Source organism: Caloenas nicobarica, chromosome 13, assembly GCF_036013445.1.
Source record: "Caloenas nicobarica isolate bCalNic1 chromosome 13, bCalNic1.hap1, whole genome shotgun sequence".
NCBI classification, from domain to species: Eukaryota; Metazoa; Chordata; class Aves; order Columbiformes; family Columbidae; genus Caloenas; species Caloenas nicobarica.
In genome coordinates, this window is record NC_088257.1 from 222914 (window position 1) to 467683 (window position 244770).

At 51.5% G+C, this 244770-nt stretch overlaps 7 protein-coding genes across 11 annotated transcripts in view; 4 read left to right on the forward strand and 3 right to left on the reverse strand.

The window, feature by feature from the left end:
• Positions 1–3861, forward strand: part of REEP2 (receptor accessory protein 2) — a 14335-nt gene extending 10474 nt beyond the window's left edge. The window contains exon 8 of the mRNA XM_065644109.1: positions 1–3861. This exon is cut by the window's left edge and continues 87 nt beyond it. The gene's annotated coding sequence lies outside the window, so the exon portion shown is untranslated.
• A 20714-nt stretch (positions 3862–24575) lies between these two features.
• EGR1 (early growth response 1) lies at positions 24576–27557 on the forward strand. Its single transcript, XM_065644040.1, has 2 exons — positions 24576–24973; positions 25280–27557. The coding sequence occupies exons 1-2, from the start codon at positions 24739–24741 to the stop codon at positions 26578–26580; spliced, it is 1536 nt and encodes a 511-aa protein (XP_065500112.1). The 5' UTR covers positions 24576–24738; the 3' UTR covers positions 26581–27557.
• A 17755-nt stretch (positions 27558–45312) lies between these two features.
• On the forward strand, positions 45313–78058 carry DPYSL3 (dihydropyrimidinase like 3). Of its 2 annotated transcripts, none has more exons than XM_065643746.1 (14): positions 45313–45687; positions 62187–62275; positions 64541–64725; positions 65706–65870; positions 66049–66110; positions 66416–66496; positions 68765–68833; positions 71253–71373; positions 72791–72947; positions 75223–75364; positions 75708–75878; positions 76463–76642; positions 77193–77355; positions 77858–78058. In XM_065643746.1, exons 1-14 carry the CDS (start codon positions 45394–45396, stop codon positions 77944–77946), a joined length of 1968 nt encoding a protein of 655 aa, XP_065499818.1. In that variant the 5' UTR covers positions 45313–45393; the 3' UTR covers positions 77947–78058. The 2 variants fall into 2 exon arrangements, with proteins under 2 accessions (XP_065499818.1, XP_065499819.1); XM_065643747.1 differs by lacking the exon at positions 45313–45687 and adding an exon at positions 55763–55894.
• Positions 78059–79143: 1085 nt separating this feature from the next.
• Positions 79144–103284, reverse strand: STK32A (serine/threonine kinase 32A). The gene is made up of 13 exons (XM_065644064.1): positions 103226–103284; positions 101492–101660; positions 97348–97403; positions 96149–96300; positions 93850–94023; positions 91123–91160; positions 87026–87115; positions 84755–84852; positions 83133–83249; positions 81725–81850; positions 80628–80756; positions 80227–80291; positions 79144–79901 (listed from the first exon to the last, which is right to left on the reverse strand). Exons 2-13 carry the CDS (start codon positions 101541–101543, stop codon positions 79808–79810), a joined length of 1191 nt encoding a protein of 396 aa, XP_065500136.1. The 5' UTR covers positions 101544–101660; positions 103226–103284; the 3' UTR covers positions 79144–79807.
• Positions 103285–118148: 14864 nt separating this feature from the next.
• Positions 118149–188506, forward strand: PPP2R2B (protein phosphatase 2 regulatory subunit Bbeta). 2 transcript variants are annotated; one of them, XM_065644139.1, is made up of 9 exons: positions 118149–118432; positions 170383–170480; positions 172066–172231; positions 174390–174502; positions 182861–183038; positions 183925–184089; positions 186923–187092; positions 187221–187312; positions 188162–188506. In XM_065644139.1, the coding sequence occupies exons 1-9, from the start codon at positions 118354–118356 to the stop codon at positions 188439–188441; spliced, it is 1341 nt and encodes a 446-aa protein (XP_065500211.1). In that variant the 5' UTR covers positions 118149–118353; the 3' UTR covers positions 188442–188506. The 2 variants fall into 2 exon arrangements, with proteins under 2 accessions (XP_065500211.1, XP_065500212.1); XM_065644140.1 differs by lacking the exon at positions 118149–118432 and adding an exon at positions 140149–140326.
• A 3278-nt stretch (positions 188507–191784) lies between these two features.
• Positions 191785–223402, reverse strand: TCERG1 (transcription elongation regulator 1). Of its 3 annotated transcripts, XM_065643849.1 has the most exons (21): positions 223268–223402; positions 222048–222273; positions 218291–218443; positions 217852–218089; positions 215027–215269; positions 211244–211306; positions 209771–209971; positions 209124–209239; positions 208042–208130; positions 206980–207140; positions 206634–206700; positions 205483–205618; positions 204433–204522; positions 203565–203683; positions 201356–201506; positions 197077–197241; positions 196598–196780; positions 195345–195524; positions 194312–194395; positions 193976–194076; positions 191785–192898 (listed from the first exon to the last, which is right to left on the reverse strand). In XM_065643849.1, exons 1-21 carry the CDS (start codon positions 223354–223356, stop codon positions 192697–192699), a joined length of 3057 nt encoding a protein of 1018 aa, XP_065499921.1. In that variant the 5' UTR covers positions 223357–223402; the 3' UTR covers positions 191785–192696. The 3 variants fall into 3 exon arrangements, with proteins under 3 accessions (XP_065499921.1, XP_065499922.1, XP_065499923.1); XM_065643850.1 differs by lacking the exon at positions 211244–211306 and having other exon boundaries at positions 223268–223338; XM_065643851.1 differs by lacking the exons at positions 211244–211306; positions 215027–215269 and having other exon boundaries at positions 223268–223338.
• Positions 223403–235189: 11787 nt separating this feature from the next.
• Positions 235190–236462, reverse strand: POU4F3 (POU class 4 homeobox 3). Its single transcript, XM_065644220.1, has 2 exons — positions 236343–236462; positions 235190–236062 (listed from the first exon to the last, which is right to left on the reverse strand). The coding sequence occupies exons 1-2, from the start codon at positions 236460–236462 to the stop codon at positions 235190–235192; spliced, it is 993 nt and encodes a 330-aa protein (XP_065500292.1).
• Between the last annotated feature and the right edge of the window lie 8308 nt (positions 236463–244770).

Sequence of the window (244770 nt, forward strand, 5' to 3'; positions counted from 1 at the left end):
CTCCCAGCACCCGTCTCTGCCCCGGGATCTGCCTGTGACTTTTGAGGGGAAACTCCCCAAAGGAAGCAAGCTGAGATTCATGTACATAACAGATACTGCTTTGTAGAGCTCATTCCAAGGCAAGGGGGAGGCTGGGATTCAGGAAATGGAGCAGAGGATACACATCCTCAGGAATTTTCTCCTTTTCATCTCTCTCTTGGAGGGAATGCTGGTATGTCTGTACATAGCCTGTTGCTTTGGAATTCCCACTGTGTAACCCTAGTTGGGGAGGATCTTTGCCAGAAGAGCTGACTAGGGTTAGAGACATCCATTGCACAGAAACTGGAAAAATAGTAGACACCGAAGTTTCACAGGGGTGGGTGGCTCCCTAAAATGTCTTCTCTTGCTCTGGGTATTCTTCTGCAGCTTTGTGTTGTTAAGAAGTGCCCACCCTGATCCATCCTCCTTACGAATGGGCCGTACCTGTCACATCCATCCCCTTTGAGAAGGTGACGGAAATGATGTATGCTGGGTGCTTTTGAACATAAAGGACTAGGTTATGGGAAGCGTGTGCTATATTCCTGTTACTAGTACTAGAAGGTGAAGAGATTTTACTTTATTTTTTCCGGAAGGTGAAGAGAGAATTGAAAAACTGAGTAATGAAGAAAATGTGCTGTTATATGCACACGTGGTGGAGTAGATACTGGTATTGTAAGAGTTAACTGTTGAGAAGGAAGGTTGGGCATCTGTAAAATTTTGGCTCTTTTTGAAGCTGCTTGAATTTTATTTCGGGTTCTGTTGTTCACTTCGATTCCTGTGAGAGCATGAGAGTGAGGCGAGTCCTGTGCAGCGGGAAACGTTGGCAGGGAGACCGTTACTTTGCCATTTAGTGGTTGAACTCCATGTCATCCTGATGCTTCTTACTACAGACAAATTCTCTCATTCTAGCAGATGACGGGAGAGTCTGGCTCACTATGGTCTGTGGGCATCCTTGAGAATTTCAGAAGCCCATATCTCTCAGCTTGAGGAGATCTAGTCCTCAGGGCGTGAGAACTGATAAAGAGCTGATGTCTGAATTTCGCTAATTCCTGGATGCTGTTCGTGGGGGATAAAATGCAGGGAGTGGGGCACAATGCTGTGATTAATCAGTTCTCTTGCTTTATTGCACTGCAGCCCTTGCACAAATTTTCTCTCTATGTGCCACGTTTATCAATGTCCTGAGACTTGAGAAATACGTAACACTTGGAACAGAACTATATTGAATGAAGAATACGTATTGTGGGAGGGACATTGCAGTGCTGCAGAGAAGACATGCATCATGCCAGGCCCGAGTGGAGTCTGATCTGCTGAACGTTGTAGAGCGCAGATCCCTGTACAGATGCCAACAGTCAGTGGGAATTTGTGATGAGGAGGGTTCCTGTTGGTGAGATCTGTCATGGGGAACCTCCTTCCCTGCTGAAGACCGTTCTGAGCTCCAGGTGCAGGCATTTGTGTTTGCCCGTGTCTTTTGCTGTCACATTTCTGAAGTTATGGTGGATTCTTCACAGAACCCAGTATTTTGCTGTTGACAATGTATAGAAGCACTTCTGCAAGTAACATTCCACAAGTATTTCTATCCTAAAGAATAGCGCTTCAAAAGTTTGTAAAGTTGAAGATTAGGACTGAATTTTTTCTTGTTCCTGTTGTCGTGGTGGCAAATTGTTCTGAATTGTCTAGTTATTTTAGGAAACCAATTAAGTTGGTTTTACTTTTATTTGTAGCTTTTAAAAACTGAAGTCTTGACAGACCATGTCAGAAACTTGCATCTTGTCAGAAATACTTAAATTATCCACAAAGCCTTATCCAGAAGCCGGTAGAAAATCCTTGATTTGGCTTTGAGTTTTGAGTTTCACAAAAAAAACCAAACCACGCAAGTATTTTGTTCTTTTTAGTTTGTTAGCAAACTTTGTACATGTGTCTCACTAGTACATGCAAAGGCATGTCTTGAAGCAGGAATTCTTTCTGTTTCCAAATGAAATTCCTCTTTCCATAGGAGGGATAAAAGTCTTTACTGATTATGTGGAAAATTCAGCTGTGATGAATTGCTGACTGAAGTTTTACTGTATGAAAAAAATAGAACCATTATTCTCTATATACCAAGTATCTCTGTGACCGCATTTCATTTTCTTCTTCTCTTTTTTAACTAAAAATGTCCATAGCAAATTATTTATGTAAATCATTGTGAGAGACTTGGTCCGGAAGCCAAGGGTTGGTTAGTCTCCCCTTATGCCGTATACCCCCATGCCCTTCCTACGTGTTGTCCTAGTCTGGGCTTACTCAGTGTTCGTACAGTGACTTTCCAGAATGTTATCTAGAATCAGTTCATTTGTAGTAACTCTCCCTGCTTTGATGCTCAGGAAGAATTTCTGGAGACTCAGTTTTGGCATTTGGATTTACCTTTGTCTTCCTGAACTGGGTCCTGTGCCAAGTGTCTTTTACTTGGCTTTGGTGCTCAGTACCATTAACCTGAGGGTGAGTGTGGGTCAGTCGTAGGAGTTGAACAACTTTGGGTTGTAAGAGAGTCTGGAGTGGAGTCAGGGACTGTTACCTACTGTGTGGGACGAAGCAGCATAACTTACCCAGAGCAAGAACAATGTCTTTGCATGGACACTCTTTTCTCCTGCCAGCACAGACGGGGCCGCTGGATTGTGCTCTGCTGGATCGAAGCCCCTGCAGATCTGCTCCCCCATGTGAGCTCTTCGCGGGTTTCTGGGTGTAGTTCTGCGTTGGGTGGCATGGTCTTGCGTAGAAATTCTCTTGTTAATGAGAACGCTGAATGTGCTGGTTTGATAAAATGCTTGTATCAGCTGTTGTTCACTGCTGTCAGCTGGAAATGCTGGGATGTGGTTTCTCTTCAGCATCATCTGTGGGCTTCATTGTGCAATTAAGCAAATAGTTAAATCTTCATCTAGTGGTAGAAACCATTGTGTTCGGTAAGCATTTGTGCCCGTTTCCTAATATGCCTGAGCACAGAGAGAAACGCAGTAAGAGAAAACTATACTTGAAGTTGGGGGGTGGGGAGGTGCTACATGTGTGTGCCTGAAAATCATCCTAAAATACTTGTACTGTGAGATACAAAGTGAAGCCATGACTGCCTTTTGGAAAGAAATGTTGTATCTCCATGTTTTATAGTATTATGAGTCAGTGTTCTGCTGCTGGAAAAGAAAATAGTGAAATATAGTTTCCCTTCTGAGAAACTTGATGATTTGCTGCATAGAAGGGAAAATGGTTTTTTGCTTGGCAGCGTCCTCCATGGTGGGTAAGAAATAGGAAAATATAGAGCAGACTACTGTCAGGTTTTAAACACCTTCATTTCTTACTCTGTTGAGTTTCTGATTCTCCAGCCTTACGTTTTGAGTCTGGGCAACTGATTTATTTTAGACTAGATTAACTTCGTGCGTAGAGGGTGTATTAGAGAGAGGGATGCTGGTGTTCTTAAAATTGCAAAGCTTGTTCTGGGGAAGCTACACCTTCCCCCATTTTAGTGAACTGAGTTCCATTCATTGATTTCTGCAGCGCTGGGCTTTCTTTTTTATACATCCCTCTTGGAAGTGTGACTCCCTCACAATATACAGCCAAGTCATTTCTGCTTTAAAAAGCAAGATTTCTAGAGAACCCCGACTTTCTAGAAACTGTTATTTATTCTTTGCCATCTTAATCAGCAGGGAATGCAGTGCCTTAGGAGGAAGGTGGGGTACTCTGCTGGTTCTCTGATCTGCACCTGTCATTGTGTCAGGGAGGCTTGGATGTCAGCTGGAAAGTGTTATTGTCTGCCTGAGAGCGGCTGTTGCATCGAGCTGAGTTTTCCTATCTGTTTTCCAAATTTGCATATGATGCTGGAAAGCGTGGTTTATTGTCCAGAAGGGAAATGGAGGGGGCGGGAACCTTCTCTTTCTTTCCAATGGTGACACTGTCGTGTTACTCTGCTACTTGCTGGGAGACGCTCAATTGCATCTCCCTGTAACTGGTCAGTATTGCAGCTTTATCCACTAAGAATTTGTATCGCACCATCTTGCTGGAGGATCTTACCGTGCTGCTTTCTGAGCTGCCCTGTAAAGGCAGATGTGTGGGAAACCAGCAGAGTATCTGGAGCTGTGTGAGCTCAGAGTCGTTGGAAGGGGCCTCTGGAAGTTCCAGCTCCCTGCACACGTGGGGCCACTGGGAGCTCCTGTGTGTGTTTGTGCTCTGGAGCCGGCTGAATGCAGTGGGATGTGCGGAAATGTATATGCTGTATAGGGATGTGCTTCAGTGCTACTGGAGAGAAAGGATTCCTTGGCATCTCTCATCTGGAATTTGGCACTAATACAAGACACTACAAATGTAACTCGGTCTTGTGTTATTTATATATATTGTTAAAAAGCCTAGAGGTCTCAGGAGAGGTCTTAAAAGGTGTGCAGAGTAACTTGTGAGAACAATTGGTTTGAAAGGTAAATGCAGACAATAAGCCTGCATCACAGCTAATAACCTGTCTGGTGAGACAGAATTAGTGCGGACAAGGGGCTGTACAGGGTAGTGAGGAAATACTGCTGGCTTTCTGATCCTCAAGCAATACTTCAACTGCGCTCCACACGTTAGGGCCTGATTTCTCTCTCACAGCACCTCTCTTTCTGTGTCTTACCTTCCTGAGCTGCGCTTGAGCTACACGCATTGAGATTCTTGAACCTTTCATTGCTTCAGAACAATAAAGTTTGAATTTTACCTCAGCAAGCAACTGATCTGCTGGGAGGACCAGATGAATATCAGGTATCTCGCATCACTGTGTAGATGTGTTACGCTGGGGAAGCACCAGCTGGGAGCTCGAGGATACATTACCGTACATTTTTGAATGAAGCAAATGCTGGACTTGGCTATGCTTGTATACACCACTATCTGTAGAACCCCCAGATTCAATGTCAGTATTGTCAGTGTTCTATTTCTGATTAAATCTGGAATCAATGAAGTGGAAAGAATGGCAAATTGGCTTTTTCTTCTGCAATTTTGCAGGTAAATTTAGGTCTTTGCTGCTGCTTTGCCTAGAACCTTTCTGTAAACCCCTTGCAAGAAAGCTGTTACTGCCTTGCTTTGTTTCTCAGCTCCCATCCTTTCATGACCAGGTTATGTTTCCTATGTTTTCTCTTATTAAGCAAGGGACTACTTCTGTTTTTCTGACTGTGGACACATGAAAAATACTGTCTTTTAGAGATGAAATTTAGCCTTTTTCCATTATTTAATCCTACGACCTGGAATCACAGTGATTTGTACAATAAGGCCTAAGGCTGGATTCCCAGGTGCAGTCTGAGCATCTGTTTCCAATAGCGCAGTGTGATGTGTTTCCCTTTTCTTGCAGCGGGTTCTGGCTGAAACGTGCTCACTGCAGACCCTTTCGACAAGAGCATTGAGCCAAATAATGTTAGAAGCAAGTTTGTGGAAAGGCTGCAAAAGTGAGTGAACTCTAAAGGAGCAAGACTTGTGTAATATGTGCCTGTCCGAGACTGTCTAGTAAAGGATTTGTGGCAGCGGCAGAAATGCGCTGTCGTACTGACTTACCAAAATGGGGAATTCAAACACGTTCTTTGCAGCAGGTCAGGGAGGAGGGCCAGGCTGGGTGGCAAACATACGAAATACAAGGGAACTGAGTTTTTATCATGAGTTATGCTTAGTAACTTACCAAAAAGAAAGGAAGTTGAAAATTTTTGGTAACTTTATAAAATTAGGAGGCAGACTATCCTGATCATCAAACCTAGTATTGAATACAAACCTTTTGTATTCATGCTGCTGTCTCTTTGGGAAAGCACTGAGTTGGTGGACTCCTCACTTTTGACTCCTCTGTTAGATTCTTTCTCACATGATGTGAATGTCACACAAAGGAACTTTTTATTTTGATATGTGACCTTGCTGAGCTGTGTATGAGATGGTGTTGGCTGAATGGAAGCCCAGTAAGAAAATGGAGAAGCTGAGATAGTTCTGTCCAGGTAAAGATGACTGAATGACCTTCCTTGAGGTGCAGAAACTAGAGGCTACATAGGGATGCTGGGTTTTGATTCAGCGTTTTCCTGACAGTTGCTGTTACCACGGTGCCGATCGAAAGGCAGTGCGGCTCTGCAGCCAGCCCCGGCTGAACGGGCTGTTGAACCTTGCTGGGCTCTCCAGTTGAGCCACTTTCCAGTGAGGCTCATTGAGACAATTGTGTTAGAGCATAACTGTTCACGGATCTTCTTGTTGTCCATTCAAACCACTTTCCAGCTGCAGGGAGCAGCTTTGTAAATGCAGTGTTTGTGATTGATTCCCCCCCCCTGCAATTAACCAGTTTCTGTGTGTTTGTGTACTTTAGTAGTGTTGCCCTAATTTATACTCTGAATTTTGTAGTATCTCCTGATAAGAATGGGTAGTTTCTTTCAATTGGATCTATATTCTGTGAAAATAGAAGCAATTTTAATCTAAAAATACAGATGTATCTAATGGTTACTATGGTAATTTGTGACCGTGGCAACACAGAGTTAGCATTCTGAAGAACACACAGGTTCGGGTTTTTTCTTAACCGTACAAGATCATACGGGTACAAGGGATTTTGGCATTGTCTCACCCAAGATTTTTATAGACAAGCTGACGAAGTGCAGGCTGGATGAGCATACAGTGAGGTGGATAAAAAACCGGCTGAGCGGGCAGGCCCAGGGGTGGTAGTCGGTCCCAAACTGGGGGCCAGCAGCTCGGCACTGGGTCTGGTCCTCATTAACATCTTCGTTAATGGTCCAGGGGCAGAGTATGCCCTCAGCAAGTTTGCTGATAGCACAAAACTGTAACAGGAGGAGAGGCTGATGTGCCAGAAGGTTGTGCAGGAAGCAGCAAGAGGTACATAGAGATTCTGCCCTTGCGCCTCGGAATGTGTGGAAACCCCCACGGGCACAGTGAGGCAGCCCGAGATTCTCTCTGGTTTGGAAAGGGAACGTCTTTTACCTGCAGCATCACAGATGGAGACTTGCAGGCTGAAGAAGGGTCCAGGACATACCAGGAGGTTACTGCAGGAAAGAGAAATAAATTTAGAATACGGCTGGGGATTCTTTATTGTCAGACTTTGTACAAGAAACTCAATACGTTTCTGTTCTACTTTTCCATCATGTGATTGGAATTAAATAAACAATATAGTGCTTTCAGGCAGGAGCTAAATTTCAGCTGCAAGTTGTAGATTGCCCTGACATAGCTGAGACCCCAAGAGCATCTGTTGCATTGCAGGAAACACTCAGTAATGATATAGTTACATTTATATGAAATCTGTTGTTGAGGGAGGTGGAAATGGGCTCTCATGGCTAAGCCTTCTATTTAGTGAATGGCTGGCTGTGCCAGCGCAGAGCTAATGTAAAGGCTCTTTACCTAGCAACACTCAATGCCAGTTTTATAAGGAAATGTGCTGGATATAAGTTTGCCAAAGCCAAATCACAGTATTTTCCAAGCTTTCTTTTTTCCCTAGGCCCTGCTGAGGAATCTAGCAACTGAATGGAAATTAAAGCATTGCTGCAATCACTTGCTAATTTGGGGCTATGGATATCTTGAATTAAATAGTAATGCCTTTAAAAGCCGATTTTTTTGTAGACGCCAGCCGCTGTGCCCGTTCTGTACTGGCCACAGGAACACAGTGGCTGATCAGAGGCGATCCCTCGGCAGAGGACGGCCAGCCCAGCCCAGCTCTGCAGCTTCCCGTCCCCGATATCCCAGCCTGTTTGGCCAGTGACCAGTCTGGAATTCACAGACGCTGGGAAAGCCTCTTCCCGACACTGTCATCTTCTGGCCCGTGCTCCAAAGCACGGTGATGTTACACGACTGCATTACTGGGATGTTCTGGGGGGAGGGAGTTGTTTGCATCCTTTCGCTGTTTTTTTGTAGAATCATTAAAAGTTTGGTCACTTGCTGCAGTATTCTGACTTAAGTGTAGGAAACCCTAAGGTGTTCCAATCTCGTATTTTGCTTGCTTTGCTACCCATATTCTTTCTAGGTATCTTTTTACACTCTCTTTTGTGAACACTATTAAAGAAAATCATGTGTTCTCTTTTCCACATCTTGCTCTTTTGCTTTCATTAATTTTCTTCTATTTCAAAGGACCTGTTGTTTTTCTTCCATTTCTCCCCAGAGTATCATACAAAAGCTTTTACCGATGTAGATGTGCTTTCATTCCACTGGGTGGCAGCTAATCCTTATTTCTCAGTTATTCTGGCATTGCTGCTAGAAGCAGCTTTCCTGGCAAAGTTCCCCTTGGAGACGCAAGGATCACGAACCTGTAAATACAGCCTTTCTGTTGTGGTTAAAGAATATTTGGAAAAGCACATTATATTGTGTCTGTTCAAGCTGTATCAACTTGCCGAAGATCGTAGTAGCTGACAAGACAAAAAAAGCATCATCCGAGGACTAAATTTTGCATATGACATATTGCTACTGTTTTATGTGGTGCTCCAAGTGTAACCAAACACAAGTATATGGTGGGACCTCTAGACAAAAGTTGCTTTGATAGAGGCTCAGTTATTGATGTGGGTGGGAGAGAGAGGTTCTGGACGTTAGTTATTCACTTTTTAATTCCAGTTTATTTTGACAGATAAATGTCTCATAATTTGAATTGAAATCTCTATGTGTCATTAGAATAGGTTTATAGGTTTATGAGTTGCAGGTGTGTCTTTTTGTTCTTTGCTAGTGAATTCACATAGTTTCTTTCCACCCCCTGCCCCAGTTTATTATTATTGATGCCTGTGAATATTTTTCTTTAAAAGGCTGCTGTTTTGTTATCTTCTCAAACTGTGCTCCTAAATCGTTTAAATTTATCTCCATGTCTTTCTTATGTGTCTTATTCTTCTGCCTTTCTCCCTCTCCATTGTTGAATAAAGATGTGAACATTAGTATAGAGTCCTGCTATTTCTGCCATGTAAAAATCAAGGCAAGTTTTGAAACTCTGTTTTGTCCTGGCTTTGTTTCCTCGCTTAGATGTTGCCTCTCAATTAGGTGTGTGTACTTCCCAGCTGTTAGCTGGGGATGTGGATTCACACCACAAGTGTATTTGTGCCATGGCCTTTTCGCTCCTGTGGGTACAGATCACTGCAGAGTCAGATGCTGTAACACACCTGGGAGAGCTGCCTGAACTGCAAATAACTTCTGGGGAGGACAGAGGGTGGGAAGAATTTACGTGTGCAAAGTTAGAGAATGGCAAGTGTCTGTTTCTGGGCACATGTGCAGAAACATGAATGTGTAGTCAATGCTATGTAGCTCCTATACCTGAGCATGAAATATTAGATTGGTAAGGAAGAAGCTGCAGTCTTATAGGCCAGGTGGCAAGAACTCTGCTTACTTACTGAAAAGCCTGTGGCGTAGACAACAGACAGAGGGTGTGTGAAAAGGAGGAAGAAAATGGGCTGTGAGAAGTATTTTCTGTGATTGCCGTCAACAGCTGGTCCTTCCTGGGCCCTGCTGGCGGGTGAGGGCAGTTGGCTGGCACTGTCCTGGTGGACCAGAGGAATTCGGCAGCGGGCTCTGTTGGCACTGTGCTGGTGGACCAGAGGAATTCGGCAGCGGGCTCTGTTGGCACTGTGCTGGTGGACCAGAGGAATTCGGCAGCGGGCTCTGTTGGCACTGTCCTGGTGGACCAGAGGAATTCGGCAGCGGGCTCTGTTGGCACTGTGCTGGTGGACCAGAGGAATTCGGCAGCGGGCTCTGTTGGCACTGTGCTGGTGGACCAGAGGAATTCGGCAGCGGGCTCTGTTGGCACTGTGCTGGTGGACCAGAGGAATTCGGCAGCGGGCTCTGCTGACACCTTTCCACGCAGTGTTTTCATAGTGCTGAGGTCTCAAGCTGATGGACTGCAGTCTCCAACTGGAGCTTAATAATAGCAGCAATGGACTGAGCCTCTGGTTTTGACTGAGTTGAAATCCTTTCTGGCTTTGAAATTCAGTATAGCTTTATTTTTTTTCCCCCAAGTGCAGTTTTTCCTTTGGGACTCCCGTGTAGGTGGAGCTTTTCTCTTTCCCCCCTTGCTGTCAGTTTTTCCTGCCAATGCTGTGAACGTCAGACCTTCCACCTCTCAGGATGTCCTCGTGAAGGAGGCAGATTTGCTGCTGCTTCAGTTTCAGGCAGCTCAGAGCTGACGTTCCTAACCCCAGCAGTCAGGAGCTGAAATGTTTATGTAGTAAATAGAAGGTGTTCGTCTGTATTTCTGGCCATATACAAAAAAAGTTATGTGGTTATTTTGTTCTCTGTATATGTCTGTGACATTTCAGATCCACCTTTTCCCAGAAAACTAGTGTGTATTAATGTATTTGTTGTGCACTCAGAAATGGTACAAGAGGTCTTGACTTATGCAGAATTATTACAGGAGCTGTTAATGAGTGGCACGGGTTTGGACTTTGAGCTTGCCTGTTTGTTAGAACGCTGGTGACTCCTGAATTTCAACCTCTTCTCCTGTTGCTAGCAGGGTCTTGCGGAAAGCACAACCGAATTTCTGAGTTGCTGGTACTAGGCTGGCGATGATGGGTGTGCAGCGCAGTCTGCTAGCACAACGATGGGGATAATCCTTCTGGATCCCAGAGATTATTATCTGGTCAGGAGCATTCGTCCTCCTTTATGACATTGACTCACTAGAGCTGTCGTCATTTAATAACGTGGATAACCACGAGGCTTTGGAATGTTTCTGCATGTTCAGTAGGAGATCTGTGCAGTTCTCATCAGCCTGACATCCCACAGAAGGAGAGAACAATTACCTGGGCTGGGCCGGCCTGGGGCTTTCTGCCGGTTGGAGGGGGGTGACTGGTGTTCTTCCTAGAATGTAGAAACCAGCAGAATTGTTTCTAAATCATAACTGTCGTTTGGCTACATAAGACAGGGATCCAAATGAAAACAAGGCTAGAAAGCGATAAAGTGTCTTGAGCAGGATGTGTTTGTGCTCCTGCCTTTGCCTGGGCCTGCGGAACAGGCCGCACGTTCTCTGGTGCTGCAGCTGGTCAGTGACACGCTGCGTTTTGCGTCAGAGCCTCTGAGTCTGCTGACTGGATGTGTTTGTATCAGAGGTACAATGGCGGATCAGTGGTGTTCTGGTTTTAGCCTTGAAAATGTGGATTAATTGTTAGATTTCATGTAATTGTGCCCAACCATTTGGCTGCTTTTTATCTAATGTCTTCTGGTTTGCTTGTGTGTGCTTCATGAAAAGCTTTTCTTGGATGGTGTTAAGTGGGCGAAGACCCTTTTGAAATGGGTACATGTAAAGAAAAGGATCAGGGATTCTACAAGAGAAATGAAGAATTATTTCAGAGAATGTCTGTTTAAACCCTCTAAACAGTGTTTGCACACTTGTACATTAGTGAATTACAGTTGGAGGAAGCCAAAACTTCCAATTCCTTAGCACCAAAGAAACATTGCCACTCTAAACTCTTAAGAAGTCCAGAACAGTGAAACCTGTGCTGACCATGGACAAATAAACGCAGCTTTTTATCTAAAACTTTGTTATCTTATTCAGAATAAATTCTTCAGCATATGAACTAAATAACTGTGATTATACGTATCAAGACAGTTTTCCTGGTAGTACAGGAGCAACGTGGTCCCAGTAGGAATGCAAACACACTGTTGCTGTGGAGTTTCTGCCATCATCATAGTAAAAATCACTGCAAACGCTGCCGTACTCAGCTTGCAGAAAAAGCAGTTGTGACCTTAATGGATTTTTACAGAATTCGTTAATTATATGTTCCAGCAGTGTAGTGGGAGAAACGGTCCCACCACAGCAATTTGGATTCTTTTCAGAAAGTGAGCTAACGTGCCGGGATGTGTGGCCAATGTCCCATGGCGCAGGAGGGACGAGCGTGTCGGTCCGAGAACACGCATGGGCCACTGTGCACAGTGTGTGCGCCCTGGCGGGAGAAAACACCCACCCAAAGGAGCCACGCGAAGGAAGATGTTAAACAATTAGAACTGTGAAGTCTGGAAAGTCCTGGCCTGTTTAGAGCTGCTCAGAACAGAATAACGAAGTAATCGAGTACATGGTTTAGTTTAAGTAATTCATTTAATCCTAATTGGACACTGTCATTCCTATAGTGCATGCATCTCAGCCATGCATCTCAAATGGATTTGTGGACACAGAAGATGGTGTTTTACTAAACTACATACCTAAATCTTCAAATGCTGTCTTACAAAATACATCCTAATTTGCATTTTTTACATTTTACGTGAATCCTTTTTTGTGCAGAAGTGTTCAGTAATGAATGTAGACTCCTTAAAAGCAGAATGACCTTCTCCCTACATGAGAAGTTCTGGAAATGAATATCGCGTACAGTGCGATTTTCTTGCCGCCATAATATATATCAAATATTGATCCAATCATCTCTTCCTGCTCTGTAGACCTTGGTCTTTAGAATTCCTTCCAGGTGATTAAATACATTATTTCTTCTTGGAAGATAGTATTTTCAAGTTGCTTTTTTCTTTTTCTTTTTTTTTAATTAATTTACCGCCATGATATTTCTTTAACCCTCTGGCGGTGTCATCCTGTACCCCTGAAATCAAAAGGAATTTAGCTGTTAGATATTGAAGATTCCTTTGTTTTTTCTATCTATGTTCAACAGCTTTTACAATGCATCTTAACTTGCATTATTTGTGGATTTAATATATGATTTGCTAATGACTCTGAAGTGTATCAGGTTTTAAAGTATTCTCCTCAGTTCAACAACACTTCTATTATCTTCGTAGGCCTTTCTCAACATAATTGTTATCTAGGAAAATGAAAAATCTGGAAATATAATTTAACATGGTAAAAGTTCTTAATAAAATTGCTCTGTTCCTTTCCTTCTGAAATTGCCGGTGAGGTAGCTTAAAGTCGATCCTGTGTCTTCCTCTGTGTCTCTGGGTGCGCTGCCAGCCTCTCTCATGCAGTAAATTCTGTAATTTGTTCTTTGCCTGTGTTGAATGCAGAGAGCCTGGACTCCCCCACTCTAGCTGCTTTCATGAATATGTGTTTAAAATATGTTTACAAAGAAGTAGCTCTTGTGGGCAGAATGTCTGTAGGGTCCTTGGCTGCTCCTTACCAATGGATCCCATGATTTGTTTTGTCTTTGTTCTGTTTTACTGTGACTGGAAGGACCTGCAGCAGGATCACGCTGGACACGGTTGGTACTTTCCCGTCTGTGGGATTTTGAGAGGCGTGATGAGGCGTTCGTGTTCTTGAAATGAGTCTTTTCTGTTGAATACCATTTAATTGGTGGTGAGGCTAGTCTCTAAACTCTGCAGTGTTGTGAAAACCAAAATTAGTCTGTGGTTTTAGACTTGTTTTGAGACTTCCAGTTCTTTCACAGGTCTGTTTTGCCAGTTACTTGCCGTGGTCCGAACGCAGCTTTTTACTTGGTCTCTTTCATTCAACTAAGACAAGCAAAGGACGCATTTCATCAAATTGACCTTACCAAGATCTTAACTGCATACTCCTTTAGCTTGAGTGTTACTATGCACCTTAAAATTTGGCTTTATCTTTTTTCCTAACTGCGGGGGGAAAAAAAAAATTAAACATGGGAGATACATTTCAGGCTGTTCTTGAAAATGCAGCTTCCTCTTTCTAGTGAGCTGCCTAATACATTGTGCTGTGAAATTTCCATCCTTTCCCTTATTATTGCACACAAAGCAATTATTTTTAGTTTAGCTTGACAGGCTGGTAAAAGGAAGCCATTTGAGAAGTGAGCAGGGCTGAAGTTCTGTAGAAATTCCAAGCAGCTCTGCACTGAATCATCAGTCCCAAGAGCACGGAGACATTCCATAGAAATGTCACACAGACCTTCTGGCATATTAATCAGGAAACAGCAATGAGCTTTTAGTCAGGTTGGTTTTAGAGTTCTCGCTCAGCTTGGGATAAAAACTCGTAGCATTCAGTAACAGAACAGTTTAAGCAAACCCAAGATCAAGACAAGGATACAGTCCAGACTTGGGCTATTTCAGTCATGAGGTGGAGGGGAACCTTCTAGTGAAGTGCTTGTTTTGTACTTTAGTTTTATTCCAATCACACTTCTTTCCTTATCTTTTACAAGCTGGCCTGAGAAAAAACCCTTAAGTCTACCACTGTTCTAACTACTATAGGACTCTTCCTATTAGGAGATTGTGATTTTTTAACTTACTGTATACTTAATCGTTGGCTTATCTTTTAATATTCTAAAGCAATTTTTGCCTGCAAATTTTCTTTGAAGTGAGACTTGTGCTTTGTTTTGGAATTTTTGGCACAGATTAAGAAATAAACAAAAGGTAAATAATACCCATTCAGGAACAATAACCTGCTGAGAGGCAGGGCAGGACATTAGCTAGCTAAAGTGTGTGTAACATTTATTTTTTGAAGTACTTAAAATGCTAATGAATGCAATGCAAAAAAACTCCTGTTCGTGTACCACTGAAGTTGAATATCTAAAAACGAAAGTCAGGAAATGCAAATGGAAAGGTCAGCAGGTTGAGTGCAATACAGCCACATCGTGTTTCCTCCTGTTCTACTACTTAAAAAGTACAAGAGGAAGTATTGTTGAACTCTTATAATACGAAAATTAATTCCTTGGGCTTACTCTGGGCACAAGAAAAAGTGAATTTAGCTACTTTTGTTGCAATAGCCTAAGGTTTGTCTCTAATACATGGGATTTTTTAACATTACAATCGCTAACTTGTGGAATTAATTGCTGCAATGCATCTAGAATTAAGGAGTTTATCAGATTTCAATTAAAATATTTGATTTGTAACATACAAGATAATTCGAAGTTAAAATACTATGCTAAATGATAAAGCAAAGAAACCCCAGGAGACAACAGCTGCTGCTTTTCCCTCGCGTCCCACCCGCGGGAGCGGGGTCAGCGCTACCCCGGCCGGGGCCCGCAGCTGCGGGTCGTGCGCTACAAACATCACCAGCACAGACCCCGAGCGCTTCTCCTGGAAGGATTTAGATTGTGAGGGACCTTGGAGACCACCTGGTTCCCCCCTGCCCTGGGCAGGGACACCTTCCACCAGACCCGTCCAGCCTCGAGCACCCCAGGGATGGAGCCTCCACAGCCTGTCCCAGGGCCCCACCACCCCCGTGGGCAAGAGTTCCTTCCTTAGAACTGATCCAGGTCTACCCTCGGTTCAAAACAGCTGCCCTTTGTCCTGTCACTACAGGCCTTAGTAAAAAGTCTCTCTTACGATCCCCCTTTATATACGGAAAGGCCACAGCGAGGTCTCCCCGGAGCCTCTCCCCTCGGGCTGCAGGCCCAGCTCTGCCCGTTCCCAGCAGAGCCGCTCGGCTCTCTGCTCCCCGCCGTGGCCGCCTCTGGCCCACGTCTGGTCCTGGGCACCAGTGCTGGGCGCAGCACTCGGGGGGTACAGGGGGGAACCCCGTCCCTCGACCCGCTGGCCGCGCTGCCCGTTCTGCAGCCCAGGGGCTGCCACGGCTCGTGTCTCTGTTTTCAGCTTCCAGGGTCCCCGAGTCCTTCTGCACAGGGCTGCTCTCGATCCCCCAGCATAAAAGTGTAAAACTCTAATTTCTTTTTACAGTAACACTAAGTGTAGGCTCTAGCTCTTTGAACATAAATAAATATAATAATCTCTTTCTACTAAGAAAACAAGTCTGTTTATTTGCTGTTTTGAGTGTGTGTCAACAACAAAATTTATTTTGAACTCTCGGGGCAAATATTATCAACCCATTTGTCTATACTGTGATTTGTGTACATAATATGAAACGGAGAATATGACCGGTTTTTAACTGCAAGATCATATTAATCTAATAAAGCACTGGGTAATTTAATAAATCCTCTATGCTACTGAGAAATACAGACATGAATTCTTTCTGTACGCCTTGAAAACTTAGCAGTAGGCACCAACAGCCGCATCATTATATACTGGAGACAGATGTTGTGCCTGTTCTTCTCTGAAGGTTACCCCAAGCAGTTTGCAGGTGAATTTAAAAGTCATGTGCTCTCCAAGAGTAATATGTTGGTATCTGAAGAGACAAGGAAGCTTATGTGGAAGCTTCTATGTTAATCCCTTAGAATTAATTTCGTTCAACCATACTGAATGTAAAGTAAATCATACCTGATTAGCAAGAAACAGTTTTTGGGAATATTTAGTAAGTTAATTTTTTATAAAGTATAATATCTGGTGAATTTAGAATGTGCTACAGTCAGAAGGTACTGATTGCCTTGGGAAGCTAGCAACAGCATCTAGGGCTGCTGCAGGTTCAACCCCAACTCAAAGCAGCTGTGCTGGAAGGTCGTTACCTGCTTTTTGGATTGAGAGTGAGACAGAGCAAACTGACCAAGTGTTTACATTGCCAAGTGCAAATATGCAGAGACGGGTATATTTTAAAGATGTGTGCAAGAAAAACTGGGAAATAAATGTCAGTTAAATGTCACATATAATTAAATGTATGACCACATATAATTAAATACATTAAACCGTTGCTCAAGGTATGTTTAAATCTTCCTGAAAGACAGGAAAACATTTCTGTTGCACATGAATGTGTGGCGCTGTTGTTGTTAATTGTATTCTTGTACTCCGTTATTCTGTTTTATATAGATCGTCTGAATCTTCACTAGGCAGAACTTTGCCAAACTGAAAGTAACAGCAGTGCAGGAAGAGCTGGAAGGGCAGGCAGGGGCCTGACGGCGTCGCTGTGGCGGGGAGGAGAATCGTGCTGCGTTTCCAGTTCTGGTTGCTGAGTATCGATGCACTTCCACGTCCTCTAAATCCTGTAGTTTAAGTATTTTTATCAACAACAAAGCTAAAATGGAAGCTGCTGATATTCAGGTGTTTTGTTTTTGTGGGGTTTTTTTTACAATCACAGTCCATTCTGTGAAATGACGGATTGGAGTAAACTTTTCAGTCTGACAAAAGAAGGAAAATACTAGTACATAAATTCTGAAACACCCGTCGTATCCAAACCCTGTTTATAGAGGAAATCTGAGGACCTACTCCAACCTTGACAAGCTTAATTGGATTACTGGCATTACCCCTACCAAGACCGCTGTGAGGCTGCCCAGGGCGGGTGTGGAGTCCCTGGGGACATTCCGACTCCCCTGCGCGACCTGCTCCGGGGACCCTGCGCTGGCGGGTCTCGGGCCGGGGGATCTCCAGAGGCACCTTCAACCCCAACCAGGCTGGGATGCTGTGAAACCAGAGCTGATTTGTTCTGGATTTCTTTCTCCAAAGGGCTGCACCATTCCCTGCATTAGCAGAAACTTCTACTCCCAATAAATAATTCCCCATGCAAAATTCTCCCCTCCTTCCCCACCTCCAATGCATTTAACTCTGATTAAGTTGCCCTTCAGGAAAGCCATGAAGGCAGAAACAGAGATATTGTACTTCATAGACTGGAAAAATGTGATTTTTCTCACTCAGTGACTTTTGTGGAGTTGTGCAGCGGAGAAAACATGTTTATGAGCAGAAAAAAAAAAATGGTAGCGCTCCTCCTGCTGCTTTTGGGAGAATTCTTCATCATCTTGGGTCCTTTCCCTACTGTAGGTCCCAAAGGTGTTTTTTGAAACCCATGCAAAATTCAAATATAGAGAGAAACAAGCTGGGTGGAGGACAGGGGGGCAGCTGTCTGCAGTGATCCAGAGAAAATCTGAAGTAGCTTTGGTAGAACTGCTACATTACACGTTGGTACGCCAAAACATTCCCAAGCAAAAGGCAATTATTGCTCAGTGTGTCTGGCTGGTGGTGGAAGCTGCTGCGAGGTTGCAGGGAAGCAGAAGACAAGGCCTGAAGAGACGAAACGGGAGGAGGGAGGTTGGAGCATGAAGGTGGTTTATAAATAGCTGAGGACCAGAAGGAACTTCGCTGATAACATTATCCACCCTACTAGATAAATATAGGTAAGCAGAGCACCTAATGGCACCTGAATTTGAACTGGTGCATATCTTTTTGAGAAACACTGCATTTTGTTTTCTTAAGGACAGCAAAGAAAGGCAAATGAATGTGGAAACCCTGAGGGGGTTTGGCAATACCTAATTTATGTACAAGAACTGTAACTGCTTGTGGGAAACAAGCCAACCAGAATACTGTGTGAAGTATGTAGTAGCAATTAGAGTTTCTCATCAGCATTCTCAGATTCAAAGATACTGGTTTGAAATTTCTGTCGTCATGGAACAGGATCGTCTTTTTTACTTCTTCTTAAGGCCCTCGTATAAAAATGATTTATTAAATTACCCTTTGATCTGAAATACACAGAATTTCTGTTTCCTGTTGCTCCTATGGCAAACTTTAAACCCCTCCCAAAACCCCTCAGGACACAACTGCTGAATTACGTCGGCTACGTGGTGCAGCAGCCTGGGTTCTGTCTCTGGTGGTACCGAGGGATTCAGAGGTGGACGGTTGCAAAGTGTTAACTGTCCTAACCTGGTCAATGGTGCTTCTGTTAACTAATTACCAAGATTTAATTTGGATTTTGCCATGAAGGAGCAATGATGGTGGGAGAGGGAAGAGTCTCTCTGTAAAATAAATCCAGGTTGAAACGCGCTGATAACCGGATGCAGTGCTCTATGTTTTCTGCATGTGCTGACTGTATGTATGGCTCCGTGGTATTTCATACAGTTCCGTGGGTTACATACTGTGCAAAAATGTATTGCCTTTTTGTTTCTTGGTGTTCCTATGCTCATATTCTGAGAGATTTAGCCTTTTTCTTTTTCTTTTATAGTTTTGTTGCATCTTAATTGTTCCTTTTGTAAAAGCAAGACTTTTGAACTTTTTGATAATTTTTCTGTGCTTCGTTGAGCTTTGCCTTTGGAAAAACTGATAGATCAGGTCTCCTTAAGCCATTTAATCCTTGGCTGTGAGTTTCCAGTAGAGGGTGCTGATAATATACAACAAACAAAGCAACCACAGAGGGATTTTTCTTTCTCCTGCCCCCACTGTCCAATACACCATTACGCAATTTCTGAGCCAGAGGCTGCTTCTCAACATTATGTTAAATAGTCACCAATGGATCTGTCCTTCATTAGTTTATGTAGTCTGTTTTGTAACTGTTAATACGTACAGCCTGTAGAGCATCATCCAGCATTGAGTTCCGTTGTGCGTTACTGCAGAAAAGTACTTTTGCTTATTTGCTCTGGACTCACTGCCTCGCTGCTTCATTGTGTTCGGCCTTTCACTCTAAGCTCACATCAAATTGTATTTGCTAGCTTCACCTTTTCTTTCAAGGTTCTTTCTGAAGGCTAAGTAGCCTGAAGTGAGTGAAGAAAGACATAAGAGGTTCTATAATAGATTTGTATTATTTTTGTTATGGTTTGTCATGACAGAAACCCGTCAGCAATTTCTTGGAGTAAAACAACTGGTATTCTTACTGCAGCTGAACATGAAGCAGGTGTTTTCACTTTATCCCAGGATTTTAGATTCACAGCACCTGATGGTCTTTATTGATGAGAGGAGAAAGGAAAAGGAAACACAAGCGAGGAGGTGTTTTCACAGCAGGAGAAGAGGAATAAAGAGAAGCTCTAGCTTTGCTGTGGGAGAGAAGTTGGTGCTTTGCTATATATTTCTTTTCGCCCTGCAAGTCTGCATTGGGCCAACTCTTATCTCTGACGGCACTGGAATCCCTGGATGCCTGAAGAGTCTGATGCTGGGAAATTCCAACCTGAGACTGATAAGTGGTTCATCTCAGATGGGTTCTTAGTCTTGGTTGTGAGTAACAATATAGCACAACATGCAATTTGTAAATCCAGCTAGAGGGGAAAATTATTTCCCTTGAGAATACTGGTGTCCTTGTACTCAGGTACATTCTTTCACTGGTCTGTGGTATTTCTTCATCCTTCTGAGTATTTGTCTGATGTGTCTTGAGTTGCCACAAAGTCAGTTCAAAACGTTATTTTACTTTTCCCCTGCCTGCATTTACCAAAGAAAACAGTGCTGCTGAGCTTTGTCCATGAATCCAAAACTATTCTGTAGCAAGTATATGCAGCTTCTGCAGCATCTGGTATTGCGGCTTGAGACCAACCCATTTCTTCCCATAAACAGCGTTCGAGATGTAACGGAGCAACACAGCCTAACTTCCCGGATCTAACCCAAAGACTGCATGATTGGTCTGTGATAACATCCCTGCCAGCTTTCCTGCGACAACGCTCCTTGATCCACATCTGTGGGACAGACTATGTCTCAACAGCACAAGCTAGAGATGGAGAAGGGCAATTGTCAGAAGGATACTGGCTAGCATAAGAAATTGGCCCTTCCTGGCTCACAGACAAAATATAGAAGACTCCAAACCAAACTCCTCCCCGGGAACAGGACACTGAACATCAGCTCAAGCAGCATCCCTGGCATTTAATGAGATCCAGTTCCTCAGATAGTAGCGAGATCCTTTGCTGACATCACGAAGTTGTTGTCATGGTTACAAAAGGGCCAGCTGCTAAATACAGAGTATTAGAAAGATGAAAACAGAGAAAATCGATGTCCAAGCAGAAAAGATGCAGAGTAGATGAGATGATTTGGAGGTCGGGGAGAAATAACGGGAACTAAGCAGGAAATCAAAGCAAGAGGAAAGAAAGTTCAAAGGTAGATATCCAGAGACAGGTCATCCAGGAGCAGACCCCACGGGAACTTGACATGCTTATGTTTGTAATTAATGAAAAGCCTTCAAAGAGAAGTCTGAAAACAATATTTCATCACAGAAGCATCTTTTGGCTTATTCTCTTTGAAACTTTGCAAGTTATATCCTAGAGCAGCATGAACTGTGAAGGAGGAAAGTATGTTCTGATACTGAAGGGTGAACAGTGACTTTTTCCCCCTGAGCCAATCCAGCCAGTGCCATAGGTGAAAAACAGAGCTGAGTATATGATGCAGGAAAGGAGATTTGCACAGAGCACTCTCAAGTCTGCCCTGTCTCCCGTTGTTGACATTTTGGCCAAGCTCCATTTGAAATCACCTTTTTCCAAGATGTAGCCTCTCTTTCCTGTGCCCTAGTTTTGAGGAGGTAGAGATTTAGATGGCCTATTTTTGTTGAGTTAGTGAAAGCTAACTCGGCCTTTTGTTCTGATAAAAAATAATGAAAACAGTATGTGAGATGATAAAGTGAGCCTGATGTGTGTTAATATAATAGTGATTCCCTGAGCAAGTGGGTTGGGATCTTCAGTTAATTCCTGCATCAGGATGGGAAAGCAGTTTCCATGGATACTGAGCCAGAAGCAGCACTGACACTGGCAGAAACGCAAGCTTAGTTTCACTACAGCTCTGAGCAGGGGTCTCTCCCTCCCTGCCCCCAACCCAGTGCTCTCTATTCTGTATTTTTAAAGGAAAAGAGGCAAATGGACATTTGAGAAATGGGTGGAGAAGAAAAAAAATACTCTCTCTTTACCTAGAAAATGAACAGGAAATGCAAGGGATTTGCACAGTCCTAAACTACAATTAGGAGTAAATGTTTGGCTATGCAACAGTGTAGATAGGACAGGATTAAGCTCATCTGCCTTTGGACAGATGCAGTCTCGATGTACAATCTGAACCGTTCCTCAGGTCTTGCTCACAGTGACAGGTGTCCCTGGGGACAGCTCAGCCCACTGGCAATAGGGCTGCCCCACCTAGCAGCACATCACACCATGCCTTAGCTATTCATGAAGTTGCTAAAAGTTCAGTCAGAGCCAGCTGGCAAAGTAATTACATCTTCACCTTTGTTGCCAGCAGCTGAATTTATGAATAAGTAAGGCCACGTTTTCCTGTTTGACTAATCATTTTGTGAAATATTCCTGCCTATTTTTTTCACACCAACCCATTTTTAATAGGTAGGTAGACTATTATGTTTTGATTACAGTCAATATGAAGGAGCACCATGTTTCACATGTACCTAGTACAGAGATCTGTAAAGCTGTTGGACTGTAGCTCTTTCCAGAGGGTGGCCTTAACTGACTGCTTGTTTTCAGTCATTTCAGGTCTTTTTTGAGCTTGTTAGCTTCATGTTAAGTCAGATGAAAGCAACACCTTTTACAAATAACTCCTAGAAAGGACCTTTAAGTTGCATTGGCAGGGCAGGGGTTGGAGAGAAATACAGTCACCGTGAGGCAAAGCTGCAAATGTAAAATACTTATTAGTCACTTCAAACACTTTGCTGTGGTCCACCGCACTTGCTCCAAAAGCTGACTATTCACAATTAATTGTAAAAATCATCCTCGTTATTTCATTTATTTGTATTAAACTAGTATCTAGAAGCCCTTGAACACAAAAGACTTTCTGCATATCTTAAACCAAGATATTCAGCTATTGAATCATTATGTATGGGATCTGGGTTTGTTAAAAAAAAAGGAAAAGCACTGAATCACGTGTTCAAAATAGAGCTTTGGCCTACTGCACTGACATTTAACAAACAGTGTGACTTCTCTCCATAAAGAGTTAATACCAAAGAACGGATGTGCAGTAGGTGCCGTTCAATAATACGGGCTGCAGATAAGCGGGAGCTCTCTACATTTTTCCTGGAGGCACCGTGTGGCTGCAACCTGTAACTGGTTTTAGGGTGGAAATGCATCAGTGCGGGAGGCACTGCACAGTGTTACTGCCAGGACACGGCCCTAAATACAGCGGGTCAGGTGAAGCATTACCCATGACAGCGGCTTAAATCTGTGAAAGTGAGCAGATAGAACCCTGCCGTGCTTGCAACTTGAATATAAACCGCAAAGGCGCTAGAGCCTGGTGCTGTCACTTACACAGCAAGAGAGGGGGGCCGGGCACCCGGGGGCTGCGGCCCAGCTCTGTGCCGAGATGGCCCGGGAACGGCAGCAGGCGCGGGGGCTGCGGGCAGGGCAGCGGGCAGGGCAGCGGGCAGGGCTGCGGGCAGAGCAGCGGGCAGGGGAGCGGGCAGGGCAGCGGGCAGGGCAGCGGGCAGGGCTGCGGGCAGAGCAGCGGGCAGGGCAGCGGGCAGGGGAGCGGGCAGGGCTGTGGGCAGGGCTGCGGGCAGGGCAGCGGGCAGGGCAGCGGGCAGGGCAGCGGGCAGGGCAGCGGGCAGGGCTGTGGGCAGGGCTGCGGGCAGGGCTGCGGGCAGGGCAGCGGGCAGGGCAGCGGGCAGGGCTGCGGGCAGGGCTGCGGGCATGTCTGGCTGCCCCTGCCCGGCGCAGGGGATGCCCACAGACAGCGCCTGCGAGCGGGGCCGGCCAGCCGCCCGTGCCGTGGGCAGCAGCGAAGGCGCCCGGCGTTCCCCGCCGTCTCTGCGGGGAAGGGAACGCCGTCCGCGGCAGAGCACGGAGCCGCAGGCGGCAGCGCGCCGATCCGCGAGCAGGGGTGGCTGCGCTCCGCGGAGCTCCAGCCTGGTCAACCAGAAGGGCCCCGGCGGAGCCCCCGGCACGGCCCCCGCAGCCGGGCGACCCGGCGGGGCTGCGGCTGCGGCTCCCGGCGCCGCCCACGCGCCCCGCGCACTGCGGGGAAGCCCTGGCGGCCGCGCACGCGCACTGCGGCCGCACTGCGTCGCCGGTGCCGCCTGGCCCGGCGCCAGGGGAGTCCCGCTCCGGCAGCGGGGCCGCCCGGGCGGGGCGGAGCGGCGGCCGCGTCGAGCTCCTATTTATAGCGCGGGAGGCTCCCCTGGCCCGGGGAGCGCTCTCCCGCGGCTCCGCGCCGTGCGTGCCGCCTCGGGCGGACAGCCCGAGCTCCGTGCGGAGCCGGTGCCGGGGACAGCCCGTGTCTGCGGGGCGGGGGGGGGGCAGGCGGGAGCTGCGGCTGCGCCAAGGGACAGCCCCGTGCGCTGCCACTTTCCGTCGCGCCGTAGTCAATGGCGGCGGCCATGCGGTCCCCGGGGCCCTGGTGTCCGCAGTGCCCCGTTCTCCGTGCGGGCGGGAGGCGCGCAGGGCCCAGGTCTGCCCTGGTGTGGAGCCGCGGGCAGAGGTGCTCCGCTCTCGGCGGGAGCTGCCGGAGCAGGGCGCTCCCGGCGCCCTCCGGAGATCCCCGGGCCCGGCAGCCCCCGCCCGGGGCGCGCTGCCAGCGCTCAGAAAACTCCCCCGCACCGGGGCTGCCGAGCGCGGCGCTGCTGACCGCCAGCCGCCGCGGAGATGGGGGGCGCGAGTAGCGGAGCCGAGCACACGGGGTGGGGGCGAACGGCGGCTCTGCCCGCGGGACCGCGGCGGTGCCGGGGGCTCCCCCGACCCGCCCGCCCGGGCGGCAGCAGCGCGCTCCCGCGGCCTCCGCGCGCTCCCGCGGCCCGGCGGCAGCCTGGCTCCCGCGCGCGGGCTCCCCGCGCCCCCCGCCCGAGGCCGGAATCGCCATATAAGGAGCGGGAAGCCTCCGCCGGAACCAAGACTTATAAGGCTGTTTCCTAATATGGAAAGTGCGGCGGGGGCTTCCGGCGGGCGGGCGGCGGCGGGCGGCGGCCGGAGACCCCGCGCCCCGGGGCTGGCGGCGCTGCGGCGGCTGCGGTGGCGATGCCCACAGCGGGGGACAGTCCCGCAACGGGCGCGGGGCTCCCGGCCCGGGGCGGGCGGGGCCCCCACGGCCCGGCTTTCCCCGGTGCCAGCCGCTGACGCCAGGCGGGGTCCTCCAGCCCGCGTCCATATAAGGGCTTCCTGCTTTCCATATATGGCCATGTACGTCAGGGCCGGGGCGGGCCGCGCCGGTGGGACCCGATATATAGAGGCGGCTTCGGGGCGGGCGGGGAGCCTAGCGCTTGCAGCGGGCAGCGCCGGGGGAGCCCCGGGCGGGCGGGCGAAGGGGGAGCCGAGCACTTGCAGCCGACAGCGCCGGGGAACCGCGGCGCGGGGCTCGCAGCAGGCGACGGCCCGTCCGCCGGGCCCGCGGCGGCGGAGCAACCGGCCGTCAGAGCCCCGGCCCGGCGCCCTCATGGCCGCGGCCAAGGCAGAGATGCAGCTCCTGCCCCCGCTGCAGATCTCCGACCCGTTCGGCGCCTTCCCGCACTCGCCCCCCGCCATGGACACTCACTATCCCAAGCTGGAGGAGATGATGCTGCTCAGCGGCGGGGGCCCGCAGTTCCTCGCCCCGCCCGGGGCGCCCGAGAGCGCGGGCTTCGGCGCCGCCGGGGAGTCCGGGGAGCAGCACTTCGAACACCTGGCGGCAGGTAAGCGCGCCGGCCTCGCCGGGCAGGCGGGGAGTCCCGGTCCGTCGCGGGGGCAGCGGCGCCTGCGGGGGATCCGCGCTGCAGAGGCGCCTCCGTCCCGGCGGCTGCGCGGGGGGATTCTCCGGTGTGCGTCAGCGGCTCCGGGCTCGCTGCTGCTGGAGACCCGCCAGCGCCGCTGCAATATGTTACGCTCAATTATTAATTACCCAGAGCAAGGATCTGGGGCTGCGCTGCATGGGGATGGCTCGCGAAGCGCTGGCAGCAGCTGCAGTGGCTGCTGGAAGTAATCGCTATTCCTCTTTTCAGACACTTTTCCCGAGATCTCCCTGAACAACGAGAAAGCCCTGCCAGAAACCAGCTACCCCAACCAAACGACGCGCCTGCCACCGATAACCTACACGGGCCGCTTTTCCCTAGAGCCGGCCCCCAACAGCAGCAACACCCTGTGGCCAGAGCCCCTCTTCAGCCTCGTCAGTGGGCTGGTGGGCATGGCCAACACGCCTCCCACCTCTACACCTTCTTCATCATCACCATCCTCCTCCTCCTCGCAGAGCCCCCCTCTGAGCTGCTCTGTCCAAGCCAGTGAGAACAGTCCAATTTATTCAGCTGCACCAACTTTTCCTGGTTCCAGCTCTGACATTTTCCCTGAACCGCAGACCCAGTCCTTTCCCAACCCCTCTGGAGCCCCTATCCAGTATCCACCTCCAGCTTATCCGACTGCTAAAACCAACTTTCAGGTGCCAATGATCCCCGATTACCTGTTCCCTCAGCAACAGGGGGAGCTCAGTCTTGTTCCGGCTGATCAGAAGCCCTTCCCAGCCCTGGAGACCAGAGCCCAGCAGCCTTCCCTCACGCCACTGTCCACTATTAAGGCGTTTGCTACTCAGACTGGCTCCCAAGAGTTGAAGACCCTCAACACTAACTATCAGTCCCAGCTGATCAAGCCCAGCAGGATGAGGAAATACCCAAACCGTCCCAGCAAAACCCCTCCTCACGAGCGACCCTACGCCTGCCCAGTGGAGTCCTGTGACCGCAGGTTTTCACGGTCCGATGAGCTAACGCGGCACATCCGCATCCACACGGGACAGAAACCTTTCCAGTGCCGCATCTGCATGCGGAACTTCAGCAGGAGCGACCACTTGACTACGCACATCCGCACACACACAGGAGAGAAGCCATTTGCCTGTGACATTTGTGGCAGAAAGTTTGCTAGAAGCGATGAGAGGAAGAGACACACTAAAATCCACCTTAGGCAAAAGGACAAGAAAGTGGAAAAGGCAGCTCCAGTCTCAACTGCTTCCCCAGTTCCTGCCTACTCATCCTCTGTGACTGCATCCTACCCGTCCTCCATTGCCACCACATACCCCTCCCCGGTGCGCACGGCATATTCCTCCCCGGCCCCCTCCTCCTACCCCTCCCCTGCACACACCACGTTCCCATCCCCCTCTATAGCGACCACTTACCCCTCTGGCACTGCCACTTTTCAGACCCAAGTGGCCACCTCCTTCTCATCTCCAGGGGTCACCAACAATTTCAGCTCCCAGGTGACCTCAGCACTTTCAGACATGACGTCAGCCTTTTCTCCAAGGACAACTGAGATTTGCTGAGGTGACCTCCGGAACAGGAGAAGTCACCTCTTCCATTGGTACTATCAGACACGGAGTCTTCAATTGCTCCCCCAACACCAGATGTTGCAAGGCTGTTTAACTTTTCTTTAAACTTCAGCTGCCTGAAACAACTGCCGCTTAGGTTTACCACCTCTGTTGAATGACTTAATTTGCATGGACTGTGGATATAAGTTCAGTATAATTTTCCCCGTAAACAATAGTCTTTTATTAGGAAGAAAGGACTTTTGATTAAGTATGTAGCTGATGTAAATTGTACATGTGCCATGGTTTTGCTTTCCTTTAGGTACTATTGATGTGAAAAATCTTTGCATATCCATATTGTATTATTTGGAGTTTGCAGGGCCATATTTGTAAATGTTAATTCTATTCAGTGACAATGCTGTAATGAGTTTCAAACTTCTTTGGGAACAGCACTTACTGTATTTGAGCATGTTAGAGTGATGCTATGTAAATATCACCTGATGAGACACTCACATGTGGCAGAAGTTTTGTTTTTAAAGTTACAAGTCTTGGTGCCTTTTTGTGAAGCCTTGCTGACGTCATGCATTTGTGTGAATGGATGCTTTGCATCTTGCCTTAAAGTGAAAGGGATGTTACTCAAAGAATGTCAGGGAGAGCAGGGAATGGGTGGGGAGGGAAGCACGAGAAAGCCCTGGGGGACAGAATGTAAGCAAAAAAAAACCCCACACCCCTCAAAGTCTATTTTTGTTACAAAAATGTAAATATATATATATATATATATTCAGGAGTTGGAATGTTGTAGTTACCTACTGAGTAGGCAGCAATTTTTGTATGTTATGAACATGCAGTTCATTATTTTGTGGTTTATTTTTATTTTGTGTTTGTTAAAATGAAAGTGACTGTTTGGCTTCTAAACACATTGAATGCGCTTTCCTGCCAATGGGATATTTGGTGTACAATACCCTTCAGAAAAAAATAAATAAAATACCAAATCATGCAGACTTACACATTTTCCTTTAAGTTTCTACGCAGGAAGACTGTGCTGCAGCAACCCTGGCTCCTTGAGTGGCTGGGAAGCAATAAGTGCTGCTTGTCTCCTGGAGCAAGGAGGGGAGACAATCGCTCCTAAGTCCAGTTGCTCATGAAGGCATGGATGGAGCACACGCTTCCTTGCATTAAGTGCATCACCTGAAGTAGACATGATTCCTGTTTTCTGGCTTCCCCAGAAGCATGGGAGCTAATCTGAAAAGGAAAACAACTCTCCCGGTATTGAAAATGAGGTTTGAAAATTAGAATCTCAGCTGCGTGTTCAGAGGTAGTCAGAAATCCCACTGGATGGCAAGGTCACAGAGCAGTTTCTAGGCTGGAAACACAAGCAGCTGGTTGACGGAGGGCGGCCCTGCGCACCTGAGAGCTGTCACAACACAGGGCACGTACGGGCACGGGCCTGACATCCTTTAGTAGAGATGTTTCAGCATTTATAGAAGGAAAGCATTTCCTTAGATGGAGGTTTGAAATACATTTCAGGGGGCATGTGAACTCTGCAGAGCGAACTCAGAGGAATTTGCACCCGCGAGCACGGGCGGTGCCGGGGCAGGAGGTTCTGGTGTCAGTCCCTTCAGGTGAGCTCTCTACACATCACTGACGTTCAGCGTCGTGCGGAGCCGGGACGCGGATACAGGCCTTGCAGTCGCCCCCGCTGGCGAGGACGGGCAACGTGCTGGGGGCCCTGGGCCAGGCCTTCCCGGGGACGGGCAGCCAGTCTGGCAGAGCCAGGAGCGCTGCGCGGCCGGGGAATCCCGGCCGGGGTCTCTCGGCCGGGACCGTCCTGGGCGGGGCGGCCGGCGGCGGGACGCGCCGCTGCGCTGCCGGACCGCGCGGGCGGCGGGCGGCGGCTGCGCGCGCAGCGCCGGGAGCGCGCCGGGGGGCGTGGCCTCGTCACGCGGCCGCGGGGCGGCCAAGGACGAGCGGAAACGGCGCTCCCGCGGCGGCCGGAACCGCGCGGACCATATTTGGTGTTTCCTCCGCGCCTTTTATGGCACTTCCGAGGCCCAAAAAAGGCGTTTCCTGCTCGCGCCGCCGCGCCGCCGCCGGAGCCCCGGCCCGGGCTCGGGCCCGCACAGCCCGCGGGGCCCGGGCAAGGCCGGGCGGCGCTCCGGGCGGCGCTGCGGGCAGGGCCGAGCGGCGGGCCGGGGCCGCGGGCAGGCCGCTGGCGTTCCCCCGCTGCTGCGGGCTGTTCAGCGGGGCCCGGGCCGCCCTGCGCGCCCGCCGCCCGGGCGGGTAGGCCGCGGTTACCGGTGGGCGCTGAGGAGCCGCCGCCGGGTCCCCCGGCCTTCCCTGCAGAGCCGCTCCCGGAGCCGCTGCGCGCATGGACAGCCCCGGCCTGGGCGCCTGGTTCGTGCCTCAATTACACGAGAAAAGCTGATTCTTCGTTGTTCTTTTCCTTCAGATACCGGGAGGTGAAATGGGCTCGGGCACGCTGAGCAGCGTCCCCCGCTGCCCTGTGTGGCCCGTTGCGTTGTGACCTGTCGTGTTCTGGGCAGCCTGTGTAAACCTGCAGGAGTGCGGCTGCTGAAGCCATTTCTGCTGCACTGGGAACTGCTGTTGCCGAGCGGGTCGCGGCTGAGCGAGGAGCCGACCGCGGGAGCAGCGCTGCAGGCAGGGACGGGCGGCGAGCGGCCGCCGGCTCTTCCCTGGACTGACCCGAGCAGCACCGCAAGAGCCCCAAGAGAAACAGCCTTGTGACCCTGAGCCGGCAGCTGGGCCGGGAGGTGGTGGGAGCAGCAGCAGGTGCCCCCGCGCCCCCCGGTTTGCAGCATGTCCGCGGCCCTTTGCAAAGCAAATGTAACTAGGGCTGGGGTAGCTGTTGAACTTTTTTCACTGTAAGTGGCTGTACCTTTCAAAAATGTTCTATTTGTGGCCCAGTAGACTCTAGAATTCTCAAGAATTTTAAGTGGACATAATATATTTATGAAGAGGGCTTGGCTGTGTGATTACTGAGCTAAACATTCCATGTGTTTACCTGTGTACATTATCCAGATGTAGTGCTAATAAGTGCTAATTAGACTTAGAGGCAGGTCTTAGAGTGCATTGAGACTCTAGAATGAAATATGAGCTATAGCTAAAGAACAAGAACTTTGAAAATAGTTAAGTTTTTCTGCTTTAATCAAAGTGACTTTATTTTCAATAATCCAACCTTGACCAATAGACTTTAATGATTTATGGTCTTGACCTGACTAATGACTCTCTCCTCTTAAATACAGAGGCCGATGCTTATATATGGTGTTAATCACTCTGCAGGATTCAGCTTCTGATTGTTCTTTGGCACTGCTGTAATGCAAATGATAGATGCTTAGGCAGAAGCATTTTCAATGTGCACATTTCACTTCCTTAACGACAAAATGCATTATTAAAGCGTGCTTCTTAAATTTTTTCAGTAAGCACATGGGGGTTTTGTTTTGTGAGCTTTTCACACTGTTTTTTTTTGTATCTCCAAAAAACAACAAAACAACTACACCCCAAATAACAAAAACCCCACAAAGAAAACCAAAGCCCAACCAACCAGCCCCAGAAGTCAGCTCCAGAAGAGCACAAACCCAGAAGGAGGGTAGTGAGCTACGAGAGCGATTCAGAACTGAACGGCTCCTTCAGTGAGCTACATGTTTTGCTGTTATGTTTCTTGATCTACTGGATGTTCTTTTGCTTAAACAGAATTTGACATATAGGTGCCATTGGAAATATCAACCCCCGCAGCATTCCTGATGGGTGTTATAAACTCCTGTCTGAAGGTGACACACGCTCAGATGCAGGGAACACGCTGCCTTTCCTGCTGCAGGAGTGCTGCACAGAAAGAACGGTGTTCCAGGGGTTTTAGGGCTGTTCTTCCTGCATTTCTCTAAGGGCATGTTGGGATCCTGAGCGAGGAGCAGGAGGTTGTTCTGTTCCTGCGGGGACTCTGCACCTGTCCTCTGAGCGGTGACTGTGGGTGGTTGCTCCTGAGGGCAGGCATAGCCAAGGGGCAGTAGGTGAAAGAATTAACCCGCAAATTATTTTGTGCAGGCTTTAGAGATTCCTGATTGTTTCTCAGCTCCAGAGCGAGCAGCTGGTGCCAGACCCTGTGTCCAGTTCTCGGAGCCCTCAGACACCAAATGTCCCTGTGCTGCCACCTCATGTTGAAAACACAAACAACACGATCAGCTCACTGGGAAATAACTGTGAAAAATGCTCAAGTGACCCTGTAGATCTGGTATTGAGTATGAAAATGATCATGTCAAGTTATGCAGTTTGGGTTCCTTTGCTTTCCTTTAGGAATCCCAGATTAAGGCTCCTGGTTGTTTATTTATTTATTTGTTTGTTTTCCTTAGTGTTCGTGTTTTTCTTCCTCCTTCCCAGTTATTCCCTGAACTCGTAAAGAGTAGAAGCTTGTTTCGTTTTCTAGTTCAGGGTGCCTGGAGACAAATGCTGGAGTGCATATCTTTGTACCATAACATTAAGAGCATGACTTACATGTAGCAGTTTATAACTTCTATTTTCTGACACTGTGTTTCACGGTTCATTCCTGCTGTCAAGTGGCGGCAGCCAGAAGAGCCAAGAACGCTCGGTGATGCCCTGTGTGAGCTCCACACTTCAGGGTCTGTTTTAAGGAGTGTCAGCCAAGCTGCTTCCAGAAACACTAAATAAACATCTCTGCGCATGGGGTCTGGGATGCCCGTGAATGTCTGGTGAGGATGGGTACGACAAAAAGTGCTGTTGTTCCCCCTTCACCTGCACGTTTGTGTGCACCCGAGAGAGTCAAAATTGTTCCACATGCCTTGGAACACTTGACCTTAAATAAGCCTTTGCAACATCCGAAAGAAGTCCAGTGGAAAAAGCTTGGATCAGAAAGACCACATTTAACCAGAGTTGGCCTTCAGCAGCAGGGAGGATATAGGAGCTGACCCGGCTGGTTCTGTGTATTTGGAAACATAATGGAAAATCGACTGCTGGGTTCCCATGCCGTTTCTGAAAGATAAGACTCTAAGCATTAGCCAGGTTTCTAAGCGCAGTTTGAAGGACAAAAGTGCAAAAAAAGAGTGTGTGAGTTAACCAAAACCATTATATGATTGCAGATGGTCTCTCTGCAATGGGGGATGCCTAGAATCCCCCGCTTTTAAATTATGAAACACTGTATGATCATACCACATGTGCTACAACTTCCTAAAATACCAGCCACGCCTCTTCTTGTTTTGGAGAGGTGTTTGTCCATGCGGATGGAGTTGGGGACCCCCAGACCGCCTTTTACCCCTCCAAAGTTTCAGGTGGAGCAGAAGCACCAAGGCAACATCCAGCGTATTTTTACCTTTGACCATGTGTTCTGCCGGCTGCCTCGCAGCAAGAAGTCTTCGAGGATATCACCTTGTTGCTGCAGGTGGGGGGAGACTCCTGAGAACCCCCAAACCAGCCCCCAAATTGCCTCTTCACCTCTGCTTCCCCCTCACCGTTGGCACTAGATCCCTATAATGTCTGCTCCCGTGGGCAGGTGGGCAGCCCCGCACCATGGAGGGGCTGGACAGGCCTGACACCGAACCAGGGTGTGATCCCGCAGGTGTTCCAGAGAACCCAGGAACTGGCACAAAAAGGCTGGGAAGCAACAAAACAGTGTTAATTCTATCTGGGGGGATTTCTGAGGTTCTAGGGGGCTTGGTGGGATGCTGCTGGGCAGTACGGTTTCACCAGGGGACTTGCACATGTGTGAATCCCTGATGCACAGACACAACCAGCCGTCCCAGTGACCTTCAAGCGAGGACGGAGCTCCATGGTGCAGCGTTTCCGCTTGTCCCTCTGCCCAGGGGCTGTTTCACAGGTCCACTCTTTGCATTTCATCTGTGGTTTGTCGTTATTCCTGCGACCTGCCTGTGCCGGCTCACACAGAAGGGGAAGAGCGTCCCTGGTCACAAGGTGCCAGGCTGGGAAGGGGCTCTGAACGGGAGCTGCTGGGCAGGAACCTCGGGACATCCCGTTCCTCCCGGGGCGATGCCAGTGCTGGCACCGGGTGCCAGGGCCTGGAGGCAGCTCTCGGAAAACCCGGGGCCGCCGATGGCCGCACTTACCCCACACAGGAGCCCCACAGGGAGCGGGTCCGCGGGGGACCGCGGGGGAGCTGAGCCGGGTACCGATCGCCGGTCCCGGCTCCTGATCGCCGGTCCCGGCTCCGGCCGCTGCCGGCGCGCAGGTAGCGCTGGTTTCCTGGTTTATTCCCAGGCCTTTCACAACCGAGCAGCGGTCACTTGAGATTCCGCTTCAGCCCCGCAGCCGCGGCGCGCCCTGCTCCCTCGGCGAGACACGGGCCGACCGGCCGCGTTTCCACAGGAGGCTGCGCATGGACCCGGCAGCTCGGCCCAGTTCCGTGCGGCCCAACCGCGTTCATCGCAACCTGCCCCTGCGAACCGCAGCACCGGCAGGTGCAGCACATCCGCTGTGCCCGACCCGGACTGTCCCGCACGGAACCGCGGCGCGCAGGAAGTACGTCATGGGGGGCGGAGCGCCGCGGGGGGCGGAGCGCCGCGGGGGGCGGAGCGCCGCGGGGGGCGGAGCGCCGCGGGGGGCGGAGCGCCGCGGGGGGCGGAGCGCCGCGGGGGGCGGAGCGCCGCGGGGGGCGGAGCGCCGCGGGGGGCGGAGCGCCGCGGGGGGCGGAGCGCCGCGGGGGGCGGAGCGCCGCGGGGGGCGGAGCGCCGCGGGGGGCGGAGCGCCGCGGGGGGCGGAGCGCCGCGGGGGGCGGAGCGCCGCGGGGGGCGGAGCGCCGCGGGGGGCGGAGCGCCGCGGGGGGCGGAGCGCCGCGGGGGGCGGAGCGCCGCGGGGGGCGGAGCGCCGCGGGGGGCGGAGCGCCGCGGGGGGCGGAGCGCCGCGGGGGGCGGAGCGCCGCGGGGGGCGGAGCGCCGCGGGGGGCGGAGCGCCGCGGGGGGCGGAGCGCCGCGGGGGGCGGAGCGCCGCGGGGGGCGGAGCGCCGCGGGGGGCGGAGCGCCGCGGGGGGCGGAGCGCCGCGGGGGGCGGAGCGCCGCGGGGGGCGGAGCGCCGCGGGGGGCGGAGCGCCGCGGGGGGCGGAGCGCCGCGGGGGGCGGAGCGCCGCGGGGGGCGGAGCGCCGCGGGGGGCGGAGCGCCGCGGGGGGCGGAGCGCCGCGGGGGGCGGAGCGCCGCGGGGGGCGGAGCGCCGCGGGGGGCGGAGCCGCGCTCGCACGTGGCCCGCGGCCGGGACGGCTCCCCGGTCGCAGCCCCGGCGCCGGCGGCGGCTCCGCTCGCTCGCTCCCCTCCGCTCCGGAGAGCGGCCCCGGGCCGGGCAACGGGGGCGGCGGGGCCGGTGCTGCCCGCCGGGTGCGCCCAGGACCGGCCGCCCGCGCCGCCCCCCACGCCGGCAGCGCCTCTTTTCCCAGGTGCCCTGGAACCGGGTTTCGAAGCGGCTGTCACCGGTCACGCTGCCAGTCGAGTCGCGGTTCGATCTCGGAGGGTCTTGTCCACGCGTTCTGAAGTCGTCTTCGGTCACATTATCGGATCACATCGGTGGTGCCCAAAAGCAGGAGTCGTTTGAAAGCTGTTAGAGCTCTCTTTCTCATGCAGAATCTTACCTGGCCATTTTTGGCTACTGTTGATCACTAAAAACTGCAGCTCTTTATTGTTCAGTGAACTTCCCTTTTGGTGGGAGAAGTGAATGGATGGTGTAAAACCTGCTGTTGAGATGATCGACAGGGCACAAAGAGCAGCGAGATGCTGGTTATCCTCAAAGGAGCGATTGTTAGACCCTTATTTCAGGGTCATCATCACATAATCGGGTTTTTTTGGCATAAGTAGGCTGTCCAAAGAACCACCTTTCCCTATAAACCTATTCAGAGGGAATCACGTTGGTAGTACAGAAGTGGAGCTTAAGAAGCCCGTGTCACAGCCAGCAATCAGCAGATTCACGTTTCATCGCTAAACCACAAGACTTCAGAAAATAAAAAACTGAACAAAAGCAGATGCAACACTGAGGCTTTGAGCCTTGGGTACAGTTTACAGGGTGCTTAACTCTCTGCCCACAAAAATGAGGGATCTGCTTTGGAAGGCCAATAATGCTCCTGCATTCCTTGCGATTTAACTGTGAACTGCCAGATTGGCTGCAGAGATTCCAGCCTGCCTTGCGTGTCTGTGGTGCAAATCCAGAGAGTGCAGGATTTTCACGTTTGTGTCACCGTGGGTGGGACAGGCCGTGTCCCGTGGGGCACGCGAGCGCTGCCGGGCGCGTGGGCCGCGCTGCGGGGCCGCGTGGAGCAGCCAGCGGCAGCGCGGCGAGGTCACGGCCACTGGAGACACCGGTTTCCTCCCTGCAGGCAGCCGCTCGGTGATGATCTAACTGCTCTGAAATGCTTTAAACTGCAAATGCAGCCCGGTTTCCCCCACAAAAGACATCTGGTGCGGAGGAAGCTGCCTTCCTGGGAGGACGTGCAATCCTTTGTGTGAACTAATGTTATTCTGAAATGCTCCAACTCAGTGTCCAGCAGCTACACCCCAACTGTCCAGGGCTGCCCGTCGGTGCTGCTGGAGGAGAAGACGCTTCCCCGCGTGGGGACGGACGCGGCGGGAGCTGCCGGTGCCCCTGTGCCCTGTACCGCAGGCCGGTGGCCCCTCGGAGCTGCCGCCCCCCAGGTGCGATACGGGCTCAGGTCTGGAGCAGACTGTTTCCTTCATGAACAAAATGCTATATAAATGCAGTAAAGATCACATAATAGTGGCTCGTTAATTTTTATTTCTTTATAATAGCCCCAGTTAAGTTATGTGCATTCGGAGATTTGAATGGAAAAGCTGCTGGAACTTTGTACATTCTCTGTATGCTTTGAACCATCTCACAAGTTCAGTAATGTTAACCTTACACAAAGTGTGCTTTACAAAACAAGATTATCATTCTGCTTTGCATGATCCAGGGAAAACATAATGACCTTCACTTCCTGGAGACAGATAAAGGAGGTCTGAAGCCATTTAGTGAGGTATTCACCGCCCTTCCAGAAACTTTGCTGGCAAAAGACAACATTTTTCAACAGCAGTTTCCAAGTTAGGGATCCGAGCTCCTGTCCAGGCATGAAGAGAATGCAACTGGATGTTTTTTAGGATTAATGGAGAGTGTAAATTGAAAAAGAAGGAGGGCAAATGGCAGATTTGGAAGTGCTCAGTACACAGGAAGATTTTCTTTAGGTACCTAAAAAAGATTTTTATGGAAGAAACCAGAGCAAATTCTACGTTTCATCATTCTGACAAGTAGTGCTGGTTACAATTATGTCTTAGGTCCTGAGTTTGCAAACTGTGACACTATCTTTAACTTAAAAACACGGAAGCATTCTAAGCTATGTAAATAATGTTAATCATCAATGTAGAATGTGTGAAACAGTTTTTCAGGATGAGAACTGTAGTATCTTGTAATTCCCACAGTCAGCACGTTTCAGGGCTTCCCTTGCCATGCTCCCAGCACCGTTTCCCCGCTCAGCCCCCTTGCTGACACCCGCACAGCCCCAGGTCGCCACTTCTGCTCCTGCCCTTGTTAAACTGCAGAGAAAGTCTGGACCTCCCTGGTCCTCTCCTCATCGCCATGGAAAATGCTTTGCAATCCTCAAAGGAAAGATGCTAATGAGTTAGAAACTATTGCTGTGCAAGTCTAGGTGAATAAGTTGCAGTTTCAAACAAAGGAAAGTACAGAAAAAGGGACACACTCCTTAGCAGGGTTCAGGCACACTTATTGCGGGTTCTTAAGACAAGCCAGAGAAAAGACACTGGCAGTGATGTGAGCGATGACCAGACACTCCCTGAGCTGCAGAAGCGATGCTCAGAAAGCACTCCCAGTGAATCTCTTCACCCAGAAGCAACACACCCTCTCAAACAAGACTGTTGTTTTCAGACACGGTCAGGAAGCGTTGGTGTAACACTGCCCTGTAACTTCAGAGGATGAAGAGAGGGAAGGAGATGAGGTGGCACCCTCCACCAGGGATTATAATAAAAAGACAACCACCTACAGCAGTTTGGATTCCTTGGCATATGAAACAGGGAACTTTTAAAGTGACCAGTTTCTGAAGCGCTCCTTAAGCCCCAGGTAAACCAGCCAGTACAGTTGCAGCTGCTTAACTGGTGGGGGCTGTGAAAAGAGCTCAAGCATTCCGGCTTGGCAGCAGAGACAAGCCTCTGCTGTTACATTCTCAGCACAGAAACTTCTGGAGGTCATCGTGGTATCCATTACCTGGATTTTTATCAGCTAGCCTAGCCGCCAAATGAAGGATTTGAATACGCTAATGATGGACAATCACTCAGTCTAAACCTGTAAGAACATGGATATTGTACAAAAAACTTTGACCGCCTGCACATATTTGTGTGTGACACACACAGGCCCTCACTGCCACATCAGAAATAGCGGAAAGGTAAAAGGCAAACACAGTGAAGCAGAAGGACCACACTGCAAAAGTAACCTGCCATGTTCTTACCCATTTTCTACCAAAAGAAATCTGTAGTAACGGTGCAAATACAGGGAAAAAGAAAGGGATTTTAGCTCCACAGATTGAGAGTGGTTCATTTGGCAGTTATTTGTCTGAAATTCTTAAAACACTATGTGTTTATGGGATGTGTGAAAGCGACGTTGCAGTTAAGGCATTAGCACATCTGGGGTGCAGATTGATTTCAAATTCAGACATTCGAAGTTTACCATGAACAGACACAACATTATTGCTCTTCCCCAGGGAAATGACTAATACACTGCCTGTCACAATTCTCCAGCCTCAGACACCTCGCTGTGTTTTGCAAGTTCACAGCCATTGACACCCTTAACTCGCCTGTGCTCTGTAAAGAGCCCACATCAAAATGTGCATTTGGAGCCAGGGTTCCAGCCTCTCCATCAAGAAAGCGTCTGGCTCTTCATTTGTCCATCAGTCTCTCTGTTTGCTCTATATTTTTTCATACTTGGTAAAATTCACAGTGTTGACACTCAGCACAATGGTGTCTTGTGGTGCACAGTTCCCTGCTAAAGGGAATGAGCCTGTGGTGCGATGAGTCAGTTTAATTCCCGTCGCTGCCGTCTGCCCTGTGCGAAGGACGCTTCCTCTCCCCAGGTTTCCCGTAGCAGACACTCCTGGTGCGGCACTGCCAGGCTTTGCTCTGGACTAGCAGTGTTCTGGCCTCCGTAGCTCCATCCCTGTGCGGGATCCATCATCTGGTGAATTCATGGCTCACCAGGGAAAAGCTGAGTCCTAAAGCAGGGCCAGAGACGATGCTTTTCTCTCTTGGTTAGGCTTTGCTCAGCTGCTGCTAGTGACTGAGCCAGGGCTGCTGCCAGACAGCGAGCAACGGCCTCATTCCATCGGCGCCATAAGGACTGTGACACCAAGGTAGCACAGCCGAGTTTTACACATCATTAGGTAACAACTATTTCCCAGACTGTTCTTCATCTGAATTAGTGAAAATTAAGAAGTAGTCCTGGCCACAGCAAGCACACGTTCTAGTTCCTGCAAGACATTAGTCGCTCCAGTTTAGAAAATAAGATTTTCCTCCAAAGTGGTGGCAAATGGACTGACAGGCAAGCAGACTGGGATGGCTCAGTCGCAGCCTGGTTCCTGCGGTATTTACACAGCTAGGATGCTCGTGTCATGGGTTGTACCAGAGGTGAGGGCCACGGCAGAATACGAGCACAAACGGCAGCCCTGCCCACTTCACTGGCCTGGCCAAAATACATTTCACCCCTTGCTCCCTCACAGACAGAAGAAACAATTTCAACAAACAAACACACACACAGTACCTTTAAATCCACCATAATTCTACTCTGTTGACATCTGATTACTGATTATAGGCATGTAATCACTAATTATCTCTAGACACACCACCTGTTTTTGCCATAGAGCATCAGTGTTCTCTCCCGAAGCTGGAGGCAGGGAGGCTGAAGGCAAGACCAGTTTTGGTCTGCAATGGTTGATTAGGTCAAGTGCAACACCATGGAAACAAGGAAATCTCAGCTTAGTCCTCAAAGTCCTGTCCAGGAATAAAAGCAGGCACAGAGAGGAGTAGCTGGTGATCCCTGGGACAGGATGGAGTGAGAGGGAGTCACAACAGCAGAGCGACATTGGAAAGCAAGTCAGCATTTGCCATCACGGCCAAGGCCAAAGGTGGAGTTGCTGAGTGAGAGCAGCCAAGCCAGGCTTCCCAGCCTGGGAGAAGATGATAGATGGTGTCACCAGGATGCAGGGAACGAACAGAGCAGGTGGAAAGAGACTGATTTTGAGAGGAAGAGAAGTGGGCAGGGAGGCAGCACACGAGCTCAGAGGAACCGGGCTGACCACTGTTGAAGTGAATCTGGCACAAGTCTGACAGAATACTTTGGGCTTCAAACTGATTGAGAATGGGTAATTTCTTACGTTAATCCATCTCACCCCATGAGTCCACTCCACACCATGCCAGACAGCTCTTCCACGGCTGTAGTCTCACCTTTCCCCAAACCGCGATCCTGAAAACACCCACTGACCTGCAACCTACAGAAGATGTCTGCAGGTTTGCTTGGTAGCTCCTGGAAGTCTGGAGCTGCCTCTCTGGGCTAGTCTCAAACTATCTCCACCTTCAGACAAGTGGCTGGAGTTCATCTGATGCGCAGAACCTCCTGCGTCCCAAGAGTTCCTCCTCATTAGTTCGAGTGGGTTCAGTAGTTAATAGACTGTACCCAGTTTGGAATATTTGGGGTTTCATACTGATGCTGAATCTGTACTTCTGAACCTCTTAAACACATTACATCTGTTGCCCTGTGAGGGCTTTCTCTCTGGCACCTTTTGTCTCCAATAACTTCATGGCTGACTCAGTTTGCATCAGATTGTGATGCCAGCAGTACCACGAGAGTCCTTGGGCACTGAGGAAGGGACAGTGGCCCTTCCTTAGAGAGCAGCTTGGAGCATCACAAAGGTCTGTTCCGACCTTCTAACCTACCACGTCCAAAAGTTTAGAAACTGGAGCATGGTGATGGAAGCATCAGCCACTGGCCTGCCTTTGTCGACGGAGACAGCAGGCTCATCAGTCACCTGCCCTTCACAAACACGCTGTTTCCTCAGAATGAAATATCTCTGACCTCTACCTCTAAATGTAGGCAGGATAAGCAGATTTTCTTGTCAAGTTTGGCTCTTTTGCTATTTCTTTGGTGTTTGTCCTTAGCCTGACTGTCCCCTGAGGCACATGAAATGCAGTGCTGGAGGCTGTCCTGACAGTGCTGCAAGAATGAATCAGCAAAACAATCCCGTTTATCCGGCAGTCTCTTAAACCAGGACGCTCCAGTAAATCAGGACTGCAGAGCAGGAGAAGGCAGCTCTAGCTTTGCATGAAACAAAACAAGATAAACCTGACTAATTTCATGATTGCTACTTAATCATGCGTGTAATAAAGGGATGCAGCTGTATCAAACCCTGTGGAAGCAGGTGCAGATGAGGAAATCAGTGTTAACCTGCTACGACCACTGCTTCTCAGTGCTTCTCCAGCTGAACCTACAGCCCTTAGAGGCAAACAAACTATGAAACCAGACATGCATTTATCATGCTAACAAAGTTACACTGTTTTTATGTCCCTTTCATGCACAATTAAAGATCTGCTGCCTCCAGACCCAAAGGAAAGCCAGTGTAAAACCATTTTGTATTGATTTGATATCAAGGAAGGAAATGTCCTCATTCAGGACACGGCTCCTTTGCTTGAGTTTGTGAGCATTGGTGAAGGAGGGGGTCGGATCTCACCTAACGTCAACAGACTATTTCCTTCAAATAACACAACATTCTTCAAGTCTCATGAGCATTGTGGTCACAGCTACGGAGCCCGCTTCCCTCCCACCCCCTCAACTTTCTTCAGAGGCTGAGTAACTCCAGAAAAAGAAGCAAGAATAAAAAGCTGAAGACTAAGTACTGTGAATTTCTGGAATGACTTTATTCCTGCCCAAGCCTTTGTGTTTCTCTGGGGTGAACGGGGAAGATGAGCTCACACACGATGCCAGAAAGCACTGGAACTTGCCTGGTTCCCACCAACCAGCTTGGCTCTAGAGAGCGCGTCTGCAGCTCGGCCGGTGCTCGGCTCTGCGGAGCAGCCGGGGCGGTGCTGGGGGCCGGGGCAGCGCGCCCGGAGCCGCAGACCCGCTGCCTGCACGCGCGGCAGCCCCAGCGGGCAGGGACACCTGTGCAGGTGCGGCAGCACTCGTGGGGCTCTGTGCAGAGACAAGGAGAGGTGCTGGCCCAGCCCCGCCAGCCCCACGTGTGAACTGTGTGCCCGACATGTGAACTGTGTGCCCCATGTGTGAACCGTGTGCCCTGTGGGGCTGCCCGGGTGCTGGGAGCATCGCAGCCATGGGAAAACACCCCTATGTCAGTAGAGATGTGTCTCGTGTCCTCACCAGTCACCTGGGAGAGAACATGGGATCATTTCTAACAGAGGGCAGACGGCAAAAGCTTCAATGTCAATAACGAAGGGCATTTAGTGTACCAAAACGGAGGTGATGATGAGGATGCGAGTGCTGGCTGTGGGACCACGGAGGGGAAAGAACCTGTGCAGCAGCGAGAGCCCGTGAGCAGGCGCCAGCAGCCCCGGCTGCCCCAGCAGCCCCGCAGTCTCACCAGCACTCAGTGCCTGCAGCACGGGGGTCACTGTGCGATCGCACGCCGAGGGAGGTGCTGCCTTCTGGCAGTTTACTAGCTCACGCTTTGAAACATGGTATTTGATTTCCATTAACCGATAAATGCCCATGAAAATCATCTGACTAAAGAAATCCAGATATTTACCATCGATCCTGAAGTTATGCTTTGCTTGATAAAATCCACCTGTAATATTTAGCATTGTGATTCTGCTTCACTAGCAGTCTAAACCAAAAGTGAGAGCCAGTGGATTTCACCTTGTTAGTGCAACAAGGGAAACGCAACAAGATCTTTACCTCCTGGTGTAGTGAGCAACTTCCAGTGGCACAGGCAACAACATTATGTGAACAAGAAGCCACAATGTGGGACATGCTTCACTGTTTTAAAATCCTTTTCTGTTTTTATTATAGACAGGATGATACTGCCTAGAGCATCTGGAAACTGGGAGCCAGCACAGAAGTTTGCCAACAGAGGATGCAGAGTTTATCCAATTAAGAAACTGCCTGCCAGCCTGACAAATGGAAAATGAATTAGCAAAATCACAGAATCATCAGAAAATACCCAGCAGAGAGCAACGGTGCCTTGGCAGCAGCAGGAAGGATGGCCTAATATGACTTCTCTGTCAATACCTTTGCTGTTTGAATGATTCAGTTGGCAATTTAAATTCCCCCTCAAACATTTAAAAGGTAACACCTAGTAAGTGGGCAGCCTCCTGGAGAAAACACTTGTGAAAGCTCCAGCACGTGTTGTGGCTCTCGCTGGTCGCTCAGCAGACCAGGCAGTCGTCACCTGGAGCCCACGACTCCCCTGCACCGGGCTGATGGGAAACCCAGCAGGTGCTCTGGCAGCAGATGATGAGAACAACAAAGGAAACCAACACGGGGGCTGAGTGCATGGGACAAGAAAATGCCCACTCCAGACAAGGTGATTATGTCCCATCTTATTAACTAATCCTTTTGCAGAAAGGGATTTGCCTAAAGACCATTTCCAAGAAGGCGGCACCACTCCCCCATTCATAACTAGTGTGGCTCACCTTGTGACATGACTGATTTCCATTTGAGTGCTGCTTAACAAAAACAGTTCTTACTCAGTTAGAAAGACTCAGTCTAGTCAGACATAGATTAGAAGCTTGCCACTACAAAACATAATTTCCCATAAAATAAATGCTGTTCCCTAAACCAGAACACCAGCCCATTTCTTTTCTTTCAAGAAAGAGCAGCAGCGCCCATCTGGCGGGCTCGGCTCAGACTCCGGAACACCAGGGCCACGCTGTCTTGTCCTGGGGTCAAGATGCAAACACGGTCCCGGAGCCGAGGAAACGCTTTGCAGGGCTGTTGTGTTGGTTCTGGCGGGTCCCGCAGCAGCACCCGCATGTGTGAGATCCAGCTCCCGCGCTCTCCATCCTCCACGGTGGGGCTGGGCAGACGACCGGTCTCTGATCTGTATCTCTCATCTACTTTGCACAGACAAGTGAGAGATCTGCTTTGCCAGCAGGATTTGAAGATGTACCACTCATGACTGTTTGCCTCAAAAGCATTTTTGTCAACCAGCATATAAACATATGACTTAAAGAAAAGAAAATGGGCTTAATTACAGGGGACAGATATTTTGTCATTCTATAATTAAAAGCTTCAAATCTTATGAGACACACATTTACAGAAATTCAAATAATGCATTCTGCTGGCCCAAAAGCAAGGCTGTTGCAGCAAACACACACTGAACCCAAACTTCAGTTTTCGTGGTATTCTTGAACTAGAGGCCTTACAACACCTAACAAAAAGCATCTTAAAAGTGAATGGCAATTTGAGAAAGAAAATAAAGAATTGTCTTTTATACAGCTGATAACTTCCATTAAAGGTCAGATTTTAAAGCCTTCACTACTTAGAAGAGCCACTGTACCACTTTACTGGTGCAGATAACTTCAGTGCAAGCATTTATGCAGCAAAGAACCAGGAAAGATAAACATTAGAATTAGGATTTGAATAAATATTGCTGTTAAAGTACGATGCTGAAACTTTTGCACATTTGCAGAACCAGACAAAGGCCAGGCCCCGTTCCAAGGAATTTTAATTCCCCATAAAGCTACACAACCATATGGAGGGGTCCCAACCAAAACAAGGGGCTCGCTCTGACTTCACCATTGTTGGTGCACAGGGCCACGGGGCAGTGTGTGGCTCCGGACATGCTGGTCGTCCTGGTTTGGCAACTAGAAGCGGGGCTCGGCTCACTGTCTGGTCTGGCCTCCGGCTCTGCAATCAGCAGATGTGCACACTTTCCCCCTTACTAGGGGAAGAAGATGGCTGAGATGGTTTTCAGCTTCTGCCCGGTGGATCCAACTTGCAGCAGCAGGAGGATAAATTTGTTCGGCTGAGGCAGTCCCTGGTGGGCAGCCACTCTGCGTGCATCTCTTTGGACAGTATTGGTGGCCTTGCTGCTGAGCACCTGATTACAGAGGGAGAGAATTTTCCAGGAAAGCAGTAGTAGAAGCAGCTACAAACCAAGCTCATTCTGGCTGTTCGAAGGGATACGTCCTTCCTTAGCTGCCAGGCACTGCTGCTGCTCCTGCACCTCGAATGGGACAGCGAGCATCACACAGAGAGCAGCGCTGGGCTCTTTTCCTGGCGCGTCCCTATCGGGTGAGCAGCTGGGCTCTGGCGCAGGCATGAAGCCCGTGTGGTAAGCTCCGTGAAGCCACAAAGGGCAGATGCATATTGAAGTTCAGGTAATTTCGCAAGAACAAAAACCATTAACCCTCTCTGGTGTTGCTGTAGAGAAAGTAAGGGTAGATGCTGACCAGGTTTTTACTCTGCTGCGTAACACAAAGCTCTTAAAGTAACTCATCCAGGCTTGCTGACTCACTTTTTAAAAATTTAGTGCATCCTCTCTTCTCCTTACCCTTCAAACCTGAATAATTAGTTAAAAATTCCAGGTCCTGTGGATTGTTCCACTTAGGTGCAGAAAAAAGGGACAGAGTTAACGACAGTGGTACAAGTCCAGTTACAAAAGCAGACTGCTTCCCAGAGTGCAAAAGGAAGGAAACAATCCCAAACCCTTTCCTCCCGTAACTTCAGTCTGTCGGCCAGTGCCCACAGGCTCCCTCCCCAGGCATAATCACAGGGTCATTGTTTTCCAAGATGGGTCAGGCTCCATGTGAATTTTTCCACAAGTGAGAACCACCAGTCCTCAGAGGACTGGCAGAGACAATGGCACCGTTTTGCTTTCACTGAAAAGGTTGGAAAAAGCATAACTGACAACATCTCATAACATAAATATGTGGTGTGAGAAATTACTGGATAGGACATTTAGCCTAGATACTATGTACACTTGGAAAAATAATTTAAAGTCAAAACTCCAGTTTCAATTGGGTGACAGATTTCACAGGCTGCTACTCAGTTACAGCTGTTAGTGTATTAAAGACAGCCTTGGCTGTCCCTGTGTCCTTCAGGCTTTCCGTACTTTTGAAATGAAGTTGCAATGGAGTTCTCAAAGTGACACCTTAAATTAGCCAATACATGGAGCTCGCTTGTGCGGTTGTGTCTGGTTATGTTTGTGACATGCGCATGCATGCACACGCGTGTGCAGTGAAGCCTGTGTGCAGCGGTGACCTGTGCCTGGCCAAAGTGCCCGTCCAGGACGGTGGCCCCGGCGGGACGACACGGCCTCGTGCCTGTGACCGAGCGCCCGTTCGCGGGCAGCACCGCGGGACCCGCGGGGGCCAGGACTCCGGAGGGGTCAGAGACACGTCCTGGGGACGCGGCCGGTGGCACCTGACAGCGGCGGCCCGGCGCTGTCACCAGCACCCGCGCTGCGTCGGGCAGGCGGCAGCCCCGGGCTCCGGGCGGGAAGGCGGCCGCCCGTGTCCCGCCGTGCACGGGAGCGTCCCTGAGCGCCGCCGCGCAACGCGCCCTGTCCCGCCATCGCCGGCGGCAGCGCCGCGACCGGGCTCCGCCAGACCGGCGGCGGGAGCAGGAGCGGGAGCGCTCTCCCCCGCCGGCAGCTGGACGCAGCCGCCGCCCGGCAGCGCAACTCCGCACCGATCCCGCGGGCGACGCCGGTGAGCGGGCCCGCCCTGCCCGGCCGCCGGCCCCGCCGGGCCCGCCCCGCCGAGCCCGCCCCGCGCCCCGCCCCGCCGAGGAGCCGCCCGCGGCCCCGGCCCGTCCCGGCGGAGCGGAGCGGAGCGGCGGGCATAGCGGCGGGCATAGCGGCGGGCATGGCGGCGGGCGGGCGGGGCGGCGGCGAGGAGCTGCCGGTGTACCTGGCGCGGCCGGGCACGGCGGCGGTGCCCCGGCAGAAACGCGGCGGCCTCTTCTGCAGCGTCGAGGGCGCCTTCGAGAGCAAGACCCTGGACTTCGGCGCCCTGCGCGTCGGGCAGCGCCGCGCCCCGCCGCCCGCCCGCCCCGAGCCCGGCCCCGAGCCCGGCTCAGCCGCCGGCCCCGGCTCGGACGCCGCCGAGCTCCGCGCCGCCGAGGAGCGGCTCCAGGACCTGCCCCCCGCGGACGACAAGGTAGGGGCCGGGCCGGCGCGGCGGCGGCGCGGGGCCGCTCCGGGACCGTGGCGCTGGGACTCGGGGCGGGGTGGGGCTGCGGCTGCGGTCCCGGGGCGCGGGGCCGGTCCTGGAGGAGGGGAAGGCTTTGCTGGCCTGGCGTGCGGGATCCTGCCCGCGGAGCGGGGTGTCGGCGGCGACAGAACCAAAGCGTCCTCACCGCCTTACCAGGACTAGTAAAGCCGAGCGTTAGAGTGGCTGACTTGGGTTACTACAGTTGCTCTTTTTGTGCTTGTGTGAAACCTGCCTCTCCCCATACCCTTCCTCCTGTCCCCCCCGACCCCGCAAAAAAAAAGGATTTTGGAGTTGTGACTCCAAACCAGGCTGATCCTTATCTCACGTTGACACAGATCAGAAATACCTCATCAGAAGTGGGGGGCATGACATTGATCTGGAAGTGGGATCACTGAATGTATCATCAGGCATGAAGTTGCTCAACTTATGCAAAACTCAAGGTAACAGATTAATCCAGCTCCCCAGCATAGATCCTTCTGCCAGAGGTGGAGACTGCTTGCTTTTTTGGTTCTGGTCCCACCAGTGTGAGCTTGGCAGAAAGATGATTAACTTAATAGCGTTGAGTAAATTCCTCAGTTGGGATTTCAGTGAGCCTGTTGTTCATTTACATGTGAGGCAAGTAAGGCTGTAGCTGGCCTCTTGGTCAATGAGCTCATTTGGGGCTGAACTTTTCATTAAATAGTTGTCTTATGGGCACAGTTTTTCAACGGTGAGCAGGGCAAATTAAAAAAGCAAAAATCACCGAAGTAAATAGTGAGCCTGCAGCTTAGTCTGGAGAAGTGGTGTGGTTGTCTCAGGGTTCTGCAGAAACCTCAGCTTTTGTGAACCTTGATAAACTGCAGATGTTTGTGATCTGGAGGACTAACTTCCCCAGCGAGAGCCTGACGGGAGCAGGAACACCTATGTGCGATGACTTAGCCTGCTTTTGTTTTTGGGGAAAAGCATCAGGATGTCCTTAGTGTCTGCTGTCTTCTGTAGGAACTGCTAGCTAGGGAGTGGGCTGCTTTGAGGTTTCTTCATCGCACTTTAATTTCTTCAGCTCGTGCGTTTTGGTTTCTTATAGTACACTATTCGGTTGCCGTTCTTGACTTTGCTCCTTTACAGCCTGTTTAACAGAGTTAGGAAGAAAATGAACATTTTTTCTATCAGTACCAACTTTGTCCATACAGTTTGACTAGCAGCTGCAGAACTGACCACTGCATTAGCAATTTTATGCTGCTGCGTGTTGGAAAAGCAACTCACAACGCCTGGTCTGCAGGCTTTGCTATGAGCTCTTCTTTATTAGCTGTAGCAGAATTACGGAACAGTCTTGTTCCCTTTTAAGGTCTTATGTAGATTGTTATCTCTCGAGTTTTGTAGCCGAGGTTTTCCTTCAACAGCTCCTCTCTCTTCCTGAAGATTTCTGCTCCTAGATTGCTTCCTCTGAGGCCTTCCACATGATAAGCATCAGCAACCAAAGCCTATTCATCTGCACATCTTGCCTAAGAAGGCGGGAAGCTTAATGTATAAGTGTTCTTGTGTGTATGTGGCCAGAAGGAATTGTGTGACTTGTTTCAAGTTCAGGAAGGTCCCAGAGTCCAGCAGTCCTGATGGGAAATGCTGTCGTGCAGACTGAGCCACGCTGTGTGCCTGCACAGCCAGAGAGTTTGCTCCTGTTGAACTCCTTGCAGATTCCGACAACACAAAAGCTCTTTTGTCAAGGCAAATCGAACTTCTTTGAATAATTTCTCAGATTAACAGAGAGAGAAGTTAAGTCATCTACCCTTGACCAACTTGTTTATTAGGAAAGCTGAGAGTAGGAGACTAGCCTGTGCACAGGGCAGACACAGAGTTGCATCTCCTATTTTTTTTTGCAGTCAACAGTTTATTTCAAGTACAACAGACCAACACGCTTTTTTTTCATGAACTACAGTTAAAACACCAGCATTTCTGCAGGAAGACAACTGCAATGTGTAACTGCCTGGTGATAACATATGATGTCAACCTGTCAGAGTAATACAGGCCCAGGTAGAATGTTTCAGCCTCACTTTTCTTTATCACAAAGTCTATCGGAAGGACAAAAACTGAGCTGTGGATTTGGGCACAGTGAAGCCGTAGTTACACTACAGTGAGGGATGAAGCAGGAGCCTGCTTTCCCCAGTATGAGAATCTGCTACAGCAAGGGTTGTTGCTGCAGAACACTTAAGATTTGGAGGAACAATGTTGAGGGACCAGATTCTGCTCTGATCTAAACCATTCACAGAGACCTTATTTAACAAGAGCGATTTAACTCCGTACAGGTTTCTGTCAGTAGTAGCCTATGTGGGCTCTACCCTTGTGAAGTTTCCTGCAGTTTTCCTCGAGACCTGCCATGCCCTTTGTCTAAGCAGAGTGGATTGCAATGCTTATTTTACAATAATGAAGTCGGAGAGTTTCTTCGTAGGTCGCAGACAACACCCTCTGAATTCTTGTGTAAGGATGTTCACTGAGGGCTGTAATGTATGGCTAAATACTGGAGAGCTGCACCGCTTGCTTCGAGGAGCAGGGAAGGAGCTTTACACGGCAAAGGGGTGGCTCTGTGCTCCATGCCTGGGAGGGAGGTAAAGCAGGAGCCTCCTCCAGGTACCTCCTTGCTGCTCAGCTGTGTGGAGACCCTGCTTGTTCATCCTCCTGTTCAGTAACACAGCTCATATGCTCACCCTGAGACGTTTTGTCCGTCCCGCTGCATGGTTCTGCAGTGAAGTCGTCATTTCCAAGGCAACTGGCTGTGATCCCACAAACATGGGATTGCAGCTTCACCGCAGGCTGGGGCAGCTCCATCAGCCCAGCGCCTGGGGAGGAGGAGGAGAAAGAGGCTCCCGCCCTTTGCAGGAGCCAGGAGCGTGAGGGGAAACTACGGGGCAGCAAAAGCAGCCAAGGGGTCCGTCCCCTCCAGAAGACCCCTCAGCTTTCTCCTGGAGGTAGCCAGTGTCACACATGCCTCGTCGTGTCCAGTTGTGTGACACCACTTGCATTCAGTTTGTGATGAATCCTGGAAAGACACGCAGGGCCGTGCCCCACTCTGCCCCGGCTGGTGGCACAGCCCCGAGGCTGCTGCCCTGCGCCGCGAGCGTGGCCGGCTGGCGCCCGGCCCGGTGTTTCCCAGCTCGGCCAGGGCTTGGAGCTGGTCCCTGGAGGTGTCTGTCTGCTGGCAGCTGGCCTGGCTGTGACAGCCCCGCTGCTGAGCGTGCAAGCGGGACGGGTAATCCCTGCGCATGGGGAGGGGGCAGTTCACCAAAGCAGCGTCGGGTGCCGGGAGCGCCACGCCGGGCGGCGCCGCGCCGGGCCCCCGCGCCGGCCCCTCGCGTGGAGCCAGGGCAGCCTCGGGCTGAAAGCAACATGCTTGCTACTTCAATGACAGAAGCAGCTAGAAACACAAGTTACGATTTCCTGGAGAAAGCACCATCGGTACCATCAGGAGGAGCAGACTGGGGTGGAAATGGAGAACCTCCATTGGCCCCAAACACGCTTACCTCCTGTAGCCGTGGCTGGTGGCCCCGTCACGGCCCTGTCACAGCGTGGCTTCCCACCATCTCCTGTAGAACTCCAGCTCCTGGGCTTCGAGGAGAAGTCAGAGGATTCATGTGGCCTCCTGGGGCAGCACCTCGTTGGTCGGCTGTGCAGACATTTGTCCGAGGGGGCCAGCAAGGAGCTGGCGAGGGTGGGGGAGAGCACGAGGGCCGCTGTCGCCTCCGTCGCTTGGTGCTTGCTGTGGATGGCAGCCTGTGCAAGAGGCTGCACGCCCTGTCCCCGTGTCCCAATGCCCCACTGTCCCCGGGGCGGCTGTAGGGCAGCTGGGCTGGTACTTGGACAGGGATGGGGATGTTGGAGCTGTGCGTGGTCAGCTGCAGCACAGAGGTGTCGCCATAAGCTGCCTGGCAGGTGGCATTCAACTGACAAACCTCTTATGGGAGCCAGACTACATGAGCCGTGTGGACATTTCTGGTTGTTCTCACAAATTTTTGTGACTTTTGAGATGGCCATTTTAGGAAAAAAAGGAAAACGATGAAAAATTCTGAGTAGTGAGATTTGCAATGCAAGAATCACTGCTTTCTCACTTGGAAGAATCTTTGTTGTGTTGGAAACTCCTCTGAGCATTTTTCTTAACAGTTGAAAGGGTCAAACGCAAACTTCAGTAGGTTTAAATTGAAATGAAACATTGTGGTTTGGCCGCAGCAAAATAGTTGGCTCCGTCCAAAGTAATATTTTCCTTTTCTTCTGTCTAAGAAGTCAGTACCTCCAGTGGGCCACAACAAGCCCGGCTCTGCCTGTGCAGTGAGCGGGAGGAGCGTTTGTTTCTGCTACCTGCCAGGCATGCCACTGGCAAGGTGGACGAGGCTTTTGGGGGCTTTTGTTTCCTAACACGTGGGTCTTTCCGGCAGACAGGGAACTGCCAGGACACGGGTCTTCCAGGAGGATTTGGTGGAGTCCCAGGGTTGTAGCTCAGCAGCTTTTCTGTGTCACTCAGCCAGTACGCAGCTCTGCTCCAGCACCGTGCACCTGGCAATGGCCTTGTCCCAAGCAGGGTCCAAGCGGGGCGAGCAGGGGGCTCTCACGCTGCTGTGCTTTTGCAGAAAGGTTTTTCTCGCAGTCGCTCCCACGCAGGTGAAGTCCCACAGCAGTGGCTGGGGCTGGCTCCTGGCACCCTCTGCTCCGGACATGGGGGTCAAGGCAGCCCAGAAGCAGCTGAGCTTTCCTATGTGAAGGGAGGGGGCTTGGAAATGGCCTGACCCTGCACACAGCCTGTCAGCTGGGCTGCCAGCACTGGAGCGTGAGCTTGCGAATTGGCTGGGCTGATACAGCTCCATAGGAAAACTGCGTGAGACTTAAAGGAAGGGTGTATGGATTGTTTAGTGGGAAGCTGTGTGCATCTATGGTAGAAGCAGCTTTTGTCCGGTGTCACTAGTGACCTGGAAGGAGAGGTACAGCCTGTGTGCAGGTGATAGTGATGTTGTAAATGCTGGCTGGGGAGGAACGATCCCGACGTGGTCTTGAGGACTCAGAGATGTGGGCTGGGAATGACAAAAAGAGGTTCATCTCTGAAAAGTGCAAGCAAATGGACCTAGAGAGAGACTATAAAATAGATACCATTGCAAATAGCATCAAAACAAGGAGGTTTTGTGATGAGACCCAGACAAGTAATTTCATATGTGTAGCATACTCTCCAGAGGTGGTCTGGGTGGGTGCAAAGCTGGTCACTGACGGTCAGCTCTAATCCCAAGGAAGACCACAGCAGAGACCAGCTGGAGCTGTGTGTGCTGCGTCATTTTACTTTGGGTGAAAGCTTTCCTTAAATGGACCCCTTCCATCGTCACCTCTGCAAAGAGGTGGAAGGTGGAGAAAGTTGATTTCTCTGCCGGGGAGCAGTTGCTATGGATGGCTGGAGGAAATGGAAGAAACAAAACACAAACATGCCAGCAGCCTTCCTGGAGACAGGGCTGAGAAGCTGGAAAATATAGCTGGACCTTGGCTTGTTCAGCTGAGCTGGCTCTTGGCTGCAGGTCGGATCCAGCAGCATCTTTCCCATCGCTCTGCTGGGAACAGCCGAGCTCCATTTTCCAACACATGGATTTGGATCTGGTAACGGGTATTTCTGTTCAGCTGAGGGGCAAAAAGCAGCGATGCTGAGCAGAGAGCTCAGACCTTTCTGGTCCTTGCTCTGCATGTCGAAGGGGACAAGCTGGGTGCCTGTACTTCATGGACTCAGGCTGTCCTGTCCGCACTCTGAGGGAATTGGGTAACTTCAGTGGAAATCCAGATGCTCTTGCGTAGCCAAAGCTCACCGCATGGAGGGAGCTGAGCGTGGAGTGGAAGCCATGTCACCACAGGCTTGGTGTTAGTGTCTCGCCAGGGCTGACCTTTCGGGTGAGTGATGTCCTGTGGCTCAGGTGCAGCAGGAGGAGGGACAGACGCAGCTGCCTGCAGCGGGCACAGGTGTCCCCGGCGGGTTGGTGCTGTGTGCCGTTGTCCCCATCGCAACAGGCAGCGCGACACCCAGGAGACTCGCTGCCCATCCTGGGTGCTGATGCAGGTCAGGAGTCCTATACAGTGTAGACTAAAGTGCTCTGCTGTTAGGCTGTTCTCAGTTGCCCCGTGTGGGCAGCACAGGGTGGTCCACAAAACTCGAGGTGTCCTCAAGGCCCAGGGTGGAGACTGATGTTTTGACAGGGCCGTTGTTTCAGTGCATGCTGTGGACACGCTGGAGTCACTGTGGGCTCCTGACAGTCAAGGGCAATCCTGTCCAGGGGCTGCTGCTTTTCCAGAGCCTTTGATACATTCTGTGAAGCATCATCTCAGGCTCTGGAGCTGGCTCGTGAGGATTTTGTGGAAGGCTTTGCCTTCTGTCCAAAGGAGAAAGAAAGGAATAGTCCTGAAATGGCTCTGACTTCTAATCCTTAACAAGGCTGCCGATAAATTCTGGCTTGAACAATTACATGCCCTAATGTCAGTTTGGACAGGTGATGGGCATCATGTGGGAAGCCAGGTGTAGTGGAGTGACAGTAACACCTGCCTGAAAACATTGTGCTGACCTAGAAGTTTAGTTTGTTTCAGGCTGTACATCTAATGATTTCCCTCCTTATTTCCACTGTCGAAGCCCCAATGTGTATTCTAGCCAGGAGAAAACTAAGCAGAGTTGCTCCACTGTGGAAAAACTTGTGTCACTGTCCCCCACCTGCCTTGTAGAATGTGGAGACTCTCCTGCTGCCTCCCAGCAGACCTCGTGTGTCTCCAGCACCAGCAGCTGAGGTTCAGATTCCTTCCCATTCATGTCTGCTCCAGAGTGGGAGTTGGAAAGGCTGCAGAGCTCCATGTTGCCTCTGGGACATGGTGTGGATGGTGGGAATGATGTGAAAGCCAGTGCAGTTTGAGCGTTTCTCAGGAACAGAGCCAGTGGGCTCTTCCCAGTTCCCTCCAGCTCTGGCTCTCAAGTGGAGCGTCAGAGGCTGGGAGAACTGGAGCCAACAGCACTGAATAGCATGGTCGTCAAATGCTTGTGAGCACTCATGACTTGGAGCCAGATCCCCCCCAGAAGTAAGGGTGACCCCGTGGATCTCAATGGGAAGGGGACAAAGTGCGTGGAAGGAGAGCCACAGCTGTGGGTCAGCAACTGCCTGCCCCCAGGGGTGGCACAGACAAGCACAAGAAAAGCCTCTGCAGTCTGTGGTGGCAGTTCCTGGTGCGATGGGGTAGGAGGGCACAACCAGCCTCCTGACACAGCATGTCCTGCCAGAGGTTCCATGTGGAGTGGGGCACCAGCTGTGGTGTGTCTGTCCCTCAGGTTCGCTGTGCCCTGAGGCAGCTCAGTGCCTGAACCTCACCTGCCAGCAGAGAAGAGGGGATTGTTTTGTGGTCAGCAGCATCGTGCTCTGTACGGGCAGGCATTGAGCGTGGCTGCTGAGCATCGACAGACTGCAGTCAGCGCTGGGTTTTTTTTGGTAACAAAGCCCTTGCAGCAGCACATGCCTTCTGCTCTGTTTTCGTGCTGCTGGGTTTCCTCGCCATGCGCCTGTCACCCGTCATGGCTGTCCACAGACACGTCCCTGTAGGTGTTTCTGAGGTGGTTATGAGCTGTAAGAGTACTGCCATTTTTAAAGAACTTTCAAATTGACCATAGTTCTTGTTGAGGATGTTTTGAAGCATGTAACACCTTGCTGACTGCACCTGGAAAAAAACAACACAAAAACTTTTTCCATTTTGAATGTTTTGGGCACAGGGCAGCATGCTTCACTGTGTATATATGCAAGTGCCACATAGCAACCAGGAGGAAAGCACATCTCTTCAAAAGAAGGGTCTGAAGTCACCATGGCTGGCCAGCATCCAGGGGGCTGATGCAAGCTTGGCTCTTGAAACTGTCCAAATGCACAAGTCAGCAGCCTCTGTCTGCATAGTATTTTTTCTATTATTAACTAATTAACTGCTATTCCAGACAAAGTCACACAGAACCACCCAGCACAGGGACTCTCAAACTTTCTGGAAAACAGCTGAGTGGAGTTTCAGGAGGTTTGGTGGCAGGATTCAAGGGGTTTTCTCACATCCCAGTCCCAGCCAGTCTAATTTCAGTAGAGATCAGAACCTGTTGTTGAAGTATTGCAGCATTGTGGCAAGAACAGTAGTCTGGTACTTCACCTCCTCTCTGCACGCTCCTTGGCTGCAGAGGCTCCGGCATAGCCCTGCTCCCCCTTCCCTTCCTGGCATTTGCAGACACGTCCCTGCCCGTGGATCCTGGGAGGGAGAAGACTTTCGGGTTCTGCTGGAGGGCACCAGCCCATGGGCAGCAGCACAGGAGCAGCGGGAAGGGAGGCAGGAGCCTTTGTCCAGGAGGGCCAAGCAACCCATGCAATTTTGCAGATATTCTTGTAGTCCTGGCAGTAATAAGTAGGTTATTGAGAAGCTGCTGACTTTTACTTTAAGCTGGTGAAAGCTTTTTGGGTAAATAATGTATCCAGTAAAACTTCGTAAGAGCTGAAGCGGAAGCACACACAGGGTAACAAACTTGGTGAGTAACAAAAGCTTTGGGCTGAGCTACTGAGCCACTGGAGACATCAAAGCTTGTGGTAGGGGAGGGCTGCCATGCCCATCTATGTACTTAAACTATTCAGCAAGGAGAAGATACAATTAGTACTATTGACGGTGACCTTCTGCTGAACCTGGCAGCAGAGTATGTGCTCCAGAGAGCCTGCACTGCCATCACCCACTTCCCCAGAGCTTTGCAGCAGTCGAAGGTGACTGCAGTGCCAGGGTCATGCTCTGAAGATACTTTGCCCCTGCACGCGCTGCTCAGCAGGGTGCTCCTCACGCCCCTGCAGCCATTGCAGGCAACAGCGAGGTTCTGGTTCAGAAAGCAAACTTAAAGGAGGGTTGAGTGTTGATCATTCAGGTTAGATGGCTTGTTTTTCTACCGGGAGCTAAAAATCGCATCTACAGCACTGCCTGTGCCAGGCGTGGCTGGAAGATTTGGCTAGTGGATGACACCGAAGGGTCTGTAGGAAGATCTCACTGATGGTGTGCAGAGCTCTGCATGTCAGAGCAGTCACAGCTGGGAGAGAAAGTGAGCTTCATGCCTGGCCATGGCTCTGCAGGGCAGTGGACCTGTCGGCCACACCATGGATCATGCAGACAGGAGAGGGCAGACAAGTTCTTCCCATCGTAACACAACCCCAGCTGGCCCGGTCCTGGAGTGCTGTCAGTGGTCTCCCAGCCCCAGCATCGTCTGTCTCAGCACATGCTGGATACTTGTAAGCAATTCCACAGTTTAAACCTTCCTACCAAGATCGCAGCTGAGGAAATACAGAAGTCCTTAGTGCTGCCAACACTCGTTTACATAGGATACATGATTCCTGGAGCCAGACGCATAGTGCATTTTACTATTTTTCAAATGTTTGCAATTCTTGTGCTTGTGAAAGAAAGTTTAAGGGGATCCAAGTGCACTCCAGCAGTACCAAATAACTCACTCTTTTAGAAAGCTCTTTCAGTTGTACTCACTATTATTACATGGAAAAGTTTCAGCTTGCAGAGAGCCCTGTTTGTGGCCTGCTCCACCAGGTGCCCTCCCTGCAGGCTGGACTCCAGTGCAGACCCGGCCCCACGGGCATCTGCGTGGCCCCTCTGGCCACCCCAAGCCTGGGGGGAGCACGAGCCTGGAGGCTGGGTTGTGCCCAGGGCTGCGCGGTGGGTGATGACAGGTGTGTGGCACCTGGTGCGGTGCCCAGTACCTGGCTTGCAGAGAGTGGTGACACCTGTGCGATGCACTGGGGGTGGCACCCACAGTCCGGTAACCGATATGCGGTGCGCCGGGAGCAGCTCCCGGAGTCCGGTAACCATACCCGGTGCGCCGGGAGCGGCTCCCGGAGTCCGGTAACCATACCCGGTGCGCCGGGAGCGGCAGCCAGAGTCTGGTAACCATACCCGGTGCGCCGGGAGCGGCTCCCGGAGCCGGTGGTTGTGTCGGGGCGCCCCCTGGCGGGCGCGGGAGGCGCCGTGGGCGGGGCGGGGCGGGCCGCCGTCCCCGGTAGCGGCTGGCACGGCGGGCGGCGGGCGCGGGTTCGCCTTTGTGCGAAGAGCAGCGCAGGCGGCGGCGGGCCGGGCTGGCGGGACCATGTCGTACCAGGGCAAGAAGAACATCCCGCGCATCACGGTGGGTGCCGCGGGCGGGGCGGGAGGCGCTGCCGGCGCCGAGCGCCCCGCGGTGCGGCGAGGGAGCGCGGTGCCGGTACCCCGCGCTGTGGGCAGACAAAGAGCCACCGCCCGAGCAGGTGTCCCGGCCCCGCCGGTGACCCCGGGCTGGGCAAAGCCGCACGCCGGCGGGCTCAGTCCCAGCCGGAGCCTTTGCGACGGCCGGTGCCCCGCGGCACCGGCTGCCCGGGCATTGCCCGCGGCCGCGCCTGGAGCCGCCCGGCCGCCTCCCGCAGAGCCGCCTCGCCGGCGGGCGCGGTGACCCACCGGCCGGGGCGCACACCGGCCCGGCAAGCCCATCGCCCGGGCGGGGCGCGGGTCGCCGGCGGGGAGCGGGCTCCCGCTGCCGTCCCGCCTGCCCGTGCCGCGGGCGGCCGTTGCCGGTGTGCGGCTGGGCCAGGGGCGCGGGTGCGGCGGGGTCCCCGCTTTCGCGGAGCGCGGGCGGGGCGGGCGGCAGGAGCTGCCGCGGGCGGGGCGCGGTCCCGGAGAGCTCGGGCGGGGACCCGCTCCAGCCCGAGCCGTTCTCCCGCAGCAGGTGCAGCGGTCCCCGTCGCAGCAGCGCGGCGACCACACCTCTCCGGGCACGGCCCAGCCCCGCAGCGAGCAGAAGGAGCCCGGCTGACACGCTTCGGGCGGCGGGGCAGGGAGCGCCGCTCCCCAGGTGCTACCGGGGGCTCTGTGCTCACCTCTCCCGGCGCTCCCGTGCTCCGGTCCAGCCTGTGCCTTCCTCTGCCGGGTGCAGCCGCTGTCTCCGAGCCCTCCCCAGAGGAGGCTGCCTAGGGCTTTCTTCTGGGAAAGCGATCACGTCTTTCATCTTGTTGATGGTTTTCTGCTGGCTTTGTGTAGCTCTTTGTTTTCCCCCTGAGGATGGCTTTGGACCCTGGAAGAAAAACAAAGCACTTGAGCTTCATTATTCTTTTTAATGTACAGATGTGAAAAAAATGCTCTCAAAGAAGCACAAAGATTACAAAAATCATCAACCACTGTAAAGAGAAATTCCTTTGTCAGCCCAGATTCCACTGCTTTAATAAGCAATATTGCTGCTTTACACATCTTGCTTTTTGTGTCCTTAGACCACCATGCTGACAACAATGTTACTGCTGCAGGTGGGATTCCTCCCATTTTCTACAAGAGCCTTTATGGGACACTTTACTGATACACAGGGCTTGTTCCTGCTCTGCTGAGATCCAGCAGGAACTTTCTCACCTCAGTGGTAACAAAATCTCTCAAGTTGCTTTATTTCTCCCTATTAAATGCTTTCCTCAGCCTGCTGAAGCTGGTGTTACAGGTAGCTCTGTCCTCTGACTTCTGCAGCTTGGTGATGACCCTCGGGACACACTGCAGCATAATGGTGTCCTAGTCAGGTGGAGGAAATGGCTCTGGAATTCTCATCAAATGACCTGTGTGTCTGAACCTATGCTTTGAGGCCCAAGGGAAGCAATGCAGTGAAGTCAGGTGTTGGGTGGTCTTCTCTATTTTAATGGAATGGCAAAAAATAAATCTTAGCTATGAAACCTCTTCTGTCCCTTTCTGCAGAATGTGCCCCCCAGGCATTGTTTTGATTGTTTATTCCTGCTTCCTAGATTTCTGCCCCAGAATGTGTTCTTGTATGTCAGACACGCAGTGACTTGTGGGGATGGCGGGTTGTCAGCTAAGCTGTGCTTGTTTGTAGAGAGGTTTTGGGGACTGCGTGGTGCTGTTAGGATATAAGATATCTCAGAGACCTTTAAAGCATCTAAAGCATCACAGCTGGGGGAGGTCTGGAGTAGGAGAGTACACAGAGAATTGTAGGAGCCATCTTGTGCTGGCGGGTAACTCACCTATAGATCTCAAAGCTCACAGCACTGGAGCGATGACTGAGCCCACAAATGGAGGGAGCGGTGCCCTTCCTCGCTTCTGTCACCCAGGCAATGGGCAGGTTTGACTTTTGTGAAGGATGTATTAGAAATCTGAGCATTTTTACTTTACTTTCTGACAGCTATTGTTTGCACTGTCTAGTGTGATTCTGGAGATGCACAAACACTCCCTCCTGGTTCCACTTGTTCTCAAAAGTGCTGCAGTCAGAATTTGTAGTTAGTTTCTGACAATAACATCTGAAAAAGCATGCTTTGCCCGTTGTATCTGTTTACAGCCATTTCTGGTCTTTTCTAGGACAGTCCGTTTGGTGGAGAAGCCAGGAGCACGAGTGAGGGTACATGAGTCTGTGTGAGATAAATTGCTGTGGGAATTCTTCCCAACCTGAACTGGAAAATCCTGGTCAAAAGCTACGTATAACAGTGCGACAGGCAAGACTGTAGCCATTGAAGAAAGACTGGAAAGTCTGGGCACATCTGATGGTTGCAAAGTGGAGAAAACTTGGGGAAGGGAGGTTAACTGGGTCTGTTGTCTTTCTCAGTGACGGCTTCATCAGCCTGGTATGGAAGTGTTGCTGTTCAGCGTGCCTTAGGCTGTGCCCAGCTCAGGGCAATACTAGTCTCAAACCTTGTGTGTCTATTGGGAGGCTTTTTATTAGTTTGGAGATACAATCAGAATACTTTCCCTCCTGCTGTCCACAGTATGTTTTTCTATCCCCGCAGAAAGAGTGGTGGAAGACTAAAGTAGTGAAATGCCTTGCCCTGGTTTCACAAAATAACCGAGCTGTTGGTTGAACCAAAATTTTCCAATCTTTGTGCTTTGCTCACAAAAACCTTTCCCGTCCAGGTAGACTGGAGTTCCCATATTTTTTCTTGGTGTTATTTTCCCGTTCGACTACCATGTCACAGCCCACAAGCACCATCTGTGGTGTCTCTGGCACCTCTGAAAACAACGGGGTCTGCGTGGGGATGGCCAGTATGTCGTATCAGGCACAAGTGGGGAGAAAAGCCCCAGTTACTGACTAGACAGATTTCAGTAAAGTGGCAGCTACCAGTACAGCATTTCTTACCATGCCACAGACTGTCCAGAACTACTGAGCGTAGCTGGCAGCTGTCTGTCTGTCTGTCCCTATGATTCCAGCCTGGGGTTTTCCATGCTTCTGGGTGGTACATGAGTAAGGAGGAGACATCCAGCTGCTGATGAAACACCGATGCAATTAGTGTCTCTTCTTTGATAAGGGAAGAGCAGTAAAGCTATACACCTGTGTCCTGCTACCCTAATTATGTCCTTGTGCTTTGTAAACAAGGCGAACACTATGCCTGGATGGATTTTGCAGCCTTCTGGAAGCTGCTGTCTCCCTTTCCTTCTGCAGCATCACATTGAGAAATGTTAAGAGGTCCCCTGATATTTTGGGATCTCAAATGATCAGATGGTGCTTAAGAGCATCAGGAGCAGAGTGTCAGCATGAGGGAATGGGTAATGATTTTGAAAGCTTGATCTCAAATGCTAACAAATGGAGAGACAGGGAGTGTTCAGCAAAAAGGCTTCCCGGCAGGGCAGGGGTGTTGGAGGCTGGTGGTGATCCCCGGTTTTGGCAGAGGTGTGCTGGCAGGATGCTTGCAGGCTTGATCTTGTAGGGCAGCGCCTGCACCTGCAGAAACATATGCTCATGAAAGGTACCACATGGGTGGCAAATGGGCTGTCGCTGCCTGCACGAAGCGTGGGTGGGACACAGCGGTGGAGATCAGGCCGGCAAGCCCGGTGGCCAGTGCCAGCGTCGGGCAGAGCCGCGTGCAGCCGTGGTCTGTGCGGCACTTTCTGCTCATGCTGCGGCGTGCGGCCCTTCGCGCGGGGCTGGCCCCGCTGGCCAGTGCTGAGCTGGCAGCACGGCCGGTTCGGGCGCCGGCGTGTTCTCCCGGTCCCGCAGCGGTTCTGCAGCCGGAGGAAGGGTGGTCCCTGCTGTCCTCCCGCTGCAAGGGGGTTTTTCCATCCGCTCACAATGGCCGATGACACAGCCTGACACGGGCTGGTGGGGAGACGTGGTGGGTGTGGAGATGCACAAATGAGCCCTGGCAGGGGAAACAGTGCATTTATTGTAATCTGAGGCTGCTCTGGCAGCGTGTGCTTCAGAAGCCTGTCTATTAAGTCAGACTTGTTTCCTTGTATCTGCTTCATTCTCTTCCGTGCTTGTTCCCCTGCCTCTTAGCATCTGGGTGTACTCTAGAGCCTATAGATGTGGCGTCATTGGGATTTTACTTACTTTATTATATGTTTTCCTTATGGTCGGTGGGTAGGTGCCAGTGCAGCCCTTCTCCTGGCACAGGCAGCTGTCTCGAGGCCGGCCCTGAGGCAGCACCCGATCCTCTGAATGGAAGCCTTGTTCCTGCTCCGGCCACGATGGACCTCACCATTCTGTGTACTGAGAGTTAGCACTGAGCAGCCCTTCACATCTGCCACAGAATGACCATTTGTGTGTGTGGGCAGGCATATTTTCTGAGTTCATATTAACAGTTTATTCAGTAATTGTCAAGTACCTCACATGCTGCCTGTGCCCATCACCTTTGTGTGCTGGTTGTCATTTGCTAAAGCTGCCTGTTCAAAGGAGCTGTGCAGGGATGCTTGTGCATGGACCAGCCATGTGCCCTCCCCTCTGGACCCCCTTCGACAGCCAAGTTCTGGCAAAGCCCTGTGTCGATGTGCCAGCTTAGGTCAGGGGAAAGGGGAGCCGGCTCTGGGTCTGCTTGTCAGGGACGACGGTGGGTGGGACGGGATGAGGGGAACAATTCGGTCGTGTGCTTTTCCAGGTGGGCGGTGAGGCTCCGGATCGGCATTAAGCTGTGCTGAGTGGGGAAAGTGAATCCCCACTGCTGGGGCTCGGGTTGCTGGTTATCGGTACAGCTGCGGGAAGGCTCTTGCCGGGGAGCGAGGAGGGACGGTGTCTCGTCCTCTGCACCAGCGCTCAGCTGCAGCCGGGGTTGAGAGTGCTGTGCGTTCTGATCCTTTCCCCACCCAGTTTCTTTGTCTTGACTGTGTGTGGATGAGATTGCTGTAAAAACGCTCACCCGTCTTGGGGCTCTGGCTGCTGCAAGCTGCAGGGACACGGGGGGATTCTCTCGCATCCTTCTGTTGCCAGGGATTACCATCACTGCGGTGATACTTCCAGAAACCCCAGAGGCAGCAGATGAAGAACAAATGCAGTTCCCTGTAGAGGAATTAATTGTGCGAGAGCTTCACAGGGTGAGGCTGGTGCAAGCACTGCTGAAGGCTCCGCTCAGCCATGCTCCAGGCTGGGTTGTGGAAGGGAGTATGCACACCCAAAACCGGGCTGGGGGCACCAGGGGAGCAGATAGGAAAGAAAGCAGGGGAAGCTTGAAAGCTGCAGGGTTGTTGGAGGTGTTTAAGCAGCTGGGAAGACTCTGTATTCTCTAGAACAGCACAGTCAGCTTGTGTCACTCACATACATGGTGGCCGTGAGCAAGATCAGGCTGTTTGCCCTGTGCTGCCTGCAGCTGGTGTTCAGACTCGTGCAGGTGGGAATAGAAGAACAGGACCTCAGCCTGCCTAGTTCTTCAGGACAGGGTTCTGTTCCCCACAGGACAGTGTCCCTTCTCTCCCGTCAGTGTGTGCTGGGTTGCACAGGTCCAAAAACATGAATACAGGAAAAGCATAAGAGCAGTTCTGGTCCAGGTGCTCCTCCACTGTCAGGCTGCACTGCTTTGGAGGAGGCTGCTGGCCCCTTAGGTCGGTAGAACACAGAACAGAGGAGGTGGTAAATGATGACACACGAACGCAATTCAGTGCCTCCTGGGTCTTGTGTAGACCTGTGATGTTGTGAAACACCTCAGGGACCACCCCGAGCATAGGGAAGGGACAGATTCCAACAGCAGATGCATCATCTTCAGGGCTGCCTGTCCAGCTGATGGTCTTTGCAAGATGAGAAAGAAATTCTCTTCTGTAATGCAACTTATTTTGCATGATATTTGGGCAAGATTTAAGGACATGCCCTTAGCAACGAACTTTCTGTAGATACCGGTATGTGGCTTGTGCTGCCTGCAGATTTATGTGCATAACGACCTGGTATAGGAAGCTTTTGACTTCTGTTGGTATGTTTTATGGAAGCACATTTGCTCTGTCCCTGGTGACTCTCCTCTGTACTCATTCTGCCATGGTGATGTTTCTGGCAGCACCTGTTCCATTCAGAAACAGCCCTACGAGTATGATTTTTTCGATCCTTGCTCTTGTGCTGTTGTTTCAAGTGTCGGTACAGATGTGAACTTCTGCGGTATTGGCTGGAGTGAGCTGTGGTGCCGTGGGACAGCACCCAAGAAGGGCACCACACCGGCCACTGCGAAGCGCCTGTATTGCCACTGCTGACAGCTGCTGTGTTCTTCTCTTCGCAGAGTGATCGTCTCCTTATTAAAGGAGGAAGAATAGTCAACGATGACCAGTCATTCTATGCTGACATTTACATGGAGGATGGCCTCATAAAGTAAGTATGGGACTTCTAAGCATATTATCACCCTCTCTGCTTAAATCAGCTTCAGGTTGGATGGTTATTGCCTTTTTGTGGATGTATTCCACACCCAACTTGCCATCCAGTAAAACTCGATAGCCCACTCCAGTGAGACGCTCAGCTCTCTGCAGTGTGTGTGAGCACACACACGATTGCCTGACAAGTTTAAGTCGTACCTCTGGTGACTGAATTGCACTCAGGCTAGTGACTTCGTGTCATGGTGTCCATGGTACAACAAATCTGTATCTAGTTGCACCAGGAAAAAGATTTATCTTGGACTCCTGTTTTGCCCTGTGTTAACAGTATGAGCATGGATGACCCTATACAAGATCCCATTTGTTAGCACTAACAAGACGGTGCTGTGCTGCAGGTCATCTGCATCCTGGAGATTTTCAGGAATTGCAGGCAAGCCTTTGAGTCCCCCCAGATTTTTCATCTGTGTTTCTGAGGTGCAGTAAAAATTCCATTGTTTAAAGGCTGCAGTTCAAATGTGGTGAATGTATCACATTGGGACCAGCCCCAAGCTGGGTGAATTGAAAGAACTGTGATGGTTTATAGCAGAGGGACTTGAAAAGGCATCGCTCGCTCTGTGGTAAGAGGAAAACACCCAGCCTTTCCAGGATGGTATATTTTAAAAATCCAGCAGCAGAGAAATACTTCAAGAAGTAGAACTGTATTTTTATGAGGCTGTTTTTAGCTCATGGACAAGAGTACTTGTGATTGACTAGTACTCGTACCCAGGCCGGGATCAGAGCCAGCTTCAGGTCTTGCTATGGCGCAGACTTTCCAGGTGTCCTTGGGCAAATCACTTAGCCTCATCTGCAGCCTGGCTGTCATAGAATTCCATTGCCTTGGAAGTGAAATGCTCTCACAAGTGAATTCTGGTAGGAATAAAGTGAGCAATTTAATTCCTCTGGTGATGGATTAATCTCAATGCAAACAGTGGAAAGAACTGCTGGTTTATTGCTGTGGGGACACTGGAGCGAGCAGTTCTGTCCACAGAACTTTTGTTATTCTAAGGAAAAAACCCGCAAAATTACTGAGGTAGAATGAACTGCAAAAATGGAGTTTGTTCCTCATTTGCTTCCTCAGTGTGCCAAGGAAATTAGAAGTTTTCCACTAAAACCAACTTGTCTTTTATCTTTATTTATCAGGGAAGGCTGGGGAAGGCTTGATGAAAATAGGATTTCTGAAAGAAGAGATTTGAAGGCTGAGTGCTACATATGGACAGATAAAGGGATTGAGGGGGCGGGGGGCTGAGTGAAGAGTCCTGAGGTTCAGGTGACATGGCCTGCAGGAGGGCTGGGAGTATCTGGAGGGGCGAATGTCGTGTGCTAGAACAGCACAAACTCCAGAGGGCTATAACGATATTGTAGGTTATGAGTAGATGTATACTTGCACTTTTTAGGTTTTCAGAAGATATTTTTAGATAGTTGGGATTTTGATCGCTTTCACTACAGTGTGGGCCTGCTGGTAGCAAAGGGGTGTGAAGGAGAGGAGTGGAGGGAGGTCCTGGCAGGGGAGGATGCTGTCGCGCTCCTTGGGCAGAGCCGCAGCCGGTGCTGCAGCCAGCTGTGCCTGCGCCGGGCGAGCTCCTGCCCGCTCCCCTTTGCCCTCTGAGCAGAGCTACAAGTCCCTGCTGAGCCCTGAGCTGGCCTGGCAGCTGTGGCATTACTGGGAAATCATCTTTCTCTGTAAGTAAGCCTCAGACTTGAGCCTTACTTAAGGTGGGCAGAGGGACGGGGGAGAGGAGAGATTAGGGGTGCAGCTTACTGGAAGCAGGGCCGGTGTTGGGTTTGTGAGTGTGCGGTGTGGTGAACAGGTAGGACTGCAATGCTGGAGATGCTTGCAGGAGCCCAGCTTCTGAGTGTGGGGTGTGAAGTGTCCTGGGCAGCTTCTCAGCATAGGTGCAGAGGTCTGTGTGCCATCAGAGCATACTGCCCAGCGCCCCCGGCACAGCGCCTGCCGCAGACAGCGGGTGCCGTCACAGACACCACCAGAGCAGTCGGACAGATGGCAGCTGTCCCTGGACTATGCAAATCATAGGTTTAAGCAAACCGGACAGTCCTGCGTTTTGCTGCAGAGTGAGGTGGTTTCTCTCTGCTGGCTCTGCAAGCCCAGTGTGGGACGGGGAAGGACTGGGGCATTGGCCTGGCTGCTCCCTCGGTGAGCTGCTCATTGACTGCGCTGTGGCTGGTTTTCCTCTGTGTGTGGCTCACCGTCTCGGCATGATCTCATCAGGCAGATCGGAGACAATCTGATTGTCCCTGGCGGGGTCAAAACCATAGAAGCCAATGGCAAGATGGTGATTCCTGGAGGAATTGATGTCCACACTCGCCTGCAGATGCCATACAAGGGGATGACAGCCGTGGATGATTTCTTCCAAGGGACGAAGGCAGCCCTGGCTGGTGGAACCACTATGATCAGTGAGTGCAGCAGGCTGGTCCTGTATGTGACAGCATGCAGTGCTCTTGGAACGTTGCCTAGTTATTTCTTTTTGCTTTTATCACTCTTCTTCGTTTTAAAGATCCATGACAATGTGCTCATCTTTTTTTGTGATCTCCGTCAGTGCGGTCTGGGGAGTGAGGAGCGGGATGAGTCTTTGGGATCCATAGTAATACCGAAGTGGTGGGACTGGAGATTTGCACAGGACCCATTGCCCCTGCAGATCCTGTGTTCTGCAGTCACTGGTGCCCCTGGGACCCTCAAAAAGGAAAAAATGGCATAACTTTTTTCCCTGTTAAATAAAAATAGGGTGGCATCATGCTCAGATGACTCTGAGCAGAGGAACAGAGCAATGTGCTGGCATCCTGCACTGCTCGGAAATAAACAGTGCTAACTAAAAAGGAAAGGGAATTCAGAGGTCCTTCCCTGGAGAAGGCCACGGTTGTGCACTGATCTGAGGTCCGGGTTTTACTGCTGTGCAGTGGTCACAGCTGTGTGCACTGCAGGTTTCTCAGGCTGCAGGAGCAACTGTTGGTCCTTCCAGTAAAGGACAGGGTTTCTATCCCTGCCTCTGCTGGTTCTCCTGTAGCAGGGCATGGGGATTACGTGGCAGGCAATAAAAGACGCATTAGTATCACGGTGTGGGAAGAGGCTGTGTGTTAATGGCATGGAAGTGGGGATGAGGCAGGACAAGGCCCTTCCGCTTTCAGCTGATCCCTCAGCAGCAGCCTGTGAAAGCCCCTGGTCCTGTGCCAAAGGCCATTAAGCAAAGGCTCCGTGCACTTCCCTGCCAATAAATGCACTTGGAGGAGCCCCGGCCCATTGTGGAGGGGATGGGGACCCCTTAGACTGGCCCTGAAGCTGCCGAGGAGCCGAGCGGGGACGGCAGGGAAGGCTGGCAGCGCGCAGGGCTGCGGGGGTGGCGGGACGGGGGCCCCTGCCCACCCTCATGTCCCCGCAGTGGACCATGTGGTGCCCGAGCCCGAGGCCAGCCTGGCCGAGGCGGTGGAGCGGTGGCGGGAGTGGGCGGACGGGAAGGCTTGCTGTGACTACGCGCTGCACGTGGACATCCCGCGCTGGAGCGACCGCGTCCGGCAGGAGCTGCGCACCCTGGTCCAGGAGAAAGGTTTGCTGCTCCCTCGCACGGGTGACCCGGCGGGAGGAGGACGGGGTGGCCGGGCTGTTGTCTGTCCTCTCGCTGTGAGTGCTGGGGGGATCCGTGCGGGCTGAGCTGAGCTGTGCCCTGCGGCAGGGACCCCTCTCACCCCTCTCCCGCTCACCACTCTCCTCTCCCTCTGCCCCAGGAGTCAACTCCTTCATGGTGTACATGGCCTACAAGGATTTGTACCAGATGTCGAACACCGAGGTGAGACCTTTCCCACCTCGGTGTGGGTGTGAGGGGGCACGGGCGGCCGTGCTGGGCGCAGGCGGCTCCTCGCTGCCCGGGTGGCGGGGAGGGTGTCCCAGCGCTGGCCGGGCTCCCACCTGCGGGGCAGCTGGCGGTCGGGCACGGAGATCACCGAGAGCAGCCGCCGTGGCCATCACGCCGCTGGCACAGCGGGGCTGGGCTCGGCGCCCGCACCAGGCACTGCCGCTGCCCTCGGCCCCGGGGCCGGGTGGCTGCCGGGGCTCTGCCTGCTCCACAACCGTTTTCTCTCATCTCTGTTTCAGCTCTACGAGATATTCAGCTGCCTGGCAGAGCTGGGTGCCATAGCTCAAGTTCATGCTGAAAATGGGGATATAATCGCACAGGTAACTACTGTTATGCGGGGATGGAAAGTCTGTCCCAGGCGGGTTTGATGTGGGACATTAGCAAAGTGACTCCAAAGCTGCATGGACGTCTTTTGCAAGGTGATGTATTTGCTGCTCAGCAGTAATATCAAATTTACCAAGATTTTCTGCTGTGAATATGTGGTGCTTAAGGAAATCTGAAATAGTGAATTAGCGATTATCTAAATGGAAGGGTGGACCATCGCGTACGGTATATTCACTCCAGCTGCAACTCTTTTTCAGTGTGGAGAGGCAGAGACCCTTGCCTCGCATGTAATCAGCTGAGAGAGTTAAAGTGTATTGAAAAGTGCCCTGGCAAGAGAAGAATTTTCTCCCTGCCGTAAGCAAGCGGGCAGCTAATGGAGCTGGATTTGCAAGGGAAGTGTCACAAGGGCTGTGGTTTGGTGTTCAAGTGGATAGGCTGTACTGGCCTGCTGTGTCGTCATTGGTGCTGGATGAGGGAAGGTCCAAATGTTTTGATTTTTATTAAGACAGAGAAGACATTACTCAGTTATGCTCTGCAACTACTTGTTTTTTTCTGTCATTCTTGGGAGTGTGAACTTAGAGGTCATTCTTCAAACATCCTCTCAGTCTACAAGAATCAGGTTTTTTTTTGACTTTTTAGAGCTGCAGTGCACAATTGGATGGCTCTTTTACGTGAAAACAAAGAGTGATCAGAGTAATTGTCTTGGCTAGAGTTTCTCTCTTCTTCAGCACCAGCCTAAACACAAAATGCCCCAAACTATTAGTTGGTAGCACTTCACAGCCCTGGGAATTGCTTCTTTCTGCCATGACTGACTGCAATGTCACAGGCTGGTGTGGGCCTCAGCGTTTTGTTAACACAGAGACGAGATGCTTGTGGTATCTGCTGGTGGTCATTCCCAGAAAGAAGGCAGAGGATTTGTCCTCTCCATTCCCCATTTCAGTCCATTTTACTTTTAGTGATCCTGGCCCCCGTGTGTTTCTCCAGAGTTGGGTCAACACAGGAGAGGAGGTTGCAGGGTAAGACATGTGAACAGGTACAGGATGTGAGCAGAGCTCCAGGCTTGAGACTCTGACATGCCGTAGGTGGTGGGAGAGCGCTTTGTAGTGGGCAAAGAGCAAGATGTGAGAACAGGATTGTCGAGTCTTTGCTTGGCACTTTCCCCGTGGCAGAGAAGGTGTCAGAGGAGGTAACAGGCAGCACTTACCTGCTGTGCAGCCTCATCCTTTGATATGCTCCTGCACCAGCTGTGAACACATCTGTTACGGTTGCTGGAGTCACACAGCCCTGATGCAGGTTGGTGGCATTATTTAATGCTCATACTATTCTCAGTGGTCTACAAGACACAATAAGAAGTGCATAAAAATGCTTGCTTACAGGAATTACTGCTGCTGTGCATCCACCTCATGGTCCACAGCACCTCTTGGAGAAACGTTCCCTGTTGTGCCACTGCTCGTGGCTTCTGTACATCAGGGGCAGGTGTTGAGTGGGAGGAGAGATGTTCATTGCCACAGGCAGCGACAGCACGTGGGCAAAGGTGTGAGAGTCCGAAAGAGTCCCCCCGAGTGCCTGGGTCAGGGCAGACCACGAGGTCCCCCTGTGTGTTTCCTTTGACCTCTGTCAAAGGGAGATGTTCGAAATGAGGAAATGCAGGAGGAATCTCTAGAGCACAGAGGGAAGACAGGCAGGCCAGTGCATGAGGTGCATGCACACATGCAATTATCCATGGTCCTTATTTATAACAGCAAAATACTTAGAATAATGTTAATACAGGAACCAACACTCCACACCACCAGCTTTTATAGAAATACAGGACAGGATTTAGCACTTGCTGATATCCAAATGACTAAAGAACAGCACTAGGGACCCAGGAGTAACCTTGAGAGGAGAATTTTTTATTGCCTTTAATGATTATTTTCACATTAGTTTCTACTCAGACTACTTGCTTTTCGGAAGAGGAGCCAGGGATGGCCTTGGAAAGGGGCTGTGAACATCAGGTGCTGTTCTTGGAGCTGGGGAGTTGTACCCTCTTTTCCTCCACACTGTGCTTGTTTCATCAAAGAGGTTTCAGTCCTGTTTCCCATCCACCCTCTTTCTCCCTCAGAGCCCTCGAGGATGCTGCAGCCTTTCACCGTGCATGGTGGCCCCGCAGGACAATGGCTGGTGGCAGTCCTGAGGGAAGGGCTTGATACAGGAGGGATCTGCTTTTCTGTGTGGTTGACAGTTTCACAGTGTTGTGACATCCCTCTGCCCTTTCAATATCCTAGGAACAAAGCAGGATGTTGGAGATGGGAATTACCGGCCCCGAGGGCCACGTGCTGAGCAGACCTGAGGAGGTAAGATGCTGAGGATGGTACCAGCCGTGCGGCACCGAGGAACAGGGGGCTTGGTGTGTGTGGTGGGGCCAAGCGAGCCCCAAGTGTGTGTACTTGTTCATCAGCTCAGGAAAGAGCGAGGTGCATGTTTGTGGCAAATATTTTTGGTCTTGCTCGAGTCTCCTAGCAGAGACAAGGGCTTCTGAGTGTCCCAGCAATTAATCAATGAACAAAAAGATCTGTATGGCTGTAGCAGCCTTTGGCGCTGGTTCGGGGACATTTGTCTTCTATAGGTGACTCCATGGGTATAAGAGGCCTGAGGAAAATCGAATGGCAAGTTTCAGTTCCTCTGAAAGTTCACTGTCCATGTCTGTGTGAGTGCAGACAGATTCCAGCCTCTTCCTGCTTAATCTCTGCTTAGGTTCTGAAGTGCATTTTGAAATCAGACAGGCAAAGCCATTGGTGGATGGAGTGGGAGGGATGGAGCGGGGGGGAATTTCCTGGTTACAAATCATTGTCAAGACACTAATTAGATTACTTCTAATTTTAGCTTGCAGGCTATTTTTCTGTTTGGTCCATTAATCTGAGTTGAGTCTAATTTTAGATATGTTTTCTTGAGATAGCTCCCTGCTGAGAGATGCTTTTAACTTTCCACAGTGTGTGAAAGAAGAAAACAATAGGAATTTGGTACAATAGCAAAGCTGAGCAGGGGAGCGCAGGACTTGGCAGTGCTGGGTGACAGTTGGACTTGATCTTAAAAGTCTTTTCCAACCTAAACGATTCTATGGTTTTATGGCTATGGTTTATTCTATGGTTTTATGGCTCGTAACAGCATGTATAGCCTAGTGTAAACCAGTGGTTATTCTCTTTGAAGTATGAGACTGTAAAGCATTTTCCTGTACATGGAAGAAACTCAGTGTCAAACACAGTAGATTAGGGTCCCTCTGTGTAAGCTGCCATTTATTTTTATTGCTCTAGACACATTGCCACTAGTTGGCAAGCTAACCCACAATTACGGGATGCTGTGGTTGTGCCAGGATTTGAGAACTGCCCTATTATCATAAGACAGCACTCTGATTCTTCTCCAAAGCTGATAAAACACTGTTGAGTGTTCGATCTTGAAATGCCATTAAAGCATAAGGCTACTGAGAACAGTGCAAGAAGGCTCTAGGTCTGTCCAGCCACACCCAGATCTCATTGCATTTGAAAATAAACAGCATCCCTCTTCTAGAACATACTCTACCTGGGAAAATGTGAAGTAGAGCACAAATGACCCTGCTACTCTCCATAAAGCCTGCGGGTTGATGGCAAAGCTTTGGGAGAGTGGTCCATAGCTCCTTGGGTCTGCCGTGTCCTGGAGAGGCCTCAGTGGGGGCTAAAGGTGTGCTCTTCTGTCAGGCGATGGTTTGGTAGGGCACGCTGGTAACCTGCTGTGAAGGGTATGTTTTCCTGTTTAAATTTCTGTTTAAAGAGTCTTTAAGCAGAAGAGAAAATCCTCTTTTCCCTGTGCAGCAAACAGGCTTGTGGCAGTGGGAATGGTGCGGGGCGTGGGGTGTCAGGGAGCAGGTGTGGTGGGGCGCAGGGGTGTCTGGGTGCGGGAGTGTCGGGGTGCAGGGGTGTCGGGGTGCTGAGCTCTGCTCCTGCCACCGGCAGAGCCTGGCCTGTGGCAGCGGCTGTGTTCCCTGCAGCTGGCAGTCCTGGCCTCCCTGGGGAGCCGGCTGATTGGTACATTGACTTTTTAAGGCTTCTGTTTTGAACTTTCTCATGCTGAAGCTTGAAGCCAAACTGTAGAGCAAACACTTGGAGAACCTCTGGGGTCGAGCTCAGGCTGAGCACAGGCTGATGTAATAGTCCAAAGATATTCCTCGTGCTGGAAATCCACCCTCTGCTGACGGCAGGACACTGGAGCTCGGGGCGGGTGTCAGCAGGCAGGACGAGCAGCAGCTGCACCGCAGCACAGCCGGACCCTGCAGCGAGCGGCCTGCCAGCGCACGGCTCGCTGCGCCCCAGCCGCGGGCAGGGACGCGTTTGGTTAAACCAAATGCAGCTGCAGCAGAGTGGTCTGAAGGGGAGACCCTTTTGCTGCCTGGTTAGCCCATGAGCCATGCTGGCAGGCGCGGGCAGCAGTCCTGGGCGTCGCTGCTGTTGGGAGAGCTGGAACCAGGCGGTGGAAAAACCAGGAGATGCGGCTCTGCACTGGCACCAAGCAGGGTCCGGGCAGCGCTCCCCTGCCCAGCGTCGTGTGGCTGGAGCCTGCGGACGGGCTGGGCCCTGGGAGACGGGAGCTTCTCCCATCAGGTCTCTCTGGTTAACCCACCCCGGGCAGTCAAGGGTAAGAGCAAGGGCACAGGTGTCAGCAGCAGCCGTGCTGTGCCGAGGGGAGCCGGGGCTCCTGCCCGCCCGGTGCTCCTCCACAGCCCCCCACCCTTCTCTCTTCCAGCTGGAAGCAGAAGCTGTGTTCCGGGCCATCACCATTGCCAGCCAGACCAACTGCCCTCTCTATGTAACTAAAGTGATGAGCAAAAGCGCTGCTGACCTCATCTCACAAGCCAGAAAAAAAGGTGAGTGGCAGTTGCTGCTGCGCACAGCCTCGCTGCTGCCGCTGGGATCCTGGACAGCTGGACGAAGTGATCCCTGTGTCCTCATGGCTGTTTTGCCCAGACCACCAATGTGCCTCGAGTGCAGCCCAGCGCTTCTCCTTCTGCTGGCGAGCAGCTGGTTCAGGCATTTCCCTGGCTTGTGAAGGGCACAGGGACACTGCAGCAGGCCACATGAAGCCACCTCCTGTTGTCACATCAGGTGACATCAACGTGTGAGTTGCAGGTAGGAGTAGGGCTTTAAACGGCAGTTTGTCTGAGGCTGTGAAGGACTCTCTGAGGAGACTCATCCAGTCCATGTGCAAGCGATTTGAGCTGCTGCGTATAGCTCTGTCCTCCCTGTGAAGTGCCGGCCCCACAAGGGTGCCTGGGTGGCTTTTCAGGTGGCTGGAGGCTCCATTTGTCACTGGTGGTGGAGCACAGGGACTCCCCATACGCACGTGTGCACGTCCACAGCCGTGTTCAGTGAGGCCCCGTAAAAAGGAGGCGGGGAGGAAATGTAGAAAATGCATCTGTAGAGCGGGTCTTGGTGGAGTTGTTAACTGTGGGCTGTAACGACGACTGTCTCCCAGAAGCACTTGCCCAGGCTATAAAGCATTTTTGGAAAGAAAAGTGCAATTTTTCAGTCCACATCCTAGTTTACCAGAATGATAAAGTCTGCAAAAAGCCCTTGGTCACCAGCTGCTGCCACCTCCCATGGCCTGTCCTGGAGTCCGGACCGGAACATGGGTGAGCAACAGGAGAGGGGGATGAGCCTGCCAGCTCTTTGGAGGCACGCGGTAACTGTTTACGAGGGATAAAGGAGGAAGAATGCACAGGGGTGAGGATGAAGGACAGTGAGAGGCTTGGCTGTTGGCCCGGCTGGGGTCTGCCTGCCCTGCTGCGGCTGTCACTTCACATCCAACCGCCTGTCCCTGCTGGGTGTGCCCGCGCTGCCGGGCGGCTCCGGGACGCGGCTGTCACTCTCGGGCTGGAAGTCAGCGGGATGATATGTCCCTGCTGCAGCGCGGGGACACCACTGCCTGCAGGAGGGGAACGGGGGCCTCGTGTCCCCGGAGCGTGGCCAGGGCGCTGGGAAGCAGCATCTGCCGGGTCTCCAGCGCCCCTGGTCTCTCTGGTGCCTCTGTGGGACACGGCTCTGTGGCTGTGCCCTGACGCCAGCAGCGTCTGTGCCCTCAAGCGAGAGGCAGCTGTGCTGGTGACAGGCAGGGCTCCTCCTGACACCAACGTGAGCCTCGCTGTCCCTTCTGCCCGCCCAGCACCTGAGGTCCGAGCAGGCAGGGGGAACAGCCAGACGTAGCTCTGGCTCTTGGCAGTGCTGCGGAACAGAGAACACCTCCAGGCCCCACCAAAGCAGCGTCCTTCCTGTCCCCCTTTCCAGGCAATGTGGTGTTTGGTGAGCCCATCACGGCCAGCCTCGGGACCGACGGCACGCACTACTGGAGCAAGAACTGGGCCAAGGCTGCGGCATTTGTGGTCTCTCCGCCTCTGAGCCCCGACCCAACAACCCCTGACTACATCAACTCCCTCCTGGCCAGGTGAGTGGCAGCTCTGCTGGGCGATGCTGCCGGCAGGAAGCGCGGACTCTGGCCTTGAGTAGGGAAGGAAGCGGTTAAGGAGAATCTGGGCAGCGTAGAAATTAGTCCGACCTGAACCACTTCACTGCAGGTGTTTAATGAGCTGACTGATGAGATGGCTTTGATTCAGAGCCGTGGTGTCTTATCCCCGAGAGTGGAGGGAGCACAGCGGAGGCACCATGAGCTTCACATCAGTCATGAGGAAAATACCAGGGCAAGTAGTCATGAACCATTTAAAATGCCTGAAGAAGGCAAAGAAATGAGGACCAGCTAACACAGACTTGTCAGCGAGAGCATTCACAGGGCTGAGAGGCTCTTGTGCAGGGTGGGGAACGGCTGCCGGGGCTGCGATGGGGCAGGAAAAGGTGCAGAGGTGACAGGTGTCACAAGCTGGCAGGGCCACCAGTGGAGCCCAAAGCAGAGGTTTTCTCATGGTGTGCAGGCTGGCAGAGCAGCCTCAGAGCGCGCGAGGCCTGTGAGGGCAGCCCGCACACACCTGGCAGGGATGGTGGATCGTTTGTTCACCCTGAAGGCAAGGGGGTGGGAAAGGGATTTCTGGAAAATAGAGAGCAGACAATAAAAGCACTTCAGCAATTTGCTTTGACCTTTCGCAGTTATTCTCCATCCTCTCACTGGCGAGGCACGCGCAGCAGCCAGGGACGCAGAGCTCACTGCGGGCCCTCTGCGCCACGTGTGACTCGCACACCCTCCCGCCCCGCGTTTGCACGTGGGGACTGGTCTGTGTTAGCCAGGGGGTGCAAATGGAAATGACCTTTGAGGTAATGCTGGAAACATCTCTGATGAGATGAGCTCAGCAAGAGGTGTCTCAGCAGAGGGATGTTAGGAAAACCTGGGTTGTGCTGGGGTGCAGGTACCATGGCTGGCCTAAGAGAGATGCTGCTGCATTTGGGGTCTGAATATGCAGCTCACTCTGGATTTTGCTGTGGTGAGCAAGCAAGGTGTGCCTCTGCTCACTCTGGTTGTGTGAAATAGGTGCAGGTCTTAGGGAGTTGCAGGGAAAAGTGAGCCCAGCTCCAGGACTGGCTTTCTAATCCTTCCCTTCCACTTCAAATTTGTCCCAGACCTCAAAGGAGAGGCAAGAATACTCTGAGTCCTTGCAGCCCACAGGTGTCTGTCCTGACACCTTCCTGTGCCGTTTTCTACGAGGCCTCAGCAGGAGGAGAGGCTGCGAGGCTCCGGCTGGGCTGATGGCTTGTTTTCTTCCACCAGGAGAAATCTGGTGGAGATTAGGGAGCATGTTGTGTCGTCAGGCTGGGCCTCTGGCTGTGTGGTCAGTCAGACATATGGCAGAAGTTATCAGAGGAAGACGGAGATTACCGGTGGATTAGGGCTGGTTCAGAGCCCTTGTGTCTGCGCCGTCCCGGGTCGGGGATCCTGGAGCTCCAGGGCACTTCCCCTGCATGGGCAGCGCTGGGAACTGGCCTGTGCTGGTCTCCTTCCCTTTACCTGGCAGCGGTGACTTTGCAGGTGCTGCCCCTCGGCTCCTTGGGCCCTGGCAGCAGCTGGTGGTTTCCAGGAGCCGTGGGCAGCTCCTGGCCCTGCCGGCAGCGCTGGCTCTGCCCGGTCCTGCCTCTGCCGTCCTTGTCAGGAGCGGGAGGGGTCAGGGCATCTCATCTGACTGGTGACCCTTTCTGGGCAGAGGGGTCTGGATAACAGCGTTGGGCAGCAGCTGCTGTAGAATGCTGCAGTGGCACTTTCCTGGGCCTCCTGGAGGGAGCTGCTCCTGGGGCCATCACTCCCTTCATCCCACTGCCAGATTTACATGTGGTGGTGGGCTGCGGCTGTCCCCCGGCCTCAGGAGCTGGTGGGACACAACAAAAGGGCTGTCAGGGACAGTCCTTGGCTGGAGAAGCCTCTTCATCCCCACGTGGCAGAAAGGCTGCTCTCCCAAGTAGATGTGAGATGTCTTTTCCCTTTGTGTTAGTGCAAATACTGGAGTCTCATACGGAAGGACACCTTTTGGCTCGATACAAAGGCCACGCTGTTCCCCGGCAGCCGAGCTGTTGACTCCTCTGGTGTGCAGGGTGCCATCCGTGCCCCGAGCGGGCAGCGCAGTGCGGCAGAGCCGCAGAGACTGGCTCCGCTGTGTTCTTCAGACTGAGGAGCCATAGAAATGGGTGCAGAGTAAACTAGAGCTGAGCCAGGGCTGCCCGTGTCCCTGCTCTTGTCTGACCACAGAATGACTGATGATGCTTTTGTTACCACCACCCCTCAGTGGTGACCTGCAGGTTTCGGGAAGTGCCCACTGCACATTCAGCACTGCGCAGAAAGCAATTGGAAAAGACAACTTCACGGCGATCCCAGAAGGGACCAATGGCATAGAGGAGCGAATGTCCATCATCTGGGACAAGGCGGTGGTAAGGTCGTGCAGGGCGAGGGCAGAGCGGGCAGGGTTGATGGGCACCTCGGACACCCGTGTTCTTGCCCCCGCAGAGCTGGGCACTCACCTGCACGTCTCCTCTCTGGTTTTGGGAGTCAAAACAAGACAGAGCAGTAGCAGCAGCTGTCAGGGGTTCAGGTGAACAGCCAGGAGCTGTGACTGTGCCCCTATTTTTGGGTCTGTCTGTGCCAACAGTGAGATCAGCCTCAGCCATCTGGGCCCAGCCAGCCCGTGGCTTGTGGGAGTGAGTCTGGTGCTTTCAGGGGCTCTTACTTTCCCTTTCCCCAAAAGAGCACTTATTTCTCTTTGTGTCTGAGCAGGCCACAGGGAAGATGGATGAAAATCAGTTTGTGGCTGTGACGAGCACTAATGCTGCAAAAATCTTCAACCTGTACCCACGGAAAGGGAGAATAGCAGTGGGCTCAGACAGCGATCTGGTTATATGGGATCCTGATGCAGTGAAGATCGTCACGGCAAAAACCCATCAATCTGTAAGCCCTCTGTTCGTCTGTGGGGATGCTGGAGGGCGGGGTGTGAGTAGCATTGTGTAAGGGCTCCCTGGCTGCTAGGAGCTCTGCCCTGCCCAGGAGGAGGGATGGAGTCTGGGCTCCGGGCAATGCCAGCTGTGGCTGGGCGTAGGATACCTGTGAGCCCTGGGCTCTGCATGAGGCTTTTCTCACTCTGCTGTGCTGCTCTTCTCCTGAGCCTGGCCTGTGCAGGGGTAAGGGCACACATTTCTCCTTATCTGGGTTCCTTTTCCAGGTAGCAGTTTTTCCTGGCTTTGCCCAGTGTACTTTGTTCATGCCTTACCTCAAGCCTAGGTCATGCCCTTCTCTGTTGTTGGAGTCCTTGCTCGCACCAAACCCTAAAGCAGCAGGTCCTGGTTCATGTTAGGAGCTCTGGTGGGTTCTTGGTGTGATGGACTAGTGAACTAAAAGAGGCCTCTGGGACAGGCAAGGCTGTTACCTTGTCCTCTCCCTGCACTGGTGACTTCAGGAGCAAGGTGTGGGGACTACACAGCCCTGAGCAGGCAGCGCTCATGTCCCTCCTGACCATCATCCCCTGGTTGCTGCAGGCGGCTGAATACAACATCTTTGAAGGGATGGAGCTACGTGGGGCCCCGCTGGTTGTCATATGCCAGGGCAAGATCACGCTGGAGGAAGGGAACCTGCACGTGACCCAGGGGACTGGACGCTTCCTGCCCAGCAGCCCTTTCCCTGACTATGTCTACAAGCGCATCAAAGCCAGGAGGAAGGTGAGCAGACAGGGATGCCAGGAGACAGACTTGGGACACCGTTAGCCCACATTGCCCTTTTCTCTAATAACTGTTTGGTTTTCTGCTTCTGTTCTCACTGAACCGTAACCCAAGGGGTAGCTAAGGCTGGGGTAGAGAGCATTGACCATGGTGATGGTGTGCCAGCGCTGGGGGCAAATGCTCCTCTGGGTCAGCAGCAGGTGATGCCTGCCCTCGTTGCTGTCCTGTTGCAGCAGGAGTCTGGAGAGGAGTGCTGAGTTATAAATGAGGAGACTGGGCAAAATGGCCTTGTCCTTCCCATCCCTGCAGCTGGAACATGCTGAGGGCTTCCCTCTTGCACCAGTTCTTCACTTGCTGCAGGGTGGGAGGGCAGGGACTCATTACACGGGCAGTGGGGCTGTGCCAACCTCAGCGCTGCGGGGAGGGCTCGGGCGTGTGAGACACAGGGACACGGGGCTGCCGGTGTGAACTGCTGCTGCGGTGGGACTGGGGACTCCCTGTGCTCCCTGGGAGCAGAGGAGTGTCACTGTCCTCTTCTCTCCTGTGACAGATGGCGGAGATGCACGCTGTGCCCCGGGGCATGTATGACGGACCTGTGTTTGACCTGACCACCACCCCCAAGGGGGGCACCCCTGCAGGCTCAACTAGGGGGTCCCCCACACGGCAGACACCCCCTGTCAGGAACCTCCACCAGTCTGGATTCAGCCTGTCAGGTGAGCACACGTGGCGGCTGGGCTGGGAGAGCACAGGGCCACTGGCCATGCTGGGCTGGGGGCAGCTGGGAGGTGGCCTGGGACAAGCTGAGCACGAGAGGTGCTCACCACTTTTGAGGTCCCTTCCAATCCCTAACTTTCTGTGATTCTGTGAGAGCAGAGCATGGCAGCGCGAGACCCTCTGTGTCCCTTGGAGGACAGGGCCAGAGCTGGCTCTGTACTCTCTGCACCTTGCAGTAGAAGCGAGGAGGACTTGGCTGTGGAGGTGCCAGCGCAGCATCAGACCCTGCTCTTGCTGCATGGGTCTGCTCACAGAGGAGCCTCTGCAGAGACGTTCAAGCTGCTGCTGCTCTCGCGGTTGTTCCTGGGGTGGGAGAGGAGCCAGCGGCTGCAGTCAGCCTTGGGAGGCCCTTCAGCGAGACCCCAGGCTGCCTGACTGCCCACTCCTGTGCTCTTAACTTCTTTTTCCCCCTTCTCTTGGTGGTTTCTTGTCCTCTCCCAGGTACCCAGATTGATGAAGGTGTTCGCTCAGCGAGCAAGCGCATCGTCGCACCCCCGGGAGGCCGCTCCAACATAACCTCCCTGAGTTAAATATCCCTGCGAGAAGGAAATAAAATCCCTGTTCAAGCAAAGGAAGAAATATGGTACATTGGTGTTTAAAAAGGAAAAGCAAATAAACCTGTTCTGAAGAAACCTGAAATAAGCCTCAAGCCTTATGTTTCACAAATGCTACTTGCTACCTAGCTTTAAAGATATTGCTTCATTTTGTTTTATGCATAGCCTTAAAAGTCTGTTGTTGTGGGTTCGGTTGTGTTTTTACTCTTCCTTTTTGTATGCATGCTGCTCAGACAGGTCGCTCGGGTCAGTGTGTTATTGGTGTCGAACGCATGTAGGATGCGGGAACAACCTGGTGTGGGCAAACCGGCCAGGCAGGCGAAGGGGCTGGTGTGGGACGGGGAGGGCAGGTTCATGGAGCTGGTGGGGCAGGTGGGTCTGTGTCGTGTTCATGTCCTTTGTCTCCACCCAACGCTTGTTGGTGTTTCACTATGAGGCCCATGGGGGAGCCCAGATCATCTCTAACAGCTGTCACAGTGCCTCATGTAAGGAGTTTTACTACTTTGTATACTTTATTAAAAAAAAAATGTTGTTCCTTCAAACAACTCGTGTTGCTGGTTGGCTTTTTTCTTCCCCAGGCTGCTGCTGGGCAGGAGTGCTGGGAAGCTGTGGGGAGCGGGGCTGCTGGAGGGGCTTTGGGGGTGTTTGGGCTGAGGAGCTGCAGGGACAGGCTGGCAGGTGGGACACATGCAGTGCTCGCTGCTGCAGGTGTCCGGGTATCGGTGCAGCTTTGCACAAGGAAGGGTATTGGCAAAACAGCACGTTGCAAGTGTTTGTGAAAATCAGTTCAGCTTGTCTGTCCAGTCTCTGGCCATTGCGGGCTGTTGAGCTGTGCTTGTCACCTGTGTGGTGACAGAGACCAGCTCCACACAGCCCTGCCTGGATGCGCTGTTTGGGTTGTCCCCGCTGGGCTGGTGTGGAGGCTGCTTTCTGTGGTTCTGTGGGCACCGGTGAGTTAAACACTCCCCTTCTGTAGCACGGTGTTTATCAAACGGAGGGTCACACACAGCCTTCGAAAGCTTGCAAGGCATGCAAAAAAACCAACTTGCTTGTTTTTTAAATATTACAAAAATTAAATGTCAATTTAAGCTGTAATAAATAAATACACTTCTTTTTATTCCTTAAGTGTTTGACCTTGAAATATTTATTTTTACATGCCTGCAACTCAGACAGGATGAGTTGTCCATGCAGCAGTCCTTCAGGGGCCATGCCAGAATAGTTGTGCCAGGGACAGGGAAGGCTGTTCATACTTACAAGTTTTGTGAAGTTCTGCTATCAAGTAATTAAAAGAGTTTTCCCTGTTGCCTTGTAGTGATTAAGCTGAGACTATGCCTCTGCTTACAGAGGAAGAAGGGCAAGGAGAGAGGCTTGTGGAAGTCTGGGGAATTTGTAGAGATGCGATGTTCTTACCGTTTAAGTACTTGAGTACAATGGTACTTATGCAGCAATAGATTTTTCCCAGTGAGGAGCAGGGTTACTGCCCTTGTCTGGGGCTTCAGATAAACAGGTTTATGGGGTGACGCTGCTGGCAGGCGCTGGCAGCACCGCGTGCTGTGGCGCTGGCCAGCCAAGCCAACGGTGAACGCTGGGTGTAGCATCCTTTTTCTTGGTCACATTCCTGCCACCAAGGAAAGCAAAATAACAGGATTCAAGTCTGACTGACTGCGGCAAATTGCAGAGGTAGCACCTGCGGCCGCTGCCCCCTGCCCAGGGTGGGAGGCAGAGGCAGTGGGTGCCCCGGCGCCCGGCCGGCGCTGTCGGCAGCGGAGGACGAGGCCGGTGCCCGGCCCGGTGATGGCGCGCGGGTGGGTGAGCTCCAGCAGAGGCTGTGCTGCTCTCAGAGGTGGTTGTTCTCGTCGTCCTCCCGGTACACATCCCTGCTTTCGGCCAGGGTTGTGGTCTCCTGGGTGCCGGTGTGGAGGTGTCTCGCCCTTGGGGAGAAAGGGACGGCGGAGCTGTGAGGGGGAGCCCAGGCCCAGGTGGTGCTCGGGTCCCCGGCAGCGGCCGCCACTCGCCCGCAGGGGCCGCCTGGAGGCCCTGCACAAACAGGTCAGTTAACGCAGTTTGCGGCTGTGGCTTCCTGCTCAGGAACAGCAACGCCAGGTGGGTCCTCAGCAGATGATGGCGGAACCAGCCCCCCAGGACCTGCTCTCCTCAGCTACCCGGCTCTGAGCTCCTCACCGCCACCCGCAGTGCCTGCCCAGACCCCGGCGGTCAAAGTGCAGAGCCTCTGCTGCTGCCTCCGTGTCTACTTACTTCTCTCTGTTGAAGACAATGAAGTCCCTCTGGAGCATCTCTAGGTGCTTTTGAAGATGGCAGGCCTTTCACATGCAAATACAAAAATAAAGAGATGGGGAATAAATTCACAGTTGACACAGAAAGACGTTACAAGGACAGTTTCAAGGAGATACAGAGATGTCTGCAGGGATAGAGCATCTTCAGCACTGCAGTGGGGAGGACGGCGTTAAGGCTCTCCTCATACAGAACCGCGGTGCGTACGTGCTGCCTTCCCCCAAAGGGAGATGTGGAAGAGTCTTGGTCATAAGGGAAAAAATAGTCTGGTTAAACAGTCTGCTGCGGCCTTGCTAGATGGCAGTCAGCTTTCTTGGAAAGTGAGAGAATTCCCTGACAGCATGCTTGTACCTGTGTGCCCTCACCTGGGAGGAATCGCCTTTGCTGGTGTCCTTCTCCTTCTTAGCCAAGCGCTTTTTTTTCTTGTGAAGAGGTTTGGATTCTAGGATCATTTCTTCCAGTTCAAAGGTCGGGTCACAGTTCAGTCTGCCTTTCTGGAGGGGAGAGAGAGGTTGAAGAGTCTCTCACAAATTGGACTGCATCTGGGAGCTGAATTGTGTGAAAAATAAACTAATTACAAATGCACCCATAGCCAGAACGCCTGCTGTACTACTCACATATTTTATCAGGGCCCTTAGCCAGGGGACATTGTCGAGGTGTGGCAATTGCTCTTTTTGTGCTCACTGCTTTACTCTGCCCTTTGGCTGTGAGGATGAGGACGGTGCCTCTGCTGGGAGGAGCACAGCAGTTTGCAAAACTGGTTTTAAAGCAATATGCGTACACCCACCACAGAGAAAACCAGCAACATAGGCGGAAAATACATACAATTAACAAATATTCACAGTTTAGGCCTTTTGTTTGGCTGCAAAACAGTCAGAGTAACGCTGCACACAGCAGTCCTTGGGTTATTTTCCATAAGGGTTATGTTACTTCTGTGCTGCTTTAATCCAATTAAAAAAGGATCAGAAACACTAATCTACTGTTATTTGTTATTTTACTATGAACCATGGCTTGTTAGGGGGAGTCATTTCAGGAAGAAACACTTATCATAAGGTGGCGGGGGATGTCCAGGCTGCTAACGAGCCTACGTCTGCCTGTTGGTTTTGCGTTTGGGGAGCGCTCGGGGAGGCGGTTCGGGGCCGGGCGCCCACAAGCGCGTCAGCCCGTGTTCCACCGCGCACGCACGGGCCGTCCGGGGTGCGCGAGACCAGGGCTGCACCCAGAACCCGGGAGTATCGTAAACAAGGCGGGCCCGTTTTGGGACACCTGCACTTTGTCATCGCCTCCCATTACTCTTTGTTACACCCACAGGAAAGCGAAAATGTTGCCCTTGCCTCTCCTTTCCCTGTCTTACCACATCTGATGCTCTTGTGGAAATTTGTGAGCTGGTGCCAGGCCCGAGGGCAGGCTGCAGTGCAACACTTGGGCACACGGGGAGCCTTTTAGAATCAATTTGCCTTACCATGGGAATGAATTCTGGTATTATCCTTTTCTGGAGAACAGCATCCCAGTTCACATCTGACAGATATGGGAAGTCCTGGACATCTTTCAGCTGAGAGAAACGCTTCTCAGGGTTCGGCTCAAGCAACTGCAGAGTTAAATGAGAGAGGTGGGAAAGTGAGACCCTGAGATGCGACATCAGAGATCGGGTAGATCCAGCATCTCTGTGTCAGCGTTAACGCCAGGTACCGGCTGGGGCGGGGGAAGCACCGTCAGACTTCGGGGTGTCTCAGTCAGTACCTGCTGTGTCGTGAATGAAAATTTGCCTTGAACATTAATAAATACAAAAATTCACAGGAGATGTTTGAGCCAGGACAGAACCACAGTTGGCCTCATATATAATACATGTGGCTGTTAAACCAGGTGCAAAGGGGCAGCTGGAAATTTAAATAATTGTGACATTGCATTATTTATTCACAAGGGAGCCTATATGGCTTGCAGCACGTTGTGGTCCAGGGAAAATCTTCCAACATAAGCACACAGAGAACATCTGCTGTAAATATCCCTATATTACCATTAGAAGTAATGAAATACTAGCTCCATTTAATTTCAAGCAAATGGAGATATTTCTAAATTTTATTATTGGAAAATATGCCATGATTCTGTCTCAGCAAATAATTGATATCTCATTTTCTTTAAAAAGTTTGAGGGTATTTCATTAGGGAGGGCAAAATACTTCTACATACTATTTGGAACAAAAAAATAGATGAAAGCTACTTAATTGCCTACACTTATTTGAAAATTAGAAAACTATTTACATACTTTCCAAAATTTGCAGCTAGTGCTATTACGCAGGGTCCGGTATTTCAGCTTTGCTGCCACTGGATGCAAACACTGTCTGACTCTGTCAAGCAATCCTCTTGTTTAGTGAAGATACGGCTTCAATTCAGCCATGATTTCAGCTTCCAAATAATTCCAGTAATGATTTGGAAGCAATTTTGATAACAGCTTAACCTCATGGTATCAAAGGATTTCAATAGCATCAGCACTTCTTGCAAATCTTTTCATTATTGGGAAAAATTTTTTTTAAAAATAACAAAAAATTATGCGTTTTCTTGCCAAATTTCTGGACAGATATATTGACATCTACTCCTAAGTTCCATCATTCCAGTGAGACAAAAAGTTACAGGAGAAGCTCTGGCAGCAAAGGCTGCATGTGTCCTCAGGAGAGATGCTCTGGCAGCAGCCGCACTCGCAGCACGAACCACTCCGAGACGCAGCACCGCAGCTGGTTATCCCATCGCTGTGCCTGCAACACCGGGACCTGGACGTTCACCGTACGGTGCCATCTGAAGGTCACTAACAGCAGCTCTGGACACCATTTGCAGTGAGCCCCTACCGCACCGGACCGAGCTGCAGGTACATCTCACCTTTTTGATCAGCGACACCATGTCACTGGACCAAGCCGCCGGGTACATCACTGTAGCTGTCTTGAAGACGTGAGCGATTTCATTTGTGGAAGTGTTGGAGCGAATATGATACGGCCTCTGTGAAAAATGCCACAGGGAAAGCATTTTAATTTGTCTGTTTTGGAGCTTCTGTACTCTAAAAAGATTTCCCAAGCAGTCTGAAAAAAACAATCTCTCTCTGCACTCCTCAAGCCTCCTGCTGAAAGTCTCTCCCAGTGCGACCACGGCTCAGTTGAAATAAACAAAATACTCATGTCAGCATGAACAAGGACAATAACTAGATATTCAAACAGCAGGACAGACAGAAGGCAAACCCTGGAGCCATCAGCCAGCTTGGGTTTGCTCGGCCAGCCCGGGAACTCAACCTGGAGCGACTGCAGCCGGGTCACCCACCTCCCCGTCCGGCTCCCGACCTCCCAGCCCCGCTGCCTGCCCCTGGAGAGGTTCAGCGTTTCCATCTGGAAGAATTTGCGATTCCCAGATGTTTACTGTATTTCGGGGGGGCGAGGGTGTTAAAAATACATTTGAAAAATAGCATCTGTAAACTGTGAGATCAAATCAGATGCATTGTGCTTAACGTGTACTGACACTAGATGGACCTCAAGGTCTCCCCTCACTTCCCCCACGCTGTGACCACCAACGGTGCCACCGTCTTGTTTGACTCCTAACAGCATTTCTACTCCCATCTTTAGAAATGGTGCCATCAAATCAAAGTCATTGCAATGACCAGTCCTGCAATTCGTTTAACATTACCAATGGAAAACTCAAATATGATACTAATATGTTTACAGGGAGCAATGGCTCTATTTACCCAACAGGTCAGACAACAACGGCCCCTTAATGTATCCTAACTTGATCACTCACAATTTGCAATACTCAAATTCATTTGAAAATCTGTTATTTAAAATATATTCATTAAAATATTTTTGTAGATATTCTGCAAAAGTTTATGATAGAGTTTCTTAAAAACTTGTTTTGCATACTCATACTAAAAGAACTTTCCCAGCCTTACAAGTTTCTAAACAACCTTTGCTTAGAAGCAGCTAATTTAAATAATTTTGTCTCATTATTTTTACTCAACACTTCCAAACCACCAATCTAACCATCTGTCTACAAGGTTCCCCCAACCTTACCTGAGTTAGCAACAGAACACGGATGTGACAGGCAGGGCATAATTTACACATCGTGGTTTACTTTTGCTTGAACTGCCCAGTCTTATTATCTTATTACAACAGCAACAAGACGGGGTTTTTTTAAGTTCTCCTTTCTTTCCTTGCAGGACAGGAGCTCAAAGTAAATTATATTGCAGCCCACGCTCCAGGGCTGTCATTAGCGGTTTGGTTTGCCCGGCTCAGCTCACGCCCCGGGGCTGTCGCTCGGTGCTGCTCCGTATCGCGATGGTTACTCTTGGAGCTCGGTGCTGCGATCACAAGGACCCTGCTGAAGATGTGGTTTCTGCCTCCTGTGCTGCGATAACCCTTAAAGCCTTGAGTTTAGCTTGGCCATTCCATTCCCATTATAAAGCATTAACCCTCCCAACAGAGCGTTTAAGGAAAGAGATGGAAGGGGGGTGCGCACCATACCCGGGTCCTGAGCAGCTCGTAGGCAGTGATCCCCAGCGACCACCAGTCCACAGCGAAGGAATAGCCAGTGGGTTTTGTGGAGCTGAACATTTCAGGTGCTGCAAAATGCAGACAAAGGAAAATTGGCCTTGCTGTAACCTCAAGTGGAAATGAGCCACACAGAAAACCTGATCTGTGCCAGAGAGCATCCTGTTGCTCTGCCTAGGATGCCAGTTAGCATATTACCATCACCACGCCTTTGACACTTTCTGCTTTTTTCTTCAAAACGACAGCACGTGGCTGGTAGATCGGTCCTTTACCTTTACGGCGGCCGCTGGGCGCGCAGCCCCCAGCCCCCGGCAGGACCCGCCACCTCCGTCCCCTGCGGACCCAGCGCTGCCCGGTGTGAGCCGGTCCCAGCTGAGCCCCGGGGTTTGCCAGCCCTGGGAACGGGCGCATCTGGGACCCTCGACCCTGCCCACTAACCACACCTGCAATTAGCACAGCAGGAAACATTTTCTACCATGCTAAAACCCAAACAAGCGTTTCAGTTCCTCTGTGCCTTATTCTCCCCACTGGTGAAATGGGACTGTCAGTAATTTCTGCTTCAGTGAACTGCTCCAAAACTTAATTGGTTAACGTGTGTAAATGATGGGATGGCCTTGAGAAACAGGTGTGCTATCACCTTGTAACTGGAACATTTAATGTGCAATAAGCACAATCCAATTCATGTGGATTACAGAATGCTTTACATAATTCCTGTCATCACTAGGAGAATCACCAGACCAAATTAATTTCCTGCGTTGTACAAAGCACTGAAACTCCCGCAGCCCTGGCACAGAGCCCCTCCCGCGCTGCTCCCGTCCTGCAGCACCCGGCAGCCCCACGCGCCTCTCCATGCTCCTCTGCCCACAGAGCCCAAAGAGAATAAACACCTTTTGCTGACAGAGGACTTGCCCGTGATCCCACAGTAAACGTGCTTTGGAACAAGGACTAACCCTAATTCACAGAATCCAGGTGGAAAGTTGGCCTGAGCATCTCCTCACCCCCCCAGGGAGCCTCTCTGCCCTCAAATGGATCTTCACATGCAAAAGCTGTTCCCGTTCCACTCATATCTCTTTGTTCATATTTGAAGTTCTTCAATCTGGCAGAGCCTAAATACAGCCTCACACAGTGAGTGAAAGCAGCTCTTGAGAAACATTAATATGTAGCGTAAACCTAGACATAGTGCTGACTGCACCCTTGGCAGGTAAAAGCAAATTTTAACTGAACGAAGCCCAAGAGCCACAGCTTTTTATGAGGAGGTTACCTGCTAATAGGAAGTGGGTGGAGGCACAGACTGAAATATTCTCTTAGCCAATACATGTCCCTTTCGAGATTAAAGAAAAAAAATACTGTAGAATTCTTGTGTGAGCTGGGAAGCAAGAATAGCCATAAAAAAACAGAACAGGGAGCAATGCTTTCTTTTTGTGCATGCTTTCATTCTTAAAAGGATTGCACCAGTGATGCAAAGGTGAAAGGTCAACTTGGTCGTCTTGATAGAAAGGAGATGCCCAAGCAATTGCCCTGAAGGGATTCCGCCATGTGACAGCTGTAGGGAGGCTGCATTATTTAGTTCTGAAAAACAGTGCTACTGTATACCAAAGCATATATTTTGTGTGAGAAGGGCTATTTTAGCTGTATAGAAATGCTTCTCAGTATTTTTGCTTCACTTAGGAAAGCTGAATTTACGGTTACAAAGACTTTGCTATGTAATGTTTGCACGAGAGTTCTTTTAGCATTAGATATTTCTCTGGTTCATTACCTCCATGCTTCAGCCCCAATTGCTCCCAGGTATGGCAATGTCATTTTGCTTTAAGTTAACTGTGCTTGCATGATCAGTATCAAGCGGGCCTCTTGCTATCTGAAAAGCCAGCAACTGCACTGATACGGCTTGTAAGCAAACATCAGTAAGTTTTCTGCAGTCCCCTTATGAGGGGGCTGCACATGCTGTACAGTGTGGCACCATGGCACTAAAGTCTGTGTTTGCAGCATGCTTGCTTTGCTCGGTGTGTGAAGTCAGTAGACGGACGGGCATTTTCCAGCTCGTCGGGGTGTAACTGGGAGCGGCTCCCCAGCAACACCTCACCAGGTCGTTCCTCATTTCAGACAATCGCGTGCATTTTGTTGCTCACCGGGAAGAAAAGCACTCAAACTCTCATCAAAAAGGACTTCACTTGTATCCCACCACAGCTCTCAAATCAAACCCATAAAACAGCAATTCAAGAACATGTAATTGTCATCAGTTCTTACCCATATACGGCTTCGTGCCAGCAATTGTGGTGACTTGTACTTCTTTGGTCAGCATTGTGGCAATATTGAAATCGGTGATGTGCACGTGTCCTGAAAGACAGAGGTTAATGCGTAACTTGATTTGCTTTAATTTCACACTAGAAACAGCTTTGAATCAGAAACTTAAAGTTAAATGATCTGTGGAAAGGAGTTTCCAGGAAAAAAATATTCTGATGGGAGAATTGACAGAAAACATTGCTGCTTACAGATGTGTCTCGTTAGATCCTTACTCACCCTTTGGGGAACAAAAACATGGAGCTCTCCAAGAAGTCATTTAATAATGACTGGTTTGAGTCTTCCTAAGTTTGGAGGGAAGAACAACTGAACTTTTCTCACAGAAAAAATTCCAGCAGCACAGGTACTCAGTCCAAGTTCAGTCTGATTCTCCTGATCCATGCGGGCAGTCTTCTTCCTGGCCTCCCGCAGCCGCTGCCAAGGCACTGAACTCGCTCGTCCCTGGCAAAGCTGGGCTCGTTATCAAAAGCATCAGATGTTTGGTACGTTGTGTTTTGCAGACTCATCACCCTCCTCTGCAATAACAGAGGGCGGCTGAACTGCTGTTGTTTCCTCTAACCACAGAGATCAAATCAAAGTGGCTTTTCTACCGATGGAGGTACTGCGACAATACTCCTTCCGTCATTAGCTTCAACAGCTAGAATTCACTGCTGCTTTAGTTGGTGAGTTAAAGTAAAATAAGATCACCGTTACACGTCTAGCAGGCGAGGGAGCTCGGCCCTCACGCGGTTCCTGACGGGGACAGGTGTCCGTGCCGGCTGCGCAGCCGCTGCGCAGCGCCCCCGGGTGCTCCACGCAGCCTGCCCGCTGCACAGCCGCCGCGGGAGGACTCGAGAGAAAAGAGCGACACGCAACTGCCTTGTCCTCTACGTCCTTGCACTGTTTTTTCTTTCATCTCTAGCTCTCATTCCACTTTCTAGGGAGCTGTTTTCATAAATATGAATCATAAAGACTTATTAAGAATTTGATATTCCAAGCACAAATGTGCCTTTCTTTGTATGCATCTTTTAAATGATTCACTTCAAATAAATCACAAGTTTTATAAACTAGCCCACTTGGGAAACCACCAAATCAAGTCAGTGAGGCTGAGGAAGGCGGCTCTGGGCGGTACGACGGGCTGAAGAGCGACGGCAGCGTCACAGACTGGGTGGACTGGGCGAGCAGGGCTGACAGGTGCTGGTAACCTGGAGGGAGGTGCTGGGCGTTGCTGCTGAGCTCGAGGGGCAGCCTTCGAGGCTGGTGTTTTCCCGATTGCTCAGCATCTCTGCCCGCAGCCCTTTCCAGCCAGCTCGGCCAGAGCCGCCTCGGGGCACAGTGTCCTGCCCAGGGTCCGTACTGGCTGCCTGGAACTGGCGTTTGCACATCAAGTTCTGCATTATGGCAAAGAATGTTCTTATTACATTTAGCATCTGCTACCACCTAATTTATTCACCTTTCAGCAGATTTAACTAAGATAACACTTTAAAGACTATGAAAGCAGAGACTTTAGGAGCTGTGGGGTGCAGCGGCTCTTGGACAGACCATGCTGTGCCTTTCTTACCTGAGATTAGAGAGACAAAGGGCACGCTTGCAGTGCCTGCATTGGCATGAACTCACCCATCTAGTGCGGCCCTTGAGAGCCTTTCAGCAGCGGTACGAGAAATAATACCGAGCAAAGCCATTTCAGGGCTCTTGCAAAAAACCTCTCAGCTCTAATAGAGAAGAAACAGATCTTTCCTTCAATTTTATTAGACAAATGACCTGGCCAAAACCTCCTGATTAATTAGACACAATTCCTGGAAACTGCCATCTGTTATATTGTTTTATTCCCAGGTGAGCTGTGCTGTCATTGAGCCAAATCAACAGACTTAACGTTAAAGGAGGAAACTACTTTGTGCTTGGAATGACTGTTGAAGGTGGTCACCTGCTAAGGGTTTCTTCATTGCGGGACCTGATCCAAGTCTCTGGTCTTGAACAACTGCTTTATTTATTGCACAGAAATACATTTGCCTGATATTCCACTTTAGTTATGGCTCTCTTTAATTTCTTAGCTGAAATGGATATGGTAATACAGGATGTCACTGCCCAGGGTGACAGAGGCAAACACATGAGGTGTGTGTCACGTTCATGACAGTCACAGCAGGACAACACGTTTCAACACGTGTCAAACACCTGCAGTAGGCTCCTGCACAAAGATCAGATGATGTGCAGAAGGGTTCCTGCAGCCTCGGTGGCTTGTGACAGACACAGGCACCTTTCAGTATGTAAATCTGAGAGGGTGGCAAGTTGCAGGTGGAAAGGTGTCTGACAGCTGGGAAGGACAATGGGCCAAAGAGCAGAGTTAGGTGGCAAGAAAAGTTTAAAAAAATGAAGGACTGAAGTCTGATTGCTGAAGGTCTTTAAGTGCTTCACACTCTCAGGGGACTGGTCTCAATCAAGAACATTATAAAAAATTGATGTTAGCAAATAGCATATATCTTGTGATTACAGCTGTGAAAGCCTGGTGAAGGGAGAGAAGAGGGAATGGGGAGCTGCAGCTCCATTCCATGGGGAAAGAGATACTGAAAAACAAGCACAATCTCCTAAGCTAAATATAGATAATCATGCTACGATAACAGCTGCTCTGGGGAAAGGATTGAACGGTGTGTGCACAAAGCTTTCTGTATGCATGAGAGGACACACCTTTGCTGCCATGGATAAAGGAAAGAAATACAAGTAGTCAGAGTCAGAAGGACACTGAAGTCAAGGGTACATCCACAGAAAATAACTCTGAAACCCCTGGAACAGACAGTTAAAACATCACAGCGAGCAGAGAATAACCTCAAAAATGAACCCAAATTGCAGTGTCATTATAGAAGTTCCTGCTGAGCTGAATGCAACTGCAGAGACAAGCAGATCTTTTTTCCCGTTTGTCCCCTCTTTGGGGGATGCTGACCTACATTTCCACGGCTCTAGTACTCCCAGCTCCCTCTCGGGTGGCTGCGTCATCCCGTCCTACAGGGCACAGAGGCAATTGGAAGACGGTGACGGGTCACCAAGTGTCTGCTGGTGGGGATGGACGGCAGCAGCCCCGCACCGGCACCGCGCAGCCCGGCTGGGAGGGCGACCTGGGGCCGCGGTGGTGCCGGGGCCGGACCAGCAGGTCCCAGGGCATCGGTGGGCGCTGGCGGGACAGGGAGGGAGGACGGGTCTGTGCATCCCTCTGTGCACGAGGCAGCAGCACCGAGTGAGGCAGGACAGAGGCTGCTGCACTGGGAGGCAGAAGCAGCTCTGCTGACAGCTCTTAAATAAATAATTAGCAGCACTTTGAAATTAGAGGTCATATGCAAAATGGGTAGAGTCTGGGCTCGGGTGCTGCCAGGCAACTCTGGTCACACTGCGATTCCTTGGGAGCTTCAGGATCTCTATTACAGCCTCTGAAGGAATAATGAATTCAGATATGCCTTGTCCCTGTGCTGACTTTTTCTCTTTGAGTGCCTTGCTGTAGTTGCTAATGAAGATTTCTCAAAACAAACCAGTTACATGGATTTTCAAAAAATATGAAATGACAAAGTGCTTTTCTAATGAGTTAAAAGCTAATAAAGATCAGACAAGTCTTCACTGTGAGAGCATTTACCAGAACAAAAATATGTGCCTAGAGAATAATGCAAGAATACAGGTAGAGTTTTGCCTCAGAAAAAGACTAAGGAAAAAATGATAGCAGCACCTATAATATACCCAGCCCAGATCTTAAATTGAGGTCTGCTAGGCACCTGATCACAAGCAGCACAACGTGCGATCCCTGCTAACACCTCCTGGAGACACCGTTAGGTCAGCCAGAGGAGGTGTTGGTTAAACACCGAGGCACCCGCAGAAGTGCCCCTGCGCCCTGAAGGTACGCGACGCTGATGCTCAAAAAGCAAAAGGCAGGAAAGTGCAAAAGGATGGTCCTGCTCCTGCCTGAACTGAGAGGGGAAAGCAACAGCAATTGAGGAGAACAGCAAGCACCTAAACTTTAACTTGGATGTCCTGTTTCTGACTCTGCTTTTATGTTTATGCACGACCACAAAGCAACTGGCACTTACCATGTTCGTCCAGTAAAATGTTGTCAGGCTTGATGTCTCTAGGAGAAAAAAGCAGAGGAGGGGAGACACCATTAGCCTAGAAAGTGACACAAAACAGGGCTGCGGTCACTTTAGGGAAGCCCGGACTCTGGGGAAACACACTTGCAGGGACGTCATGCCCTAAAAGGTGTCATTGCTGGGGCTCTTCAACTCTGACCTTCCTACAGGGTTTGACTTAGGCAGAATAATCGAAAAGCAAAAGCAGAACCAGTGGTACAGGGCTATGGCTGTGAAGTATGCTGTGGTTTGGTCTAACAGCACCCAGGTAGTCCACCTGCAATGCTAGAGCTGCTTGTTATCTTTTCCTTCTTTTTCTTCTTAGTCTGTTTCAATACTATATCGAGAGCTGTTCCCCATTTCCTCAGTAAAAATCAAATTATTTTAACATCTTTGTTCTAGAAACAAATAGGTTCCCCACCAGTTTTACTCCTGAACGGAAACAAAATAACAAAATAATAATACCTATAGCAATGCTGTAGGGAAATGCTTTCTGTTGAAGGGAAAAAACGTACACCTGATATTCTACCTGTATCTGCCTGAGTGACTTTACAAGCCATTACCTGGTTTTAATGAGCTAATTACACCAGTCCCCGCTCACCGGCGCTCAGCCTGAGCCAGGCACCTGGCAGCTCAATGCACCATCAGGAGGTCGACGCGTCCACGAGGCGGCTGCACAGGCAGCAGCCTGCGCCGTCCTGACGCGTCCCGCCAGGCCAGGGGCTCCGGGGGAAGAAACGAGCCGGTTCAGGATTTTATCTTTAAAAATGCCATCACTAAGATAAAATTTGAACTCACCTAGCCACCTGGAACCAAGAAAAGACAATATACCTAATTATCATGTAACAGCTTACAGTGCTCTGGCATCTTGTCACCCAAACTGCTTCCAGTGGGTTACAAATACCAGTCACCTTCCTTGTGCCATCCCCGTCACACAGGGACAGGCACCTCGATTATTTGTGTATTTATTTTTTTTTAATAAACTAGGTATATAATTTCCTAGCCTGAAAAAATTAACAAATGTTCCCCACTCTTCTATGTGTAGGTGGGAAATAATTCCAGCCATCGGTCTGTGTTTGCTGCCTCTGCACAGCTTTGTTCAGACAAAACAAGCAATCGCTTGCCTGGCTCCTGATGTTCCCAGCTCCAGATGTCACAGTGTCATTGACTCAGCTGAGTCACTTTATCAATCTAATACTGTCCCACTGGGTTAGCGTCAATTAAACAACTTACATTACAGTGTTAATTAAATAACTTGCAAATTTTACAGACTGCCATACGTGTTTTGTTGTACTTGATTCACCTTAAACACATATAGCTGAGTCCCACCCTGTTTGTTCAGGCCAAGCCAACAGTGTCAGGATGGAGCCCTCGCTGCCCAGGACAGACACAGCCCAGGCTGCATTGTTGAATTCATGTTTCATCCATGCTCATCCATTATTTGGTGCAGGTGAGCAGGTGGCAGGCACGGACAGCCAGCGCAGTGTCCCCGTCGCCGCACGCCAGCCTCGCGTCCCAGCCCGCAGCAGAGCCCGCGCGGGCCAGCGCATGGACCGCCTGCCACGGCCAGGTGCGGCGGACTAGAAATCTATGCAGGTACAACACAAACCAAGCAGCATGAAAGATGAGACTCCTGACAAAGCAGGAGCCGTCCCTCGGGCTCCAACCGCACAGAACAAAGCCTCTCTGGTGCCCTGGGGCTCTCCGCTCCGGCGAGGGATGCTCTGGCACACCAAGCCTCAGCCTGTCTGCTCCCACAGCCCAGAAACCGCAGCCAGACCCTACGGACACGAACCGCCCTGATCATCATCCGCCCTTGAACAGCACGTTCCTTCCCTTACTAACAACCACAATTGTTTCCATGTAAAATTTTGTACCACTCTTTGTTTTTACACCTCAAAAGAATGCTCTTCTGGAGTAATATTTATAAACGAGATAAGCTTTTTCCCACCTTTATTAACCCTCCGCTAGCCCCTCCCTGTCCATACCCCTGTTAGCAGCTACTAAGTCAAACCCTTGGACCCCTGAGGTTTGCACTGCCAAGGACCAGCAGGAAACAGTCACGCATCTGTCTGTGCACGTCTGTCTGTCCGGAGCCAAACGCTGCCTCTCCAACCAGGGAAAAGCTCTGCCTCCTCTGTTATTTTGAAGGTCTTCAAATGTGTGGGAAGAGTGCAAATATTTTTTCACTGGCCACAAAAAATCTTGGTGGCAAAAAAGAAATTCTCACCACTTCTAGGAAGTGATTTAAGCTTATACAAAAAAAAAAAAAAAAGCTGTGTCTGGTCCCGTTCCCCATCTTCCAGTGTGGTACAGAGGGGAGCAAAAGGGAGACACCTTCAAGTGTGACAGCAGAGAAGTTCTGAATGCTGACGTCTACCCTCCCTGGATGAGGATGGATATTAGCGAGCTACAGCTAATTAAACCTACTAGAGACAGCTTCTTGCAGGATCAGCAAACAAGTCAAATATGCTATATCATAGCTATCCCAGAGGGAGAAACAACATGCTCCCTGTTGTACATGAAGTGCTTTTCTCTAGGAAGCCTGGTGTTTTACGTAAAAGCAAATGCATGTGGGGTAATATTTTGTTTAGCTCTTAAGCTTCTATTTGTCCTTTCACAACAAAGAGGAACAAGTCTGCCCCTGCAAGAGCCTACGAGCATCAGTCCACCACGAGGTGCCCCGCTGACCTGTGGATGATGTGCCTGCTCTGGAGATAGTCGAGGGCCAGCACCAGCTCACAGATGAAGAGTTTCACGGTGCCTTCTTGGAACCGCACGTTTTGTTGGAGATGGTAACGCAGGTCCCCTCCAAGCAGCAAGTCTACAACCATAAACATATCTTCTGCATCCTGGAATGAGTACCTAAAATGGCATAAGCATGACTGAAGGATGAGGGTATTAAAAAAGGACAAGTTAAAAAGGGACGTATGGCACATCTGGGAATACTCATAACTTCTTTGAACTTTTTCACTTAGTAAATAATAATTTCAAGACCTTTCCATGCTCCATTTCCTGATGCGAATAAACTCCTACCACCTATATTCTCAAAATAATTGAGATGACAATAATTTAGCTTCAGATCCATCACCAAGTCAGAGCAGTTTGTATGAACGATTAGCAGCGGGCCTCCTAGAAGAACAGGAACATAATGTTTTAATGCTGAACTTGTTACTGTTGGCCACTTGAAAACCAAAGCCACATCCAAACCCATCACTCTCACGCAGGTTGCTGCTCATTTCTTCCTGCTAACAGCTGCGAAGGGAGATGGACGGACTCAGCTCTCAGGAGCGTTTATCACGGGGTACGAGTGGCAGTGACCGATGGCACAGACCAGAAAGGGCCCAGGAGGCGCAGACCATGCGTTTTTATTTTGGGGAGGACCTCAGACTAATTCTTGAGAGTTCACCTGACAGCACTCATGTTACAAGAGATTTCAAAAAGGAACACAAAGTTATTCAAAGTTTTGTGATCTTCAGTGTGTTTTAGCCTCATTTTTTGTGTTTAGCATTGATAAGTTCTACTTCATTCCAAAAATAAATCCAGTACCTAATAAATGTAATTACCCACCCCGCCAGAAGAATCCTATAACTACAGGATATTGGCCACTGGATCATGTGGTGTATGAGACCACATACCTTGAAATGTTGCTGGTGTCCTAATAAAATTAACCTGTCAGGCTTTAGCAGTAATAGAGGCTCATTTAAAATTCCTTTCTACTGCCACACTGCAGGAAAACATGCTGAATCAAGTGAAGGGGGAAGAATTAGTGCATCTTTTATCACTCAGCTGGCCAATCCCATTGCTAGTGGTTGAAAAAGAACTATAACCGGAGCACGTAGGTTGCATTTATCAGATACTCTTAAAGGAAAGAGACTCTTTTATGTACCCATTTCCCTTACAGATATATGGGTTTCTGCAATAAAATTTGAGTGGTGTTATTTTTCTGTCAGTAAATTCAATTATAAATTTCTTTTATCTTTGCCAATTAGCATCAATTCAGTGAAATATCAATAAGGTATTAAGGCAGGCTGTTTACAGTACAAAATGAACCACAAAATCAGAATTGGGAGGTGATGAGAAGCAAGCAGTGCCCAGAGAAAGCCTGCTCGGCCACCGATCCCCTGCTGCTGCTGTGGTCCTGGGAGCTGCTGGTAGCTGCAAAAGAACGTGATTAAACAGAACTGTGTTACAGTACTGAGCAATACCTGCCTGGGAAGAAACCACAGGGGACACACAAATAAACTCTCTCAACCTTGTCTGGGGGGTAAAGGGGTTAACTTGTTGAATTAATCAAGATTCCCCCGAAACCAGAGCCTGGGTCAGACAGGGAGCCGCGGGCCGGTCGGTGCTGCACGCACGCGTTCTGCAGAGCAGCCACTCGCCCCGCGGCCAACGCCGGGACGGCCCCGGCTCGGCAGCAGCGCCACACGCGTGCCGGCACGACACCGTCCTGCCGCGGCGGCAACGTCCAGCTGCTCCGCAAACCGGCTTGCAGCAGGACACTGGGCAAGTCTGGTCTGAAAGACGCCTCTCACTGATGATGCTGACTGAGCCAGTACACAAAGAATCACAGAATCACAGAATGTTAGGGATTGGAAGGGACCTCGAAAGATCATCCAGTCCAATCCCCCTGCCAGGGCAGGAACATCCAGGTGAGGTTACACAGGAGGCGTCCAGGCGGGTTTTGAATGTCTCCAGAGAAGGAGAATCCACAACCTCCCTGGGCAGCCTGTTCCAGTGTTCCGTCACCTCACTGAGAAGAAGTTTCTTCTCGAATTTAAGTGGAACCTCTTGTGTTCCAGCTTGAACCCATTACCCCTTGTCTTACTGTTGGTTGTCACCGAGAAGAGCCTGGCTCCATCCTCGTGACACCCACCCTTTATATATTTATAAACATTGATGAGGTCACCCCTCAGTCTCCTCTTCTCCAAGCTGAAGAGACCCAGCTCCCTCAGCCTTTCCTCATAAGGGAGGCACAATATCTTACCATAAATTAACTAAGAAGGGGTGTTCCAGGCCCTGCATAATCTGCAGCTCCTTGAAAACATTTCTTACTTCATTACGCTCCACACACTTCTGTTTATTCATGTATTTCATGGCATACATCTTCTTGGTATCGTTCTTTTGCACAACGCAGACCTAAGTGAGCAAATCAAGGGATAAATCAGAGAAGATTTGTCAGCAAATTTGGACCCGTAAAGCCCGGTCATGCGAGCGTTCTCCGGTGGCTTTAGCAAAGCCCACACTGCCAAGTCCCAGCTCCACGCGCTGACGCTGCCACACTGGGCATCGCCAGTAAGTCCCTCACCCAGCTTTCAGCCAAGGAAGAGATTTCGCTGGAGGGAAGGTGAGGGGAAGGGATTTATCATCACAAAGACAGGAGATAGGGAACAAGTCAACATTTTTTATTAATAGCACTTTATTTAATAGCACTCGCTAATCTTGGTTGTGTCCGTCCCTCCCACATCAGTTACTGGCTGGAAGAGCCTTTTCCACCACAGAACTACGGGTTAGAAATGGGGCAGCAGCACCTGATCTCCCCCTTCTTGATAAGTTCCATTCAGCTCACAAAGCACCTTGGGCTTCGTTGGAGGAGTATTGGGGTTTGAATTTTAACCTTTCTTACATTTCATCAAATCTAGAAAGAAATGTTGCTTCAGTAACAGACTCAGAGTTTCTAAGCCTTTACATGAAGGGACAAATGGCCTTCTAGAATTCTGTCAGCGTACACAAGCATGGAATTCCATAACAACAGAAAAATAAAACCAGGCTATGACTGTAACCTGATGCTTAATAACAAATACTGTGTTTCACAGAGAAATATCCCCTTAAAAAAATTGCCAGGCCTTTCATGTTGATCGTAGCTCCTTATTAAAGATGCATCATGATGTTCAGTGCTGTCTCACTGGGGAATCTTAGAAAATGCATATCCAGAAACGTAATGAAATTCAGGTCATTTGATTTATCAGTATTTCATTTTAATCTCCTGTAATATAATTTGCAGCTACAGAATGGTTGAAGGATCGAGCTCTGATTCTCTCTTGGTTACCAGGAGTTGAAGCTCAGGTCAAAGCCCACTGACAATGGAGGGGTTTATTTCTTTACTCTCACATGAGCCTCTAATTCACCCCTTTCTCAGTTCCATTTTCAGCTCTCCAAATGGTGCTTAGTTCACAAAATACTTACTTTTCCGAAGCTGCCCTTCCCAATAGCTCGCAAAATTTCAAAATGGTCAAAGGTGACTGCAAGAAAGAGCAAACATTCAAATATTAAATGGCTGAGCAACCATTTGATGATATTACATTATTTCTACTTTTTCTCCATAAGAGAAGAGCTGATAAAAACAACGGATACTCTAGAAACTTTCTGTTGCTTTTGGAAATTTTGGTGCTGTTTAAAACTTGGTCTTTAACAGGCTTTTTTTCTTTTGAGATCAGCTGCAAAAGCAAGTTCCCTGGGTTGGCCTTTTTCAATAGCAGATCAGGCAAGGGACCGTCAAGTAAATGTTTTCACTCTGCTCTCTCTGTTAAACATGGAAGTCTCATCTTATTCCTGCTAAAACCAAATGCAAAGACATTTATACCACGTGAAGACGCAAATGGGCAGCTGGATCACTGTACCCTTGTGGTGGTGTAGACAATGGCTGGATGACCGTGCCAGGCGAACACAGCAACGCCGAGCACCGGCTCGCAGAGCAGCTGCTTCTGCTCGCAAGGGAAACGAGCAGCAGCTTCGCAGGCTGTGCACTGAAACAGGGAGGAACGTGAACACGCGTTCCACTGCACCTCCTGGTCCCCAGCTGGAGAAGGGGCTGGCAGGTGACACCTGCACAGCAAAGGAGATTGTTCTGTAAGTGCTAATCTGAAGGACTCTACATATCAAGTGTTTCTGGTCAGCCAGTATGAAGCTGCCCGTGTTTCATCTCAGGCAATAAATAGATCCAGAGAAACAGCAAATCAAACTACAGTACAGCAAGCACAGATTAACTGTCCTGGGTTCAAACCCTGCTGCCGATTGCCGGATGAGGTGCCACAGCAATGATCACCGAGCCAAACGCTCCGAATCTGCCAGCGCTTCCCTGAGATGCTGCAGGAGCAGCGCGGCGCCAGCAGCCGAGGACAGTCACGGTCCGGCTCTGCTCCTCCCCCGCCGAACACACCGCGCTGGAACGCGCACTCAAGGCGTCAGAAAAAGGCCTCGGATAGATTTATAGTAACCCACCAGCTTTAATCAGTGTGACCCCTTCGGCTGAGAAATACCACTGATGCGATGGGCTTGAATCACAGAGCTAATTTGCCTCGTGCCCCTCACATCCCCAAAGGTTTTTATTAGATGGGATTGCCAGCGAGGAAGCTGTTGTCAAGCGCTCTGCCACGGCAACAGACAAATCCTCCTCGTTACAGATTGGCACGATACCAGTCAAACAAACCCCTTTTCCTTGGGCCACGTCCTGGCTCTAAGCTAAGACAAGGATAACAGGACACACACTTGCTAGATCCTTGCCACCACACAACTATAGGGAAGCGTACTCATACTTTGCTAGTGGACTTTTTTTAAAATAATACATGTATTTTCCAAAGAAATTAACCAAGCAGACTGGGTTTCATCCAAAATCAACATGATGCAGGAAGGTCACCAAACTGCCCCAGCCAGATGGGCCCCTGAACCTGCCCAAACCTGCTCCACAGAAAAGGCTGAAAACAGCCACCGCGTACCTGGCCAGGGGCAGAACATCACTGGCTAAAGCATTTTTTTAAAAGGGGCATGCTAAATTAAAAAAAAATTGTCTTTTCATTGCCATAATCTTTTCAGGTAGGATGCCACAATCTAACAAAAGCAAAGTTTATGGTTTCCAATTATAACACTTGGAAAAAAATGGCTTTTAGGTAGAGAAGCCCTTTTTCAAACCTGGAATAACAGCTGCAAATATCAGAGCTAAATACAGGTTGATAATGATTGAGTTTCACTAGATCTGTTTACCAGTTAGACCATCTGAGAGAAGGGCAGGGATACTCACAGGAGAGAATGGGAGAGTGAAGATGCTTATGAGGGAAAAGGAGAGGGACAAGAAACCGCTGTGCCCGCTGCAGAGCGCGGTCACGGCAGGAGCCGCGTGCCCCCCGACACGGCCGGGGCTGCGGGCAGAGGGGCTGGGACCCCACACGGGCTCTGCAAGACGGGCAGACACAGAACACAGAGGTCCAGCCAGCCAGCAACAGCTGGAACAGCTGCAGATCCCGAGGAGCTAAGCTGGCAGCCAGATTTTTGCACGTTAACACCCTCTACCTCTACTGTCTTTCAACAGGAATGCTTTCGTGAACATGTAAACACTCTCTGCCTCCTTGTCTTTTAATATTAATGTTTTCACTAATATTTTAAGCATGAGTCTATAACTGAGCTTGTCATAAGCAAGCTAAATTGCGCACTTTTTATTTAAGGCTCTCAAACCAGGTACAATCACTTTTTAACCTCTCTCTGTTTCAGCTTTCCTACCATCCCTGATTTTCAGAGTCTCACTTCCAAAGACTACTGAAATTTGTGGTGTCCAGATCAGGAACCAAACACATGCTCTTCATCCCGAATCCACACCTACAGATTTGACAAGCCTCATTTCACCGCCTGATGGCATCTAAAACAATGAAAAAGCCAAAGCATTTGCCCTTCAGAGACAAAATTCATGTGATATGCCAACTCAGACAAATTATGTTTAAGAGATGCCAAGGAAGATAATACAATAGCTATAAAGAACCAACTGAAGCATAACCATGAAATACCATTTTGAAAGCAGGGTTGCATTTCTAAACCCAGGTTCAAGGAACAATGTTTAGATAGAAAATACAGAATGCAATTAGCCATGAAAAACGTTCTCATCAGAGACAAGTTAACCCTGCCAAAGCCCCCAGACTCCATCTGCCAGGTGAAGTCGATGCTTCGGGGGCCCAGGTCCTCCCGTCCCTGTCACCCATCTCCATACAGCTCGCACAACACTGCACACTCTGTTAAGACTCGTCTTCCTTTTGTCACTGTAATTTCCTGCATTTTTATTATATTTCCTCTCGCCTTTCCTTCTCTGCCCTGCAGCCTCAGGAAAACAAGTGCTAGCACAGGATCAGGAATGACAGTGCAAGTTCCTCCATCCCGAGGGACGTTTCCATTTTAATTTAAATTAGAATAAGGACAGGATTGTGACACCTAAGTTGATACAGTCTCCAGTCACAAATTTGCCAAGATAATGGAAAAGTTAATAGGGGACATTTCCATTTCAGATGGGTTTCTCTGCCCCCAGTATATTAAAATATGACTAATTTGAGAAAAAAAATGTGCTACCACTTCTTAATTTTGGGCATAGCCATGAAAGCACAACTGCACCAGTGTGGATACTGTATCTGGGTGACCCCTGAGCCTACTGAAACTCAACAGACCAACACTGAACCACTCGAGACTTCTTTCCTCAAGGAGCCGAGTGAGACAGGCTGGGTTTTGGCCAACGTCCCCCCCCTTTCGCCCTGACATCCCCAGTCATCAGGATTACATCCTCCCTGACTGGAGTTCTTACCTTTGGGACAGCAGTTTATGAATCATTTAGGTTCTTATATATTTTACTTTTCTTTCCGTGTATTTGTTTTTATCTACAGATGCGTTTTGTTATTGTACACAGGTGAAAGCCCATACTGGCAGTTAACAAGCTGACTCATGCAACAGGAAATATATTTATGGAATAATCTTTTAATGACTGTCTCTATAGTCTTGGCAGCATAGTGACACCGGCCTCCAGCGCTGCTCTCAGCGTTGTATTCTCCTTTTCCAGCCCACCAAGCCCATGTGCTGGTGCCCCAGCGCCAGCTGGGCTGTCGCCAGGAGCCTCCACCTCTGCTGCTGCTGAGCGGGTCTCCCTCGGTGGCCGTCCCGCCAGGCCCAAAGCAGGGATGGGAACATGCATCGCTCAGGCCACCTTCCCACCACACTTCACACCAGCCCCGCGTGCTGTGATCTCCAGAATAAACCTCTCCTGTCTCCAGAACAGCGACGTTTCTTCTCTGCCTTCAAACCACCTGGCAGTGTCCCAGGGACATCTCAAACCCAAACCTCTGCCAACAGTGACTGTCCCAGTGCCCAGCTGCAGCGAGGGGGGGCAACAAGCCCTGCTGACAGCCGAGCGCAGCTCTGCAGGACCCCACGGGCACACGGCTGCTGCAGACCAGGACATACCTTTGCTCAGCCAAGACCCGAGGGTGTCTGCAGCCCCAGCATGGGAGCTGCGGTGACTCTGGGTCAGTCTGTGCGCTGGTGGACTTTGCGGTCCCAGACAATAACTAGGGAGAGCTCTTACCATCTTCGTTTCCATCGAGGGGTGGTGACTGGCTGGAGGTGTTTGCTCCCATGATGCGTTCAGCCCAGGCTCAGCTCTCTCCGCTTCTCTCCGTTAAGCTGGTGCCTCCAGGACACTGTTACCAGCAGGTCACTCCCAGCAGAGCCAGGCAATGTTCTGCTGCTGCATCCTGGAGAGGGCAGGAGGCAAAAATTCGTCATCGTTCAGCATTAAGAAGCATTTTGCAGCTTGCAAATTTCTCACTGGAGGTTCACTGCTCTGAAGACAAAACTGAGTGTCAGGGAAAAAAGCACATTATAATGGAGTTTACCAGAGAAAGCCAGTAACATCATAGCCTTGTACCTGCTGCCCACTGAGGGAAGCGCAGAAATAGACCAACAGATCAAAAGATCTGAGGATCTGGCTCATGTTTGCTGTATCACCCAACACATTACATTTTGTAGCTTCCACGATCTTATGACCGATTTAGAGATGATGAAGTATAGTTAATTGTAGTGAGGTCAATATCCAAAATAAAAGGACATAGTGACTTGGCTAGATAAAACCGGACAGGCAGTTTTGACTACTAAGGTCACGTGGAAGTGTAAAAGCTATATAAGAAGAAATTAAGTGTCAACCTTTTGATTTAGACTGTTACAGAAGTCTTTCATTTGGAACAAAATCATACCTTTTTTTTTTATGGAAACATTTCATGGCAAATCAAGGTGTAGTTACCATTCAGTTTCTTTAAAAGCTTTTTGGATATGAACTGTGAACAAGAAAGGAAAACTTTCCGATGTATGGTTCATTGCTGGCTGCAGTGGCTGCTTTTCCTCTCACACTATGGAAGGTCAGGTCTGTTCACCAGCACCCCTGTGGCTCCCCCAGCACCCCCAGCCCAGAGCCCATCAGAGCCAGCACACAAGGCACTGTCTCCCCAAAGCGTTTTACAGTCTCCACTGCAACCTGCCAACGCTGCTGCTGTGGTTCATACAGATTTCACCATTCCCAGCAAGGAGCAGGGGAGTTTGCATTTCTCAAAAGGCCAAAAAACCCCAGTGCAGACTATTAACCTAAAATCTCAATTTCTCATCTCAGAGAACTGAAACAAGATCCAACAATAAAATAAATGAAGCAGCAAATGTTTGCGATCCCTATCTGTGCCTCTGAAGGGAACAGATTGAGCCTTCAGTCTGAAACAAAGCCACAACAGCACCTCTTTTCAAGCCCCAAAACTTACACTTCCGAGGAAAAATGCACCTTCAGATGTAATGGCCATAAATCAGGCTGGGTGACTACCGAGCTTCCTCGGAAGAGGACCACTGACTCAGAGGGGTTCACAGATAATTTCTTTCCTCATCTCTTCATTGATTAAGTACCGCTTAGAGGCAGAGGTGCTGCTGTTCTGTTGAACAGCTGAAACTGGGCAGTAATGCAGCAGTACGTGACATTATCCTATCATTTCTGTCCCGGAGAAACTAAAGCTCATTTTGAATTCTTCCACAACCACCAGCAAGTTCAGGGCGGACAAGGGCAGGTGTCACGGGTGCCACCTCGGGCCCGGTCCCCGCTGCAGCCCTCGCTCCGGCCGCGCCGTGCGAACCCGCCCGGACCAGCACCCGCGGCAGTTACCGCTGCGGACCCCAGCACTGCGACCGGCCGGTAACACCGGGCAACGCCCCCAGGCCGCGGGGAGCGGATCAGCCCGCGGTGGTGCGGACCCCGCTCCGGGAGCACAACCGAAGCAGCACTTACCTCGGCGCGGGCGGGGGCGCGGGCGGGAGCGCGGCCGAGCAGCCCCGGCCCGGGCGGCGACAACCTGCGGGGCGGCGGGAGGAGCCGCCGCAGCCGGAGAGACCCGGAGGGGCCGGAGGAGCCGCCGCCGCCGCCGGGCGCCCCGTGGGTCCCGCCCCGGGCGGAGTTTCCCCTCGCGGCGCGGACGAAGGCGAAGCCGCACGCGTGGGGACCCGCGCGTGGGGGTGTCGCGCCGTGTCCCGTCCCGCGGGCGGCGCCTCCCGCCCGCAGGAGCCTCAGCCGCGCTGCGGTGACACCTGCGGCCGGCGGGGGGACAGCCTGCTCTGATCAGCCAGCACAACGGAAAACCTTCTGCCGCTCCGAGATGTGCTCCCGAGCTGTTCCCTTTGCTGCTGGTCAGTCTGGCCTCTACTCCTTAACTCAAGGGCCGCCATAGGTCCGAATTGCTTTTGCTAAGGGAAGGGTCGGGCTCGGCAGCTCCAGCCCCGCTCCCCAGGTGCAGCCTGTCCCAGAGCAAGAGTTAACTCTTCAGGAGGGGCCAGTCCCACCAGTGCTGGGCACTTTGCCTGCAGCCCATCCCCGCTCCTCATTCCCTAACGCTAATCACTGCCAACCCCCAGCTCACACCTGCAGTAAAGCAAGGTCCCCTCTGAGCACAGCCTGAGGTATTTTGCTCTTTGTAAGGTCGAGTCCCAGTGGACATGCCACCTCCTCTGTCTGAGCGCATTCCGATTGGAAAGGATCCTGTCAAAAAGCAGACACTACACTTCCATCCCATTGTCCATATCTCTGGGCACTGACTTTTCTGCTCTCGGGAGTGCTTGGAGCAGGCTCAGACTCCCAGGGCTCCTGGGGAGAGCAGTCCTTGCTCCAGGACAGCTAGAAGTCAGAGTAATTAGCCCATTTCATTCTCTTTTACATTTTTAACTATTCAGCCAGCCATATTTTTGTTTCAAGTACCAAACTAATTTGTAGCAATGGCTTACAAAAATAGAGAAATTTAACCATATCTACAGTATATATTTCCCAGAACCCCGAGCCCTAAAAGAAGTGAAATTATACTTGGCAGCCATATCTCAGCTGTGACTCTCTGGTGAACTTTATGGTATGTCTTTCGATGTTAATATCCACTGCTGGCATCTCTTGTGGTTAAAGTGGACTCACTTTCACGTGAGTGCCCAAAGCTTCTACTGAATTAGAGGTATTTTGTACGCTTTGCAGGTGAGTGCTTGTTCGAAAGTACAGGCATCGACATGCATGTTTAACCGAGTTTGAAATAAGGCCCGCAGTTCTGTCCTTGGCCACAGCGGGTCACTGCGGGCCCACACTGTCCCCGGGCAGGGAGCCCCGCTCGGGGTGACCGGCGGCCGGCGGCTGTCGCCTCCCCCGGCACCGCAGCTCCTGCAGCCCGTCCCCGCTGCTGGCGGCGTGGGGGGCGGCGCGGAGCACCCAGGGCTCCCCTCCAGCAGCTCTGTCCCCCCACAAGCAGGGAGCGAGGTTTTTCTGGATGGGCAAATCTGTCCGGGGCTTTAGCTGACCCGTCTGACCCATACAGAAGCAAGGGCTCATTTATTCCAGCCGAGGATCAAACTACTGTCTCTTAATAAACAAACTGCCATCCTGCCCCAGGGGTCGAGGAAGAACAATATTATTCCTCTGATGGGCCCTTAAAAGTCATGAGAGATGAGATTTGCTTAAGAAAAATCACGAGAGGAAACTCCTTTTCCAAGGACACAGCTTCAAGTGTGACAGTGCACAAAAAGATTGTTGTGTCCAGCAGATCATGTGAAACAGTGCCAATATCACACACTGGCTCAAACAAAAGGCTTTGGAAAGCTCTAGGCAGAGATGGATAACCTAAACAATGAAAAGCCCTTTTAGGGTTTGGAGAGCTTTCTCAGTTTGTATTTGACAGATATAATTGCTACCTTTATCCTCAAGAATCAAAATGGTCCATGCCTGGCAGGTATAATGCCCCAGTTCCTCCCACAGGCAAGAGGACCTGGGTATGGGTATTTCCTGCCTGTTCTGGGTCTTAGTTTAACCAGAAAATAAGAAAATGTTAAACAGTTTGGGAGATGGGGGAGTTTATGTAGCAGAAGTTTTGTGGCTGGCATCATGGTATCCAGGACGTCAGCTGCATCCCTTGGGACTTCTCCTGGCTCTAGCCCTGGCTCAGGAATATGTCACCCAACCTCCATTCTTGTATCAGGACTGTGTTGCAAAGTGTTCCCTTACCTCACTGGTGTGCCAGTGGAATCCAGACCCACGGCGGAGGGGACATCCACGCCACCAGTTGCTACTGCCAAAAGTGGAAACCATCTGGCTTCTGTTCCCGGCGTGCACAGCTCGCTCACAGCTCTTCTAAACCCTGCGCAAATGGTTCACTTGGGCCTTTGGAGAGACAGCACAAAATAAGAAAGGGGGCACTCAAGCATTTCCCTGCCATGGAGGTAGCTGAACCAACTCCTGCTGAATGCAGCGCAGAGCTGGGGATACTGGTTAGACAGTATTCTGCATACTTCCAATTTTCAGACGAATGTTTCCTTCAAGTTGAGAAAGCTGCACTTCCAAAGTGAGCAACATGCAGCGGCCTCTTCCCTGCAAGAGTGCAGGGCCCATACACATGCTAGGCAGACGTTCTCATTCGCCTTCACGAAAGAAAACAACTTGTTCTTGTTTTTTTGGTTTGGTTTGGTTTTGTTGTGTTTTGTTTGGGGGGGTGGTTGTTTTGTGTTTTATTTTGGGGTTTAAACATTTTTTTTGCATAATCACCTTGCACTACAGTTTGATCATTTTCCTTTTTTCTTTAACCCATTGTTCAGCTTTCTGAGTTCATAAAAATGCAATGCAGTTCTTCCTCAGAACTTTTAGCAGGAAAGGCTCTTCACTGGCTTTTAGGAACTGTACTTTGAAGCAGCAATGACATATCTCCACTACCAGCTCCTTATGCACTATGCACAATAGAGATTCTCCAAAAATGCTGTTAGAATAACACTAAGGGACCACGTGTCATTTCAGCAATGTCTGCTGAAGAACCACTAAGACGTGCTTGGTTTTTCAGCATGCGACACTTCATGCTGCCTGTGTTCATATTAGAGTTCGGCTGAGTGAAATATCAAATAGCTGCTATGTACCAGAACAAAGTAGATCTCTGGGAAAGCTCCTTAAACAGGCACAAGGCTTCACCCTCAGTGATTCCCTGCAGCATGTATCTGGTTCCTGTAATAACGGTCCAAGTAAACCGAGGTTGTTTTTTGACACCATACTGTACCAGCCTTAGGCTGGTTTGCTCTGGGTGGCACTGACCCTTCTCCACTGTGCAGTACACTTAGAGCCTGCTCAGACTGAAATACATCTAACGGGGAGCACGAGTTGTTTGACAAGTACCAGGTTCTGTCCCTGAAAGGCAAAGGAGGGGCATTGTTTGGGTTAAACTAATCTCCTGCAGTTTTGTTAACAAGCGCAGTTAGAGCCCATTAACAGTACCTTTAGAAGCCTAAACCATCTGCTAAATCACCATCAGAGCACAGCCATGTTTTCCTCTTTCAGTTAAACTGCCTAAAAAAAACAACCAAGCCCCCTCCCTCCCCTAAAAAAAAACCCCAAACCCAGAAAACCTCTGGCAAACGCTTTTCAGCAGTGAAAAGCTGCTGAAAGCGAAGCTTGCCCTTGTGCGCCGGGCAGCCGAGTGTCCTGGGCAGGCACGTCGCGTTTACTCTCGATTGAGCAGCAAAGCACACCTGTCAGTGGGGCGGTGAACTGGTCCTTTGCAGGATGGATTTCTCCCTGAAGCAGGACAGCAACTCAGGCATTGTTTTTCAAAACATCAACAGACTAAAAAAATCCACTGCTGCAACCTTCTTCCACTGCACACTCAGAGGCACAGGAAAAACCAGCGGAGCAGGCTGGGTGCTTGTAAGCAGAATTTCAGCATCTCAGGTGTCCAAAATGTCATCACGTGGGTCAGTCCAGTAAGGAGAGAAGCCATGGCTAAGGATCCAGTTACTTCATCTGGTTTTCCCAACAGACACACATCCCATTACATTTGCACATTGTCATTTAAGTGCTTTCCTCCTGAAAAGAACTAGAGATTCATGCTATGCTGAGTTTAATTTTGCAGAGCTCTTCCTCACACCGGCTCTCAATAGCACCCAAGTTACAACTTTAAGCCACAAGCTCTGCCTGTGGCTCACAGGATCGAGAACATCGTCCATCTGGACACAGCACATCTCTGGCCTTTCTCTCCCCACGACAAGAGAAGGAGGGATACCTCCTACTTACGAGAGAATCGGTAGCGTGCAGCTGTACACTTTCATGAAGGGATGCAACTGCGTCCAACAAACTACACGCCTTGCCTGTAGTTTGTTAAACTGCTACAGTTATACAGGCCTAATGAAGTTACTGGCAGATGGGGGAGAAAAAAGAGCATGGTCAGCTCTGTTGTACCGAAGCATCCTACACAGAGTCCATCAGCGCAGCAGAAAGCGTCCCTGGGCTGAGCGGAGGTTTCAGCCACTGCACACCACCAAACATCTAAAGCAATGAAGAATTGCTGGGACACAGCAGTATAATGGGTTTATTTTGTTTTTAAAAGCACTGTAATTTTAAAGTTGCTGCTATCAAACAGATTCAGCTTAAAAAAAGAAAGCGTGTGTGTGTGCAGAACTTACCCAGTTCACAGGCTCCCGCGGCCTTTGGCACAGCACGGAGTGTGGCACCTGTACCCACCTGTGGTGTGTGCTGTTGGGTGGCTTGTTCTGAAAACACCTTGGATGCCCTTTTCATAATGAAAACCACAGTGTCCAGGAGGCTGAATCTGAAGAGAATTTTAAAACACAGCAATCCCTGCAAGATTTCTGTTAGAGCTCCAGTTAGGAGAACATGCTGAAAAATAATAGCACTTAATAGCTGCAGCATGTGAAGTGCTGGGACTCTTCGGCTAGGGCTCACTAGAATTTAAGGCAGAACAGGATTTCAGAATCTAAAGTTACTCCAGATGGAGGACATGCTCTGCAGAGAAGACTATTGGATAAAAACTTTTATATACTAAGATTAACTGAAGTTTGACACTCCTTCCATAATACCGCTCCTGGTAAAGGGATTGCAAAATCATAACGCTTTGCACAAATCCACGGGTAATGCAGTGTTCATGCCCCTGTCTCTCTATAACCTACAGTCAAAGCACCAGGCTCCCTATATTACCCCCTCCTCTTTTGCTAATGTGCCATTAGGGTACATAGCAGGCTGCATTTTGCTTTGAAAGGGTCAACACTGAATCCCAAATACATACGCATACACCTGGACTTGAAGGACAAAAAATGTTTCATGGAGGGCTTATCAATATGTTACAGTCCAATAAATTAATTTATGTTACAGGTTAAATTTATAAGGATAAAATGCGCATCTCCTGCTGCATGTGTTAGTTCTCAACATTAAAGAATGCCGCCAGCAGAAGAATGAATTTCTGGGAACTCCCTTCCAAAATAAGACACAAGAAGACAACCTAAGTCGTTTAAAATGCATATTGATAAATGTACAAACAGGATTATACAAGTGGGATGCACTGAAAGCATCTGTTTTTTGCTGACCCTCCCACGGCGAGAGGAATACGTGTCAGGGAGAGAGAGGGCAAAGCTCAGTGCTCCTGAAGCAAAGCAGCGGCTCGGGGACGGAGGGAGAGGAGTCGGTATCTAACACATCACACACCCTTGTCCACAGCCCAGACCTGGTGAGACGTGCCCTGAGGTTCTGCCTCCATCCCTTGCAGAACGACTCAACGCCGTAAGGAGAACGTTTGCCGAACTTGCTTCTCAGCACACATTGATGCGCCAGCGTCATCCAGGTCCCCCGTTTCCTACTTCACACTAACTGAAAGTACAAAGCCAGCACAAAGATTTTAGGCCCCAAATGCAGATCAGCTCTGTGGCTACTGGACACAAATGGGTTTTTCATACATGGAATTTATTTCACTAACCTGAACTTTGCCAGTGGCAGCTTTTGGAGGATTCACTACATGGCAGTGGTCTGTACAAACGCACAGTAAAATTCACCATGCCTTTCTATTTGTCTGCAAGATCAGAAGATGACAACTCTAAAGGCTTCAGTTTTCCCACACAAAATAAATAGTGCACAAAAATAAAGAGTGAGTGTGTAATAGCTCTCCTCCAGGGAGCCGGAATGTTAACAATAACTGTAACAATTAATGAGCTCAGTTTTACTGCAGTGAGAACAGACGTACATAGAAGTTAACTCTGTTTTATGGTCACACGATGTGTAAACAGGTGGGCTGGGAAGTAAAAAGTATTCCTACTCCCATTCCTTTTAACTAGTACATATCGTAACTTCACAGACCGGGAAATGTTCTCTGTGTACGTCCTCCAGTCCCATCAATATCAACGGCGTGTCATATGTAACTCCGAAAGATGCTCTCCCACCGTCACACAGCATTCACGACTCATTTCGTTTCAGAACTGAATGCAACGCAGTTTGCAGCAGACATCATAAACCCAATCGATATCCATGTGTAGCCTTTCCCCAGGCATATTTGATTTTTACATAGTTCTTCACATTCTTAGAATAAAAAGGCATTTAATTTGCATGCAGAGAAGAGCTTGCAGGCAAGCTTTTTTTATACACCAGTATCACAGGATTGGCTGGTCTTTAACCAGCTCTCATATTATTTCTAGGCCCACAATGAAATTCCTAGCTAGCTTACACCCAACCATAAAGGACTGCTTGAATGAAAACTAGGAAGATGCTGATCCTATTATTTGGGTCACTTTTCATGTATCTGTCTGGACTGAACTATTAGAGCAGACATGAGGCCGTGCCACAGCAGACAGAGATTCAAAGTGGAGATCAGGAGCTCTGAATAATTTTTCTCAGTGTCTTGGACACCTGTGAGACAGTTACATTTCAGCTATAAGAACAGTGTGCATAATCATGTGCTAATGACTTTGTGTATACATATATATATACACACCTCATACATAACTGGCTTTTCTTTTGTAGATGCTTAGTATTTTGAAGAGTTCGGATGTCCAACTTCACATTCCCACTGCCAAAAACTTTTCATAAATGTCTTCAGCAGCAGCTGTTCCTGAGAGATGCTTTGGAAACATGGAGAAAATGTCATCAAACACACGGTTGTTTGCGGCTGCTTCAAAACAATAATATAAAATGAGACAGATGTGTTTATAAGCATATAAATCTTTGCAAAATGCTAGTAACTGAAGATCACAAAAACATTAGACATCCATCACACACATAGATGTTAAACTGACATTGATAAAGCTGCAGTGTAAGGCATTCATGGGTTAGCAAATGTAAAAAATCAGGATCAAAGGCTCAGATTAATTTGGAGGTTACTCAGGAGAAGTGGAGGCGAGGCAGCAGACCGGACCAAGAGCCGGGCGATGCACAGAGCACACGTGCACCTGCTCGTGTCCACACGCACAGACCCCGGACCTGGGCAGAGCAACCAGGAGCGCAATCAGCCTGCGCTCAACAAGCCCACGCTCAGCCTTTTAGACAAATGTTATCAAACAATAACTGCCAAAGTAACATGAGGATCTAACTCTCATAGTGTCCCTGTAATGACAAAAGAAATAATAAAAATCTTATGAACAATAAGGAAATAACAGCATAAACCTCATCATTGCAATTAGAAAAAGAGGTATTCGTTCACTGGTTTGCTTAGGTTAGAGAATCAGAGATCTTATTGCCATGACTGCATAAAGAAAATCTTACATGTAAAAATATTCTTGTCCCAGATGGGCTTGATTGCCATATTTACTTTCCAGTTTTTATAATTCGCAATTCAAATCTCTGAGGAAAAAAATGCTATAACAGCTGTTGATTTGTATGAACTAACTTGCATAAATGTTCTCCCTCCTATCCTTGAGGGAAAAGTCTGAGTAAACACGAGCCAGGGAAATTTATTCCCTTAGAAAAAGTCATCTTCTGGCAAACTGAAGAACTCAAGTCGTTTGCGAAAGTCACTTCAGCATTGCAGTTATTTGTCCTGATAAAATCTTGTCATGGTGAAACCAGATACAGCCCTGGAGAGGGTTGAGTCCATGCTCAAACTCCAGAATTTCTCTGTTGAGAATTTTAAAATTAATTACATTGAAAATTTCTGCAAAAATCCCAAACTTTACAATGGATGTTGCCTAGTGAGAGAGTTACACTAGCGCATTAGCAATGCACAAGAGTCTTGAATCTTTCCCTCATTTCTATTACGGGCACATTTTCCTACTGGCAACATATTGGTGTTTCTTGAGCTCTAACCTTGGGAGTGAGAATCCTGCCCACCTCAGTGCGAGGCATTGACCCTGAAGTGCTCCCAATGCCATTCCTACTGTATAAACAGCGACTAAAGACCAGAATTTTGATGGGTGCCTAGTGAAGCAGGCAGGCACTCAAATGTTTTTGCAGAAACTTGTTAGCTGTTCACTCAACTTCATATTCTTGCATATTCTTATCAAACTGTCTTGCACCCTCTGATTCCAGACCTTTTCATGCTCTTAAAACTCTAGTTTTCCACTGTATTTTGCTTGAATCACCCAATAAAGCTTGTTCTGGACCTTGTATCTATTATGTACTGAAGATTATGATATTACTTTCAATATATATGATATATATTGACCTGTATTAATATACAAAAACTTATCATGATATAAATAAAACCAGACAGAAATCTCACAAAGACATTTAGGTAGGCCATGAGATAGTCCTGTTAGCTCAGTTGTATCTCCAGCTATACATTAGCTCCCAATCCCCTATTTTCCTTTTTTTTTTGCAGGGAAGTAACAAGCTTGAGTCTCCCATAGCAAACCCTGTGACTGAGTCCAGTATCACACTTGCTGACTGCAAAACACTCAAATTTTCTGTGCCATGGTTCACCCGTGTGTAAAACGGGTAAGATGATATTTCCTCTCCTCATGGCTCCATTGTGCTGCTTTCTTCATGTCTGGAAGTTGCTTTGAGATAAAATGTGTGTTAGGATAAAAGGGAGCAAGTTGTCCTTTCAGGCAGTGGATTTTTTGTGGAACAGTGAAAACTGCATTACAGAAAGGGAAATTCTGCTGAGCTGTCAAGAAAACGAGCAGCAGTAGATAAAATCCTAATTTCTCTCAGGGTGGCTGACCACAGAGTATTGCTACAGCAGCAAGCACAGCTGAGAGAGCTACAGCTTAATAATATGCCTTATAATAGAAACACTTGTGGTATTCTTTTAAAGCAAATGCAGTGCACTCCTGACTCCAGGCAAAGTTTGGTTATAATATTACGATGTGCTGTAAAGCAGCTTCGTTCTGCTTGAGTCCTTTGCCAAGCAGTCCACAACTACACTGACCACAAACTGGAAACACAAAAAGTTGTGGTAGTAAAAGTAGTTCTGTTGTCTCTGTTTCACTCCCTAGCAGTGCTGGGAATGACTGGGGGCACCAGTGTTCTGACGGAGAGAGGCTGTGACCAAGCCCGTGGCCGCGGCGCCTCCTGACTCGCTGCGGTGCTGCCAGTGATGAGCAGGGGACTGACTCCAATTGCACCGTCTTCAAAATAGCTCTGCCATGGTACGGGCGCAACGAACAGACGGGCGATTCATAACGCGGGCATCATGTTTTCAGTTCTTCAGTGTTAGCTTTGCACTTTGTACGGAAGAATGATAACAGGTGAGCAAATATTTCTCTTCATGCAGGGACTGCTGATATTTGTGTGCCAATTGTATGTGTGTGCGTGTGTTTGTTTGAAAAAGGACAAGCTATATACAAATGTGAGTGTATCTTATCTTCTTTCTGCGTGTGTTTCCCTGGCAGGTTTTGGAGAGCTCATGCAGGATGTGCTGTGGTGCTTTAGTCAAGTAAAAGGAACTGTAGATATTGGGGTGACAGAAGGTAAGTTTATTTTTCCTTTTGTTGCTGCGATCAAAAAGAACTTGTTTGTCATGTACATCTTGCCTAATCAGTGTGCAGGGGGGTTGTTCACATGTTGTTGGAAACTGCTGGCAAAGTGCTAAGTTACACTCTTCACTTCTGCCTTCATTATGTACTGATGCATTTTAAAGAGATGAGTCTCTAAAATTAGCTATCGATCCCAAAAATTCACTTGAAGGCATTATGACTTAATCATATCAATAGTCTTTGAAATAGATTGCCTTTTGGTTTTCAGCTGTTATTTACAGGATTTTTCAGGGAATTACAAGACAGCCTTTCCCACTACATCATCCTTTATTGGAATCAGTCAGATTCTGTTTCTGGGTAACATAAGTATAACTTGGTGCTCATTCTTGTATCTGGAGTTAAAATAAATAGCAGTGCATACACTTCTACAGATATGTATCTGTGTGGGAGGGACTGTTGCAGGCAGTTGGGGAATTTAGGAGCTCAAGACGTCCACTTTCACTCTCAGTAGCTTTCAGGGCGATTCGTGCTCCTCAATCTCTGGGGCGCTTCTCTCTCTGCAAGCACATCCGTCGGGCATTTAGCCAACATGTAGACTGCAAAAACACGGACAATTGAAATAAATGCATTCAATTTTCCTGACTTTAAAGCTGAATTTATTCATTCAGTTCTGTTCCTCCGACAATTGTTCTGGTTTAAACTTCTTACTGGGCATTTTCCTACACTTTCTTATTCTCATTTCGCACTTTCATTTTCCTTTCACTTATTGCATTGCCCATTCATCCATAAATTCCTTTCCATTTCACATTTTATTCCCTACACATTCTGTATCCCTCAAGGATAACTGAAACCTTTATGATATCCCTCTTAACCCGCCCTGTCCAGGCAGTGGTTTCGTGCCATTGTGGGCCCCAACAAACAGTGATGAAACCCCGTCTTCACGCGTGCAGAGCAGGTTGGTTTGTGGTACTGCAGTGACCCTTTGCATCTGCGTGTAAAGTTGTGTCTTGTTTCGTTTGGAGCACCAGAGGACACGAGCTGGGTTGTCTGGGATCACCTGCAGACTGACCGCACGATGGACAGGCCAATATCTGGAATGCAGCACCTGAGGATGCTGCCCACCAAGCCCTAGTTGCACTGGCAGAACTGTGCCATTCTGCATGAAACCAGGATGTCACTATTATGTGTACAAAATTCCTCATCTTTAAATGCAGAAGAGCCTGCCTCCTTCAGCAGGATGGATTGTCGTTCTGGCTTTCAAGTGATACTTAAAATGTTGCCAAGAATAATTCTGTGTTAATTCTCTGATAATACACTTGCTCTTTTCCATGCATGCATAAAGCTACATGAACAGAGATACACAGAAACTTTATCATCTTGTTCCTTCCTTGTTTATTGCTTTCCTTAACTTGGAATATGGTATAGCAGTGTGAAGTACTTGTCCTGATGAAACCAGTGGTGCCATGGATCCTTTAACTCTCTAACACAACTGTGTGAATGAATGAGCTCTCTTGTGCATAGATGGGAGGCCCGGGACATCTTTCAGCTGCTCAAACAAACACTGATTTCAGTGTTAGATATAGAGTAGATGACGTTGCTGATTGTCGTTGTGGTGCCACAGTGTTTTGAACTATATTCCATTACTATTAACAGGAAACAAGTTTTAGACATCTTGCTGTACTTTGATATATTGATAATCAGCAGTCTGGTGCAGAAAAGGGATTTGTGCAAATTTAAGAGGCGGGATTTCCTCTGGTGTTCTTGAGCCCCAAGGTCCACAGTGCAGAAGTGCCGTGGCCACGGGCGGCTGCCCCACGCTGGCTGCAGGGCACGGAGCCCGGGGCAGCGGGACGCTGGGCATCCAGCACCCCGCAGGTGCAGCCTGGGCCCGTCAGACTGGTCGGGTGTACAGCAGACATACAGTAAAGTTACCGAATGGAGGAGTATCACAGAAATAGTAATGGATACAATCGTCCTAATGAAGTCAGATGTTGTGCCTGGTGTCTGGAATATTCTGCAATTGGAATGTCACCAGATCCCAGCAAGCTGCATGACCAACAGTCATTTCCAGCAGGTCTGAGATTTTTAATATGTCTGCTTGCACACGCCTGTGTTTGCCACATCATCCAAATGTGTAACCAGCAACGGCAAATCAAAAGATTTCAGTGTTGAATTATGGTCTGCCGGCTCACCAAGCTGGCTCACAGCCTGGTTTATGTTCTTATGTGTTGGTTTCCTTTTCGTATCGCTTGCTAGTTAAGCTCAAATATCTATCCTAATTCTGGCATGTAAAGTGAAACCCAATTTGTTAATGGAACATAAAAACTGAGCATAAATATTTAGATAGATCCAAGCCACAATAAAGATAATTTGTGGGGAAGGCTGTACATTATTTTAATGAGGTGGAATTAATCTGGTTCTTAGGGAATATTAATGTGTATTTTTAGGTGGAAAAAACGTATTTTCTTTCACGTACAGTGGAACTGATTACATCCACACACTTGGTGGAAGGGGGGCACTGTATTTGCAGATTTTAGTCCTACAAGTCAGTCTCAGATATGGCTTCTGTTTCAAGCTGACTCTGAGTTCCTGGGTAAACCTGAAGCAAGTCAGTGTACAGCTCTGCGTGGATGACATTTATTCCAGAGGCTCACACAACCTCCAACTCTCCGATCTGTATACCCATAAGGACCTGACACAGACAGATACAGAAACTATAGGGATGCCATATAAATAGTTAAAAAGGCACAAAGGGAGGAGAGACATGGGTTTAGGAAGAAATACAGTCCTCTGCCTGAAGCTCTACTGGTGATCTTGTAAGCAGAACTGGGGCAAATCTCTTTCTGTGCTCCTGAGCACAGGTCCAAAGAGCTGTGTCCGGACAACTGAGGGGCTGCGGTGTCCCTGGAGCAGCCACCTGCCTGTCCCTTCATGGGACGGCAGGCAGGGCAGCACCTCGGGTCAGTTCGGTTCAGCCGTTCTGTCCCAGTACTAAATAAACTTCCAGCTCTTCTACCAGAGTTGCACAGCCCAGTGCTGTGATCGTGGGGGGCTGGGTTGCAGCGAGATGTGTTTGGCTGGAGATCCGCGCTGGAGATGAGCGGGGTGGGGGGTGACCATGCCAGTGGTACGGCAGCGCGGCTCCGAGTGCCGCCCTCAGGTACCACCACGTGCTGCCCTCTTCCCACAACACGCACTTGCAGCGCGTCAGTGGATGCAGAGAAGGGCAAGGTGGTGACCAGAACAGCAACACGCTCTTCCCTCATCTGCGGGAGGTGAACGGTGTCTCCAGAGCTGTTCTCAGCTGGCCTGACCAGTGATGCCCCTCGCCTTTGCTAGAGGCATCCTGGCTCTGGACAGTAGTGCAACTAGCTGCTTGGAAATTCACATTCTTTTCCAGGTTTTGTTGTACACCATTATGAAAGTGGTAACTGAGCCACTGTGATCATTAGAGATAAGTAATTGCAGTTTTCGCATCTGTGATGTACTTCAGTTATGCGTACTGCACCTAACTTCCCTCCGTCATTCCAGCTGGAGATGACACTCATCACTTTCTGAGGTAAACCTGGATGCAGTTTCTGGGTGCAGTTCAACGGCAGTGTTTGCTTCAGAGAGTCGTTTACATTTCCAGGCTAGTATATGAAATACACGCACACATAAAGTGACTTTCCATGAAAAGTGCTTTATAAAATATGGTCTCTTTATTTCATACCTTGTTTCCTGGGATGTACTTGAGATATATGATAGCACTGAATCTTCAGCCTTCACTTCTGTGTGGTGCAATCAGAGTGAGATGTCATTTCCAAGTAGGAAGGCTTCGCATTGCTCACAACCCAGACCTGGATTTTTTTTTTTTCCCCCACATCCAGGCACAGTATTTTAAATAAAGATATTAAAGTGAAATGAAAAGCTTCTCTCTTCACTGGCACAGGTGCTTTGCATCTCTTGGTATAAATGCACTTGTGCCGTCATCTGCCAAAGACAGCAAAATTGGAAAGACTGTGGCCAGGTGAGGAAACCAAACAGCAAACTGCCCCAGTGCTCCTCTCGAGGCAACAACAGCAGGCAGGAAATGTGCATGCTTTGGTTTTGAACCAAAAACTTGTCAGTAGAGTAATTAAACAGCCGGAAAAAGGGGGTGTGAGCATCAGCAGCTTATCATGTTATTTCCTTTCAACCTGTCCTCTTGATACTGTGATATTTTCCATTATGTGCACCTGAGCAGGCTGCAGCAGGGCAAGTTTGGAGAGTGCTTAGTTGTGGGAGATTTCTGCCTTAAAAAGTGGGTTGTGATTGAAAAAGCATTAGAAATATTGATGTAGTTCTGTTCTACTTTTTAAATATTGCAGGTTCAACGGGTATTGGCGAATCTGAATTGAGAGCACTGCCTCCAAAGAACCTGTAATATAGCAAACTGTGTTTTCATCCCGTGGTTTAATTTGCACACTGTGGTTTGTAAGTGCGTGTCCGGTGGTTTGTTTTTTTGGTTACTCCCTGGTCTAAACCCGCTCTCTGAACGCAGGAGCGCCGAGCGCGGGGCTGCGGGGACCCGGAGCCAGCGAGACCTCTCCGTGCGGGATCGCTGGGCTGCGCCTCCCTGTGCGCTGGGAGAGCAACGACTTTCCAAACATTCGCCACCTCAAGCTCTTTCCGAACCTGCTGGCTCGCTCCCGCTGCCCGGGCGGGGGAAGCGCTCTCGGGCTGCGCAGTGCTCCGCGCCGCTTCCGCGGGCACCGGCGCTGCCAAACCGCTGCGGAACGCCGCGGAGCCGGGCGGAGCGGGGCCGGGCAGCACCCGGCCGGGCAGCACCCAGCCGGGCGGAGCGGGGCCGGGCAGCACCCAGCCGCCCTCCCGGCGCCCCGGCCGGGCCCGCCCGCGGGGCTGCGGCTGCTGCGGCGCGGGTGTCCGCGCCTCCCTGCGCGCCCGCGGTGTGTGCGCGGGCAGGACGGGCTCGTCCGCGCTCCCGGCCCACGCGGCGGCCGGGCCGGAGCGCTGCGCGGTGCCCCCGGGCCGGCAGCGGCGGGAGCGGAGCATGGGCCCCGGCTGGCGCCCCCCGCCCCGCAGCGAGCCCCCGCCATGTAGGCTACCCGGGCACCGCAAAATCCTCATGGACTGAGGAGGGGTTCCGTTATTTTCTTATTATTTTTTTTTCTTTCATTTTTTAGCTTCGTATGGTTTTATTTTATTTTTTGTATTTTATTTTTTAAACTGCCGTTTTGGAAGATGAAATGCTTCTCGCGCTATCTGCCTTACCTCTTCAGACCGCCCAGCGCCATCCTCTCCGCCAGCTGCCACGCGGAAGGTACGCGGAATGTGCGCGGGGGGCAGAGCCCCTCAGTGCCGGGAGTGCGGGGGGAGCGGCGGGAGCGGCTGCTGTTGGGCTGGTTATCACGGGAGAAGGCTGAGAAGGCAGGAAGAAGGCTCGGGGGGCGCCTGAAGGCTTAGCAGAAAATGACTTTCTTTATTCCTGTCAATGCTGCTTGGTTTACTGTTAACTCTGCACTAATTGTACAAAGAAACAAGCAGCAGGACCGGCTTAAGGAAGACTTTCTACTTACGGTGCTGCACGTTTTGCAGGTTTATGTAGTTTGTAAATGTGGCCTTTAATTCATCTGTACATTCTCGAGAAAATGAAAAAAATCGTGTCTAGCACTTCCTGCGATTGGTTACCTGTGCCCTGCCCCTCATTGCATAGAGCCTGTTTTCGGGTCTCAGCAAAACAGCTCTGCAGCACTTTGTGGTGAATGAAATCTTCTCAGCAGCGGTTGAACTTTGTATTTTCTGGTGGGAATGCGAAGTATGAGGTCTGTGTTCGCTGAGACTTCAGTGGGACTTCTCCCGTAGGGAGTGCTTCTTCACGGTGACTTACAGCCCACGGGATGTGACCGCCTGCGTGTTTGCTGTGTGTGAGCTGGCAGTTTTGTGAATCACCTGCAGTTGCCTGAACAGCTCTGTGGGATCAAAATTTCACACCGCTGCTACTCACCTGTGTGGAACCACGGTGCTTTTCCTAAACAGAGTGAGCTAATGAGGAAAAACACCTTCCTGTCACCCAGCTGGTACAGACTCATTCGTCTAATCTGGGTCTGTGTGCATGGACTGAATTACCAACCTTGTCTGTGGGCAGTGGGATGACCCAGACAAGCACCGCAGGGCTGTGTGCTCACCGCTGGTTTGAGCCTACGGGTTTCAGTCTCTGCCCGCTCGTGTATCTACTAAGAAGAAATGTTGTGGGGATACCTGCCTTGGCTCCTGATGCCTTGACCAGGAACATTGTAAGGTTGGAAATGCGGAGGGGAAGGGTCAAGCAGGAAGGACTGGGCAGTACCTGATGACACTTCAGGCTAAATTTTTATATCTATTTAGGTTGCTATATTTTAGTCCAGGGAGACAGTATAGACTTTTAATTATTTTCTCTGAAGTTCTAAGCAGATAAAATTATCCTAATAGATTGCTCAGACTAGCTCTGGAGTTCTTTAACTGAAAATTTCTCTGAAGATTTCTTTTGTTTTAATTTTGACTTTGTCCAAAGGCACAGCTCCTTAATATATTCTGAATAAGTAACTTTTGAATTGTTCTCCTGGAATAAGTAATTTAATGGAGAAGCAGACCTTGCTGGTTTAGGAGAGGTCATATGAGACTCCTGAGAGGAAAAAAAATGAATTAATGAAAGAATGCCATACCAGTGTGCTATCTATTCTTCTCCATTGCAAACAATATATAAAGAGTGAAACTTGTAAAGAACTGTTTCTCAGACCAATTATCTGATGCATATATTAACTCGGGGTGAAACTGAGGTCTGTTACAGGCTCAATCACTAGCAGAACTGGGAGGAGAAGCCAGGTAAGAGCCTGACTTCTGCCTCGGTCCACTTGGAGTGGAAGAGAAGAGGTTCCTCTGCTCCCCCAGCCTGGCAGAGGGGTCCCTTGTACCCAGAGGAGAATCTCCTCCCTGCCCTGTACCACCTTTGGTCCTTGCCCCTTCCCCATGAAGGTTCCTCCAAACGCCCTTCTGATCCCCGTTCCCCATGAAGGTTCCTCCAAACGCCCTTCTGATCCCCGTTCCCCATGAAGGTTCCTCCAAAGAACCTTCTGATCCCCATTCCCCATGAAGGTTCCTCCAAACGCCCTTCTGATCCCCGTTCCCCATGAAGGTTCCTCCAAACGCCCTTCTGATCCCCGTTCCCCATGAAGGTTCCTCCAAACGCCCTTCTGATCCCCGTTCCCCATGAAGGTTCCTCCAAAGAACCTTCTGATCCCCATTCCCCATGAAGGTTCCTCCAAACGCCCTTCTGATCCCCGTTCCCCATGAAGGTTCCTCCAAACGCCCTTCTGATCCCCGTTCCCCATGAAGGTTCCTCCAAAGAACCTTCTGATCCCCGTTCCCCATGAAGGTTCCTCCAAAGAACCTTCTGATCCCCGTTCCCCATGAAGGTTCCTCCAAACGCCCTTCTGATCCCGGCTCCGGCCAGGCCCAGACCTGAAGTCCCAGTGTATTCTACATTACCTCACTTTGAGAATTCTCTTCTTCATTCATCCCAAATTCCCAGAGATGTAAATGAGAGATCTGGGTCAGCAAAGAGTTGGGAACAGAGAACAAAGACTGCACGAAGCTGTAATAAACCTGAAATTCAAGTATGCTTGTTTATCTTCTCCTGGCACTGCCTTTGGAATGGCTTTAGAAGGCTGCAGCTGAGCTCTTGTTTGTTCCTCACAGAGCAGTTTGTTGTCCTGTCTGCTTGCTGTGAAGTTCCCGTCCTTGGCTGGCAGTGCCCGTGGAAATGCTCCAGCGTGGTGGTTGTTGCTGTGGAGCCGTGGGGTTGTGGTGGTGGACGGAAGGAGACGGTGCATTGGAGAAAGCGGTGCCAGTGAAGAGCCTTAGATGGTGGATGTGTGATGAGCAGGCGACATGCTGATTTCTTTGCTGTGACCTGTTCTTGCTCATTGGCATCCAGAAATGCCAGTCCTCGTACCAAGGCGTGTGACTTAGGATGCAGCATAGTACGTGTGTTTTGAGATTGTCTGAAATACTGACCCCCTAGCCCTCACTAGCACAGCTCCGTGGGGCACTTGGACGTGGGTCAGTGTCGCGTGTTTGAATTCAGTCCCGCTCGGCAGCACGTGGGAACATGCTTGTGTCCCATCGACCTTAAAGGTGCGCTTGTAGCTTGGCTGAATAGTAGCAGTTTGACAGAATTTCAGCCCCCAATACTACCTTTTGGACCCTGATTGCTACTCCTGAACTGTAGTTGAAGAGGAATATTGCTGCAGAAAAGCATTTCTGCATGTATTACTTAAGATGCAAACCAGCTGTTTGGGTCTGCCTGTTCTTGCTGGTGTGGGCATTGGAAATGGATCCCGAAGTATCTTTTGATGTGGAATGTGCACTGTGGGCTTTCTGTAATTTATTATTTGCTGCAAAAGGGTTAAATAGCAGAGGAACTGGGGCCTTAACAGGAGTATGTGCGTGTTGGTATCAGGTTTGCTGAGAACTGAGGGGGCTGCAGCAGCTGCCAGACTTGGGATGTACCTTTACAAAATAAAACAATTCAGAATGGATACATTTGTACTGATCGAAGTCACTGCCTATTTTTTTAAATGCAAGCTTTTTTAAAAAATTATTTCTGCAACATGTTCAACTCAAGTATATCAAAGATCATTTAAAGCCTCAGCTAAGTAACCTTCAGAAAAAAAGCCTTTGAATTAATAAAACAATATCCTTTCCTGCAGATGAGGAAGCGAACACAAAGATGGGAAGTGAGCTCTCTGAGGTGACACAATTGCCAAACTTTGTGTCATGCTTGTGTTTTTCTTCCAGAATGTAAACAGGAATGAATTTTTGTGCACTCTTCTCAGCAGGGTTTGAAATGTTAGTTGTTCTGCAGAAGTGTAAAATTCTTTTGGATACTTTAATTGATACTTTAATTATTTTGGATACTTTAATTGATATTTAGGCATGTAATAGTTATTGCCTGTCCTTAAAATCCGTTGTTGTGCTTAGGAGATCTTTAACTGCATTCCTAATTTGACAGGCCAACAACTTGAGTACATTTTCAATAACTTCCAAATTTGGTTCATGTTGAGTTAGGCTGAAGGTTTTGAATAATTTTTAATTTTACGCTGAGAAGTGTAGCTGTTCATCACTGCGGCGGTGGGATCTCTGTGCACTAGTGTGTTAGTTTGGTGCAGATACAAACCCACAAACAATACAAATGCATCTGCTTTCAGTTCACTTGCTAACATTGCAATTGATAGGAATTATTTAAATATTAATTTTTATTTAATGTTAAAGACTTTATCCAATATCTGAATTTACTAGTAAGGTCTAGATTTTTAATTATAGCTGAAAAATAATGATGCACGTTTGACTCTGCAAGGCTAAAATTCTGGACAATACAAGGAAAACACGTTTAGGAGGTATATGTCAAAGAATCAGCACTGCTTTAAAGCTAGGTTCGAAACAAATATGTGCTATAGGATTTGCACTGTTTTGTTAAATCACCATAACAACATAATAAGAAACTTCTTTATACTTTCCTGTGTACTTTTGTGAAGAACAACAGGAAGTGTCTACTGAGCGTGAGTCACGTCAGGCCAAAGCTCTGGGGTACCGTGGTGGCTGAGGGGGCTCGGGCGGTGCTGACACGAGCAATGATCTCGCTGCTCTGTGCCAGCAAGTCTCGATATTTCTTGCTTTGAAGAGTCCACAGGGAGCTTGTTATTACTCTGCAGCTCATTCCCACACATTCTTTATTCATGCAAATGATTTAGACTGACTAAACCAGTAGCTTATAGAAAGTTATGGCAGTTGTGCATTACGGGCAGTAAGTAGTAAGCTGAACACAAGGTTTGTAATCACTGGTGTGGAATTTCGATGCTGGCTGTTTTTCTTTCTCATGGGGGAAAAAGCAGCTTCACACTGTGCTGTGGGTAGACTTCCGTTTGCTTGGGAGATAAGAACCATAGAAATAAACCAAAACTGCCTATGTCCAAGAGACCCAAAGCTGAGACAGTGCACAACGGGTACAGCAGATCTGTGTGTGCGGCAGAACGGGGGAGCCGCTGCTGGTGGCAAGGGTTGAGCGCCCTGCTCATGGCAAGGGTGGGGCGCCCTGCTCATGGCAAGGGTTGAGCGCCCTGCTGGTGGCAAGGGTTGAGCACCCTGCTGGTGGCAAGGGTTGAGCGCCCTGCTGGTGGCAAGGGTTGAGCGCCCTGCTGGTGGCAAGGGTTGAGCGCCCTGCTGGTGGCAAGGCTGGGACGCCCTGCTGGTGGCAAGGGTGGGACGCCCTGCTGGTGGCAAGGGTTGAGCGCCCTGCTCATGGCAAGGGTTGAGCGCCCTGCTCATGGCAAGGGTGGGACGCCCTGCTCATGGCAAGGGTTGAGCGCCCTGCTTATGGCAAGGGTGGGACGCCCTGCTGGTGGCAAGGGTTGAGCGCCCTGCTGGTGGCAAGGGTGGGACGCCCTGCCGCGTGTCACAGCAGCTGCTGCCTGGCGCAGCTGTGCAGGGAGCAGCACCGCTCAGATAGGGCTGGTGCTGGAGAACAACAAGTGGAGGGGGCACGGGAAGGTCTTGAATTGCAGCTGCAGAAATGAGAAACAATGAGCTGGCTGTACCATTGCCACAGGCCGTGATCTGGGCCCGAGTCTCGTTAGTTAACATCTCCATGGTCTTCATTATTCTTCAGAAAGTACATGTATTCCCAAATTACAGAGGGTGCATGCAGAGAGCAAGGGAGGGTGTGCGCTAATTCTGATCTCTGCTACTTGGTAAGTCACTGCAGCTCCCCTGTCTTGTGTTCAGCAGCTCCTGTGTCTCCCCGACCCTGAGGCATCTCAGACTTGGCTTCATCGCCTCAGTGGGCAGTGGGAGTCGTGCCGGGAGCACAAGTGCCTGTGACGAGCGCGTTGCCAAAGGCCCTGGCGCGGCTGGCGATGCTGCCGGAGCCGGCGGGCTCGGCTGCAGGATGTGGCGAGTCCTCGCGTGTCCCTGTCACCCCCCTCACGCTCAGGCATGCGTGGGCTCTGCTCCTTGTTTGCATTTGGACAAACACATGCAAATATGCTTCACAAATGTGGATCCTATGCTCTCTGTTTGGTATCAGTATTTTGACAAAGGCTGGGCTGGAAAAGGTCATACAGCGTCTGCTTTGCTGGAGCTGACTTGGTTCATTTAATGTGATTGCTCTGAGGAAGTTAATCTATCGCTTTAGGGATACCTTCACCTTTATTAATATGAAGTGGTCAGACTGTCCAGTGCCTGACTTATAAATTTCTCAGCGGCAAGGTAAGCAACAAGCACCACTCAGATAATTGGTGCTGTTAGTGAAAAAATACACCAAATAATGAAACCTGTCTTTAAGCAGACTGATTATTTCCTGAATAGCTTGAGATTCACAAGATTTGGGGTCCTTGAAAGACCAAAATGTGACTTTCCTTTAAAAGAAAGGAATTTGAAGTTATACTAATAGCCAGAGTATTTGTGTGAATAGTTCCCTGGCTCAGAAAGGCTACCAAAGAGTGGAGCAGTTCCTGTGTAGCCCTGAGGTAACTACCTTTTTGTTTTCTCTGAAGCCTTTTCTGGTTTTCCACATTTCTCAGTTTGTGCCCAGGCTTTGCACTGGCCCTTGTGGAAGTTCCAGTGGAGGTGGCGTGAAGGCCAGGATGTTTAATCACTGATGTTTGAGCTGATTTTAAAGCTTAGCTCAGAGGTGCCCTTAAGCTAGAGGGTTAGCTTTTTAGGAGTCTTTAACATGAAAGCTCAGCCGGAGGCACCTTAAAACCAAGCTCTGTACCTTAGGGGCACCTCTAGGCTAAGCTTTTGACCTTTGGAATATTTTTGAGTGATGCATGCAAAAATAATTATTTCCTTATATGCTCCAGACAGCCATTCTTCTCTGGGTGACCACAGAAAGTATGTTTGGGTTTTACCTCTTATTGTATTTAGATCAGTAGAACAGGCCAATTAACTAAGTGAAGGAAAGTCTGCGTGGGAACTGTTTAAAATGTATTTTAAAGCTCCTTGTCGCAGATGATAAACAGCGGAACGGAGCAGCTGCGGGGACCCGCTGGTGGGTTCCTGGCTCCTCCAGCTGCCCTTGGGCTCCACGCGACGCTTTGCAGAGCAAACCTTGGGCTGGGTGCTGGAGGGATCTCAGTATGGCTGCACCCCGCAGCCAAGAGCCTGGCGTGAGCCTGAAATAGCCAATCTTCTGTTTGTTCTTTTTTGAAGACTTCAACTTTGTTATTATGGCAACACTTATACTTACCATTAGCCTGTCGGTTTTGTCCCAGCTGTGGTGGCAGGAGGATTTATTTTTCTGGTGAGTCATTCCTATGTCTTTGACCCCAGTTAATCAGGCACCAGCAGTTGGGAACTTCACTGAAGTCCTGGATTACCCTGGAGTAAAACCCACAAATTAAATATGAAGCAGCGCTAATACTACAGAATGGTGTGTGCATTAGAGGTACAGTAACATTGTTAAGTATGCAAATACGGTTTGGTGTAACTAATAGTCTATAATTACATGAAGAGAGGCTGTTAGTTTAAGGCTGATGGAGGAGAACACCAAGTTCAGATTGAGCTTTCTACAATAATTACATTTCCTGATTTAGCTGTTCTTGAATTTCTCAGTCTGAATGCCATATCAGCTCTTCCTTTTTAGGGAAGAACATCAGACTTGCTCTAATCTCAGTTCTTACATTTATCAGAACTTGCACCATGTGCAAGAATCCAGCCGCCTCGTCCGTTCTTTCCGTACAGCTTTTGAAGACTGCGCACATGCACGGAGCCAGAAGCCCGTTAAAAACCCGCAGTGGAGTGCGGGCTGTGCCGCGGTCGTGGGACCAGCTGCGGCACGAACGGGGCGGCTGTGCCCGCTCGTTCTGCCGGTGCCTCTGGCACGCGTGTTGCCGGGACAGGGGGCCTGGGCACAGCGTGTGACGCGGCCGGGCTGTGGGACCCCTCCCCGGGCGCTGCCGCCGCCCGCTTTGCCGGCAGAGCCCGGTGCCCGCGGCGGCCGCGCCGCGTCCCGCCGGTAACGCCGAGAGCTGCTGCCCTCTGCCCCCGGCCGTGCCGCTGCTGGCGGGGGCGCAGCCCGTGCTGCCGAGGGGCGGGAACCCCCCGGCCCGCGCTCCCCGCGGCTCCGGAGCGGGTGCGCTCCCGCCGGCCACCGGGCGGGGGCGGTGCCGGCATTGATGCTGCGACCGGTGCTGGGGCCGCTGGTGGTGCTGGGGCCGGTATTGGGGCCGCTGGTGGTGCTGGGGCCGGTATTGGGGCCGCTGGTGGTGCTGGGGCCGGTATTGGTGCCGGTATTGGTGCTGGGGCCGGTATTGATTGGGGCCGGTGCGCGCCACGCGCCCGGGTGGGGCAGCAGTGGCCTCGCCGGGCAGGGACCCCCCGGGCAGGGACCCCCCGGGCAGGGACCCCCCGGGCAGGGACCCCCGGGCAGGGATCCCCCGGGCAGGGATCCCCCGGGCAGGGATCCCCCGGGCAGGGACCCCCGGGCAGGGATCCCCCGGGCAGCCTCCGCTGGTGCCTTCAAAGCAGCCGGAGCGCCGCTGCCCCCCGGGAGGAGAGGACGGCGCGGGGGCGAGCCCGCCGCTGGCAGCCGGCCCCGGGGTGCGCGGCACGGGACGGCGAAGGGCTCCGGGCCGCAGCACCCGGGGGCGCCTCTCTCCGGTGACACGGCGGTGCAGGGGCGCTGGGCACCGTGCCTGCCGAGCGCTGCGCTGGCCGGGGCACCGCACGTGTGGGACGGGCGGGCTGGGGCTCCGGGTGCCCGTCCCGGAGGGGCCCGGTGGGCGGCACTGCCCGGGGGGGCGGTGTCCGGGGACCGCGCTCCCGCCCCGCGTCCCGCTGCATCGCAGCACCGCTGCATGGCCGCAGCCGGCTGAAACAGCTTTCCTCTTTAATAACAACAACTGGTGCTGAGAGGATTTTATCAAAAAATACTTTAATCGTAGGTGTTCCATCCTATCATCAGATTTTGAAACTGATTTCTCTTCTCCCCCGGGTTTTGTTGGGAAGTTGCTCCCCATCCCACTCTTTTGCTGATCAGCAATCCCAGTGCAGCCATCAAGTGCTAAGGTTTCCTGCCATTTTGCATGTCAAACCAGCTCCAGCAAAAGAAAGAGCCGAATTAAGAGCAAATTTCCAAGGCTCTAGAGATATTTCTGTTATGTGACTGTATTCCACTTGCTACAGATGGGTTCCGCTGTAGCTTCCCAGAGTTCTCGTGTCATCTATTTTTAGTTAGTGCTTAAATCAGCACAAAGGTACCTTCTGTCATCCCTCCCACTCTGAAGAGACCTGATTGAGGTTGCAGGGTTGCACAGCTAGAAATGCTTTGGCGTGGGAGAGAGGGAGGGCAGCTGGCTGGGAGCCTGAGCGACAGAGCAGATCTCATTCTGTGGATGGCTTCAAGTGGGGTTATTTTAAGCACTTTTGGGGAAGGTAGGATGGTGAGTATGGTCAGGGTGACCTACCTGTAAGAAAAACCATAGACATTGTCTTTATTTATTGTCCCCGTCACAGGCAGCTTTGCCGATGTGTCGGTGGGGTTGCTGAGTCTGTTCTTATGCCCGGTACCCGTGGCGAGGGCGCACGTTCCCCCAGCGCCACGGGCTGCGTTTGGCACAGCTTCGAGACTCTCATCAGACCCGGGGGTGTGTTCAGCTGCTGTCCTGGGCTGGCAGAGCAGATGGTGAATACCCAGCAGCTTCTCGATTTTTGCATGTTCTCTCCGCTGAACCGCCCAGGAGTGTCACAAATTACCGCACTGGCAGATGTCATGAAGGGCCACGAGTCCACCTGTGTGGACTCAAAGAAAACATTCACAAAAGCAAGAGTATGAGGTTTAACCTTTCTCCTCTCTGCAGGCAGCTTTGCTAAAGCAAGGTTGCCAAAAAAGTCTCAGAAATTCCTTAAATGTTTTGATATTGTGGTGAAGCTGCCATACGCAAGACCCTGTTCTTACCGTGAAAGCCTTGTATTACACCAGTGACTATCTGAGAGCAGCCCAACAAATTGTGTTTGATACTATACTCAAAATAATTTTCTAATGTGGATTATAAAAGAAAAACAGGCTGTTGTAGGCTGATCTTGCTATATTTGGGAAATAAATGCACTATCAGCTTTGTAAAGCCATATGGTGGATTTATTCACAATCAGCAGTTCCTTTCAAATGCAAGTTCATGGCATTTAGTGATACATTTTCCAGTATACGGCTCAGCACTCTTTTTTTTTTTTTTTTTTTTGGTTTGTTTGTTTGTTTGTTTTTGGTTTTTTTGTTTTCCAGCATATGATTTGAGAGCGGTCAGCTGGCTGTGGTTGTACACCACCTCTTGTCTGGGCAACGTGTATTCAGCAGTATAATTAATCACTTACATGAGTGAGTTCTTACAAACTCCTGTGTACTTCATCATCAGTTTTTGTCCCTGCACAGATTTGTTTCTAGTGCTGCTGGCTGCCTTTTTTTTTTTCCTCCTTTCTATGCAGTGTTGCATAGCAGTGTGACTTTTTTGGCTCAATTTCCTCTGGAAAAGGGGCTTGTAAGCCCACGCCTGGAGCACGTGTCTGTGTGGCCATCAGACCCGCTCTCTTCCATTGCTTCTGGCACTTGCTCCTGCTCCATCAGATGTGGCCGAGGGCCGGGGGTCTGGGAGGCACCGGGGACAGAGGGACATCCCTGTGGTGCCTGTCGGAGCAGGGTAGTCTCAGCCGAGGGAGGGGAAATGGTGAGAAAGCCACAGGAATAGTTGAGAGGATGGTAGGGCAGTAGTTCACCGTCACTGTGCGTTTGTTTGGCAGCATGATAATGCCCAATGTGGCTTCCCCCTGGGGTGGAGAGCCCACCCTGCAGTTTTCTTTCCTTGGATGCTCCTTCTCAGGGCTGTGGGACGTCCGTGCACACGCACATCCACGCAAACAGGCAGATGCGCTTGTGTGGTCCCTGTCAGTACAAGCTTGCATGCTGGTGGCATTTCTCTTTAATCTGGTTTCTTAGTAACCCGCCTGGATTGGAAATTTCACAAGAAAACCAGTGCATTCAAAAGCAGGAGCTGATGAGAAGGCTTCCCTTTTATTTTTGCCTTGATTCTGCCTTTAAATTCAATGTTCTTGAAATGAAAGAATAAGCGACTCACAAGCAGATGGCAACAAACCCGGCATGCTAGCCCATGAAGAGAAACCATCAAGTGTGTTTTTTGGCGCGCTGCCACGTAGTTAGATGTTATACTGTTGAAACAGGCTCATTGACCTGACTGTTTAACCTGCTGGCAGTTTAGGCTTCTCTCCATCCACACTGTTAATCTGAAGTTGTAGGTGACAGAATAATTGGAGAAGAAAACAAATAACCCAATCGATTAAATCCAGGAGCAGCATAAGAGCAGAAGTGTTTGTTGCCTGGGGAAACAAGAGACAGTCGTGTTCCCTGTCCGGTTCCTTTCCCCAGTGTCCCTGTCCCTAGTGTCCCTAGCGTCCTGTCCCCTGGCACCACTGCGGCCATCGCTCCCGTGTCCCCTGGACGAGGCCCTGGGATACGCCGGGGGGTCCAGTTACCATCTTCTGCTGCTTGGGCTGCCCCCACATCTTTATCTTCTCCTTTTTCTGCTGATTTTGCAATTTTGCAAGGATAGTTGTCCTTGAGAGGAAAAGCATTGCAGGTTTGCTGTGCTTGCCACCACTCTCTGTGTTGTCTAAACTTAAAAGCCACAAAATTCACACTGATGAAATTTCACGAGCGTCAGACTGGGAAGAGCAGGGAGAATGTTTTTGACAGAATGTCATGGCTGTGTTTTTCTGGCACAGGTTATTTGAGGGCAGGAGCGAGGGGAACATTGCAGTTGTACTCTTGACATTTTGTTCCCATAAATTTGGGTTTCAGGAAAATGGAGCACTGCAGCCCTTTGCGTTGTTGGTGGAAGTTCTGTATGAGGGCGTGTGGATAGATCTGAAACAGACTCTGCAGTCAGCAGGACTGTGACCGGCGCGGTCTGTCGCTGTGGCGGGTGGGTGAAGGGCTGGGGGAGCCGCAGCGGGGGCTGTGCTGGGGCCAAGTGGTGGGACCGGGGGCTGCGGGGCTGCAGGGGCTGCGGGGCTGCAGCTGTGGGGGCTGCGGTGCTGCAGGGGCTGCGGTGCAGGGGCTGCGGTGCTGCAGGGGCTGCGGTGCTGCAGGGGCTGCGGTCCGGGGGCTGCGGTGCTGCAGCTGTGGGGGCTGCGGTGCTGCAGGGGCTGTGGTGCAGGGGCTGCGATGCTGCAGGGGCTGCGGTGCTGCAGGGGCTGCGGTCTGGGGGCTGCGGTGCTGCAGGGGCTGCGGGGCTGCAGGGGCTGCGGTGCTGCAGCTGTGGGGGCTGCGGTGCTGCAGGGGCTGCGGTGCAGGGGCTGCGATGCTGCAGGGGCTGCGGTCCGGGGGCTGCGGTGCTGTAGGGGCTGCGGTGCTGCAGCTGTGGGGGCTGTGGTGCTGCAGGGGCTGTGGTCCGGGGGCTGCGGTGCTGTAGGGGCTGCGGTCCGGGGGCTGCGATGCTGCAGGGGCTGCGGTGCTGTAGGGGCTGCGGTGCTGCAGCTGTGGGGGCTGCGGTGCTGCAGGGGCTGTGGTGCAGGGGCTGCGATGCTGCAGGGGCTGCGATGCTGCAGGGGCTGCGGTCCGGGGGCTGCGGTGCTGCAGCTATGGGGGCTGCGCTCGCGTCCTGCCACAGCGGTCAGCTGTGCTGCACACAGCCGGGAGGGAGCTGCTAATACGTGTGAACTCAGGGCAGTCATGTCAAATATACTATTCAAATGTCTTTTTTAAATTAGCACAATCACTTGTTTTAGGGGAGTAATTGTGGTAAGGCTGCATGCAAGTAGACACCCAGTTTTGCATATTTATTGCATGAAGAATGGGGCATTCAGTGTTTCATGCCTGAGTACTGCACTGAATGTCCAGAGAACACGGTGATGGATTGATGATGCTCATGCTGATGAGTCAATTACTCTTCATGCATGAATGTTTCTTCATTTAAATGTTCAGAAATCATTCAAAAACTTGACAAGAATTAAATCAGTTTTGTTTATCAAATTGGATTAAAGTAACTGTATTCCCATATGGATGGGGGCAACCAGATTTAATGTTACTTTGCATATTGTTCCAGTCTCATCTTGGTGGGGATAGTTGTCCGGTTTAGGAAGTAATTTTTTTTTAAAGGAGAATAAAAAATCTTAATGAGCACATCATCACATTTCTCTGCAGACTTTTATCTCATTGCCTATGTTGTTGTTATACGTAATTCAGGAGAAGGCTCTGGGAAGGGCAGGTGCTCGTGTAACTGTGTGCAGGGCCGGGCTGCTGCTCGGCTCTCGATGTGGTCGGGGCTTTTAGGTTTCTTTCCCTCAGGCATTTTATAATCTGTTTAACATAACACAGTCATTTGTCTTGTTTGCTGGCTACTTAATAGATGGATTTGTGGTTTTCGTAATTACTATATGAACGTTAATAAGACGTGATATCTTTTATTAATTAACAGTTTCCCACATTTGTTTTTCTGAATGACATGAAGTAGATTATATGTAAATATTAGTGACATACAAATATTAGTTTTGCAATGTTAGCATTGGGAGAAGTCGTGCAAACTTTTAAGGCTCCCCATGGTGTCCTTTTTATTTTCTCCCCTGAGCTATACTTTGTAATTACTCTCTAGTATAGTACCATGCTGGTTTTGTGTTTTGTTAAAGGTTGGTATCTCCTTAGTGCAAAGAGAGCACAGACCCAGCCGGTGTCCTGAGCCATTCTCTATATATATCCTGCCTACGTGCTGTTCTACCATCCCATTTATATTCTTGTGTGATGCTCACATCCCATCTTTCCTTCTGGAGATTTCCAAAAGTGGGTGCAGCCGTTTCTGGGAGCTATTGCCATAAAACGGCTGAAGAGCAGAATGGAAACCGATTCCTGTTGTCCTGGGGCCAGCGAGGGGCTGGGACCGCAGGGCTGGTTTGCACGGGGGAGACCTTGGTCACCCCAGCCCTTGTGCCGAGTCTCCAAAAACGGGGGTTGTTTCTGTTTTGTAATGGGGCAGCCCCTTCTGTTAGCAGGCACAGACGGGTCCCAGGCACACACAGGGGGCCAGCGCCGCGTGGCCCCGAGCTGACGTTGCACCAGAGGTACCTGGAGGTCCCGTGGAGGACGAGGCTCAGCCGGGGAGCCATGGGTGGAATCGGAATGCTGAATTTCAGGTGTTGGAGAGGAGGAATGTGATGGGGATGAGGTGGGAGGACGGGCCATGCCGAGGGCCGCGCCGCGGGGCTGCGGACGCTCCCTTTGCCGCTCTGAGTCGCGGAGAAGCAGCGTTACTGGTTGAATTTCAGACCACGTGCGTGTAAGAAATGGTGAACGGGAAAAGCATTAACACCCCTGACCCTCTGTTAATGCTTAGATGCTTCCGACACGAACGCAAATAATGTAAGCTGAAAGGTTCCATTGTAAAGGGCTTCATTTTATAGGATGATGTAGTGAACAGTTTATATCATCGGGTAATGACGATGTGTGAAGGCGGGTGTGACGCGAGCGTGCTGCAGTGGCCCTGGGTGCAGCCGCCGTCTCCCCGCGCTCCCGTCCGGTGCCGGGGCTCCCGGCGCGGGCAGGAGCCCCGAGCGCGCCCGGCGCTGCGGCGCCGGTGGGACCTGCGCCCCGAGCCGCGGGGGCCGCTGCCTCACAGCGTGCTGTGCTCACTGCTCGTGATCTTTCCCATACCAAAATAGTTTCGTGTTTAGAATACGTTCCAGGTTAAGCGGAGTGTGGTGGGGCTGGGTTTCAGGCTGGGTTCATGGTGATGTTCATTGTCAACAGCGCGAGCCTGTGCCAGGGCAGCCGGGAGGGACGTGGTGCCAGCGGCAGCTCCGCCTGCGCTGGCTGCTGCTTTGTGACTGTCACTGAAAATCTACAAGCTCCTGTGAACGCTGAAACAGCCCGCAAATAGCTCAGTGCCGACAGGCTCTCTTGGCTGTCTGGTGTTCAATACTGCAGCCAACAACTGCTTTATTTCACCTTACCCCATTGTGCATCATCCACCAGCCTGGTTTTGACACCACGTCCACCCTGCCGATGGTTGGAACTTCAGCTGCTCCGGGTGCAGGTCAAGACTGCTGCTCTGCCAGGCAGGCAGTTTCCTTTTCTTCGGGGAATTAATCCTGTCTGACTGATTAGCTTTTGTGCTTTCCATTTTACAAGGATGGCCAACCTGCATCGGGACGTTCTTCTCTCCTAGATGACATTTGAGGACAAGCAGAATGATTTTTATAAAGTAATAAACCCAGCACCAACTTGCAATGCCATAGAACTTACTGTGCTTGTGTTACAAGACGTAGGCAACCCTAGTTAAATTTATACCATGATTTCATTACTTTTTGATGTAGTCCATGTTCAAATTAAATTAAGACAGCAGAGTAACTGCAGTTCAGGATATACGATTCAAAATGACCTAGATGTGTTGGTGCCTCATATTGGCATCCATCCTTTCAAATAAAATCCACCTTTGGAGCCATAAAGAATTTTACATATTTAATGCTAATTTAACAGAAATATATGCTAAATAGTCATTCTCACAAATAATACGTCATCCCAGGATATGTGGGAAGGTATCCAAGTGCTCAGTATAAGACAAACTTGGCTTTTTTCTGCACTTCAAGCTGATCCCAGTTTCTCCTTTTTTTCCGTCTTCCGATCGTGCAGCTGATGGATAAACACTTTGCAAACTATTGGTCGTTTGATGTTTAGCTTTCCAGGCTTTTTTTTTTTTTTTTTTAATTACTACTGTGATGTGTGATTGTCATCTCTGCTCTGTGGAATTGATTTTTGCCTTTGCCTTGATGACTGAAATTTTTTGAGCAGGAGAGCGATGGATGAGAACTAGTTTTTGGCAGCCAGTCGACACACACGTGTGCGTTCACACAGATGTGCACGTTCACACACACGTGCACATTCACACGCACGTGCGCGTTCACACAGATGTGCGCGTTCACACAGATGTGCACATTCACACAGATGTGCGCGTTCACACAGATGTGCACATTCACACACACGTGCGCGTTCACACAGATGTGCACATTCACACACACCCCCCAGCGACAGCCGGTCCCTGCAGCCCGTGCAAAGAGCCCAGCCTGTGCACGGGACGTTTGTGGCCAGCGGATGGAAAGGGCAGGGCTGAGGGGTGCAGCCCGCTGAGGGGAAGCAGATGACCTTCAGTATAATTGTACGATATCTGTTCCACTCAAATGCACACGTGAGTTCACATTTCCCTCCTATATGGTGACCTAACCTAATATGAAACATTTTGGGAGTTGTATCTCTGTGTGAAATAGTGGAATTAACATGGTGATTTTCTTCACCAACTGAGAAGAAATCAACAGGGAAATCCAAGAAAGAAAATATTGCCTTTATTTTTCTATTCTGTTCTCACTAGATTTAGTTATTCAGCCTTGGACTTCCTATACCGGTTGTGTCACAAACAATGTTCCAGTGCTGGCCCCGGTGTCCCGTTGCGCTGCAGCAGGCTGAGCACCGTGGTGTTTGCGCGTCACACGGGCTGTGCGTCCCCGGGACGCCTGCGCTGCTGCCCCGGACCCGGAACCCAGCCCACGCCCGTCCCTGTGCGCTGCAGTCTGTCCGTCCAGTTAAAACCCAAAGGAACAGACCAGACACCAGCACCGACAGGAGCCCTCGTTTGCGGCACGGATCAGAGGAGCTGTTTTCAAGCAAAACTCGCTCCTTAGCATAGACTGTGCCCAACTGGTTCTGATGCACTGATGCTGTAACATGCGGCCTTAATCTTCAGAAATGGCAAATCCTATTTACTGTGTAAGTATTTAAGCTAATTATATCTCTGATGTGAGGAACATGTGACAAACAGTTCACACTGTATCCTTTAAAGGACATTGAAGTCTCAGACCCTCATGAAATATTCTGTGCTTCATTCCATTTTTGGGGTATCGTGTGTGTTCTGCAGTGTATTTAGCAATAATACAATCTAGTAATATATACAAAATTAGTATATTATGCCTAGATCATCCATAAAGGTGGAAATAACTCACAACAGGCTTTTCCTGGAAGCGCGTGTTTGCATTGCAGTTGCACAGTTATGGTATCTGTTGCATTATAGGAGTGATTTGGTAAACAGAAATATAGTTTGGCTTCAGAAGAGCTCCGTTTGAAATCAAACCTGAAAACATGGTTAAGAAAAGTTGTTGTTTCTTATCTACGTATCCCAGGCTGAACTCGCAGGAAGAGTTTCCACTGCTTGTTAGCCCTGACAATTGCAGTGGTTGTCAGTTATCACTGCTTTCCGAAGAGCGAAGAACAAATTGTGAAACCTTGATCATTTAGCACAAAAATGTTTCTTCTTCCGAATGGTTCTGCTGCAATCAAAGCTGCCGAGATTCGATGGTTGCACCTGATGGTGTGGAAGCACCTGGGCCTGTTCGGTGCATGGAGAGCTCTGTGCTGACGCGACCTTTCCGTATTCCATGGGCAGTGTGCACAGAAACACTTCATGTGCAGCATCTGACACTATCTGAGCAAAATCTGTGTAGTTTTGCGCTGAAAAAAAGTGTCCCACTAGCTCAGTTGTAGCTAGTTGGGCATGTACAAAGGGAGAGCAAAGTTTGGGCTGAAAAGAAAATGAGCAAGAAGCTTCCAAAGGCAATGGGCACTGGATGGGGCTGCTCAAAAAAAGGGCAAAAGCAGTAAATAGGCAAAGGGAAGCTGTTTTCAGACATATGCCATTTCTGGCATAAAATTCATAGTGGGTACAGAGTAAAAGTAAAGAAAGGCCTGGTAAAAAGCCCCAGGAGCTGGTCAGTCCAGTTGAAGATCCGAGGGAAGGCGCTTGGAGAGCAGCTGTTCCTAGCCTGGCTGGGTGTGTGGCAGCGCTCGTTACCCGTGTGCTGTTAATCATGTACAGCTTGTACCAGCACCAGGAACAGCGTGGAGCAGGGCAGGAGGCCAAGTAGATCAATTTATCGCACGACCTTTGGGAGGCAGAAGTCTTCGCCTGCTTTGCATTCGATGAACTGGTTCTTCCCGTTCCCGCCCCGCGGTCCTGACCCTTGTTCTCCGTCATTCCTGACCGGGAGGCTGCAGCTTGCCCTCTGCGTCTGACCTGACTGCTCCATTTGCTTCATCTTGCTTTAATCCAGTAAAATATTTGTCTTCCTGGAGTCATGCTAATTCAGGTTCATGTGATTGGGACTTCACCCTGGCTATGGGTTATAGCTTCCCCAGCTTTCTGATGTGGCTTATAGCTGAAAATGTGAGAAACAAACTGCCTTGGTATGGTGAAATCACAGCAGTCTCCTGCGGTGGGCTGCGAGGGAAGCACGAGTGCATGATTCCAGAGACAGGCTGGGGATGCGCAGGAGTCTGGAACCTGCCGTGCGGTTCACACACATTCTCCAGGGCTCTGTCTGCTGGAATCTGTGAGCTGAAGGACTCGGAGCACATCCATAAGTGCGTGGGGAACTGGACATGACGAGAGAAATTGTACAAGAGCTCTAGGTGCTTTCCCTCTCAGAACATTAATTTTATGACATGACCTTCACTCAGGTCAAAAACGAAGTGCAGCCTTTGGTGCGAGCTGCAGGCGGTCGTGCCAGCGCTGGGTTCCCGCACTGAGATGGGCTTTCCGTGGAGGCTGCTCGCCTGCGCTGGGGAGTGCAGACAGTGGGGAGGGCACCCATTGTGTTGTGTCCTTAGTTTGGTAAGTCTGCAAGCACTCCTTGGAGAAAAAACTTTTTTTCCACATAAGAAGACAGCAACCTGGAGTCAGATGTGTTTTCGGAGTGACAGCGGCCTTTCAAAAGCCAATACTGGTCTAAGGGATTGCATTGCTTTATGAAGTAATGATTGGCACAACAAACGTCTTGAATTCTAATTAATTTGCATATGTGTTAAAGTGCACTGTTGAGAAAGATGGTATTTCTGTTTCAAATGTATGCAATTAAATATTTATCCCTGTTGTGATCTCCTCTAGGCACAGTTAGTGCCTCTTCCAAGCACCCCTGCTCCCACCATGTGCTGGATTCCCTGGGGAGCATCTGCAATGCCCCGAAGTGGTGTCAGCTCCCGTGCTCACCAAGAGCCGTGGGGAGACACAGCCCATCTGGCTGTGCCCTCCCATGTGCCCGTTACAGTAAAACACGTCACGGCACACGGGGAAGCTGCTCAGCAGCTCAGTTTCCACCAGCGGGCAAAGATGCTGCAGGCGGGTGCTGGTCCTGTTCCCAGCAGCGTCCCCCGTCCTGGTGCAGGAGGATGTTCCACGCTGCGAAGGGGCAGAGCGGGAGCAGCCTGTCCACCCGCGGGCTCCACCAGCCGGGCTGCCCACCGCTGCCAGCCCTGTCCCCGAGGGGGGACACGGAGCTGAGTGCTCCTGCTGCCGCCAGAGCTGCTCTGCACAGCCCGACCTCCTGGCGGCGTCCAGCATGTGGTGATGGTGCTGTGCTAATGATCAGTTCATCTACAGAAATCACTCTTACAAGTTTAAAATAAATTTTGTTATTTAATAATATGTTGAACAGTTAAAAAAATTAGGCTAGTGTTCTAGCCCAGACCAGTAATTAGGAAAATAGATTTAGTGCTTGTGGATATGAAGGTAAATTAAATGTGGTGGAAGAAGTTTTGTGCTGAGCATAGAATGGGAGGTTTTATTCAATTATTCTTAACATACTGCTTAGGTCCCCCAGAAACCTGTGCATGGGAGCTCTTAAACCTATTCTAATTGAAGCAAAAATCAGTGGAGTGTAAAGTGTCCTGGCTCTTCAAGAGATGTCAAAGTATATGACATGGTAGACACCTGGGGGTTTGGAAAACAGTGACAGCTACAAGCTGACCTTTGGTGAATTTAATCTGCAAATGGATTCCTGCTTAGGACAGCTAATGCTTTTAGTTATTGTAAAGGCTCGTTCCTGGATTTTAAAAAGCTGAGAATAAATGGATTTCATGATGCAGCTCCTATGCGCGTTGCATAACAAACAGGTGGCTTGTGGATGTATTTAAGTGTTATGGTATATTGAAAAACTTTGCAGGACTTATGAATACATAATTATAATTCTTGCACAATGGGGAGAATAATTTTTCTAGTTAATAAAGTAGAAAGGACTTGGCACTTGTTAAAATGGATATACACTGAAGATGGAGCCTGCTGAAAAGAAAGGGAAGGAGGATGTGGATTTGTGTTTATGTTTCTTAAATAGTATTTATAATCATTGCAGGGGCTTGTTGTTCAGCTGAGCATTGCCTTTTGGCTGAGGCTTGCCATCTGAGAGCCCAAGGGAGGATCTGATACGGTGACGTTTCCTTATTGAAAATTGGTCTTCTTCTTTTCTGGCGTTGGGATTGTTAAGATCGCTCCTGTGTCTTACATGCCGTGCACAAGTGCACGCCTGCAGGCAAGCACACGTCGTAGCAGAGGGAATGTGATTCCTGGGTGCAGGGTTTGGGGTTGGTTTTAACCTTCTTTTCCTTCTATCTTTTCCTGCTGGAGGTCCGTATCCTTCCCTTCCCTTCCCTTTGGAGATGAGACCACAAGCACAGAGGTGTCCGTTGGCTCTTCTGAGTCCTGCTGGGCCATGTTCGGATCTGGTCCCCGCGCCGTGCTGTGCACAAGGAGCTACCAGCGGCACACACGTTATTTATAAAGCATGATGTTACTGCTGTGCCTCCTTCTGGCCTGCAAGAGAGCGTGGGCAAATACATCTCTGCTCTTTGCCATGGAACTATGGCCAGGTCCTGTGCCTTGTCACAGTGAGCAGGTTCAGACTAACCTGTGGATCTCACCCACTGCAGCCAAGTGCAGTGTCAGCCACAAATACAATGCGTTTGCTTAATTTAAACATGTGCCTGGTGATTATAGGAAGGAACTCACATTCCAGAATAATTCAGTGAAGGCTTTGGGCATGGACACTCCAGGTTCATGCCTGTCTGATGAATGCTTCCAGGTTGTCACATCGGTGATCCCTGTATTAATGAAGGGCCTATGGTGTGATGTGGTTGACTGACAAATCCTTGAAGTTACGTGTGTGTATGAGTGAGTGCTGAGTTCTCCAAGGTGCAGTTCTACAGGACCTTATATCAACCTCCACAGGACAGCGTGTCAGAAAGCGGCCTGGGGAGGCAGGCGGATGAGAGCCAGGGACTTCACCTTCCTCACAAGGTTGCGGCACGGGGCAGGAAGAGCTTTCCCTCTCTCCTGCCTCTTGTCTGAGGGGATCCGCATGCTCCTCCAGAAGGGGTGCGGCAGTGGTGTGGAGTGCCCTGTCCACGAGACGTGCATACTGGGTGTACTGGAGTCCTTGAGCCTTCTTGCTCGGAGGTGCTCTCTCCTGCGCTTCCCCTGAAATAAGCAGCTCCCAAGGAGGCAATGCAATCCCAGCAGAATCATAAGGTAGGCTGTAAAATCTTGCACCTTCCCAACGAGATTTTAATTATGATACTACAGTTAGGAGAGGAAATAGAGCTGCAGTGCACCACTGTATTTGCAATGTTATCCAGCATCTTTGCTCATTCCTTCTGCATCCCTTATTTCCCCTCCAGTCCCAGTAACAATAACTCTCCACACTGGTGTGGCACCGGGCTGTCAAGACAGCTCCAATGACGTTACAGGGTGAGCCTGGATGGGCGCGCATCTCCTCGTCACCGGTGGACTGGCTGCCTCCACGGCCCTTGCTGCATCCCCTGTCCGGGGACACCCGGTGCTTACAAGCTGTGGCTCTTTTTCTACCAAATAAGGGCCTGGTGTCAGGCTCCGGCTGTGTTCTTGTGTTTGGGGCGGGTGGGTCAGGGAGCAGCACTCCTTCAGGCAGGAGCTTCCTCGGGGGCAGGAGCATTCCCGGGGGCAGGAGCATCCCCGGGCAGGAGCACCTCCAAGCAGGAGCATCCCCCGGGCGCAGGTGCGTCCCCGGGGCAGGGGCAGCGCCGCGCTCCGCCCGCCCGGGCCGTGCGGAGCCGTATGGGAGGAGCCAGCGGGCTCCGCCGCCCCTGCGCCCTCCCCACCGCCGCCGCATTTCGCGGCCGGCCGCCGCGGAGCAGGGCGCGGGGGGGGATGATGGATCCGCGGCTGCGGCTGCTGACGCCCCGCGCCCGCCAGCCCGCTGTCAATGGAGGAGGACGTTGAGACCCGCAAGATCAGCAGCAGTTTCCTGCGAGACCACAGCTATGCCACGGAAGGTGAGCGAGTGCCGCGGGGCGGCGGCCGCTGCCCGCCCGCAGCAGGTGGGGGCCGCCCCCCCAGCATCCGCCCGCATCCCCCCGCATCTTCCCCGCAGCTCCCCGGGCCGCTCTGGCGGGGCTGCTGCTGGCGCCGGGGCCGGGGCCGGGCACCGCTCCTCGCCGGCCGCGCCGGGCAGCCCCGCGGCGGTGGCGGGGGCCGGGGCGGCGGTCCCGGAGGGTCCGTGCGGGCTGCGCCGTGCGCCGGCCCCGCTCCGGTGACTCAGCAGCGCCGGACCCGCTGGATTCCCACCGCCCTCCCGCCGGGCCGGGCGCCCTCGAGCCGGGCATGCGGGGTGCAGCCCCCCGCACGCTGGGGCCGCTGCGCTCGGTCGGGCTGGTCCCTCGGCGGGCGCGGGGAGAGCCGCCCGGCACCCGGCTCGTCGGTGCCGCCGCCGAGCCCGATAACCGCAGCCGCAGTGCCCTGGGCGCGCAGCCCGGCCCCCCCGGGGCGCCTGGAGCCCCGGCCCCGCCTGGCCCCTCCGGGAGCCTCCGCGCCTTCGCCCGTCGCTGCGCTCCTCCAGCGCCTGGGGCGGCCGGCGGGAGCGGGGAGAGCCCGGGCCGGTCCCCTGGCCCTTCCCCGGCGGAGCGGAGCCCGCGGGGCCGGTGCCGCTGCCCCGCCGGGCCGGGCGGTGCTGGTGGCTGCTGGGCTCGCTGGGAGCTGAGGGATGCGGTGGGCGGGCGGCTGCAGAACGGGCTTCATTAGCTTGTGACTACATTAGTGGCTTCCGCAGGTAGCGTGTGACTGTGTTAGGAGGTTAGGAAATACGGCAAATACCAGTGCAATTCTTACTACAGGAATTAAATAGTTGTCTCAGGGCTGGTTTTCTTACAAGCTTCTGCAGGCAACAATACGTATTCTGACTTGTGTGTTGCAGAGGCAAGGAGATGCCAAAACTGTGAGACATGCATAATGTCATAGCCCTGGCGAAGCTTATGGGTGCATTTGAACATGATTTCCTGTAATGGCTCGGGGAGTGGAGGAGACTGTGTGGCCATGTTCAGTTCAGGCATTGGAAAGTGAGCTGCAGCCTGCACATGATGCTGCAGCCTGCCACAAAGAGGCAAGCTCCAGCAGCCAAGGTGGTGATGGAGGGATGGGGATGGAGCAGCAGCTGCCTCTGCCGCCGTTCCTGACAGCCAAGGAGCTGGTGACTTCACATCGGTTCCATCACAACCTCCTTTTGCTCCCTTACATCAGGAGGAATATGCAGCTGCTGTAAAGCAAAATCAACCCCCCTATCCCTCCTGGTAGCACTGACCCCTTGCATGAAACTTCAGAAAACAGACTCCACGCCAGAGAATCTGGACAGGCTTAATTAATAGCTTAATTAGTAGCTGAAGAGGTTTTCCCATACTGTTTCATTCTCCTAAGGCTCTAGAGGAAGCCAACATAGGACCAGACTTCAGGAATTTTATGACTTCAGAACAAGGCTAGAGGAAGGTTTATCTAGCAGGAAAGTCTCTGGCTTGATATAGTAACGGAAAGCTCTGGATAACTGGTGATCCACAGAAAATGGTCATGTGCAGTTTGTGTTGCTTGTGTGTAGCTGAAATGCAAGTGGCAGCCCCAGGACAGGGGGTGTTGCCCCGGTGTATCCCGGACCTGGCTGCTCCCTTTGGGTGTCTCATGCTGCAGGGCCAGCTGGTGCGTGGACATGCAGAGGCCACGCTGGCTTCTTCACAACCAGTTTGCCAGCACGGGGGTGGAGGGAGGTTTTGGTGGGGAGGGAGATTTTGGTGGGGAGGGATGGCGTGAGGTGCTTCCCAGAGGGTGGTTTGACCAGGATGGGGCTGAGCTTCCTCCTGTACTTCCCAGTCACCTGGCTCGCATTGCCTTGTGCTGCGGTCCATGGAAGGATGAACTTGCCATCACTGCATTTTAAAGGCAGCTGCAGCAGCCAGCAAATAAAAAATGGGAAGGTAGCTGCCCTGTTGTAACCTGCCAAGAACTCTTGTTTTCCTGGCTGGGAGGGATGGAGGGTTGAAATGAGCCTGCAGTGAGTTCAGCCCGAGATACCGGGAGGTCTGTGCATTTTCCAGCCCGAGGTTTCAGTGATAAGATCCACTCTGTCTGGTAATTTGTGGTGAATTTCCCCAAGCTGTAAGCAGGCTTTTTCCGAAGAGCCTTGTGTGTCACACTAGAAAACTATAGCAAAGCTCTCTATGGAAATTAAGTAGCCAGAAGTGTTTGTGCAGTAGGGAACCGACTGAGCCAGGGCAATCCCCATTGCTGTGTCGGGGCTGGAGGAGCAACAGGAGGGTGTTTGGCGGTGTATCAGCTGGGAGTGTCTCTTCACCTTGTGCTGTTTAGGGTTTCTGATTTTTCCATGCACTTGTTCTGCTGGAGGAAGGCTGAATGTACTTTGAAATGGTAGATATCATTATTGGGGAAAGAATCAAGGAAGATCATTCAGTTTTATTTTTTTCTGTATGTGAAAGCAGAATATGCCTAAAACGATGTGGTTGGTAACCTGTCATCTGTTTAAAAAAAATCCTTCCCAAAGCCTGCTCAGAATGTGAATACTTGCTTTGGAAATGAAGGTGTCTCTTGTGTGTCAACTGAGGGAACAAACAGGGCTCCGTAATGTGGTTTAGTGAAGTGCTGGTGTCACTTAAATAGGTCTGTTATTTTTATGCAAATGCGGGGTGAGGATGGTATTTCAAAAGCACACACTTGACTGCCTTGTTCTTGTGCGGTGCTCAGAAGTACTGCTAATGAAGGAGATGCAGTCGTTGTGCGAATGCCACTCTAGCTGCCAGGGAATATGAAGTTGCAGAGGTTCTGTGCACATCCCGGGGTGGCACAGAGTCCGGCTGGGTCAAGGAGCTGGGTGAGCTGGTTTCCAGGCCATGCCAGTGGGGTCGTTTGCTGGCTCAGGCGTCGCTGCACGGTCTCAGAACGGCAGGTCTCACGTGAATGTTCAGAAAATATGCTCGGTTTGTTCTGCTGCATAAACCCATCTTGATTCACAATTCTGCTGAGTGCCCAGTCAAAAGTAGGACAAATTGAGACTATTTGAATACAAACAAACCATTTGAGTAGCTTCCACTTTGAGAGGTGCTTGCTAGGGGTGCTGAAGGGCCCTTCACCTCCCCCAAAGCTGACCCATTTCCAGTAGCTTGCCCCAAAACACCCATTTGAAGTCTTCAAGCTGTGGGTGTGACCATTCTTGTGTAGCATTGCTGTGCTGGGCAAGTCTCTGAGTCCTCTCCATGGCTCATGGTTGGGCAAATACCTCCAAACAAAGGAGGAACGGTGCGGACGCTGGTTCTGCGCTCCCTGCCCCGCTGAGTGACGGCCGTGCCCGAGCCGTGCGCTCAGCGGTTTGGGTGGGGCAGGAGCGGTGGCTGTGGTGGCTCAGCCCCGCGGGACAGCACCTCATGAATGAGGGTGTTCTGTGTCCGTAGCCACCTGCTCCATGGCAGGGCAGGGTCCTCGAGCAGGGAGGGATGCTGAGCAGAGAGGGGAGGGATGCTGAGCAGAGAGGGGAGGGATGCTGAGCAGAGAGGGGAGGGATGCTGAGCAGAGAGGGGAGGGATGCTGAGCCGGGAGGAGGGATGCTGAGCGTCGTGTCAGCCTGGGGGAAGTGGGTCCCTCCTGGGGCAGGGGTTATGGCTGCAGGGCTGGCTTGAGGCTGGGGCCAGATTGGCGCTGCCTGTCCACAACCTGTGAGCTTGGCCAGGAGCATGGCTGCTGTGCATGTCCTCCTTGGTGGGGCGGGATCCTCCTCTCCAGCTCTGTCCCCATCCCCTTCTGATGCTGCTGCTCCAAACAGCGAGCCTGCAGAGCTCAGCCCTACAACAGTCATGGCTGGGCAACCCTTTTGCATGGGGACATATTCCTTCCCGCCGGTTTGGTACAAGGGACAGGAAAATCTCAGGGGTGTGATGGGAGCTGTGCCGGGTGCTGTGGGGCTGCTCTCAGCCTGCGGTAGCACCAGGAGGAGGCTCTGGGGGCTGTGCGGGTGTTGGCTGTTAGCACAGAACACGTGCCCCTGGGCCCGTGATGGCTGTAGCCATACAGACACGGGTGGTCCCAGGTTCCCCCGGGTCCCAGCAGAGCACGTGTGGGAGGAGCGGTGGCCTCACCTGTGGCTGTTTGGGGGAGGTGGCCCATGGCCAGCGGCTTGTTGGAGGAGTATCCTCATCCCATGGCCATGCTGTGGGGCAGCTGTGTCCTGGGGCCATCCTGGCCCCCCAGCGGGGTGTCCCCATATGCCACTGGCTCTGCCAAGCGTGGGGCTGACCCTGCTGGGTTGTGTGCCCTCGGGGACACAGGGCTGCCCTGGCCACCGCTCAGCTGCTCCCCGTGCACCCCTTTTCCCGGGGTGCTGACTGATGCCCCGGCGAGTCTTTAATCTCCTTGAGGAATGTTTCCCAAAACGAATAGATTTTGCTGTTGAGAAATCTACCATTAAGCCTTCATCTCCTTTTCCTAGTTTAATCCTGTTATGTCCAGCTGTAACTCCCTTGCCTCTCCCAGTTGTTCCCATCCTGCCTTTATCCCTGTCCCACCGTTGTGCTGCGGGAAGGAGCTCTGATGTCGGTTCCCCTCTGCCCTGACACCGGGGACGTGGCTGTGCCTGTCCCCCCCAGCACCGCAATGGGGCCTTTGGGTACCCGGGAGCTGTCGGATGCGTGAGCAGCCTCTGCGTACGGCAGAGCAGAAGTTCGGGCTCTTCTCTTCTGGGGAGAGAGAAGCAATGCATGCAATTAAAACCTGACCAGTTGGCCGCCTCCTGCTGAGCGTGTTCCTTCCTGCAGTTTCAGAAAAAGCCTGGGGCTGTACATAACCACAGCCTAGGCTGTGCTGGGTTCCTAAAAGCTTTTTTACTTTCTGGATCAGTTTGCTAAGAGCTCTCTGTGGGCAGCGACAGCGACTTTAAAAAAAAATCTATGTGTAGTCCCCAGAAAAGCATGAAGTGAGATGTTTTCCCGCAGTGCTGGCTTCAGGATGAGAGCTATTGGGTATTTTTGTTGTCACAAATGATGTGAGTTGCTGTTTGGGGATCATCTGGATTGGGATTTAATAAATCCGGGAACCTCCTTGAAGTTGTTTTATCACATAAGTACTTTGATTATGAAACACGGTCCCCTGCTTTATGCTTTTTATTTATAAACATGTACTATGTTTAGAACTCCTTTCCTCTCCCTGAGCCTGTGCTCCAACCAGGTTGGAAGGACCCACGGACATGTCTCCTTCTGTCTAATCTGTGATCACTGCGAGGAGAGCAGTGTAACTCAGCTGTTTGTAGTGCACTACGTCAAAGCCGCTTTGGGCATTCTTTAATCCAGGGATTAATGGGAAAATAGATGTGCCTGGGGACTCTGTAATCTGGGGATTACGGAGAGGACCAGGAGCAGGTAATCATGCAGATGGGCCGTGTGAGCGCCCATTGCTGGTGATGGCATCTGCGGGGCTGGCACCGTCTGCAGGGACGGGGCTTGGCGCGTCCCCGGCGGGACCTGTTCGGTGCTGGGGAAAGCCGGGTTGCTCCCAGCAGCCACCAGCAGCAATGGGGAGTGCTCTGGCCTTCAAACCCAGCGGTGCCCCAGTCCCTGCTGCTGTAGGGATCTGTCTGCTCCGGGAACCAGCTGCGTTGGCTGGAAACCCACCCGCAGTGTTCCTGCCGGGCGCTGCTGCGGCTGCTGGCGCAGGGCAGCCCCGTCCTCGGGTTTCCAGGTGGGATTGGGGGGCTCGGTGAAGTGGTGGTGGAGGCCCCAGTGCTAACACAGCAGGTCTCCCCGTGCCCCTCCCGTCCTGTCCCCTTTGTGCCTGCCTCTGTTTTGTGCCTCCCCTTTGGCGTGCGTGCTCCCCAGGCAACTCCGGCAGCGATGCCTGGTCTATAGACCGCTGGTGCCTCATCAGAGGGTTTGCTGGGTGGGTGGGGTGATCTCTGTGGGTCAGAGTGACCTCGTTGTGCTTGTGCTGCAGGGCTGGCAGGTGATGCAAAGCATTTTGTGCTCCCGCTCTGTCCCGCAGCTGTCGGTGTGCACGTGGGGCCGTGTGTTGTGGCTGGGGCAGAGCCACAGGAGCTCCGGGGAAGACGTCTGAAGGTCCGGTGGAGCAGCAGGCGTGTGAAGGGGAGACTTTGGAAACCTTCCATGGGATAGTCAACCCTTGTGGTCTTCTAGTATCTGTGAGAAGAGACTGGACAAGGTCAGGAAAGCTGTCAGGGTTTACTAAACACGGAGGGACCACCTCTGGCTGGGAAGGCCCCCGAGCTGAAGGTTGTGAGAGAGTGGGAGAATATTGGTGGAAACACGTTATGATGTTGCCTTGTTTGCGTGCATCTCGTGTTTGCTGGAGGTGGAATACTGGGCTTGGGTGTGCTTTTGGTTTGACCCAGTATGGCCTTGCTCCTGGGCAGGGTTCTTGTGGTCGCTTGTGTGAACGGGAGTCTGCAAACCCCAAATGCCTCCTCCCCAGCGAGTGAGCGAGCTCCTGTGCCTGGCGAGTCAGCAGGCGGTGGGGCTCAGTGGTGAGTGCCGTGGCAGACCAGGTCACCAGCAGCGCCGCAGACTCCGGGGGCTAGAGCAGAGCTGTCCCCCTGCCAGGGGGCTTGGTGGTGCTCGGCTGTGGAAATAAACATTGGTGGAGGAGACCCTTAGAGATAAGTCCCAGCTGCTGGGGCTGCGGGAAGTGCCACTGGTGTGGGCTGGTGGCTCCCGTCACCGCTGTGAGAGGCGCGTGCCGGCTCGTGCAGAGGTGGGACCCGCAGAGCCGCGCACGTAGCGGTGCCGAGGTGTGTTGATGTGGCAGGATGCTGATCAGGCAGGTTAAAAATAGCAGCTGCTTCCTCCCTGCTCCTCCCGAACTCGGCTGCGCGGCTGCTGATGCCGATGTGCTGAGCAGGCACGGAGGCCTCGCTGCAGCCGGGCAGTGCCGCGCAGCCCGGGTACCGCAGGGAGATGCCGGCGGGTGCAGCCGTGGGGCTGGAGCAGGGATCTGGGGTGCCCAGCGACAGCGGAGCTGCTGCACGGCAGGTCTGTCTGAAGCTGGCAGGCAAACTCCAAAACACCCACTGACTTCTTGTCTCAGCACCTCTGCACGGTGCTACCGTGACTCCCGGATGCCCGGCAGCCCTGTGCAGCGGCACCTGAGCTCCTCGCAGCCCTCCCAGCGTCCCCCCGAGTCGGGGACTGGCGGCTGCTGTGCCCTGGAGCTGGGGACTCGCGCAGAGCAGACCCGGGACCGTGCTCCTGGGAAGGCTGGGGGCAACCGTGGCCGTCCTGCCCCAGCACCTGGGCACCGGAGCCCGGGCATGGAGACACTCGCGTGGTGTTCATGCGTTGTCAGAAACACTGTGCACAGCTTGCATCCCTGCTCTCCTCCCCAATAAAGGCGTAATTGAGCCGTCAGAGTCAATGTCTCCACTCAGAGCAGTTCTTCCAGCACCAGTTGTTATTTTTCTCGTGATGCCTTGTGAGCCTGGTTTCTTCAGGGGAAACGTTTCAAGGGTCTTTGAGCGGTTTTGTTCTCCCATAGCAGCCACAGTCCCAGACGGAGCAGGAACGGTGCTGCCTCTCCTGCCTTGCGCCGCTGGCACAGACTGGTGGAACTCGCTCTGCGTGGCAGTGAGCACGGGGAGTCCTGGGCGCTGCTGTCATCCTTGACATCCTTGCGTTGTTCCCCATCAGGTTTGCAGTTGCATCCAGCAGTTAACTGAGTTGGGATGATTTTTTGCTCTGCCCTTGGTAATCGAATACAGCAGATGGCTCCTGACTGAGCGAGCTGCAGCCCCTCTGCTTGCCGGGCACCGCGTGGGCGAGCAGAGTGAGGCAACAAGTGCGTGAAACAGTCCGAAGTAGCACCATGGTGGCTTTACCTTTTTGTTGAGGCTTTCCTATAACCTGGGTGTTTTCCATGAGCAGTGCAGACTTTACACCTTCCTATGTCAGGCTCAAGCTTGTCCGAAGCTCTTCGGTGCAGCGGTGCAGAGCTGCCCGGGCAGGGCTGGCCCGTCCCAGACCCCGGTTTCTGTGGCGAGTGCTGGTGCTGGCTGGTGGAGGAGACGTGACCCGGGACGTTGCCTGTGCCTTGTCTCGGGGATGGAGGCTCTGCTGAAGTCGTGGGAGGAGCCGCTTGGTCCCTGCCTGGAGCCCTGCGGGCGGGTGCGAAAGGAACCCCGAAGTGGCCGCCCCTCCTTGGCGTGGTACCCACTGCCTGCCAGGGGCGGCCACGGTACTTCTGGTGCCTTTTAGCGTGCGGTGAGCGGAGTGACAGCTGCCAGGAGGGACAGACAGACGGGCTGCGACCTCCGGGCTGTTGGGGCGGGAAGTGGAGCCCTCCCTGGCACAGTGGGACCAGGCAGGTGCCTGTGAGATTCCTGTGGTTCTTCTGGTTTGTTTTGCGTTTTGGTCTTTAACTTCTTAAGCCTCCTGCAATCAAGTCCTCACCGCAGCTTCAGGTCTCTCTGTTCTGGGGTCAGCTTGCAAAGGTAGTACTTGAGGAGCCATATGTACCTTGGGAAGAAAGAAAAATGCAGAACAGCTCAGGACTTTTTCTTGCGGCGTGGCGGGGCTGCAGGACCCGCAGAGCGCGGGCAGCGGGGCCGGGACAGAGCGCAGGGTTGTTTCCTGACGGCTGGCATGTTCGGCAGGATCCTGCCCCATTGCAATGCTGTTTGTCTGCATTGCACAGAATTGCTCTGCAGCCTTTTTGTTTCCTTTACAAACTGTTTCCTTGCTTGCTCGTGTGCAGCGAGTCAGCTGCTCAGCAGCGTGCCATGGACCTAATGCTGTGCTAAAGCAGATCCTGCAAATAGAAATAGAACAACTGAATCGTAATAGAAAAACTGAAATAGAAACCAGAAACCAAAACAGACAACTAATCTCACATTTCGATCTTCTCTGTCCTGCATATCAGTTGATTCCCTAGTGCAGTCATAAAAGACAACCATTATCTCAGCTTCCCGAGTATGCAAACAAATTGCTGTGATTTTCCTACCCTTGGATCAGTCCGTATCCATATTCTCTGAATAACAATAAAACGTTAATGGAGATAAAGACTGTTATCTCCCTCATGTCTATTTTGTCATTGGAATAACAACTTTAAATGTTAAGAGTGCTGAGATTTATAGATGCCAAGCCCGCTCAGCAAAAATAAATCATGTTCCATAGTGCACATTACCATTTATTGCTGCTGTATTATCTGAAGCCAGAGTGGGTGTTAACCCTGTGATAACATCCTCAAAGGGGATTTTAAATAGTTTTGTAATTTGATTTAAAAATTCGATTGGCTGCCTGGTTTGGTCTGCAACTCATTTTAGTGCAGAGTATTGAAGTGGAAACTATCCAAAATGCTGATGACAAGCTCCCCAACAAGTATGGCAGCAGGAGGAACCCCAGGTCCTGCCACAGTGTCAGGTTCCGTGAGCCCGGCTGCACACACGTGGCTTCCCGAATATGCTCTTTTCCAGGGTTTTGGAGACTTTGGAAGACCGCTGGGTTTTTTTAAGTGTCATCTTGGTGTTTTCGTTCTTGATACAGAGCGCGTTGATAGCAAGATGACCGCGTTTGAGTTGCTGTTTAACAGCCGCCAGCCCCGGCATGCTGACCCGCTCAGGGACGGCGCCGTGTCCCCGCGGCCGCGTGGTGACAGCCGGCTGGGCCGGGGCCCGGTCACCGCGGCGCCGCTGCCCGGGCTGCGGCAGGGCCGGGGCAGCGTGGGGACCCTGCCCGTGCCGCTGTGCCACGCGTGGCCTCGGTGGCGAGTCCTGAGACGGCGCCTTGGGTCTCCTCTGTCGGCTCTGTGGGCAAAGGAAAAGCAACCCGACCGAGGAAGAGGAACCCGTCTGCACACATGGGTGTCTGGGCCGGCGCGGAGGACAGCTACTGGCAGCTGGTGTCTGTGCCGGCCCAGCGCTCGCAGCTGGTCGCAGCCTCAGCTGGGTGGCACGGTGGTTCACTTGTAGGCTCAGTAAACTTTAGGGAGCGCGGAGGGCCGGGGGGTGGGAGTGCAGAGCAGCCGTCCCTGGGGGATCTGCCTCCCCGCAGAGCTCAGAGCCACGGGCCAGGGGCCGCCGCGTGTCGGGGAGGGCTGTGTCCGGTTGAACGCCCGGCTCCTGCCCAGTAAACTCGCTCAGGTGCACGGTGCAGAACGCTGAGTGCTTGTACTGCCGTGTTCGTGGTGCAGCTCCCGCTAAAAGCTGCTGCCAGGAGCGCCCGTCTGTGAGCGCGGCACCTCGGGGCGCGGCAGCCCCGCGGAAAACGCCTCGAGAGCCGCGGTGTGCAGGCGTGGGCTGTGCGGCCAGCACCAGCCGCCCGCGGGAACAGGGGCTTTGCTCTGCGGGTCCCTGCTCGGCCGCTGCTTACGGGCACCCCGCACGGGGGTGGTGGCCCTCGGGGCAGCAGGGGACCCCGTCACGGCTGTCCTGCTGTCCTGCGGCCTCCAGACAGGGCACGGCTCTGCTGCGGCGTCCCACGGGAACCTCTGGAACGGCTGGGGGTACTGGGAGAGCCCGGCTCCCTCGTCACCCGAATGTTCTGTCATAAAACACTGTTGTGGGTCCTGGGTGCCGAGAGCTGAGCCGTACAGCTCCGGTGAGCTCTCTGAATGTCAGGATGAGAGCTCTGCACTGAGAAAATGAGGCACCTCATGTTTCCTGAGTGAGCAAAATGGCTTTCATGACCACTGTTGGTCTTTGTTCTGCTGAGATAACAGGGTTGTCCAGGAGACAGGAAAGGCTGTCACCCAACCACCTGCAGCAGGAGGTCATCTCAGTGTTTTCGTGGGCTGCATAATTCACGTGTGTTGTTACAAAAGGGAGCTAAACATTTTACACTTTTAATCTGAATTCTCTGAACACTCATAGGTAGACACATGTAAGACTAGTTCCTTTCCAAACCTCTGTGTATCAAGTGATTTCCAGCTGTCTGGCCGGCAGAGGAAGCCTCTGTTATGAGCAGATTGTTTCGCAGCTCCTGGCTCAGGGCGCTCGCTGCCTTGGAGCAGGAGGTGCAGTCGGCTGCGGAACGCTGCACCTGGGCAGAGCTGGAACCTGTCTGACCTGGGCTGGCGAGCTGTCTGTGGAAACGTGTGTCCGTGTGGGATGGGAGAGGGAGAACTAGAGATGTGGTTTCTGAGAGCCCTCCCTCACAATCCCTACGTCAGCTTGGCCTTGGCTGCAGTAGGATGGCAGACCCTCCATTACAATAACAGCACGAGCAGCCGCGCTTTGTAGCTGGTTCCCCACTGGAAATCTCTGGCTAGCAGCAGTGGTGTGCCAGATGTCTGCTCACGATTGCCTCTGCTTGTGAAGATCGGCTCGGGGTAACGCTCTCAGCTGGAGGACACAAACAATGACGGTGTCCAGCGGTGCCATGGTTGGTTTGCCTGGTTTCTTGCCAGCAGCCAGATCAAAAGCTTTGCAAGCATCTCTGCAGCAATTATCTTGTGCAAAAAGTTGTTATGTTAGAAGCCACTGGAGTGAATGGGGATCTGCATATCTCCGAACAGTGACATACAGCTGAATTTGGCTGAGTTTTGGAGAGCATGTCCCTCCGCCCCAGCCTGAGCTGTGATCTCTGGTCCGCGGGTTGGTGCAGCCACCAGACAGCGTGGTGTCCGTCTGCTGAGACGCGGCCACGTGCAGAGCATGGCTGATGCCGTGCAGGATGGGGTCCTGACCGCCCTGGCAGCGCCCCGAGTCCCAGGAGATTTGCTGGGCTGGAAAACGCACCAAATGATGCTCTGAGTCTGCAGTTTTTGCATCTGCTGCGCTCTGTGTGTGGGAGCAGAAAGCAGTCTGGGAGCTGGGCAGCGGAGTGGCTGCGAGGGGTCATAGCGATGTAGTATTTTCATTAGGAATTCTGCAAAATCCAACAGCTTGGTGTTACTGGTGAAGTGCCTCCAGCTAATAAGGGGTTATGAAGCTATTTTCAGCAATGGAAGTAATGAAGGAACATCCTTAATTAGTCATCGGGCATAAAAAATAAAGTCAAAGGTCAATACGTGTGGCACTAACTGGTTTAGTTTGCCCAATGTTCTGTTTGCAATGGGATCGCCTCATAGCCGGGGCCGTCCCTGCTGTCCGCGGAGCCAGGTCCGTTTCTGCCGCAGGCTCTCGAGGCACTCGGAGCTCCGTGCTCGCCGGTGGCAACGCTCCCTGCCAGACCCTGGCTCGGGGGTCCAGCCGGGTCGGGCACTGGGGAACCCGCGTCTGGCTGTAGCGTGGAGGGCAGGGCAGGGCTCCCGGGCCTTGTCTGGTGTCCTTCACCAGCAGATCTCAAAGCACTGCATAAATGAGACCAGGCCTCTTGCTCATATTTAACAGATGTATTTACTGATCCTTACCCACCAGTTACTTCCAGGCTGGGCACTGGTCTTGGCGATGCTGCTTTGGTGCTGGAGCTGAAGTCCGCAGTGTTACCAGGTCTGTGCAGGGCTCTTAGGAGGAGACAGTGGAGTATTGTCATGGCTGAACATTTTATCTAATGTAAGCACTTTCTAATTAGGATGTTTATGAGTTAATCACATGTGACACTTTGTTTGCTCCCTGCTGCAAGCCTGAGATGTCTGTGAGGATGTGGGGAAGTGGATCATCCTTTTTTTTGGCTTTGTGTCACCCTAATGCATTATCTCCATCTGGTCGTCTCCTCCCCGCTCGTGTCCCTCAGCTGGAGGGAAGTGTGTACCAGTGGCTGTTAATAGCTGAATCCTGCAACAGCCTGCTCTTGCAGATGGGATTTTTCAGCTGGGGCTCCTGCACCCAACCTCTTTCTTGCTCTTTTCCTTCCCCAAACCTGCCTGTTCACGGCTCTCCAGCCCCTGGCAAGGCAGACGTGTCCCCGCCGATGGCAGCAGCAGAGCGGTGTGGGGTGGGATAAACGTCCCCTGGGGCAGGAGGACGGACTCTGCACAGACCTGTGTTTAGGAGAAACTGCTCCAAACTGTGCTTGAGTCCCTGTGCTTCACCTGCTGGGGGTGGGTGAATCCTCCTGCCGAAGTCCTGGGTGTGTTCCTGTGCCCTGGCCCGGCCCCGGGAGCGATTGCCGGGGGGACGTGGCCGGTGCTGGGCCACCGCGGCCGCCTGCTGTGCTGCGGCTGTGCCGCGCGCCGCGGGTAGCGCAGCTGCGCTGAGGAGCGTGTGGCTGTTCCCTTCGCTGGCTGGACACCCGTCTTGACTCCAGCCAGGAGACGTGCCCTGGTTTGAAGTATCACCGTACAGCTGAATTCCTGACTTCTGTGGCGCTTTGTTCTCTGTCTTCCCAGAGCTGCTGCCTCACCAAACCTCTTTCTTTCCTTGCAATCTGTTTCTGACAATGTGCGAAGTCATTGACAAGGTGATGAAATCTGGTGGACTAGGATCTGCCAGGAAAAGAAGGGTTTTTTTCTCCACATATGCAGTCCCAGGCCTTCCAGTGAACCATCGCGGTGTGAGCCCGTGTGCCGATGTGTAGTGCCGTGGGGCGGGGGTGGCTGCAGACGGTGACCACCGGGCTGGCGGCCCGTGGGTCCAGCGGTACCTTCTCAGTGCACACGGAGGCCTCTGAAGAGATGTGGGTGGTAATTAGCATAAGAAAAATACACTATGATGTTGTCCTTGTGATATCTCCATCGGGTGCTGGGTACAGCTCACCAAAGCGTGTCCGTTCTGCCTGGTTAGGATAAACCTGCAGCAATTTTATCACCTGCAAGAAAGGAATAACTTTCAGTGCTGTTTTATAACGTCGGTATCGAGGCGCGTCTGTCCGATGTCAGCCCGGGTTCCAGGGGCTATGTGTGGCAGGCGTGTGGGCAGAGTCACCGCGGTGCTCAGCAACAGTGACGCCGACGTGCTGCGGCAGTTGTGCTGATGTGGGTCCGCAGAGGCTTTGCCGGCCAGTGATGGACTTGGCTTCTTCAGTGAGCTTGGCATGGGAGAACACGGACGCAGTCAGATGCATTAGACGGGAAGATGCTCCCAATGGATGGTGATACTGGCTCCTCCAGATGAAGCTTTTGGGAACAGTTTGTTGGGAAAAATCCTGTGTTGGCAGAGAGCTTGGAAAGACTTTAATTCTGCACAGTTAATGTTTGGGTTTAGGTGCATTTATACTTGGCTGTTCCGGTGCCCTCGGTTGTGCCTTTCTGCCAAGCGGGCCGGTCGCTGGGGCTGCGGGTCCCGCCAGGACCTGGTAGGAGCTGCCGAGGCGGCTGCGGCTCCAGCCCGTGTCAAAGCGGCTGCGCTCGCCTGCTGCCCTTTGAACCATCTCTCAGCGTGACAGGACATTGAAACAGGAGCTTGTTTTAGCTGTTGGACTCGCTTACCCCCAGCACGAGAACACTAATAGACAGCTTGGCGAGATTGTCAGATTTAGCTTTTGTTACGCTCTTGGCAGTGCTATTTGGAGGCTGGAAGGCTATTTTAGGTATATTTAATTACAGTTTTTTCTTGCTTAGCGAATAGCTGCTGGTACATCTATTAACCTGTAGTGAAAAATGTTAAAGCGGAAGGGAAATATTCAAGGCATTCTTTTGTCCCATCCCCCTCCAAAAGATGGGGAAAACAGTATTTATATTTATCGGCAAATGTTGTTTTCTGGCTAGCAGGGTTTGCAAGCAGTTTACTATGTGCTTTTCTTTTACTTTCCAAAAGCCATTGATTTTTACAGTGTTGCAATTAGAAAACAAGAAGCCTATAAAATGATGTTATTCCTGTATTTTAAAATGGAGTTTTGGTCTCCTGCTGTCTTTTTATTGGTTTCCCCCCTTCTCAGCCCTGCTGAATGTTGCTGGAGTCAGCATGTCGTAATTGGCCTGTGGAGATCCAGCTCTTGCTGGTGTCACTTAAAGCCCAAACGGCTTTGCTACAATTTCCCCACTGTCGGGCTTCCCGTGTAACAGAAACCGCAGCTCCTGGGGCTGGGGCTGCAGCTGTATTGACTGGGAGCGCTTGGCTAATCACTTCCCGTAATTAAGTTCTTCTCTAGAAACAGAGTTAATCTTCTCAGAGCATGTAAAACCTGACCTGCAGTCTGAGCAGGCAGAACCGGTGCTGTTTATAGGCACCTTATCCGAGTGTTACAGGTCCCTTCTCAAACCAGAAGCAATTAGTATAATTAGATATTCCTTGTCCTGAGCCACGGATGTATAATAATAAACGGTAACTGATATGGCAGCTTCTGCTGCAGATTTCAGAGGTTCAAGGTGGGAAGGGACCACTGGCCTGTTCCCTGACCTCGGGCAGGACACGGCTCTGCTCTGATGGGTCGTCAGCTCTGCCCGTCAGGTGCTTGGGACTGATGCAGGGGTTTTGCTGGTTTTCTTAAATTTTGTTTAGATTAATATTTTCTCAGCCCTGTGGTGCTCAATAAGTTTGGCAAAGAGAAATTGAGGAGACTTTCCCCAACTCTTTTTCTCTGTGTTTGCATAAACACATTAATAAACTAATTGACCAAATCCTGGCTGGCTGGCGGAAGCATTAAGCTTGCTATGGGTAGCTGAATTGAACCGTATGGTTTGGTCCTAAGGCTTCCTGGGGTTTTCAGAAGAGGTTCCAAAAGTGCCTATTTGCATCATCTTGAAACATTGACATTCCAAGCACAAATTGTTTTGCATAATTTATTACCCTCACTGTAGCTTTGCTCATACTCTTAAGTTCAACTTCGAAGTACTGCATCCTTGCTCATAATTATTTATGTGCAGCAAAACAAAACAACGTGAAGTGCCATCCAAGCATTGCTATGTTTCATTTGGTGGAGAAACTCAAAGTTCTTTTGTAGCCATAAATTTCTTGTTCATTTATTAACAGCCAAACTCAGAATAAAAATAACCTTTCCAACAAGCATTAACATTTGCCCTTCCTGGAACTTAGACAAATCAAAGTCAAGTGCTGGATGTGTTACCTGCATGTGTTACCTGCATGTGTTACCTGGATGATGCCAGGTACTCTCAGTCAGCTGTTTAATTTGGACAATTAAGGCATATTTGTCAGATCCACTTTCATTTAGAGTGAGATCCACTTGCCAGTGCTCACCCGCTCCTTGGTGCAGCAATATTTCAGCAGCAGACAATGTCGGGGAGTGTTCCGATGTGACAACACTGTCACTTGCTTCCCCCAGTTTATTTGCATTACAGCACTGCAAAGGTACTGTTCCCTTCAGGGGCTCGTAGCTAAAAGGGTCGGCTTTTGCCCGGCTTTCTGTTTGGGAGGCTGCCTGTCGCTCGGGGATGCTTGTTGCTCCTGCGGCTCGTTAGCAAAGATGCAGCTGCCGCGGGCGTGCTGGGCGCGGGGCCGTGGCAGGGACGGGCCGTGCTGGCAGCGGGGCTGGGGACGGTCCCATTGAGCAAGTGCTGGGGTGTCAGAGAGATTGCCCTGTTGTCTTTGCAGCAAATATTGTATCTAAAGTCAGAAATGTGGGTGAAACATGCAAAAAGCAACTAGGCAGCGCCCTCAGACACGGTGTGAGCTGTGGGGTTGTCTGGGGCAGGGACAGGAGTTGGACTTGATGATCCTTGTGGGTCCCTTCCAGCTCAGGACATTCTATGATTCTGTGAAAATGCCCCTGTAAGCAGAGTGCGAGGGACGCCCTGACAGCGAGACGTCAGCAAACCCACTTTCCTTGGGAGCCCTGGTTTGCCGGCTGCGCGGCTCCGCTCACCGTGACCTTGTGTTTCCTGCGGCGGGCTCTGCCCTGGCTCATGGACTGTCACAGCAGTGATGCGGACTGGCTCTTGTGATCTGCATCCCTCCCATCCTTGTGTGGATGCTAATGAAGGGTACTAGGGAGACGTCAACCATTACGATACAGTCTGAATAAATCAGTGTGCATGGATCACTGAGCATCTTTGTTGTAAAACAAATGGCCTGTGGTCAGTTAATCATATAAAGAAACATCTCCCAGACCTCATGACATTATTCATAAGTCCTAAATCCTTTTGCAGTTTCATAAACAGAACATCTGTTAAAATATGGAGAAATTACAGTCTGGAACGGTTGTTAGAAATGTGGCTGCCACAGATTGCAGGCGAAAAGGAGCAGGAGAATTTTTTTTGCACAAGGCTTACCTCTCCACCATTCGAACGTCCTTTTCTCTTGAGCTTGCAGGTCTCCTGTGCCGAATGCCCCTTTCTCACTGTGCCCGCACAGCCCTGCTTGGGTGCTGCAGGAGCCCCTGCGGCTGGAACCCCGCTGGCTCGGACACCCCCCGCGGGCAGCTTGTCCAGGGAGCTGTTGCCCGTGCCCATGGCTGCGTGACCTTGGGTGCGGTGCCACAGCTGACGGAGCCGGCTGCCCGCCGCCGCCGTGCGGTTCTGTGGCTGCGTGAGCAGGGCTGGCACAGCCCAGGCCCCGTGCTCTGGCCGGGGCTGCTCCCCGGGGCTGCCGGTGGGACCCCGACCCGCCGTGAGCCTCTGCAAACCCCTTCCCTGCCCCCTCCGACTGCAGGGGGAGCGCCGCCGTGCCGGGGGCTCTCGCCATGGCGAGCCGCCGGTGCCGGCACCCGGGTGCTGTCCTGCTGCTGGGTGCCGGGGCGCTGGGGGGAGCGGGGGGGCCCGGGACGGGGTCCCGGCGAGAAAGGTGGGACAAATCAGGCAGGGAAGGGGTGAATTTGCATGTGGAAGCAGCGTGAAAGGAATCCGAGGCAATTAGCGGATCAAAGGCAGAGAAACCGAACCCCAAAGAACGTAAAGCAGAGCACTCTGGAGAAGATTAAAAATAGGTGTTAATGAACCAGGGCTGGGCTGCTCAGCCATAAAGTGGAAAAGGAAAAGAAAATGCTGGAGGGTGACTGGAGCTCCCAGACACTAAACCGGGCGCTCTGGGTGAGGCTGCCTGTGCAGAGCAGCTCTGTGCGGTCCCTGGGCCCTGAGCATCAGCGGCTTCTCTTGAAGGCCTAGAACTTATGTCTGTTGCTTTTCCATCATGATTAAAAAAACCCAAACCAATCTTAACTGTGGCCGTCCCAATTTACAGTTCGTGTTTCAAGAAAGTGGCTCTTATGTCTTGCCAGCCCTCAGCACGTTCACTTGTTAAATTATGCATATGCTAATGAAGTGTGAAAATCAGCCAAATAACAACTCTCTGTAATCGCTTAATGTCCCCAGAGCGTTGTGGCTTTTTTATTGTTATTATTTTATGATTTGTGACCCATTCTGAGTCATGTTTCTGCAGGGCGTTCTTCCAACAACTGAGGTTAATTAGTATTTTAACTTTTTCCCCTTCCGAAAGAAGCCCAAACATGTGCTCTCAGCCTGCAGTGCAGTTTGCATTTTCCATTTGGAATTAAGTAATCCCCAGATTTTCATTACGGTGGGGAGCAGCTTCCCAGCACAATTGCTAAAATACACGTCATGACCCTGGGCTGGCACCAGGGTAAGGGACCAGGTCGGCCGGTGGGTGCCCTGCAGCTGCTTTTGCTGCGATGGCCGTTTGGGGGGTGATGCTCCTTGTCCCCCCCCGCGTCCCTGTCCTCGGGCTGCAGCACCGTCTCGCCTCGCATGGCGACAGCCTCTGATCTGCCCAGAGCGTTTCTGCAGAGCATTAGAGCGTTTGTGGGTTCCCCAGCTCTCCCGTCGCTGCCATGGTGGGAGCCCGCAGAAGCGGTTCTGTCGCACACAGACTGTGCCGACAGGCAGCAAACCCCTGGAAGGAGGATGCCGCAGTGACAGTGTCTCATCGGTCACCGGGAACTGCTGTGCCTGCCTCCTGGCGTGAACCGATGTCGAGTGCCGCATCCGGACGCTGCAGCGTCCCACCCGGGGTGCGTGCATGCGGCTTTCGTGGTCCCGGTCCCTCTGTGTAGCAGAGATCGTCCCGGGTTCGTTAGCGCTGCAGGGCCCTGCGGGCTCGAGGGGCCGGGCTGGGCTGGCAGTGGTGCCGGTGTCCCCAGAGCTGGGTGGCCTGGCTGAGCGCTGGGCCAGGCTTTGGGTCTGCTCCGTGTGCCGCCGCCTCGCACACCCGCTGCCCCCTCGTGCGGCCGCTGCCCGGGGTTCGGGGTCGTGGTGCTCGTGGTGCCGCCGCGTTCCCCGCGTGTGTGCGGAGGGGTCGAGCTGCTCACCGCTCGCCAGAGCTCTGTTCAAACCAAGCGTGGAAAAGGAGTTCTCCACCTTTGTTGTGAAGAGCCCTGACTCTTGGGGAATGATATATTCTCTGTGCACTGCCTGGCCCTGTCACGTAGCAGGGTCATTTTCTGTATTTGTCTCTGTATTTGTCACTAGTTTTAAAGTAAACAAATCAATTTTCCATGCACTCCAATTGATTCTGCTGCGTTACTGTATTAATTGTAAGACCTCACTAGGAAAAACCAGGAACAACCAGGTTCAGCTGTGACTGTGGTTCCTGCACTGTGGCACGTGAACAATGTCAAGATTATCTCAGTCTAACAATTTTGTCCAAAATATTTTGTTCTAATACTGCCTGGGGAAGCACTATGTTTAGCTTCAGCGATACAGCCCCGGCACCAGAAACAGAGCTCCAGCAAAGACCTTTAATTCCCTGTCAGAATCAACTTAATTAAATCCTATCTGACCGGGAGAGGATTGTCATTGGATCTAATGAATGTCCATGCTTCCATTTGGAAGCTTATTACATCCCAGAGTTTACTTCCTGATAACAAGCAAGGTTTGTCTGCCTGTTTCCACTAAGGTAGATTAAAATAAATCCAAATAAATTTTCCTTCCAAGAGGACAAAATCCATGGTAGAACAAGTAATTAAAACTGCAAAGCAGGGGATGGTGGTTGGATTGGTGGCGGTGCCGGGGTGCCTCCAGCACGTTCCGTGTGCGAGGGGTGTGCTCGGAACCGTCGCCCGCAGAACGGCCGCGGCATGTTGGTGCCGGCAGGTCCTGGGCGCGCATCGGCCCGGGCTCGGCTGGCGACGGTGTGGAGCGGGAGCTCAGCCCTGGGGGTGACCCGCTCACACCCCTGTCCTGACCAGAACCCCAGCAAGCTTTGTGGGGCCCGCCAGCGGAAAAGTGCAGGAAGCTTCTGAGCTCCAGAGTGCGCCCGACGAGACTGACCCGCTCGGCTCGCTGGGGTCCTGGTGTTTGCACACTTCACTTGGTAGAAATGGACAGCCCGGTCTGTGCTGATGAAAAGGCTTCGCCGGAGGGTGATCAGCAGGTGCTTCTCGCCGTGGATCACTGAGGGTCCTTCAGTGTTCTCTGCAGACACTTCTTGCAGATGCTGGCGATGAGTAGCAGCCCAGCCAGGATCCAGCTGTGGACATCTTTAAGCTTAAAGACATTGGTTCTCCCATGTTAAAGATGAATTCTTGTTATCGCAACCTAGCAGATTCTAAAAATAGCATGACCGTGACCCCTCCGCTTCAGACGCAGATTGAGTAATGATTTATCACTCGTGGAAGTAAGCAAGGTTATTTCTTTTTTCGGCAGAGAGGTATTCCAGCAGTGTATTAGATCCTTATCTAAGTCAGGAGATGAGCAGCACAGCCAGGTGAAATTCCTGATCAGTTTCAATAAGAAATATTTGTTATTTACATTTGCAGTTTGTAAACCGAGTATTTTTCACTTTATCTTACTTCCCAGCTCTCCGATGGCGGGATCGCGGGCAGCCCGGGGCGCCCAGCGCCCGCTGCTCTGCACCCGCAGCACGGGACGGCGGAGCCACCGCTCGTCCCTGCCCGTGTCACGCTGGGATGGGCAGGGCTCTGCAGAGCCCGGTGCCCGTCACATTTTCTGAACCATTACACCAAATGATGCTGAATGCTGCTGGGTCCAGAAACGGACATACACTGCGGCCTGATACCAGCAAAAATTGCAAAGGTCAAGAGATGGACTCGTTTATAGCTGTAATCTCCTTTCCCTGCTGCACAAATTATTTCTAAGCAATTCATTTCAGTGGCTCAGGACATCACTTAATGAACCCAACACTAAATTGAAAGAAAGGAAGTTTAATTAAAATACTGCATGGAAAATGTCTTGAGACAAGCTGTTCCAGGGGCAGATTGAAAGTGATGGCACAGACATCCAGCTTCCGTTGGAAGAAATGTTAAAGTAGGCAGAAAATCTAGTTCATGATGAGCTTTAAACCGAGCAGACAGAACGTGTGCTGTGGACTGGCCCCGTGCAGGGGCTCTGTCAAGCTCTCCCTGGGTTAGTGCGGGTTTTTGCACTGTGTGGTGCGGGGTTTGTGCCCCTCGGCGGTGCAGCCGCTGTGGGGGTCGTTTCAGAGCCCGAGCACCCGGTGCCGCGGGGGCAGCAGAGGGAACGGGGCGCGTCCTGAGGGGGGACCTGGCACAGCACCGGTCCCCAGAGCCGCTGGGGATGGCGGCAGTGGGCGCCCATGGGCCATGTCACCTCCTGGGGAGGGGGACATGCGCTGCAGGACAAGCACAAGGACCTGCAGGTGATGGGACTTGAGTGAGGTGCAGGAGAGATGCTCTCAGTGTAGCACTGTGGTGGCTGATGTTGAAGGGACTTGTCCCGTTGGCCGGGGTGCGGGGTGGCTCTGAGGGAGCCGGTGCAGCCCAGTACCTTGGGTGGCATCGCCCGGCACCGCTGGGCTGCAGCTGCTCGAGCCCAGCGTAAAATAAATCCTTTTGTGATGCCTTCCTACTTGACACAGTCCCAGATGTTGGATTAAGCCATCTTTAGCTGATTAAATTCAAATCTATGCAACAAATGCCAGGGACTGTCTGTACATAGCCTTAGTGTGTTTGCTTTCCCCTAAATATAGAATTGGGATATGAAGCACATCCTTTCAGCTGCCAGCCCTCTCTGCAGGCTGTGGCATCCCTGGTCGCTCTCCTCGGAGGCAGGTGATGCAGGGAGGGCTCAGCTGCTCCTGGGGAAGGTGCTGGTTCCGTCTTTGCCGGCTCCATTCCCGGTGTGCCGGGAGGAAATCTCTGCAGCGGTGGCTGCGTGTTGTGCCGCCTGTGTTCCAGGGGCACCAAACCGGAATAACAGGACAGAGAATGACATCAGTACAAGATGATAACGAAATTTGGTCATAAGCAGAAAACAGCTGCTACACATGAGAGGAAAGCTTGCTGCTTCCAGATTTTACTCAGCTGACATTTGGGTACTTCTAATTCAGATTTTTAAAAAATCAATAGGTTTTGCTGGTAAGCTGACAGATGGCTTCGGCACGCTGACCAGAAAGATAGAACGTGTGGCACGCTGAGCATTTTGGCAAAACATCCATTCTGGTGTCTGTGCACAGACCCTTTTTCTGTAGTAACCGTTGAACAGTGATACACATGAATTAGGGTTTCCTGGATTTTCAAGGCAATGTCTTGAGATGCGTGTGTGTACTGGCAATCGGCCGGTTGCTGTAGTGGTCAGCACACTGTTGATCTTGCTAGAAAAGCAAAAGTCTTTGTATTCCTGCTGAGAATAAGGATCTTTTAAATACAAAGAGCTGGGTATTGTTAATATCTGTGTATTTGTGTTTCGTGTGTCAGCTCTTCAGATTTCAGCAGCCAGTGATGTCACTGGAAAGTCCAGGTTTTCAGAAGGTGTTTGGAAGCCAGGCCACTTTCTGGGTTGCTTATTCCTTTATGCCCATGAGCGAGAAGTGCCTGGATGGTCTCATGATGGAACTGGTAGAGAGCCCAAGGTTTGTAGAAATCCTTGGGGTTTGTAAAGGTGTTAGCGTGGAAAGGGTGGAGGACCTGATTGATGTGCAGGTGCTTTTTATAAAGTCTGATTTATTTTAAGAGTGTATTTTTGCAGGTGGACTTGCATTTTCTGTTACGATTCCCAAGCCCAAGTCAGCCACATTGAGGAGGTTTTCTGTCTTTTGCCTCTCAGTCTCTTGGCAAAAGGACGGCAACACGAACCCTGCAGCGAGCAAGGCCAGAGCGCAGTCAGGGGCGGCCTGGGGATGCTCTGGCGGAGCGAGCTGCCCGGCGGGTCTGCAGGGGGTGCGGGCGGTGGGTGCAGCTGCGGTCGGACCCGTCGCTGCCCGGCCACCGCAGGAACGGCAGCATGTTGTGCTTATGTGCGTGTGTGTGCGTGCAAGAGGAACAATGTGGAAAAGAACAGTTAAAGAGAAGAAAGCTAATGCAGGAAATGATGCATTTTAGTAATCGCACAATTCATGATGGGTTCTGTTTGCTTTGAAATTACAGCACTCTGTAGAGCATGTTTTGTCATTATCTTAAGCACACTCAAGTATGTCCTTTCCACCACAATCAGGGTTATTAAGGTGGCAACTTTAAATCTTCCATCACGCATGAGCTGCGTGCACATTTGCTCTGCGCGGGTGGGCACCGCAGCCTCCGCAGCGCCTGGGCGTGTGTTGGAGCTCACGTCTCGCAGGACAGCGGGGCGAGCAGGAGCCGGTGGACGGGCCCGGGACGGGCTCTGGTGTGGGGCACGGCCCGTCCCCGCGGCAGCGGCTGTGCCAGCCTGGCCAGGGCTGCCCCGGCTCCCTGCGGCTGCACCGAATGGCACCTTGTGAGGAGGTGGGAGAGAGGTGAATCCCCGTTCTTCCACGCAGGTGAATCCCCGTTCTTCTTCCACGCAGGCGCCTGGGGAGAGGCTGCGGCGGGCGATGCTGCAGAGGTGCACTGCGGGAGCTACCACATGGAAGTTTATTTCGTCTAGGTCAGTAGCACGAAATTATTCTTTGCTGTAACGAGGGCAGAGAAATTTTGAATGTGGCAGTATTTATAGCACTTAAATCTGGGAGAGTTGTTCCATTTTGGGGAAGAGTAGCAGCTGCTGCTGGCTCCGCAGCATCTCATTGTTGCGACAAGAAGCCGTACGCAGGCAGCGGAGCTCAGTGGTGCGTCCAGCCCTCCCAGAGCTGCCGGCAGCTCCGACCCCGAGCTGACTCCAGCCCGACCCTGCAGAAAACAGGGTTTGCGGTGGGGCAGAGGATGAGCCTGGGCTTTTCCCCGGGGATGGAGCTGCTCAGTCGTGGTGTTTTTCCAAAAAGCGTTTCCTCCCTCCGTGCTGCAGCCCTGGCCCGTCTGGGCCGTGCCGGGCTGTGCTACGCGGTGTTGCCGAGCAATGGCGTTTCAGGGCATTTTGCTGATGATACCAGATCCTTACTGGGCTTAATGCAGCGGAATTGATTTCTGTTTGCCAGGCTATCATTCAGCTCAGCAGGGAAAAAGCAATGCAGATCAATCACGTGCGATTTTGCATGCCATTAGATCCCAGTTTAACCTCTGCTGTGCTCTTCCCGTCCGCTCCCCCCACGCTGGACCACAGTTTGGGGCAGGACGGATGTCCCAGCTCAGCCCCGCGTCACCCTGCGAATCGCACTTTGCCCGTTCGAGTGGGACTCGGGTGGCACGTCCCTGTCCCCTTCCAGCTCCGTAGCCCCGTCCCGTCCTCCATAGCCCATCTTCTGTGTAGCCAAGGGGCCCTGAAGTCCTCGTTTTGCCTCCTCACTAACACTTTGTCCCAGGCAGGGAAGAAAGCTGTGTTCGGGTGTTCGGATCAGCTGTTTGCTCGCTCTGCCGGGGTGCAGACCGTGAGCCGTGGCTCTGCCGCTGTGCCGGGGCGCGGGCCGGGTCCCGCTCCTGCGGGGATGCTCGGCCTCGAGTCGTGGGAAGCGTTTCCACGGTGCCCTGGCCATCCCAGAGGAGATGAACCTGTAACGCTCCCTGCAGCGGCCAGGACAATCCTCGGCTGTTTTCCTGACATGGAGCAGGAGGGGGTGGCCCCAGAAGCATTTGCTGTTTCTTGACCAGTCAGCACCAGTGACAGAAAGACACGGTTGGCCTGTTTGCATTTGAGACTGGCATTTGATTGCATTGGGTTTGTTTTGTTTTCTTTTTTCTTTTGTAGATCTGAACTTGCAAAATTGAGAGCCGGTTGTGGTTGCTTTTAAAGTGCCTTGCAGTGTTCAAGCTTGCATGTTGGTGTTTTCATGACTCCCCATCAAACTCTGCAAGTCTGCATTTAAAGCTCGACATGCAGTGTGAATTCCTCATCGGTGACAGCATGTGCATTTCAGAGTTATTGGAAAACCCTGCTCTTTTTTTTTTTTTTTAAGAGAGGCAGACAGAAAGGGAAACCCAAGGGATCTCTTTTAAACAGCGGAATGCAAAGAGCCTCACAATTTCCTGAGCAAGAGAAGATGCACAGGGTGTCACTGGTGTTTGGAGGCAGGAGTCCTCCTCGGGGGGCTGACAATGGTGCTGAGTTATTCAGTGGGAACGTGGGTTTGCGTCGTCCTCAAAAGCCCTTTCTGAGCTCAGGGTCCCCCTGTCACAGGACGGTGGGATGAGCAGATGGTTCTTCACCCGCACCGAGACCGTGGGTGGGCTCGTGGTCCCACTCTCCCGTTGCCAGACGTGGCTGTGTCCTTCATTTCCCTCCCTAAGCCCTTTAATTTTTCATGACCTCCTTGTGCTTTCTTCATCCACCCGAATGGTTTCAGATGTGGGTTGTTCTCCAGTGAACAGCACCCGTCAGCATGCCGTCCGTTGTCCCACCGCAGCGGGCTGGCGGGGGGTCACCGTGCAGCACCTCGTTACGTTCCCGCATGGGAGCAGCATCCCCGTCCGCCCGGCAAATCCCGCTCTGCCCTCGCTCTGCTCGAGAGGCTGGCCTGGGGGGAGGAGAGACGTGTTTACAGTGAGTTATTATCTCATGCTTATCAGCATTAAACTGGATTCGACAGCTCATAGCCTGGGATTTGAATGGTCTAAATCCTTCTTCGTTTGGCAGCCTGGTTTGCTGTTATTTGTGGTGCTTCCCCATTTATTATCATCTGCAGAACTGAAGGCTTTGTGTGAGGTGCCATCCGCCAAGTGATTTATACAAATAATAGAGGAATGGGTCATCGGAGCCGAGCTGCGGTGACGAGTCCCCTCCGCAGCCCCCCAGGCGCTCGGTGCCCGTGAGCTGGGGACGGCCCGGGGCCGGCAGAGCTTGGAGCTGCCAGAGGAAGGCAGAGCTGCCCGTGGGGACCTGGGGCAGGAACTGGGTGAGGGTGGCACCTGCACAGCTCCTGGTCGTGGTCTGAGCGCCGCCTGCCCAGAGGAGACCAGTCCCATGGGAAAGCAGCCGCAGGGGTGCCCGGGATCGGGTCCTTCGTGCTCCTCCTTCCCAGGCTCCCAGCGTGTTCCCGTTTCTCGCAGAGAGCGTCTTCCCTCCACGCCGGGAGGGAGGGCTGTGCGGATTATACATTTCCTATTTTTCTGATAAAACTATAATGCTATGGTGGAAATCAAATCCCGTCTTCAATATTTTTAGCATGAAAGCGTGAAGGAGCACTGATGCCAAGGGAAGGGAGGATGGCAGGTGCTGGCGGAGGGGAGGGTCTCCATGGAAACTGTTTTCTTTAAATTCCCGCATTCGGGGCACTGAGCGTGTAGGAGGTGATGAAGGAAATGAAAAAGCAAAAAGAGAGGAGCTTTTTTCCTTTCTGGTGTCCCAAAACTGCTGTAGGAACCTTAGGTGAAATGGGTGTAAATTATTGATCATTTCAATGTGAATACATGTGAATTTTAGTTAATAATCACCCTGTCGCGTCTCTGCAGCGCGGTGGGTGGGATGAGCGGGCAGCAGCCCCTGCCCTGCACCGGGCCGAGGTTTGTCAGGAGCAGGATCGGGTGTCGCTGTGCTCCCGATGTCACCTCCCCGGGCCCCCCCGCGGGTGTTCTCCAGGCTGCTGGTCCTGCCCGGAGACCTCGGGGAGCAGGGGCACAGCCGGGCCCACGGCTGCCCGGGGTGACGCTCCCATCCACGGCAGCAGATCTTGGGTTGGCTTGAATACTTCCGCTCACAAGAGGGTATTTTTAATTGCTGGTTTTTTTAAGGTATGAAAGTGTGTTGTTAGCCAGGCTCTGTTGTTATCCTTGTCTGAAATCCTGAGGGCGGGCGCGAGCGAGCTGTGGGTCCGGGAGGGTCTGTGGACCCGCGTCCCTGTCCCCGCGGCTGCAGCACTGGGTGCCCGTTGGTGGGGGATCTGGTGCCCGTTGGTGGGGGATCCGGCGGTGCCCGTTGGTGGGGGATCTGGTGCCCGTTGGTGGGGGATCTGGCGGTGCCCGTTGGTGGGGGATCTGGTGCCCGTTGGTGGGGGATCTGGTGCCCGTTGGTGGCGGCCCCGGCGGTGCCCGTTGGTGGGGGATCTGGTGCCCGTTGGTGGGGGATCCGGCAGTGCCCGTTGGTGGGGGATCTGGTGCCCATTGGTGGGGGATCCGGCGGTGCCCGTTGGTGGGGGATCTGGTGCCCGTTGGTGGGGGATCTGGTGCCCGTTGGTGGGGGATCCGGCGGTGCCCGTTGGTGGGGGATCTGGTGCCCGTTGGTGGCGGCCCCGGCGGTGCCCGTTGGTGGGGGATCTGGTGCCCGTTGGTGGGGGATCTGGTGCCTGTTGGTGGGGGATCTGGTGCCCGTTGGTGGCGGCCCCGGCGGTGCCCGTTCCCGGTGTCTCACAGCTCTGCTGACACGGTGATGCAGTCAGCAGCAGGCGCCGTCTGAAGAATGTCTCACTGCAGCACAGAAAGTTATTTTTAATTCATTGAAAAGTGAATGACCTAAAACCAGCAGCTGGCGATGGAGAAGATTCAATAGTGCAAACCAGATACATTTTCAACTGAGTAATTTTAGAAGGACAAAACGTGCCTGGTGCGAGGTGCGCGTTGGCCCTGCCTGGCCATGGCCTCTGCAGTTCCTCGGCCGCTGCAGCAGCTCCTGTCCCAGGTCTGTCCCCGCGCCCGCTGTGTGACACCTGCTGGCACCCGGCTGGGCCGGGACGTCACAGCGACGCTCCCTGACGGGGAGGCCACCCGCTGCGGGAACGAGCAGCTCTGCTGGGACTGGGGCTCAGCCCAAGCTGCTGAGCCAGGCTTGGTTCCAAACAGCAAGTTTCTCAGCGCTTGAGCGTGTTTGTGGCTGTGGCAGCTGTCTGCAGCTGGGCTGCAGTTACCTGGGAGAATGGGAGATGGCTTTTGGCTTAACTTTTCAGGAATGTGTTTTTTCTTGTATTTGTCAGACCCAATGTCCTTTCCTTGAAATTGCAAATTGGTTTCTGATTCTGCAGGATCCTCGACGTCTGGGGTGGGATTTGCCCTGTCTGGGTGTTCCTTGCCTACCTGAAACAGGTATTTAAAAATACCCGTCCTGCCCTTTGGCAGACATTCACTGAATGTGGTGATTGTGGGAAAGAGACCTGTATCAGGTGGATGTGTTGTTCACTCACATTTTGCTAATTTAATTTCTGAGGTTCTAGTTTGACTGCAGCCACTTTGCAAAAGTTTCCCTCATGCAAGACACTTCATAGGTCCTTGCTACTCCAGCCCACCAGCTGAGCAAATCCAGCGTTAAAGACCTGGGTGGGTGTGAGAGAGGTTTGTTTCTCATAGTAGATGCTTGTTCAACAGCAGCATCAACCACATGTCCATGCTGTGGGAGCAGGTTGCTCATCTGTTTTGTTCCGTCAGACCCGAGTAATGTAGCTGCGGGTTGGGTCGTGTCGCGGCGCAGGAGGGAAGCGCCGGGCGCGCAGCATGGGGGACGCGGCTGCACCGACGGGGGACGCGGCTGCACCGACACAGCCCGGCCGCCCAGCCCGTGCTGGATGCAAAGTGGGGATCCAGAGGGCAGAGGCCGTGCATTGCGTTATCTGGTGCATTCACAGATGTAAACCTGTCGGCAGAGATGTGATCTGTTAAAAGAGTGTGCCAGAACAGAAGCAACCAAGAAGTATGTGTAGATTACATTGCCTAAGGGAAACCAGAATACAAACCACCTCAAAACCTTCCAGGACCTGTTTTCCCGATTGCAAAAAGGAAACAATATTTAAGCAGTAGTTCAAACCAGCCGGGAGGCAGAGCCGTGGCCGGAGCGCGCAGCCGGTGTCCCAGCCCCGGTCGCACCGGGCTCTGCCCGGCCCGGGGCTGCACAGCTGGTGGAGCAGCTGGACTGCGGAAATGGGAGGGACAGAACTGCAATTCCCGTCAGCCAGCGTGGCGGGAAGGAGCTGACGGTGATCACAGCGGAGCACCGTTCATTGCAAAATCAGCCTTGCACCCAGCGCTGGGTCCCGAGCCCGCGTTAGTGCTTGCCACCTCGGTGCTGGCGCAGAGCTGTGCTCCCGGCAGCGGGGGACACCAGTTGGGCAGTAATTGCTGTGGAATTAACCTCCGACATTCTTCTAAAAATAGGCCAATAAATCCAATCAGTAGCAGCTCTCCTGCTTGCTTTGCCTCAAGGGTAAACACTGCAGATTAAAGCATTTACAAGTTACGGGTCCGTAAGCATTTCCTCGCTTCTGCCCGTAACCGCGGCCGAGCGCCAGTCGCTGCTCAGGGGTTTTGCCTCCTGGTGATGGCACTTTGGTTTGTGCGGATGGGGAGCGGCGTGGGCATGGCGGCTTTTGGGGTGACAGAGGGCTGAAAGGCGTCACTTTAGTGTACCTTGGTACACGGTGGGAGATTCAGCAACAGCCAGAGAAAACTGTCAAAGTTGCTGTGGTCACCCTGGCTGCTCTGCGCCCCGGTGGAGAACACAAAGGTGTCTTGGTCTGCCTGCTCCCTCCTCTGAGGGGGACGAAACCCCTCCCGGTGTGGAGCAACAGGGTCCCCTCGTGCGGGCACCGTCGGGAGGTGCCAGGTGGCACCGGACGCTCCTGGGTCCTGGGAACTGGTTGTGTCACCCAAAGTGGTGAGGCAGCTCCCCAGGGTGCAAAGGGAGCATGTCGTGTTGTCCCGTGCTGTCCTGTGATGAGCCGTGCCGTGCCGTGCCGTGCCATCCTGTGCCGTGCCATCCTGTGCCGTGCCATCCCGTCCCGTCCCGTGCCATCCCGTCCCGTGCCGTGCCGTGCCGTGCTGTGCCGTGCTGTGCTGTGCCGTGCCGTGCCGTGCCGTCGGCAGTCCCTGGGCTGCGTTCGGCCCAGCTGAGATGGGAACACCCTGAATTCGGCCATCAGGGTACAGGAGGGCGTGGGGGCAGGAGCACCGAGCAAGTACTTGGTTCATGACAGCCAAGGTCCAAAATGCTGTGGCCATTATTATTACAGGCAACAGAAAAAAGGAGATTTATGGAGATCCCAGAGGGGATGAAGGGCTGACAAGGCATGTGGCTGTATGGGAATAGTGCTTTCCAGATGCCTGTGAAAGCTTGTCTGCAGTTCCCTAAATTGTCTTTGTCTTCTTCTTTCCAGCTGACATCATCTCTACAGTAGAATTCAACCACACCGGAGAATTACTAGCAACAGGGGACAAGGGGGGCCGTGTTGTAATATTTCAACGTGAGCAGGAGGTAAGTGCCAGTGAATGCAAAATGCCCCTTTTATCCTTTTAAGATAAGCTTCCTGCTGTTCCCTAATCTGTCTGTGTCAGTCCTAACCTCAGGTTGTTCCTGGCAGACTCCAAACTGAAAAGCAACTATTAACATAAGCAGGATGAGATTTCATCTTGTAAAACATGCTCAAAACCACGTTGCATTTCCTGTGTCCTTTTGCTCTGGCTGCAGCTCTTTGCAGCCAGGTGGCTTGGATGGGGCTGGCACATGTGAGCGGGCTGGGGTGTCCGTCCCGTCGCTAACCCTACCCAAAACCTCCTCACACCGCCAAAATGGCCGGGAAGCCTAGACAGGTGAAGCAATCGTGTTTCTTTTCTGAAACGCTTCACCTCAGGATACGTTAACAAAGTTTTTGAGGTCATGGTCTGCGCAGCCTCCTGCAGCACTGGCCCGGGACATTCCCCACCATTGCCAAAACCACATCCCAGTGAGCTGGTCGGGCACGGTGCCGCTGCCGTGCCGGTGAGCTGGTCGGGCACGGTGCCGCTGCCGTCCCGGTGAGCTGGTCGGGCACGGTGCCGCTGCCGTGCCGGTGAGCTGGTCAGGCGTGGCACACGCAACGTTGCACGGTCTGAGCCGGGAGGAGCCGTCCTCCCCTGTGGGTGTTTGCCGATGATGGAGTGGGATGAGTCAGGCTTGGCCATGAAAAATGTCATGGTCCGATGACAGTTTCAGATTTTCCTCAGATTTATATAGCCTCAAAATTATTTCTATATACACTGGAGAGAACCGATCAGTTAAAGGTTACACACATAGATGCTTTGTCAACCTTTCCAGCAGTATTTCATTTCTCATTTCTCTCTCATTTTATAATTCTACTGCTTCTTTTGAGCTTTAAGCTTCCTGACGTCACACCAGGTGTATTCCGTTCAGCTCCTGCTTTGGAGCAGTCTGGCGCTCAGGGGACAAGTGGGACTTCACTGCCCAAATGCATCGTCGGCGTGCGGGAAATTCATCTCTACAATAGTTTTCATTTAATGACCTCAGCCCTATGCAGGGGCTGGTGCTGGGTGGTTCAGCGCTCGGCATTTGCAGATGCACGGTCCCTGGGGGCTCTGGGCGGCGGCAGCCTCAGCTCAGCAGAGCTTGTGTCCTGCTCTGGGTGCTGGATTCTGGGTTCATATTTGTGCCCCTGTGGGCGATCGCTGCTGACCCCATGCAGCGATGTGCTGCCAACGGCTCCTCCGGGGCTGGCTGCGGTGCCCGGCAGGTACTGGTGCCCGGTCCCAGCCGTTCGCCAGCGACAGCTGGTGCGGTGGGCTCCCTGCCCGCTCCATTCCCGTTCCATTCCCACTCTCTGCCCTCTCTGTTCCTGCTCCGTTCCCACTCTGTTCCCTCTCCCCGCCCACGTGGTTCCTGCTCCGTTCCCACGGCGCACGCCGCGTGCAGCAGCCGCGGTGCCGCAGAGCCGTGCCTTGGCCCTCAGCCCTGCGCCGTGTCCCCGTGCCCAGGTGCTCACCGTCCCGCGACAAACCGCAGAGAACCCCGGAGCCCACAGCCGATGTTCTCTGTGCCTCCAACTCCTCCTGTTTCCTTCCTGCAGAGCAAAAACCAGCCCCATCGCAGGGGAGAGTACAATGTCTACAGCACCTTCCAGAGCCACGAGCCGGAGTTCGATTACCTGAAGAGCCTGGAGATCGAGGAGAAGATCAACAAGATCCGATGGCTCCCGCAGCAGAACGCAGCCTATTTCCTGCTCTCCACCAACGGTACGTGGCCGTGGCAGCCAGATGGAGCCTCCTCTGGAGTGTTCTTTTGGGAAAAACATCTGTAAACAGCTGTCCAGGACAACACGGGTGTCGTGGGGAGCAGGAGCCCGGCCAGCCCTGGCTGCAGAGCACCGTTCCCACGCACGGGCTTTGTTCTTGTTTCACAGCACCTGTTCCCTGAAAGGGAGAGAGGCCTTTTCCCTTTCCCCCTGCTGACAACTTTTACCTTTTGGGTTTTTTGATCTTGGGAACTCTTTTTTTTCTTTTTTTTTTTTACTTTTTTTTTTTTCTTTTTTTTTTTTCCTCCTTCTTCTTCTTCGCTCAAGAAAAACTCCAGCTGTTTTTTTTCAATTTGCAGCTGTGTTCAGCTCAGCAGTTCCATGTTATGTTCAGATAAATATCAGGAGGATCCAGGAATATTACTTGGGATGAAAGGGACCTTAAGATGGATGTGACTTAATTACTTCAGGGGAAAAGGAGGGGTCTAATATTCTTCCATAACCAACTTACTTTGTATTACAGAATTGACTCTATTGATCATTGTAATAAAATTCAAAGACTTATTAAACTCATTTGGGGGGCTAATCATTGAAATGCAATGAAGATTAATTATAGAGCATAATGTTCTGTTAATTGAGTTTTTAAATAGTTTTTTGATTAACAGGGATATTATCTTTCCATTTGGGATGATGCTTCATATGCTAGCAGGTTATCAAAATTATTCTTTTAGAAATACTCCTGTGTTATGCTGTTTCTTTTTGTTCTTACTGTTAAACTAACATTATATATAGAAATCCCATGAAGTAAAGCAGGTTAATAAAAAGAAAATTAATGGCACTCCATTGGAACTGCCGTGTAAAGGAGAAAATGAAGATGGATGATACGGTTGTGTATGAAACCTGGTAGAAGTGATGATAAACTACTGATAGAGTCTCTGCCAGCAGAGAGGAAAGAAAACACCATTATTCAGGATAAACCCGCATGTTCCTGGGGCTGTTCCCCTGCCCCGGAGGGCGGATGGGGGCGGCTGCGGGGCTGGTTCGGGCTCTGCGCGGTGTGTGGCTGGGAGGGTCAGGGTGACACGTGAGCGAGTCACAGGCTGTGTCCCCTCTGCGGGAGCTCCGGGACAGCGTGTCGCCCGCCTGCTGTGCTCCTCGCAGTGCTGGGTACCAGCTGCTGGAACCCGCGCCCGCCCAGCGCTCTGCTGCATGCCCTGCACGCCGGATTTCTGCATCGGCCCCGCTGGAAGCACCGCAATGCACCTGATGGGCTCTAAATCCGTGCGGAGCTCCCAGCGCCTGCTGCCGGCTCGGGCACTGTGGCCGGTGCCTGGCACCTGCAGGGTGACACCGGCTGGAGCCACCTCGGGTGTCCCTGTCCCTCTGTCCATGTTTCTGAAGGGGCTGGTGGTGCTGGGGTCAGCAGGGGCGGCCGAGGGGTGTTTGCAGCACAAGGATCAAAGAGGAGGAGAAGTAGAGCAGGTGGTGGGGATGGAACTGGGAGAGCTGGTGCATCCTTGGCATTTAACACTTTTCCAATTACTAGATGCTAAAATAATTTGGAAGTTAGTCTTGCAAAGTAACTGGTGACCCCAGGATAACTGCCGAATGAGCTAGGAAATGTAGGAGGAGAAATCTTGTGTGGGAGTCTGCTGTGGCTGGCGCTCCCGTGGGGAAGCGGGTCCGTGTCCCTGCGTGTGCACGAGCGTGTGACACGCACGTGGGCGCGGGAGGAGCAGAGCGGGGTGCAGCGCTGGCCGTGGCCTCCGCGCGCTGCCCCGTCCTGGTGCCAGCACCTCGTCACCTCTGCGGTCACTCGGCCGCGTCACTCAATATATCGAGCGCCAACATTCAGGGCATGACCTCTGGGGCTCTGAACCCTGGGAAATCACTTCTCCCATTATTTCTCCGTTAATGCAATAGTTCTGTTCTGTTGTTCAACCATCTCCTTACATCTGGAATAACCTCCCCGGCAGTTGTCTGGCAGGAACAGGAAAACCAGGGCTTTGGGGATAAAGCGCTGTGGTGACAGGCAGATTTTCTCTAACCGCTTCCAGCAGGTTGCAGGTGGGGACACAGCAGAGTTGTCGCTGTCACAGAGCACCCGGCGTGCCCGGGGCTGGAGCCAGCCGTGACGCTTTCCTCTCTCCTGCCCCCAGATAAGACTGTGAAGCTGTGGAAGGTCAGCGAGAGGGACAAGCGACCCGAAGGATACAACCTCAAGGATGAGGACGGCCGTCTCCGAGACCCCTCCATGATCACCGTGCTACGGGTGAGTGCGGGGACACCGAGGCTGCTAGGAGCCTTTCTCTTCAGGGGCTTGGATGAAAATTGCCACCGGTGTCACCTGCGTGCAGTGTTACTGGTAATGCCCTCGGTACGCGGCGGGTGGGTGCTGGGGGGCAGGGCCTGCTCCTTGTCTCGGGTATGATGCTTTGGCTTGTGCTGCGGGGGCAGAGCAGGGAGCGCTGCGGCGCGGTGCCCAGGCTGTGCCGGCTGCGGGCAGGTGTGCCACGGGGAGCCGCGGTTTGGCTCGTGTGGGGCGCCGCGGTGCTGCTGCTGCACGCCCAGCGTGCCCGTCCTGGCAAAGGGGCGATTAACGAGCTCTGCTTAGTGCATTCATGATCACACCTGCTTCGGGAGCAGGAGTACTTTCTCTAAATGAGTTTTCCTCTCAGCCTAAGGAGATTAAAACCGGCCTCCCAAATCAAATGTAAACACCTAAGGCCATGTTTTCCATTTATGGCAAGGGGTTTGGGTGCACAGACCCCATTAAAGCCCCTGCGCCCCGGGAGCGCGTCCGTCCCCGGAGCACCGCGGGGAAGCCCGGCAAGGGGCAGCACACAGAGGCTGCTGGGCATCCATCGCTGTGCCCCCCGGCAGCTCATGGCACCCGGCCAGCGGTGCTGGCCAATCTGCTCTTCCTGCAGTGCTGCCCTGGGCCCGGGGGACAGCTGTTTGTGATATTTAATTTGCATATAAAGAGTGAGCTCAGGCCTGAGGCATGTGCGCCCTGTTAATTCAATCAGAGCTCACCCCGTGCCCAGGGATCTCCAGTGGCGGGTACCGGTGGTGCTGGGACCCGTGCTGGCAGCTCCAGCTGAGCAGCTGCACTCTGCAAACCGGGGCAGCCGTGCTCCCCCTGCTCGATACGAGGGCAGAAACAGGCAATCACTCCTTTAACCCACAGGCCTAGAAATGCCAAGTGTGCAGGAATTCTGTCGTGACGTTAATCAGACCAGACTAGCTTGTAATTTATTAACATCCTGTCAGAATTTGCATTTTGAGTGCTTGGGGATTTTATATTTTTATATATAGAATTGTTGCTATGATTACTCTTGGATCACTTTATGGCTTCCAGTTCCGCTGCAGATTGAGCCGTCGAGAACCCCAGACAGGTAGTTAATTCTCATCTCCATACTGAGTTGCTCCTGGTGCCTGGCAGGCGTTTTTCTTTACTGAGCAAGAAAACATTTTGTTTCATATGTATATGTATCTGCTGTCATATTTCGGGCAGCATTTCCAGCCTAATATGCCGCTACCTAGACAGCCCATTGAAGACGTTTGCCCGGGATGCGGGTGTCGGTGCTGGGGTTACCGGCAGGTCTGAGCCCGGCGGTGCTGCCGGTGCCACCCCGGCTGGTGCTGCCGCAGGACCCCGGCGTCGCCGCTGCGCCCAGAGCTGCCGGCTCTCGGTGCCGGTCCCCGGCGTGCTCCTGGAACCACACCGAACAGCACATGCCAGCATGGCATTCTCGCAGGACCCGTTTTTGAACATGGGTTTATTTTTATTTCTAGTGTATTCTTTAAGAACATTGAGTTTCTGGGTGAAGTGAAAGTCATACTGAAATATCCAAGAATTTGACACCATTTATTGGGGTCCACTGTCTGCCTCCAAAGTTTCAGCTTTCGATCTGTGTATTCCTGACATCAGCCTGATTCGGTGTGGCTGGAGTATTTGCTACGTGGGTGTCTCCCGTTGTGCTGAGATAAAGGGCTGCGATTCCTGGCGAGCAGGAGCATGCAGCTCCTGCTTCCCAGCACCGGGAAGGGGTAAAACACGATGTAAGTCTCAGTGTTACGGTTATTGGATCTGCCTGCACAATACCTGCTGTCCCTGAGGATGGGAGATTGAGGAGTCTTGCGCCAGCGCCCATTTGATCTAATATTTTGATTTTACTTAGACGGATATTTACATAGCTGCAAGCCTTTTGCTGCAGCTTGGTGTATCTTTGGCGTTTAATTGTCCTGTGATGCTTATGCTTTGGAGTAAAGCTGCATCCATCCACACTTTAATTTTCAACCACAGAGAAGCAAAGAAGGGTTTTAAAACCACCTTGCTGCAATCGTCTCTACCCATTCGTCATAATGGTTGAAATGCGCTTGATGAGCATCGTTCTCTGAGGAATTTCTAACCCACGTAGTGCAAAAGGAATGTTTAACTCTGCTCAGACTGTAGAGTAAGGCTTTTGCTGTCATTAAGAGAGCTCTGCTGATTGGGATAGCCCCCAGTTTAATAGCTACAGCCCATCGGCCTCATTTAGCAGCCTCCGTGAGCTCTCAAGTGCCTCTTTGTGTACGGCCGTACCGACACCATGGGGTGTGCGCAGGAAATAATTAACACAAATACTATCCAGGGCTTAAATCTTTTTAAATAGAGAACGCGTTACTTTGGTCGTGCACAGCACGAGCCAGGCTGGGCTGAGACGCGGGCGCGTGTCCTCCCGCCGGCGCTGCGGAGCCGGGCGCCGTGGGACGCCGTCCGTGCCGCCGATGGGCCCGGCCGGGCGGCCGGGCGGCTCCCGGGCCCGCTGGCTCGGGGGTCTCAGTGCTCGGAGAAGCAGCGGCGGGCGGCACGGGCTCCTGCCGCCGCCGTGCCGGGGGAGGCTGCCGTGGAGGGTGTTCTGGTGATGCCGCTGGGATCTCCTGCCCACCGAGTCCTGAGCTGCACCCGCCGCGGGGAGAGCGGCCGGGGCTGGGGGGCGGCTGCTGCTCCCCCTCCGCTGGCCCAGGGGACCCGGGAGCTCAGGTGCCGTTTGGGAACAACTCTGCAAACAGGCCGCTGTGCCGCCAAGGAGCCCAGCAGCCGTGTCCCTGGGCAGCCTGGTGCGGCCGCTCGCGGGCCGGGGCTGGCTCAGGAGGCTGCCGTGGCGCGAGGCCGATGTTCTGCGCTCCCTGGGTGCACAACGAGCCTTCCAGGCCCAGCGCGATGTGTGTGCCACAAGCGGGTGTATTCCTGTGCCCGGTTCTGGCGTTCGTAGCTGTCACAAAGCTCTCTCTGGTTAAGAGCAACCACGTGGCTCTCTCAGTTCCAGCAAAATCCATCGTAAGTTCTGTTTTATGTCTCCCTTTTGCCAAAGCACTCGGGTTTGGTGGCTCCCGGGCGCTGGGCAGCCCTGGAGCTGTGTGCCCAGAGAGGGACCGGGTGGAGATGCCTCCAGAACTGCCGTGCTGCTGCCTGCTGCCGCAGCAAAGGGATCCGTCTGTCTCTTCCTTGTCCGCAGCCTCCAAAACGTTAGCGTTTAAATGACAAAGTAATGTGAAATGTACGGCTTGTTTTGCCTATAAAATGCACATGGCAGAACTAATCAATTTCAAATGATCGTCATCAAACCATTGCCACAGAAATTGAAAAAAAAAAAAAAAAAGATTTCCCCGTTTTCATTAGCCGCTGCCGTTGCTCTAAAGCAGCTCAGTGTGTGCCGTTTGCACGCTCGGCTGCCCCGGCCCGCCAGGCTCACACCGCGCCGTGCTGGGGACTGGGGGTGCTGGCTGGGTGCTGGAGACCGGGGGTGCTGTTTTTGGGGTGCTGGGTGGGTGCTGGGGACTGGGGGTGCTGGTTTTGGGGTGCTGGGTGGGCGCCACTCCTGCAGCAACGCCCCGCGTGGGGCCGGGGTCCCAGCCGGTCTGCGGGACGGGGCTCTGTGTCCGTCGGGTGCCGGTGGTTCCCGGGGCTGGGCAGCCCCCGCGCCACAGCCACGAGCCTGTTTTGCTGCTGCTTTTCTCATTTTGTTGTTTTTCCCAGGTCATGGGTTGGGTTCTTTCTTTTCTGGTGAAAACTCATTGCTCATCCTTTTAAGATTTGTAAACTCGCCTTGAAATGCTGATGACCAGAACTGACCTTTCAGATATTTTTTTTCATCTCTGTTTCCACAGCAATTGCACTGCTGGTATCTGTGTCTAGACACACTGTAAAAACAATGTGCTGGACAGAGTTATCAAACAGGTTTGGATTCCTTTGAATTTGTGTTTGCTAACATGGCTGTGCTTCTACACGCTTTTTCAAGGGGAGAAATAAGTTAAGAGGGATCTTTTCAAACAATCGCATCTTTAAGGGAATGTACTTCTAATGAGATCAGCATGAAGAGTTCAGGATTTTTAACTTCAAATAAGAAAAATGTTTGGTTTGTTCTTTGGGGTTTCTGCAAACTTATTTCAGAATTTAGGTACAGATGGTGAAAGTAATCCTGGCGTGTAATAACTAAACTAGGACAAATTCTCAGTTACAAACAAAAAAAATCCTGTCATGCTACAAAAATATGCAAAGAATGGGAAATCTGTGATGATTTGGGCTGTATGTGGAACGCTGCTTGCAGTTGATGCTCAGCCTTATGTGAGAAACCCTTTGCGAACTGGCCCTGTTTTTTGGGGAGTTTGTGTTGGTGGCCAGAACGGTTGTCCCACGGGGACCGACTCTGGCGTTGGCCTCGGCTCCTCGGTGCCGGTGCAGGAGTGCGGCACACGCCGGGGCTGCGACCCGCGGTCGACTCTTGTGGCTCCCGCTGGGGCAGCGGGTGGGACAGAGGGACAATGTCCCCGCAGGAACCCGCCGCTGCTCCCGCGCCCTCACCCGTGCCGCGGCGCGGTGGGTCTTGGCACGCAGCTGGTTCCAGTGCTAGACCTTCCGCAGCTCCCGCTCCGGCACCGCAGCGCTGGCTGTGCTGTCCTCCCCGCAGACCTGGGGGCCGTGGTCCCCCCTCCTCCGGGACCCTGACCCTTTTGGGACCCCGACCCTTTTGGCTGCACCTTTTGGACCCGCAGACGTGAAGGTGGCTCCTCAGCTGGCAGCAAGTCCGTGCCTGCGTTTGGGTGTGTGACAAAGGCTCGGTAAGAGGTGGCAGCAGGGACGGTGTCAGTTGTGCTGCCTGCCGGGGGGAGTGCTGGGGGAAAAGAGATGGAACCAGCAGCTCCATCAGCTACAGGGACCAGTAATGAGACAGCGGGTTTATCGTGCCACGGGAAGGTACCTTCCACACTTCATAGGGAAGGTCCAACAGGACAAAACCCTGAAGAGCATGAAATTGTCAGTCTGCCATGAAAATGGTGTTCGATGCACATTTTTGTCTGCACAATATGAATCTGCAGGCATCATTGGCCAGTGACAGAATATGCCTTTTGGAGGTAGGACATAAACATCAGGGAGCACGTCCAGAGGAGCTCAGCCCTGGAGCAGGCGAAGAACCTGGCCAGCGTATCCCTGAGCAGCCGGCTCTGCTCTCTCATTTGCCAGGAGCTGGATTACGTTTTCCTTCTTGCAAAAACCTGAGGCTAGGGTTAATCTGGGCTTTTGCTGTGGCTAAGCCCTCTTGGCCAAATCCCGCCAGCTCGCCAGGGCTGGGCAGCAGGTTCCGCAGCAGGCAGAGGGCGGTTTGTCCGGCCGTGCGGAAGCAGGGACGGCTGTGCCTGTGCGCTGGTCACAGCAGGGCTGGCGGACACTGGGCCGTGCTCAGAGCTGTGGCCGCCGCACTGCTGGTGCGACCCGCTGCCGGCCCCGCTGCATGCGGAGCTCATTGCACCCGCTGCGGTGAGCTGGGCACCGATAGACACCTAAATGGGTTATTTATGGAATTTTTTTGTAATGGCTACTACTGTGGGTCAGATTTGGATCTAAGTGCAGTGCAGCTCCGTTGTGCTCAGAGGGTTTCCGTGGATGTAACTGGGAGCAGAACCTCCTCTCCATGGCACAGAAGCGGGCGCTGGTCCCAGCGCTGCCCAGCCAGGAGCCTGGCACAGGTGCAGGATGGGTGCAGGTCCTGTCCCGGTGCAGGTGCAGGTCCTGTCCCGGCACAGGTGCAGGACGGGTGCAGGTCCTGTCCCGGCACAGGTGCAGGATGGGTGCAGGTCCTGGCCCAGGATGGGTGCAGGACGGGTGCAGGTCCTGTCTGGCGCGGGTGCAGGGCTGCCCAGGGTGATGCAGGGCTGCAGCAGTGGCTCACGGGGCTGAAGTGTCATTGCTGCTTCACTTGTCTGTTCCAGCCCGTCTCTTCCTGAGCCAGCCCTGTTGTGGTCACATCCTTTAGGAACTTTTGGCCTTCGATGTGTCCCGTGAGGATGGTCGAGTGGCTGAGTCCTCTCTGGCTGTGGGGCTGTGCTGGGGTTTGTGTCACCGCTCGGCCCCCCAGTGACGGGCAGCTCAAACCCGCACGTGTTGGACTGGTGCTGGTGAGAGGCTTAGTGACCACGCTGCCCCGGGAGCTGAGGCCAGGGTCATGTTCCGCAGTGTATTGACTTGTGTTCCTGCGCTGCGTCCTGCGCTGGGCGGCGGGGGGAGCAGGAGGAGCCGCAGCTCCGGCGGGAAGGGGCTGGGATGCGCCGGCTCCTCCGTCCTGCAGCCACCGAGAACAAGAGTGTTACAGCTCAAGGAAGGATTAGTGCCTCATTAACTCAGGGGAGGGGAAGCCTTCGCCAGGCAAGGAGAGAGGAATCGCCTGTAATGTGCGCTTTGAATGTGCGGGACTGGCTCTTTTGTGGGGGGTGCCTGCTAGAGGCAGAAAGAAAAATTAAGACATATTTTGTTTTAAATGAAAAATGACTGGCATGCCCTCCCCCCCTTCTTGAAAACAGAAAGTAATTTAATTTATTAGAGGTTTATTTTATTTGACAGCCTTTCTATGTACTTGATGCGGTTTGTTACACTGAATTACCCTTTAATAATGGGTATATATAATACCAGAGCCTGCCCTGCAGGTTGGCTCCGTAATTGGAGCAGGGATGCCGGAGGAGGGCTCTGTACGCTGAGGATTGCCATGGCAATGCTGGGAGCCAGCGACGGTTTTCCTGTGCTGCAAGGTGCCTGCTCTCGTGGGACGACATCCCGAGCCTGCGTGCGCTGCCAGCACGTTCCCGCCTGCTGCCGCCTCAAAATGTTGATGCTTTCGGGTTTAAACACTTATTGTTGATACTCTTAAGCAAAAGCTTGCAGCACATGGCTAGAAGGGCCATGGGCACATGCTGTTTTCTATATTCCAATGCAGATTCTCGCTGCTTTAGCAGATAAAAAATCCCACCTTAACAAAATACTCAGGAATGACCAGGTTAGTTCCTCTCGTGGGGTTTTACCTGGTGACGGACCAAGTTCCAGACTTTGGCTTGGAAGTAATGTTTGTAAAATTTTGTTTGCTGAAGAGTTTGTCTGAGCTCGGTGGTCGAGAGGCCGGGCAGCGGCTGTGCCGGGCGCTGCCGGTGCCCACGGGGCTCTGGCGCAGACCCGGCTCCTGCGGCACCGCCGGGGACAGGCTGGGGCTGGACCGCGGGCATCATCTCGGAGTCGCGTCCTCTGCTGGAGCCTCTGCTGTACTTGTGCCCGGCGAGGCCTGTGCAACTGCTGAACCCCTCCCTTTGCACAACCGTCACGTTTCCGACGGTCTGAGTGACAGCGCGGTCCCTGTAATCCTGAGCAACACGCGAGCCCGTGTCCCCAGATGGCTGCGCAGAGTCCTTCGGCGGCAAACGATGCATCATTGGCGGTGTCAGGCTGAATTAGCAGGCAGGCTTGTCACGTTAAGCTCAGGCTTCGAGCTGGCAGTCCCTGTGCTCTAGTGTAACTCGAGCTGGCTGTCACACTCCCGTCCCCACCTCTGCAGCCGTGGGAAATCTCTTTGGGCAGCACACAGATAATATACACAGTAATGAAGTAGCTTCAGGGAATGTCTCACTGGCAAGCGGGAGTGCAGACTGACGCCTTTCTAGGGTATTAAGTTGCCTTCAGAGCGTTCTGTCTGAAGTTATCGCTCACACCGCTCCTCGCAGCTGCTGTTCTTGCTGCATCTCTCCATCCCCCAGTGTTCACATGAGTTATGCTGGTTCATCTAAAGGCGTATGTGTGTCCCCTGTTCCCTCCATCTGTCCCAGCCCTGTGTCTTCCCTCTCCCTGTCTCTTCTCATCTCTTACCTGTGTCACTTCACTGAGAAGCCATGCAAAAGTTAGAAAAAAAAATCTGTGCTGACCTGGCTCTCTCAAGCCATGTATTTCTGCTAGAAGTGCTCCAGGAATTTCAGATTCTGGTTAATAGTAACAAGACGAGGCAGAAGTTTTGGGAGTGTTTTGCCCGCAGCTGGAGCAGCTGCTGCAGCAGCGGTCGGAGCCGGGTTTACTGGGCTCTCGCCCCCCCGCACTCTGACCGCGCGGGCACCTCTGTCCAAAGTCAGAGGCTTTTGCGCCCGCGTGTCCCACTGTGCACGTGCTCTGGAGGGCGCTGGGGTCCCTGGGGACGGGGTGCAGGGTGGGGCGGCCAGCCCAGGCTGCCCCGTGGCTGTGCTGGGCGCTGCCACGGGTCGGTGGGACAGACAGACTGCGGTGGGACAGACAGACCGTGTCCCTGGGTGCTGACGCTCTGCTCCCGCCCCGCAGGTCCCCGTGCTGCGGCCCATGGACCTGATGGTGGAGGCCACCCCCAGGAGGGTGTTTGCCAATGCGCACACCTACCACATCAACTCCATCTCCGTCAACAGCGACTATGAGACCTACATGTCAGCGGATGACCTGAGGATAAACCTGTGGAACTTTGAAATCACAAATCAAAGTTTTAGTATCCTTTGGTGTGCAGGGTCAGCGGGAGAGTGAGGGAGCTGGAGGGGGTGACGGGTCCTGGTGAGGGTGAGCGGTGGGGGGACCCGTGGGGACGCCCAGGGCCACGTCTGTGTCTGCCGTGACGGTAACCGAGGTCCCCGGCCCCGTCACAGTTCCTCGGTGCAGGAGCTGCCCCGGGGCCGGGCTGGCAGGGGCCGGGAGCGCAGAGCGGTGCCGTCTGTGTGCGCCGGGCTGGGACCGTCTGACGTCCATCCCCGGGACATCACCAAGGCTCTGCCCTCTGGTCCTGCCTGTGCTGCCGGGCTGAGCCGGGACGCCAGCGGGACGCCGGGCTGTCTCCGGTGGGCACGTTCGGCCGCTTCCCCAGCACAGGGCTCAGCTCCTTCGTCACTGCCTCTGCCTCCCGGTGAGGTGACACATTCCTGAATTTTGCCGCAGGGTCTGCGCGGGGCAGGCGGGAGGGAGCGGGGTCCGCGGGTGATGGGGAAGACAGATGCCTTGGGGAAGAAGAGAGGAAATATTAATCGTGCCGTCTGGGTTGTGCCCTGCAGCGGGGTGACAGGCTGCCAGTCACAGTTGTACAAATGAGGCCGTGCCACTCACCCTGTAACTGCTGCATCAGAAATAATGACAACGGGGCACTAATCGTTGGAGATACTGGTGTAGTGATTCCTACTGAGAAATCCTCAGGGCACGTGGCAAATTTAGGCAGCTGGAGAGGATTTCAGCAGTCACAGGCAGGTGCGACTGAGCGGTGCTGCAAGGTGTGTCACTTTTTGGGGAAGCAGGTGAGGAGTGCTGAATTTCGGTAAAACCTCAGGGGGTTTAGATGACCAGAGGGAGTTTTGCCAGGGTGCAAGTGCAGCTCCTTGACTCACTGGCAGACATTGTGGACATCAAACCGGCCAACATGGAGGAGCTGACAGAGGTGATCACGGCCGCCGAGTTCCACCCGCACCACTGCAACACCTTCGTCTACAGCAGCAGCAAAGGCACCATCCGGCTGTGCGACATGCGCACCGCCGCGCTCTGCGACCGCCACGCCAAGTGTGAGTACGCCCCGCCGGCGGGACGGGGGCCCCTTGGGTTGAAAGAGCCCAAAAAAGGGAGCGCGGAGACCAGCCTGGGCTCAGGTCTGCCCGGCCACCTGGCCCGTCCCCCCTGGCTGTGCCGGGCCGTGGTCCTGGCTGCGCCGGGTGTGCCACGGCCCCCGGGCCTCGGCCCTGCCCGTCCCCGAGGAGCAGCTGCCCCGGCGTCCAGCCGCAGGTCCTTTGGGTGCACGTTACAAACGCCACGGGATGTTTCAGCAGCCGGGGGTCCGGGGTCGCTGCGTGTCGGTGCACAGTGACCGCAGCGCCGTCAGCGCCAGGACACAGCGAGAGCTGCTTCAGAGCGAGGTTTCCTGGAGACCACAGGGAATTACACACCAGCTGTTGCTTTGGAGCTGCAGGCACAGTCTGATACCTGCTTTTAAACTGGAATAAAGTGGGTGGAGAGAGAGGAAAGTGTCAGTTGCTGTCTGGAGATCTGGAAATACCGAGCGGCAGGTTCCCCAAACCCCGAGCACAGCACACCTTTCTGTTCTTGCATTTCCCGACCCCGCCTCACAGTCCTACCGAGACATCTCCCAGCTGAGAATCAGAGTGCAATTAAGGAGCAAACAAACCTCATTTTCCTGACACTTCAGCAGCAGAAGTGCCCCCCAGTATTCCCCTTTCTTTGGGCACTGCTGTGTCCCTCCAGCCCTTGGCGAGCGCACCGGCTGGCGGCGGTGCCTGGCGCGCTGTGACGTTCCCTTATTGATGTCCCTCCGTCCCTTGGAAGCAGCAGCCTCAGTCAATTGCAGTTCAGCAGATGTGTGAGTGGAGATTGAGACAGTTCATCAAAGTTCAAAATGAAAAGCAACATTGGCTTTTGGAGGCGAATCCTCCAACAGAGACATTTAATAACTGTCAATATTTAATAAAAATGCAGAAGACAGCACTGCACGTCCCAGTCGTGTTTATTTAGATAGATGCAGTGTGCTGCTGGGGGCCAGCTTTTAGTTATTGTGCTTCCCTTATTAAATTCTGTTTGCCCGTTCTATGTGAGGTTCCTGCCATTGTGACACTGTGTGTTACCTGCAGCCGCGTAGCTGGTCTAAGAGAAAACCTCAGCTCCCAAGCGGGAGTGCTGGCCCCGTGCCGAGGGACAGCGCTGCTGCGTGGGGACACCTGCCCGGGCACAGAGAACTCGCCTGTGTGGTTGGACGCCCCGCAGGAAGGCAGAGGGGAGAATGGGGCTCCCTGGGGCAGCTGCGATGCCAGCAGGAGTGACCCCGCTCTGCCAAGCACACGGGAAAGTGAGAGAAACCCTGCTGGGGTTACTGCTGTTATTTCCCCTATAGCAAAAGGCACCCACTGCTTTTTTGAGGAGCCACCTGTGACTGTACCTGGCAGAGTCCTGAAGCAAAAGGCTCGAGGCACAGCCTGTTCCCAAAGGGAGACCTTTGCCTTGTCCGGTCACACCACCACCGCCAAACATTGTCTTTGCTGAAAAGTCTCAGCTGTGGTTAAAAGTGATGAGCACACAGAGCTGCTTGGATAAGGTGAGCGCCAGCTGATGATTTTACGGATTTTCACGCCCTGCTGTTGCAGGTGTGTTTCCGACACAGCCGGGACGCGAGTCCTGGCGTCCCCCAGCCGGTGCCGCAGTCTCGCCCGTGTTGCCGCCCGGCTTCATCCCGAGGCCTCTCCTGTTCCATAGGTGATCTGCAATTCAATGTTTTCTGCTTCTGTAGTATCAGCAACACTTTCCTTTTGCTCCTGCACCGTGCACTGAACACCTCCAGCCTTGACACAAGCTCACACACCGTGACAGAACCGCTGCAGCCATTAAAACGGCCGCCCTGGTGCGAGCAGCCCCGTGATGGCTGCGGCAAAGACGCTGCAGCTTTCAGACTCTCCCCAGACTGCCTCAGATCTTTAGTTTCTCTTGTTGCTGTCGCTTTTCTTATTTAAAACACCTGACGTGTTACCAGATTTCCTGCTGGTGATTAAAGGACCCGCAGCTGGGCCCTGCTGTGGGCAATGCTGCCTCTGATTTGTAGAGACATTTTTACTGGTGCTCGAGGTGTTTCCTCTGCTGCACTCGGGTGTTCGGGCAGCGCGGGGCTCAGTGCCGGGATGGGGAACCCGAGCGGGTGCCCGAGCTCGGGCGGCTCCGGGCACCGGCGGGTCGGAGCAGCTGCCGCGGGTCGGGGGCTTCGTAGCGGAGCCCAGCGCTGGGGATGGGGCTGGACAAACGCGGCTGGAGCGGGTTTGGTGTGAGCTGCCTGCGGGGTGGCAGGAGGAGCCCGGACTGGGGTCCCTGCTCTGGCAGCATTTTCCTTGGTGCATCTCTGTGATGGCTTTTTAAAGCCATACTTGCCCAGTTGATGTTACTTTGAAATCAAATTTGTGAATACATTTAATTTAGAACTTCATCAGTCTCCTTCAGACCGTTCAAATTGTGATTTACTCAAAGACTGATCAGATTAAATCTGTAGGTTGCAGTGGCTATAAAATATTTACATTGACTTTCAGTTATGCTGCACATTGATTTCTGGAGAGAGAAGTGACAGGCAAGGCTCTAAATCTTCTGGGCTTCTGTGGTGCTGGTGATAGATTGGTCTCTGATGATCCTTCTCGCTGGTTGCACACGTTAAAAACAAAGGAGCTTCGGTTGTGCAAGTGAAGTCCTTAAAATACATTTTCTGGTCTGGGTCAAACCCAGAAGTGTCGCCACAGCCCAAGCGGAGCGTCCTCGGCCGTGCGGCACCGTGGCTGTGGGGGCATCCCCTGGTCCCTGGCCCGGGAGCTCCTGTGTGGCCGACGCCGGCGCTTGTCCTTTCCTCTTCCGCAGTTTTCGAAGAGCCCGAAGACCCGAGTAACCGGTCGTTTTTTTCTGAGATCATCTCCTCAATCTCCGATGTCAAATTCAGCCACAGTGGGAGGTACATCATGACCCGGGACTACCTCACCGTCAAGGTTTGGGACCTGAACATGGAGAACCGGCCCATCGAGACCTACCAGGTGAGCGTGGCTCAGCTGGGCACCCGCGGTGCTGCTGCCCGAGCCGCGCTGCCGGTGTTTGCCGGTGTCGGCCACCGCCGGGCTGCGCCGGCCAGCGCGGGGCCTCACCCGTCCCTCCCTGCCGGCAGGTTCACGACTACCTGCGGAGCAAGCTCTGCTCGCTCTATGAGAACGACTGCATCTTCGACAAGTTCGAGTGCGTCTGGAACGGCTCCGACAGGTGAGCGGTTCGGCGGCGTGGCTCTGCCCCCCCGTGTCCCCGAGCTGTCCCCTCCCCGGCCACCAGAGAGTTTTCCTGTGAGTTCAACAGGGACCACCCAAACCCCCAGCCCCGTACGCGAGCACTGGGTGTCCAGTGGGCTCCTGGCTCTCCTGGGTGGGTTCGGGTCCCGTGTCCATTTCACCCACACCCAGCAGACGGTGCTGATGCGTTTGGCTCCAGATTGCTGAAACCTGGGGGTAACCATCCCCTCATAAATCACACCAAACCAGTGGCAGGATGTGTGCAAGACCAGTTGACCTGGAAGGATTGCTGCATTTTTTTGCCTCTGAACCATCAGAGTGAGTAAATGAGGCACAACAGGGCTTAAGCCCAAATTCCAAATCTAATCCAAATCTTTTTATGCGTCTGGTACTCAGCTTGCCTCTAGTCACAAGGCAGTTTGCCTCTAAAAAGGTGTGAAAATCATTCACAGAATCATAGAAACATTTTGGTTGGAAAACCCCTTTAAGATCGCAGAGTCCAGCTGTTAACCCAGCCCTGTCCCTGAGAACCTCACCTCTGTCGAACCCTCCGGGGACGGTGATGGCACCACCGCCCCGGGCAGCCCGCTAGAACCCGCTGGGTTCGGGTCAGCTCCATCTTTGCCATAAAGCCGGATCTCTGTGCGCGTTGTTGTCCCGAAAGGATAACCCGTTAGCTGGGGGCAGGACGAGAAGGACGTGGGGACTCGCGAGCCGGAGCCTTTTGGCGCAGGACGGGGCGGGAGGTCCTGGTGTCCCGGTTGTGCCCCACGTCCTGCGCTGCCCGAACCGGGCTGCGCGGTCACCCGTCCCTCCCTCCTCACAGCGTCATCATGACCGGCTCCTACAACAACTTCTTCCGCATGTTCGACCGCAACACCAAGCGCGACGTGACGCTGGAGGCCTCGCGGGAGAACAGCAAACCCCGCGCCATCCTCAAGCCCCGCAAGGTCTGCGTGGGCGGCAAGCGGAGGAAAGACGAAATCAGTGTGGACAGTCTGGACTTTAGCAAAAAGATCCTGCATACAGCTTGGCACCCCTCCGAGAATATCATTGCCGTGGCAGCGACAAATAACCTGTATATATTCCAGGACAAGGTTAACTAGAAGGACGAGTCATTCTTTAGGAATCTCATGTACTGAACACTAGTAAACACAAGATTTCAAATGTTTCTTTTCTTTCTTTCTTCCGTTTTCCTTTTCCTCCCTGTTCCTTGGTCAGCTGTTCTCTGCAGACAGCGGTGTGTGGAGCGAGCGCTCACCCAGACACATTTCTCCGTGTTTACTCTGAGCACGGGCAGGGGGTGTCGGCGCTGCTGTCCCCACGTCCCTGGCAGCACCGGGACGGCACCAGGACGGCACCGGGCGGCTGGCGCCGTCAGCCACGGGCGAGCGGGCGATGCCGCTGCTGCTGCTGAGCGCGGGCGGCCGGGGAGGGGACACGTATCCCTGGGGGTTTAGTCACAGCCGTCCCGCTCTGATTCTTTTAAACTTGATCCACGTGTTACGTGTCACGATCAGAACACCATCCCCTTTGCCATTTTTCACATTTGTCTTTTTGTTATTGTTGTGTTTTTACCAGCAGAGACAGCGAAACCAAACGTAAAAGGAAAAAGTTCAGATTTGCAGTGGACAAGCTCCCAGGGGGGATCTGCTGGTGCCTCCCCCCAGCCCATCCCCAGGATTTGGTGTTGTAGATACTGTGGTGCCTTTTTTGGTATACAAAATACCTTTATAAATGATGCTTCCAAACTGCATTGATTGCAAACCAAATTGAACCTGGGCTTTTCTTCTGCATTTCTTGTCATTTGCTTTCATTATTTTTACTTGTTCTGTTGTGAGCTCTTGCATTTTGTGACACTCTCTCTCTTTCTTTTTAAAATTTATTTATTTATTTATTCATTTTTTAATGATAAACAATAAGTTGCTAATTTATGACCTTCTAAAGAAGAATCCAACCGTATATTGCTGTTAGCACCTGACTGCTTCTGAGAGAAGCTGTCTGTGCTCCTATGTTATAATAATAATAATGATGATAATAAAAACAATAACTCTTCCTCTTTGCATGGCAAGGCTGCCCCTTTCAACTCTAAAGATTGTTCAGGTCCCTCTTTTACTTGAGCAACTGTTCAATAAAAAAAGAAAAAAGAACTACTGAATTTTCAGTCAATCTGAAAACTGCTTTGCAACAAAAAGCCAAGTGATAAAGGCAATTAAAAAACTCAACACTGTCACTTCAGAAGTGGCTCGGTAGGGGTGGCCCGGCTGTGGGTGTCCCTGCGGGGCCTTCGCTTGACCCCAAGGGCAAAGCGTCCCCAGAACAGCCTCTCTGTGGCACCGGGACGGTCCCAGCGTGTCCCGCTGTCACCTCCCCGCTCCCGCACCCCACGAGTGACCTGGGGAGCGCCAGGGGGGCCCCAGGAGCTGCGGGGGGACCCGGCTGTGCCGGCGCGGGGACCTGCGGGGACAGCCGGCTGCGGGGGTCACAGGGAACAAACCTCAGTGCACTGGCTTCTAAGTTTTTTACAAGTCATGGCTTGCAGGAGTAACTTTTTTTAAAAAATGAAATGGTTAAAAAAGAAGACAAAACAAAACTAAGTAAATGAAGCCTTTAAAACAAATGTTCTTTTCTCTGTTCCTGTAAAGAAAGCGTGCACTCTGGTACCGGCAGGTTGTCGCAGACGCGTCTCTGGAGCCGCTGCTGTAGACCTTGTGCCGGCGGCTCTGGGCGCCCAGCGGGGACGTTCTGCCCGCCGAGCAGCTGCCCTGGGCGGGCTGTTGAGCCCCCAGCTGCAGCAGCCTGATCAAACCATCTCTCATGGAAACCGAACCACTTTAGCTCCTCGCAGACTGACCTCAGTGTACCGAACGGCTGAATCGAGGCATCGGGTTCGTTTCTGGTGGTGCAGCCAGACCGGGCAGTGGGGGCAGAGGCAGCTCTGGGAGTCTTCTCCTCCAGAGAGGTAAGTCCTGGGTGCTCAGAGAGCTCTTAACATGTCCAGTGAGGCTTTTGGCATTTAAAGCAGCCACGATTCTCTTTACCTCTGTGAAAAACAAGTTATGTAGAGTACTGTAGACTCAGGTGCTGCTGCCCTTGGGGTCATGAGGAGTGGGAGGGGAACCCCAAACCGTTTCCAGGCGTCTGGCTTTGGCATCATCCCTTGCAGGGCTGAGATCAAAGCCGAGCCTGGCTGCTCTGCAGGGCAGGAAGGGGCTGGGGGTCCTGCAGCCGCATCCCTGGTGCTTCTCATCCCTCGAGTCCTTCAAGCATCCACCGTCCTCTGGCCCGTGTCAGAGCCCGCTGAACCGCCCTCCCCATCACCGCAGGGCTCGGGGACACGTCCCAGCTGGTCCCGGGCCCCCGTGCCCCCAGCAGCCAGCACACCTGCGCCAAGGGGCAACGGCACAGCAGCGAAACGTCATGAGAATAACAGCGCATATCGGCTCAAAATTAAATTTTAAACAGATTATTAGGGCTGGAAGTTCTTACTCACTTCCACAAGTAGAGATGCGATGTGATAAAGATTCCTGTGCCTGTCATTAGCCACTAAGTTATTTCTAAAGCTTGCGGAGTGAACGTGAAGAAAGGGACAAGCGCCAGCACTGTGAGTTGAAACTGCTCACTGCTGAGAGCAGCTGTCAGCATCCCCGACCTCCCACGGATCAAGCCCGAGGTGCTGCAGGACCGGAGCAGCTCCGCGTGTCCTGCACCCCCCCGCAGCCTCCAGCAGCATCGCTGCAGCTGCAGCACCCCAGCGCCTGGCACCTTGGGCATAACGGCTTTATCCACAGAATCAGCAGATAAATAAATGTTAATGAACATCTGGTCTCCATAAACAAGATTAATTAATAGTAATTCATTCAATGAACAAGTTAACCATATTTTAAAACAGCCATAAAAGATGCATGGCTTCCCACAGGGACGCGCTGAGCCGAGCAAAAAGAAATTCATTTACTGGCAGAGCGGGACTATGCGGTGCTGCCAGGGCGAGCGGGCGCCTTATTATGCCCGAGGCACCGAGAGCAACGGTGCTCGCTCTGAATTTAGGGAGCACGTTCTTCCTGCAAGCACCAGCGTTCAGACACCAGCAGTGCAAACCCCTCCTGAGCTGTCTAAATCTTTGTGAACAGCCTTGTTTCTTGGTGCTCAGTGCAAGTCCCAACGGCTGGCCAGTGCTGCAAGAAAAGAAATTCAGTTCCCCATGGAAGAACCGGCCCCTCCCCACCCCTCACCTCAGAGATCCGTGTCAACAGATGAAATGGACGGAAATACTGTGACACCACCATGCCCACCACCTTGTGTTTAAGCAAAAGACTAAAAGAGAAAATAACTTTGGTTGGCACCCTGTGGTGCGTACGCTGACCTGAACGCTGCTGCTGCCGGTTAATCCAACATTGCCCGGTGCCTCGGGGAGCGTTTTGCCAAATACAGCCACGAATTCAGGTGATATGACTTCAGTTGTTTGCTTTACTCATAAATTCACAAGTCCAACAAAATCCAACAAAACCTGGTATTAGGCCTGTACAATCCATATATAAAAAGGGTTGGTTTATTGTAGTTCAAATACATAAACTGAACAATCCCAACATTTCAAAATTAAACTTTAGAAACACAAGTTGAACATTCAAAACAGGAGTATAGTTTACAAGAATTGCCCAGAGGGGAATCCACAGTCTAATCCAGCAGTATGTAAAGATCACTTTATCGTTAATAAAAGTGTGTTTGTACAACCGTCCTGTTCTGCTCCGGTAACCGTTATTTACCAAGTGGTTCCCACTTTGAGTAAAAATTACTAGACAAATTTTCACTTGGGCAGAGCAACCTGATTTTGCTTCTAATTCATGGACAGGGTAAGGAACAAAGCAGACCTGTGAACAAATTTAATTTGGTCTCTTAGTCCTAATTCTCTTCTCTCAGTTCTAACTCTGGCTTTAATGGATTTAGTTCCATTTACAAGGGTGAAGCAAGCAGAGAATCGAGACTTTGGTTTCCAGAATGCGGCCTTCAGTAATGGACAAGTGAAGCTCCAGACAGCACCTGAGCTCAGGACCGAGGGCGCACACACGGCACAACCTCGCACACCGGGCGCGCACAGGGCAGAGCTCTGGCTCTGGACTCGGACACCGCCCACACAGGGGAGTTTTGCCCATCACGCCCCAAAGAAACTCATAAATACCTTTAACGTGGGGGTTTTGTTGTTGCTCTTCCCCCCCCCAGAGACCATTTTATGTTCACAAATGCTGCTTCTTCCTCTGCTCCTCAGATGGTTTTGCAATATATAATGTATATGTATAAACCTGACAGATGGCTCATGCAAGCTTTTTGATTTAACAGATACCCCTGGCTTGGAGTATTTCGTAACTATTTTGTTGTTCGGCGGGTGGGCTCTGAGGCGGTGGGTGGCGGGGGGGGCCCTCGGCGGTCCAGGTCGTCCACGTAGGACACGATGAGCTTGCGTCTCTCTTCTGGGACGCAGTCAAGTACTAGATACCGCTTGTCGTTCTGTAGGATCTTCTCCACATCTTTCAGGTGCTGATCTGACTCCTGGATCAACTTTTTGGATCTGAAAGAAGCGCAAGAAGCCACAGCTGAGAACGATGCAGAGACACCAGCCCCGGGACCCCCCAGCTCCCAGCAGCCGCCTCCGCCAAGCGGAGGGCACAGACCCAGCTCTTCTGAGCTAGAAAGGTGCCGCTTTCGGTCAGGACTAGGCACATCAACATACACTATGCGCAGAAATAAAGGCTTGTTCCTACATTTGTGCTGCGTTAATTAAGCACCATGGGAGACTGGTGTCTCTCTACAACAGCCTTGTACAGCACTAGACAAAGGCTAAAGCCTAGAGGGGACAAAAAAACCAGTCGGAGTTTTAAATTCAGCATCTAAATGAGGCAAACGATTAGAATTTGGATGCGCACTCTCTGTTAGGTCCAGCTCAGCTGAAATGTGTCCACCGCACCAGCTCAGCTCCCAGACCAGAACTTGCCACACGTGGCGCTGACCCCGGGGAACCGCGGCACTGACTGGGGAAGCGCGGCGCCGACCCCGGGGAACCGCGGCACTTGTCAGGATCCAGAGAACTTAATTGCGTTTGTGCCTTTTTAAGTGAACTCCTGGTTCTGATAGAAAACATCTTTTGGTCCATACCCCAGATTCTGTATCAGCCTTAACATCCCCTGAAACTGAGTGAAAAAGGCAACTGCTCTGTAAACCTACTCTCAGTAAGGCACAGCCTGTCCATGAAATCTGCCCACAGAAACCAGGCAAATTCTTTATGATTTTTAAAAACGAAATTTCAATGCAGCCAATATTTCTTTGCTGTCAACGCCAAAGTCCTGAACAGAGTCCTCAGTTCAGTACTGACCCCGAGTCCCCAGGACTGACACGCTGAACACAGCGCCGTGGAGACCCCGCACTGCTGGCTGCAGCTCCGTTTCTTGTCAGTCAGCAGAAAGGACAAAACAAAGCAACAAGAGGTCTGTATCAGCTGCAGACTTTTTTAGACAGGTTATGAAAGGTTGTAAAAGTGTAACTTAGACATCAGCTTATGCCAGGAAAAAACACAGACGTCGGCTTGTTGCCATTTTTATGGAAAAGCACAATAAAAAGATTGGTCCTTTGTTGCCATTATGGTACACACCTGTACGTTATAAATTTGGTCTCTTTCAATAGTGTTCGGAAGTCAGCTTTGGCAGTAATGTATTTGTCTCTAATATATTCCTCAAATTCCCTTTGTTTTTTCTGAAAGAAAAAAGATATGCTTAAAACACTGAATGCAGATTAAGTACTTCATACAACTTAACGTACTCAACATAAGCAATAATTGCATGTTAATTATATTTTTCCTTATCTTTTACATTTTTAATTTAAGTAAAATCTTATGTAAACCCTACTATTTCTGTTCACACAAAGCAGAAACCCCTTGGGCAGCCTCTGTACCTGCACCGCACTGACGGCAGCGACACAAACCACTCACCCTGTCACTTGAAGAGAATTTAATGCACCTTGGATCTTCTTTAATGATTTTTTTCACTTCTTTCCACGTTGATGTTAAAGTTATCTTTCAAAAGAAACAAAAATAGTTAAATTGAAAGAAAATGAGATTCTAAGAATACAGAACTTAAATGTCACATCTGAAGCTTTTAAATATCTCCCAAGTCCACTGACAAACTTGTTGCTGTATTTTGAAGTGTTGGGTTTTGATTATTGATACTACATTAGTATTTTTAATTCATTGACTTTATGTATATACTTTTCTTTAGTATTTTAAAATTACATTTTCAGATCAAAGTCCTCACAAGCATCATTTACATCCCAACATCTTTCTCTAGTACATATTTTTGCATATGAAGATGCTGTTAAAAATTACCTACAGAAAACTTGCTTCAGAGTTACATGGTTGTCATTTTACTCTATCACACTAAAAATCTACCTAATGTTCTTAAGCACTTTTAACTAATGCATTAAAAAACGGAGCAAAAACTTCGGGGTCATAAGAAAGCTGACTGAAGTTGGCACATAACTAAAGAAGAGCAAGACTCGGTAAAACCCCACGATACACAAAATAGGTGATAGGTTTCCATAGCGTTACACAGAATACAAGTTCAGATTCAGTAGTACAAGATAAAGCAGGAGAACATCAAAACAGATGAACTTAGCAAGGTTCTATACCAATATTCATTAAGACAAACGCACTGGATATTTGAAACAGCAAAATGCCATAAAGTAAAGAGTATCAAATAACCCAGTGTTGAAGAAATGTAACATCCTGCAGGAGATAAAAAGATCACTGATTAGAAGTGTAACTGTAAATTAACCGTATGTTAAACCAAAGTAACACTCAAAATAAACAGATAAGGAAACATAATGTTATAAAGATGGAAAAATAGTGGTGAAGCAAAGAGGCCTTGAAAATACCAACAAATAAATCAGATTGTGGGACAAGAAAGCAGAAGACAAATCCCAGTGGGCTGGCAAAGGCCTGAAGATTGAATATGCAGAGCTCTTACCGCTGAAGTTTCGTCCAAAAGTTGCCTAAAGTGTTCCCTCTTCTTTTTGGTAAGTGCTTCGATGTGCTCATTAAAGAGCTTCTCTTTCTCTTCTCTTTCCAGCAAGGAGCCAGATTCCCATCGATGATCTTTGCGCAGAGTCCTCCTGGTATCAGACCACGACACATCCGAAGAACGGACCTGAGCCAAGAAAACATTTTTAATACAGTTCACTGATATTTCTTTTGTTGTCTTAGGCTTTTTATTTCTCTTGTTTTAAGTTATGGTTCAAATTAAAGATTAAAAACCAACCCAAAACAATAGCTTTCAAGGAAGAGGCTGCAGCGGCGCCCCCACAAACCCCACCCGGGCAGCGGCACAAGGAATCGCTCTGTGTGGGTCACACGCAGCTGGAGATGCTGCGGACCTGCCTGAGTATCCTCTCAAACAGAAAACTCCTGCACCCTCCTCCTCTGTGCATAACACACTGAATTAACCACGAGTGGTCTGGAGAGGCAGCCTCAGAGAGAATTATTTCCACAGAGACACCAGGAGTGTGCAGTGCCTTGTTCCTGTCCCGAGAGCACCCTCAGGGAGCTGCTGGTTTATGTTGGTTGCTACACTCCCGACCAGAGCAATAAGCCCTTTATATCCTGCCCCTTACAAAGATTTTGGTGCTGAAATGTGGAAACGAGCACTAGTGACGTTTGATTTCACATCTGGCACAGGGAGCCCAGGCACAGCACACGTGGTGACACTCGTGTCACCAACCCTGTGCTCCCAGCAGGACAGTCCCACGCAGGAACGTCACACAGATCTCACTGCTCAGCTTGCACAGGAGAACAAAGCGAATGCACAAACCAGCACAGACAAGGCAAGGCAAAGACACTGTGTTTGGAGTGTGGTAGAGACACGTAACGCAAAAATCGGGGGACGAGGGCTAATGCCCAACAATAGCTGATCCGCCAGCAGACCCAGAGGAGTTTGACAGCAGCAGGACTGAAAATCTGCCACCACCCACGAGACCCCAGAGAAACACCTCAGGAACACCGCTAAAAACCACCTCCCTGGGCAAGGCACGGGACACAGATGCAAAGCGTTCTCTTCAGCCACGGCCAACCCTCAGCAGTGACGGAGACAGTGGGGAGAAACGACAGGATTCTAGTTCTATATAAACTTAACCACAACAGCTAAAGAGCTTTTACATAATTCGACCATTAGAAAAATAATGCAACGATGCACCAACAAGCTGAGAAAGCCCGTCCGTATCTCACCATGTCAGACAGCAGCGCTTTGAAGTTCTGTATAGCTTCTTCCCGTTTGTGCTGCTCACGTTCGCGATCGATTTCCTTGGTTTGCTCCGAACGAGCTTTCTGCACCTCCCTTTCTCGTTCACGCAAACTTGCCTCAATGCGAGCTTGTCTCTCCAGCTCCTTTTCTTTTTCAGAATCTAAATTCTGAAATGTAAGAACAAGCTTTTCTCAATAAAACCAATACAATATCTTTCAAATTTCCATTAGACAGGTAAGTAAATTAAAGGGCTATCAGACTAGCGGCATCTTGGAACAGAATACTTCAAAGTGATTTGAGACCTATGGATTACAAATGTTTGCTCGAAGAGCTCTGTTGAAGCACTGCAGGGTTCACTCGGGGGAAGGGGAAGGTTGGTCCCAACGCTGCTGACAGGACAGCGGCTCTGGGCAGCGCGATGCTGTGACCAGCAGGACATGCAGGGCTGTCATTCCGCATGTACCTTGGCTATTTTCTCTATGTACTGCTTGAACAGGTCTTCCCTCTGGGAGGAACTATCCACCGCCTTGTACCGCGGGTCAGTCTCCACTTTGTCCTTCACTTTGCTCCAGCGAGACTGACTGTCCAGGTGGTGATTAGCCAGCAGTTCAAAGAAGTCCATTTTGATCTGGTTTACAGACAGAAACAGAAAGACAATACTTGAGAAAAATACTTCGATACCCAACAGTTTGCTTTATGAAAAAAGGAGTCAACTTACCTCCAACAGAGGAAAGCATATTAATATTACATACCATTACAATTTAGAGAAATCACTAAAACTCTGAATTTAGACACAACTGTGTCTAAAATTTACTTCCCCTTGGGACAATTTTGCTAAGGCAAATACATTAAGAAGATCTGCTACATCTAAGATGAACTATATTCTTTAAAGAATGATTCACCAATACGGTTATTATTTTATTCAAATTTAAGCTTCATTTTTTAGCTTCTATATAAATATATCAGAGTAACAAGTTATTGATCCTACATTATAGAATTTTGCATATTAATATTAGAGAAGCTATGCCATTTTAAACAGGGCTCTAGACAAATAAAGTATTTACGGATTCACCCTCCAAGTGTACAATGAACAGCGGTAAATACTTGTATCTGCTGACAAAGAGCGAAGCCTTAAGATGTATCTAACCAATAAAGAACTACCCACATAAGGTAATTAAGTAAATTACATTTAAGATGGATATGCACATATAAATAAAGGTTTAAGGAGATGTTTTATCTCCTTTTTCAATTGGAAATGGCACATGGGCACTCTGTCTGTATCAGCAGCCACCACGAGGGCTGGCAGAGGATCAGTCATCGGTGGTTTTCATCTCAAGACAACCAGTGCCACATCTGCATCCAAACTGCCAGAACCAGCAGCTGCAGGAGTGACTGCTGTGCCGTTCCTGCGGCTCTTTGGGCAGCTGATCGCCCTCTTCCATGCGCTCTGAGCCCCGGCACTGCCACTGTGCCACAGCAGCCTGGTTGGGCTCTGAGCCCCGGCACTGCCACTGTGCCACAGCAGCCTGGTTGGGCTCTGAGCCCCAACACAGCGTCTGCCGGGCACGCCAGTTAACAACCCCAGACCGAGGAGAGGGGCTGTCCCCAGCTTTTGCTACTTATCTCCTCTCCACATCCCTTTAAAAACAGAAAACCACCAAAGGCAGTTTGGTTGCTGAAGACTAAGGTTGGTAAGGGAAGCGAGCGGATGGACAGGCGGACAAGCTCTGGCTTGCAGAGAACTGTCACATCCCAACTCTCTAAACACGTGTTTAGTTACAGAATGCAAGAACGAAATGGAAACCAGAACCAATGTTCTGCAGGCTGGCCCACCAACAATTGTAGCTCTTCACAATATTAACATACGAACATAAAAGGCTTTATAGGCTTTTCTTTGCTATCTCAGAGAGATTAGGATAGTAAGCAGAGATTAGAAAAGAACTGGTTAGTGCCAGTGGGAAGTTACTCTACATCTACAGCACTATCACTTTTGCCTAAAGTAGCTGAACAAAATGCTAAACAAACTGTTTATTCATTTAAAATTAAGAATGTTGTTTCAAAATATCTTAACACATGCATGCAGTATCAAAAATATGAAGCTTTCTAAGCCATGGCATTAGAAATATTTGTTAAAAACCAAACAATTCCCAGACGTTACTACAGAAGTCTATAAAGTAAGGGTATCAAGGTTTCTGCACAGATCACATCTGCATCTCTCTCTGTATTCCAGCGGCAGCAGCCGCGGCACAAAGCAGAGCTGGGAGCCCCAGTGCGGGCTGAGCCCCTCGCCCCAGCTCCCCCGGCCGGGCCAGCCCTGCTCCGCTGCCCGCCAGGGGGGTACGGCCAGGTCCTCCCCAGAAAAACCCACGACAATTCAGACCCTTAATGCTCTTAAAGCACAGGTTTAACTCCAGCCATCTGCAAGTATCGCAATTTGGTTTCCAATTCAAAAAAAGAAGGGCAAAAACGTCTCAAAAAATTGAGTCAAAAACTTCTCACCAAGGAATAACCCCACATCACAGCTCTGTGGTGTCGGGAGTTCAGCACATCCACACACAGTGACCGGCTCAACTCAGCAGAACGGGGCACCAGAAAAGGCGCAGAGCTCTGGACGCCGAGGAGCAACCCCGGGCAGCCCCGGCAGGGCGGCTGCAGCCGAGCGTGTCACCGAGTCCACGAAAGCGGCTCATCCCGAGGAGAGGGAACGTCCCCATGTCTGGGACAGCCATGGGCAGCTCACTGGTGTCCCCGTGTCCAGGGACAGCCGTGGGCGGCTCACCGGTGTCCCCGTGTCTGGGACAGCCGTGGGCGGCTCAGTGTACCCGTGTCCAGGGACAGCCGTGGGCAGCTCACCGGTGTCCCCGTGTCTGGGACAGCCGTGGGTGGCTCACCGGTGTCCCCGTGTCTGGGACAGCCGTGGGCGGCTCACCGGTGTCCCCGTGTCTGGGACAGCCGTGGGCAGCTCACCGGTGTCCCCGTGTCTGGGACAGCACCTTGTACCCGCTCTCTGCAACCAGCCCCACCAACAAACCACCTGCCTGGGGTGGCTGCGCAATCACATCCCATCAGCAGCTCAATGAAGCAAAATCAAAACATTATAGAATTTAAAACCCTTACATTAAAGATTTCTGTAAAGTTGATCCTCCTTAAATAAAGATTTTGGACTTTTAAAACAGACTGAGAAAGCTTCAGGTTAAATGCTTTAAATTTTCTTTTATGTTTTAAGCAGTTTCAAAGTCAAAGGAAAATAAGACTGAAAATATTTCAGGTGTATTTAGAAGTCTTTTTTTTTGGCAGTTAACACATTGCAGGTACAACTCTCATCACTTCACAAGGAAAAAAACTAAAAAAATGTAAAGTACCGGAACTGCGGGAGGCTAAAGTCACCACACAGAGATACCAATTCTTTCCTCACTAGGGAATCCCATAATATTTGCGTGTCAGTGATTGACAGCTGTCAGACTGAACTGATTGACAGGCCGCACAGCACATAACTGTAAAGTCTATCCACTTGTTATAAAACAGAATACATAAAATGGTTACAAAAGGCTTTTGGAGAAAAAACATTATTTCAAAAGCAAACAAATACAATCTCTCTTCTTTTAACTTTTCAACTTTAGAATAATCATGCAAGAACAAAACAAATAATTACTTTTTCTTAAGTCTTCAACTGCACTATTAAGCTGCAGGAATGCTTTAAAACTCCATATTTATAATCAAAATACAGTATGTAAGAATCTAGTTTTGAACTACATCAGTTCCCCTCTGAAAGCACAATCATTTATCGGAAATATCAGCAATAAGTCAACATTTGAAAAAAGTGAGTACAGAATCAAATTAGACCAGAGTGCCTAGATTAAAACAAATATGCAAAACTTATTGGACAAGGGAATTGTCCCCAAATCTAATCTGTTATTCAGCATTTTTCTCTTCTAGAAGCATTCCTATTAGGTGAAATTTGCAATAACTTTATACTACAAAATTAATACTGTAGACTTTAAAATGTCAAAAATGATTATGCTTTAGAGGTTATTTTCTCCACTCACACAACACACAGGGACATAAGTGGCCGCCCATGTTGATGATAATATTTGATGCCACTTCTGTGGCAGCTGCTTCCCAGCGGTGAGACCTGCACCCTCCTATTGACAATACGGCCAAATGACATTTGGAATTCATTCATCTTTAATAGCTGACCTTTCATTCTAATAAGCAGCAGTTTATACATAAGATATATTTACTGAGAGATTAAAAAGTCACCTAAGTGCCAGCTTTTAGATGGAAAGAGAGGATACGGAAGCTGTCTGAAATTTAAACAGAGTACCCTACAGAGAACGTCAAGTTCTTACTGCCTCCACTTAGAGAACAGACAGGTAATGGCCAGTTCTGGGGTTTCCAGCCAAACAGGACAAGAATCCTTTTCCTTTTAATGCTTCAGGATAATATAACTTCAAAAAAAACCCAAAAAACAAAATCAGGCATTATTCCAGTAAGCATATCATGTTAAATGCTTAGGAAAATGAAAAAAGGTATGATTTAAGTAAACTCAACTTCACAAATCAATGTAAGCTCAATCCTACATGCTCTAACAGCCAGCAGAGCTGCAAACTGAAGGCTGGTAGTTCAGCAGGGCCGTGGGGACGCCCGGGCAGCGTGTACAGCGCCAATGCCGGGGCACCGCAAACCTCGTCCCGTGCAGCACTCGCACCACTCACACCGCGGCAGCCAAGCAGTCTCCTTACCTTCTCACCTCTGCTCTTCGAGTCTTCTTTTTCCTTCTTTCTTGCCGCTGTGATAAACTCATTAAACAAGGCCTCTCGATCTTTCATCTTTTCAATTGCCTTGAACCTCGAGTCCTTAGCATGCTTGGCTGCAAATTCACTAAAAGTAGTTCTGCAACAAAATGGCAAGTGAACTCATTTGGCAGAGCTGTCTTTGCTGGGAAGCAGGTTCAGCAGAGAAATATTTCTTCTGCTAGAATACATGCCAGAGCACCATTAAAAAAACAAAAAAGGCAACATCCTACAGCCTCACTATAGAGATGCTCGACGAATGAACTAACAGAAAGGAGTTGGGTTTGGGCACACACACAAAGGTGTTGTCAGAGACCTGTAGGGGATTTGTGTTGGTTTGAATACAGCTACCTGCAGAAAGTGCAGGTGTAGAAAGGAAGATTATGATGCAACCAAGAAGAAATGAAAAAATTCAGTTGTCTAAAAAAAAAATAATCTTCTTTTTCTGGGTTAGCAATTCAGCCACCAGTCTGTCCAGGTATTTCACAGCTGTGAAACTGAGAATTTTACGTGCATTCACTTGCAGCCAAACCATGCTAAGAGTTAACCAAGAAAATCACTTTTTGGGATTTGTCACAATAGAACACTGGCTGAAGCAATTTCTCCTCGTCCTGTGAACATTGTATAGCCTAATCTTAAAACACACGAGATTGAAATATTTCACACACTATGGGCAGACACAGCAACACTGGGCTTTCTACCCGTCATCCCCACAGCGTTTCCCTAACCATTCTCTCACCTCCAGGGCCAGATTCCAACCTGTGCAGTAGATACAGTACTGCCACTTACCTCGAAAAAAACCACTATTGTGCTTTTTCCAAGCTCTGATGCAAATCTGGCCCCAAGAATACGTGAGACACTTATAATCATACGAATGTTTTCATCACAGCATGGAAATAATTAGACTTGGAAAATCCAGCCTACTGTTGCTGTAGGGTAAATTGAAACAAGAAGAGAATTTGGTAGCTTATTCAAAAAGATTAGAAAGTGAATGTACAGCTATATTGAAGAACAAGAGCTGTTTAAGTGAAGTGGAACACAAACTCTCGAGCATGTTGGACTGAGATGATAAAAACCCAGTGCAGCACTCACAGAAGTACAGCAATATCTTTAGACAAACACTGAAACCAGAAGACAAAGGATAAGATTAAACAAGACAGTATTTCAGCTGGAACTTTCCCACCCCAGCCCATAATCAGATAAGAGTCATTCCCACTGTGACACACCGGAGAGATCTCGGGGGCTAGGGACACTCAAGATAACGTAATAGTCCATGTTAGTCTCTGAATTACATATTAAACTTATTACTGATGAACTTTTCTTAAAACATTTCCATGCCTCCTTTCCTCCCAGCCTACTACTGCCGAAACTGCTGCTCCTATTAACGAGCAGACAGCTGCTGTAAGAAAGAGTTATTAATCAGATCTGAAGTCATTTAAAAGCTAACCGGACACTGACACTAAAAGCTAACCTCACCAGGTTTCCAACACAGGTCACTGAAAAAATCAAGCTGAAGTGAAACAAATGAGTTGTTATTTCACTGTAAAAGAATGAATGCCAGATAGGCCAAGGGATGCTGGAAGAGAAAGCTTTAGAGCTCGTCTGGTGACGTAAGCACATATTTCATCAACTCGATGTGAGAAAGCTGTGAAACAAACCATTCTAGCAATTAAATCTGGAGTGTTAGTACATTCACTGTCATCACCTTGCTATTATCACTGCAAGTAGGTCTGAATGTGAGGGGTATATAACAATTTCTATATTAAAGCAATCAGAACATTCTATCGTATTATTAACATACTTTGTAACCAGAAAAACATCCTTTCGACCCCCTCCAAACTGAAGAAACCTCTCTGGCACTTCTCAGAGCCCAGAAATACTCTTAAGAAGAAATAGGGTTATTAAAGAAAACTTGTGGTGGATCAATCTGGACAGCACAGGGGTTTCTTCAAAATGGCTTAATACGTAAATCATTGCAAGTCACAAGTTCTATTATTTCCTGGGTTAGGTGAATACAAGCAGGCAAAAGAAGATTTCAACAATATCTGATGATTTTTCTCCTCTTTGCCCATTTTGCAAGAGGGTGATCTACCTGATACCACCCACCATACTTCATTCTAATAGAGCTTATGGATATGAACAAAAAAGCAGCTCCTACCTTGGATTAATCTTTGCTTCTTCCATCATTTTCTTGAAATCCTCCTTGGCCTGCATTATTTTGTTTTTCTTCTCTTTGCGTTCTTCTTCTGCTCGGGTTTTCACATACTGATCAAATACCTACAAAAACACCAGTCACCGACACAAAGCATCCAGACCTGAAGCCACATAAGCTCCAGGCAAGAGGGAGGAAAAATCCCATTTCTTTTATTTCCTTTCCTCTCACCAGAGAACCAACACAGATGAGGTAAAAAGCAGAAGCAGAGACTCTTTGTATTTGAATACGCAAGTTACTGCAACCTGCCCAACATGCAGTGTACTGTATCTAAACACGTAATCTGGGACCTGTGAAGACTTTCTGATACGTTCCTCTTACATTAACGTTTTTCTGGCTCACACGCTTACCACAGCAGACACTTCTTGCGTTCTTGAAGCTTTCCATTTCCCTACATCCGTTTGAAGAAAAGCTTCTGGAGTGAGAATTTGCTTAACAATAAAAATGCGTTTTTGTTTATTCCCCACTTTAAAAAAAAAATCTATTATATATTATTATTTAAATAAATATATATATTATTTTAAATATATACAATATTCATTATGTTAATATTTTGAAGAGATACTGATGATTCTCAGGTTTTGGGAGCTCTCTGTATCCATACAACTTTCACGAAATTAAAATATTAGATCTTCCAACCATAGGAAAAATAAAAACTATCAATTCACTTTTTTTCTTGTTGGCTTCTTCCATTTCCAGACAAAGCCTAATCATAACCAAAATCCCCTGCAGCATTGATTGGTCTGGAAGGTCGGCAGGAACAAAACCAGACTGAGGATTTTGATAAAGCCGGTGAATTTGACTTCTCTTTTACCTGTTTTCTTTCTTTCGGGTTGAGAAGTAAGTAACGAGGATCAAAAACTATCTTGTGTAGCTCTTTCTCCCATGTTGAAAAAGCAGAGACCTTTAATTAAAAAAAGTAAAATTTTAACTAATGGTTAATTTTCCTCAAATATAAGAAACTGTACAGTTTTGCTTGAAAACCATAGGACGTCTGATGAGAAGAGGGAAAGAAAATTATCCTGAAGTTTCCATCACTAATAGATGATAGAGGCTGCCACAGCAAGTTTCAACACTGACTGGCTCTGAGAACTGCTAAATAATAACACGCTTAATTACTACTACTGTGTGACACTGAGAAAAATAAGTACATGAGAAGAAACCCTTGAGATTTGTTGTTTTCCTATCCCATGCCCGCTCTACACGTTTTTCAAATGTTATGAGTATAAACAGTTCTGCTACAAAAAGCATTGATTTAAGCATGTTTGAGCTCATCTTAACTAAGCTCTGTTAAAACTATCCCATAAAATCCAGTCACTGAAACTAAATGAAAGCTGCAGCTGGAACCATCTCCATTATTTTGAAGTTATTACACAAATTTCTATTCTAATAGCCTAATTTATCTATGGAAACTGATTGGTATCAACCAGATTTCAAATTTAGTTAACTAAAAGCAAGAAGTCTCCCATTTAAGGAAAAGAATGTACAGACTACAGTGGAACTTATAGTTTTTATCATGTAGGAACATTTCCAAAAACATTAAGGATGTGTCCAGTTTGAGTGTCCTATTTATTTTTAATGGCAGCTTTCAATTAACTAGTTACTTAACTTGGAAAAAAAGTTTTTAAAAAAAAATCTGTCTTGATACTGGCTAATTTCAGTTACTTAGAAATCTAAACTTTGCTAGAATCGTAACACTTTGAAATCGGGAGTTTTGTACCAAATGCATCCGTTAAGCAGAGGAAGGCTGAGACTGGTTTGTTTACACAAAGCACCATGGATGCTGAAATTGCTCAGAATGAACATCTCTGCTGGGGCCTCCCTCCCTCGGTCCCTCCTCACACACACGCGCGGTTATCCTGACCCCTCTCTCCAGGAGCATGTCCTTGAACTGCTTCATCCGCGCCTCCAGCGGGACGATGGCTCTCTCTCGAGCGGCTTTGATTTCAGCTTCCATCGCAGCCTCCTTCTCCGAATCAATATCTTTGTTGTCATCTTTCCTGAAAAGAATCACATGCACTGTATGACTGCAGAGGTACCAGCTCAGCCCTGGGGGTCAGAACCAAGCTCAGCCGGGCAGAAGGGATAAAACCGACTGCTGCAGGCTCAACAACCCGCATAAGCGTTTGTTCCCTCAGACGCCGGTAGAGCAAGAGCTCAGCACGGGGTATCCTCAACAACTCCCGTGCCAACAAACGACTCCAAGGAGTTCACACAGACACGCAACAGATTTTACAGGAGCTGCACTAATTGTTTATCTCCCACTCAGGACCACAAGGCTCTGTGAAAGACTCTGTCTATGGAGCCAGTTCAAACTGAGAACACCTCACAGCTGTTACCAGAGAAAACGCTGTGACGCTGGTGAAGCCTCCATCCACCCATCCATCCACCCACACACGCGTCCATCCCTGGAAAAGCGTGCTGGTTGTGTTTACTGAGAGTGCATGCGCCTCCCCGCAAACACAAACTCAGAGCCCTAATGGCAACAACTGTGTGATCATCCCTAAGAGTACACAACAACTAAACTGGTAAAACTACTTCTAAAACATCATGTGTAACTCAGAGTAAAGTGACATATAGTGCTTCCAATAGGCAAAACAGACCAAAAGGCCTAAACAAAACTCAAACCTTTATAAGACAGCAAAAATAGAGTAATCATGAAAATCTAGATTGCCGGATCTTCTGGCAACAAAATCCTCTGCACAGAAATTCACAAGCTAGATAAACGAGCAACAGAAGCAAACTATTTAGGATAAACTGCACTCAAAATATTCCTTGTTTTCAGCAAGTTATACCACTGATTTCCATTGCAAACTATTTCCAAAGGAGATGCTGTTTCCTCTATACATGAATATCAAATTATAGAGCTACTGAAATATCAGAAAGCTGATGACTGTATTCACCAGTCCCATTAGTTCCTGTTCCACTCTGCTGAATACAACAGTATACACACTGCTCAGATGAAAACCTTTCTTTTTCTACACAGATTACTTAGTATTGAAAAAGCAAACTTACTTGCGCTTTTTAATTTTAATAGGCTCATCTTCATTTGCTTCCTCTGTAGATTCATGCTCTTCTCTAACTGTAACAGATTCCAATAATACGTTAGATTTTGTCTTTATGAAAAGTTTGTAAATCGCAAATGAAACCCTGTGCAAAACAGAGGACGTGTGCAGCAATAGTGTATAGTGTATAAATTTGCATTCCCACCAGGCTTCTTAAATTCCAAGGCTATATACATTTTTCCATATGTCCTCACATTTCCTTCACTTATTTAAATGTTACTAGTTTTGGGAATCAACACAAAGTAAGTGATAAATTATATTCAGACTTCTTAAGAAGGCAGTGAGATGGCTCTTACTAAGTTTTTTTCCTTCTTCCATTCCTTTTTTGTGAGGCGGTTCTTGAATAATTTTGTCCACATCAGCTCTTCCAATGAGGTCATCTGGTCGGTCCCACATGGAAAGCCGGGTGGTTGGGTTGTAGAAGAACACGCGCTCGTCACCTGTCCACACCACACACCTGGGGACGGACAGTGGGACAGGAGCGCTGGTCACCGCTCCGCACACCGTGACACACAGGCTGGAGCGACAACCCCCGACACTGCTGCTGTCACACCAGACACCAACCGCTGCTCTGCTGCCACAGGGAAAGGGCAACTTTAAAAATTAGTTTTATCAGGAGGTGCAGTATAATCAGCTCTTCTCTAGAAAAGTGCTGTAGACAGCCGAATCAGATTTTGAGATAAAACGTACCTCATCTCTTCAGCGCCCCCCAAAATATGAGAAAAAGCAACCTAATGGTCTTGCCAGAATTTTATAAATGATGAAAGAACTGCAGAGATAATTTGAAGTGAGACAGTTTTAAATATCAAACATTAATAAAAAAGCATTGATGGGTAAATTGCAGTAATTAAAACAACATCTCTTTCCCATCAGTAAGATGTTTGCATTGGTCATGTAAACACATGAAGATGATTTACAAATACTACAGCAAGAGTAACCTCATCATGACATTACACACATAGGTACCTGGTGAGTATCTATGCCAGGTGAAAAACAGATTAAAAAAACAGGACAAGGATTGTCTTGGCCAGCAGCTGCACCCATCCCTTCCCCAAGGCACGAGGCAAAAAAGGCCAAGACTTTTTTTGGCCAGTATTTGGTACCAGCTCAGGAGGAATCAGTGGCAGACAAAGGGGCTGGGATATGGAATCCATATGGTAACGCAGCTCACGCGATGCAGTGTGCGGCACAGAGACCGTACCCACACCACGCACCATGGTGAGCGCTGGCGGCATGCGGACAGGGCCGGGGGAACTGGCGTCGCTCCGGACAGACACTCCAGGACAGACGTGCACCCGCGGCCGCTTGCTCTGCCCACCCACCCGCAGCCGCGGGACGTGGGGAAACACATCACCTACCACGGGGTGCCTGGAATAGGGGTGGTCGCAACCGGCTTGGCCTTCTGAGCTGCCTTTTCTTCTTCAGTCATCTCCTCCTCTTTTGGATCCTCAAGGGAAAAACAAGTTACAGGATGGGGCAATGACAGCTAGTTAATTATGTACTATAAAGTAACTAACTTGTTTGAAACAAGCAAATATCTTTGGAAACAATGCTGAAAGCCAGCTCACAATTACACTTCATCCATGCTTAAAACACAAGCATTGGAATTGCAACACATAGACAGCAACTAATATTCAAAAATCTCAATTCAGAAAACCTCTAAGCGTTCCCTTAACTTTGACTTCATTGAATCCTCATTCGAATGCCTTCCTAGACCAGCGTGAATCCCTGAATATAGGGCAAGGGTAAAGTTTCTCACAAGGAAATTGTGATTTATTCTTAAAATTAAATTACTTGAAAATTAAACACAGAGTATGAAAAAGCAAAACCTCTGCAACAACCTTTGTAGAAGAAATAAGCAAACTAGCAACTACCTCTAAAGTAAACAGGGTAGAGCGGTAATAAAAAACAGCAACTGAATTCTGTGCTTTTGCCTAAGTACATTGAAGGTCACAGAAATCAGTATAAAAGCTTTATTTTTTTATACAAACACCTTAGCATCTTCAAGAACTATGCTTCCTCAGCATGACAAAATGCCTTACAAGGAAGAAGCTAATTTTGTTTACTGCAATGCAAACACTACAGACATTTTCTAGGATGTGTTCCTAACAGACTAAACTTACAGTTATACCACATGGAGAATGTGTCAGCTTTAGGTTTCAAACATTCAGGACAAGTTTCATCTTTCTGAACACCTTGAAATCAGTGAGAGAACATCATGTCTATGTAATTAGCTAACATTTTTCCATGTTCTTACTAACTTCTTAACTCACATAGTCTGTATTTTTCTTTGAAATGTCCTTTTCTCCTCATGTAAAATACAAGCTGCCAGCGGGCAAGGGCAGGCGTTCCAAGCCGCGCAGGAACGGCAGAGCCACCCACACCTGCTGGGCAGGACGCAAAGTGCCCACACTGACCATGCGGGTGCAAGGTCTTTTACCTCCTTTATCAGCTCCTTTATAGGTTCTTCTTTTGGCTCTTCTTCTTCTGTCTCCATTGGTAAAGGCTCCTCCGAAGGTTCTTTAGTTGGCTCTTTAATCTTCTCTTCCATTTTTTCTGAATAAAGGTAGAATTCTCCTTACTATTGTAAGAAACCTTCATAGAACCATAACAAATTGTCACAAAATATGAGCAGAATGTGACTTAGGGATGCGGATGGGGGAGGTAATTTACTTTTTGCTCACGTTCCAAATCTTAGGTTCTGAGTATCTGAAATTTAGCATTCCAATGATCTCACTCTTCCCTGGTTTAAAGTCTTTAGAATAACTGATTTTTCCCTCACTTTCCAGGCTTCTGCAATTGGGATCTTCTCAAAGATGTGAGTATGCAAAGTGGAAACACACATTGACCCAAGTGTCACAGGACTTGGAAGCAACTCTAGAACCAAACACTCCTACAATACAGTGGGAAACAAACTAATTTTCAGACTCAAAAGCAACTCAAATGGATACTTACAAACAGGATTTCAAAATGTTTTTAAGGGAGATAAGGCATTAGAGATATTCTCATTCACATTTCCAAACACAACCATTGATGGTCTGAGCAATTTTGCCCAGAATACAGCTGTATTAAAAAAAGAAAAAGCACCTTTTTCTTTGAGTTCTTGGGGCTTTTCCCAGGTCGACTCCAACGTCCTGTTGTTATAATAGTATGTCTTCCCGTCGGCGGTTTTGTACTCGGTCCACTCGGAGACAGGCGCAGCCCCGGCCAGCGCGGCGGGGGAGGCGGCGATGGCCACCTGGGGGTGGATCATGGGCACGATGGGGGGCGCCATGCCCGGCAGCACGCCTGGAACAACACAGGACACAGGACGGGGCCGTGAGGGGCACGCGGCGCTGGAGCACACCTAGCACCTCGCACGCCTCGCTCACCAAGCAGCGGCCTACACGAGTAAATACGGGGTCTCTGAGTTCAATTAGAAAGCGTTGTTGCTAAATTCCCTTCCTGTGTTTTACAGTCAGTAATGCCCATATTACCAGGCAAATTAAAAAGCTTTATATTTTGAGTAATGTGTAATTCTGCACAGCACAAAGCTTGTTTAGTTTTCAGACATTTGCTTTAATATTTCAAAATTTCGTGCTCTATTTAAAAAGTCTTTATTAGATCTCTATGGCTAACAACCATTTAAAAAAAATCTGTTCCACTGTTTAATTATACTGTCATTTTAAGAGATATTCCCATTGCTCTTGAAAAAAAGACAAGAGTGGCTTGAATTTGAGCCATGTAATACAGAGCAGAACCCTGACAAACCTTAAATCCTGACTTTAAAAAAGTCTACGTTAATTCAGAGCCTTGCATAAAAACTGACGAGAATGAAATTATCTCAGATTGTGATGGTTTTGTTTAATACTGCTCACTGATTGGAAAAAAAAACCCCACATTTTATTCACATCCTAAAGCAAAATGGCAAGTAAATATCTAAAGAAAGCCAGAATACTACATTGTCCTATTATTTATCTACTCGCCCCAACAAAATTGATATACTGAAAATACTTCGAATGACAAGTTCTAGAAGAACAAATTGGATAAAACTAGAACTACAAGGTCATAATTTTGAGCTTTTAACATTTATATTAAAACGTCTATTTTTTAAATAAGGGAAAAGCACACATTACACAGTGCCATACAATATTCTTAGTAAATGACTTTTCTTAAATCCACAGTTTGAAAAATGAAGATTTATACTAAGACACACATACACGCACACCAACATGCGAGCACAATCATGTCACCATACGTGTGAAGTAGGAAAAACAAAAATCCACACACAAGAAACTAAAAACTGAGGAGTATGGGCATGAAGAGATTCACAGTTATTACAGAACTCAATGGTTACAGAAAACCGTACTGGACTTTTCGTATGAAATAAGCTAACGCTAACAGTTACTTGGGAAAGTTATTTCCTGGCCAAATGAGATATTTGCATTTATACTGGTTTGAAAATAAAGTATATAGAGTCATTCAGTTGGGGAAGCAAATAAATAAATAAAAGATAAACACCAACATTCACTACCATGCCAACTTACAGACAAAACGAACTAAGATGGTTTGGAAAATTACCGGTCTTGGTGGTAGCGACTGTCTTTACATACGGGCAGCTGACTATTTGCATCATTGCTACACCTGCAAAACGGACAAGCAAGCAGTTGGGACGCGGCCAGGGCGCTCCTGCTGCCGCCGGAGAGAGGCTCCCGGCAAGAGATGGAAATCACTTTGCTCCAACAGTTTATGCCAGATCAAATAATACTGATTTTAAGCTGCAGCAACAGTTTCTGCCTACATTAAACCAGCTGTTTAGCGAATTACTGGGAGGTCATTAAAAAGAAAAAAGGCATTTCACTGGAGACTCAGGGGTTTAAGTTCATTGGAGGGGGCGCGGGGCTCTCCGTGCAGGGCAAGTGTCGGACCGAGGGGCTGTTCTCCCACAGCCCGGCTCAGGCAGGCCCGGCTCAGGCAGGCCCGGCACAGCGGCAAAGCGGAGCCCGCAGCCGCTGCTGTTCCCAGGCCACTGCTGCGGGCGGCGAGCGGGGCAGGAGCAGGACAGGTCTGAGCCCAGCCCAGCAAGGCACGGCAGGGCCAAAGCCAAGTCCAACCCAGAGGGAAAGCTGAGGGGCATTACGGAAAGGCTGGAGGTGGAAGAAGGGGGAAAAGGAGGTAAAAGCAACGAAGCTGCAAACAGAGGGACACAAAGCTGCACTAGGTCAGTGGCAGCAAACGTAATCTTTATTGGTCATTATCAAGAATGTCACGAGCTGAAAAATGCTCTAAAAGCAGCGTAACTAGCGCTCAGAAAGGCATCGTCATGCACCGCTCTGCTCTCCGGCTCATTAAGAAATGACACAGAAAGGCCACAAAGAGGGAAGCGTCTAATCCTCTTCAATTAGACGCAAAATTCAGTAGGAAATTAGACAGGGGTAAGGGAACGTGCTTCCAAGAACCTTCGCTTTAGGGTGTGGAAGGAAACTGGCCATTCTGTCTACATGGGTCTGGTCCGGACACTCAGAAACTGAAACACTTCAGAGACTTCACCTTAAATGGTTTCAGTTCCATCAGCTGAGGCTGGAAATCCTCCAGTGCAAAGTGAAATTAAACCCCTGTGTTTATAACCAAAGTAATTCATATTTTTCTTCATTACAGATCTAGTATGGGAAGCATAAAAAATACTGCCAATTTATTTTTAAAAAATATTTGTGATAAAACAGAATTGTAATGTTCTTTAATAATAATTTCAATTAAAGAATCCAAAACTAGTTTCATTTTTAAAAGTATGAATTGAGACACAAAAACATTGACTCAAACAGCACTGAATGAAGTGTTTGTCTAAATTTGGGGGGCGCTTCATGTTATGTACTTGGAAATGAATCTGAAAATTCGTTTTGTTAAGGAAGTTACAGCATGTCTTCAAACTGGGTCAGTATAAATAATGCCATCTGCAGGACCATGGAAATCAGAGATACTGCAGCGCAGATAAGACTCAGCAAATACCCGAGCTGTTTCCTCTGCTGAGTTCACTCCCAAACATACAACTAACTTTTAACGCATGAATTAAGAGAAAGCAGACTTACTTTTTAAGATCTGAGATATCATTAATCAACTCTTCCATTGTTCCATCTTACTACAGTATAATACAGAGATTAAATTTGAAATCATTTGTCGATGGCGTGTTCACAGCTCTGTCTCTGCTACTGGGAGCAACCTGGCTGATCCTGCACCTGGTCCTGAGAGTCCCAAAGATCTGCTCGTCAAAACCAGAAACGAGCCTTTTTGACTTCACCTGCGCTGCCATGAAGGCATTTTAACTTCTCTTTAGTTTCTTGTTACTGTCAAATATTTTAAAGGTTTCCTTTCTTTCACAGCGTTTATAAAGCATTAGAACCAACTCCAGCCAGACTGATTTTATTCTGTAGTCAGGCAAACACCCAATTCGGCTGTTTGGGGGCAGCACACACCTGGCTGGGGGGTTTCCCTCCTGTGCGCTCCGGGTTCACCCCAAAGGCTCGTCTCACCGTGAGAGCAGGAGAGAGGCCAGATCTAAGACGTGCTACCAGGAAATTCCTGACAATAATTACTTTCAAAAGTGAGTTTAAGGAGGAGAAGATGGATGTTCTTGCTCTGTCTTTCCTTCTGTGTTGCACTACTTTTTGACTGAGAGCTTATGAAAAAAGCCAAGGCCAGCACATACCCCAGTAAATCCAGTTTCACTGGCACCCTTCTCTGCTGTTCTGGCCACCCACGTTTTACCTGACAGCTGAGTAGCTGATTATATCCCTCCAAGGCACGTACAGACCCTTCACTCTCTGCTGATCCCTTGCTGGACACGTCAGAAATTGCAGTTGAGGACATCCAGCTGACCACTGTTAGGGCTTAACCCTTTTTGTTGTTCTTCCAAACCTCACAAATATACAGACATCAGAATTCTCCCTCTATCTTTCACCCATTTTTTGTTCAGCTTTGAACATCATGTTCAGAATAGTATTTTTTCCTGTCTTAAAATGAGTTTCCTTTTCAAGCAAATCACAGATTAAAGTAGCTTTGCCCAGTTATTTTAGAAGACTATCCTAAAAGCAGAGGCAACTCCAAGTTGATCCTCCCTCCTAGTTAGCAGGGCTAATACCCATTTTAACTACTTCGAGCTTATATCCTTTATCCAGGCAGCGTTCTAAAGGATCACTCTCCACCCAGCGCACTGGACAGACGCAGGGGCGTCCTCCATCTGCGCAGGATCGGTGTCCAGGGCCACAGAACGAGTCACCTCGCTCAGCCTGCAGAGCCAAACCAGGATGCTGCTGCTCAGAGCTGCTGCTTTCCAATTCCTGACCAGAAGTGATTTGTATCCAGTGCAAGTACAGCCTCGCACCTCCCTTTGCAGCAGAAAACCAGCAGCTCCTGGTGTATATTCAGTGCTGCTGCACACTGAAAAACCACTAATTACTTTTGCACTGGGGTGGGAACTCAGCTGAGATGGTAATTAATCAATGAGCGGCTTTACTGACCGCTTTGGAAAACCTCTGCAGCAATTACAAATAGCTGAGTCCAAAATTTTGCCAGCCCAAAACTAGTTCCTTACGTATCTAAATATTTTACAAAAACCTAAGAAAATATGATTTACCCAGGCACCAGTGGGCTGCCATCTGATATTTCCTCTCAGTGGTTTTTACATCTAAAGCCTACAAATAACACCCTAATGTCTTAGAACGCCTTCATTGTGGTCCTACATTAACACCTCAGCATTTTGCATCAGCAGTCAGCATCATACTTGACAGTTGCAAACCAAGAGAACTGGGAACGCCTAACATCATTCTGGGTTAGTGCCCCTGAAGGGCAATCTTTTCTGCTTATAAATATCTAATTTTATTTTAATTTATTTTGGCCATAAAACATGTCCTAATAAATATTTATGCACGAGACTTAAGGTCCAAATCTAGCGAGTAGAAAAAAATCATGGCAATAATGCGATTAGTGAAATACAGTGCTACAATATTCTCAGTCACATATGGATTCTGTCCAGAACCTCTTTTTTTTTTTTTAAAATAGGACGACAAGATAAGATACGTGCCATGAGATTAAGAAGTGTTTAGTGCGATTCTTATATTTTCCTATCATCTAAGAGAAAAAGGTTTACATGTTTAAACGCAGCTGTTTTCTGATATCAAAGAACTAGAAGTCAAAAAAATTTCATGTTCTTTGTTATTTAAAAAGTCTGTCTGCTAACCCTGAATTCTTTGGAAAATACTCTGAGTGGAGAGGATTCAGGCAAGTTCCGTACACAGTGGACACATGAGTGCAAACAAATTGACAACATGGACATGTAGCGGACACGACAATCACAGTTTGCCAATTTACCTGGAAGTGGAATAGGCATGCCAGGAAGGGGGACACGGAATGGAGGTACCATTACTGGTGGAAAAGCAGGAATTGCTGCAGTTGGCTGCGGCACTGCATGAGGCACTGCAGGAGGCAATGTCTGTGGGACTGGCTGGGGAACAGTCTGCACAGGTGTAGCAGAAGGAGCAGAGGTTGAAACACTGACTGATGGGGTGGCAACTGAAACACCCGAGCTCGGGCTCTGGTCTTGTGTGGTGGGTGCTGATAAAAAAAAACAAAGAACACCTTGTATCTTACACGCTACAATACACTTGCTGCAAACATACTGGCTCTGTTTCCCAACAGACCTTATTATATCAGCAGATATGCTTAGATATATATCATCAGCAGAAGACACTCTTAGACAAAAACCACTTTGCCTTCTCTGTAGCATTAAATATTCACACAGAAAGTCAATTTCCAATTTTACTTTGTCCCATTCTTGACACCTGGCAAGTCTGTACAGCAGTAGCAAGAGTGTACCAAGGACAAACAGAGCCTCTGTATCCCTGCTCAGAACAATAAAAAGAGCACATTACAGAGAGTTTCAAATGGGAAAAGATTGTTCTTACGTTAAATGAACACAGGTTCTGCTTTTTAACAATAACAGCAGCAGCATGTGCATGACAGTGTCTAAAACTGTGCTTATCAAGCTGTGATCCAAGAATGGAAAAACGCCAATTAAAAATGTGTAAATAAGCAAGGAAAAGGAAAGTGCTTTTGTTCAGAAGCTGCAAGGACTTTCCTGATCTTCAGTGCCTCCCAGTGGGAAAATACGCTACTAGCATTCCATTCTGTAGTCCTTGCAGCATGACCACAATCAGCACTTCAACAAGAATAAATGCTGCTGTGCAGTAAAGCACTGGCAAACAGGAACCAGAAACATGACCGGTTAAACTCATCGGCCAGCCTTGAAAATGTACACTGTAAGATTTTGTGGAAGGGAGGAGGAACTGTTGTAAAAATGAGCTAATAAAAAAAAAAAAGAAACCACATCGACTTACGACTGTGTTATATATGGACACATATGTGCATTTTCTTCAGTATTTAATGACTACCAGAAGCATTTCTAATAACATACCAGCATTAACGTATATTTAAATATAGATTTTTGATCTGTTAAGTGTTTCAGGAAGGGTGCAAGTTCTTAGCACTGCCTAAAATGTAGGGAAACAGAGCAGACAGTCAGTATGTGATTTGTTGTAAGACCTGAGGCAAATCAGTACCAGACAAGAACGAAGCTCACCCAGAAGTCCCAAGGTTTTTTTACAGGCCAAGTCTGGGAGTTATAAAATTACTTTAAATGATAAAATTTTATCACCTAGGCACAGACACCAAAAGTAACAGTTCTTAAAAGCAAAGAAAGTTCAGCAGGTAGAACAGGCGGAAGTGGAACAGACTCTCAGCGTTCGATATTAGGAAATTTTGCTTCAGAGAAGGTGCACACAGCGCTATTTCAACTGCAGGGTCAGTTCTCAAAAGCCTGGCATTAGCCAGAAGCCAAGGTTCACCTCCTGCCCGGCTCTTGTCACTCACCAGAGCGGTTTGAGTAGACCCTGTTTCCACAAAGTAGCTGAACGCAGTATTAAGTTACCTTTCTAAAATGCTTTGAGCAATACAAAGTATTTGCTACTCTAATGATCTGTCCTCCCTCCAGAGTTAACTGAATGCATCATTTGGGGGTACGTAGATTTGACTCCCTTTCATACACAGATCCATAAAGTTCGGGTTAAATGGTGAGTTAAGTTTGACTTGTCTCACTTGTTACAGGAAACAGATTAAATAATTCCAGGGGATGCACTAGACACTACAGCTGGAGTTACAACAGTTCAGCAGCTGCTCCTGTTCTGCTCGCTCCTGGCCTGACCCAGCGCAGCTACGACGATTCCGACTGCAGAACAAGAGCTCCGGGGCTGCGGGGCCGCGGCAGCACCGAACCCCGCCAGCCCTGCGCCCCACAGCCGCACTGACAGCCTCGTGCTGACAGACCGACGGCACGGCAGATACACCTCCAGATGCTCTGCACTTCATGAGCACGTATATGCCAAAGTACAGGATAAATCAGCCTGTTTGCATTGTGTGCAGATACTCGGTACAAACATACGCTATGTGCACGCTGCCTAAGCTTAGTCCTCTTCCCTCTTGAGGTTCCCTCAGTTGGAAAAGCCTTAAAAGCAAAGGCTCAGCCCACATAAAAAGCAGTGATCTTCAGACTATTATTCCAAGGTCTGAGGCAACAATAATGGCTCTAATGACTTTCTTTTTCCTCTTTCCTGCAGCTCTAGCAAATGAGGCTTAAATCAGGAGAATAATGCTATTAAAAGTAATGCACCAGAAGAAGTTCTGTCCCTCAACCAGCCAATTCTGTGCTGTCCAGCAGCAGCACCCCAAGATCCAGCCTCTGCAGCAACAGAGGCCACTTTGGAAACAAAGAGGAAATGCTACAACTGTAACTCCTACCTCAAATTAACTTTGCTTCTGAAATACCTTTTAAAAGAATTTAGCTTTACTTAAAGGGAAAGGGATGAATAATAGCTTTGAGATTATGTGATAACAGCAGAAGAAAAATCTACAAAGACCTAAAGACAAAGGCTGCATCCTGATTCAGTGCTACTCTGCCAGAATAACTTTCAGACTGGGAGGGGAACATTTGCATGCAAAGTTCTTCTGGATTAAATACTGTACTTTAAACTCATACTCCACTTCCTGTGCAAACAGCTTCCTCCTGGAGACCAAGTTTTCAGTGCAGTAGCTCCCCGGGCAACATCCCCCAGCGCGCAGCCGCGAGCCGTGCTGGTACTCACTGGAGATGGTCTGCGAGCCCGAGGTGGCGGTGGTGGTGGTGGAGGTGGAGGAGGCCGGCGTGCTGGAGGAGGTGGACGGGGAGGCTGCAGCCGCGGGGCTGCTGGTGGTGGGTGTGGAGGTGCCCACGGCCTGCGCCTGCGCTGCCAGCATCGGCGTCAGCTCCGACTGCTGGATCACCTTCACCCCGTCCGGCTTGCTCCACGCCGACTCGCGTGTCCGCGCGTTATAGAAATACACCTACGATTTAAGAATGTCACTGTCAAACAACTGCTTACCTGGAGGAGAAGCATTTACAAACGGTCCGGTTCCTCCTGTTGTAAAAATAACTAATAAGAGGACAGACAGGAGCATAGGATTTTACCACAGCACAAGACTATGTGAAAACGCTCCCAAGGGGAGCAAACACCCGTCACCTCGTTGTTTTGGTCACCAGCTCACCTTCCCATCCGGAGTTTTGTTTTCTACCCAGATCTCCTCAGCTGGGGGCATCGCCGGTGTTCCCGGGGCAGTGACGGGTGGCATCCCTGGAGGGAACATCATACCCGGGGGCGGTGGCATGCTGCCCATGGGAGGAGGCATGAACGGTGGTCTCTAAAGATATAATAACAAGAACGACCATAATAACTATAATACAATTTTCAACCAGAGCTTTCCTTTCTCAGAGCACCAGACAGCACAACTAGAGCAAGGTTAATTCTCCCAGTCCCGAGAGCTTCTTTAACAATCTGATGCCACCAGCCCAGAGGTGGCACCTCCGGACAAGCCACCAACTCTGGCAGAGCAGCTGCAGCGAGAGCTTCACATCCGAGATGCCCACATAAATGTAAACATCAGAAAAAGCGGCATGAAAAGAAGTGGGGTGAGAGAAAACTCCTATCCTGAAAAGGAGAAAATATCCCAATGTGAGAAAGAATGGAAGAACTGTTCCTGAAGAACTGCTCCTCAGACATCCCAGCTGTGAATCAGATACACCAGTTACACAGCGACCCTCCCAGTGAAGAAACATACATATTAAAAAAAATTACAAGTAAGCTTCCAATTTAGCAGCATAGCGGAGCAGCAGATTTCATTACAATCCATTATACCTCTCGATTTCCCATTAACTAAAATTCTAACTGGTGCAAATTTAAGAAAAAAAGAATAAAACCATCAAATGACATTTTCAATATTACATCATCATAAGAAATCCAGAACTGCCCCACACACCACTGTTACCTGAAGTCTGAATGCCTATTTTCTAATTCAAGGTACATTAAGTTATTTTATTCTACCTGCTTATTTGGACTGTCCTGAAATTTCCTGTGCGTAACAAGTCTAGTGAACACCTCTCTCTAAAAAAAGACAGTCAATAAAATCCACCGAGTTCTTTAACTTATTCTGCATACACCCACAGCTGACCCAGTTATCTCCATCACTCCAGTTCGAGCTGAACTTGTGATTCAAAAGATTCCTCTTCACAAAGGCAAGGCCAGAACAGCTCCCCGGTGAAACCTGTCCAGCCTCGCACCCCACACAGGCAGGACCGGGCCCTGTGAGCTGGGACCGCGCAGCATATCCCGGGTCATGGGAACCGGGGACTCGGTGTGACATGCCACAAACACGGGCCCTGAGCTGCGCCCGTGCTCCGAGAGCTGCAGTCCCACCTAGCCGCCTCCAGCACGTGCCACGTCCTCACTCTCCGTCTGCATCTGGTTTCTTTCAGAAATTTCCCCAAGACCAAAATTTCTGCTGTAAGAGAAATATTTTAAACTGCTTTTTAAATTCATGTACCAGCTCCGATTTTTGTTAAATACTATTATAAAGGAAGTCAAGAGCACATGGACAGAACTCAAAACAAAAAAGCCATTAAGGTCACTATAGCCTTTCTTTCCTTCCTTATTGATTCTCCACAGCTCCTCCAGCTGGCCACAAGATGATCTTTCTCTTCACTGCTCTACAATCTGTAACAAGAACCCAGTAGAGCTCACGTCTTGCCTGCTGTTGCTGCTGTCCCCAAAAAGGGCAGCGCTGGGAGCGCGGAGGGGTCCACAACACCCTGGCCCTGCTCCAACGCACCCTCACCTCCATTGCCACCACAGGACCTGTCAGCGTCGTGTCTCCCCTCGCGGCAGGAGCAGGATGAGAAGCTAAAAACCAAATATTTGGTGCAGAGCAGAGCACAGTGCTGACACGGCATGAAAAATTCAGCCATGTTCAGTGCATGGATTCCATGTACGGTACTGAGTTGTAGAAGACAGGCTCACTGCAGGGCATGATAAAATGGCAATGATGCAACAGCTGAGAGCTGAAGTACATCCAATGGATAAATCCAACGCACAACTCAAGGAGACATCAGCAGCCAGGCTGGGGCTTCAAATTAACTCTGGCTGATTTTTGAAACTGCAAGAAAGCAGCGAGGTCCTGCTCTCCCCTCAGCCGAGTCCCACTGCACGCTCCGACACTCCTCATCACTCCAGAGCTGTCACGGCAGTGCCTGGCACACCAACGTTAACGCCAGGCAAGAGGGAAAACGGAATCAGAAAGCACCAGAGGAAAGGCACAGTAGGTGGAAATAGTCATAAATAAATGTAGGCTGAACGTGAAAACATACCATAGAACATGGCCCCTAGTGCTGAGTGAAGAGAAAAGAGGACAGTGAGCTGAGCGGGGCTGTTCACATCCCGCACATGGACTGTTTCAGGCTGTAGCTCTGCAGGACTTCGGTTCGACTGAGAACCAGGGTGATTAACAGCTACCACACAGCTCCCTGGGCACTCCAGGTTCTAACAGCACCTTTACCTTCGAGAAGATGGAGAGAAAACTGCTATGGACAACATGCGCTGGTTTCTTCTTGAAATCTCATGCTCAGGATGATGACAGCACACAAAATTAAACTTAAGTCCTTGTTCACACTCTCGCTGCTTCTCTGGTTCCTCTCACGCCTTCCTGCAGCTCAGCCCGGCCGTGCAGAGCTGTGCACTGAACCTGCAGCAAGAGCAACGTGGGCAACACTCCCGCAGCCCTGCTGCTGAAAACCGGGCACAAAGCCGGGCCTAAAGCACCAGGAAATGGCCCACGGCAGCGCACTCTTTCCATTGTGCCCACAGCCCTACATTTTAAAATAAACTTCACAGCAGTGAAGTCTTCACTAGTCTATGACAAACAGTGGATTTAAACCATTGTTTATAAACCATACAAACGATTCAGCTCTTCGCAGGCCTGCCTGCCGTCCCACAGAGCAGTTACACTGACAGCACTGTGCGCCTACAGTGCTATTAAACAACACATTTCTTACTCACAAACGTGTTGTACCTTTCCAACTCTCTGAACCTCTGAAAAGTAGGCAAAAGAACTTAAGCTTACATCACCATGATGAAAATCTACCATACCTGAGCCCAAGAGGCTCGCGCTACCCTGGAAGTGCTAGGAATGCTCTTAAGTTTTAAAAATAACAAAACAAAACAATAAATGCAAGATGAAGAGCACCATCCCTCTGCCAAGGGTAAACTGATGTCAGCATAAGGGCCACCTGCAGATGCTCCAGTCAAACACCCTGAAGATTTTTTTCCCAAATGTTAAATTTTTATCATTGTGTTGACAACTCCCGGGGCTCTACTAAGGATACACCCTCCTGAACAGAGTGCTGAAACAACACACACCTCCTCCCTGGTTATACACCCACTTCCCAGCGTTGCTGCCTGCCCACCCAGACAGCCCCGGTGACCATAATAACCACTCATGGCAGGTGTGGCTCACGCTGGAACCATGCAGGACACGGCTGCACCTCCCTGGCAGACCATGCGCGTCCCCGTCACCCCGCTGCGCGCCAGCAGAGCTCAGATCAGCCCAGGGGGTGATGTGTCCCTCCCGTGCCTGCTGCAAGGCGCTCAGAAACCCCAGCACAGCCCCATCCCGCATTCTGCACGGCCACAAGGCACACATGCCACGCCAGGCTTCAGTAACGACTCTGCTGGTGAGCGCTCCCCAACTGCACAACCAAGTAATTCAGAATTGCCTCCAGGAGCAAAACAGGTTGTGTTTACCTACCGCAGGTACGCATTCGTTTTATAACACCATACAGAAGCTGTATGTTTTCACCATGCCCTGCTATTTTTGCATCCATTTGAATGTGTCTCATTATTTCCACATGTGAAAACAAACAAGAGAAATCTCTAAATCCCAACTCAACAAACCAAGAGAATCTCCCATTCTTCACCTGTAAGTGTGGAGGTCCCATTGGCGGAGGGATCCCTCCTGGAGGTGGCATCGGAGGCATGTTCGGATCAAACGGAGGGCGTCCAAAGGGGGGGCGAGGTGGTGGAGGGGGACCCCGCATCATCCCAAAAGGCGGAGGTGGTCGCATGAGAGGTGGCGGGCCTCTCATGACTGCGTTTGGTGGGGGAGCTGGGCCACGAAACCTCAGTGCTTGCTGCTGAGCCATCCTGCGGATAAGGCCAAAGGGAAACAAAGTTCATTTTCATTTGCTGCTTAGCTGCAGGAAACCAAATTCTTACAATAACCAGGGAAAAAACCCTAATAAAAATCAAAACGCTGCGGAAAAAAGTCAACATTGAATAAACAAAGTGTGCGACTACTTCAAGTTTCTTCCCCTTTGGAATTCAAGTTTATTAGTGCTCAACTGTTAGCTTTTACTCATGGAAACAAATAACCAGGAGCTGAGATGAGGGCAGACGGGCACTGCGGACCCGCATCAGCGCTGCCTGAGCTCTGCAGCGGGACCTGCCGCTGCCTCCCGCCTGTGCCACGGCTGGGACCTCCACGTCTGTCCGTCCTGCCCGGGGGTTCCGTTACCCTGAAGCACGAGTGTCTGTCTGAACTACGTACATCCTTCACACTTCTGATTTAAACTCTGGCCACGGCGCTCACCCGCTGTGCCGCCCAGCCCTCTGTGCAGCCAGCCGTGTAAATGCACGTAGAGAAAGAGCGTTCAGCTCTGGAACCAGCACACGCTCTCCTGCTGCGCTCAGAACCGCTGCGCCCCGCTCGGTGCCGCGCACACCCGCGGAGGGGGAACGGGGGGACGAGAGGGGAACGGCCGCTCCGCTCAGCGCCCCGGCTGCCCCGCTCCGGCCGACCGGGCCGGGGGAGCAGGCGGGGTCGGCGGCAGCTGGCGCGGGGACCCCGCCGGGCGGCCCGCCCGCCGCCCCCGGCAGCCCGGCCCCGGGACCCGGCCCAGCGCCGCCGCACGCGGGGACAGAAAATGGAGGCGGCGAGAGCAGCTCCCGCCAGGCCGCCCGCCCCGGCCCCGCCCCACCCCGCCCGCGGGCCGCGCCCCGGCCCCGGCCCCGGCCCAGCTCCGGGCCCGCTCCCGCGCCGGGCGCAGGCCGGGCCCGCGGGCAGCGCTGCGGGAAGGCCGCTCCGTGCCGGCTGGGCCAGGCCGCGGCCCCGCCAGAGCCCGCGCCCGCCGCGCCGTACCTGAGCTCGCTGCCGTACCGCTCCGCCGCCGCCTCCCCCTCGCCGCCGCCGGCCCCCGCGCCGCCGCCGCCGCCGCCCCGCTCCGCCATCGCCGCCTCGCAGCGCCGCCGAGCCCAGCCGCTGCCGCCCCGGCCAGGCCCCGCCGCGCCCCATTGGCCGCCCCACACGCCCGTCCGCGCACGCGGGGGCGGGCGCGCCCTGCGATTGGTCGACGCGCCCGCCGACTTTGAATGAGGGAAGCCAGGCGCGCCGGGATTGGATGCGCGCGGGCGTCCCGCGCCGCTTGCGGCTCGGGTCACGTGAGGCGTAACCCGCAGGGAGAACCGGAACTGGCCTCGCGTAAGACGGAAGAGGCCGTAGGAAAAAAAAAAAAAAAAAAAAAAAGGACGGGAGCTACATCCAATCAGCGGGCGGAACACGTGCACCAATCACATCCCGCAGCTGGCTGCGCGCTCCCAACCACAAAATCCAAACCAGAAGCGTCCCGTTACGTCACCGGGGGCGGAGTTCGAGCAGCAGCCAATGGCGGGGCATGAGGGTGGGGCAACGCCCCGTTACCGGTCAGCAGCCAATGAGCGAGCGCGGAAGAGGGTGTGGGTGGCCAATGGGGAGCTGGCGCGGTCCCGGCCCGGCGCCCCGCGGCCGCAGCGGGGCGCTGCGCTGGGGAGGGGTGGAGCGCGCTGCGCGGCCGCCGCAGCTGGGAGGGCAGCGGGCCCGGGCGGACAGCGGGCCCGGGCGGGCAGCGGGCCCGGGCGGACAGCGGGCCCGGGCGGGCAGCGGGCAGCCCGTCCTGCTGGCCCTGGGACCGCTTCTCCCAGTCTCACTTTTGTCAAAAAAGAAGAGCTGCCTTTTCTTAAATAATAAAAGTAATCAGGACTACTGAGGCATCTTGTGATGGTGCTGTGTTTAAAGAGACTCTCACAGATTTTATTTTGCTGCTTGGTTTCTTTATTCACATGTTTTGTTTGATGTCGCTGGTGCTGGGAGGATTTTCAACAGCTGGGTGGGTGATGGGGGCTCCCCAGGTACGTGCGTGTCCCCCCGCCCCAGCGTGTCCTCAGCCCCTCGTGCCCCGAACCCGGGTGGCAGCAGCCTGGGCACCCAGGAATCCTCCGCGCTGGCCTGGCCGCTCCAAGGAGCCGCGGGAAGGGGCTGGAAGAACCGCTGGCTCTGCCCCGCGGGGATGGGAGATGGAGCCGGGAGCCCCCAGCCCACATCCCCCTCGCCAGCGCCGCGAGGGATCAGCTCGTTCTGACGGCAGGAGGCTAAAACGGGGTTTGGACATGATAGTTCAGCTCCTGCCCGCACAGCGGGGCTGCCTGGCTGCCTTTCATCCCCTTTCTCATCTGCTTGGCTTAGGATTGTCTCAATGATTTATTAATGGTGGGCTGGCAGACAGGAGCAGCTGGAAGGCCCGTTCCGTGTTCAGGAGAGCTGGCCTGGTTCCACACAGAGCCCCGTACTGCTCAGCTGTATTTTCTCAAAACAATTCAGCCAGTAATTCTTGGACTGCAGCTCTTTCAAGGGCAATTAATTGTGAGCTGCAAAATGCGAGTGATTTTGACAAATTTGACGGCAGCTACTTGTTCAGCAGGATGTGGCTTTTGGAAATAGTACAACTTATTGTGCTTAATACATGCTTCCCCTAGATTTCATTAAAAATCTGAATTCTAGTAATGCAATTTGCTGATTGCAGGGACACCGTCACTAATTAACCAGCAGAGTGGGCTCCAGGAGCGCAGGTAGGAGAGAGGACAGAGGAGCCGCAGCCCCGGGCGTGCTCAGGGGACACCGGGGCAGCTGCAGCCCAGGACCCGCCAGCACCGGCTGCTTCCAATCCTGGGGAGCCCCCGCGCTGCTCCCCGGGCTGGGGCACCGCTGGCCGCGCTCCCGGGGAACGGGGCTGGACCCCTCCAGGGAAACCTGAACCTGAACCGGCTGCGGGGATCCGTGGCTGTGGTGGTGCCAACAGAACGTCTGTTGGGCCAGCTGGGTACCCAGTTGTGGGGTCCCCTCCCACCCACCCCCGGGCTCCCCGTGCCGAGTGGCTCAAAGCTGCTGGCTCCAGCGTGCCGCGTCACGGGGCAGAGCTGCTGCTGCTGAAAGAGCGTTCTCCGTGGAGCATTTTAAACTGCAAACCTTTCAAATGTTTAGATCTTCATAACTTTTAAAGGAACATTTCTTGTGATCCAACTGTTCTGCCCGGCGCACAGGAAAGACATTTAAAATGTTGTGGTTTGGATTCACTCTCAAATCTGGCCAAGCTCCTGAGTTCCCTGGGTCCAAAGCGAGTGGCTTTTTTCCTCCTCTTTGCAGCTGTGTGATGAGCTGGCTGTCAGCACTTTCCTTCGGTTTCCAGGGCAGTGTCCCAGCCCTGGAGCCGCGCAGGCTCCCCCACGCACACCCTTGCCCCAGCACCCGGTCCGTACGCAGCCATCAGCCCTTCTCTCGTGCCGGCTCACAGACACTGACATCTTGTCATCCTTTTAAAATTTTCTTCAGATTTCAGGTTGAAGTGTGATTCTGAATTAAAATTTTTGCCCTGGGCTGTCTGCAGGGCCTTTCGGCTGCTGCAGCGCCAGCATCTGCCGGGGAGACCCGCAGGTCCCGCATCGCAGCCCGAGCGGGCACCGGCAGAGCGGGGGTGAGCGCTGCGTCCCCCCAGCTCGGCCGCGTGTCCCTCGCATGGGCCCGGGGCAGGTCCCCGAGGGCTGGGCACACACTGTGGAGCGGAGAGACAGGTGGGTCTTGGCTGTGGTTCAGACTGGGCTCCAGTCCTCACTGCTCTGGCGGTATATCCTTTTTTTCTGCTGGTGTATTTTTTTATGCAGAACAGCAATGATTAAAACAGTGATTGGCTTCACTCTGGCTAATTGCATGTCACAGCGAAACTATTTGTAGAACAATCCTCTGACTGCTAGGCTGTTCAGCTAAGGGCACCAGAAAGAATTTATGGTTGTGCTTTTCAGCGAGGTTTAAATAATTATTGGTTTTGGAAGCTATACTTTGGAAATGCAGAGAAAGGGGTGTTCTGAAGGAAGCCCAGGGAGCTGGTGATGAGGAGTCCAGCCCTGTGGCATGCACGCTGCAGCCGTGGTGCCTGCCATGCCGCACCGCAGCACAGTGCATTGAATGGTACCGCACCGCAGCACACCGCGTTGCACTGTACCGCACTGCACCGCAGCACACCGCATTGCACCACAGCACACCGCATTGCACCACAGCACACTGCATTGCACTGTACCGCACTGCACCGCAGCACACCACACTGCACCACAGCACACGGCATTGCACCACAGCACATCGCATTGCACTGTACCGCACTGCACCGCAGCACACCGCATTGCACTGTGCCGCACTGCACCGCAGCACACCGCATTGCACCGCAGCACACCGCATTGCACTGTGCCGCACTGCACCACAGCACACCGCATTGCACCGCAGCACACCGCATTGCACTGTGCCGCACTGCACCACAGCACACTGCACTGCACCCCATTGTGCCACAGCACACTACACTGCAGCACACCACACCACATTGCAGTGCACTGCATTGCACCACACAGCAGCACATTGCTTCACACACATCGCACTGCAGCACATGGCTCACCACCCACCCCTTTGTTTCTGCACCCCTGAAAGGGGGTGATGTTATTTAAAGCCTTTGATAGCCCTGCGGTGGGGCTCAGGGGCAGATGTGGAGGCTGAAGCACGTGCTAGCTGCCCCCTGCCCCACTGCAGCCGCTGCCCGTCACGCCCCCTCCTCACCTGTGAGCACCGCTCGTGTGTGTGTCCCCGCTTGGCGCCGGGGCCAGCCCCTGCCCGCAGCCATGGCTGGGTCCGTGGGGGTGCCCAGAGCCACCCAGAGTGGGGGTTTCACTCACACTCAGCTTGTTGGAGGTTATAGATCAAGTACAACCACCAGAGCTGGGCCCAGCCTTTCCGCTTGCTCTTGGCAGCACTGTCACCTCCCACAGCTCCTTCTCCAGAGGGACCGTGCCCAGCCATGCCCCCGCACGGGGCCTTCTGGGAGCGTTAGAGACCCGTGACCACACCAGCCGCGCTGGGGCCTGGGAGCGGGACACGGCCAAGGACGGCACGCTTGGCCCCTCTCCCGAACTCCTGGAGACGTCCGGGGAAACTTCCCCTGCCTCAAACCCAGCCACAGAGCTGACACTAATAGAAAAAGACCATTAAAAAGCTCTGTGATATTCTGTTCTCCTGCTTCTGGTCCCTCTCTCCCTTTGTTGCTGCTGGCATTTGATGCATTATTGATGTGCCTCGGTGCTGCTGCTCTCCCGTTTCCTCCACCGCTGCTCCCGCAGCCGCAGCCGTGCTGGGCCCACACGTCCCACGGACGAGCTGCCACCAGGTGATGCCCCGGGAGGCAGCTGGAGGGGCCCAGCCCCAGCGTGTCCCCACGGCAGAGCCAAGCATGGCCCCTGGCGCCGAGCAGCACGGCCCCTGTGCCGGAACACAGAGCCGGGCTCCTGGCTGGCACGGGTAGGGCTGGACGTGGAGATGCCCCGTGTGGTTCTCCGCTCCGGCGAGGGTCTTCTCCTCCAGCCCCTGACCCCGGTCTCTGCTCGTCCTCGGGTCTCTTCTCCAGCCTGCACTGTCGGGAGATTGTCCTCCCACACAGCACGTGGCGCGGGACACACGGTGCAGGGCACACGGTGCGGGACACACAATGCAGCGTGCACTGTGCAGGGCACAAGGCACGTGGTGCAGGACACGTGGCACAAACATGATTTGGCAGGGCGCGTGGACCAGGGGCTGCCTGGCCGCAGCAGTGTCACCAGGAGAGCAGGGTGGGGGCCGCTGTTGGAATGGCCACGGGGACAGACGTGGGGACAGTGAGGGGACAGCCCGGCAGCAGTGTCACATCCCCTCCCAGTGGGAGCTGCGGGCTGGGGTGGCCACGTGCAGCCCTGTGCAAGTACGTGTGACCGGGTACCAGGGAAAGGGGATCTTCCACAGAGCACTGAAAATGTGCCTGTTTCCCTGAGAGACCAGAAACGCTCCATCTCCGGGGTTAATGTTTAATGAGGTGGTTTTAGGACAGAAGCTGTCTGCTGAGGGACAGGCCGGACGTGCTCTCCTGCTCACACAGCGGTATGGGGGTCACGCTGTCCGTGGGGCTGATCCCAGGGGACGCGGCCGGCAGGGGCAGCGGGCTGGGAGCTGCAGAGTCGTGGGGCCGTGGCAGCCCAGCCACCCCCAGCCACCCGGAGCAGCCCCCGCCCGGGGCTGAGGTGCGGGACTCGGGGGCGCAGCAGCGTGAGGGCTCCGTTCGCCCAGCAGCAGCGCGGCGGGTCTGTCCGGCTGGAGGAGCTCCTGGCCCCCTGTGCATTCGGCTGCCCTGGGCTGCAGTGAACTGGAGCAAACCCGCTGCCGGGCTCTGCTGTGCCGTCCCGGGGAACCGCATCGATGTGAAATCCCAGGACACCGCGTGGCCAATTTGCTCAGGTTTCCTCAGTGGGGGCTAATGTGTTTTCCGTGTTAATGTGCCTGCACGCGGCATCCAGCCCGACTGCAACGTGGAGCCGCTAACACGACATGACTGGCACTCGGGCCCCGTTTGCAGCGGGACAGGGGCTGAGCGTGTTGCTGCTGCTCTGCTCCTCCAAACAGCTTTGGCCTGGACTGACCCCAAATTTACAGTATTTCAAGTTTCCTCACTAAAGGATGAAGCAGTCAAGTCCTCCCACCCCAGCGTTTCTGAAAAGGAGAACACTTGCTCTATCCAAAATATTTCAGGTTCCTTCACTGCTCCCCACCCTCTCCTTAAAAAGCTACTGAAAATAAAGCACAAAATCTCTCTTTGAAAAGTACAGCATTTAAAGAAATATCATTTTTTTTCCCCAAATATTTTCTTCTGTCTTTAGACCAGAGTTGTTTTGAGTTGTGAGGCATTTCAACACTGTTGGCAGCATTAGTGCTTGGTCACACCATCCCTCAGTGCTCCCCTTGGAGGCAGCCCCCCGCCCCCCGTCCATCTCCATCCCTTTTGCAGCAGAGGTTCCTCTTGCAGCAGAGGGATCCAAGAGAGCCCTCCCTTGTTGCCTACCCCAAACCCACCGTCCCTGAACCTCCCTTCCCGTCGCTGCCCCCGGGGGGGCCCCAGGCTGGTTCCCTGCCCCAGGCACGCGGTGCCCGGCACGAGCGGCCACGGGAGGGACGGGCAGCACGTGGCACCGCGGCGGGTGCAGAGACGGAGCAGGCGGGAGCAGCTGCTGCGCTGGCGATGGGAGATCCTCCTGCCGGCGTGATCCATCCTGGCTGGGCACACTGGGGCTGTGCTGCCTGCTCCCCGGAGCCGCAGCCAGCAGCCGGCTGGGGAATCGCAGAGCGTAAAACCAACCGAGCAATAAACAGAAGTTGAGATTTTTTTTCAGATGCTTTTATATGTTCTCACTACATTACTTAAAGGAGGATCTGTGAGTTTTGCTTTATTTTTTCATAGGCATGTGGAAATGGTTGTAGACTAATCTGTTTTGGCATTTGGGGAAAAACAGGCATGTACTGAAACAACGGAGATATCAAACTTTATCTGTCATCTCTGGCTCAGATCCCTGGCATGTTTTGCTCCTGCGGGCAGGGCTGCTGGAGGAGGACGGAGCCCCAGGCTGGGTGGGAGCAGCGCAGGCGCTGGCTAGCGCAGGGGCCCGGTGGCACCCGCGGCACAGCGCTGCCTGGGGACGGGGACACTGTCCCGCGGTGCAGGGACCTCCTGGCAGGTGCCGAGGTGCCTCGCAGGAGCTGCGGGGCTCAGGCCCAGGGATGTGCCGGTGTGAGCTCCCAGCCGCTCCAGAGGAGCCCATCGGGTGGCGGCTGCTGCGGGAGCTGTGGGTGACTGCACCCAACCGAGAGACCTGCTGGGCGACTTGCAAAAATGCCTGAGGTTCTGGCAAACGGTGGGCGACATGGGGTGCCCAGCTGCAGCTGCCTTAGCCATGCATGATGCAGGGGTTTTTTTGGAAATGTAATCCTTCTCCCAAATGTGTTCCTGATTTTTCTAGGCCTAACATCTTTTTATGTGCTTCCTGTTGTGTGAATTATACAGTGTATTTGGGTGCGCTCGGTGCAGCGCTGTCCCACAGGTAGCTCTGGAGGAGGGTTTCAAACAGGGGAGATGAAAGGGATGTTCTCTGCCTGCCACGAGCACCGCAGCTCCCGCACGTGGCCCTGCGCAAGTCTTGTTCGAACAGCTCAACCAGCTACAATCCCTCCTTGTCTCTTCTTCCCAGAACCGGTAACACAGGCAAAGCCAAGGACATCAGAGCCTCTGCTGTCTGTCCGTCTGTCCATGTACTGCAGGGGTCCCTGGGGGGCAGGTGTTTGCTGAAAGGCCAGACCACGACCCAGCTCCCCGTGCTGATCCTGTCCTACCGTCCCTCAGCCCGGAGAACGGCTCCAGGTGCTGTTTAGAAGCAATGAGACACAAAAACGAAGCCAGTGGGACCCCTTGTTGTGAGGCCATGGGGTCTGCACCAGAGGAGGCCAAGGAGCATCACCTCCCACAGCCCCAAGCAGCCCCAGGCCCTCCTGTGGGTGCGGAGCATCCCCGACCCCTTCCCGCGCCGCTCAGGAGGGACCAGCGTGACGGGGCTGACCTGGCTCTGGCTGCGGTGCTTCTGCTCCCCTCCTGTGCTGGGAAACACCTCGTCTGTGTGTACACACTTCAGCAGAAGTTAGATGCATCAGCCTCAGGAGGAGAAAAATCAAAGTTTCCCCTGCAAATCCATCTATCCTACATCTCCTCTCCATTTCGATCTCCAAACTCATGCAAGTTTAAAAAGCAAGTAAATGCTGACAGTGTGATTAACCTCCCCACCTGCTCCCTGCCGCTTTCTCTCCTGTAGACAGAGCTTGGCTCACCTGCATGCTGGGAGCATCTCCTTCAGATGTGAAGACGTGTGGAGTCAAACCAAGATGGTTCCACTGAAATTACAAAACACTAGACTTATAAATAGGTACTGAATTATTTAGTGCCCTTGCACTACCCAAATGCTTTGCTCTTTTGGTGGATGATGCCCTGGTTTCCCTCCCAGCTTTCCTGTTATGACAGGGAGTAAATTGAGAGATATCGCACTCTTCAAACATTTATAAACCATAACCCGCGTTAGGATCAGGCTCTGTTGCTGTGGACCAGGCAGGGTGGGAGGCAGCACCGGGGGTGTCTGTTCCTGGGAGCAGCACTGGGTGACTCCCCCGTCCCCATGGCCCCCACAGCCACAGGCTGGGTGACACAGCTCCTGCCAGGTCCCCATTCCCCCTGTGCCCCTGGAGAGAATGAGAACACGTAGCGTTTGACCCCAAAGAGGGATTGGAGGCACCCAGAGAGCCGTGATGGGGGGGGTCAGAGCCAGCACGGCTCCAGACCCTTCAGCCCTTGGAGCTGGACAGACAGACAGACACTCCCGCTGGGCTGTGACCAGTCACATCTACACCACAGCAGCCGCTTCGCTCCCGCACACCCCAGGCTCCCAAACCCCCCACAGCCCCAAACCCCCCCGTGCCGGGTCCCCGCCTGCCCCGTCCCGAGGCCGGTGCCCCCTCGTTCCCCTCCCACACCAGCTGTTGTACCGGGCCTCCCCCCCAGCTCCCGTGATATCAGATGTGCTTCTATTGATTTCCTCCCTGCATTTGTTTTTGTTATTCATTATTAATGGGATCATTTTTCCATCCTTCGTGCATGAAGGCAAATTTTGTGTAAAAATCAATTGAGTGAGCACCGCCAATGGCTTGTTTGGTTTTCGGTGCTTTCATCTCTTGTGTGCAGTCCCCAGGAGACAGAGAGCAGGATATTAAGGAATGAGCACAGAATGGGGAAAAAAATAATAAATCAATTGTTAATGGTTCAAAAACCACAGACAGCGGTTTGCCTGTGGAACCTTTGCTCATACATATGGGCTTTGCTGGGCATTTCCCTGCCCACCTCCCAGCCCAGCGGTTTTCACTTTCCCCTTTCCCCAGCTGTCACTACAAGGGAATTCTGTTTCTCAGCAAATGTGGCCTGCATTTCTTGTTTTACCTGTGGGAGGTGGGTTTGTAGGGGGCTGTTGAGGAATTAAGTGTCCCGGGATAGGTCCCACGAAGCAGCCTGAGGAGCCCCAGCCCTCCACAAAAACGGAGTCTTGATGCTCGCACACCTGGAGAGATCAGCTGCTCACCAGGTTTGTTTGGCAGCTTGGCAGGATGCAGTTTCCCACAAATCCTTTTAATAGTACAATGGATAACGAGCAGTGAGTGATGCCTCGTGCACAGAATGTATTTGTCTGTATCCCAAGGCACAGAGTCCCAGGATCATAATACAGATCTTACTGCTTAAGAGCAGCAGCCAGTAAAATTCCCTCTGCAGTTCCAAGTTGCAGCCAAACCAGCCTGTGCTTTGGCTTTGTGGAGGGGGCAGAGAAGCCAGAGCTGCCCCCACTGGCAGCAGAGAGAGGATGGTGGGGCTGCACAGCCGGGCCTGATGCTGCTGCGGGCAGGGGTCCTGCCGAGCACCCACCGCTGCTGCCCTCCCCCACCCCTCGGCACTGCCTTCTGGCTTTAGGGCACTACTCCTTACACCAAGAAAATAATTCAGGCTGCTTCTTTGTGCCTCTTCAGCAATAAATACCAGTCCTGAACTATTCCTATTGAAGCTGAAGGAACTTAATCCCAGCTCCAGGAAGATCAGATGAGTTTCCTGTATCACAGTGTATTTATCCGGCATCAGAGCTTTGGGAGCCAAACCCAGGGAAAGACTAAGGCACCAACAATGATTGAAACACCACGTACCTGACCTCCAAAGTAAAATCCCAGAAGACGTGATCAGGTCCTCTATGTTATATCTGGGCAGAGCAAGGCACAAACCTGCACATGCAAAGTGAAAAGAAACCCAGAACTGGCAAAGAGTGAAATCTGGGCAAAGAGTCCCTGCAGCATCATCTCCATGCAGAGAGGAACCGGGAATAAAGGAGGACGAGCAAGAAGGAGCAGGTGCCTGGTCAGCACAGCTGAGGGGCAGAGGAGCAGGCAGGAGCTCCTTGCAGGGGCAGTAACTGCAGGTTTGTGAACATTCATTTGGGACTTTTTCTGCATCTTTAAGTAATTCTCTGGACCAAAGCAAAAAGGACAGGTACAAACTTGTCACAAAAATATAGGAGCTCTAGGCAAAACCAGAACAGCCACAGAAAGTAGAAGTGCAGTGACGCCTTTGCCACGATAAGAACACGCACGATGCCGTTTCCCTTTCAGAAGGGAACAGACAAGAAGACATGGCCACGGCAGCCGGAGGGCTGTGGGCATAAACACAGGCCAAGTCAGGCTCAGACGAGGTTTAACGCAAACCGCGGAAGATAATGATAATAATCCTATTTGAGGACAGCTTCAGGAGGTGTGAGTTATTTCCGTTGCATGCTAGAAGACAAAAGGCTTGTGAGATGACGTGCCTTGGCGGTGCCCAGCAGCGGCACTGCCAGGGACCCTCCCGTGCGAGGCTGCTGCCCCCCGAGCGGCACCGCGCCGGGCACGGCCCCTGCACCGGCCCCGCCGGCCCGACCCCCGAGCCCCGCTCCTGCCCCGGCCCGAGCCCCGCTCCGGCCCGAGCCCCGAGCCCCGAGCCCCGCTCCCGCCCGGTTCCCGCTCCCGCCCGGTTCCCGCTCCCGCCCGGTTCCCGCTCCCGCCCGGTTCCCGCTCCCGCCCCGTCCCGCCGCAGCCGGACGCCCCGCGGGCCGCCGGGCCGGTCCCCAGCCCCAGCCGGCCGCAGGACGGCGGAGCGGCCGCGACCCCCGCGGGAGGCGGTGGGGGACGGTCCCAGCCATGCACGGGGACGAGGAAAGAGATGAAAACGCCTCTTACCTGGCTGATTCGAGTAAAACCCCTGCCCCGAGGCCCCCGCCCACGGCACCGGGAGCCGGGCGGCCGAGAGCATCTGCCGAAGTCCAGCTGTGCGGCGGGGAAGGGCGCCGTCTCAGTTGCCTTCTGCCCCTTTTATATACTACAGTAAGTGATTAATATTGCATCGCCCTTATTTTACATTTTCGGAACCCACAATATCATGTAATGGCATAAGGGCATTTATTATTTAAGGGCATTTGATTGGGGAAAAATCATTGGGGCTGATTGGAAAAACATGGAGCGAGGGAGCGTTCTGGCTTCCCGGCGACCTGCAATTAAAAGGCTGAATTTGTAAGGTCCTTCCCCAATGGGGGAGGAGAGTGAGACCCGCTTCTCAGGTTTGATGTTTGTCATTCATTAAAATGCTAAAGTGAAATATTCAGAGAAGGCTCGCGCTTCGATCATTAATTTTTAATCGTTAAGGTGCTTCTGGGAATCGTAAATAAAAGCCGTTTCCCCTTTTAAACTGCATTAGAAATGAGCCCGCGATAGATTTTGTTGGGGGGAGATTTGTTTCCACCTGGCGGGCGGGACGCGCCCCGGTGCGCAGCGGAGCCCGCGGGGGCGGCTGCCGGTCACGCTCCGCGGGCGCGGGTGGCACCGCGGGGACCCGGCGGGCCGAGGCCTCGTCCCCTTTCCCGGGGGGGACGCCCCGCCGAAGGCTTTTCGTTGATTTTGCGCTCGCAAATAATTTCATCGGAGTTGCCGGCGCTGCCGGCTCGGGGCGGCGAGCAAAGACACGTCGCTTCGGGTTGAAAAATAAAGCTTTATTCCAGAGTAGGGGCGGCGGCGCTGGCTCGGAGCTCTGCGCGGCGGGACGGCGCGGGGGTCGACGGGCCGACGGCGGGGAGCGGGGCTCGGCGGCGCTGCCCGGGGCGGCTCTTCCCGCCGCGGAACGGCGTCCGGGGAGCCGCGGAAACGCCGCGTCCCCCGGCCCGGCCCCTCGCCCCCGCGCCCCTCCGCCCGCCCTGGGACCGGAGCGGAGCGCGCGGTGCGGCCGCGCCGTCGGGCCCGGGCCCGGTGCGGCGGGTGCGGTCAGTGCACGGCCGAGTACTTCATGCGCTTCTGCTTCTGGCGCTGGTTGCAGAACCAGACGCGCACCACGTTCTTCTTGAGGTCCAGCTTCTCGGCGATGGCGGCGATCTTCTCGGAGGAGGGCCGCGGCTGCAGCGCGAAGTACGCCTCCAGCGAGCGCTTCTCGGGCGCGGCGATCGAGGTCCGCTTGCGCTTGCGCTCGGCGCCCGCCAGCAGGTCGGGGCCGGCGGCGCGGTCGCGGTGCGCGGCCTCGGCGCCCTCCAGCCAGGCCTGCAGCACCGGCCGCAGCGCCGTCATGTTGTTGTGCGACAGCGTCAGCGACTCGAAGCGGCAGATCGTGCTCTGGCTGAGCGAGCCCACGCCCGGCAGCTTCAGCGCCGCCAGCGCCGCCCCCACGTCGGCCTGGGTCACCCCCAGCCGCACCCGCCGCTGCTTGAAGCGCTCGGCGAAGGCCTCCAGCTCCCGCGGGTCCGACTCGGGCTCGGGGGCGGCGGGCGGCACCGCCGGGCCCCCCTGGGGGCCCACGCCCACGGCCAGGGGGCCCGCGGCGGCCAGGGGGTGCGGCGGCAGCGGCGCGGCCAGGGCGGGCGGCTCGGCCAGGCCCCCGACGGCCAGCGGGGGCGAGAGGTGCTCCAGCAGGTCCGCGCCGTCCAGCGCCGGGTGCGGGAGCGGGTGCGGGTGCGCGGCGAGCGCGGCGGGGTGCGGGAGGGCGGCGGCGGCGCAGGGGACGCCGCTCATGGCGTGGTAGGTGGCGTCCGGCTTGAAGGGGTGGTGGTGGTGGCCCTTGGCGTGCGGGACGATGTCGACGGCCGCCAGAGCCTCGGCGCGGGCCAGCAGGCTCTCATCAAAGCTCCCGAATATATTGCCCTGCAGCTGCGAGCAAGAACGCGCATGGTGGAGTCAGTGGGGAATACTGTCATCTCCGGATGAAAAACCTGCCCCGGCACCGCGATTCCTCCTCAGAGCTCAGGTCATAAAAATTAATATGAAGGCAGCAGCGCTGCCCGCGCAGACGTGTGGAGCAGAGACGGAGCGGGAGAGGGGGGAGAGAGGTTCCGAGACGCGCGATTGTTCTGGCGACATGAAAAAAACATTAAGTCGGTGCCTGTCAGAAAATGTGCCTTAAAGCGGTAATTATGCTGCATCTACATACCTGCGGGGCCGGGAGGCAAACTCTGCGCATCGCCTCCGCGCTGGAGTGCAGGCTGGAGAACTTGGGCTCCTGGAGGGCGGCGTGCATGGCGAACGGCTGCTTGGCGTTCATGGCCATCATCTTTGCGCCCCGCGCAGGTAGGCAGCCCCTGGCATCGGCTCGGGGTTGTCTCTCCGCCTCGCCACTGCCCAAGTGAGCGATTTTCGATGGCAGAGCTTCCCCTGCGCGCCCGCTGCCCCCCCCGACCCGCTTCTTCACTCATCTTACACGCTGCCTGCCAGGAGCGGGCCCCGCGCACGCGTGCTGTGCGGGGGCAGCGCGGGCAGCAGGACGTCCCGGCCCCCCCGGCTCCACGGCCCCCGCACCGCCCTCCAGGACCCGCTCGGGCTGCGGGACGCGCCGTCGGGGCCCCCCTGCTGCCGGCGCGGGCATCGCTTGGCCGGGCGGCCCCGGCTGTGCCCCCGCTCGAATCCTGCCCTTCCTGCGGCCGGCGAGGAGCCGCCGGGGGACGCAAGGCCCCAGGTCCCGAGGGACGGGAGGAGGGAGCATTTGTCCGTGGGTAGAGCCCACGAGCTGAAGTTTGGAGCAGAGGGACCACTCTTGCCCAAGGACTTGCTGCCGGGCTGTCTGGTGTGGCTGCGCCCAGCCGCTGCTGGCACCGGCCACTTGCCCATCACCAAAATTCCCTCCCGCAGCCCCGCGCAGGAGGGCTTCTCTGTCTGGGGACCGATGCCGCTCATTCACACGCCAGAGGGACAAACCGAACTAGCCACAGCGCATCAAAGGGAAACGTCTTTTGTGGTTCCTGCACGAGTAATGCAAAGTCGACAGCACTGCCGTGGTGTGACAACGCTGCACCACAGCCCGCCGGGGAGCGGGCAGGGTCCCCCCGAGGTGCCGCCGCATCAAGCACCCCGGCATGCCGAGCTCGGGTTCCCACTGTCCAGCACCCCTGCCCCGGCACCCAGTGCCCTCAGATGCCCACGTCAACTGTCACTCGGGGATCCGTCCATCCTCCTTCTCAGGCGAATCCCCCCCTGAAAGCAGAGCGGCGGGGCCGGGCCCGGGGGCTGCGGGACCTGCACGGGAGGACGGGCCGGGGACACCAAAATTCAGCTGCTGGCAGCGCCTGATAGCGCTGCGGCGTGACCGGGAGACCTCGGGCGGGATGCCGTTAAAACTCAGAAAGTGCAAGGAAATATTCCCACCGAGGCATTTGTTTTCAGAGGGAATGGTGAGAAATCTGTCTGTGTAGAGTTCGGGACTTCTTAAATATCTTCGGAGCAGCTTCAGGTTCCAGAGCGGCCCCGAGATGCTGCCCAGGGCCGCAGCTCCGGGCGCGGATCAGGGTGATCCCAGCCCGGCCCTTCTCCGGCGCGCACCCCCCGGCCGCCAACCTCATAAATCGTCTGAAACACCTTCGCTAGTGTGGGAGAGTAAAGCGAACAGAGATATTAAGTGTGCTGTGCCACGCTTACACCCGTGTCATGGGCTGGAAAGAACTGATCCTTGTCTCAGAACAGCAGACAACCACCCCCACACCTGGAGAAAAACACTGCTCGAGTTGGGATAATTCTACTGTTGAGCGGTCGTTTTATTTTTTCTCTCCTAATCGTCACACATCTTCAGACACTACTGGACTTTGATGGTTCGGGGATGTATTTTGCAAGTGTGAAATTTGAAGTTCTTAAACGAAAATAAAATCTACTCATAGATTTAAAGTTTCCTAGTGTTTTATGAGCCTTAATAAATACAGATCGAGAGCTAAAGGAGTTGCTGTCTTGGTTTTCTGACGAAAGTATTGACCTTGATGTGGTGGCCAGAGGAAAGAAAAGCTGCTGCTTCTGTGGTAAAATGCCTTTCATTGAGGAAACACGCACGCACCAAAGATGTTTGCGACATCTTGACCCTGTATCTCAAAGCAGGTGAAAATGCAGGCTGAATGTCAAGAAATAACCTACTTTATAATTCACTCCAGAAAGACAGTCTGCTACATATATTCAGAGACCTGTTCTCTCCCCAAAAAGATGCGGGAGCGTAGATGGAGCTGATGGGACAAGACTGACAGAGGCTGCAGAGAAAGTGCTTGTTCAGGGCGGCAGCGGCGGGGGCTGAACGGGGACCGGGCTCTGGGGGGTTTCACCCGCCGGTCCCGCACCGCAGCACCGAGTGAGCGCTCCCCGGAGCCGCCCCCGCACCGCGGATCGGGCCCAGGCGGCGGGATGTGGGCCCGGGGGGGAGCGGGGCCGGGGGTAGCGCCGAACCGGGGGCAGAACCGGACCGGGGGCAGAACCGGACCGGGGGCAGCGCCGAACCGGGGGCAGCGCCGAACCGGGGGCAGAACCGAACCGGGGGCAGAACCGAACCGGGGGCAGCGCCAGGGGCTCCGGGCCGCGCGGCGGCAGCACCACGGACAGCGCCCGGCACGGGCCGCGCAGGGCGGGGACTCGGGAGATGCGCGGGGGATGTGCGGGGGATGCTCGGGGGATGTGCGGGAGATGCGCGGGGGATGCGCGGGGGATGCTCGGGGGATGTGCGGGAGATGCGCGGGGGGATGCGCGGGGGATGCGCGGGGGATGCGCGGGGAGATGCGCGGGGGATGCGCGGGGGATGCGCGGGGGATGCGCGGGGGGATGCGCGGGGGCGCAGGGCCGCGGCTGCCCCGCCCAGGGTGCAGGGGAAGGGGCGCGGGCTGCGCAGGGCGCAGAGGAGCGAGGTGAGAAGCAGCCGCCTCCCATCGCGGGGGAACCCGCGCGTTGTCGCAAAGCTCCGTGGCCTGATTTATGATAAAAAATTTAAAGGGAATCATTTATATTTCAGAGGGCCTAAATAGCTGCATGAAAGTTTTATCTAAAGTGGCACCATATTTATAGGCAGTCCTGCTGTGTTGGAAGTAATTAATAGGGGGATAAGTTTCAGGCCCTTGTTTTGTTTTGGTTTTAATCCTCCCTTTATTTAGTGCTTGCTGCTTAATGTAAATAAATAAGAGGATGGAAAGGGAATGCTGGGTACAAAGCCTGCCGTAGTGCCTGTTCCTCAGAGCACGTCTCCCCATCGCTGGTGTGACAGCGTCTGCACTGGGCTGGCATATTTTCATCTCTCTGCTGTTGCTTCCTTCCCTTTCAAGCAAGGAGGAGATGTCGGAGCCCTCAAACGCCTCCTTCCCCGCTCCCCTGTGAAGCTGTTCGGAGGATGTGCTGCAGCCAAGTGTCACACGTTTGGGGACAGAGCTGGGTCTGGGGCTCGTGTCGCAGCTCAGGCCTGTCTGCTGTCACTGCCCGCCCAGGGACACCTTTCCTCACCGCCTGTTTTGAGCACAGTCTTTCCCTTCCCTCCCAAAGGCAGCTGCTTTGAAAGAAACCGAACTGCGTAATGTAGCTGCTGAGCTCCCTTTAATTAAAGCTGTAAAATATTGATGTTCCTGGCCCTGTCTACTGATGTTACACCTTATAAGCAGAGGAGAGAAGTCCAAAGGATAAACAATAACAAGTTAAGAAAGCCCAGACGGTTTGCCATCAGAAACTATCCGCAGACTCAAAGGTGTCACTGCAATAGATTTCAGAGATCATTCACCTACTGGTGAATAATTAATGGTATTTCTGGAAGAAAAAAGAAACACCAAACCCATACCCTCATGAAACGTCACTAGTGACTCATTGAAAATCTGAAGGTAAAAGTCAGATTAAAAGTGTGTGCTATTTTATTCTTTGTCACACTTCAAAGATGGTTGTATATTTTTCCTTATATATCGAAATATTCTGTTCTTATTTAGAATTTAATTCAAAGCCCAGTACAGTCAGAGTGTTGGCAATAGGCTCTTGGTTTCATTGCATTAATTCAATTTAGTTTAAAACTTATATAGCAAATTCTTACACAGGACTGATGGAAAGTTTGAAATATAAACATGTTGATGCTAATATCCTCTCTACCACAGACTGTAAGCAGCACTATCTATTACAGTCACAAAGCCAACATCACTCGCCCCATTAGATTTTCTTCAATTGCTATTTAAAACCACGTAATTTCCTGCAAATCGGGCCCTCTGGAGTGTCTGCTAGAGATCCGTGGGGAAGGGGCAGTGCAGAAAGAACCCGAAGCCTTTCCTCCTTCCTTTCCTCCTCCTTTTTCCTCTCCTTTTTCTTCTCCCCTTTCCTTTCCTTTCCTTTCCTTTCCTTTCCTTTCCTTTCCTTTCCTTTCCTTTCCTTTCCTTTCCTTTCCTTTCCTTTCCTTTCCTGACACAGCCACATGTCCCACTGTCTGTCTCCTGCTCCGGAGCCTCCATCCTCCCCTCCCACCCTGCGCAGGTTTCGTTCTCATGCCCTCACATTTCTCTTCACCGCATGTCTGAAAAAGCAGCCGTGTTTTTGAGGCCAGACTTCCGAATCACGCGCTAGCGCGAGTTCTGCGGCTGAGACACAGCCCGTTCTCACGAGGGGCCCGTGGCGCGGGGTGAGCGCTGACTTGGGAAGGTTCCTGCAGAACCCGCGTTTGCGCCGCACGGTTCTAATGCCCTAAAAGCACGAGCCGCACTGCACCCAGGATGATACAGCTGTTCCACTGCACAATCTGATCGAGGAAATATCTAGGGTTACCCAGACAGTCAATTATTCATCAGCTAAACGGCCAAGCATCAATTACCCGGCTTGATTCTCTTATTCATTAAGGAGATTGAAGAGCCCAAGTTAACAAAGCAAAAAGAAGTTGCTAAGTTACAGGAGCTGCCCGGCAAGGCCACAGCGTGCCAGCGTCCAAAGGGAAGGGTCTGCCAGCGAGGAAGACTCTGGGGCTACGGAGCGTCACCCCAAGGTTTGGAGGAATCCGTCCCTCCGCGGGTGTGACGGCTGAAAGTCCGGCTGCGACCAAGTTCCCGTCCACAGGGAGGAACGGTCACGGACCTGCGGGCTGCACGTTGCTTCAGATTAAAGCATAAGTGGTTACTCTCATCTTCTGTAACTAAAAAAAAAAACCCCAAAATGTAATTAAAAAACAAAATGAAGTTTTTGCAGAGGAGCTCTCGGAGAGCAAAGTCTCAGGCACGTTACCGGTCCCAGACTCCCAGCTCCGGGAGGCTGAGTGGGCGCTGGCAAGTATTAACCCGAGATCAAAACTAAAAAAGCTTTTAGGATTAGAAAACATCGTGGCCACGTTAGAAAATTTGGAGTGCCAAAGCTCCAGTGCAGTGTGGAAATGTTCATTTAATGGAGGTAGAACAAACAGCCTGTGTTCCAGCATTGGCATTTGGAAAGCTGATGCAATCTTATTTTTCAGTTTTTCAGTAAACAAGGTTTTGATTTGAGGTCCCAGGAATGCAGGATGCCAGACAGTTCATGCTAACAGGGAGATCTTCCTTGTACTTGTTTGTAATGTGCATGAATTATAGAACTTGTTTCTTGTATCATTCCTTGAAATTAAAACTGTAACAAAGGACACATTGGTGCATGTTAAAAATAAACCTGATCTGTTCCTGACGGAGATAGTAGGAGCAACATGACAATATTTTCTTGGGGGAAGCGGGGGGGCACAGAGCACTTATCTGTCAGGCACCTCTTTCTTGTTATATTCGCTCCTAATTCTAGAAATACATCTAAATGTAGTCTAAGAGGACTCTGCTCCACAAGAAATTAATGAGGAACAAACATCAATTATTCATGTCCTGAAACAGTAGGTCTGCTAATGTTTTTGCTAATCAACAAGTCCAAGAGCTGTATCTTTGTCAGGGCAATCCTGGGGAGGATGGAGGAGGAATTCATGGTGGTTTAACCCTCAGGTAGCTGAACCTCACACGGCCGCTCGCTCACTCACCGGTGGGTGGGGAGAGAATGGGAGAAGACGGGAACCTGGGGGCTGAGATGAAGACAGCTTAATGGGATGGAAAGTGAAAATAATGATAATAATGCTGATAATAACAATAGCATATGGAACACAAGTGACAGCACCGCTCCGCTGCCGACGGCCTGGGGCGCTGGGGCAGCTCACACAGACCTTTCCTGCCGGCGTCGGGAAGCACAGCGCCCCAGAGCTCGTGCCATCCCGTTCTGCAGCCCTTCGTTAGGCTTTTCCCCAAATAAACAAACCTTTCCAGAGCAGTGTCAATCCATAAGAATCTGCTCCTCCCACCACAGGCAAGCCTCAGACACAAATATATTCTGTAGTTAAATTAACAAGTCTTGTTACTTTTTTCCCTGTCACATCCATCTCCATGTGTTGATATGACAGCTTCCACTGCAGACAAATACAGCCTGAAAATAAATACTTTATTGAAGGCCCAGATATGCTTACAGCCACGTAAACTTTTATCCTGATTTAGACTTGCCTCCCTTTTTGGAAACATCAAGAGTTGGAGGTGTGCCTGTTCCAGAAGTCTTCCTCACCCTCTTTGACCCACAGGTAACCCAATGTCAAGTTAAAAAGTGAAAAGGAAGAGTGGATGAAATTGTTGTCTGACATATCTTTAGCCACCAGAGAGCACACAGAGGTACGTTACGTTGGGTTGACTCCAAATAATTTTCACATGAATTACTCAAGTACCAGAAATATATAATTTATTAGCATTTAAATAAATCACAGAGCAGAAGTGCTTTAAGGTTCCGGGTGCAGGATGCAGGGACGAGGCTATAATTAACTCCGAACGTCACTGAGCGCAGAGCTCTCAGCAGTGCCGCACCGGCACCATCGCGGCACATCAAGAGAAAGTACAAGAGGGGTTTGACTGCTGCTCAGACACACGTCCGTCCCGCTGCAGTCTGTCCCTCCGCGCGCTCGCGGTGCTGGCAGCGCCGCAGCCCGACCCGCCCGCTCCCCTCACCAGTGTCCTCCTTCGAACCCAGACGCGTGAAAACCTTCACTGCGGTAACACGGGTCAGAGACTTGAAGTATCCAGATGCCTAAAGATGCAGATTTCAAACAAAGGAAGAGTTCAGATACCCACTAGGTTCTGCTGCTCTTGCCTTTCAGAGCCATCCGCAGCCGGGAGATGCGAGACACTCCGCGATGCCGCGAGCAGAGGAGCGGAGGCTCGGGCTGGGGAAGGCGCCGCGTCCCCGCGCTCCGCGGGGCAGGACACCTTCAGAGGCTCCGTTTGCTCCTGCCCTTTTCACCAGTTCCTGTCTTCAGCTCCCACCACCCAACAGGAATCCCCCCGGGAAGCCCAAGTGCCTTTGCAAACCCCACTTGTCCTTCCCGCCGGGGTCCTGTTCTCCGCACTCGGCCCGCGCTCACCCTCCAGCAGCAGCTGCAGCCGAGCGCTCCTCAAGCACTACGTTGTATTACATTACATTACACACCAGACCTTCCCCGGCACCCCCCTGCTGCCGCCCTGCAGCGCTTCTCCACGTCTGGCTCCACACGTCCAGCACAGAACAACCTACCTGAAAATTAACAAACTGGAAATTGTCTGTGGAACGATCCTGAGGAGGGAAAAAAAAGCTCTAGTTAATACATTTATTAATACATTTTGATCATCACAATTCTAGATGCATCACGGAAAAAAACCAGATAGAAATCAGATAAAAATCTTTAGAGAAACATCAAACTTACTTCTCCATTTTCGGCCACTCGCCCGTGTCAGTGACCCGGTCGATAAGGACACAAGCTGCTCCGTGGGCCACACGAGACAGAACCGGGTCCTGCGTTTCAAGAGACAAGTTAAAATTATATTTCCATCTTTGGGAAACCTCTGTCTGCCTTTCCTGTGGAACTTCATCCAGCTCTGACTGTGGCTACTGAAGAGACTCCTGGCCTGGTGACGACAGCAACGATTCCCCTTCCCGCCCGTGCTCGTTCGGGGTACCCAGACGAGGCGCTTTCCCCAACGCGCTTCCAGCCCGAGCCGCGGCGCGGGAGCACGGCCGGGCCCGCGGGCAGCGCGGCTGGGACGGCACCACACGGACTGCAGACAGCGCGGGGAAAACGAACCCGGCCAGAGCCACAGGCTGACGGCGAAGACGCTCCTCATGGGCACAGAACAGCCAGCCCGCGGTTTAAAACATTCACGTTGCAGGACCACAAAGGAACGTGAGCGAGATGGTGACACAAATACAGTTACTAAATATCCTGGCGGGTTCCTTCCTCTCCCCCTCGCTCCTCAAAACCAGAGCGCAGGGAAGGAAAATGGAAAAATTCCCATCCTTGTGAAATGCCTGGTCTGTTTTAAAAAACGCCTCTCCCAGCAGCCCAACAATGCAGGTGAGTAAAGGGAACGCAAAAGAAAAGGCTTTGAAAGAACTTGGATCACAAACCAACCTTTACATGGATGAAAGTAACATAGGAAAGCAAAGGGAATAATGAAAGCAGTGAAAGAAGCAAAGACCAAGCATGAAGTTAATAACAGAATAAATTAAGTTTTCAGACCAAATGGCCAAGGGGCTAAAATCTGCATGTAATTCCCTGTTTTGCATACGCCGTTTGCAATAACCCACCGACGCTGCAG

What these genes read in the sequence shown, in the direction of transcription:
- PPP2R2B (XM_065644139.1), top strand. Translation starts at nt 118,354, where the DNA reads ATGAAATGCTTCTCGCGCTATCTGCCTTACCTCTTCAGACCGCCCAGC. An exon ending in GGCCCATCGAGACCTACCAG is followed by an intron (nt 187,093 to 187,220) that starts GTGAGCGTGGCT and finishes CCCTGCCGGCAG; the next exon opens with GTTCACGACTACCTGCGGAG. An exon ending in GTCTGGAACGGCTCCGACAG is followed by an intron (nt 187,313 to 188,161) that starts GTGAGCGGTTCG and finishes CCCTCCTCACAG; the next exon opens with CGTCATCATGACCGGCTCCT.
- TCERG1 (XM_065643849.1), bottom strand. Translation starts at nt 223,356, where the DNA reads ATGGCGGAGCGGGGCGGCGGCGGCGGCGGCGCGGGGGCCGGCGGCGGC. An exon ending in AGTCGCTACCACCAAGACCG is followed by an intron (nt 209,972 to 211,243) that starts GTAATTTTCCAA and finishes GTGTTGTTCCAG; the next exon opens with GCGTGCTGCCGGGCATGGCG. An exon ending in AATTCTCTTCAAGTGACAGG is followed by an intron (nt 194,077 to 194,311) that starts GTGAGTGGTTTG and finishes TTTTTCTTTCAG; the next exon opens with AAAAAACAAAGGGAATTTGA.
- DPYSL3 (XM_065643746.1), top strand. Translation starts at nt 45,394, where the DNA reads ATGGCGGCGGGCGGGCGGGGCGGCGGCGAGGAGCTGCCGGTGTACCTG. An exon ending in CTCACAAGCCAGAAAAAAAG is followed by an intron (nt 71,374 to 72,790) that starts GTGAGTGGCAGT and finishes CCCCCTTTCCAG; the next exon opens with GCAATGTGGTGTTTGGTGAG. An exon ending in ATCAACTCCCTCCTGGCCAG is followed by an intron (nt 72,948 to 75,222) that starts GTGAGTGGCAGC and finishes ACCACCCCTCAG; the next exon opens with TGGTGACCTGCAGGTTTCGG.
- EGR1 (XM_065644040.1), top strand. Translation starts at nt 24,739, where the DNA reads ATGGCCGCGGCCAAGGCAGAGATGCAGCTCCTGCCCCCGCTGCAGATC. An exon ending in CTTCGAACACCTGGCGGCAG is followed by an intron (nt 24,974 to 25,279) that starts GTAAGCGCGCCG and finishes TCCTCTTTTCAG; the next exon opens with ACACTTTTCCCGAGATCTCC.
- POU4F3 (XM_065644220.1), bottom strand. Translation starts at nt 236,462, where the DNA reads ATGATGGCCATGAACGCCAAGCAGCCGTTCGCCATGCACGCCGCCCTC. An exon ending in TTTGCCTCCCGGCCCCGCAG is followed by an intron (nt 236,063 to 236,342) that starts GTATGTAGATGC and finishes TCTTGCTCGCAG; the next exon opens with CTGCAGGGCAATATATTCGG.
- STK32A (XM_065644064.1), bottom strand. Translation starts at nt 101,543, where the DNA reads ATGGGAGCAAACACCTCCAGCCAGTCACCACCCCTCGATGGAAACGAA. An exon ending in GGAAGGGCAGCTTCGGAAAA is followed by an intron (nt 96,301 to 97,347) that starts GTAAGTATTTTG and finishes TTGCTCACTTAG; the next exon opens with GTCTGCGTTGTGCAAAAGAA. An exon ending in ACGAGCTGCTCAGGACCCGG is followed by an intron (nt 83,250 to 84,754) that starts GTATGGTGCGCA and finishes CATTTTTCACAG; the next exon opens with AGGCCGTATCATATTCGCTC.